Source organism: Pantherophis guttatus, chromosome 4 (assembly GCF_059756535.1).
Source record: "Pantherophis guttatus breed Tessera chromosome 4, ASM5975653v1, whole genome shotgun sequence".
Classification (NCBI taxonomy): domain Eukaryota; kingdom Metazoa; phylum Chordata; class Lepidosauria; order Squamata; family Colubridae; genus Pantherophis; species Pantherophis guttatus.
The window spans coordinates 66,818,009-67,106,366 of record NC_142066.1 but is presented as its reverse complement, the minus strand read 5'-3'; the positions used below and the strand labels follow the sequence as shown (position 1 = coordinate 67,106,366).

The window sequence follows — 288,358 nt, the reverse complement described above, 5'->3', positions numbered from 1 at the left end:
TGTTTGTTCATGGCCAGTGGTTGGTTTCTATTGGTTCAGCCCAGTTTGGGCAAGCTGGTAGCGATGATGGTGAGCTGAGAGTGAACTGGTTCTCTCTGATGGTTATGTTGGCCTTCCCGTCTACCCCTGTGTTATACATACCTTATATTTGATTGTTTTTAGCCCAGCTGAAAGGCGCAGCAGAGTGGTTTGCCGGGTCTCAGCTGTTCCATAATACACTGCGCTTGCATGGACCGCAAGCGAAGTATGTGCATGATGCGAACCGGTGGTAACACTGGTTGAAACCCACCATTGTTCATGGCCAATGGCCAAGTGTCAGACTTCCAGAAATTCTGTAGCATTTTTGGACTTCGCTTGATATAGGATCTCACAATTTCACTATTGAAACTATGCTTTAGTCTGTCCATGTGTAAATTAAGGCGTTATTATCATGTGTTTTGAGTGCTACTTGCTTTTTTATGGATGCACTCTACTTGTCTTCTGCCTTTTCCTACATAGCAATAGCAATAGCAATGAGACTTATTTACTGCTTCATAGTGCTATTACTGTACATCCCTCTCTAAGCTGTTTACAGAGTCAGCATATTGCCCCCAACAATCTGGGTACTCATTTTACCGATGTCAGAAGGATGGCAGGCTGAGTCAACCTTGAGACGGTAAGATCTGAACTGCCGAACTGCAGCTAGCAGTCAGCTGAAGTAGCCTCAGTGCTGCACTCTAACCACTGCACTACCTCTGTTCAAGAATATTCTTGCATTTTGCAGCTTTCCTTGTATAATTAGGGTTAGGTTCTTAAGCTTTATTTTGCCCTGGGACTTATTTAATCTATAAATCTCTCCAAAGAGAAATAAAACGTACTGGTTGAAAAGGTTTCCCTTCTGCAACTTCTTCTTCCCTGATAAACAAAGTAGTATATATTCCGCACCTTTTTAAAATAAAGGCATTTAGGATAGCTGCAGAGGTGGTATTCGACTGGTTCAGACTGGTTCGGGTGAACGGTAGGGGCGATTTGAATTGGTTTGTCAAACCGATAAAAACCACCCCTGGTTGGCCCCACCCACCCCTGCCCACTCACCCCTTCTGGCCACCCACTCGCCTCTTCTGGCCACTCAACCCACCTGCCCACCTCCATCCTATATATGTTGCCTTTGCCATGCGGCCCAGCTAATGGCCTCACCAGTCGTCTCGCTTGCTCAGCTCACCAAAGGTAACAATACATGCCGCCCACTCACCCTTCGCCTTAGGTTGGGGGCAGGGGTTCCAGAGCTGATGCCACCTCAACTGGGTCGGGGAATGCGCCATTCCCTGGCTCCAGCCTTCCCCCGGAGCCTCTGTCCACTCGCCGCCTGCTGCCCGCTCTCCCTTCACCATACGACATGGCTGGTTGTCAGAGAAGGCAAGCCAGGGCTGAATCATCACCACAGGACTCTCCACCAGCCCGCATCTCGCCTCCCCCTTGTCACAAGATGCCTGCAGCCGCCATCTCTTTTTTTCGTGCGACTGGGTGCTTCTTGCACCGAAAAAGAGATGGCGGCTGCAGGCTTCTTGCAGCGAAAAAAAATTACCAATCTCCGTCTGCCCTGCTTCTTGAATGGGCTGGTGCTGGTACCCTGTTGGACTGAGGTTTCTGAATTGTATCTGAGACAATATCAGAATAAGTGATCTTTAAGAAGATAATAGATATTGGGCAAGTTCCTGCAAATGTTGGGAGTCCTCCCAAACAAGATTTTGAACCAGACTCTGGGACAGAGCTATGCTTTTCTGATTTGGAGACTGGCAATTCCTAACTAGAAAAGTAAAGACATTTCAATAGATTCTAGCTTGAAAGAATTAGCAATAAAGCAGATAAACCATATTTGAGGGAGAAACAGATTATTTCATTTATATGTTATTCCCGAGAGCTGGGAAAGATATGATCAAAAGAAAAATCAACAGGAAATGTGCTGAGGCAGTGATAGAGGAATGAGCACAGGAAGCTGAATACTTATATCAGAAATTCCAGATTCCTTAGAATAATAGATTCCTTATAAAACAAAGAAAGAGCTTTCATATATTCATATATTTATATGAAATATATGAAAAGTCTTATAAAAGCTTAGTAAGGCCACACCTAGAATACTACATCCAATTTTGGTCACCACATTACAAAAAAGATGTTGAGACTTTGGATAAAGTGCAAACAAAAGCAACTAAGATAATTAAAGGCCTGGAGACTAAAACATGTGAAGAATAATTGCAGGATTTGGGTTTGGCTAGTCTAGAGAAAAGAAGAATTAGACGGGAAATGATAGCAGTATTCCAATATCTGAGAGGCTGCCATAAATAAGAGGGAATCAACTTATTTTCCAAAGCACCAGAAGGCAAGACAAGAAACAATGGATTGAAACTAATCAAGGAGCGAATCAACCTGGAATTAAAGAGAAACTTCCTAAAATGAGGACAATTAACCAGTGGAACAGTTTGCTTCACTAGTTGTAGGGGCTTCTTCACTGGTGGTTTTTAAGAAAAGACTGGACAGCCACCTATCTGAATAGGGTCTCCTGCTTGAGCAGGGAGTTGGACTAGAAGACCTCCAAGGTCCCTTCCAGCTCTATTGTGATTGAATTGGGTATGTCTACTTTTATGAAAAGAAGGACTAGGCATAACATTATAGCAATGTTCCAATATCTAATGGTCTGCCACAAAGAAGAGTGAGTCAACCTATTCTCCAAAGCACCTGAAGGCAAGACAAGAAGCAATGTATGGAAAATAATTAAGGAGAGAACCAACCTAAATTAAGGAGACTTCCTGACAGTGAGAACAATTAATCAGTGGAACAGCTTGCTTCCAGAAGTTTTGGCAGATCCATCACTGAAGGTTTTTAAGATGAGATTGGACAACTAATTGATTGAATAGACTCAAGCAGGATTTCCTGCTTGATTGGGGGTTGGACTAGAAGACCTCCAAGGTCTTCCAATTCTGTTATTCTGTTATATTTGCAAAGACAAATGAGGAGCTGTTGGGAAAGGCAGTAAATGAGATACAAGAGAAAAGCAATTGTAGAAAATTAGTTGTGGAACTGAGTGAAATACCAGCTTCAAAAGTTTTTGTCCAAGAATACAATTACTGAATCAGCCAAAAAAGTCTCTCTCTCTCTCTATGTTATTTAAAGACAAACAATTGTAATTTCTGTAATTTCAATCCACACTGTAGTTTCTTAGGAAAAATGGTTAGTGCTACTATTCAGAATTACAACAATATGCCTCACGTTTAGACACACCAGATGGGCAAGCTTGGCAGCATATCACAACTATTATACTGCTGTAAGAGTGCAGGAGATGGATGAATAGATAGAGTTATAAAATTATTTCCTAGAATGGGTTGGGAAGATGTCCAAAACCACGCAAATGAATTACATCCCACCCCCAACATGAAGAACATGATATTTTAAATAAAGCAGTCCCACATAGTGTAGCTGCCAATATTTCAGGGAAGGATACACTATGGAACTCTTTAGAACAAGAGCCATAGGCCACAAACATTACCCAAGGTATTGTTAAGAATTGGGGAGATGAACTGATTAGAAAACTGTGAAAATATGCATATCGCAGTCAATATTTGATCAACCATAATTGCATCTATATTTAGTTAGTTATATTACCACTAACTGTACAAAGTTAACAAAAGCCATCAGTTTCTAGAGCATGGGTGTTAAAATCGCCGTTTCATGTTGCTGTCACGTGACATTTCGTGACATTTTTTCCATTTGTGGAGCTGGGGTGGCCGTGGCTTGCATGTGATGTACCCAGTCCACAGGCTGCCAGTTTGACACCTCTGTTCCAGAGTATCCCACTAGAACTTGGAGTTATGATCTATAAGGGTTCCATTATAGATGCTTTGAGATGCTTTGATATTTCTGCTGAGGCCTTCAATGCCACTGATATTGAAAATCTTCATAATAAAAGTTAAGAAACCTAAATACAGGGACACCCAAGCTTTTGGCTCAGTGGGAAAACTTTGTGGCTTACTTAACAGTTAAATCAGCGAAATCACAAAATCAAACAAACATTATTTTCCATTCATAAAGGAGTTGTTTTTATTGTTTAGGGTTTGACATATCTTAGTTCTATTGTTTTGAACAAAACTGATTTATTCTGGGTTAATTAGCACTCACTTTGGACAAAAAGCAGCATGATAGTAATTCATAGCAATGCCATTTACAAGCATTGCAGCTTGAATGCCCCAATACTGGTATATGAAAATCAATGCAAAACACCAGAGTTCAAGATGAAGATTATCAACTGGCTTGAAGGTGTGATAGGGCCTTGGTGAGAGATTATAATGGGAGGAAGTTGTTTATGGAATCTCATGCTTTGGAAGATGACAAACAACATATGGGTATGGTAGTAATGGGCTTTAAAGATATTGTATAATTCTTTAGTTGCCAATGCCTGTATCAAATGTTTGTTCGTCAGTTTGTTTCATATATCACAGAGTGATATGATACACTCATAATCAATGTGAACTACTTGGTTGTTTCTTTGCTTGTTTGCTATTACATTACAATTACTTCTTAATTAGTGGATAGAGTTAGAGTTACAGTATAGTTTATTGAATAGCCCGAAGGCCTTTTCAAACAAAACAGAAAAGAAAAAGGGAAAAAGATAAAACAGTTACAAAAATAGCAATCTAAAAATATATGATAGATGACATTAAAATTTTACAATATCAAATTTCAATAGCTAAGTTGCCAAGACTAGATAACCCAAATAGGATAGCTCCTCTCTAACTGAGCTCATCTTCCTTACAATCGATAAAATGTTTTTTGATATAACTGGCTCGTATTGCCGTCATTCTTTTAAGGTATCGAGTGATCGCTCTTACCAGGGGAGGAGAGTCAGCCCTCAACAGAAATGCTAATTTTTGGCTTATATTCCAGTGGGGAAATTTATTTATAATTGGGGACAGATATTGTTTTCTTACTTCTTGATAGAGACTACATTCGAATATTATATGCGCCGTGTCCTCCACGACGTTTACCCCACACATGCATATTCTTTTGTCATACGGGATTTTCCGATAGCGGCCGAATCTAACGTTGGTATCTAGAAGTTCGAATCTAAAGTTAACAAATAACTGTCTCTCCACTGATGGCATTTCTAAATGTAAATACTTTTCCAGAGTGAAAGTTGTTTTAACTGCTGTCAGCAGTTTAAGGGAATGATTAGTTGAAAGGGTTGCCATGTCCATTTGCCCATGTATATCTTTAATCCGTTGTTTAACTTGGTTCAGTGTGTCACACAACGGGAACCCTACGCCATATCGGTTCAATATTTCTGACAGCCAGGTTAGCCAGGAATACCTTTGAGGATTTGAAATCTGTTGTTCCTCTAGACATATTTTAGGGAGTCTGCTGGCATCCATCTGGGTCATTTTTAGCCAGTAGGCTACCGCCCTAGTGATTGTATAGGTGTACAGTGAGAAATGTCCCAATTCAGCTCTGATGGCTGCAGCTGAAGTGGAATTGTTTACCCCAAGCATCCTCCTTAACAAATTATTTTGAGTTCTCTCTATGGGGGCCTCTGTAAGACCCCAAATTTCAGCACCATAGAGCATGATCGGAACAAGTTTAGCCTGAAAGACTTTACGAAGAGGTAAAATGGAGGTTGGTTGGATTCGTTTACTTAATTTGGATACAAGGCTTGCTCCTGCTCTGACCTTTTGAGAAAGGTATTGATGGTGCGGAGTCCAATCTCCTGCACTGGAAAAAACAATTCCAAGATAAGTGTATTGGGTAACTTGCTCAATTTTTGTGTCATTAATCTGCCAATTGTGCTTTTTATTCTTATAAAGACTAAAACTTTTGATTTAGCTACATTTATAGTCAAGTGGTTTGCAGTACAGTAACGTGTGAGCTTGTCAAGAAGTCTCCTCATTCCTATTTGGGTTCTAGAAAACAACACTAAGTCATCGGCATACATTAATACGTTAATAAATCTAGAGCCTATTTGGGGACTGTGTGTCAGAAGATCATCCAGCTGCGCTGGGATATCATTTATATAAAGGTTAAAAACAGTAGGGCCCAGCAGGCAGCCCTGCCTCACTCCTCTAGTTGTCGGTATGCTGTTTGTTGAGGCCCCATTTGCTGCATATCTGACTCTAATTGCCGTATTAGTATAGAGAATCCTGATCAACAAAGTAAGTCTGGGGTCCATCCCCATAACTTGTAGTTTCCTCCACAAGTGGTTCCTATCTATAGAATCAAAAGCAGCAGTAAGGTCAATAAAGGCAGTATACAGCTTTTTCCCCTGGGTCTTGTATTTATTAATTAAGTGGGAAAGGACAAAACAATTGTCTATGGTAGACCTACCTGATCTAAAACCTGCCTGCTCATTTGCCAGAATTTCCTTATCCAAGCATCAGTCCTCTATTTTATTTAGGAGATGTTTCGTATATATTTTTGAAATTATATTAAGAAGACTGATGGGTCGGTAGTTGGATGGGGCAGCTCTATCACCTTTCTTAAAAATTGGAAAAACTATAGCTAACCTCCACCCTTCAGGGATTATCCCTACTTTATCGATATAAGTAAACAGTGCTACCAGCACCGGTACCCAAAAGTCAATGTTGGACCTAAAGAGTTCAGGAGACAACAAGTCCTCTCCAGGGGCCTTCCCGGCCTTTAAGGATTGAATTATATGCTTAACTTCGGTAGGGGTAACTGGTGTCCATTCCGGACATTTCCTTAATTCTTGCTGGAGGATATCCAATTGCAAGACATTTGTTGTATTGTTACCATCAAATAAAGCAAGATAGTGCTTCTCCCATTTTACTGCTGATATATCAGTGTCCATAAATGGGGAACGTTGTTTTAATATACCGGCTATCTTATGCCAAAAGATCATAGGGAATTGGGATTTTGCTGCCATTTCTACCTCTTTCCACATCCTGGTGTTATAGCTACTTTTCTTGTTTTTCAGTAGGGATTTGTATGCTCTCCTGAGTTGAACCATATTTGAATAATCACCATCCTGTCTGGATCGGTTAACTTTCTTAACTGCGACTCTTAGATTTGACCTCAAGTTATGGCAATCATCATCAAACCACTTTCTAGAGATCCCATCTACTTTTCTATCGTTATGGATCATTAAGTTCTTAAGAGTAGAAGTTAGCTCTGTATAAGCTGGCATTGGGGTGTTGTCTCTGGGCTTAGATTGGGAGATTTCCCTTGCTAGGTGTCTGGCTTCGTCTGAGCCCAAATAAGTGGTGACAGATTTGAAATCAAGTCTGTGCCAATATAACCTTTTATAGTTATTAACCCGGGCATTTGCTAAGGTGTCAATTTCCTCTCTTGAATGAGGCCTAACTTCTGAAGAGAGTGAAACCAGAGCCGTGATGGGAAAGTGGTCACTTTCCTCTCTAAATATAGCTCTTACTTCTGAAAAATGGTGTACTAAACTAGAGGAAGTGCAGATATAATCGATAGAGGTTGAGGTTTTGTTGGACGAGAAAGTATAGGGATATATATATACCCATCACTCGAGCCACTAAGTACTTGCATATCATTCATAAACAGCAGGGAAATTAACCTCTGGGCATATTTATTGGTCCTCTTGTCCATTGAGGACCAAGTGAACTCATTATAAAAGTAACCAGTTGGTACCAGGCCTCGGTTAGCATAGCTCTTCATTGAGGGACCTAGTCTTGCATTAGTATCTCCAGCTAATATAATTTTTGCTTGGGGAAAGCGTCCCTTTAAGGTAGCTAATACTGAATCTAATTCATCCCACAAATCCCTTCCTAGAAGGTGGAATGAAAATGGAGCAATATATACATTAATTAAGTCCATCCCCCTGAACGTACATCTAATAGGCAGAATATATTGGAATTGAGGATCTAAAGAAATTTCTTCACCCTTCCATCCCTTATCCCTTTTGACCAACGTGGTTAAGCCCCCAATTACCCTCTCTCTTAAATTGACTTTGCCTGCTGGTTTATGCCATGAGGCAAAACCCGGTAAGCTGATCTGTGGATCATTAGTAGTCAGCCAGGTTTCTTGAAGGAGGATGAGATGATGTGTTGAAATCAATTTTATAAAATCCATCCGGTTTGCAATGCCTTTCCAGCCCGCTATATTCCAGGACAGGAGGGAAAGGCTAGGGATATAAGATATCTTAGTTGTTGGCCATTTGTTGTCTAGTCAGTCACCCCGAGGCACTACTCCTTGTGTCTTTCCTCCACCCTTCTGGTGGAGGGGTCCGGAATTACTACCACCACCTTCTCTGGAGTGCCAAAGGAGTCAAAAGTGGCCTCTGTTTGTTGCTGAAGTGCCTCCTCTGTTCTTAAGGAAGATGAGACAGGTGAGGGCAGTTGCACTGTTGGGGGAGGGTGAACTTCTGCCACTACGTTCATGGTCTTTGTTTCTTTGAAAAGACTTTTGCCTTCCCTTCTATCCCGCTGGATGGACTTAACAACTTTAGGCCTTGTCTGCACATGCTTTCCCCGTTCTTCCGACTTGGATAGCCTTCTCGTTGAACTACAGGCTTCTGCTAGCGAAGATCTTAATAAATCAAATTCAATTATCATCGACCTTTGCTCCTTTGGAGACAAGGAGACAAATTCGCTGATTATAACATCCTCTGGTTTGTCAGTGCTTGCCTTCATATGTGGGACCTCCCTGATCTGGCCTGCCTCTATAGTTTCTCTGGATTCTGGACGAAAGACCCTGGAGGTAGCAGAGTGGTTCCTAGGTACCATTTTTGATGTTTGATTAAGTCCTTGTAAAAGCGGTTTAATAGGCCCACTCGAGAAGACTCTTGTAGGAATGACTTCAAATCTGAGCAGGGATCCTTTTCTTTTCATTACAGCATTCGGTATAGTATTGCTGTCAAAATGCAGTATTAGTCGAACACAATTGCTATGCTGGGGAAGTTTTTCATATCTGAGTAGATCTATTAATAAACGATCAGATTTCAATAGCTGTGCAAGTGAGAGGGTTATCCTTTCCTTTGAAGTCCATCGTCCTCTATTGCATGGGATTTTCCTTATCCTTAAAGTGATTTGTTTCTTTAACAACCTTCTTCCTTGATGAGGGTTAGCATCAGTACTTGCAATGCTTTGTTGTTTGGGTTGAGGTCTTACACCCTCCCACTCTCTCCGCGCGTCAGGACGGTGTGCAATCTCACCCTCCTTAGCTGCGGAGTGAGGGCCATTTAAGAATTGGAAGATCCTCTCGATGTCTCTTTTGATCGATGTCAGTAAGTCATATATTGAATCTACTGTGTGCGCAGTTAACATACTCTGAGTACAGACCATCTCTCTGAGGTCTGAATATGTCGGAACTTCTTTTAAGCAGCTAGAAGTAGGAGAGGGGATAGAGCTTGAAAAATCACCCATTCTAGCAGGCGAGTTTGAATCTGAAATCCGGGAAGAAAACTCCCCTTCTGTATCTCCCTCTCCCAATGATACAGTCGACAGAGACAAAGTTCGAAGTTCAGATTGGGGTTCTGGATTACACCTCTCCATAAAGTCATCCAATTTAAGATGTTTAAGAGGCTTGGAGTAATTAAGTTCTGTCATAGATTTTGGGGAGAGGGAGCAAGCTCTCTGCCTCTTACTTTTCTTTCCCATTCTGGTAGATAGTTGATCCAGTATCTCCCAGCGAAATTAAATATTGCAATAATTTATCCTCCCTCGGCAGTCGTAGTTAAGGTAGGCCTTAATGATGGTCTCAGCCGAAGCACCACAGAGGTAAAAACCAATCTCCTTTCCAAACAACGGCTTGTCTTTTACTCCTACTTCTTTGCTATATCTATTTTCAGAAATGTTTAAATTGTTTAAATTATTTCACAGGGAAATATGTGGGGGAAGGAGACTAAAAAGCTGATAAGGTTTCATTAAAGGCAGGCCTACCGGGAGTGTCTGCAGCCAGTTCCTTACTGTACTCGTTCCAAAAACAAACAGCTCAAAATCCCCTCCGAAGTTAGGGGCCTCCAGTGAGGTTTGTCAACAAGTCCGGTAATCTGAATTTCAGGCCTAGCAAGGAGGAGTCACAGGAGTAGCCTAGGCCAGGAATGCAGATTGTAGTGTTGTTAAAATATGTCTAAAACAAACAGTAGCCATACTATATGTGCTTTGTAAGAGTCCGGTATAGATTAAAAATAGATTAAAAGTGAGTTAAAAATATAAAAATACTTTAAAACATTAAAAAGAAAACCTAATTTGCTTTTGGGAGAGCTCCTTACAGCCGTTCTCCCGGTTGTAGTGTCTTAGCCACCCAGAGTTACCAGTGGATAGGAAAACACTATGTTGTTAGTGGACAAATTGTTGCTCCTGAAAAGGATATCCAGCGACCTCATTAACAATACTGTATTTACCTGATAGGAAGATATGGCTTTTCTCCCAGATAATTACTAGAGAATTGGATTGGAATTAATACCACATTCGCTGAAAATAAAAAATGCATTGAAAACAAATATCTGGGCAGGTGATAGAAGTGGCTAGAGACATGTTCTATGAAAATCTGGATGCCTTTGAAAATTAACCTTCTACCCATTCAACCTGGAAAGATGGAACTCATACCTATTGTTTGCCTACTGAATTTTAAACTTTTTTCAATGACCTGCTCACTAATGTCTCAGGGTCTCTCGCTGTGTCTCTTGCCTTGCCCTGGCCATCATCCTATTCTGGACATTCCCCTAGGCACCTCACTCAGATCAGTTCATCTACACCGTCCTCTGGTGGATCAGCTCATCTCCACTTTCTTCTTGTGGATATGATGCTCCCTCTGGTTGCTGCTCATTCACTTGCCTGGATCAGCTTTCCTCTGCAGCCTCCTGGTGTGCCTGGCATCCCTCAGGTCATTGGCTCACTTACTCACATGGATCAACTTCACTTCCCTTTTACCTTGGATGACCTCTGCTCTCTCTTTTTCTGGATCAGCTCCGCTCCCTCTGAATCAACTTCATTCTCTCTCCCTCTGGCCCCTATCACATCCTGTGCAGCCTCACCAAGCAAGAACCATATGATGGGGTAATGGCAAGGCAGGCTCAGAACCCTTCCTCCCCTCTCCTCCCTTATTTCTGCTTGCTTTGGCTCCTTTGCTCTCTGCTGTCTCCCTTTCTCTCCCGCTGCTTCTCTGCTTGCTTTAGTCTCTGTTTCCCTTTCTTTTTGCCCTTGTTTTTCCTCCTTTGCATCATGTGCCTCCCCTCTTTATACCCCCTTTCCCTAATTTTCCCCTAATTTCTGGCAGGTCTCCTATCCAGTGGATGAGCACCCCCTCTTGCATAGCCAAGCCTCCAGAGTGTGCACAGATGGATCAGGGCCACCCAAGACACCCTGCAGCAATAGGAGCTGCCTGAATGTTGTGCAGTCACCCTGTGCCAACTCAGAACCCCCCCTCCCCGGAGTCATCCTGCAGCACGCAGGGCTATCTGACACTGCACAGCCGCCATGTACTAGTTTGGGGCCAGCTGCAGTGCAGCATGCTGGATTGGGGCCTCCTGCAGCACTGCGTGCCAGATCAGGCCATTCCAAGCTACCCCGTGGTGCCTAGGGCCATCTGAGCAGCGCTGTGTACTGGATTGGAGCCATGCAAGTTGCTCTGCAGCGCTGTGCGCCAGATCTAAGTACCCACAACGCAGCAAGGAAGATCGGGGGCTCTGCCATGTTTCAGATCAGGGCATTGCCCCACTACATTTGCAACATAGTGAACGTCTCTCAAAGGGAGTGTTTGGTTAACACTCTGCTTCTTTCTCACTGGAGAAAGAGAGAGGAGAGACATGTTTTATTTTCTACTTTACTAATGACATAAAATGTCACATTATCACATTAAATGTTGGGTCAGGAATTCATAATATGGAGCAGCTAGTCATCAAGCAAAACAAGTTTCCAAAATTACAGAATCACACTTTTGAAACTACCATATCCTACAGGATCAGGTTCTTGGAAATGAAGAAAGAACATGAAAGAGAATGGCAGGAACAAGGGGAAAAAATTCACATGCAGAATTATTTATGTCTAAGCAGTACAATCAACATGCTATCAGATGCAGGAGGCTGCTGAGTTCTAATCAGATTTTTGCTGTAAACTGTGTAGGTTCTATTTTAAACTTGTCAAAATAATACTTTCATCAGTTCTGATTGTAAGGATTTTGCCTTCTTGCTTGCTTGCAGGGCTTTTTCTTCACTCAGCATGCCATTCCCAACTCTGTGCTTTTCTCATTAGCTGAAATATTTTTTTAAAAATCAGAGACAAGAAGGAATAAATAAGAATAAAACAAGAAGAATGAGACAAGAATAAACAAACAAACAAACAAATAAATAAATATGTAAGAATGAAAAACATGTTTAATCTAGCCATACCCCAAACTGAGTTTCTTCTTAAAAGCCTGCTTACAGTGTAATTCAATATACAGGATGCTTTTTTAGTTCTCAGTTGACCATTGCCCATACATCTTTAGCTATACCACTTCCTTCTTCCCTGTCCCCAGCCTAAAATAACACAATTCACTGCATATTTTACATGATGAGGTTGAGTAGATAAGTATAAACTCAGTTCATTCTGCTGTCCTGTTTAGAAAGACAATATTTCATTGGGATTTCTAAAACAAATTTTGGATGAAATTGTAAACATTGATTTTGAAAAATATAAATTCATTTTCACTTGCACCTATTTCTAGCATACTGGGCTTTTAAATGCAACTCATTGTGTATATGTAATTGTTGATGTCAGTTCCTAGAAACTCTTTTTATAACTTAAGTTATTCTATCATTCTTTGTTATGTAGGATTATCTAATACCAGTTTTTTTTTAAAAATGTAAATACTTTTTTATTCTTTCCAAACCAATGGAATACAGATAGTCCTCGACTTAACAACCATTTGTTTTAATACCATTTGAAGTTACAATGGCCCTGAAAAAAGCGATCTAAGACCATTTTTCACACTTGACTGCTGCAGCATCCTCAAATAATCAAAATTTGGCACTTGGCAACTAGCACATACTTATGACAATTGCATTCTCCCAGGATCATATGATCACTGTTTATAACCTTCCCATCCATCTTCCAAAAAGTAGTAAATGTAGAAAGCCAGATTTGCTTAGCAACCACATAATTCACTTAACAACTTCAGTGATTTGCTTACCAACTGTTGCTAAAAAGGTCATAAAATGGGGCAAAACTCATTTAACAACTGGCTTGCTTAGCCGTAGAAATTTGGGACTCAATTGTGGCAATAAGTCAAGGACTACCTATACTGAAAAAATATGTATAGGGATTGGGCCTCCATCTATACATATACAGTATCTGTCATCAGAGCAATAATTATTTGATAATTGTATAGAAAAGACCCGATTTACTGTAATAAGAGAAGTAGACAAAAAAAGAAGATTGAATTGGAATGTGAGTTGGCAGAAAAACATCCTTAATATTTTTTTCAATGCATCTTTATATTGAGCAGTCTCCAAATTTTACTAATGCCTCCACTCTAAATACCCTTCCTCATAGTTAAGTGACCTTGAGAATATCTATTATTTTTAAATTTATTTTAATTTTAGATAGATAATTTAGATAATTCTGTGCTACCTCAACTACTGATTCTAAATAGGTTACATTCTAAAAAATTTAATATGAATTACTGAACTTGCATACTGCTAAGCTTCAGATTTATTTCTTATTCTTTTTCATCTTCAAAGAAAGAAGTGAAATTGCTTTTGACCAACTGAGTCCCAAGAATACAATTAAAATACACAGTGAATAATTAGCTCAGGATAAGCAGAACAGTGAAAATCGAATGTGTGTGCTATGTTAATGCTGTATTTTCTTACAGATTTTCATTTAATCTTATTTCTCAATGATTCATTTGAAGATAAATACCTCAAAAAAAATGTATAGATTTTTTGGAAGATTTTAGTTAATGCAAATTACATAACTGCCCCAAAATATATACCAATATCTCCAATATTTTTAGAAGGTGATACAGTTTTCTTTAAATTCCCTTTATCTAACTAGAACACCCCTGTTTCTTTAAATTCATAAATGCATACATTTTAGACATTTATATTCATAATTCCATGGAGTTTTATTTTATTTTTTTAATTTGGGAAATAAGGAATAGCGTTCATTACTTATATAATTATTATCAGTATAGCTCTTTATTTGTATCCTGACATTGCTTAGAAGAGGATAAACCCTGTTGCATTTTTAAAACCTTTCAATTACTGATCACATGATTGAAGCATTCTTGTGCTGCTTATTTTATCTCAAGTAAACTGAAATTCTGTAAAAGAAGCACACACACACACAAACACACACACACACATATATATGCATGCAGTGGTGGGATTCAGGCTATTTAACAACCGGTTCTCTGCCCTAATGATTTCTTCCAACAACCAGTGTGCCAAACTGTTCAGAAAGTTAACAACTGGTTCTCCCGAAGTGGTGCGAAATGGCTGAATCCCACCATTGTATGTATGTGTGTGTGTGTGTGTGTGTGTGTGTGTGTGTGTGTGTGTGTGTATGTGTGTGTGTGTGTTGTTCTTTTTTTCGTAGGTCTATATGTGCATTACTGTTCTAGCCAGGGTTTTTCCTACGTAAATCAAGATGTTTATATAGCCATAGTTATATATGAAAAAAGAACAAAATAAATATTTGACCATTACAGGGAGGAGTCATAAAATGAGGGTGTGGCTAACTGATGAAGGCAAATAAGCCAGAAATAGATCTATTTTAGTCTCCCTTAAGTCTTACAACAGACAACATAATGCTGCTTAAATGTCTGATAAAGCCTAGAAAATAGTGATTTGGGATGTCACTTAACTATGGCTATATAAACATCTTGATTTATGTAGAAAAAACCCTGGCTAGAACAGTAATGCACATATAGACTACAAAAAAAGAACAAAATAAATATTTGATGGTTACAGGGAGGAGTCATAAAATGAGGGTGTGGCTAACTAATGAAGGCAAATAAGCCAAATATATACATGTATATATGTATGTATGTTTTCTGAGATTTTCGCGGGTGTTTGTATGTTTGTATGTTTTTGGTTATTCAGGTTTTTGGTTATTTGGGTAAAAATTGGAAGTGTCTTGGCGACGTTTTGACGATATATACACACACACACACACACACACATATTCATATGTATGTATGTATGTGTGTGTGTGTGTATATATATATATATATATATATATATATATATATATATATATATATATATATATATATATATATTCTTACTTCTTCGTAGGGTTTATGTGTGTTTTTCCTCTAGCCAGGTTTCTCCTATGTAACCTAGGTTTTTCTGCAGCCCTAGCTCAGTAGAATCACATCCACTCGATTCTGGGCTTTTTTCTTTTCTGGCAGCCAGCAAGTTTTTCCAGACTTATAGATCTATTTCCAGCTCATTTGCTTTCATCAGTAAGCCACACCCACATCTTATGTATCCTCCCTGTAAAGGTATAGTATCTATTTTCTTACTTCTTCGTAGGGTTTATGTGTGTTTTTCCTCGAGCTAGGGCTGCAGAAAAACCTAGGTTACGTAGGAGAAACCTGGCTAGAGGAAAAACACACATAAACCCTACGAAGAAGTAAGAAAATAGATACTATACCTTTACAGGGAGGATACATAAGATGTGGGTGTGGCTTACTGATGAAAGCAAACAAACTGGAAATAGATCTATATAAGTCTGCCACCTGGCAGGAAAAACTTGCTGACTGGCAGAAAAGAAAAAAGCTCAGAATCGAATGGATGTGATTCTACTGAGCTAGGGCTGCAGAAAAACCTAGGTTACATAGGAGAAACCTGGCTAGAGGAAACACACACACACACGCACACACACACGCACACACACACACACACACACACTTTTAGCTAGGTTTTTCCTACAGTAAAATCAGTAGCTTCATTGTAGCTTTATTGTAGAAAACTTTAAAAGGCTTTTATAATTTTTTTTTCATTTTTAAGAAGTTTTTTATTAATAATGCAAAATTTAAAAAACATTGGAGATAGATATGACATCACTGGTTCCAAACATCTTCCGTCACTTTACAATAATACTAGTACTCATATAAACATATATTTCTTAAACATACGTTTATCAAAATAACATCTATATTTTTGTTCTAACACTATACATTTGTCTTGGCTACCCTCTTGTTATCTATCCAATCATAAAATCATAAAACTTAAAAAGCCTTTATGACAGAATTCTAGTATGCAAGACCTATTTAAGCTTCATCTCAATGTGACTCTTTCTCCAACTTGTGATATAACACGGTAAAAGCCAATTTCCTCAGAGAGAGATGGTTTCCATTTGTTTCCTCTTTTGGTAACAAACTGATTTAGTATCAATCAAACTTCTGACATTGGTTATCACATATTTCCTTTTCCTAAAGTTAGTTGTTTTCCTCAGATATCTTTTCCTCAGATATTTTTTTTAAAACATTGTGTTGCAGCAATTTCTTCATATTTCAAATATTACTTCTTACAATGAGCATTTTTAACAACAAAAGGCTCATGTAGATTTGATAACTCCAGAACTCTAATTAAATAACATTCTGTAGACCAGATATTATTTTGCCAACTGAACTATCAGCTTCAAAATGCTGTTAACTTACATGGGAAATCAGGAAATGTTCACTCTTCATTCACTCTTAAGAGAAGCTTTTTCATTTCCCTTTTAAGATTCAGTGCTCATTATTATTCTGTAGCTATCAAGCTTTCAGTAATACTAGATCATGCTATTCATAACAGGGGAGATACTTATGATGCTTCATAGTCAGACTATTTAGGAACAGAAATTGATCTGCATATAGAGAGATTGTATATAGAGATTTCATATTTCAGCCCTCATTTGTCATCCTTTCCTAGCCTATTCCATGTCCAGTTTTATTTATTCTCATTGTTAGTGCACCAAATCTCATCTCTCCTGATCCCTTCAAACCAATCAACAAATAAATTTCATTGGGTCTGTAATCCATCAGCTAAAATGATTGATAAAATGGAATCTTAACATTGAGGGAAGATTGGAAAAGCTGTCTTTCAGAACTTGTACTGTATTGTAATAATACAATACAAGTTCTACCTATCTAAATATTCCTTTTCCCAAACTGCAGGCTGTCATCTATTTATAGAAAACAAGCAGGGGCAGTCAAGTCCAGCTAATGCATCTGTTTAAAGCAACTGACCTTTAAAAATCTTCAATAAATTTCTGGAAGGATAAATAAATTGTTGTAGTGCAACTAAAACATATAAATATTTAAAAATAAGCCAAGACAAAATAATTCTAGCATTCAATTGTTAAGTACACTTCAAGCTGTATGGCTCATCCAATGTAGCACTATGAAAGTGATAAATAGCAAAACTGATAGTTGTTGTCAACTAGCATAATGACATAGCAACATTTGTTGTTGAAAAATGCAAGCCATGGAAAATATATTGAACATACCTGACTATTAAGAGGGTGGGGGTATTTTATGTATAACATTAACAAAACATTTTGTAAACTGAAAAAGCTGTACTGTCAGTTTACAGGCATGCAATACATATATACATCAGTAGTGGAATTCAAATTTTTTTACTACCGGTTCTGTGGACGCGGCTTGGTGGGCATGGTGTGGCTTGGTTGGTGTGGCTTGGTGGGCATGGCAGGGGAAAATCTCCATTCCCACCCCACTCCAGGGAAAGGTTACTGCAAAATTCCCATTTCCTCCCAATCAGCTGGGACTCGGGAGGCAGAGAATAGATGGGGGCAGGGCCAGTCAGAGGTGGTATTTACCGGTTCTCCGAACTACTCAAAATTTCTACTACTGGTTCTCCAGAACTGGTCAGAACCTGCTGAATACCACCTCTGATATACATATATCAAAATTAAAACAATGTTGAATAGGAGAACATTTTGTCGTATTTAACAAATACACTGTGTGCACAATTATTAGGCAAGTTGTATTTCTGAGGATTAATTTCATTATTGAACAACTACAGTGTTCTCGGTCAATCCAAAATGTTAATAAACCTCAAACATGAATATTTATGAAAGTAAAAGTGAGGTTTTGGCTTTCTTAGGAGAATATCTATGTGTGCAAATTACTGGGCAACTATTAGTGTGCAGAATTCTTATGCAAGTATAAGGTGTTGCAGTTCTTGAATATGACAGCACTGGAGGATAATGGATTCCTGGTAGCTTCACATTTGATTCTTCTCAAATCTTTGGCAGTTAATGTGTGTTTTTTCTCAACACATTTCTTGCGACCCTGTTGACTATTGCAACAAAACATTTGCTGTGTCACGAGTGTTTCCAGGATTGCTGTGGCTATCTGCCTACTCACAAACAGTATGGTTTTAATCAAGCCATCTGCTGTTGCCAATTACCTGCAAGCCTTCCCCGCCCTAGTTAATTGCAGGTTAACTCCCTATATAAGCAAGGACCTTTTGCTTGCTACTCGGGCCTAGTCTAATCTAGGCCTAAATGCACAGCTCCTGCAGGAAGCTTGTTGCAACGCCGCAGATGGGAGAAGAATGCAGATAAGGACTCCAGACGCCGCTACAGAGAGACTCCCACGGATGCTTGCCTTTTGCTGTTTTGTAGCACGCAAGCTATCATCGGGACTGCTGTTGCTGGACTTTCTTCCTCCCACAAGCTTCAAGCAATGTTTGCTGTTTGAACTGTTTTTACTTCAGGTGACTTTCAGCTGTGAAGCTCGTGCTGCTCCCACCATGATGGCCTTGATGATGTATCGACGCCGAAGCTGCTTACCTTCATGCTAGCTTTATTCTTTTGTGAACTGTTTCGGTATTGTGGAGAGGGATCTAGGGAGATAGCCTTGTTTCACATACCCAGATAAGACTTTGTTTTTAATGTGTTTTCTTAAAGACATAGTGCTTTTTAAATGTTTTAAAGTAAATTATATTTTTACACAAGACGCCTCTGTCAGAATCATTTCAGTCTCAGTGTGTTTACTCATGAGCTGGTTCACGGTCCGGGGTACCCCTCAACCCCATTTCGTCACATGCTGGCTCTGTGATCACACCCTAATATTTTAGCAATTTCAAAAGTGCTACATCCCTCTGAAAGACTTTTTACAATTTTTGACTTTTCAGAGTCAATTAAATCTCTTTTTGGCTCATTTTGCCTGAGGAAAAGATGCTGCCTAATAATTATGCACACCTTGATACAGGGTGTTGATCTCCTTAGGTCACACCCTCCCTCGTTACACAAATACGCTTTACCTGATATGGTTATATCCAATAAGCATGCAAGTTTATACAGCTTGGAATGGAAGAGATCGAAAATATGCATAAAAATGATATAATCAAAATACTCACTTGCCTAATAATTGTGCACATAGTGTATTTATAGCTGTCCATCTCACAAACAAGTAACCCTGGGCAGTGGCATATAGTATGACAATGTAGCAACAATGGTGCATTGGAAGAACTGTAAGAAATTACTATTTATCTGCAAGCAAGAACTGCTGGAACCATAAAATAGAAAATGTGATATAAAATGAACAAGTTAAAGTGGTCTGGGAATTTAGAATTCAAACAGACAAGCATCTGCCATATAACATTCCACACTTAACAATTTTTGATAAGAAAAACAAAAAAAGACTGGATAGTGGATGTGGCAGTACCAGGAGACAGCTGAACAGAAGAGAAAGAACTGCAGGAAATAATAAAATATAAAGACCTGTAAATAGAAATAGAATGCTTGTAGCAAAAGTAAAACCAATAGTACTAGAAGATTTGTGTGCAATCCCAAAACAACTGGAACACCACCGGCATTGACAAAAATCACAATGGCACTTTGTCTTTTGGTAATGGCAAAAGGCAAGTCTATATGGAACAGTTTACATCTTGCGACAATATCTTTAACACTATCAGCCTATTCCAGGTCTTAGAAAGGAACTAACAGGTAGACAAAAATGCCAACTCTAGTCAAAACATCTGGCTGATTATGTGATGAACGATAATAACAACAATAAATGTGACTCCACCATAATATAAATCAGAAAAATTCAAAATTGTGAAATTTCATTCAATAAATTAATTTGAAATTTAACAAGCCAATAAACAAATGTTAAGACAATAAACACATAACTAAGCATAATTTACCAGAATAACAATAACAGAGTTGGAAGGCCCCTTGGGGGTCTTCTAGTCCAACCCCCTGCTCAAGCAGGAAATATCAGTCATGCCCTGAGCTACACATATTCTCCTACTATTAACAACAAAACTCCAAAAGTACTCTGTGTACTTTAAAAGGGACCTTGAAAATTCAAATATTGGACAATGCTATTATCTTTTTTGGCACCTAGAAATTCAGGATCTGTCCTTTATTATCTCAAAATATACAGAATACAGAATAACAAAGTTGGAAGGGACCTTGGAGGTCTTCTTGTCCAACCTCCAGCCTAAGCACGAGAGCCTATACCAGGGTGTTAAACTTGTGGCGTCATTTGCTATCATGTTCACGTTTTTCTCTTTTGTGGAGCTGGGGTGGGCATGCTCTCTGTGTGACGCATCTGGCCTGTGGGCTGCCAGTTTGACACCCCTAGCCTATACCATTCTGGACTAATGGTCTCTTCTCAAAAACCTAAAGTGATGGAGCACACACAATTTCTGAAGACAAATCATTCTACTGATTAATTATTCTCACTGCCATGAAATTTCTCCTTAATTCTTCCATCTCTTATTTCTTATCTTGCCCTTGGATGCTGTGGAGAATAGATTGACCCCCTCTTTTTTTATGGCAGTCTATCAAATATTGGAACATTGCTATCATGTCACCATTAGTCCTTCTTTTCAATAGATTAGCCCATACCCAATTCTTGCAAATGTTCTTCATACGTTTTAGCCTCCATTCCCCTAATCATCCTTGATGCTCTTTTCTGCACTTTGAAGTGTCTCAACATCTTTTTTTAATATTGTGATGACCAAAATTGGATGCTTCATATGAACTTGAGTCTATCCCTCTATAAATGTAGCCTAGGATTGCATTGGCTTTTTTTGGCTAATGCTGCATACTTTTGGCTTAACCGATTGTCCACTACAACTCCAAGATCCCTCCATAGTTACTGGTATTCAGCCAAGTTTCACCTAGCCTGTACCTGTACAAATGGTTTTTCTTACCTAAAATCTTACTTTTAACCACATTGAATTTCAATTTGTTAAATAGGGCCTAGTGCTCAAGTTTGTCAAGATCCTTCTGGATTTTCTGGAGTGTTGGCTATTCCTGCTAGCTTGGTGTCATCTGCAAATTTCATGAATTCCCCTTCTTTTTTTTTTATTGAAATTTATTATAATACAATACAATCAGTCAGACAGTGTTATTTTTCTACACAGGTTAGATTGAGTCTTCTTATACATTTCATCATAATATAATTTACATATGCGTCTTAATATTTATATTAATTTATTATCTATTCGTTATTCGATTGTCAATCCACCTGTACCAATCATCCCACAGTATATAATATTCTGAGTCTTCTTTCTCATTTAGTTCTAATGTTAATTTGTTCATTTCGGCACATTCTAGAACCTTCTGAATAATATGTTCCTCAGGTGGTGTGTCCTTTCCTTTCCAATATTGGGCGTAGGCTATTCTTGCTGCAGTGAGAATATGTATAATTAAATATCTTTTCTCCCTCCCCCCATCCCCGTATTTTGTCTTTAGGAGAAATGTTTCAGGTATCAATTCAATTTTTTCATTAATTGATTCTCGTAGCCAATTTTGAATTTTTCTCCACGAGATTAGCAAAAATTTATCCAAATGTAAGTCCCAAATGCTGGAAGTGTGGATGTCACCAAGGTACTGTCTTCCATATGTGGTAGTCCTGTCCCGAAGCAATGAGGTATTGGAGAAAAATTCATGAGTTCCCCTTCTATCTCCTCATCTAAATCATCAATGAAGATATTGAATAGTACCGGATCTAAGACACAGCCTTGGGTAATCCACTACATATTTGCTTTTATGAAGATGTAGTTCTATTAAGGACCACATGCTGAGTGTGGTTGGTCAGCCAGTTATGAATGCATCTGGTGGTGATGCTACCTAACCCATGCTTTTAATCTTATCAAGTTGGAATGTGACAATTGAATGTGGCTGCCTGACCATGCACCCTGGGGACCCCACTGCAGCCAACCCACTGCGGGCATGCCGGCATTTTTTCCCTGCCACTGGTCGCACATCATTTGTTTCTTCCCTGGGCTATTCGCAGAGGGACCTTTGTGTCCAGCCAATTGTCTGCACAGGACAAGTAGCTGGGCATCCCAGCAGCCAATCTGCACACTGAGGGGTGAGCCTCTGCCTTCCCATTGGATGTGGTGGTGCCAGGTAGGCCTCAGGCACTGGGGAGGCAGGGGAGGCAGTGGTTTCTGTGCATGGCAACTAGGCCACTCCTCTCCACCAGGGAAGAAATGAATATAGTCTCCTACATGAACAGGGAGTAGGACTAAAAGACCTCCAACTTTGTTATTCTGTTCCTATTGATATGGCACACACTTTAAAATAGTAGTGTAAGGTAGAAGACATATGTGTAATTAAAATAAAACAAGTATTAATCTACAACATTTCAAGATCAAATAATGTATTAATTACTCTATCTGTGCCAATAACCCATAATTTAAATGGGGACAAACATGTTACTGGCTGCAGATAAAAGAGCCTGTAAAGCTGCTTTTAGATACTCCTATATAAATGCAATGCTATGTATAACATAAATTCAATTTCTTATGTAGAAAAAAAATCTAGCTCTGCATTTGAGGAAAACATTGCAATTGGGGAAAAAACTTGCTGATTCATCAGGATGTCAAATCTCCATTAAGATGTAGTTTCTAAAGAAAAATGTGCCCCTGGGTATACAATTACAGCTGTTCTCCTGTTAGAGAAAAAGTTCAGTTAGTAGCAAATTAGGACAATTCTAGACAGATTTTTAAAGGTACCGTATTTTCTGGCATATAAGACGACTGGGCGTATAATACGACCCCTGACTTTTCCTGTTAAAATATAGGGTTTGGGCTATACTCACCGTATAAGACTACCCCTCTTCCAACGCACACCAAATAAAAATTAAAAAACATCAACTGGCTCACCCACAATGTAAAAGCAGCTGTGCTAGACCCAAAATGGCCCTTGCAACAAGCAGGAACCTCACACAGCCACAAAAAGCCCCCCAAAAAACTTTCACACTTTACACACACACAACACAACACAACTGGTTCACCCACAATGTAAAAGCAGCTGTGCTAGACCCAAAATGGCCCCTGCAAAAAGCAGGAACCTCACACAGCCACAAAAAGTCCAAAAATCCAACTTTCACACTTTACACACACAAAATTCCACATACAGCTTTGTGAGATTTTGTGTGTTTGTGTAGTTAGAGTGAAACACTACAGAAACACACTAAATCTCAGAAAGCTGCACAAATATTATTTTATTTTATTTTATTTTTATATGAAAGCTAAATTTAAAACTTCCTAAACTTTAAATGGCTAGGTCTAAAAAAGAACAACTAAAAAAAACCCCAATTAACTATTTTTTTTAAAGCTCCCAAAGAGGAAAAAAACTTACGCAATAGAACAGGGGTCTCCAACCTTGGCAACTTTAAGACTTGTAGACTTCAACTCCCAGAATTCCTCAGCCAGCTTTGCTTTGCTGGCTGAGGAATTCTGGGAGTTGAAGTCCACAACTCCCTGCCTGCTTGATTGCAGGCAGGGAGTTGCTTGCTGATGGAATGGATTTAGGCAAGCGAAGCAAGGCAAGCATTGCGACTAGCAGCTAAGGTAAGCAAACTGGAGGGGGAAAACTTTTTTTTCTTTTACATGGCTCTGGCGATCCAAGCTGAGTTGCCTGATTAGCAGGCAACTCAGCTGGGATCGTCAGAGCTTGGATCGCCAGAGCCATTTAAGGCTCATCAGAGCCTTTCGGGCTGGTCTGCCTGGTTACAGGAGAACGACACCCGGTCTATAAGACGACCCCCAACTTTTGAGAAGATTTTCATGTATTAAAAAGTCGTCTTATACGCCGGAAAATACGGTTCCTTTGTGTATATCTCACTGCAGTTGTTATATAAAAATACAAACCACTGGGGTTTTTTTTTTCAGCTGTTTATTCATCGATTCTAAAAGAAAAGACTCTGGCATCAACCATATATTATTCTTTAAAGTGTATGTAATTGAGTCCAAATTTCTAGTTGTTTACATGTCCAACAAGCATAATGAAATGTTTCTTATTTACATTTTGAACATAAATTTGAAGTACCTTTATATACTCTAATTTTTCCAGTGACAAGTACCAACAGTACATCATTTAATAAGAATTGATTTTAAGATTATAATATATGTCAGTCCTTTCAACCAATATTCTTCCATTATTCTATTTCTATATTATAATAAAAAATTTCAACCTATTTGAGCATATATTCTTTCACGTATTCTTCTGCTTCAAATTTCAATAAAGGTTTACATCTTTTAGCAATAAAATATTCTTATTTCTAGACAATTCTATTTCAATGTCAAGTCTTACAATGTTGAAAACTAGTCATTTTATCTATCATATTGTAATTTAAATTTTATATAAGAAAACCATTGACATGTCTTTCCTGTTGCAATATTTTCAGGATCAGACTCAATAAGATTAGCAAGAGTTAAAGATTTAACTATATATTCTTTTATTTACAATAGGCATTCTATATTCACTGAATATTCATAGATAGAAGCAAGGGAAAGGGTGTAGGTAGCTCCTTATATATACAATGGGTGGAGCTATATGTGGGAGTGGTGAATTATGAATACATTAAGAAGTGAAGAATAAGTTAACCCCTGATACCCTGTTTGTACACTATTTACACATTAGAGAATAAGGCATTTACATCTGACAAATCCCCCTCTAAATGCCGATTCGTTATACAACACCAGTTACACTCAGATTCAGGACAATACAAAACATACAACTTAGAGGTTAAATATTTGTGCTGCTTAGAAGGTAAAGGCTTTGTCAATATATCAGCTAATTGTTCTGAAGTGTCGCAATGCACTGCTTTAATAAATCCATCCTGAGATAATTGTCTCACATGCTTAAATTTTATATCTATATGTCTGGACCTTTGTCCAATGGCATCAGATCTAGATATTTCAATGGCTGCTTTATTGTCTTCATGCATAACAAAAGGCAAAGCAGGTTTTTTCCAAACATCTGAAATTAAATCATTAAACCATACAAGGTTATTTGCGGCTTTGGATAAACAAACATATTCCGCTTCTGTCGTTGAAGTGGCCACTAGTTCTTGTTTACCAGTGTACCAGTAAACTGGACAATCATTTAAGAGAAATACATAACCAGATGTACTTTTTCTGCATGAGATGTCTCCAGCCCAATCTGCATCTGCATAACACGTAAGCTTTGGTTCTTTATTATCATTAGGTTCTAACATTAAACAAAAGTCTAGTGTACTTTTTAGATATCTTAAAATTCTTTTAACAGCTTCCCAGTGATACATTGTTGGTTTGCTGACATGCCTGGATAATAAATTGAGTGGTAAAGCGATATCTGGTCTAGTCCAATTAGATATATAAAGGAGTGAACCTATGATTGATCTATAAAATGTGTTGTCCTTGAATTCGGGAGAAGATTCATCAGTATTTCTTAGAAAGTCAGTTTGCATAGGAGTATCACAAGGTTTGGCATTGTTTAAGTTGCATTTATTTAAAAGTTCTATGATCTTATCTCTCTGGGTAAGTTTGAATCCCTTTTTTGTCTTATTAATTTGGACACCAAGGTATTTGTTTACCTTGCCTAAAGATTTCAACGAGAAATGCTCATTTAATTTAGTTACAAAAGTTTCTCTTCTCTCTTTATGTTTTCCTATGTATAAAATGTCATCCACATAAATCAATACAAATTCAATGTAATCATCACCCCTCTTGACAAAGAAACAATTATCAGCAGTGGTAGCGTTGAAGTCCATGGTCTTAAGTACTTTTACTAAACAATCATACCACCGTTTACCAGATTGTTTTAGCCCGTATAAACTCTTGTTTAACAACCAAGTCTCATTTCTGTTTGTGTATTGACTGTGAGGTGCTCTTACGTATATTTCCTTATCTAGTTTTGCGTGTAGGTACGCAGTCTGTATGTCATATTGGAATACATCAAGATTGAGTGCTGATGCTACCACTAGAGCTGTTTTGACACTCTCTGTTCTTACAGTGGGGGAATACGTGTCAGTATAGTCCTCCGGATATTTCTGTGCATAACCCTGTGCAACTAATCTAGCTTTGTATAGAGTATTTCCTCCCTCTAAATTCTTAATTTTATATATCCACCTGGTACCAATAATTGTTTTATCTTTAGGTGCAATTGCAGGTGTAAATACATTTAATCCTTGTAAACTTTCCATCTCTTTCTTCATTGCTAATTCCCATTTTTCTTTTTCTTCGCGAGGAAGTTTTAGCACTTCCTCATATGTATTAGGTGTTGTTGGTTCACCATCCATATGCATTACATAATCCTTGTATTTATTTGGCATTTGATTTCTGGTGTTTCTAATGATTTTTTCGGGTTTACTATCGTTATCATGCAAATATCTTGCTTCCTTTTTTGTTAGTGTGTCTGTCTTTATTTTGTGTTGGCTATTTGTCCAAGTCTTGGTTTTGTTTTTATATTTGTTGATATTTTGCTTTTCTATAGTCCCTTTCTCATGAGGTTTTGTATCTTCATATTTATTTGGGAATATTTCATTAAGATGTAATTTAGACCAGTTGGCTTGTTCATGGAACACAGCTGTTCTGGAGACTATAAATTTGTTGTTACTATCAATGAATCTGTACCCTTTAGTGCCAGTCTCATATCCCATAAATCTGAGTCTTCTGGACACATTTTCTCCCTTTCTTCTTAATTGTTTAGGTATGTGTACGTCTGCTGTGACTCCAAATATATGCATGTGTGCTAATTTTGGTTTTCTATTATACATCACTTCATATGGTGTCTTATTTACAATGCTGGACCATGTTCTATTTTGTGTGTAATTTGAATAATGTAAGGCTTCTGACCAGAATTGTTTGCTTAAGCCAGCATCTTCCAATGTGCATCTAATCATGGTTTGTAATGTGGAATTTTTTCTCTCTGCAATCCCGTTTTGGAACGCAGAAAATGGACTAGATGTGTAATGTAACATTCCTTTGTCTTTTAACCATTGGGAGAATTCTTTAGACATGAATTCGCATCCTCTGTCTGTCATAATTTGTTTTATTTTGATGTTGTGTTGTGTTTCTATGCGTTTGTAAAATTCTTTAAATTTTTGAAATGTTTCATCTTTGTGTTTTAATGTATAAACAAATCCATAGCGGCTATAATCGTCCACTATTGTCAGGAAGTAACGTTTTCTATAAGTGATTGATGGAGTTAATGGACCAACTAAGTCCATGTGTACTAAATCAAAAATTTTGTTAGTTGATCTAGTAGATTTTCTTGGCCTGGGACTAGTTTTTAGTTTTGTAGATTTACATACTGAGCATTCCAGATAATTTTCACAATTTTTTATTTTAACACCTTCTGCGTGTTCAGTCATTTTTTGTACTACAGGAAAACTGGCATGTCCTAACTTCCTATGTAAGATGTGAGCACACTCATCATGAATTGGTTTACCTATTTTTGGCTTCTTATTGTTGTGTGCATCTGTGTGATTATGAGATATTTTACATTCATCATTGTCACTGTTGCTAACATTCTCATCATCTATTTCAATACAATCTTCCATATTTGAACCAATGTTATGTAACCATTTTTCTTTTGTTATCAGATAAGGTAGGCCTCCTTTAATCACCACAGTGCCTATATTTATTTTATTCTTTTCCAAAGTTGCCTTTCCTTTTGAAAAGACAATGTTAATGTCAGAATCTCTGCTTAGTTTTATGGCACTTAATATGTTATGAGGTATTTCAGGTATTAGTAATACCCCCTCTATTTTTCCTAGACCAGGCAAGGTTACATTTCCTCTACCTAATACTTGAACCTTTTCTTGGTTAGCTACCTTAATTACAAATTTATCTTCTGCAAATGAAGACAATATACTTTTGTTATTAGTGGTGTGATTAGTTGCTCCAGAATCAATAAGCCAATTATTGTTCTCACTTTGCTGTGTGTTAGTGTTGTCTTGTTTATTTAATCCATTCAGTGAACCAGATTTTCTATCCTTTGAATTGTCTCTGCCCCCTCTATTCTCTCTGTGATTTGGTGGGCTCCTATATCTATGCCTTTCTATGGAAGGCTGTCTATAATCGTATTTGTTTCTGTATTCTGATCTATATCTTTCTTTTAAAAATTTTGGGCAATCTCTTCTATTGTGTTCCCTGGATCCACAATTATGACATTTAAATGTTCCACTATATTTTTCTTGGAAAGCTACTTTCCTATATGGTTTGTGTTCTGTGTGATTGTTAGAACGATTCCTTCTTGAATTATCTTCTGTTATCAATTTGTTGGATAGACTTTCTATGGATAAATATCCTAGATTGATTGTGTCTAAATGTGACATAAAATTGTCCCATAATGGATCAAGTGAGTTGATAATAACACTTTTCATTGTTTGGTCTGAAATCACCTCCCCCCTCAAATGCAGTTCAGCTCTTATTTTGTTCAAAGATATTAAATGTTCACTTATGGAAACCCCTGGTTTTACCCTAGACGAAAAGAAATCTTTAGATATCCTTGTGGTGGTAGCTACACTGTCACTGTGAAACAAATTAAACATGCATTGAATAATTTCTGAAACAGTCAAATTTGGCTTAATGCTGTGATACATTGCAGGAGACACACTAGATATTATTAAGAAAAAAGCTCTATGGTGTAAACAATCTATTTTTAGAGTCCAAGGTCTTTTTGGGGGACTAGTGATAAAAAACAGTAAGTTTTCCTTCATAAAGACAACCTGGAGCTGTTGATACCATTCTTGTAAATTAATGCCATCAACCCTTAGTTTTGGGAAGTCACTGGGTAAATTTCCGACATTATTGGGTCCATTACTTACAACCTGAGGTAGTCCGTGGTCTCGTAAATGCAGAAAATTGCAAAACGGCGTGGGGATGCTCGCTACGAGTCTGCATGGTCTTCTCTCCAGTTCATGTCTTCCCGGACCGTCTGCGTAGTTTCGCGCATGCGCGTTGTTCATTTCTTCTTCGGCGTCGTCGTGGAAGGTTCTCCCCATTGCGGCTTGTTCGCTCTGCTCCTCTTCAGACGAGTCGGTCTCTGGTTCGACTTTGGGAGTCCTGACGACGGTGGCTGCTCTTCCTCTTCTATTGAGGGCGTTGGTGCTTGCTTCGGTCTGCGGCGTAGGGCGGTATCGGCAGGGCTCTCTGGGTTCGGGCGTCAGCGCTCTTGTAGTCGGGATGGGAGCGGGCAGGTCTTGAGGCATTGGCTTGCTCGCTCGTTTCTTCGGCATCTTTTTAGTAATTTTCAGTTTTGGTCCAAATGCAGCAAAGAGCGTTTTCATTGCTGATTTTATTTGGTGTTTTGTTGGATCGTCCTCACTTTCTGGTTCTGATTCTTCTGAGGTGTTTGAATCTTCTTTTTCGTTTTCGTTGTCTGATAACATTTTTCGCGCCAGAAATTTTGAATTGAGCTTGCTGATTGGCTCTGCTTCGCTCATCTTGGAGGCCTGTTGAAACCAAGATGGCTGCCATTCAAATTTTCGCGCGGGATCACCGTTTTTCTTCTTTGTAATGATTTTCTCCGCAATCATATCACTCACTACTTTTGGGTCTTTAGGCTTTTCATTAGTGATGTTTTTCTCTCTCGCTGCTCCGCTGTTCTTCAGCATATCTTGGAGGTTCGCGATGAGGCTTTCATCATCCTTCTGGCTTTTTAATAGTTTTAATATCTCTGACCTGAGTTCGTTATTCTCTATTTCGGTTTCCTCCTGGTCATCAATTATTTCTTCGTCTTCAGTGGTGTATTCTTCGGACTCTCTCGAAATTGCGTTTGTGGATTCGTTGATTATTTCTTGTTCCGTTTCCATTTCTTTGCTGTAGGCCCTGGTGTTGGGCCTATCTTTCTTAGACATTTTAAAGTTTTTTATTGAGTCAATTAACCATCCTCTGCTACCAGTTTGTTGCAATATTTTCAGGATCAGACTCAATAAGATTAGCAAGAGTTAAAGATTTAACTATATATTCTTTTATTTACAATAGGCATTCTATATTCACTGAATATTCACAGATAGAAGCAAGGGAAAGGGTGTAGGTAGCTCCTTATATATACAATGGGTGGAGCTATATGTGGGAGTGGTGAATTATGAATACATTAAGAAGTGAAGAATAAGTTAACCCCTGATACCCTGTTTGTACACTATTTACACATTAGAGAATAAGGCATTTACATCTGACATTTCCTTTGTCTTCAGTACTTTTCAAGATTTTATTTTACATTTTTCGTGACAAAAATATAGTATATCAGATATATTTATGTTAGTTGACTTTTCTCTTCTATAAAATGCTTCTTAAAATGAAAGCCACAAAGGTATTTTGGTTATATTCTAGGTTTATATTTGTTCTATATAGTCTCAATACAGCATGTCTAACAAAATTATTTTTAAAATCTACATTAACTTTAGCTTTGTCATTCCATATATATCTATGCCATCCAAAGCTCAAGTCATGTTAACTTTCTTTTCATAAAGTACACTAATCTCCCAAGGGGCTCTTTCTATAATGCAGGCCAGATGTACCAACAATGGAGAACTGACCACATCTATGCCAATCTTACAAGGCCTTTACAAAATTGATCTTTATCCTCCATCTCTGGCTCTTAATTTAATCTCTATAGTATTATGAGCTGAAAATGTTGCTATTCTTTTTTCCTCATCCTACATGGGGCTGTGACAAAGCCTTTGTGTGCTACGCTGTTTGTCAGACTAAAATGTTGGAAATCAAGTCCACAAAAACTAAGGTAGTGATATTTCCTAAGCAGCATACAAATCACTCTTGGAAAGTTAATAACAACCAAATCAAGCAGGCAAAGGCTTTCAGGTATTTATTTTCAGGCCTCTGCCTCCTGGAAACTCCGTTTTTCAAACTTCATGCTACAGGCACTAAAAGCTTCCAGTGCAGTAACCTGATGTGCAAGCTGTAAAGAAAATAACTATGTGCCTACAGCAATTAAACTATTCAAGGCTAAAATGCTAAATATTTTGCTCTCTAGCTCAGTGTTCTCTGTATAAGGATAGCCCTGCACTAAAAGCAGTCTAGTCTAAATTCCTGAATTCCTTACAAATGCATATAAATTGCATGTTTTTCTGTTGAAATTAAATAAAGCCTGAAGTGATGTTAAGTAACAGATTTTAGATCTTCATGTGCAAACTAATAGAGCTAACAAGCCACAATTCTGTTTTAATTCTGTTTTATAGTTTTTATCATTCTCCAAATATTTTAATGTCTTTCTACTTTCACATAAAATGACACTGTTGTACCCAGATACCATGCCTTCAGTGAAATCAAAAGGGAGATTGAAAAATATTCCCTATCAAAAGTATTTATACATTTGTTCATATCTCCAAGATTGAGACAAATCATACATGTACTCTTGTGTTGTCCTATCTATAACTCTTGGAGGATGGAGTTAATCTCTCTTTTAATTGCAGATTATTTGGATGATTTAAACAGGCAACGCTGCTTCACATTAAATTATTACACCAGTATTGTGAAGACTCTAGTAAAGTGGCCAGATTTTGAGTTGTAGCAGAACTGTAGTTGTTAGAATCTACTGGATGTGAATGAATGTAATGTTCTGTATGTTTGCTTTTTTCTGCAATGTATGGGACATTTACAATGGATGTTTTATATTTTAATTCTACATTTTGGTCAATAACTATATAAATAATAAAACACTTAGCTAGGATACCTGTCACATCCAGTTATGGTGCTGAGAGTACTTAAAGGTCTTTCCTATAACACCCAAATAATACATCATGTTAGATCTGGTTTTGTCTCAAGGCAGTGATACTGAGAACTACTGTGGGAAAATGTTAGCACTAATCTGTTGCCAGCTTTCTTTGGTTTCCCTCTGGTTTGCTGGACCATCTGTCATACCTGGCCCAGCTTGGTTCTTTAGGAAAGAAAAACTCTCAACTCTATTTGTAGCAAAAAAAAATACTTTTATTAAAGCCAAGGGTTTACAGGAGGCAGGAACTAAGAGTTTGTGCATGAAGATTCTGTAATTAACTCCTGTTATGCAGATTGACAGGTGTGGCTGAGTAAAATAAAAGACAGAATCCAGATGTATGTGATGATAAGCCAATGTGTTGATTCAGCTAAACAAAGATGGGTCCCTCAAAAGGAAGGAGCATAGTGCAAGGCAGTTATTTTTATACATTTCTTTCCTTTTATTTCATTACCTAGTATGCATCTGGCATCCTATAGATAAGATATGGAAAATATAGAAAGCATCAAAATAGTCAAGCACCCCTTGATCTCTCCTAACCTGGAGGCAGTTCCTGGAAGGCAGTAAAATTCCATTTGAAGTGTGACAGATCACAAAAACCTAGAAGCGTTGAAGATTCCACAGAAGCTGTCTCTTAAACAAGTACATGGGCTCAATATTTCAACCGCTTCAACTTCACCCTCCACTACATATTAGGGAGGGGGGAGAACTTCTTGGTGGATGCTCTCTCCAGTATACCACAGTACAACAGAACCCCAGAGGAAGTCATCAACTCCATCATCCCATCCCATAAAACAGAGATGTTCAAACATGGCAGCTTTAACACTGGCTGGAGAATTCTGGGAGTTGAAGTCCACAAGTCTTAAAGTTGCCAGGTTTGGGGACCCCTGCCATAAAGTAATCATAAAATTGTCCTTTTAAATGAAAAATCAAGAGATTATTTTATAATGGAACATTCCCAACATCAAGACTGCAATTTTTAAAAATATTTCGCTGATAAATATTTGTGTTGTATTTATATAGCACTTCAATCTGTAGGTTTTTTTTTTAAAGGAAAAACATGGGCTCTTCAGGTCCCATTACATTTTATTTAGCATCTTATCCCAAACCATTCATCAAATTTAGAGTCTGCGGCATTAAGTCACATTATGTTGGGAACAGTGGCAGGTCTCTACATAGCTGAGTATTCTATTCTTCCCTGACTCTCAGCTTTGTTTATTGCAGAGCAGCTGGTAATAAATCTTCAGACTTGACAAAGGTTCTACTACAGAGGTCTTCAAACATGGCAGGTTGACTGGCTGGAGAATTCTGGAAGTTGAAGTCCACAAGTCTTAAAGCTGCCAAGTTTGAAGACCCCTGTTCTACCACATAATTCCTGTTGCTGTATGTAGCTGATGTACATTCCTGTTTAGAAGGAAAAGTTTTGTTCTTATCAAAATTACAATTTTCTAAATCAGGATGCTTCCTGCTCAAGTCCAAATAGGAAATAAGGATTGGACTCATCATCTTAATTCAAGCACTCTGCCAATAAGCAGAGTTTTGGAGGTTTCCAAAACATCATCATTCGAGAAGAACATTTGTTGTGTAACAAATAAAAGACTAAAGTTAATGGATTTATTTCATTGCTATTATGTAAATTAATGCTAATATTGCATATCAGTTCTGAATGCCACTTATCCACTCATCATTTATTTCTAGAATTAACTCAAACAATATAGGTTTTGGGGACAGTTAAAAGGACAATAGAGGTTCTGGCAATTTATACTAACAGTTTTGTCGCTAATAACAGGTTGCAAACTCTGTCATTCATAGTCCAAGCTCAGGCATAGAATACACATTTCCTTGCCTCAAACAGAGAATCACATCTTCCTGAGGGAGGTATGCCTTTTTTATCAAAAGACACATACAGACAACTCAAACTCTTCCCTCTCTCCTAGAGAATCCTTTTAGAATGAGGCACAAATTCTTGGACCAAGGCTGGAAAGTAAGTGCTATATACCATTTTCCCAGATTCTGATAAACAGGTGAGGAACAATCTGCAGCTTTCCAGCTTTGTAAACTGGCAGGAGAAGGGGACGGGGGATGGTTCTGTGTGAGTCGCGAGAAAGCACATATGCATGCAGCTCCATTTGCACAAGCGGTGGGCACGTGTGCCCACTGCTTGCCCAAATGGAGTGTGTATGCTCATCCCCTGCTTGCACAAGTGGGGATATGTGCCAGGGGTGGGTTCTACTTACCTTTACTACCGGTTCGCATCGGGAGCATGCACAGATCACTCTGATGACATCCGGGTTGGTGGGTGGAGCCTCCTGCCGGTTTTACTACCGGTTCTTGTAAACCGGTCCGAACCGGGGGCAACCCACCACTGATATGCGCACACATGCATGGTCCCCCACTTCTGCAGCCCGGGTTCCGAACAGCTTGTAAAAATAATTTGGAATCTCTGCTGAAATTCTGGTTGGAAACAAACCATTATTAGCAGGTGGCACAATTCTGCTTTTATTGGGTTTTTTTAAAAAAAATATTTCTATTTGGAAATCACGCTCATTTTACCTCCACTGATTATTACATTTTTAGTATTTAAGTACTAACATAATAACTTACTTAAATTGTGAATCTTAAGCAAAAAGCTGGGCAAGGATATGAAGAGCCAGAGAGTTTCTGACAGAAGAAATTAAAAAAAAAACTTCTAGGGAATTAGCTGTGTCCATTATAAGCTTTAAACTGAAACTCACTCTAGCAAAGTAACCAGTTTTTTAAAGTCTTTTTTTCACAAGCAAAATGTTTGTCAAAATGTTATTTTGTTGATCTTTATTCGATACCAATGATTTATAGATTCTTCTATGTGTTCACCTTATTTGTCTTTATATAAACAGTTCCCAAGTACGCTTTTAAGTATTTCAATTTATTCCTTATTGCTTCTGACATTTCATACTGCCACTCTACTTAATTATTCATACTTTCCCATTTTGATAAATATATTTATTATAATTTGTATTCTTTGGCATAATTTATTCATTAATCCTTATGAAAAGTCAGGATTAATTGGTCTATGCTTTTGAAATATATATAAAATCAGATTCCTTTTTTATATCTGAAATTTGACCAAATTAATTCTTTGGGATAAGGAGAATGGATTAAGACAATTTTGTCATACAAAAGGTAGGGAAGACAACTAGAGAGCAGAAAGGGACAATTCTGGGTCTCCACTGCTGAGTCACCACCATGTCTCCACTCCACCACTGGATTGGGTTGGCCATGTCAACCTGACTGGCTTATCATTGCTGGATCTCTACCGCCAGTCTCCTGCCATCGAGTCAACTCAGCTAGGATAGCCCATCTGGGTTGGCCTGGCTGGGTCCCCCTGAGCAATTCATTGTTGGATAACTCAACCTGGGAGACTTGCCCTGAGGGACAACTCACCACAAGTGAGACAACTTTATTAGGGTGCTAATTTTCATAGCGGACCTAGCATCTCCCTTTGCTGCCTTTTCCTCCTCCTCGTCTTCCCACCACTGCTTCTTCATTTGGGTCAATAGCAGGTTGGTAATGCAAAATAATGGTGGGCCAAACTCTGTTCTTGGGGGCTAAGGTGGAAAGAGCAGGATAAGTGGCTGAGAGGCACGGATATGTAAAAGCCTAGCTGGGCTTTGCTGCCTCAATCTTTTCCAGACCTGGCACTACCCAGGGAGGGGAAGCTCCTGAAGTGAAAACCTGGCATCTGATCAGAACAGAGTGCAATGTGAGACCAGTGGAAACCTTGCTTTGCTGGTGGTTTAGTTCGTAATCCCTCTTCCATCAGGCTCACCAGGAGATGGAGATAGTGTTGAAACAGACCACACCAGCAGATTTCCCTAGGGAGGGGAGCTCCTGGAGTAAGAGCCCAATACCTGGCCACTTTCTCTCTGAAGCCCAAGACTTTACAGTGTCAAACTGGACATGAGAGAAGTGGAACTGACAAAGACATCAATCAAGATGCAGCGGAGAAATTCTCCTTCGGCTCAAGGGCTGAACATGGAGGTATGCTGTGTTGAGCCCAAAGCTGAGTGATGACACTGGCCTTGATAGGGCATTTCCTATCATGGGCAAGGCAGGGAGGGGAAGGGGCAGTCAGCAAACCAACTTGAAATTAAAGCTTCTGGAATTTTTCTTCTGGATGGAATTTCTCTCCATTCAGCAAAAGCAAGCCTTTGTTTTTCTGCATGGACATGGCTTTCTCCTGCACATAAGAAATATCTTAATTTATGTGCAATATTTATGCTTCTTGGGCTACGGAGTCACTGCTCTTCCTCCCTACTTTAAACCTGATGTATCAGGGTCACTGCATCTCTTTCTCAGGTCAGCCTACTCCATGAGTTGTTTAGGAAAACCAGGAGGATCCCAGAAGCGTCATGGCGAGACTGGTTGGGAAAACACCCGGCTCTAACGAGCCTGGCAAAAACTCAGCCAGATGAACCGCTGTTGGGGGTCTTTGGACTGGAATTGTCCTGTATGGACAGTGAAGAAGGAGAGGCATCTCGGTTGTCTAAAAAGGAACAGGCAAGTTTCTTGAAAAGCCAGAGAAAACTCTTCGATGGGGTGGCGGACATTGCGAACTGCCATGAAACTGGGGCATCCGGAATAAGAATTGTGTGGGAGCGAAGATTTGAGTGGAGTTTTGGTACCAGATGAGTGACTGGCCAACTCACAGGTAATAAAGGAAAAAAATTGGAAATTTTTAAAGTTACCCTGGTGTGGAGATAGCAGCCAAATAGCATTGGGGGCGGGGGGAGATATTTGATAGAGAAGAGAGAAAGCGGAAGCGAAAGCACTAAAGCCCAAAATGGAATTGGATACTTAAATTTTAAATGTGGGTATAGCATTTGGAGAGACTAAATTGACTACAAGAAAAGAAACCCAAAAGAAAATACCTTTGGAACAGGTTAGGATATAAACTATTTAGAAAATTTTGAATTTTAAAAGAAGATTAAAGAATGAAGAAAAGCCTGTAATAGAAGAGCCCGGCTAAAGATTTTAAATTGAACTTGAACTGGAATGTAAAGTTGGAATTTGGACTTTGTAAATTCGGATTGGACTATAACTGATTTGGTGCATATAAAGGTAAAAAAGAAGAACGAGAAAACTTTAAACTAGTAAAGATTGTTTAAAGTGGATTACAAACAAAATGGATACTTTCTAAGATATGGATTGGAATTGTGGATTGTAGAGAGACATCTTCAGGAGAAACAAGATTACTACAACACTAAATTTTTGCTCTGGAAAAAACTCTGAACTTTGAAAGGAATAACAACAGTGAGGGAACCTTGAACTTTGAAAGCGATAACAGCTGGACTAAGGAGGGTTTGTTTGTCTGCAAGCGGCTTGACTTTGATGATTAAAAAGGGAGGATTACAATGCAACTTTAAATTGGAATAATATTAATTCAGAAAGAACAAAATGGTGCAGGAATTTAAGGAAATGATGAAAACAATGTACTTATCACTGAAAATGGAAATAAGGGAAATAACTATGATGTTGCATGGAAAATAGAAATCTGATAATTCAAAAACTGAGTCAGAGAGTTGTTTAGGAAAACCAGGAGGAATCTGGATCATCTAGATTCTGTATATGGGATAAGCCATGTTATTACTATGCTTGACCTTACAGGCAGCAGATAGTTTTCTTTATTAGCAAAATAATTCAAGTACAAGGAGAAAATTATGGAGAAAAAAATTATCAGACAGGATGTGATAAGAAACAAGCTACTGAAGAGATGATAGAAAAGATTTAAATAACATGTGATTATTTGATCAAAAGGTCCTAGGAAATAGGAGTTAGCATATATAATGTACTAACTTTTGATTGGTTACTTTTGGTTACTCTACTCTTTTGCTTTAGAAATAAATCTTGCTATAACCACTTTGGTTTAATTCTTAACTCTCCAGGCTAAATAGACTCAATCGACAAATTCAGGCTATATGCAAGATGTTTGGAAAAGTATTCAATCTGAATTTTTCCTTATCAGTAAGAAAAGAAGAAGAAAGAAAGTTCTAAGCCAGCTGGTGGCATGCAAAGACAGCAGCTCCAGGACAAGCTTCTCAAAACCTTTCCTTTGCTTAATTTCTCCCTGCTCCAGAAGCTCTTCCTAAAAGTCCCCCAAAAAGTTCAGCTCAAGAGAAAAAGCAGCTACAACACAAATATGCACCAAACAGCCACAGCAGAAGGTAAATCCAAGGGAGACAGACAAGCAGATTTTTCTTCAGCTCCTCAAGGCAAGCAAACTGCAGAAAGATTTCCTTTGTAATTTACAGATAAATTACAAAATAAGATTAATATCTTATTTTATCTTGTAACTTAGATAAGTAGCTTACAGATTTTGTCATCCTATTACCAAGCAGGCAGTATATTTAACTAATTAAGTGGTTAATAGGGACTGAGATTGGAAGGCAGAGGTGGGGAGGCCTCTCTGGCCCTGGGATACAGTGCTAGATTACAGTGCCGTAATCTAACTGGGCTCTTCCCTGCTGCTGGGCTGCTTTTGATTTTGCAAAGCTTTTTTCTGTGTTCTTTATGCACCAGCTGAAAGGTGGGCTTCTCCTACCCATGAGGTACCCCGTGTTCACTTAATGATCTATGATCCATTAAATGGTAGCAACAGGGAGAGCAGGGTTATAGGTCATTAAGCAAGATTGCCTCACTTAATGGTTGCCCCAAATGCTACCATAATGGCCAGGTTCACTATGTCCCCATAATGGGCAAAACAGAGATTGAGGACTACCTGTTTAACTTATAGACTCTGGTCCTGATTTCTGTATCTGGCTCAGTGGCTGAGACTGAGCTTGTTGATCAGAAAGGTTGGCAGTTAGGCAGTTTGAATCCCTAGTACAGGTCTCCTACATGAGCAGGGGGTTGGACAAGATGACCTCCAAGGTCCCTTCCAACTCTGTTACTCTTACCGTATCTCTCTTCAGTCTTCTCCTCAGCAGGCTAAACATAACCAGGTCCTTTAATCATTACTCATAGGACTTCCAATAATATAGTTAAGCCCTATATTCTTATTTGCCCCAATTGTATAACTATTAGAATAGACAGGACCAATTGACATGATCTTGTTCACCTTCTATGTATTCTCTCTATACAATGAAGATATGGTTGTATGGTTTTTCTGTAAAACATGGCATAAACCTCAAGCAAAAATTATTAAGACCTGAGAATTAGACGCAAGAACACTTCTATTGTTTTCGGGCACAGGGTGACTAAAATGGCTTTAATCCCAAATTTAGACTTGAGATAAGGTGTGACACAGCAACAAAATTATCAATTTCTCACAAAAGTCTTTTATGTTACCTAGCCTTTTCATACTCTTTAATATCTTGCTCAAAAATGAAGAAGAAAAATAAAAAATAAAGTGAAACAAAGAAACTGGCCTATTATTGCCAGATTAACATGATTTAAAAAGGATTTCTTGAAGAGAGAACTGATTATTGTTTCCTTCAAGGCATATAGAAAATCCCTTGAATAGATGTATGCATCTAAGTTTGGTAGTATTCACTGGTCAGTAAGTTACCAAGGAATCATCCAGTTGAAAAGGTTCTTCCTTTAAACTGAGTCAAATACATGATCAGGACAGAAAACTACAGTGAAGCATATCTGAGAGAAAGATGTCCAACTGTTATATGAGAAAATACAATAATGAAACGTCCACTGTATTTCTTGGTGATTTTCTTACATTCAGGGAATGTTTCCTAATACTCAACTAGAATCTGACTTTCTATAAATTAAGTGGATTATTCTATTAACTATATTGGATGGTTGAAAATCTTGAAAAAGGGAACAACAAGAAGCTTAGGAAACCCTGAAAAAAGAGATTATAATATCCAGCACAATACACTGAAAAACAAAAATAAGAGATCCAAGAAGAAACCAGCATGATTGCATAAAAAGCTCTCTGATAAACTGAAAGATTAAAAAGGACAAGTATTAAAAAATGGAAAGCGGGATAATAACTAAAGCAGAATGCCAGCATATAGCCCCGAATCTGCAAAGATGAGATCAGGAAAGTTAAAGCTTAGAATGAATTAAGACTTGAAACAAATGTCAAAAATAATTTTAAAAACGTATAAAAAACAGGAAAAAAGTCAAAGTAATGATCAGTCACTAATGGGAGCAAGCAAAGCTGTAAGTAGAAGCCATCTACTTAAAAGACAAATACAAATGCAAAATAGATTGATGTTCAATGAGGTTTGTCCAGGTATTGTTTGTGGAACTTTGAAAAGTAATTTAGAAGCGCTAATGTGTTGCAAATCCATCCATTCTGCTTCAGACAGTGGAAAGTCTTTCCATGCCTAAGTATTGGGTTTCCCCCCCACCCAGTATGTTCATGAATCCAAAATGTCTTTGACTTCAAAATGTTGCTCCCCTTCAACATAATGGGATTGGGAGGTGGTTTAATTGCCAGATATAGCAATTAATGTTGGTTTTAGTAGACCACAATGGAATACCAGGTGAACATATCTGAGGGTTTTGGCAATTCAAGTTCAATAATCACCAGGTTAATAAATCTTTTTTATGGAGAAATGGCCAACATTGGACCCAGTTTCTTTGAGGGTTGTCTAGATTGTAAATATTTGGTAGATAGACTTCATCCCCAATTTTAAAATCTTTTGGTTTGAAGCATTTATCAGCCTGCTTTTTATACAATTCCCTTGCTTCCTCTAAAGACTTTCTAACCATTGGCCAGGAGATTTGTAATTGTGTAATTCATTCCTTTAAAGACACAGTTTGCAGGGTAGCTTGGGAATAGATACAAAGTCCTGCCCAATGGCTATCTTGAAAGGGGTGAATCCAGTGCTACTATGTACTGAGTTATTATAAGCTACCTAAGCGAAGGGGAGGCAGTCCATACACATGTCCTGCTAATAGTTGATATAGCTCCTGAATTATTGTTCTAAGACCCCATTTGTATATTCACAGGGCCCGTTTATTTCTGAATGATGGGAGGAGCTAAGCCCAGCATAGTCCCCAAAATTTTTAGGAATTCTTGCCGGAACCACAAAACTCTGTGAATTGAACTCCGTGATCCAATATAATTCTCTCTGAGTCCAATGGAGTCTGTATACATGCCGCATGAACAGTTTAGTTAAAGTCTGAGCAGAAAGGATCTTTTGGCATGGTGCAAAGTGCACCTATTTAGAAAATAAAGTCACTTATCACCCAAATTACGGTCTTCCCTGAACTTTCTGGTAGTTCTACTATAAAGTCCATTGAAATCTCTTTTCATGGCGCTTTGGGTTCTGCCACTGGCTGGAGGAGTTCTGGGGTCTTCCCCTGGTGACTTTTTACAAAGGCACAGGTGGGGCTACAGCTAGCAAAAGTCTAAAGCATGCATTAGTATGGCATATACTAGTATGGCACTTAGATGGAGTTCCCAATAGAGTGCAGACCACTCCCGGTCTGTGCACCAGGGTCTGGGGACGCCTGTTGTCCAGCACAAATAGAAGCCAGGGGGGAAAAACAACAGAATTATTATTCTGTTGTTGGAGGTCTTTTAGTCCAGCCCCCTGCACAAGCAGGAAATCCTATACCATTCCAGGCAAGTGTCTCTCCAGTCTCTTCTTAAAAAGCCTCCAGTGATGGAGTATCCATAACTTCTGAAGGCAAGACATTCCATTGGTTAGGAAATTTTTCCTTAGATTTAGGTTGCTTCTCTCCTTGATTAGTTTTCATTCATTGTTTTTTGTTTTGCCTTCTGGTGCTTTGGAAAAAAGGTGGACTGCCTCTTCTTTGTGTTTGCAAGTTTGCAATTGTAACACAGAGAATTTATATACTGACTAACTGAAATTGTTTTCTTGCTGCCACATGATGGCTATCTGGATTTTTGCAGCTCAAACCCGGTAGCATTGAGCAATTTAACAAACCTACCAGATTTGTATAGATAAATTCCATTGTATCTGGGACAAAAAAAGTAAGTTTGGACTGCACAAAATTTTATTTCCTAACTTAGATAATCAATCCACATATTTATTTTTTATGTCTTTGGTGTTTATAATATAAGAAGAGAACGAGGAAGGGCAGATCCTTTTCATTCAGATTTCAAAGTACATACTGGCCTCTATTGGTCAGTCCTATCAGCTAAAATGTTTCCAGATACCAGTTTTTCCTGAATGTTAGTCTTCTTAAACTTACATATCTAACATTTTCATTTAATATAGGAAGAAGCAACTCCAAATGATTATTATTTAATCAATCTTAGTTTTTTCACTAGAATGCCTAAAATTAATTTCAGTCATATAATGTGTGTTCATCCAAGGGGATAAAACTGTTTGCATAATTAAAGATCTCTTCATATTTGTATATTATTTACTGAAAAATAATTTTACTGCTCAAAGCAGCAAACAAAATATAGGGTAGCTAATACCTTTTTAGTGTCAGCAGAAAATTTATTTACCAAAAAAATACATTTTTTAACCAAAAATACATTGGCTCACAGAAATGTATATGTGAACACAGAAGTAGAAGGACAAAAAGGAAAATTTGTGAAGTAATTAAGAAAGATTCAGTCAAGGTTTAAAACAACCTGCTATAATGGTTGCTTAAAAATTGGTACAAACACATCTTTCCTCCAGTGGTGAAATCCAAAATTTTTTATTACCAGTTCTGTGGGCATGGCTTGGTGGGAATGGCAAAATCTCCATTCCCACACCACTCTGGGACCAGCCAGAGGTGGTATTTGCCAGTTCTATGAACTACTCAAAATTTCTGCTACTGGTTCTCCAGAACCTGCTGGATTTCACCTGTGCTTTCCTCCCATTATGATTAGCTCTGTCATATTCTGGCTGCAATAGATGACACAAAGAAATAGAGCCAAGCAGTTTTGCTGTCCATATATGGTGGCTCTATTTACTTGGAAAGGGATTACAAATTGTAGATTGGTATTTTCAGAGAAGACTTGAACCCTACTATCCTTTCTTCAGAAAAATAAGTATTCAAGATTTTGATGATGATCATACTTCAATCCCATTTTTACCTATTCAGCTATATTTGATCAGTTCAAGATGGTATAGATAAGGAAAATGAAAAAAAAAAACCTCCATGTTTTCCTCATCAAAACTTCTCATATGTTAGAATATTCTTGTTTGAATAAAAGTGATACTAGGATGGATTAGTTATAATATATACTAAAAAAAAATGAATGGCCAAATTGGATGAGAAATTATTATTTTTCCAAGCATCATCATCTTCTTTAGTCTCTAGATTCTGCATCAGATATCCCAATACTGAAGCCATAGTGTCATTATAGTGTTTCAAGTCAGTTTCTAATTTTACTTGAATGATTGAATGATTTGAACTTCATGCTGTTCCAAGGTTCCACTCTCAACAATTTTCTCCAGCACTGCAGTTCAAAGACATCAATCTTTTTTCATTTAGCATTTATAATGATCAACTTTTGGAGATATACTTTAAAATTTAGAGTATGACCTTGATAGTATACCTTTGTGAACAATGTCATGACTCTAAACTTTAATGTTTTGTTTAGAATGTTAATAGTCTTTCTTCCAAGAAGCAGGTATCTCTTTTTTCATGATTGTTATGCAAGTTATTTAGGTTGCAAATCTGATGGATTTGTCTTATATGAAATTCCCTAAGTGGCAAGTATTGCTACACTAATAGATATGATCTTATGTTAAAACATTTATATACTGTACAACTGAAATTTAGCCCTAAACAATGTTAAAGTTAATAAACCTACACAGAGTGACTTGAGGCAGAATCCCCATTTAAGAATTTTTCCACTGCTGAATGCTTCCATCCTAGAGCTGGAAGGAACCCATCAGATGACACCTGATATCCCTATTGTTCATTCTACCCTGTTTTCTTTGCCTGTTATTGGAGTCACTTATTTCAAGGTAGCAGGCATTAAACTCTAACATATTTTTACATTTTAAAGCTGTTTTTACATTTGGGATACTTTCATACCAGTGATGAAAATATGAAGGCAACATCATAGTATTTCCAAAAAGTGTTTGTGCTGTAGGTATAAACCGGGTAAAATCACTTAAGCAAAATCTGGTAACATTTTAACTATTTTGGTTCAACATTAACATTTACTGAAAAGTATACTGTATCTTAGAATTGGGTTGGGAAAAGAAAGGATAGGTCATGGGTGTCAAACTCTATCGTGTCACGTGATGTATCATGACATTTTTTGCCTTTGTGGAGTTGGGGTGGGTGTGGCCTGCACGTGATGCATCCGGCCCGTGGGCCACCAGTTTGACACTCCTGGGATAGGTAGTCCTTGACTTACAACAGTTCATTTAGTGACCATTCAAAGTTACAACTTCACTGAAGAATAACTTATGACCATTTTTCAGTTACTTTGCAGCATCCCCATGATCATGTGATCAAAATTCATATGCTTGGCGACTGATTCATATTATGACGCTGTGTCCCAAGGTCATGTGATCCCCTTTTGCAACCTTCTGACAAGCAAAGTCAATGGGGAAGCCAAATTCATTTAACAACCAAGTTACTAATTTATCAGCTGCAGGGATTAAAAACTGAAGCAAGAAAGGTTGTAAAATGGGGCCAAACTCACATAACAAATGTCTCACTAAACAACATAAATTTTGGGTTGTTTTGGTCGTAAGTCGAGGACTACCTGTACTTGTATATTCTTTCCATAGAGCATAGGAAGGGGTTAAAGCAGGGAAATTACATTACATACATACCTAGATAACATGGTTACTTTTTATTAAGGGCAAAACATGGAGATCAGCACAGTTTTGTCCTGGAGAGAGAGAGAAGAATTTAAAGAAATGAATGAATTGGGAGCAGCATTTACCTACAATACCATCTGAACTGTTACAGTATATACAGGTTAGGTGGCACGCGTGTTTCTCATACTGAGGTCTCTTGTTTCCAACACAATGTTCCTTCTTGAAAAAGCAATAGAAACGCCATTGTCCGCGCTGCCGCCTTTCTCACATTTCCTTCGGGTGGTCTTGTTTAATGTGCAAAGCGCTGTATAAATTAGACAACGATTTCATCATCAACATCAGTCCCCAGCCAGAAATAAGCCTCTTCCCGCCGCTTCATGAAAGCGGGAACCAGAGCAGGCGATAAGGAAGCAACCCCATAGCTACTGCAACTCGAAGCCTGCTTGCGGGCATCATTTTTGCAAGCGCTCTCTCACCCCTGGCAATTCTTCCATGGGGCAACAAATGACGTTTCGGCAGCAGGCAGCAATTCCGGACGTCGGGCAAGTGGCCGAGAGGGGGACGGAGCCACTCAAAGCGGTGGGAAGCGCGCTTCAGGCTACCCTTTTTATGCGGATCGAGGAAGGAGGCGGCAAGCGTGCCTGCGAGGAAATCGCAATGTGAAAACGTCAGGGAGGAGTCAGTCTTTGCGTTCGGGTGACTGAGGTTGAGGCTTCGCTTCTTAAACGAAGAGAAGTGGGCAGCGGAGCGGGAGTGGCGGCCCAAGTCGCCGGTCGGGTCTTCTCTCTTCCGGACGGAGGATGGGAGACAAAAGACGAGTTGCTTGCTTTACCGAGCCGAGGAGCAACCGGCTGACTTGTCTGGAACGAGGGGAAGGAAAGGATCTGCCTAGTAAAGGCTATGCAGTGGAAGGTAAAGAGAGGAAGAGCTCTTCCGGTCCTTTGGGGCGCCAGTAGTAGCGGGAACTTTTGCACTGGGGACGGGGAAAGGGACGGGAAAGTTGCACTGTATGTGTACTGTATGTGTGCAGCGATGGAGGCAAAGCACTAAGCTTAACCAAGAAGGAGCTTATTGTTGTAAGGCTATCATAGACGGCTATTTCCTTTAATTGTTTTACGTTAAGCTACAATCCGTGTAACTGCACTGATATATATTGTTTTCCATCCTATCCTTGGCTGTGTCTGTTTGCTCACCCTCAAGCTTCCTTGAAATGAGTATTTGGTGGTATTTTTTTTTTTAAAAAAATTTAAAATGCCATGTCGATTGTGCTTTATAATGAAGATGAATACAAAATGGAGGGGGGAATCTTCACAAGAGAGTAATACATATGAGCATTTGATTTATATTATTTGCTAGATTTTCTGTCCTGTTTCTATCATAATGAAATTCAGCATACAGTACCTAGTTCTCAGATAAAAATCAGGAGGAGTCTGGTAGAGCCTTTCCAGAATAAAGCATTTTACTACAAGCTTTTCAGAAACACATCTCATTTCCTCAGGCACTTGCAAATTCCAGATTTAACTTCAGCAAAAGGCCTAGACATTGGCATTTGAACATAGGTCTTTTTAACATATATATTTTTTTGTGTTTTACTGATCTAAGTGAAATATTAATATATCTTGCTAGGCCATGTATGATATTCCATACGTTAAATAATTTCAGCAAAGTGGTTCCCTTATATGATCTTGTGTGCTCTTGTGTATATTTGCCTGTGTGTGTATGTATGCATGCAATATTTTATGATCCTAACAAATCTGATAGATTATCCCAGTGTTTAGGTGTAAAATTTAGGATGAATAACATATTCTGGGAAGTATTTTACAGTCAAATCCATGAGTGTTCCTCTAATTTCTCTAAGATAACTCTCTTCAACCCCCTCTTACTTTTGAAAAATTGAGTACCTCAGTTTGAAAGACTTGTTGAGAAGATAGACTCTTTGGAACTTCCTTCATCAGGATAGGGAACTGTTTTCACACTGCAGTAAACATTCTTGTCTTTTAAGGTTTTGTTTCTGCATGCAGTTGCTTGGGTATAAACTTATGGAACAACAGAATTAATTTCTAAGTACATGATACTACATAATGCTGAAATCTAGAAATTGAACATAAGATTCTTAAATGTAGTACTATTTACTATGATCATTTAAAATGATTCCTTGTCTTTTGTCAGCATCTGTTTATATGTAATAAGGTTTGCTTCCTTTTTTTGAACGTTAGACAATAGGATTTTTCTGTACTAAAAGAAGTTTTATGGATTAAAAAAAACCTTTATTAATTTAGATGGCCACTGAGAATCTATATAGCATATTCAGCAATATAGTGTAGAAAATATTGATTCAAATGATTATTTTTGAGTATATATTTTTTAAAAACATCCGTTGAGATAATTGGTTATTACAAGAAAAAGACTTCATGTTTTATGAACTAAGGAATAGTGGGGTGAAATACATATAAAATCAAATATTTATTTTGCTCATTGACTTGCATAACAAGAGAGAGAGGAGGGGGAGGGAGAGGGAGAGAGAGAAGGAGAAGGAGAGAGAGATATGACATTTCATATCTATGTTTTGGAGTTTACAAAAATCAATGCGCAAGCAGAAATGCAAAATATTAATGAATTTATAGTGCATGTTCTAAATTCTTCTATGTTCTGGATAATCTTGTTAATTTTTGTTTATATATAATTTGCAGAAAAGCAAATGATTACTTCTCTCTCTCTTTCTGTCTCTCCAAACACACACACACAAAAAACCCTAATATTTTAAAGGTAAATTCATTATCTTACTTAAAATTTACTACTATTATGAAGCAATTGTATCCCTTCCTCTTCTTTACTTCTTCCCTCAGTTAATGTACTTTTTAATTTTTTTGTATTGACATCTAAGCATTACATTGATTTTCTTCCCCATCAATATATAATTACTAAGAGAGCAAATTTCTCACCCTGCTTCTTTTTTAAAAAGTTATTTAGCTATTTAAATGATATAGATCCTTATTCTCCTCTCCTATGTGGGAAACAAGTTGAAATGCATTAGTCTATTCAGGTATGGCCAACATGTCCACAGTTAGGCTACAATTTGAAACCAAATCTTTAAGACCCAGTGCTTTTCTTGGCCTGCTTTTCATTTTACACATACTGGATAAAGACTATATATACTGCTTTCTATGTAAAAATGCAGAATTATTTGAAGTATCCTAACTCATCTTTTCCCAGGGACTGTGTATTGACTGGCCGACATCCTTTGCTTTGAATGAAATATGTTTTGTCCGTCTGAGATGCCTTAGATGATGCCCAGTAATACTGCAATGGCAATTGGGGCTCTTTCTAGTTCCCTTCTTGTGACATGCTGCCTGATGGTTGCTCTGTGTAATTCTACTACACCATTGCAAAAACTATCCAAGGCTCAAGACAAGCAGGAGATAAAAACAAGTGAGGAAAAAATATATCAATCATCAGTCCAAGAAAGACAGAATCATGGACCAGGAAAAATGAATGAAATGACTATGAATGGAAGAGAAGAAGGCACGAGGGACTGGAAAAACAAAGGCAACAGAAATTACTCTAATAAAGAATCTTGGACAAAGCAAAAACAGGTTTTGAGTATTCAGGCAACAAGTAATAATAAGTTTGGGAACCTTGAAGCTCATAACCAGATCAAAGATATTGAAGAGGAACTTCCTGTTGCTGAAGATTTCTCAGTCTTAGATATTATTGCTGGTACCACATCTGAACCCCCAGAGGAATATGTTTATCCAGACTACCGTGGAAAAGGCTGTGTGGATGAGAGTGGCTTTGTTTATGCAATTGGGGAGAAGTTTACTCCAGGACCCTCTGCATGCCCTTGTCTTTGTACTGAAGAAGGCCCACTGTGCATTCAGCCAGAATGTCCTAGACTCCATCCTCGCTGTATTCATGTTGACACTACTCAATGCTGTCCACAGTGCAAAGAACGTAAAAATTATTGTGATTTCCGTGGGAAAATCTACCAGACACTAGAAGAATTTATGGTAAGGCAACACTGATTGTGATGAATTAGAGACTGTTCATTCATTATTGATCAATTCTTCCTGTTGACTTGTGTATTCTCAGTTATGAGATTATTATTACATCCTTCTCTTTTTGCATTTTAAGTACTACAAAAACAACCTACAATGTTAATTGAAATAATATATTTAACAAGGAAAGCTGTGATCAGTTTCAATTACTTGATTTTATACACTACTGACTACCAAAGTCGCATAATTCTAGATATGTCATTCATAGTAGTATCAGTGCCTTATGTTACCAGAATATGGATAACATATTCTCCTCCTCTGGAGGAGAATTTTTTATTTATAAAATTTTTACAAGTATTCCACAACTATTTTCCACAAATAGAATTGTGGAAAAAATGTATTTAGGTAACACATTACATTGATTTATTTTATCATTTTCCTCATAAATGGGTGGCAGACTTTTATAATCTGTATCTTACTTATTATGGGGTTTGTAGTAAAATACTAACATTAAACTGAAAGAATATGGGAAATATAATCAAACTCAGCATTTGTAGCTGATGAAACTTTCTAGAGAGACAGGATTTTAATTATCCTGAAAAAAATGTAATTTATACTTGAAGGCATACTGACTGATTTCAATTTGGAGATCAATCAGAAACATATTTTAGGTCAAACTGTGTTCTTTTTTTTTTTTTTAATTTTTTTTAATTTTTTTTTTTTTTAATCTTAGGTAATTACACTATTTAGTACTGGAAAAGTATAATTTTTTGTACAGAATTGCATTGTATATAGGTTGCTTAAAGGGCATGCATCTAAGATTAAAATTATATTATGCAGTAACCCTATTTTTAAATCAAGAACAGTAATGGAATGATCAGTCTTAGGTAGATTGCAGCAAGGGGGGGAAACTGCTGAGCAAAGGAGCAATTATGGAAGCACGAAATTTAGAAATGGAACCAAGGAATGGAAGACATGTAAAAGATGGATTGCATAAAACACTATAGGGAATGCAGGAGAGAGATTCTGGAATAGTCTAGAGCTGTGAGTGCCCAAACTGCGCACATGCATGCCCAAACAGAAAGGTGCGCATGTGCGGACATGTGCAAATATGAACCTGCATGGATGTGTGTGACATGCGCATGCATGAACATGCGCGCATGTGAAACAGAGACCCGAAGAGCAGCTGGCTGGTAGGAGGTGGGGCATCCCAACACCGGCAGCGCAGCAAGAGGTAAGATCTTTTTCTTTCGTGAGCTTCTGTTTCATCATTTGCAGGGAAACAGAAGCTCACGAAAGAAACGCCATGGAGATCTGACCTGGGGCGACGGTGCGTGTGCCAGCAGAAAGGGCTCTGTGTGCCATCTCTGGCACACGTGCCACAGGTTCGCTGTCATGGGTCTAGAGGGAAGAGGAATGGGGAAAATTATATGTTTGCATGATAGGGAAATAGAATGCAAGCTGATGTCTATGTAGAGGGATGGTGTCAATCGTTTTATTATGTGAGAAAAGCTATAGTCTTTTGGGAGGAAGTAGCAATTCTGAGAAATCCTGAGAAAAAAAGACAAGAAAAACTTGAAAGATGATCTCCAAAAAGTAGTATTTATATTGGACAATTCTTGGAAATAGTAATGACTGAGAAAAAGGAATTTATCATAATTTGTATACAAATTCTTAATGGAAGATTTAAAAAATTCTAGTTGGGTGATCTTGAGCTAATCTTGAGTAGAATGGTTGTCAAAGTATATTGGTTTTATTGAGTCTATTTTCTGTGAAATGTGTAATTAGCTTGGCAATTGATACTTAGATTGAACCACCACCTTAAACCTGTTTTCCTCAGCAATGTATTTCACCTTAAAAGAGACCAGAATTACTTATTGCTAAAGAACCAGCTGATTCACACCTTTATTGTGAAGATTAGATTCATCCAATATAACTAAACAGTAAGCCGCCCTGAGTCTCCGGAGAAGGGCGGCATATAAATCAAATTAAAAAAAAAATGTCAAAGGTGCAAACAAGAAATGTGTGAGTTTTTTGACATGGGCAGTATTAAGGAAGTAATACTTCCTTATATCCATTTTCCATTTTTGTGAATTATAGCCTGCATTATCTAATTTAGAAATTACAGGCATAATATAAATTACCCTCCATGGGAAGTGAGAAGAATGTGTTCAGTAGGAGCATGGCAAACTTGATTAGAAAGTTTTAAAACTGAATGCTGTCGGGAGTTTAAAAAAAATAAAGCAAAACCTTGCGATATTGCAGAAGGAAAAAAGAGTTATGCTACTAGAATCCGTTACTGTTCTTCTTAGTTTTTCAGTGAATAATTTAACTCAAAATTCATAGTCTTTTATTGTGGCTTCAATATATGGAATATAAGCAAGTATCTATTAACAAAATAATAAAGCCAGTTTAGTATAGTCGCTAAGTTGTTATCCACCTTTGAAACCAGTTGGATGACTGTGGGCCCGTCACTCTCTGAGTACAAGTCACTTCACAGGGTTATTGTTCTGAGGAAAATAGGAGGAGGAATGAGTAGTGGTGTGTTTTGTGCCTTGAGTTAAGTAGGATAAAAATATTAAAAAATGTTGATGTTCATTCTGAGGACTAAGCTAGATTCTAGAAAGACAGATGGATGAAACTGACTGTTTTTTTAAATTTTTAAAATAAATTTTTATTTGAGTATAAATATTAAAAAAAACATAACATAACATATACCAGGGTGGATTTGATTTAAATCGAGTTGATTTAAATCACAATTTAAATCATGATTTAAATCACTAGTAAAAAAGCTTGGTTTAAATCAACTCGATTTAAATCATAATTTTTAAAGAGCAACTGTCATCTCTGCTACTCCTTTGACCCACTGTTGACTCACTGATAGTCCCAGTGTTGCAGAATATACAGCCTCATGCTACATAACTAAGCTCCATTTCATGCTGAATAAACTAAATTATTTATATATCTTAAATAGAAAACTATCTTACGATAGATTTTTAGCCCAAAAGTTTTTTATTAAAATAAATTTGATAAAAATAAAAAAAATCCAATTTAAATCAAAAAAATCCGATTTAAATAAAAAAAATCTGATTTTTTTTGATTTTTTAAAAAGTCATTAATTTTTATCCACCATGACATATAGACAACAAACATTTATACAACATATAAACAAAAAGATTATATTTCCTTCTTAAGCATTTTTCCAAAGCGACATTCTACTTATAATATATTTCTTCACCTCTCCTTAATCTAATAACATTTTTTTTCTTTTTTTAAAATTGGTAATATTTCCCCCTATATTTTTTGTTTATTTCTCATTATTTCTCATTTTTAACTTGAGAAAAGATGACAAAGTTAGTGGGTATGAAAGCATTCAAAGAAGTTGGAGAGTACAAAAAATGGCCATAACCTGTTCTCTGTTTTCTCAAAGTACAGGACAGAGAACAGTGGTCAAGTTACAGGAAGGCAGATTCCAGTTGAGATCAATTTGACAATGGAACTGCTGGGGGATATGGTGAGCTCCATTTCACTGGATATGTTCAAGTGGAGGTTGGAAAGCCATTTACTCAGGATTTTCTAAATTGGATTCGTACACCAAGAAGGAGGTAATACATATTATAATTTGTCAGTTTAGTCCAGATTTTCATTAAAATGTAAACAGAAATAAACTCAAATTAACAAAAAGAAGTAGTTCAGTAATTATCTAGAAAGCTCATAATTTGTGTAACTGAAACACTTTACCATGTTAACTTTGAGTATTTTGAGATTTTCGAGTTGTAGGAGAACTCAAACTGCCTAATAGATGTGACAATTGTTTCATACATCTAATCAGTAGATGAACCTTAGCACATGGGGCATTTATTTTTTTAAAAAATGATATTGCATGCCATCTGTCATTTCTGTTCAGATGTAGATAACTTTCTGGAATACTAATTATTTGGTATTGGTAAGAATTTAAAAGTGCAGCAGCAGCAGATTTTTAATTTAAAATTACCATCTTGAATAAGGAAATATATATATATATATATATATATATATATATATATATATATATATATATATATATATGCATATTCTTTCTAGCCAGGTTTTACCTACGTAAACTAAGTTTTTCTGCAGCTCTGGTTGTGTGAAATCTCATTCACAAGCTTCAGGGCTTTTTTTTTTCTGTTGACAAACTGCAACTCTGTGTTGCTCTCCCAGAGGAAAAAAAAAAACACAGAAAAAAAAAAAAAGCCCTGAAGCTTGTGAATAAATATATATATATATATATATATATATATATATATATATATATATATATATATATATATATATATATATATATATATATATAAGAAAACCATTCTAGTATCCAATATATCATTATTTTCAATTACTCTTCATAGTTTCTTTTCCACTACTAATAAAATCACTGAGGCAGAAGTTGAGGATAATATCTCATTGTCTTTGAGTTTGAGAGAGAGAGAGAGAGAGTAATTCGTGTGTGAGAGAAATACTGTACGTAGAATACATGAGAAAATAAAGGGAATTTGAGAGAATAAATGGGGATTCTTGGATTGTTCATTTGGGATGATGGTTATAACTAATAAAGAGCCAAAGTATTTCTTTACTGTTAGTTTTTAATTTTATTTTAATTGCATATGCTCAGATTCTTTAGATTACTTTATATTATTTCTTTCTTGGTAAGCTAGAAAATTGAAGGATAAACAGCATCACCAGTGGTGGGATTCAAATAATTTAGCAACCGATTCTCTGCCGTAATGATAGCTGCATGGGCATGGTGGATGGGTGTGGCCAAGGGGCGTGACAGCACTCAGCCTCCTACAGCACTCTGCCAGTCAAAATGGGGAATGGGGGTTAATTAGAAAATATGTGCTTTGCTTTGTGACATCCAGCTTCAGCAAGCAAGGAGTGTGAACTGAACAGAAAATAAACTTTTCTTTGGTTACGAAGAAATTTCTCCAAAGTCAGATGTACACTAAATGTAGACTGACTTTTAGCTACACATCTTTCCAGCAAACAGCAAATTTTGAAGCTCCAGGTAAAGAGGATTCATTTTAGAATGAGTAACCCACAGTTTGCATGTTGGAGATTCCTAAAGGAATGCTGGGAAACTGTATTTTAAAGAACATTTGAGGGAGTTGTGCAGAATAGCCTTTCTCTGCCTGAGGCTGCAGAGACCTGGCATCAAACAAAACACTGTTCATGAAGCAACTGACCAACACTGACAGGGTAAACCACTAGTATATGAAAATAAGAGCAAACTCCATGTGCCATCACCCCAGCTCAGTCAGCTGGTCATTAGGTTTCTGATGCGCACCAGCCAGCTAGTAGTTGGGTTTCCGAGGCACGCATGCGTGCTGGCCAGCTAATCCTCGGGTTACCAGCACTCTGGTGCGTGCATGTGCACACACATGCACACACCTTCTTGTTTGGGCACTCTGTGCCTAAAAGGTTCGCCATTACTGCTTCATACTATATAGTATAAAGTGGACCCTCTGTTAAACTGGCTCCATCATCTCTAGCTGTGCTTACCAGGAACGGAGTTTCTTAGGATATGTAAGAAAGTAAAGAAAGAACTTGGGTTGATACGTAATTAGATGTGAAGTATCTGTCTTATTTGTACAATAAAACAACATAAATAGATATGTGACTCTGGCTATTCTAACATTAGCAGTAAGATCCCAAAAATTTAAGAAATGGCCAAACTGTTCCCTAGAATTATGAGTATATATAAAGAAATGACTTAAATAAATTTAATCCTATAAAACATTTAAAAAAAAACTTTCCAAGCATTACTTACTTTCTGCAAGTAACGCTTGGAATGTGATCAGGAAGTACTACTATAGTTAGTCAGCATTGAGGAGGGACAATGCAATATATTTTGCTTCAATGAGCGCCAGTTTGTCCTAGTGGTTAAAGCACCAGGCTAGAAATCAGGAGACAGTTCTAGTTCCACCTCAGATATGAAAAGCCAATTAGGTGACTTTGGGCCTGTCATTTTTCTCAGCTGAACTCACCTATATAGGGTTGTTGTTGTGGGGAGGAGGAAGATGTATTAGGCATGTTCATCATTTTGAGTTATCTATAAAAATAATAAGAGGGGGATTTAAAAAATGTAATTAAATAAAACTTCAAATATGATGGAGCTATAGAAAGAATGATTTTTTAAAATTATTCTTAGTTCTGAAAAATTTTGCAAGCTGAGAAACAATCAATATCCCTAGGCATAAAAGTGTACTTAGGTGATGTGATATGTATTATATCATTCCTTCAAAATCCATACTTTATTTCATTTGAAAGAGCTTGATTATTTAAATTTTAATGAAAAATAGGGACAAGCACTGACAAAAGGATTTAGATTGAGGCTTATATTTCTCGGGGGTGGGGGAGAGGGAAAACAAAACTTTAACTTAGGTGTAAGAAGAGGCTGCTTGCTTTGATTTATGATGGCAAAATTCCCATTGACTAGCACAGAAAACACAGATAACTTTCTTTTTGTGGGGGAGGGTCTTTTTAAAATGAAAAGAACTGAAGTAAAATACAAATTGTTTCCTGGGCCCCTTCTGTGAGAGTGATTTCAATCAAAATTTCCAGTAGATACTGTGTATTTGAAGGAATTTTTTTCCCCAAGAAAATCTTTACAGATTGGAAGATTTTTAAAAATCTTTTGGATCCAATATTGATGAATCAGTGGTTACAAGTGGCCTGCTGCCTTCTGTTAATAACCTTACCAAATATTGCTACAATTTTGCTGTGCGAATCAAGAAATCTATAAGCATCTTTTGGGTTATGAAGAAAAAGAAAGCCTTGCCACTAGAATCCTACAACATTCATAGAATCAAATCATTGTGAGGGAGCTGGGTAAGGAGGAGATGAGCAGAAAAAAGTGTAGCTTTTTTTAATGCTATATTCAGAAAAATTACTACAAAATTGTGCAGGTTTTGGAGAGAATGAAGTGTTGCTAGGACAATCACTATTTAAACAAGAGTTTTAATTCTTAAAAACATAAATTGTGTTCATTTTGAGAAACATTTGTGTTTAGAAATTACTTTAAAAATCAATACATGCTAACATATGGGTATTTGAAATTAAACAATGCATTGCAAAAGACATTAAATGGTTTTTTAAGTCCTTTTAAGTATTCAAAGTTAGATATGTTCGCTGTCTTGAGTTATTTCTAAAAATGATAAGGCAGGATACAAATATGTAAAATAAAATTTCCTAAAAGATCCCATGGCTACAGCTTTGCACATATATTTATTTCAATTGGGAGGGGTTTTTTTTTCTTTTATGGCTGCATGTTTTTACCTCTGCTGAAAGCTGTGAAAGTTGTGATTAAGAACCTGCCAAGTTAAAATCAGATTTTTTTGTAGAAAATCTTAATTTATTAAAAAAAAAGTTAAAATACAAAACACCAAAATATTTTAACTAAAAACAACAATAGAGAAAATACAAAAAAAAGACATTAACAAAAAAAGGTGTCTTAAAGAAACTAAAATATACACCTAACTTTCTCCCTAGTTGAATGCTGATTAGTATAATACAGCAATATTGGCTTCCCACCCTTGCGTAACAGGCCAAAAGAATTTCAAACTGTTAAACTATTAAATCTACTTACAAATTGTTAGGCTGTCATTTAGAAATTATATTAATAACAAAATAGTTAACAGCAAAAACAGTAATAATACATATATTATGTAAAAGTATAATAGAAATTGTAAGTAGTAATAAGAAAAAAAACAAAGTTGAAATTCCAAAACTGTTATTGTAATCAACTCGTAAAAAATTTACCATGGCTTCAGTCCTCAATCATCCCAAATATTAACCCTAATAAAGCCTGACACCCTAACATGTTTGTTTCTTTATAACATCTCTTATCAGTTGTTGATTGATTTAATACCCTAAGTCAAGTTTCCAAAGCCAATCTATCTTTCCCCCCAAAACAGATAAAATTGTTCCTCAATTAAATGTATGAAGTCCATTTCTCACTGTCCATCAAACCCCTAAAAAACCCAAAACATTTGCTGCTCATCCACCCAGAAAATTCTCTGCCATTATATAAAAGCACAATGTTAAGCTTCCGGAAGGTGTATGTAGTCGGCCCTATGATTTCTGAGTCTATATTTCTTCTTGGCCAAATTACACTTAGAAAAACACATTGCTTCTCTATGTTCTCAATCATCTGTATTATTTCTGTGTCTATATTTCTTCTTGACAAATCTGCTGCTTTGAAAACAAATTCTTCTTATAGATTTGAAATGTTTAATATTTGTTTTTTAAAAAGTCTTGCACAGATTTTCTAAGTTGATCAAGCTTTTTGAAAAAAAAATCAGCTGAAGATTGCATCTTGCTAGCCAAACTGTTTCCCCCCTTGGGTGTCAGCCTCCTCCTCACTGTAAACCATCTATTGTTGCTCAAAGCAGGGAGAGAGCAGGGAGGCAGTGAAGAAGACAGAAACTATATTTTCTGAGTATTTTGATCCAAAAAGTTTTTGCAAGTTAATAAATTACAAATTGAAAGTCACATGCCATGTTTTCATACGGAGAGGAAAAATTGGTAAGGGCAGTCAAATAAATCAAAGAAAAAAAGCAAAACAGAAAAGAATCCAGCAGGGGTTGAAATAAATTCGCATGCAGCCAGCCAGTTAATCTTTGAAGATATATATTAAAAAAACAAAAATTCAAAAAGGGAGCTTAAAAATCCCAGCCATACTTATGATAAAGTGCTGCTGGTCAGAGGATGGCCGTGTCTATTGACTTTTCAGCTACTTCCACAGGGAGCTGCAATCTTCAAATTCTCCATTGAGGTATAGCATCAAAATTACGAGCAATGTTAGTAACACTGTATATTGCACTAGTGAGGCCACACTTGGAATACTGCATCCAGTTCTGATCACCATGATACAAAGATGTTCAGTCCCTAGAAAGAGTGCAGAGAAGAACAAGATGATAAGGAATCTGAACGCTAGACTATATGATGAATAGTTAAGGGAACTGTGTATGTCTAACTTATCAAAGAGAAGTAGTAGTGGGTACCATGATAGCTGTTTTACAGTATTTGAAAGATTGTTACAGAGAAGAGGAGGTTGATATTGCAAAACGTCTGAGGGCAGGACCAAAATTAACAGATAGAAGATGATTAAAGAGCAAGTCTATCTAGAACACAGGTGTCAAACTCGCAGCATCATGTTGCCATCACAATATTGCAGTGTTTTTTCCCTTTGTGGGTGTGGCTGTGGCCTGAACGTGAAGCATTCGGCCTGTGGGCCGCCAGTTTGACACCCCTGATGTAGAACTGCATAAATTTCCTGACATTGAGAACAATTAGCGAAATGGCTTGCCTTCAGAAGTTGTGGATCCTCTGTCGTAGGTTTTCAAGAGGAGATTGGACAACCATTTGTCCCAAATGGTATAGGGTCCCCTCTTAAATTAGTGGGTAGGAGTAAAATACCTCCAGGTTCCCTTCTAACACTATTGTTCTATGCACTGTGCTCTATTTGCATTTCCTTTCTTTCTAAAATGTAGCCCAAAGCACAACCAGATCAAGAATTTGGAAGGTAAACAGGTAGAAAACGAAATAATGACTTAAATATGTGACTGGTACAGAAGATATATGCTAATCAAATCAAATCAAATTAAATCAAATTAATGAGGAAACTAATGATGGTGACTCTGATTTTTCTGTATCTGCAAAATCTCTATATTGTTTATTCAATTTTGTCTCTTCTCATTAAGCATTATCAATATTTCAACATATCAACTATATATACAAAAATCCAAAATTTAAAAATGGCAAATAGTATTACGAAATCCTACATAAAATCTTGGGGTATCTTGCTCTCACTAACATACATTGGAATGTATGGCATCTCCACCCCGGATCACCCCAACGATGCCCTTGAAGTGATGTCCCGGTGCCTGGAGGCCGTACGGATCTGGATGGGGAGGAACAGGCTCAGGCTCAACCCATCCAAGACCGAGTGGCTGTGGTTTCCGACGTCCCGATATAGTCAGTTGACGCCATCACTGACTATTGGGGGCGAATCATTGGCCCCCATGGAGAGGGCTCGCAACTTGGGCGTCCTCCTGGATTCACGGCTGTCTTTAGAAGAGCACTTGACAGCCGTGACCGGGAGGATTTTTCATCAGGTTCGCCTGATTCGCCAGTTGCGTCCCTTTCTGGATCGGGACTCGTTACGCACGGTCACTCATGCCCTTGTCATCTCCCGCCTGGACTATTGCAACGCTCTCTACATGGGGCTCCCCTTGAGGAGCACCCGGAGGCTCCAACTGGCGCAGAGTGCGGCCGCGCGAGTGGTAATGGGAGCAACATGGCGTTCCCATGTAACACCCCTCCTGCGCGAGCTGCACTGGCTCCCGGTGGTCTTCCAGGTGCGCTTCAAGGTTTTGGTTACCACCTTTAAAGCGCTCCATGGCTTAGGACCTGGGTACTTGCGGGACCGCCTACTACCACCAATAGCCTCCCACCGGCCGGTACGCTCCCATAGAGAGGGGCTCCTCCGGGTGCCGTCAGCCAAACAATGCCGACTGGCGCCCCCCAGGAGGAGAGCCTTCTCTGTGGGGGCACCTACTATCTGGAACGAGCTCCTCCCAGAGATACGGAGGATCCCGGATCTGCGCACCTTCCGCCGCGCTTTAAAGACCTTACTATTTCACCAGGCGGGCCTGGCCTAATTTTCTCCCTCTTTTATAAAAGATTTTTAATTTTTAAATATCTTTTAGTATTTTATACATTCAATTTTAAATTGGTTTTGAAAGTTTGGGGTTTTAAATTTGTCGGGGCCAAAATTATTTAATTTGATTTTATTCTACTTTTAAATTTTGTATGTATGTGTTTTATTGTTTGGCTGTGCACCGCCCTGAGTCCTTCGGGAGTAGGGCGGTATAGAAATCAAATAAAATAAATAAATAAAATAAATAAAGGCAAAACAGGTGAAATCTTATTGAATATGCATACTCTCTTACAAAATCATTGGTTTCAAAGCAAAAAGTGTAAATAATCAAACAATTAATACTTCCAGAGGAATGTTGGCATTGAGGAAAGAAGAACAGAGAATTATTTTGTAATCATGGATAAGTCATATGCTTTTTGAGTGTCTGTTTGATATTAAGCTTTGAAATCTGCTTAAGTATAAATAAAACAGTTCAGACGTAATGCTGATATTTGCATGGAATGAAAATATGAGTATTCTGAATGTTGCTATCCTTCAGAGAACTAGTTCATAATGCAGAATTGTTTTAAAATATTAATTGCCTTATTCCTTACCTTTTACCAAGTAAAAAATGGAATAAAATGGTAGCACCAGAAACAGAATTCTTGATGAAATAGTAAATGCTATAGACATTGGGGATAAAGAATTAATGAATAAGAGGTTCTGGTTAGGAATTCTCACATGTACTCCTATATTTATATTAATGTGTAAACATTAAACATTTTAATTTAAACATTTAAAAACAAATGCTCTCTGCATCCAATGAATATGTCCATTAATATTAGAATAACAAAGTTCTAAAATTAAAAGACACATTTATATTAATTGTACAGAAAAAAATGCATGAAATGTGGTACATGTTTACATATAAATAGAAAAACATTGTTTAGAAAATGTAAAATTATAAGATAATGTCTCTGAAAAATGATTTTATATATGTCTTACTAATATCATTGAAGACCCTCAAATAAACTTGTAACAAATAAATTATATATTGATATGATACAAAATAGAACATACATTATTGGAGTTAAATATTTTCATAGTCAATTGTATATATTGTGTGCATAAAATCCAGCTGGTAGTTTATGAATGATATTTTATTTCTGTGACATCGTCACTGTTGTTCAAGTCAAATTTTACTTAAAAATAGCTTTATTAATACTATTTGTATTTGCCATAACCAGTTAACAAGCTCATAATAAAATAGCAACACAAATATAAACTCACCGCACAGGGCTGTTGTGAGGAAAATAGGAGGAGGAAGGAATATATTTGCTGCCTTGAGTTATTTGTAAAAATAATAATGGTGGGATACAACAAATAATTAATTTGTCTTTAGTAAGAAATAAAAAACTGAGAACTTTGCTATTCAAAATAGCATTGACTTATGTCACCTCATTCTTCATCAACTCTACAAAGTTTTAATAATTTTCAGAAGGCCAACCAAGTGGGAATTATGCTGTTCTCCATAGGAAGGCCGTTCTGTAGTATCACAATGCCTAAAAACTTAAGTTCCTTTGCTCTTCAAAATTGGAGATCCAACAGCAGTTATATCCAGGATAAAGTAGACTTTAACTGAAAAATATAATTTTGAAGGCATCTGGCAGTCAAGCCATATAGGGTTTTATAGGTCAGTGACGTTAATAGGGAGACAGTTCAGAATCCAAAGTACTGTTGTAATAAGCTCATAGGGACAAATGCAAGACAGTGATTGAACCACTATATTCTGAATACCTCAAGTTTCAAAGCAGACTCAGAGACCTCTGTACAGAGTAGATTGCAGCACTACAAACTCATGAGGGCTAGTTAACAAGTTAATATTACAAAGTCAACTTCAGATAGGACTTGGAACTAGTGTTTCAAATAGAGGTGAACAAGGCCTTTTCTGCCTTGTTCTCTCCATCGCCTCCCCACTGGCCATGGCCTCCATTTACCCAACAAACTCAAGAAAAACCCCTTGTCACTGATCTATCAGAGAGCTATTAACTTTGCTAGTGTACAGGCCAACCTGAATCTCAGCATAGCAGTAGGCTGCTCCTGTCACCATTTTGAATCAAGAGATTGGCAAATGTGAGCAGTTTTATCAATGATGTGCTGTATAAACTAACATAGTGGCTATCTAGTAGATATCTGCAAGCTGCTCTCTCCCAAGCAGGAAATTGGTAATCTTGATAGAGCTGTCAGCCTATAGTTTGCTAGTGCAATACCTCTCTTACTGCTATCGTAAAGGTTGTATCTTCAGTTTCCATCAATGCTCACTGAAGTTCAACGTAGTGTTTTTGCTTGGGTGCTGCAGGCATTGCTTCATTTCCAGAGTTTTTTTATAAACCAAAAAAACCATTCAGTAGCAGCCATTTGGAAATAATTACATCAAGCACTCACATCATTTCCAGGTGCATGGAACTGCCTGGAATCTCTAGAAAATTCTCCAAGTTCTCCATTGTGTCGGGGAAGATCATCCAGGAATAGGAATGGGTAATACTCTGCTTCTGTATTTGGAGACTGAGTTGATTTTTCTTGGCCATGCCTTCCTTGCCTGGGTCCTCCCCAGTTCAACTCGGTCTTCCACAAGTAGAGACTGAGAAAATGAGGCTCACCCATTCCTCAGGACAAATTCGACGGAAACAACTTTAATTTCTACTGACCAAGGCTCGGTGATTGCAGGAGAGTGAACCGGGAGGTTACTGGTCCACTGGTAATCCTTGCTACTGGCTTGGAAATTGGCCGAGGTCCCTGCTAGTCCCGCTTTTCCACGGAGGGGACCTTGCCTTCCTCGGGCAGCCCTGGCAATTTCAGCAACTGCAGAAAGGGACTCAGTTCCTGTCTGGTTCGTCCAGGTACACTGACCGCGGCAAGCGTGTCTGGCACCTCAAGAGCCGTGACAGGAGCACTCCTGATGAGACAGGCTGCCTGATTTATGTGTGGAAAATGGCTGCCGTGTTCGGCATCACTATAGCTGTGGCAGGAGCGCTCTTTGCAAACCAGGCTGCCTGAATCCACTTGAAGCGGTGACAGGGCTTGGCTCCAGGACAGCCATGAAAGGCCTCCCCTTCATCTCGTTGAGCATGGGAGCACCTAGCGCAGTTACAGCCGCTAGGTTCAGGTACAGGAGCATTTGGTTCGAGCCAGTCTGCCTCATCTGCGGTAGACAAACTATGATGCTACTCAGCAGGCCGTGGCAGGAGAGCTCTGACAAGTCAGGCTGCCCATCTGTCAAGGTAACAAGGGCCATGTGAAGTGGCATCGCAGCAGTGGCAGGAGAGTTCTTTCTAGCCAGGCTGTCTCCTGTCACACAGCAATGGGTAGAGCTATTACAGATGGCTCCTTTGAGTCAGTCTGCCTTGCATTGTGAGGCGATCGGCTTCAACGCCAGGCGCCTAGGACAGCCGCAGCAGGAGAGTCCCTCTCGGGCCAGTCTGCCTTGTATTGACAGAGAAATCAGTAGACAAAGCACCAAGCGCCATGCCAGCCGCAGCAGGAGTGCTCCCTTCGAGCTGGTCTGCCTTGCATCAGAGTAACAGTGGAATTGGCGGCACGGCCATGCAAGAGAGGGTGCCAAACATCATGGCAGCAGCGACATGGGAGCTTCCTTTGTGACTGTCTGCCTTATATCGAGGGGGAAAGGGAGAGAAATTAGCATAGGCACCAAACATCAAGCGCCAGGGCAGCCCCAATAGGACAGCTCTTTCGAACTACTCTGCCTTCCCTAAGCAGCGATAGCCCCCCGAGACTAGTAGCCGCGGCAGGGGTGTCCTTTCAGACAGGTTACAGGAGGCAAATTGGCAGCAGCGACCAGCACCATAGCTATCGCGAAGGAGGAACTTCCCTTGGTCCAGTCGGCCTGGCTGTATACAGGTTACGTGGTGGTTGCGCGTGGGTGCTAGTACTGCCTCAGAGAAAGAGTTTAAATGGTGGGAAGGTTGGCACCTTTATCGCTATGCCATTGCGGTGCCTAGCCCTTAAACCTGCCCAGTGATAAGATGGGGGGCGGTCTTATGTCATTGAGCACAGGTGGCAGTTCCTCTGGCAAGCCGGTCTATCTGGCAATGACTAGAGAAGAGTAGTAACTGCCCTTACAGCATTTGACAGGCTGAATAGTGGAGCCAGTTGCCCATAGGAATGGTTTATGCCTAGGCTTTGCCAGGCTGCATCATGGCATAGAGACCTGCCGGTGGAACAATCTGCCAACTATTAGTACCCCACCATCATTGATGAAAGGGTTGGAAGGGCGGCGACGGTGATAGAACACTGAGATGGGTCTCCATTCCTTGGAGAGCAGCCATCCCTTCTGGACTTAAAATCTTATTAGGTTATGGTTTCTAACCTGTGGCCGCCTGTCTGACATCGTGCCTGATCACTAGGTGGAGCCCGACAGCAAGCCTCTCACAGACAACTGGTTTAGTGATGGCTCTGGTTTCTTTAACCTGCACAATGCAGTTTGTCCGAGTTGGAAGTCGGGCAGGTTCCCTCCCAGGGGACCTAGACCATCAGCCTCACCGTCCACCTCCCACAGTGGGAGGCCCGCTCCAGAAGAGAAGCAGCGCCAGGTTGAGATTGGCCGACTAAATTTGTAGTTTAAATTTACTGTAAATTTACTGGTTGCTGCCTATAAGGCACTTAGCTGACTACAACAAGTCAGCTCTCTGGATATAGCTTTAATGGTGGTGACCTTAATCTCAGCCCTTGGATACTAGGGGCACCCTTACTTCAGGGGGTAGGAAGGCAGTTGTGCCTTCTCCAGGGCATACCACAAAGGCCTAATTGGCATAGCGGTGAGAACAACGCAAGGTAAGAGGCGTAGGCCCACTGCCAGAAGTTTCGTTCCGAGGCGGCTCCAGATGAACCCAGCCTACCATTTTCCAGGTGAAGCAGTGACTTATACGTGTCTCAGGGTCTTGGCTGAGACCACTCTCTGCATCACGCCTAGTGGCCATGTCAAACACTTCCTGGGTGACGACCATCTTCTGACCCGGCTTCGACAGCGGCTGCGGTCATTTTAGGGTAAGTAGAAGTTGACAGTGAACCTTAAGGGCTCTCACCTCCTCTGAGAAGAGCTTGCTCTGGCCCGATGAGCTGCCAGAGTGGGGTCCATGCTGACCTGGTACAGGCGTTCTTGTCCTCAACCGCCTCCTTCACCTCGAAGGGCCTCTTCGGGCCGGAAGGGCCACTGGCTGTCAGCCTCTCTCACTACGACCGGGGAGGGCTGTCAATTGGCTGGGTGTACTGGAATTCTCCACCTACCACAGGGTAGAAATTCATTCGGGTCTAGGGTCTGGATCCTTCGTCAAGCATGATTTTTCATTGTCTGCCGGCTCCAGTAGCTCAGACCTCGGTCTCCTTGTCCAATGGAGGGACACTGCCAAAGGATCCTAAATGCCTACGGGGCGGTTATTTATATCCCGACTATTCCAGGTCCCCAAGGTCTCGATAGGCTCTGGAGCAAGCCTCGACTTCTAGGGCCCAATTACCGTCTATATTGCCTTCCTATGGTTCGTCCACACAGGAACTCTGGTTACATTGCAGACTTCCTTCAACAGGTATGTAGGTCGCACTTACTACGATGACAGGACCTTTGGCCTTTCATCAATGACCCAGCCACCCAGGGGGCGGTCATAACCGTCCCCCTCTTTCCTGAGGGCTGCCACTACCATGTCTATATTACCCGGAGTTCAGGTTTCTTTCCAGTTACATGCACAGACCTTATTGCTTCACATGGATTGTAGTCGATAATCCACACATGTTTACTTACCTGGAGATATTGAGTTCCCTTAGCGGGTGTGGTATGTCTGCCAGGAGTCTGACACACCAGGCTTCTAGCTCGCGGCTGTCCTGGGGCATGTTTCAGGTTAGCATGCTACAAGGTACCTCCTGACTTGTCTTGGCCGGGTAAGGAGAGCCTGCCGTTCCACAGTTGGGATCCCTCTTCAGGCGGAGAAATGGCCCAGCTGGAACATGTACTTTTTGTTTCTAGGGGAGGTGGTTTCACAACCATTCCAGTGGGCCCAACATTCCTTGATGGAATAGCCGTTGACTGAGGTGGCGACCATCTTCCGTGCTCCAGACTATGGGCCTGGGGGCTTTCTGTTTGGGCCACTTCTCTATGGACAGTAACATGTGGTACACCTGCCACTACGTGGTTCTGGGGCTGTTAGTTGGATATCCACATTTTACCGGTCCCAGGGCATTTATCCGCACATCCCTTACCATCTCTTAGCGGTTTCCTTCCCAGGTCCCTGGCGCAGATTCCCAGGGCCTCTGGGTGGGGAGCCCGCTCCGATTCTCCGGACCAGATTACTCTCCATCTGGTTCATTGCACAGACGGACAGGCTCTACCAGACACGGGGTATCTGCTGAGATGGCTCTCTCTTCCGTCCTTCCTACAGCACTAGGATACAACAGGAGGGCTCCTGCTGAGCCAGTCTGCCAATTAACCAAGGAGAATGCGGCGAAAGAGCATGGGGTCTGGCTTCCTCCCAGTACCTGAAGAGGTTTTGTCCATTAGTGGATGACACCTGAGGTTAGGGAAATGGAACCCTCTGTTCAGGGCCCTTACCATTCTCCATGATCCCAGTCCATTCAACACCAGGGGATTTGGGCAGTTCATCTGCCATTGAAAGGAATCCCAGCGGGAATAAGATGCCCACATGGAGATTACGGTCATCATGCCTTCTTATAGGCCAGTACACTGGCAGGTTATGATGACCTATCCAGACACCTTCGACTAGACATCTGGCGGGGCCAGTGGCCTGCCCAGTGGTTCTCCTTTGGCATGTTTGGGATTTCTCTGCTAGTCACTTGACCCCAGCCTCTGTACTGCCAGAAGGATTTGGTCTTCCCTTCCTGCAACTTATCATCCCGGGTACCTTAGGGTTTGGTCCTTCCTTCTAGCAGCCAATCGTTCCGGGTACCTAGAGATGCAAAGGCTGATGTTTTTCAGCTCGATCGCCTCACCCTTGATGGGTCACGGTTTCGCCTAGTGGCCTGGCAGGGCGAAGGTTTCTTTCTTGATTCCAGATGTCCTCTGGAGACATCAGGGTCATTCCTTTGACTTTGGGAGATGAGAGTCGGCGGACATGACCTTCCATGCAGAATTTGGGTGCTTCCGCTACCTTGGGCACCACGATGATTCCGACAGTCATGCAGCTGTGCAGAGGCCATGGGACACACGGTCTTCTCTCTGGCTTGGGCTTTCGATCCATTTGGTCTCCTCCTTCAGGCGGAGCCAGCCTCTGGAGGACTCGCATTGAGCGGGGGATTTGGGACCAGACTACTCCCCTCCCCCGTATGACTGACTGGCTTTGGTAAGTCCCATTCCTGGATGATGTTCCCCAACACAATGGAGAAGGGGCATTGGTCCTATTTGATACTTTTCTTCTCAGGGTGCGGGGAAGATCATCCAGTCCCACCCTGGTGACAGTCTGGTCCATAGTCCGGGAGGGGGTCCTGTTTTTGCAGGTGGTGATCCTCATCATTGCTACGCCCTCATCGAACTGGGGAGGACCCAGGCAAGGAAGGTGTGGTCAAGAAAAATTAACTTGGTCTCCAAGTAGAGAAGCAGAGTATTACCCATTGCTATTCCTGGATGATCTTCCCCGCACTCTGAGAAGGAGTATCAGAAAGTGGATGCAGTAAATTCAGGCAGAATCTGAAGGTCTGGTGCAAAGCACAAAACAATTCTGTTTCCCCAAGCCCAACCCCCCCCAACCAGTCCACCGGCAGCCAATGTGATGCTGCAAGGTTGTTTTGAGAACCCTGAGGTGCTAGGCAGATAACAATTCACTCTCGGTATGACAGCCTTGGAACCAGGTTGGAACCGGCTGGGAGGGAGTCTGCTCCATCTACGAAGACAATCCCCTTCCCTTATTTTCAAGCAGTTACAGCAAAAGGATGTGAAAAATGCCTTCAAGCCGTACTCTCCCCTTTCCAACAGAATGGCAGGATACGAAAGGGGACCTGACAGCACAGGTGGCTGTTAATCTCTTCTGGACCAGAAAATAGTCTCACCAAATACCTAAGAGAAATGTCCTTCAGTTTATTAGAAAACAAAAGAACAGAACAACAGAGTAGAATAGAATAACAGAGTTGGAAGGGACCTTGGAGTTCTTCTAGTCCAACCCTATACCATTTCAGAAAAATGGTTCTCAATCTCTTCTTAAAAACTTGCAGTGTTGGAGCATTCACAACTTCTGGAGGCAAGTTGTTCACTGATTAATTGTTTTAACTGTCAGGAAATTACTCCTTAGTTCTACGTTGCTTCTCTCCTTGATTAGTTTCCATCCATTGCTTCTTCAGGTGCTTTGGAGAATAGCTTGATTCCCTCTTCTTTGTGGCAATCCCTGAGATATTGGAACACTGCTATCATGTCACCCCTAGTCCTTACTTTTTTCACTATTGAATTTCATTTTGTTAGATAGCGCCCAATGTTCGAGTTTGTCAAGCTCCTCCTGTATCTTAAGCCTATTTTCTGAGTGTTGGCTATTCTTGCTACCTTGGTGTCATCTGCAAATTTGATGAGTTCCCTACCTATCTCCTCATCCAAATCATTGATGAAGATATTGAAGAGTACTGGTCCTAAAACAGAGCCTTGGTGTAACCCACTGCATACTTCCCTCCATGTAGATACAGTACCATTGAGGACTACACATGGAGTGCAGTTGGTCAGCCAGTTAAGAATCTATCTGGTGGTGATGCTGTTTAACCCACATTTTTCTATCTTATCAAGTTGTAGGTTGTGGTCTACTTTATCAAATGTCTTACTGAAATCCAAGTAAATTATATCCACAGCACTCCTCTGGTCCACTTATTTTGTCGAAGAATGCAGTAAGATTTGTCTGGCATGAACTGTTTTTGACAAATCCATGTTGGCTTTTGGTTATGACTTTGTTTGCCTCTAGGTGTTTGCTGATTCATTGCTTATCTTTTCCAGAATCTTCCCAGGTATTGAGATCAGGCTGATATATCTGTAATTTCCTGAATCTATTTATTTCTCCTTTTTTGAAGATGGGAACCACATCAGCTTTTTTCCAGCCCTCTGGTAGTTCCCCGGTGCTCCAGAATCTTTGAAAGATATAGTTCAGTGGTTCTAAGATCACATCTGTCATTTCCTTCAAACCTTGAAGGAATCCATCTTGGTTCTGGTGATTTGAATTTGTCTTGAGTGGATAGGTGCTTACTTACCATTTTCTTGCCTATTTTAATTTGTATTCCTAATCTGTTTTTTACAGTACTGTTTTTGATAGGTTGGAATGTTTTTCCTTTTGTGTAAAGACTGATGCAAAAAACAAGTTAAGCTTGTTCTGCTTTCTCCCTGTTGCTTGTCACCTTCTTGCCATTTTGTCCCATTAATGGACCAATCGTTTCCTTGACTTGTTTCTTGTTTTCTTGTTTCTTTCATGTTGAAAGAACCTTTTTTTGTTACTTTTGACTTTTGTCGCAAACCTTAGCTTTTGAGCCTTAGCTTTCTTCACCATGTTTGCAGGCTCAATTTATTTGCTGATATTGTGCTTTGGTTATGTACTCCTCTTTCTACTTTTTATACTTGTCATTTTGTCTTTCAATTTATCAGAGAGTTCTTTCTGCAGCATGCTGGGGTTTTTTGAGACCTGTTATTTTTCTTTCTCATTGGTATTACGCTAGCCTAGGCTTTTATAATCTCATTTTTTGAAGTTTCCCAAGCTTTTTGGGTTGTTTTCCCCTTGAGGATTCTCATCCATGGAATCCTTCCCAAGCTCTAAGTTTATTGAAATTAGCTCTTTTAATGTCCAATACACCAGTTTGAGTTTGTTCTATTGCTTGTGCTTGCATAATGTTGAATTACATAACTTCTCTCAGATAAACATGGTCATTTATGTGGCTGCTTATATATTTGGGCCAAGATTATTTGGGACAGACCCATAGTCATAACACCAAACAGAAAATATTTCAAAAGTTTCGTTTACTGAAAAACTATTCATGATTATGATAGACTTTTCAAAGTGACAAATATAATTTCAGAATAACTATTATGTAGGAATCTTGAGAAATACAAAATTAGGTTTTAATAACTATAATGTTTTTAGTTACATAATGTTGCTGACCTGCTGCATGCATTTAAGATGGCCAAGTGTTTTGCTGCTGATTTTCATTTGCACTCAGTGTCTGATACATCTCACTGCAGTCTTCAACAATAGTCGGTTAGCCTTGATAGATTCTAGTAGCCTCAACAATGTTTTTCCATTGGGACAATGTCCTGGTGAAACCTTTCACCATGTTTGTCACTGACTGAAACTAAATTTTCAGGAACAAAGTCCAAATGAATGGAGAAAATCAATCTTCAGCGACATGTTGCATTTCATGGTCTTGTATACTTAAGAGGTTTGTACAACCATTTTGTGCTCTGAAGTTGCTCAGAAAATTTTTGGCAACATCCTTGAATGCTTTCCAGACAATTTTTTCTGGCCCCAGTAACAGATCTTCAAACCATTTGTCATAGATGACATATCCGATTTGTGGACCAACAAAATACCTTCCTTAATCCTGGCATCTTAGAAACCTGGGTTCAAATAATGAAAACCTTCACTGTCCTTGTACACAAAACTTTTCATCAGTGTGAGTTTCATGTAAAGAGGAAGAAAAAATATTTTTGTCAGGTCAACAAATGGTTCATGTACTACATTTTTCTGTCCTGGAACCAAATTCCTTCCGAGTGGTCGTTTCTTTTTAATGCAATGTGACTGTCTAGTATGGCTGTCCTTTCATATAAGTAGCAACAGTACATGGTATATCTGAGTGGCATTCCAAGCAGTAGAGCCACTACCTTTAGATCTCTACAGATATTCCAGTTGTACTTGGTGTATTGAATATACTTCAACAACAGTTCCACGTTTTTGTATGTTTCTTTCATGAATTCAATATCGCTAACAGGTAGTGAAGGGTGTATATTGCCATTATATAAAAACAGAAGACTTTTATACATGATATGATCATGTTAAATTACAGGTTATGTTTGTGATTAGCAGCCAAAAATCTATACACCCAAAAATGTTCAGGAAGCAAAATCTTTGTTGTGTAATATAATTAACATCACGAAACCCTGCACTCTTCTCTTCCTGCAGGGCATGGATGTTGAAGTGATTCAACATCAAAAGTGGTGCTTTGACATTAGCTAAGAGATAATGTTGAGCAGGTATATAGGCAAGAATTCCACTGAGCAGCAGCAAATTTTCCAACTTGTCTTTGCTGCTTAATTTAACTTATTTGTATTTAACATTCAGGTATATGTATTCTCTCACTACAACCTCAGAAGCAGAGATCCTGGTTATAAGGAAGTTTTTTCTCAAGGTCACTGCCGCACATCCCTAGTCTTAATATTTAAATTGCTGAAGGACCTGAATACCTAAAGAGCAACTCCAAGAGAGCAGTATTACCCTCATCCACAAAATTACCCTCATCCACCAGGTCTGCATATTCACACATTATCAGGCTGTGAATTAACAGGTTCATATTTTAACAGATGTCGTGTTTATCAACACAGCTTGAAGCTGGGATCACCAGTGATCCAATCATGGTGACCCAGGTAAGAAACAGCTGAAGATAGAATGAAGATTAGTGCTAGATTGTTACTCCCTCATGGCAAATCTAATCCTTCCCATGTCTTCTTCACCTTGGGATAAGCGGGATTCATGTGGCAAATACTCCACTCACATATTTCAATATTCAACATATCCATATAGTATCAACCTTGTAACTCTCAAGACTTTTTTCCTCTATGTATTCAAAATGGACTGTGATCAGTGTGTGTGTGTGTGTGTGTGTGTGTGTGTGTGTGTGTAGTGTATATTATGTATGTCTCTGCAAGTATATGTATAGCTATAGAGATATATTTTTCTTTCAGGCAAGGCATCAGAATTTCATTTTTTAATGTGTGTTCATAGAATAAAGTGACAATAAAGGTTATCTTATCCATGGAAGCTACCTTCTTCCACATCAGAACAGCCAAACTAGTGCCAACAATGTGATAAACCATTCATGATTGCACTTTCTGAATCCCAATGCTATAATAACCTCCTTCTTCCACTTCCATAACCGTAACACAATAGGTTTAGGGTAGGAATGCTCTCATACTTACACTAAAGCTACGGGCTGTTCTGCTCCCTCCCCCCTCCCCCCCCTTTTTTACTGATGATGATACCAATCTCTGATCATCTTGTCTCATACTTAACATAGCAGCTGACTCCACTAACTCACCTGTTTCTTGAAAGCAACCATATAGATCAGACCTACATAACTCATAAGGGGGAAGGGCCAGAATGATACCTTAAAAATACAGATAGTCCCCGACTTACAACCACAACTGAAGCTGGAAATCCTGTCCTAAATTGAGACACCCATGTGCAGTGGTGGGCTCCAAATTTTTAAACAACTGGTTCTCTGCCCTAATGACTGGCTGGGCGAGCGTGGCTGAGGAGGGGTGTCATGTGACTGAGTGGGCGTGGCTAACTCTACGTCACTTGTGTAGGTGGTACCAGTATGGGACATGCAGGGTTGGAGAAGGAATCTAGGGGTCTCCTAGGGGACGGAAGGAAAGAAAGATCCAACCTGTTTGTGTGTGTTTGTGTGTGTGTGTGTGTGTGTGTGAGAGAGAGAGACAGACAGACAGACAGACAGACAGACACTGCGTCAAGCTAGACTGGGAAAGCTGACTGCGAGAGGAAGAGAAGCTGGGTAAGTTGGACCCAGATGCTTCCCGGGTCCCCTCATCCCAGAAGCAGCAAGTTCACACTCTCTCCTCTCTGCTAGCCCCCTTCTTTGCACAGGATCTCCCAGCAGCAGAGATGGACAGGGAGAAGGGGGGCAGCAGCAGCAACTAGCATTGAGGGGAGAGTGCCACACAGAAACGGGAGCACACAGAAACGCCACCCCCTTCTCCCTCTCTGTATCTGTTGCTGGGCGAAGAAGGGGGCTAGCAGAAAGGAGAAGAGTGTGAACTTGCTGCTTCTGGGATGAGGGGACCCAGGACAAGTCTGGAGCTGGCTCACCCGGCTTCCTCTCGCAGCCAGCTTTTTTGAGCCGTTTTCGGCCATTTTGGGGGCGTTTTTAGGGCTGATTTTGGCCTGAAAACAACATGCTTTTTGGGTGGCTTTTTGGACAATTTTGGGTCAATTTCAGGCCTTTTTCAGGCCGTTTTCCAGGCGAAAAACAGCCCAAGAAACAGCCTGTTTTGGGGGCATTTTTCAGGCTGAATTTGTCCTGAAAAACGGGCGGGGTGGGGCCAGTTGGTGGTCCGATTTGCTGGTTCTCTGAACCGTGCAGAATCGGAAGAACTGGTTCAGGCGAACCGGTCCAAACCGGTAGCAGCCCACCTCTGACCACGTGACTAGGCTATAAAATGTTGCAAATCATGATCATGTGACTAGGATGCTGTAATTAGTCAGAAAAGTATGTAAAAGGGAAATCATTAGCTTTGTGATTCTATCTCTAGAAGTGTAGGATATTTTAGTAAATGGGGAGCATGTAACCAATATTAATTTGGAGAAACAAATTCATGGCTGAGATGAAATGAGGAACAAGACTTCTTCAGCTGATCTTTTGACACAGTTGTTATTTTTTTAAAATTTGTGAATTCTAATTTATATAAGATTTGAAGATAAAAGGCACTGTCTTGAACTGGACAATTATTTGTTTGAAATGGTATAGGTTTTTCTATTTGAGTAGGTTGGACTAGAAGACCTTCAAGGTTCCTTCTAACTCTGTTATTCTGTATTAGGCTTGATAGTTATGCTTTAAATTTCAGTTATGTAGTCCCTTTAAATAATTAGGCATTTAACTAATTAGGTATCTGCATCCAGCAGCAGATCTCAGAGCATCTTTAAATGAAGTTCCAAATAGAGTGCATATCAATATTTCAATTATGTTATTAACTGAATGGATGAGTGCTGATTGGATATCACCAGGGATAATTGCCTAGGCTATTTTATGTTGGACATAGGGCCTTTTTGTCACTGATGCCATTTATGAGCATAGAGAATTCCTGGATTACAGAACAGCTCAAATATCAGATATCTCTTCTTTCAGAAAGGTTCAATCAGAATAGAGCTGGAAGGGACTTTGGAGGTCTTCTAGTCCAACCCCCTGCTCAAGCAGGAGATCCTATACCATTTCAAACAAGAGATTATCCAGTCTCTTCTTTAAAACCTCCAGTGATGAAGCACCCACAACTTCTGATGGCAAGCTGTTTCACTGGTTAATTGTCCTCACTGTTAGGGAGTTTCTCCTTAATTCCAGATTGCTTCTCTCCTTGATTAGTTTCCATCATTGTTTCTTGTCCTCTTGGCTGAGAAGCAAAATGTCTTCAATGAAAAAACAAGAAAGACCACTTGGCTCCTGAAAAAGCACTTTTGGGACAACTATGACCTGGGTGACTGAGAATCTCCATAGACTTTTAGCTATGCATTTTGGGATGAACATCCTTCAAATGGTGTGGGCGTATGAACAGATTTCCAGAAAAATTTCAGACTACAGGAACCATTTGCAGTTCAGTTTGAGATGCAGACAACACAGATTCATGCCCAATAGCCTGCTCCTGTCTTTAACAGTGAAGGGATATAGAGCAGAAAACTGCAACCAAGAAGGCTCCACACCCATTTGTGGGTCATCAGGGTACTCAGGTGACTCTGAGGACACTGATAAACCTCCAAGTGGCCTTAATGACTCTCTAAAAGAATGCAAATGACCAGCTGTCTGCAAGGAATATAAATCTTTCCATTACCCACCACCAAATCAGAGCTGAAGAAGCTTCTTGGATGAGAAGCTTTGAAGACAGGTTGAAAGAAAAAACAAAAAAGTCCAGTTGCCTCCTGAAAAAGCACCTTTGGGACAACCATGACCTGGATAACTTTGCTTGTTGGAAGCTGGCAAAGAAGTTTGTAAATGGTGATCATGTTACTGTGGGATACTGCAACATTAGAAGTTTATGATATGACTAAAGATTTTAAATTTATATTATCAGGAATCTGCTTCAGAACCATGTTTTTTTGTGGTGTTCCAGAGAAGGCGAAGTACATGGAGGAACCAAAGGAATGGATTACATAGGATAGTGTATTGGCTTCAACTTTTTTTAAATATTTACACCAATTATCAGCCACTTCCTAAAGGTAGCAACAACTATATGTATGTTGATGATCAAGCAATGGTAGTACAGACAAAATCATTTGAAAAGGTTGAACAACCCAGATTGACTGACCCAGATTAAATCCTGCAATATTACCCTGAGACGCATATATTTACCTCATTCATGAGGTTGAACAATGTTTAACTGAAGCCCTGGTAGAGCTGGATCGATACTATTACAATAATCAGTTAAGACCAAATGCAGCAAAAATTCAGGTACGCACCTTCCATTTTTCACTAAACAGGCTGCTAGGAAGCTGCATATTATATGGAAAGGGATGTTATTGGAACATTGCCACAAACCTAATGTTTAGGGGTCACTCTATATAACATATAAGCAGCACTATATCAACACTAAACTGAAGGTCAGTGGATGAAATAACATGCTCAGGAAATTAATGAGCTCTACCTGGGGTGCCAAACCAAGGGTCCTTAAGACAACAGCTCTAGCTCTTTGCTACATAGCAGGTGAATATGCCTGACTAGTCTAGTATAAATCAACACATGCTGAGGAAGTAGATATTGTTATGAATGAAGCTAGCAGAATTATTACCAGATGCTTTAAACCTACCCCTCTAGATAAGATGTATCACCTAGCTGGCATTGCCCTACCTGCTGTTTGCAGAGAAGCAGCAGCATATAGAAAGGCGCTCAAATCATCAATATCTAAACAACATTCTTTCCACGGCCACAACCAGCTCACCAGAGTCTAAAATCAGGAAAAGCTTCCTTAGGTCAACAGAAGACTTTGAAAGCAGAATGGATCTATGGAAAGCTTCAAAGAACCAACACTAGATGGAACCAACGGAAGAGCTAGCACTTGGGGCTCATTAAAGCTGGGAAGTATAGAAATCATTAATAGACTGCCTATGGGTACAAGATCCAGAGATACTCTGAACAAATGGGGCTATCCAGTTGCTTCTGCTCTTTGACGTGGCAGACAAAAACACATATGTATACCTGTTCTTTGTGCTCCGATCAGTGTAAACCTGAGGCCCTTATGGCAGCACGACAGAATGCAATTAATGTTGCTAGTTTCTAGGCAAGATCTGTTTAATTTGTTCATATTTTAATATTGTTTTTATATTTTAAATTTTATGCAAGTTAGTATGCCTTATTTTAATTGAAATATTTCTGACAAATACTGCAAATCATTATTGTGAGCCGGGTGCTAGGCACCTGAATTACAATCACATGATTGCTGTGTTGCTGCAACCATTGTAAAGTATGAGAACCAGTCATAAGTACCATACATTCAGCTCTGTCGTAAGTTCAAATGATCCCTGAATGAGTGATTATTAAATAAGAATTACATGTAATTACACAGAAGGTGTTCTCCTTTTCCTTTTATCTTTTTTAATTTGCATGTTTATGATTCTTTCCAGAATATAAATCCAAATATACATACATAGCACAAATGTAGTACAGGTAGTCCTCAACTTACAACAGTTTACTTAGTGATTGTTCAGTTACAATGGCTACAATGAAAAAAACTGACTTAGACCATTTTTCACACTTATTTTATTTATTTATTTATTTGTTTCCATTTCTATACCGCCCTTCTCCAAACAGGACTCAGGGCGGTGAACAGTCAAAGTAAAAAACAGAACATACAAAATTTAAAAACAGTTTAAAATAATTAAATATTTTGGCCGTAAATTAAAACAACCCAATTTAAAATCAATTTAAAATTTAACTCAAGCCAGCCCAGCTAGTTGAAATAAATAGGTTTTCAGGGCCCAACGAAAAATCCGGAGGTCTGTTATTGTACGTATCTCTGGGGGGAGGTTGTTCCAGAGGGTGGGCGCCGCCACAGAGAAGGCTCTCCCCCTGGGGGTCGCCAGCCGACATTGTCTGGCGGACGGCACCCTGAGGAGGCCCACTCTGTGCGAGCGTACTGGCCGGTGGGAGGCTATTGGTGGCAGAAGGCGGTCTCGTAAGTACCCCGGCCCTAAGCCATGGAGCGCTTTAAAGGTGGTCACCAACACCTTGAAGCGCACCCGGAAGACCACCAGGAGCCAGTGCAGCTCGCGCAGGAGAGGTGTCACATGGGAGCGCCTCGTCGCCCCCATAATCCCCTGCGCGGCCGCGTTCTGGACCAGCTGGAGCCTCCGGGTGCACCCCAGGGGGAGCCCCATGTAGAGAGCGTTGCAGTAGTCCAGGCGGGAAGTGACGAGTGCCTGAGTGACTGTGTGTAGGGAGTCCCGATCTAGAAAGGGGCGCAACTGGCGTATCAGGCGAACCTGATAAAAAGCCCCCTTGGCCACGGCCGTCAAATGATCTTCTAAAGACAGCCGTGCATCCAGGAGGATGCCCAAGTTACGAGCCCTCTCCGTGGGGGCGAGTGATTCGCCCCCAATAGCCAGCGATGGCGTCAGCTGGCTATATCGGGACGCTGGAAGCCACAGCCACTCGGTCTTGGAGGGGTTGAGTCGGAGCCTGTTTCTCCCCATCCAGGCCCGCACGGCCTCCAGGCACTGGGACATCACTTCAAGGGCATTGTTGGGGTGGCTTGGGGTGGAGATATACAGCTGGGTGTCATCAGCGTACTGATGCAACTCCACTCCGAAGCCACTTATGACCATTGCAGCATCCCCATGGTCATGTGATTTACATTTGGATGCTTGACAACTGACTCATGACGGTTGCAGTGTCTTGGGGTCATGTGATCATCTTTCTGCACCCTTCTGACAAGCAAAGTCAATGGGGAAGCTAGATTCACTTTACAACCATGATACTAATTTAACAGCTGCAGTGATTCACTTAACCAATGTGGTGAGAAGTCATAAAACTCATTTAAAAAATTTCTCACTTAGCAACATAAATTTTGGGCTCAATCGTGGTCATAAGTTGAGGACTATCTGTATATAATTTTGCTGTAACCCTTGAGTCACCATTCTGCAACTATATTCTCTATCTCTCTCAGTTTGGTGGACCTCAAAGATCCAGCAGGAAAAAAAAAGGTTGAAAATTAAATCAAGAATTTTGAGCACCTTAACCTTAATACACTTTGATTTATTTTTAGGTTTCATCTTGTGAGAAATGCCGATGTGAGGCCAATGGTGAAGTAGTGTGCACTGTGTCTGCTTGTCCTCAGACTGATTGTGTGGACCCTGTATACGAACCAGATCAGTGTTGCCCCATCTGCAAAAATGGTAGGTAACAGATGAAATTTTTTGGGCTTAAGGATTTCAACCCTCCCCCAACTGAACCCCAACCCCATTGTTACATGTAGTCATTAGCTGAATAATTACATTCCAAAAACATTTTTGTGTGTACATGATCCAGAAGTATAAAGCTGAGCAAAAGTAGCATAATTTTACCTAACTCTTTTCAATTGTTTTAATTTTTAAACTGTTTAATTATGGGTTTTAATACAGGGGTGCTTTTAAATTGTGGGCCAAATTAATTTAATCGGATTTTAATACTGTTTTTAAAATTTTGTATTTCTTGTGTTTTATCTGTTGGCTGTTCACCGCCCCGAGTCCTTTGGGAGAAGGGCAGTATATAAATATAAACAATAAATACATACATACATACATACATACATACATACATACATACATACATACATAAAATAATTGAAATATGCCATATTCTTAGTGTATGTCTAATGTCTAAAGAAAGAATTGCTTCAGAATGACCTAGGGAAACTAAGGATATAAATTTTGTGGCATATCTGATTTGGTTTTTAATTCATGTGTTATGTTTGAAGTATCTAATAATAGATTATTGATTTAATAGATTGTTTTAAGTATATATTGCATATTTTTCTGGTTTTGAGTATAAAACCTGGATATGCTATCTGTGCTAATTTATACAATTCATTTAAGTTTCCCTGTCATATTAATATTATCTTCCAATATTTTCAATCTTATTTTATCTATTTTATTTTTGCTACAGTTAATCTGTATTTCATAATAACTACGCTTTTTTTATTACAGGTACCCCTCAATTTACAATAATAACTGAGCCCAAAATTTCCATTGCTAAGCAAGACAGTTGTTAAGTGAATTTCACCTTATTTTACAATATTTTTTTTGGCACAGTTAAGTGAATCATCGCAGTTAGTAAGTTAGCAACACAGCTGTTAAGTGAATCAGGCTTCCCCCACTGACCTTGCTTGTCAGAAGATCAGAAAAGATGATGAGAAGACCCTGGGCACTGCAACCATCATAAATACATGCCAGTTGCCAAGAATCCAAATTTGATCAGATTTTCTTTTCCTGTTCCCAAGGCTTTTTCGAGGCTTTAACAAATCTTTTTCGTAAGTCCAGTAAGGAGTCATTGTCCAGGTCACTCTTTTGGCTTATCATTGTATTTCTATTTTAACTGTCATCTCTGTCTTATAATCTATTTTTGTTTAATTTTCCAATATTTCATCTTTATGTTCTACTTTTTCAGAATCATATAAGGCTTGTTTCAATGTAATGGTATGTGGGTATGACCTTGGCATACAAGGGATACTGCCCAAGGAATGATTAGATAAGAGAGGGCATAACCCACAGCTGCACAACGGGCAAAAAAACTCCTTAACTATTCAGGTTGTAGAAAAAACAGCAGAAGATTTATATTATCAGACTTGCAAGATTCTATTAGCATATCTAGAATTAGCTCATCTGGTCATGTTTGCTTACCTGGGAAATGTTCAGTTATTTATCCTGTAGATCCTCTAAGATATTCTTTTTGCACATCACTCATTTTTAAAAATATCTTTTGGGCATAATCTATCCGTAGAAGCAGAGAACATTGCTGACATTGCAGCTGCTATTTCCTGTCCCCATTCTTCATTTATCTCCTGGAGCATTTCAGCTGTCGTATCGTTTCTGTCAATTTGTCACAATGCTGACCAAAGGCAAAGGCAAGCCTGTCTCTTTTTTCCTTTTCTTTTATGCCTAGAATCTTTAGTCCCCTCTGGTATCCAATTTCTGGAATCATAAAATCTTGATTTTCTCTTACAACTTATCTAGGGTAGACAAGCAATTTAGTTCCCACGGAGGAGCTATTTATTATTTCTAAAGTCTTATGGCAAAATTCTTAATATTCCAAATTTGTACAGTCCCTTAATTTGTTAATAATTTTCTTGAATTAAAAATTTAGATTTTGTCATTTATTTTAGTCTTTCCATTCTTAAACTTATCATTAAATTTTTCTTTGTTCTAGAATGAAGTTAAAGTCACTAGATGCACTTTGATTTGTAAACTTGTATTTTTGAGCATGTCTATTAGCTTTGAGATAGTTAGATAATTTCTGAAAGTTATTAGAAAGTGAAGTTTGCAAAACCAATATCCTTGAATAGACCGTGCCACAGATAAGTATATGGATGGTTTCACTTGTCTCTCAGAACCAGAGGAAATCATTATCCTGCAGTTTCTTTGGAAGGAGCAATCAGCAACAAGTAGACAATCATCCATTTTCTTCTTATCAGGAGATACTCCATGGGAATGATCTCCTTGCTGGCCCTTTAATGATACCCACATCATCATCTCCACTTATTCAGAGATGTGCTAGCTTGTCATTCTCATTAAAGAGTAAATATATAACTTAATCTTCTTTCACATGATATCCTTTCAAATTTTTGAGAAGTACTAAAATATCCACCCTATCTTCTTTTCTCAAGACCAAAAAATCTATATTTATAGGTCTATTTATTTAATGGATACATAATTAACAAAACAACCTTTAAATTTTTTAAAAATTAAAAATGTAAACTAAGAAAGAAAAATTTATATTATATTTTATACATCCAAGTCACACATTTAGTAATGAATACATTATAATTATATGAATAGTATAATATATTATTATAAAATTACAAAATCTGTCATTCTAACATATATTACTGCTTCCTTTAGAAAATACTGCCCTTTCCAAAATATTGTCACACATGTCTAATAACTACATCTAGAATAATACCAATTTCCAATTCTTCTAACCATTCCCTGCCATCAGGGCCGGATTTAGATGAAAAGAGGCCCTAGGCTATTCCACTTATGAGGCCCTTTCACCTATAGTGAAAGTGTAATTTTAATTTTGCTAACAATTTGAATGTAGGGAATGTAGGCCCCTCTTGATCTTGAGGCCCTAGGCTGAAGCCTAGTTAGCCTATAGGAAAATCCGGCCCTGCCTGCCATGCTTGACATAACTATAATTCTTGATTAATTTCAAAGTTTTAGTATGTAATGTTAAGATCTTTAACATTTAAAGATTTTCCCATAAATCTGCTTTATTCATTAATATATTGGTGGCACAGTGGTTAGAATGCAGTATTGCAGGCTAATTCTGCTGAATGCCAGGAGTTTGATTTTGACAAGCTCAAGGCTGACTCAGCCTTCCATCCTTTAAAGTCGGTAAAATGAGGACACAGATTGTTGGAGACAATATCATGACTCTAAACTGCTTAGAAAAGGCTATAAACCAAACGGTATATAGTATAAGTCTAAGTGCTATTGCTGTTGTTATTATCCTCAAAAGAAATCAAATAATAACATGACCATATCATAAGAATCAATGAATTCTCAACAGTTTACACCTCAGGAAGTAAAATCTGATGTCTATCCCTTCACGTACATATCTGGGGAGTCCAGTACACCCTAAATATATTTTATTTATCAGCTTAAATGCAGATTTGCTGATATCATTTTAACATTTTAAAGTTTTTTTAAGGTCTTTATTGGAGATTCCAGTAAATGTTTAAGATATTCCACGAATATCCACTTTAAAAACATTCTTGAGCTTTGAAAGAGATGTTACATATTTTAATTCTGTCAAGGATTGCTTCATTTAATTCTGTCAGAAATAATGAATTGGGTAGTTGTTTAAAATGGATTTGTAAAACAGCAACTGCTTTTTGGGGGAAGTGGACAGTGCACATATGAAGCTTTTTATCCATATATTAAGGTGATCAATAATTTCCTCTGATATTTTAGTGGAGTATTGTTTTTTGAGTTAGTGATATGGAGAATAGTTCTAAATAAAGTCATAATATTTGACATTGACAATCTATGCAATATGAAGAGTCTGTTCAAAAGGACAGATGAATTTAGAATTCTAGAAAATAATAATGAATATAAAATGTTTCTTATGTAATATTACTATTGTACCACAACAGCATGAAAAGAAATTAGTATAAACTGTTAACATATTTTCCAGTATTCGTAAACTGAATAAAAGATATAAATGTCGTTTTGAAAAATTATTCATGTATAAGTGTGCATGTGTGTGAATATATATACACACACATACCTACACACAAAGAGATTCATTTATTAACATTTATTATAAAACTCAATCATGTAGCTAGCCATTGACCAAATAAATAAAATAAAAAGAAATTCAGCAGTTTTCTGAATCATGGCTTCCTAAAACTAGCAATTTCTCTAGAATCAACAAGATGTTTAAACAATTGTACTTACTATTACTTCTTTCGTTATTTCAGGATTTTAAAGCATTACAGGCTATATGGAATAAAAAAATTGTTCACAACAAGAGAATCGCTCTTGATTGTCATTCATATTAGGAATCTATTAAAGCTAATCTTTAGCAAGATTAAGATTTGGAGAATATTTCTTAAAATAAATTAAAACCTCACAAAGAAACAGCCCTAGTCACTGTGTAACTGACTTTTAGTAATGAAGAAATTATTCAATATATGTACATTGAGCCAAGGTGACTGGGGAAACAAGATTAAAAAGCTACATATTGTTCTTCACATTCTCTTCTTCTCTTTGATATTTTATGATTTCTTGATTTCTTGCATTTCTTCTTAAGTATAATTGTGCTTAAAGTTATTGTTGTTTGTTCTTTGTCATGGGCATCTAGTGTACCAGGAATAATCATTACTGGGCTTTTATCAGCTGAGAGTTAGAAAGATAGCAATCCATTTTCTGAAAACTATATTAGTGGTGAATATGGTGGAAAAAATGGGAGAGAATTTTTTTTTACAGACAAAGTAAAATTATACATAGTTTCACGTAGACCTTCTGAAAATATCCTCTTTTCTGTGGTTATTTTCACTATGACAAAAATGACTTTGAAGCCATTTTTTGAGGTTAAATTTTTAAGTTTGCTTGTGATTTAGTTATTTAGAAAGGAATGGATATAGGCAGCACATATGTGGCACCAAGGAATACCTAAACTATAACACTAAATCATGGTTTATTTGTTGTTTCAATGCATAATACATAGGACGCCTTATTTTTCCATTTTTCTTACAAATCAATAATATACTCTTCAAAATGTAAAAAAAAAGTTCTTGCAGTAAATTAAATAGATTTTGACTGTTCCATTAAGTTCTACCCAAATTATGATACTTCTGACTTATATTTGATAAAAATGGTAATTTTCTATTAAAAAGAGTGAAGCATAATAGAGATTGCTTGTCTTTAGTCACAAATTCGTAGTGGATTTTTTAAAAAAGTTATTCTGGATTCCCATGAGAATTCCTCATTTTAAAGACTAATTTAAGTTTGTATCAAAACTACCAAATAGATGTTACATACATTTATTAGTATGATTTATTTTTCAAATATAGTTACATGCAAGGAAATAATACTTTACATAGCATCCAGTTTGCATTTTTTATTCTGTAAATATAAAAAATTAAACAGAAACAGTTCACTTATTCTGCACATGTGGAAATCGCATTGCCTCAGCAAATTGCAAAGAATGATAGTTTTCTCTGAGACTTTGAGAGCACACCAATTTTTTTAAAAAACCATGTTTAAAATCTAATCAGTTTCCTAATTACCTTTATTTTAATAATGCAGAGGTTTTTAGAGCTGTCTTATGTATGGGGAAACATGGTGTACATTTGTTAGTATTGGCATACAATTCTAAGATTAGAGACAGAGTGAGGACTACAAAGATTGGAGGATGAACCTTTTCACTGTTTGAACTCTTGTTTCACCCACTAAAGGAATTTTCAGACTCTCAAATTCCCAGATTGATTTTTGCCTGCCAAAATACTACTGGTTTGGACATCTGTACCCTATTAAAAGGTAAAAATCTCACATTTCTGCTCAAAATTTCCAAATGTGAGATATTTTTGTTAGCAGGAATGCTTAAAGTTGCTTCAAGTTTATTACCAGTGTGATGGATACACAACAGTTTTCATTTATTTTGCTGGAGAGAAAAGGATCCAGTGAAAGGTTTCTCCTTTCTTTTCCATCAAGAAACTGAAAATTGGAAGATGGATGGATGTGGAGGTCAGCTGGGTAAGTGCTTCCAAAGGGCTGATTAGGGCCTGATACAATTCCCTGGAAGTTGCACATTTTTAGAAGGGCTTTTGCATCGTAAATATTACTGCTGTCTAGAAAATATAGAATTCTGTTGTATTCCACCAGACCAACATTTCATTCTATTTTAAGGGTTTGCTTCTTTCTTGACAGTTGGTATATATGTCCAATCACAACATGTCAATGAAACTTTATTTACTGTGAATAAATAGGGCATAATTAGTTTTTTTTAAGTATTACAGAATTATAGGTGTATCATAAAGTTGTTTTATTTTATAACGTCATTTCTCAGGAAAAATGTCAGACTTCCAAAAATGTGTAAAATTTAAATTCTACATTTATTAAGATGTTTATATAGATATGATTAGTAGTTTTTAATGTAACCTAGTTTCTATAGCTGTGATGGCGAACCTATGGCACGCGTGGCACAGGTGGCACGCGGAGCCATATTGCCTGGCACACACAGTGGTGCCCGGTCCTCTTCTGGATTTCTGGTGCACGCATGCGCACCGGCCAGCTAGTCTTCTGGTTACTGGTGCGCATGCGCATGCGATGATCAGCAGGACTTCACATAGGCGGCTGTGCCAGAAACCAGAAGATCAGCTGCCCAGCTGATCGTCCCACACGCATAGTCGCCAGTAACCAGAAGACTAGGTGGCTGATGTGCATGCGTGAACCTGAAACCAGAAGTTTATTTCCCGGCACACGCATGCCCACTGGGCAGCTTCTCTTAGCACACATGCGCACCGGCCATGCGATTGGCAGCCACTTCTTGGGATCCACATTGGAGGCCATTTGTGCTGGCAAACCAGCGCTGGGGGGGGGAGAAAGAGGGGAATGCTCTTTGCAGAGGCGGAGGCTCCTCCTCTTGCCAGTTTTGCTGTTGATTTCGGGGTTTGCCTGGGGGGGGGAGAGAAAGTCCTGGTTGGGGGCAAATCCTCTTTGCAGATGCAGCAGCAGCTCCTCCTCCTCCTCCCCCTGCCAGCCTCGCTGTAAATCTCAGGGTTTGCCTTACTGGGGGGGAAGAAGGGAGGGGCGGAAGAAAGGTGCTGGTGGGAGAGATATCTGTGGTGCCAGTGACTGCAGCCACACTCCAGAAAAACCCCATTGGAGCCCCAATCAGCCGTGTGCAAGGTGGTGGCCAGAGCAAGAGAAGCAGGATGCCAGACGCTCAGCTCTGCAGACACACAGAGCTGGGGGCATGGGGCTTCCCTACATAAGTTTGCCAGCGCCACTGCCTCTTTGCTGGCAAAGTTATGTAGGCAAGCCCTGCGCCCCGCCAGCACAGAAATTGCCTGACCGGCTCCAATGGGGCTTCTCCAGAGTGTGGTTAGAGTCACTAACACCACAGACATTTCCCCCCCCTCGGACTTTTCTCCTCCCCCCCCGTAAGGCAAACCCCAAGTTTTATGGTGAGGCTGGCAGGGGGAGGGGGAGGAGCCGCCGTTGCCTCTGCAAAGAGGATTCTACCCCCAACCAGGACTTTCTCTCCCCCCTCCAAAGCAAACTCAAAGTTTTACGGTGAGGCTGGCAGAGGGAGGAGGAGGAGCCGCCGTTGCCCTTCTTCTCTGGCTTCTCCGCATCCCAAGGAGACACACACACACCCTGCACTCAGCAGCCACTTCAACCGGCTTCGCTTTCTTGCATCCCACCCGAGCCATCTGTTTCAAGTCGAGGAGGATGCAGGGAGATGGTCGTGTCCCTGTCTCAAAGTCCCCTCTTGACTCCAGATGGGTTTCCCAGTTGTGTCCCTGAGTCAACCCCGGGGAAGGAGCAAAAGTGTGTGTGTGTTTCCTTGGGTCGCGGAGAAGCCAGGTAGGTTTGGATCACGGAATGCTGAAAAGTTAACCCTCGACTCTGCAGATCCCCCCATAGCCATCCACCAGCGCCTGGATAGGGTTGCTGAAAGTAGAGGCTCCTGTAAATTAACGTGTGTTCATGTCTGAAGGCTACTCCGGAGAGATCAGGATCGGGGTGCTTATTTGCCAAATCAATTTTTTGGAAGGAAAAGAGAGAGGTGGCTGGAGGGGAATGAGGGGGGGGGAGAGAGAGAGTTAACTTTTCAGCACCTCTCCCATCCCGCGATCCAAACCCAACTGGCTTCTCTGCGTCCCAAGGACACACACACACACCCTGCACTCAGCAGCCACTTCTACCGGCTTCGCCTTCTTGCCCCCATCCGAGCCATCTGTTGCAAGCTGAGGAGGACATGGGGTGATGATCGCGTCCCTGTCTCAAAATCCCCTCGACTCTGGATGGGTTTCGCAGTTGTGTTTGTCAATGCCGGGGAAGGAGCAGAAGGGCAGCCAGAGTTTCTCCTTTTCCATGCCCTGAAATCTTTTGAGACTAATGAAATTCACTGCAAAACAGATTGAAAAAGAATAGACCTCAGCTGTACTTATGCTGCCTTGGAATCTAAGTGGGTTAGGAATGCTAAGAAGATGTCTTAGATGTCTTGTGTTGAGCTGTCTGAAAACAGCTGTGAACAAAAAGGCAGTCAGTGCATTAAGGACAATTGAGAAAACCAGGGCTGTGGAGTCGGGAGATAAATGTTCCGACTCCGACTCCAACTCCTCAGTTTTTTGTACTTCCAACTCCGACTCCAGGTACCCAAAATTTACTCCGACTCCTCGACTCCGACTCCACAGCACTGCCAGGGCTGTGGAGTCGGGAGATAAATGTTCCGACTCCGACTCCAACTCCTCAGTTTTTTGTACTTCCAACTCCGACTCCGACTCCAGGTACCCAAAATTTACTCCGACTCCGACTCCTCGACTCCGACTCCGGCTCCACAGCACTGGAGAAAACAGTTGAAAATAGCAGACAATAGGATCAAGCTTCTTTATAAACTTTATATTTAATTCTCATTTTTTGTATTATTTTGGTCAGACATCTCCAAAATAATGTAATAACAACATAATATAATTTATTTTAGAAATAGATGATAGAGCATCTTCCACATACAAAGAATTTTTAAAAAAATCAAAATGCTTCCATTCAGAAGAGGTAGAGACAAGATGCTTTGGGTTTGGATGTTTTTTCATATATTTCAATAGCTGCATCAAGGAAAGCAACTTTGGCTATACATTTTATTCAATCCTACAAAGAAACTAAAATGTTAGCATTGGTTCCCTTAAATAATACTTCAAAATTTCACTTCAAGTTTAATGGAACAACCCTCCTAAACTTATTCATTTTATATTTAATCTTGCAAATTTCATTTCAATAATTGTTTATTAATTTTCAACTACATTAAATGGAAAATTCAAATTTCCTTCTTGAAATTTGGATTAGATCCAAATTTTATTAAAGAGGCCTCAACATCTATCTAAAGAGAATTAGGCTGTTTTTTTATATCAGTATTTTGAATTATTTTTTGTGATCAATGCATCCTCTTACTTTCCAGGTAATTATATAAAATAAAATCATCTTTATGTCATTAAAAATCATTTTTTTTTAATGGAGGAAAATCATTTTTTTAATGGGAAGGTGTTACAAATATATAATACAAGGCAATGTTTCTTAAACTTGGGTATATGGATTTCAACTCTCAGAATTCCCCAGCCAGCTTTCTTTGCGAGGGAATTCTGGGAGTTTAAGTCCACATATTTTCAAGGTTGAGAAATACTAATATAAGGCATTTACTAAACTCTAGAGTACAGACTCTTTTTTGCCTTTTCAAGTCTCTTCATAGATTACTGAAAAGAAACATCTATGTACTTATTTCCTTTCTCTACCTAATCGTTATCTTTAACAATCTTTCCAGTTTAATTCTTAGGTGTCAGCCAAATATTTAACATCTGTATTTTTGTTATAACATGTTAACTAGTTTGTTAGTCTTAGACCAGTACAAGAAATGTGTCTGAGTGATTTGTGAGCTCTTCTAAATTTATCCTAAGAAATCAGTAAATCAAATTAAAATCTATATATATAATAATCTGAATAAAGTCCAAAAGATGTGATCTGTCTAGGTTATAAGTGATGTAGTATCTAAGATTACTTAAAATAATAATAACATCTAAAATTATAAAAAATACATTATCTAAAATTTATGTAAAGTGATATCTAAAATTACATAAAAATTGATAATATCTCAAAATACATAAAATACATCTATATAGCAAGAGCTTAGCTTTTTAAGAGCAATTGGATCTTATATGCTGCTGCACAAAATCTAGCCATGTGTGCTGTAATAAATGGTACTTCATCTGTAATTAGCATCTGAACAAACAGGATATCTGCTGATCGAAGGAAGGGTGAATCTGGTTCAAATGTCTTTATAAAAGAAGAGTAAGTTTTATGATTTTTCATGTCTCCAGAATCAAAAGGATAGTGTTTCATCCAATGCTTCTTTTCTCTATTTCCCATTTAGAGGAGAGAACATAGCACTGGATGAGAGACAAAGCTTTCCGATGACTAGGTGTTTCTAGCTTTGTGAGATACCCAACTAGAATGAATACAGGTAGTTCTGGTTAAGCAACTGCAATTAACTCAGGCAAAACAAGCAACATGGTCATTAAGCAAACCATGTGAATAAGACTGTGAAGACACTAGATTAAATTCTATCGTGCAGTAATGCCAACAATACTTTCACTCTCATGGCATGTGTTGTCAGGTGCAGAAAATTTTATGTAGTTGAAAAAAATTTTTTTTTACTATTGTTTATTATTGTCTTATTTGCGAACTGCTTAATGAGACAGTTGCTAAATGAGGATTATCTATTGTTTGCTGATGATAGGAAGGTTGAGGCATTCCCTATATCTTCCTGATGCCAATATCTTTAATACTCTCCTTCAAGATTTGTTTCACCTGATCATTCCATTCTTAAGAACTAAAGATATTGAGAAACCCAGATTTAGGAGTTTAAATAGTCTCAATCCAGATAGCTTGAAAGTTGTCCTGGAGAATCAATGGTGCTTGAAGGTAAAAGTTATGCTTTGCCAAAAGTTTATGGAAGCATGACACACTCCTGCATCAACTTTTATCAAGCCTGTTTTCGGTCACAAATAAGCATTTGCGACACAGCAGGATATCCACTCCTAGGCAGTAAAAGAAGCTGGAGGACCAAAAGAAGAGCCTGAAAGTCTTAGCCTGAAAGTCTTACACATGGCTGGGATGCCACATCCTCTCTTGAAGTGAAAAATGTAATAGCATTGGGAGATTTAGTCCAGTGACAATGGCATATCTGTAGTGAGCTTTCCTTGAACCAGTGGCATGCATTACTATTTCGAAATACTTGAAGTCTGCCTTGTGACCATTAACACTCTATGAACAGAACATCATCCTCTGGCAAATTTCATGGTTTTTAAAAATAGTTTATTGGCAAACTATAGGCTTGTCTAAAAAGCTGGACTGAAAAAGGAATTGGATATTACATCTACCCATTGTTTAGCTGCCTCTACGGAAAGAAAGAGGTTGTTTGGCAAAGGAAGAAACGCTTACGTGTGACTGTGCAGATTGTAGATCGCCATATTGAATCACTCTAAGCTGGAAAAGAAATTAGAAAAAGAAGAAAAGGCTATAGTGAAGAGACCCTGGAGACTTTGCTTAAAAAATGAACAGTAACAGTAATGTGGACAAAAAGAACTTGTGATAATACAGTATTACCCCTTCTTTCCCTCTTTCTTTGGATATAATCACACAATTATAATAATCTGTTTGTCTTTCCTTATTTATTTTTATTGACTCTGTAGTAAATTAATTGAAACGTAATAGAAATATAAACAGTACACATTTTATATTGAATTTATAAATAATCTATAAATAATTTTTTAAGAATATTTATAAGAATTAATTATAACTGTAAAATCTCATATATATAATAATTTATAGCAATTGTTATCAACTGTTTTATATTTAAATACAGATTATTAATTATTAACTATTGAAGTAATATATCCTATTTAAGTGTTAATAATGTCATTTTAAACAAAGTATTTTTATAGTATTAATTAAGGATCCATAGTTGCAGTAATTTAGACAGCAGTAATTAAGTATTTACTAATTAATAGTTTGATTGAATAGATAGAGTGACTGATAAATTGATTGATTAAATAGGTAGGAGTGCTGATTTTGGAGAAACTGTATAATAACTAAGGAATTGAATAAATGAAAACAATTTAGGAGGGGGGAAAAAAGTAAAGAAAAGTAAAGAAAGAAAGAAGCAATATAGAATTTGGATGGTGATTTGGGAGAAAGTAGACAAAATATTGGAGGAACAATACAGAATATTTAAGGAGATGACCAGCACTACTACAACAACACTGAAAGCAGGGAAGAAAACTGCATCAATATTAACCGGACCAACGGCCCCTCTAGTGACACAGAAGACCCTAGAGGGGATGTTTGTATTGAGTATGCCAACAATGCAGGCCACACTCATAACTATATAAGAGACTATGGTTAAGATGCAGGAGTACATGACAAGACAAGAAATCATGAAGAAACAAGGAAGGACATGGATGAGGTAAAGAGAGAAGTAAAGAGTGATATCCAGAAGATAGATGAAAAAATGGATTCGATACAGGAACTTATAACAAAAATGACCAAAGGATAATAGCCATAGAAAAGAAAACAGAATTGACTGAAGAAAAACTGGAATCGTTAGATATGAAAATGATGGGGCTAAATAAAGAACTAGAAAACACTGTGGCGCAATTAGAAATGGAAAGAGCTGAATTCTACCTACGCTTCCAAAATGTGGTTGAGGACAGAGAGGAGGACTTGACGTCAGAAATGGCGGAGATGATAGCAGACGCCCTCCAAAGAGAGAAGGATGAAATAATAAATGAATTGGACGAAGTATACCGAGTCCATACGAATTATGCGCGACAAAACAAATTACCCCGAGAAGTACATGTACGATTTGTGAGAAAAAAAGTTAGAGACATTGTATATAAAATAACAAAGGACGAACCCATGTTTTACAGGAATAAAGAACTAATTACCCTGAAACAAATACCTAAAAGAATAAGAGAGATGCGGACAGACTATTGGTTTCTAGCCACGTTGCTAAACAAGAGATACATACCCTTTAGATGGATTGTACCAGAAGGGATGTTGGTAACCTGGCAGGGAAAGAAAATAAGGGTGGATACACACAGTAAAGCAAGAGAACTACATGATCAAGTGACGGGTAATGAAATAACAAGTAAAGAGAAATTGGGACGGAACGCCAGAGGAAAACAAAGACAAGAGTGTGAAAGAGTGTTAAAGGAAGGAGAAAAGGAGGAGGAAGGAGAGATTCAAGAGGAAGAAGGAGTACAAACAAGGGGGGGGAAAGGAACAGGAAGAAACAAAAAACAAACAACAGGAAAACCATTAAGAAATGGAACAAGACTTAAAAATTCTATCTCTGAATGTAAATGGTCTCAACTCACCATCCAAGAGACACCAAATTTTTTAAAAAATTGTGAAACAAAAAACAGATATTGTGTGCCTCCAGAAGGTACATATAAGAAAACAAGATGTAAAGTATGTACAATATAAGAAATTAGGCAAAGCATAGGTAGCATTGGCGGAGGAGAAAAAAAGAGGGGTCGTAGTATATGTGAAAGAAGGAATAGATAGCAATTTAAAATATGTGGATACAATAGGGAGAACAGTGATGATAGAGGTGAAGATTAATAGTAAAAACATTTTATTGGTGGTTATTTATGCTCCAGACAGCTGACAATTAGAATTTTATAAAAATGTACATGAGAAAATAATTGAACAACAAATAGAAAATGTGTGCTTGATTGGTGATTTTAATGCGATTATGGATGTAAGAAAAGATTATAAAAGCGGTCAGAGAAATAAAAATAAGAATAATGTATTGCCTAGAACATTCAAAGACTTAGTAGAAGAGTTAAATATGGTAGACAGCTGGAGATTTCATAACCCTGAAGTTAAAAACTTTACATATTATTCAAACCCACATAGGTCCTGGTCCAGGTTAGACATGGCATGGGTTACTAAAACATTGATCTCAGAGATCGAATCCGTAGAAATATTGTCTAATAAATGGGCAGATCACAACCCGATAATGTTAACATGGAAGGGGCGGTGGAGGAAAAAAAATAGATGGACAATGAATACATGGATCTTGAAAGAAAAGGAATACAAGGAGTATATGGAGAAGGAATTGGAATTGTTTTATAAGGAGAATACAAAACAACACACCTCCCTACAAAATTTATGGGACACAACTAAGTAAGAGGCCTGACGATAGCCTACAATGTAAAACGGAAAAAAGAGAGGGAAAAAGATTATAATAAGGCATTAGAAGAAATTCAAAAATGGGAAGAAAAATTACAAGAGAACCCGGGAGATGAACAAATTAGGGTTAATTGGATGGCAGCAAAACATAATTTGAATATACTAGAACAGGGGAAATATGCAATGACATTGAAATACATGAGACAAAATTATTTTGAGCAAGCAAATAAGCCAGGGAGGTGGTTAGCATTTAGGTTGAGGAAAGAGAGGGAAAAAAGAATAATTCAGAAATTACAGGACAAAAAGGGTATAATTCAACAGAGTATAGAGAAGAAAAAGGAGATAATAATTCAATACTATCAAGAGCTTTATGAGAAAGATGAGGTAACAACAGAGGAAATAGAAAAATACCTAAGTGGAGATGGGATGCCAATACTAACAGAGGAAGAAAAAGAATTACTAGATAAGGAAATTACTATGGGGGAGTTAAAAGAAGCATTGAAGAGACAAAAAAATAACAAAACACCAGGGACCGATAGTTTACCAGCGGAGTTTTACAAAAGTCTAGGGATTCATTAAATGAGACATTATTAGAATTATACAACGAGGCACTGACAGAGGCAAAGTTACCAAATACATGGAGGGAAGCATATATCTCCCTGATACCAAAAGAGGGAGCAGATACCACTTTAATAAAAAATTACGGACCGATCTCCCTATTAAATACCGACTATAAAGTCTTTATGGGCATAATTGCAAACAGGATGAAAAAAATACTAAACAATAGAATTCATCAGGATCAAAATGGTTTCTTGCCCACGAGGCAAATAAAAAACAATATAAGAATGGTAATAAATGCTTTAGAATATTATGAGATGCATCCAGAAAGACAGGTAGCACTGATATTTCTGGATGCACAAAAGGCATTCGACCAAGTTAATTGGCAGTTTATGACATACCAAATTAAAAATATGAAATTCGGAGAGAAATTTACAAAAATGATATCATCAATATATAAGAACCAAAAGGCTAGTGTATTAGTAAATGGGGACCCAACAAAATTTTTTGAAATAGGTAAAGGAGTAAGGCAGGGCTGCCCATTGTCGCCCTTACTTTTTATTATGACTCTGGAAAATTTGCTAATTAGAATTAGGTCAAATAAAGAAATAAAAGGATTAAAAATAAAAAAAAGAAGAATACAAGGTCCAGTTTAAAAATTAATAAGGAGAAGACCAAAATGATAACAAAAAATATAACAGCAAAACATGTAGAGAAATTAACAAAAGATTCGGGACTGCAGGTAGTTAAAAAAGTGAAATACTTAGGGATAAACATGACAGCTAGAAGTATAACAATAAAAGAGAATAACTATGAACCTTTGGTCCAAAAAATAAAAGAAGATTTGGAAAAATGGGCAAAATTAAAATTGTCATTGTTGGGGAGAATTGCAGCAATAAAATCAAATATACTGCCAAGGCTCCTTTACCTATTCCAAACAATCCCAATAAAATTAGACACGTTTTTTAGCAATTTGGACAAATTAACTACAAAATTTGTGTGGGAAGGGAAAAAACCAAGAATTAAATTAAGTATATTACAAGATGAAAAAGTTAGAGATGGATTTGGACTCCCGCCATGGGGAAAGTATTATAAAGCCTCAGGTTTAACATGGATTAAAGAATGGGTAACCCTGGAAAATCAAAGATTACTAAATTTAGAGGGCCACGATTTAATGAAAGGATGGCATGCCTTTTTATGGAGTCCTAGAAATAAAATATTTAAACATTTTAATAATCATATTATTAGTAAATCACTAATTGACATATGGCAAGAGATAAAATGCAAACATTATATGAAAATTCCCGGTTGGTTATCAATGATAGAAGCAATAACCCATCCCAATTTATTAGTAAAACAAAAATTGTTAAGATACAGAGAAATATTAGATCCACAAGGAGTTTTGAAAACAAGAGAAGAACTTAATGAACAAGGAATATTAATAGACTGGTGGCCCTATTCACAAATAAATATAAGATATAGAAAAGATCAGGAAGAGGGAGGAATAGATCCAAAACCAAATAGATTAGATAAATTATTAGAATCTAAGGAAGGTAAACTAATTTCAAAAACTTACAAATACTTATTAGAATTTGATCTAGCAGAAGAACTGGTAAAAAGACAGATGATAGCTTGGGCACAGAACATCGGGCACAATGTACAGTTAGAAGATTGGGAGAGGGTATGGGAAAATAATTATAGTTTGACAAAATCGGCAGCATACAAGGAGAATCATTATAAGATGTGGTATAGGTGGTATCTGGCTCCCTCAAGACTAGCCAAAATGTACCCGGATGTAAATCCTGTTTGCTGGAAATGCAAAAAAGCGCAGGGTACTTTTTTCCATGCTTTGGTGGCTTTGCCCAGAAATAAAGAAATATTGGAAAAAAATAAAAACATGGATAGCAGAAATAACAGATCAAGAAATTGAATTAGAACCAGAAGTTTTCTTACTAGGCATGATAAAAAGGAATATTAGAAAAGACATAAAATACTTGACACTACACATAATTACGGTGGCCAGATTGGCTATAGCACAATTGTGGAAAAGAGATCGGATAAGATCGGATAAATGGATAAGTTAACTCTAGAATTAAAAGATAAGGAAGACTCAAAGTATTTTATAGTATGGAATAGATGGTATAAGTGGATAAACCAAAGGAAAAAAGGGTAAAGATAAGAATTAGAGAAAATGCAAAAAAAAAAAAAATGCACCGTCAGATAGATAGAAAAGATAAATAAGTCACTGTTTGTAGATTTGTATATATGTGTTTATATAATTATATGTACTTAGTTCGTTAGTGTAATTATGGATTGAAAATGTAAATTTTAAGAGAGAAAATTTGTATATTCTCTCTTCGTTTTGTTTGTTAATATTTTTAAATTCAATAAAGTTTGTTTTTAAACTTAAAAAAATAAAAATAAAATAGAAATAGTTTATTGGCAGATTATCATTGCTGCAGCGTCGGAGTTTCTTTTAAGGCTTATTGATGTTCTGGGAAGAACCACAGAATCACAGGACTGGAAGGGACTTTGGAAGTCTTCTAGCCCAATACCCTGCCTATGGCACTGCAGCATCAACTCCATAAAGCAGCAGAGATAAACATTTGAATTGTTTATATATTTCATCATGCCACTGATATAAAACTTAAAAGATAGAGTGGCCAGAATGCATCGTTTTCATCATTTTGCATCTGTCACTGGCTTTGTAAGAAACCCTTGTGTGTTGCATCTGACCTTAAAGAGTTATATTGGGACTTCTGGGTGGGGAAAATTGTGAGCTAACAGGTCTTCAAAGAATGGAGAAAAATCTGAAGTGAAGACTGATGAATGTGCGACTCCAAAGGGAGAAGCCAAAATATTGTGTGTGTGCTGCTTCTCACAAGGAAACCAGCAGATTCTAGAAAATCTATGGGCAAACCTCAAGTATAGTACTAGAAGCCAAAAAGAAACTTCGAGCCCCCAGCCTCAGGCAGAGCCTGTCTCCCCCCCCCTTTTATTGAAATTTATTATAATATTCAAATAGAAACAAAGATAAAAAAGGAAGGTGGAGTGAGAGAGTGAGGGTATAAAAAAAAAAATCAGTGACGTGGCCTTTTTTAGTGCAGGACAGTACAAAATAAAGTTACAGCCTCAACTTTTTGCTTTACAATTCTTCTAGATACAAGTCATTTCTGTAACAACAAAGTTATTCTAATTGTCAAAGGCTAAAATCAAAGTTTCATTTTTTTTCTGTTTCGAGCATAAAGTCCCAGAAGTGGTTTTCAAGTACAAACAAAACTGAGTAAGTTCTTTAATTAAAACAGTCAATTTTGCCATCTTTGCCACCTACATCACATTTTCCATCCATTCTTCCATTGTGGGAATTGATGTGTCCTTCCATTTTTGTGCATACTGGATAATCAACACCGTCAACATAAATAATATGTTCCAAATTTTCTTTCTTTATCTTAACAGCTCTAAGAAAACTTATGGTTTCAATATTGTATTTATTTTAAAAACCTTGTGAAGATAAAGAGCTAGTCTTAATATTTCCTTGCTTTATTATAAGCTCAACAGCAATAACTGTGACAGAGATTTGGGAATTCCAGTGGACAGCAAACTTAAGTATGAGCCAACAGTGAACCGCAGCTGCCAAAAAAGTCATGCAGACTTAGGCTACATCAGCAGGGATAGTATCAAGATCAGGTGAAGTGTTACTACTGCTTTATACTGTTTTGGTCAAACCACATTTGGAATACTGTATCCAGTGATACACACACAAAAAATGTTGAGACTCTAGAAAATGTGCAGCAACAATGATGCGTAGGGGACCGGAGATTGAAATATTTGACAGTTACAAGAACTTGGTACTTCTAGTTTAACAAAGAGGATTAAGGGTGACATCATAGCAGTCCTCCAATATCTGAATGGCTGTCACAGAGAAGAGGATATTAACCTATTTTCCAAAGCACCTGAGGGCAAGACACGAAGTAACAGATGGAAATTTAACAGGGAGAGAACCAACATAAATGTAAAGAGAAATTTCCTGACAGTGAAAAAATTAACCAGTGGAATGGCTTGTCTCTAGAAGTGGACGTTTTTAAGAAGACATGGGACAGTTATTTGTCTGGAATAATATAGCATCTCTTCCTTGAGAAGGGAATCAGAGTAGAAGAACTGCAATATCTCTTCTTATTCTATTATTCTGTATTCTGAAAATCCAACAGAGACAGCACTTAGCATTAGCACTTGGACTTATATACCGCTTCACAGTGCTTTACAGCTCTCTGTAAACAGTGGTTTACAAATGTCAGTGTATTTCCCCCAACAATCTGGGTCCTCATTTTATCCACCTCAGAAGGATGGAAAGCTGAGTCAAACTTGAGCCTGTGAGACTCAAACTGCTGGACTACTGGCGAAATTAAAAAAAAAAACTTGTTAAAAGTTTGAATTATAAAATTTAAAATGGGTTAAGGAATATTTGGAATATTAGTTATTTCAAAGTACCTGATTTTAATTAAGCAAGTATCTTCCTGGAAAAGTAGACTGTTCAACTTTCTTAAGAGGGCTAATTGGTGGATTTTCTTAAAAAGATGAGTGAAATGTGACAATAGAATGATGGAGAGCTGGATGGATATAAAGAGTTAAGAAAAGAAGTGACATTTTTGTTGCTTTAACTTTTTGAATTACAAGTTTAAGGATTGAAATGGTTAATATTGGGAAAGTAATAAAAGAAGGAAGGAAAGGACTGTCAACTGAGCAAATATGAATTTTCCCAGAGACTGTACGAAGGATGATGCACAAATCTGAAAATAATATTTATTTACCAATAAAATTTATATTATTGCCCATTTTACCAACAACGTTATTGTGGCAGCTGTAATTGACTGAATCTATTCAGAGAGATTTGATTTTATTTGAAGGGAAAAGGGAAAAAGATTTACAAATACAGAATAAAAGAAAAGATCAATATAAATTTGAAGTATCTGCAATGTAAATGAGTGAGACAGAAACAATGATTCAAGAAATGAAAAAAGATTTAGACAATGTGACATTACTGGATTTAAAACAATAAGGATTTTACCTGACACTGAATAGTTATAGAACAATCTAGGGAAGATAGAAAGGGTAGTGTTGAAGCTCTAAATGTTTTTTCAGAATGAGAAATATGGATGTAGAAGTTACACAGAATTAACACAAAATAATGAAAAGTTAAGACCTGTACTAAGAAATACACTGTGGACTTTATCAGGAAGAAGATAAGAAACCAGTTTCTAAGGAAACATCTTAACATTAAGCTAAGGATATCAGAATAAGAAAAAAGAATTTTGATCAGAAATAATATTGTATGCTCTTTATAAAACATCAGAAATCTTTTGTGGACTTTTTTGCTGAAAGTGAACAGAAATGATTTTATGATTTTTGGATTTGCCGATTGAAAAGGATTAACTATGGGAAGAAGCAATAATGTAATGTAATCTTGAGGATGAAATGATAGTAAATTCATTTGTAACTATGCTAAAAATCCAAAGTCATTTTTAAAATAGCTTTCCTTTTCTTTTTTAAAAATTTTCTGCAGTTTCTTTCTCTCTTTTCTTTCTTTCTTAATCTCATTTTCTGTACTTTTTCATATTTTTCTTGGGTAAAAATGTCTACATAAATTTGCCCAATTTTCCCCAAAACTTATTTTTAGTTTTTCATTTATCACCATTTCCTGGAAAGCATTAATTCATAAGACATAACCTACCTTCAGATTTATGATAGCATTTTTCTTTTGCTTAATTTCAAAAATATCTTTCTGTTTATTAATTCATGTTTACTTCATTCCATTTACTTCTCTTACACAATCATAGTATTTCATATGCTCTGATTATCAAGAAGCAAGGGCATGGATAATTGTCACTGATGCTGCTGTGGTTAATTAAGCTTTCATATGATACTTTTAATTAGATAAAGAATAGACTAGGTTATCAATTGAGTCAGTATTTAGACCAGTATGTCAATTGAGTGACTATTTAGATCAGTATGTCAATGAAAGCCTACTTTTCACACTATTGTACTCAAGTTAGGATTTCTAAACTAGAGATGATCTTGCAAGCTAGTATATTGTTGCTTGCATCTTTTCAACAAGGAAATATATGGAAAACTAATATACATTTGGAGCCACCTCATCCTGAATCATATGTAGAAATAATTTCATTAGTATTTTAGTGTATAGCGTATCCATCCTTATAACCTTCTGACATAGGTCATGCAGAAAAACTGATCTACTTAAGGGCACACAGTGAGGTTTTGGACATGGAAGGGATTTCAATTCACCTATCTATATATGCCAGCCAATCTCATGGAATCAGGGTCATATGAAACACTTCTTTTTCTTTTGTTTTAGGGCCCAATTGCTTTGCTGAGACCATGGTTATTCCAGCAGGTCGAGAAGTGAAGACAGATGAATGTACTATATGCCACTGTACTTACGAAGAAATTACTTGGAGAATTGAACGACAAGCTATGTGTACCAGACATGAATGCAAGCAAATTTAGATCTACTAATCTAGGGAATCAGGATATTTTTATAAAATATTTAAATCCACCAGATGATTTGGTGAAAAACAAGAGTCAACTACAAAGGATAATTTTGTTGAAGTTTAAGTAGGCATCAAATATTTTGTTTTTGACAGGGAGAAATATATATGTCAACATTTGCACTTAAAATATTTATGTCATTGTAAGTGTTATATTTCCAAGTGAGTACTTTACAATAGACTCACAGATTATATTATTTCTACAGTGCCATTAGTTTAAATTTAATGTTTTATATAGATGATACTAATTAAAGTAACATAAATGGTTGACTGTCTTCTTGCATATCTGACCATGCATAAAATAAATAATGTTTGTTATATTATATAGACTATTTTTATGAAGAAACAACAATAGGCATAGAAAAGGTAAAAAATAGATATTATTATAACCACTTAAATCTGCAAGGAGTGAGGTGCTTACCTATTTAATGCAACAGGACATTTGTTATTGACTTTAGTCATTTTTATCTGAACAGAAATATGCACACAATATGTGCAAATATTTCTTTACTATTGACATATACTGGCATGAATATACAGTAATCTGAGAGCAACTGGACTACTTCATAATCTGCTGGATAATTTTTATATTCTGTTACAAGAAATTTAGTTTCCCATCAGTAGTCTGGAATATAAATCATGTATTTTCTGTGGTTAAGCATTTAATGCATATGAATAAATCCATAATTTATGTTTTTTTCTATTTTAACTTAGTTGAAATTACTTTTCCTGATAGGCAAACAATATCTGACAAAACATACCTTGTTTCAACTGTAAAGTACATAACATGACATGTGGCATTCCCACTGACATATATGAATTATTTGTGAAAAGGCAGATTGTCAGTCATTTTCAAGCCAAGTGCTCCCATAACATCATTTTCAAGAATTCAAGACACAGAATGAAAAATATTACAGTTCTTATGTTAGAAAATTACTACATTCTGTGAAATCCTGCCACTTCTTGCTCTATAAAAATGGCATTTTTAAATGAAACCCAATTAAGAAGCATTCTTAAGCATTTTATTAATTTAGGCATCTTTCCAAAATATGTCAAAATAATTTACTGTTATTAAAACAGTTAAACCTGTAGAACTAATATTTCTTTTCAATTTCAAGGCTAAAGAATTGATATAATTCCAGTGAGAAATAGCATTTTTCAAATATACCTCAGCTCTTGACAAAGAAGTGGAAAATATTTGTTTTTGAATTTACTTATTAATTAGCTTACTCATGACTATTTCTTTCATAAATAAATTTACATTCAGCATTTTGAATATTTTTGAAAATTCTAAGGTGTTTCTTATTTATTGTATTTTTATGATAAAACAATGATCCAAATTTTACAAACAATTTACCTTACAAATTCAAAGATTATGTTAAAAGAATGCAATAATAGCAACAGGTAATTTTTGTATTATCTTCCTGAGGGGGAGAATCATCTTAAATTCAAGATTTTCTTCCTCTTAAGTAAATATATGATTATTAGCATGTTCAAAACAGGATTTGGTCATTTTCCACTAGAAAACACAGGTCACTAGAAGACACAGCTAATACAATATTGATTCAATGTGTCAACTCCCTAATATAATAATAACAGAATAACAGAGTTGGAAGGGACTTTGGAAGCCTTCTGGTCCAACCTCCTGCTCAAGCAGAGACCCTATACCATTCCAGACACATGGCTGTCCAGTCTCTTCATAAAAGTCTCCAGTTAAGGAGCACCACAAATTCTGAAGCCAATCCATTTCGTTGGTTAATTGTTCTCTGTTAGGAAATTTCACCTTAATTCTAGGTTGCTTCTCTTCTTAATTAGTTTCCATCCATCGTTTATTGTCTTTCCTTCTGGTGCTTTAGAAAATAGGTTGACCCTCTCTTCTTTGTGGCAGCCTCTCAAATATTTAGAACTTTCATGTTATCCCTAGCCCTTCTTTTCACTAAACTAGATGTACCCAATTCTTGTAACTGTTGTTTCTATGTTTTAGCCTCCAGCCCCAAATCATCTTTGTTGCTCTTCCCTGCACTCTTTCCAGTCTCAACATCTTTTTTATAATATGGTGACCAACATTGAATGCAGTATTCTAAGTGTGAATACTAAGGCTTTATAAAGTGGCACTAATACTTCATGTGATCTTGATTATATCGCTCTATTAATGCAACCTAGGACTGCATTGGCTTTTTTGACTGCTGCTACACACTGCTGGCCCATTAGCACTCCCAAGATCCCTCTCACAGTTACTGCTATTGAGCTACATTTCACCTAATCTGTACCTATACATTTGGTTTTTCTTGCTTAAATGTTAAAGCCTTACATTTCTCCACATTGAATCTTATTTTGTTAGATATGGCCCGACGTTCAAGTCTGCTGAGATCCAGATGGATCATGAGACTATATTCTGGGGTGTTAGCTATTCCTGCCAGTTTAATATCATCTGCAAATTTGATGAGTTCCAATAATAGGTAGGTAGGTAGGTAGGTAGGTAGGTAGGTAGGTAGGTAGGTAGGTAGGTAGATAGATAGATAGATAGATAGATAGATAGATAGATAGATAGATAGATAGATAGATAAATTCTGTTTATCTTTTAAATAAACTTCTTAGATGACAACTTGCAAAACAGAAGAAAATGAGGCAGTGCTTCACCCTTCTGTTCTGATGTTTCACTCCCCTGATAAAGAAAAGTTATTAGTAAGAATCTTTAATAGACTAAGCATTGCCCAGTCAACTACTACTGCAGGTATGGACAAAAGCCATTTTAATATTCATTCATTTTAAAAAAGCCCCATTTTAAAATCTAGCAAAATTGACATCTTGACCTAGAACTTCTATTTTTAGAGGAACTTTCTCAGCTCACTTCTGCTAGTATATCCTGAGTAATCTCAAATTCTTATGGATTTCAGTCTGTTTGGCACCTTCTTTAATCAGAAGCCCTTAGTTGAGCTCTTTTCACACATTATCTACAATTGTTCTTACCCAAGCAGACATTTGCTCTGCTCTCTGCATGTTTTCTTGACTTCACCTCTGGTTCCAGAGAAGTCCAATTTTGCTTCTACCATAGTTCTCCTGCACAAGCTTTCTGCTTCTGAAAACTAGTTTACCAAAACCATTTGGTTGGTTCCAGTTTCTATCTTGCTTTCACCTTTCAACAGTATATATTTCTTTCTCTTTCGGGTATCTTCTTTTTTGTCCTCCTCTAGATTAATTATTTAGGTGATGCTTCCTTTCATTTATCACCTTCCTTTTCTCTCTTTTTGTCTCCAGACAAATGAGTTCCACTCCGCCCCACCCCATGAGGACCGTGGGGCTGAAAAGAATCTGCTGGGTATGCCCAAGCAAGTTTCTTTTTCCCATTCCCTCAACTCAAGGGTTGTGTTTTGTAGTTAATATTACTTTCCTGCCCATTGCTCAGATCTGGAATAAGTATAGGCTCTCTGGTTCAATGTTGGAGAAGAAAGAACTTCTGTGTCTTGTCTATATGAGTGAATGAGAGGCTCATTCTTTAGAGACCTTATAAAATGAATGTTCTCTAAGATAATTACATTGCAATCTGTCTGACAGTAATCCTTTAGTGCCCAGGATACAGATTTCAGGAAAGTATACTGTACTGAATGTTGATGGAGGCTTTCACAGTCATGAGCTTCCAGGCTAAGAGCCATAGTCTAAGCTTATTGATATCCTAAAGTTTCACTAGCAACTATGATTGGCATCTTCAAAGGTGATAGTAGTTGGCTTTATAGAGCACTTCTTGGTATAGAGCCTTTTAGTCCAGAAGCTCATCACCATTAATAGTCAAGGAAAGTTGGAGCTGTTCCTGCCACAGACTGACCTCAATATTAAGCATACATTTGTTTTTTCCTGCTTTTAGATGGAATGACATCATAATGCAGATACTAAATGCAGTTTCATTATTAATATCTTCATATAAATCTACAGTGTCAAGAAAAATATCAGGAATTGCTTTGATCCCTAACCTCATTAATAAAGAATCAGAGGAATAAACTTAAAGAAATAATTAAGAAAGAATGTGAAGAAGAGACTGCGAAAAATGGGGGTGAGCAGGGAACCAAAGGAAAGCAAACTAGATGTCACAACAAACTGTTGCCAAGAAGAGAAGAGAAGCCAAAGGCAAGAAAGAAAAAAATATCAGAAAGGAACTAGAGTTCCTTAAGACTTTCAGAGCTGTTAGAAGTGACAGAAAGTAATATTAGGCAAATCTTTGCAAATACCCTGAAAAAAGATACGAAAACACAAAGAAAATCTTTCAAAAGATTCCTGAAGTCAAAAGGAAGATCTAACCATGGACTACCATGCTAAAGGACACTAGTGGACAGATTCCTAGAGGTAACCATAACAATCTGGCATTGCTGGAAAATGCACTTAAAATAAAGAATTATCTGATAAGAATATGATATTGGGATTACAGGGTTAGACAGTACAATAGCAGATGAATGCAAAATGAGTAAATAATGTGGCCAGGTGCCTGTGGAAGACAAATAGAATTCTGGGATGAATCACTAGAGAAAAAGGAGATCCTGCTATATAGGGCTTTAGTCAGACTCCATTTGGAATACTGTGTCCAGTTCTGGAGACCTCACTCAAAAAAAGATATAAGATTGAGTGAGTCTAGAGGTGGGCAACAAAAATGGTGGCAAGTCTGAGGGTCAAAACATATCAGGAGAGAGGAACTGAAAATGTACAAGATGGAAGGGAAAGAGTGACATGATTGAAAACTTTAAATATATTAAGGGTGTGAATAAGGTTTTAGAAGGCAGTATTTCAATATTAAGCAAAAATCAAAAACACGGGCATAACCTCAACCTGACAGGAGGGAAGTTCAAAAGTAATGTTAGAAAGTATTAAATCAAGAAAGAATAGTGGAAATTTGGAACCGACTTCCAACAGAAGTAATGGGTTAATCATCAGTAACTTGAGTTTAAACATGCTTGGGATAAACAGATGTTCATCATCCGACAAAAATTTTTAAAAATAAAAATAATAATTAAAACATAATAAATTTGTAAAAAGGACATTGGAAGAATATGTGAAAGACAGTGAAGAAAATGCACTGATGCTAGTATACGAGGAAGGTTTACTGAATACTGGAGAGGCATACAAGAAGGACCAAATTAAGAGCAGAAAAGAGGCATGGTAAGGTAAAATAACACATGGCTACAACAGGTGGTCCTTGACTTACGACCACAATTGAACACAAAATTTATGTTGCTAAGTGATAAATTTGTTAAGTGAATTTTGCTCCATTTTACGACTTTTCTTGCCGCATTTATTAACTGAATCACCACAGTTGTTAAATTAGTAACATGGTTTTTAAGTGAATCTGGTTTCCCCATTGACTTTGCTTGTCAGAATGTTGCAAAAGATGATCATATGACCCTGGGACACTGCAACCGTCATAAGTGTGAGTCAGTTGTCAAGCATCCAAATATACATTACATGACCATGGGGATGCTGCAATGGTTGCAACTGTGAAAATGGTTATAAGTCACTTTTTCCAGTGTCATAACTTGGAATGGTCACTAAATGAACTGTTGTAAGTGGAGGACTACCTGTACATTAAAAAAAAAAAATAACAGTAATGCAGATACTAAGAAGACCTGGCAATGTCTAATAGCAAGAAAGTTGAAGATAGAGACAGAGGGGTTAATTCTGACTGCACAAGATCAAGCTTTAAGAATAAACTCATACAAAGCCAGAATTCAGAAAACAGCAACAGATAGTAAGTGCCACCTCTGCAAAGAGCTGAAAAAACAGTAAATTGTCTGGTTAGTTGCTACAAGAAGCTCGCACAGACTGACTACGAACAACAGAATGACAAAGTAGCAACAATACTGCATTGGACAATTTGCAAGAAATGCATTTGTTTACAAGCAACAACTGGTAGGACTATAAAATAGAGAAAATAATAGAAAATGAAGAAGCTAAAATGCTCTGAGACATTAAAATTCTAACAGACAGGCACCTCCCACATACCATGCCCCACTTAACAACCATTGATAAGAAAGACAAAATAGTCTGGATAATAGACATGGAGACATGGAGCAAAGTAGAAGAGAAGGAACTAGAGAAGATAACAAAATACAAAGACCTGCAAATAGAAATAGAACCACTATGGCAAAAGAAGACAAGGGTAGTATCAATAGTAATAAACACCTTGGGTACAATCCCCAAAAAACTGAAGCAGCATTTGAATACCATTGGCACTGACAAATTCATCATCAGTCAACTGTAAAAGGCAGCTTCAATTGGAACAGCTTACATCCTGCGATGATACCTTTAATACCACAAAGCATCAACAGCTGTCTATACCAAGTCCTTGGAAAGGACTCAATAGGTGGATAAAAATGCCAAATCCAGTCTGAACATCTAGCTAATGTAGGTAAGACCAATATTTTGCAAACTTTTATGATAGAATTGTTGAAAGCTTAAGAATCAAAATGAATGACTTAAATATTATACAATCTTAAAAGTCCCATATGCCCATAAATCCCTCCAAATAAGAAAATATATCTAATATTTAAATGGTTATGGCCTCTTAAGTGAGGGAATAGATTTAAGGTATTACAAAATTTAATAGCAATAGCACTTAGACCAGTGGTGAAATGTAAAATTTGTTACTACCGGTTCTGTGGGTGTGGCTTGGGGGGGGATTAATATGACTGAGTGGGCGTGGCCTTTTTTTTTTCTTTTAAAAACATTTTTTCTATAACCTCTTCGGCCGAAGAGGTTGTAGAAAAAATGCTTTTAAAAGCCTCTGATGATCCCAGCTGAGCTGCGTGATCATCAGAGGCTTCTTAAAAAACTTTTAAAAGCATTTTTTTGGCCAAAGAGGTTGTAGAAAAAATACTTTTAAAAATAAAAAAAAAGCCTCTTATGATTGCGCGGCTCAGCTGGGCAATGGGGGGGCAGGGATTTTTGCTACCAGTTCTCTGAACCACCCGCCTCCATTGCTACTGGATCGGGCGATCCGGTCTGAACCGGGAGCATTTCACCTCTGATTTAGACTTAATAAACCATGTCATTAGTGCTTTACAACCCTAAGTGGTTTACAGAATCAGCATACTGCCCCATACAATCTGGGTCCTCATTTTACTGACTTTGGAAGGATGGAAGGATGAGTTAATCTTTAGCCTGTGAGAATTGAACTGCCAAATTGCAGGCAGCTGGCAGTCTGCAGAAGTAGTCTGCAAATACTGCATTCTAACCACTGTGCCACCACGGCTCTTATGTGCCTTTTTATTCATTAAATCTTTTCAAAACTCAAAATGGAATTAAAAAAAAGCCAAACATATTTATCTTGCTCACCCCGGAATACTTGGAGGCTTCAGAAGATTGCAAAAACAGTGTAATGATCTGTCATGGGCCATAAATTACCTACCTCCTTTTCCATTTATTAAGGTTTTATTTTATTACATAAAATACAAAGAAGAAGAAAAAATAGGAAATTAAGGGAAGGAAGTGGAGTGTGGAAAAGGGGGTGTGAGATTAAAAAAGGGAAAGAAAAAAAGAAAGAAAGGGGGCATTGACTTCTTACTCTTCTTAGCACAGTACAAGATAAACACATTCCAGATTCAACTTTTTTCTTTTACACATTAATATATAACTAGTCTGTCTACCTGTCTTTCTGTCTGTCTGTCTGTCTGTCTGTCTGTCTGTCTGTCTGTCTGTCTGTCTATCTATCTATCTATCTATCTATCTATCTATCTATCTATCTATCTATCTAATATATAAAATAATACATAACTATAAATATATAACTATAACAGCAAATCTTTGGTCAATAAGACCAAAGTCAAAGTTTCATTTTTTTTTCTTCACAAGCAAAAAATCCAGAAATGATATCCAAATAAAAACATATTTTCCTCTTTGAATAAAATAATCGATTTAATAATTTCTGCTTTATCTTCTTGCTATGAAAATAATGTGTATTTCTATTTCCACCTAATAATCTTTGTGAACTGTCACCATTTTTATTTACAAAATTCATTGTATTCTTTCAAATTCTTTGACCTTACTGGAAAAAAAAGGGTGGGGGGAACCACCTCTTTTTTTCACCCTTTTTTTCCCCATCAAAGTACTAAACTTTTTTTTAAAAAATTAAATCAAAACTTTCTAATACATATTTTTCTTTGATTTCTTATTAACATACAAGCTTTAAACTTCAGTATTATGTTTAGATCCCTCCCTCCAAACTACCTTTATAGAATAATATTTTTTTCTTTTATAAACATCTTTTTTAACACAGAGTTTTTCTTTAAACTGGTACATAATTTTCTTTAACTTTCTCTTAATACTGGTACTCTCAAATACATTTTCAATATCTTTTGCTTACTTTAAGAATTACTTAAGCATTATATATATGTGTGTGTGTAAAAAAATACATTTTCAAATTTTGGCTTAAACCTTTCAGTTGCCCATATGAAGCACAGAAAAATCCATCCTAATTCCAGTTAACTCATTAAGTTTAAATCACTCCTTCCATCTTATCTTCATGGATTAAAATCTTTTTCTTCTCTGGAAGGTGGAGATCTGGGGTTTTTCCCCACTTTTTCTCTGAATATTGGTAAGGATTTATAAGGATTAGTCTTTATTAATTAAATAATCATGAATTAATTGAATATGAACTTTGTATATATTGAATGTTCCTGAAAAAATTGATCATTTTAAAAAGTTTTAAAAGTTGTTATAACTATCACTGGAAAATTTTAAACCTTTACTGTCTAGATCATAAACTTTATTGCCCTGATAGTAAAATTTATTGCTCTGGGCTGCAATTATGATTCTACCCTCTTTTTGGATTAAAAATGATCAGAGACTACAATATTTTTAAATATTTTTGTGGGCTATCTTTATATAAGTATAAGTATAATTTTATTTCTATGCTGCCCTTCTCCCGAAGGACTGAGGGTGGTGTACAGCCTATTTAAAAACACAAGACAAACATCAATTAAAAATTTAAAATTATTAAATAAATTCGGCTCAATTTAAAACCCCAGAAATTTAAAATACCCCAATTTAAAATTATTATGTTGATAGCCCGGCCTGGCGGAAGAACAGGGTCTTCAGTGCACAGCGAAATACCGGGAGGTCGGAGATCTTACGTATTTCCGGGGGCAGTTCATTCCACACGGCTGGGGCTCCCACAGAGAAGGCCCTCCCCCTGGGTGTCGCCAGCCAACATAACTTGGCCGATGGCACCCTGAGGAGACTCTCTCTGTGGGAGCGAACTGGCCGGTGGGAGGCTATTGGTGGCAGAAGTCAGTCTCAAAGGTACCCGGGTCCTATGCCATGGAGCGCTTTAAAGGTAGTGACCAACACCTTGAATCGCACCCGGAAGACCACTGGGAGCCAGTGCAGCTCGCGCAGGAGGGATGTCACATGGGCATAACGAGTTGCGCCCATAACCACCCGCGCGGCCGCATACTGGACCAGTTGGAGCCTCCGAGTGCTCTTCAAGGGGAGCCCCATGTAGAGAGCATTACAATAGTCCAACCGGGAGATGACAAGGGCGTGAGTGACTGTGCGCAAGGCATCCCGGTCCAGAAAGGGCTGCAACTGGCGAATCAGGCGAACCTGATAAAAGGCCCCCCTGGTCACGGCCGTCATATGCTCTTCTAAAGACAGACGTGCATCCAGAAGGACACCCAGATTGCGAGCCCTCTCTGTGGGGGGCAAAGATTCACCCCCAATAGTCAGCAATGGCACCTGCTGACTGTAGCAGGACACCGGAAGCCACAGCCACTCGGTCTTGGAAGGGTTGAGTCTGAGCCTGTTCCTCCCCATCCAGACCCGCACGGCCTTCAGGCAGCGAGACATCACATCAAGGGCATCGTTGGGGTGGTCTGGGGTGGAGATGTACAGCTGAGTATCATCAGTGTACAGATGACACTTCACCCCCAAACCACGGATGATCTCACCCAGCGGCTTCACATAAATGTTGAACAGAAGGGGCGAGAGGACCGACCCATGCGGCACTCCCCATGCGAGGTGCCTCGAGGTCAACCTCTGCCCCCCTGCCAATACAAACTGTGAATGGTCGGAGAGGAAGGAGGAGAACCACCGCAAAACGGTGCCCCCTATTCCTATCCCCCTCAACCGCTGCAGCATGATACCATGGTCGATGGTATCAAAAGCCGCTGAGAGATCTAATAGGACTAGGACAGAGGAGCAACCCCTGTCCCGAGCCCTCCAGAGATCATCCACCAATGCGACCAATGCCGTTTCTGTGCTGTACCCCTGCCTGAAGCCCGACTGGCATGGGTCCAGATAGATAGCTTCATCCGGGTGTCGGGGAAGCTGTCGTGCCACCACGCTCTCAACACCCTTCACCAGAAAACGAAGGTTGGAGACCGGACGGTAGTTGGCTAATTCAGCCGGGTCCAGAGAAGGCTTCTTGAGGAGGGGCCTCAGTACCGCCTCTTTCAAGGCAGGAAAGGCACCTTGAAAGAGGCGGTAGTGAGGCCCCTCCTCAAGAAGCCTTCCCTGTGTGTATAATCCTTAATACACACAGACACACACACACACACACACACACACACACATTATATACACACACACATACATATCTATATATTTTACACTAACAAGCTGACATTTCAATTTTTTACTCTCACCTAAAATACAACCGGTATTTTTTTCCTTTTCAAATTTTATTCATCTGTCATTTTTAATACATCTGTGGATTACAAACTATCAAAAGGGCAACATCATTAGCCACAGAAGGGACCAAAAGGAGAACTCAGAACTTCCAGAACTCCTGACAATGTAAACAGTTAACAAATGGAACAGCTTGATTTCAGAGGTGTGGATGCCCTAACACTGGAAGTTTTTCACAGGAGATTGGACAGCCATTTGTCCAAAACAGTATGGGTCCCTTCAACTAGAAACACACCCAAGACCCATAAAGGACTCAAATGCCTATACATGAACACTCAAAGTTTAGGAAACAAACAGGGTGAACTTGAAGTACTAATACATGAAGTATATGATATAGCTGCCATTACTGAAACTTGATGGGATGAAACTCATAACTGGAATGTACTGATGGAAGGATACAAACTATGCATACAAAACAGACCTAACAAAAGAAGAGGTGAAGTTGCATTATATATACAAGATCACTACATCTCTACAGAAATACACCTCCTAGAATCCATATGGATCAATATAAAAGAAAAAAGCGTGACATTGCTATAGGCATATGCTACAGGCCACCCATCAAGCAGAAGAAATAGATGAACTTTTTGCTAAACAATTAACAAATGTATGTAGGAAATATATCACAATAGTAATGGGAGACTTTTAACTACCTTGATAGCAACTGGGAGATAAACTGCAGTAAGTGTGAGATCAATTAGATTCCTAACCAACCTAACTGTCAACTTTGTCATCCAAAAGGTAGAGGAAGGAAATAGAGGAAACGTTATACTGAACCTATTTCTTACTAAGAGAGAAGTGACAGAGGAGGTTAAAGTTGCTGGAACTTTGAGCGAGAGTGTCCACATCATATTGGAATTCAATATAATGGAAACACAAGTAATAGAACATAATCTAGCCAGTGTCTTAAATTTCAAAAGAGCTGATTTTAGCAGAGTCTAAGAAAAACTTAGATGAAAAACATGGATGAAAATCCTAAAAAGGAAAACAATTCAAGAAGTATGGAATCATATGAAAAATATGATTCAAGAAGTATGGAATCATATGAAAAATATGATCATAAAAGCCCATCTGAATACCACTGAAAAAGAAAAATAAGAAATCCAAGAAGAAACCAGCATGGCTGTACAAAGATCTCTCTGATAAACTGAAAGACAAAAAGGCAAGTACAAAAACCAGAAACAGGGACACAGAACTAAGGCTGAGTATCAGCAGATAGCAAAGAGGAAGTCAGAAAAGCAAAAACACAGAATGAACAAAAACTTGCAACAAAAGTCAAAGATAATAAAGAAATTTTTTTCAACACATAAATAATGAGAAAAAAATAAAGGAAACAATCAGCCCACTAAAGAGAAGATTGCAAGGAAGTAATAGGCAGCAGAAGGAAAGCAGAACTGCTTAACTCCTTTGCATCAGTCTTCATGCAAAAAGAAACTATAGCCAACCTACCAAAAACATAACTGTAAAAACAGACTAGAAATAAAAATAAAAATAAGCAAGAAAATGATCTTGAATAATATAAATCACCTGATGGATTACATCCCGGAGTTCTGAAGGAGCTGGCAGATGTTATCTCAGACCATTGTACCATATCTTTCAAAAATCCTGGCACACCAGTGAATTACCTGAAGACTAGAAAAGAGCTGATGTAGTTCCCATCTTCAAAAAAGGAATAAAAACAGACCAGAAAACTACAGACCAATCAGGCTAACATCAATATCTGGGAAGATAGTGGAAAAGATAATAAAAAAACAGATCTACGAATATCTAGAAACAAAGTTATAATTAAATGCCAGCATGGGTTTGTTAAAATAGATCATGCCAAATCAAACAGCAGGGGAGAAAGTGGCGGGGGGGGGGGGGGCTCCCTTGTGTTCTTTCAGCTTTGGGACGACCTTGGCTGCCTCCTTTCACCCAACCTGTGGCAGGACCAGATTCAAATTCCTCACTTCTTGACCATAAGACAAAAATATTCACTCTTCCTCCCCAATTGCTGCAGTTTTTGGAGTGTGAAGGCCTTAAGAGTCTTCACGTGTGCTTCTGTTTGTGTATGTGTAAATCATTTCAAGGGCTGTTGAGAGAGCCGGTTTGGAGGGAGATTAGGTTAGGGTCTAACTTCTTCACTCAAACTTAGTCAGTCTTTTTCCTCCCCTCTCGTCTCCCTGTGATTACAAGATTCGCCCTTTAAAGGTCTCCTGTTTGAAGGAACTGGGAATCAACAATTGTTTCAGCATTGCTGTTTCTCATTCATATTTGAAAGTAAATATTGACCTTGCAGTATTTTGCAGCCATGCCGCAAAGGCAGATCAGCTTATTATTAACCTTGTCATTATGCCTTCCCCTGACCACTGTCCCCCCACCAGATGCATTTTTGTCTCCTTTCCTTGTGTGCACATCAAAGCAATGTCCCTGCCTCCCTGTGCTCAAGGCTGCCGACCCCTTGGCATGTGGATTGGTTACCCAGATGTGTGTTTAAATGGCCTAAATGAAGGGTTGGGGAAAGAGCATTGGTGGACCAATAATAGGGGAGGAGCGCTGGGAGAGAGTCGGGAGAGTAAGAATGCCCGTTATGGGCCAGTCATGGTAGAGTGCCTGAGAAGTGGGTGTGTTAAGGCAGCCATATTCAATTGTCCCATTCCGTTCATCCATTCTTTTCCCATGAAATAACTTTGCTGAAAGATACAGACAACTGTTATTAATCAAAATTCCAGATTTTATGCAGCACAAGACAAATAGAATGAAAAAGTTTTTGTTGGATTCTAAAATGAGTTCCTTCATTATTGTTTATAGTGCCTTTCCTATCTTATTTTGAAGTCATATTCATAGCTTTTATATAATCTGTACAATATTAATTATATTGATTATATTCTTTCAGCAATTAAAATGTTCTATTAAACTATATTACATTCCTTTTATTTATTTTTTCATTAGCCTCAGAATTCCTTCTTGCATATGCTTTTTAAAAACTGTGACAAATGTTTCCAGACACATACCTATCTTGCTAATTGATATATTATTTCTTAATTCTGAGAAATTAACCCAGCCACTTATAATTATTCTCTCCAAGAGAAAATTAATATTGAAAGTTCACAATAGTACTTAGCCTCATATTTGTTAGTATTTAGAAAGCACACTATTAACACCCAATTTATAACTCTTCTATAATGTTTTATGCAGCATAATAGAAGTGTTATAAACTGGGACCTCCCACAGCACCACTTTGGTTGAAGTCAAACATTAATTAAAAACTATAATGTGTGTTCAAGAAAATCAGAAAGTAACTGTAATTATAATCAACAGATACAATTGTGTAGAAAATATTTGAGGCAAATAGCAAATTACAGTCCCTAAATATTTGATCACTATTTAGCAGTCTATCTGGTAGTACATGGATTTTATCAAGTTAACAATGTTAAGTCTGTCAGGTTGAGGAGTGAAAATCCATAAGGTGTATACTTTAGTTTGGGGGAAGGTGCCTGGAGAAATATTGATTGATATTATAAGTTAGGAATATGAATTCACTACCTGACTTCTTTGAGCAACCAGAACTGGACCCAAGCAAAGCTGATAAAAAATATAGAGCTTTTCCTTAGGAAGCACAAGAGTAGGCAACTACCAAGAACTTGTTTTCAAATGGTTCTAGGAAACCCCTTGCTAACAATTTATTTCAACTGAAAGCATAAGATGTATGGAGTCAAGCATCATTTGTAGCAGAAACTGGATGCCTTTGTCTTACCAAAAGGATGTTGGCAGTTCTGAACTTTGGAGCCATAAACAACATGCAATGCTCTCGATATGTCTGCATGAGTGGCGATTAAAACCAGAAAAGAAAGATTGTCTCTTCAGGCTGATGAAGAATTGAAGTTCTAAGATCATTGGATATATTGAGGAAAGTGCCTAATAAGCAGTCTCTCCCATTAATTCAGCCATATATTGTTAAGTAGCCTGTTTAATTTCAATCCTTTTTTAAAAGGGGGGAGTTGCATCGGTCATTTCCCAATCGAATGCTGATTTTTAAAAAGTTGCTTATTTTTTAGTTCCACAATTTCAGCCTTAAGATTTCTGAGATGAATACCATCTGGAATCAGGAATGAGTTTACTCTTAATTAGATTTACAAACTAAGTTATTAATTTTATTATAAATGAACTTGACTTTCATTTATCAGTTAAGCTTATAAAACACCTTTGGGACAACTCAAACTACTGGTTTTAAGTTTTCAAACCAGGTTTCTTTTCTGTCTAATCTACTCAGACCCAATATTAAAATATGTACACTTTCTCTAGATCCCTTCACCAAATGCCACAAGAAAGAAAACTTTAATAATGAGAACCCAACACAAATGATGGCTTCCTCACTAGCACTTTTTTCAGGAATTCAAAACAATGAATAAAGCACTGGATTCCCTTTTCATGAAATTTTTAGGAGAGCTTGGCAGTACAGCTAGAGAAATCCAACGTGTATGTAAAAATCACTGCATTTGGATTTCCATCTGGGTATTCTGTAGCGGGAGCAAGAAAGATGAAAGCTGTATAACAATGCAAGCCCTGCCCCTTTTATAGCTGCACTATACCCATAATACACATCACATGGATCAAAGAAGCCTCCACAGTCACTCACTGTTTTACATAACCAAGATATAGTTTAAAATTTAAAGGTAAAGATTATGGACTACTTCGTTTCTTTTGCTGGTTCAATATGATGTAGCTACACTGTTCTTTTCTTTACAACTGTATTTCGTTCATTTATATCCCATAGAAACCTAGCTACTATTACTCTTAACGTGCATATATGAATACGCAGAAACTACTGATAGGTAGATAGGTATTTCTATATGTGGTTAATTCATATTTTGAGGATGAACGTCAGCATCTATGTTTATACATTATATATTGTAGTCAGAGAAGTCCTTTATTCTGTAATTTTCTTGATGTTCAGTCCAAAGGCGGTCCAATCTCTTCTTAAAAGCCTCCAGTGATGAATACTCCTCTTTTGTGCATTCTTTAAAAAAATCTCCATATCATTTTTATAATGTGGTGACCAAAACTGGGTGCAGTATTCCAGATGTGGTCTTACTAAGATTTTATAAGTATTAGTATTTGTACTATTTATACTAATACTTGACATGATCTTTACTCTATCCCACTGTTTATGCAACCAAGGATTGTATTACCTTTTTGACTGCAACGGCACACTGTTGGCTCAGATCTAAATGATAATCCACTAGGACTCCAAGGTGCCTCTAACAGTTACTATTTTTGAGTCAGATTTAAAGTAATCTGCACTTATACATCTGATTTTTCCTGCCTAAGTATAAAACCTTATTTTTCTCTACATTAAATTTCATTTTGTTGAAGTGTTCAAATCTGTCAAGATCCATTTGGATCCTGAGCTTGTCACGTGGGATATTGGCTATTCCTGCCATCTTAATGTTGTCTGCAAATCTGTTGAGTTCCCCTTCTATTCCCTTATCTAAGTCATTTATGAAGTTATTGAAGAGGACTGGGCCTAAGATGGAAATCTGTGGTACCCCGCTGTTTCCCTCCATGTTGATGTAGTATCATTAAGGAATACTTGTTAAGTGCAATTTGTCAGCCAGTTACAAATCCACCTATTGATGATGCTGTCAAACTCACATTTTTACCAAGAAGTCTGTTGTGGGCTACTTTGTCGAATGCCTTACTAAAATCCATATGTACTATGTCCACAGCATTTCATTGGTGCACTAATTTAGTGACTTTGTAAAAGAATGAAATAAGAATTGTTTGACCTGATCTGTTTTGGACAAACCTATGTTGGTTTATGGTTATAATTTTACTTGCTTCTGGGTATTCGCAAATCTGTTGCTTAATTAGTTTTTCCAGTATCTTTTTCAGGTATTGATGTCAGGCTGATTGACCTGTGGTTTCCTGGATCTTTTTTTTTTTTTTTTTCCTTTTTGAAGACAGAAACCATATCAGCTCTTTCCAGTCCTCAGGTAGTTCTCTTTCTTCCAGGATTTTGGAAAGATATGGTTCAATGTTTCTGAGATAACATTTGCAAGCTCCTTCAGAACTCTGGGATGTAATCTGTCAAGTCCTGGTGATTTGAACTCAATCTAGATCAGATAGGTGTTCTCTTACCATTTTATGGTTGTTTTTGGTAGATTGGGCTATAGTTTCTTTTTGTATGAAGACAGATGCAAAGAGTGAGTTAAACAGCTCTTTCTCTCCACTGCCAATTATTTCCTTACCATCATTTCCCACTAGTGGACAGATTGTTTCCTTAACTTTTTTCTTGCTTTTTATATCTTGAAAGGAACTTTTAAAAAATTATTTTTGACATTGTTACAAGTTTTATTTCATTCTGGCTCCCGGTGGTCTTCCGAGTGCGCTTCAAGGTCTTGGTTATCACCTTCAAAGCGCTCCATGGCTTAGGACCTGGCTATTTACGGGACCGCCTGCTGCCACCAATAGCCTCCCACCGACCAGTACGCTCCCATAGAGAGGGGCTCCTCCGGGTGCCGTCGGCCAAACAATGTCGACTGGCGGCCCCCAGGGGGAGAGCCTTCTCTGTGGGGGCACCTACGATCTGGAACGAGCTCCCCCCGGAGATACGGAGGATTCCGGATCTGCGTACCTTCCGTTGCGCGCTTAAGACGTTTTTATTCCATCAAGCTGGCCTGACCTAAACTTTTCCTCTTTTAAATGGAATTTTAAATTTGGTTTTAATTTATTGGGGTTTTAAAATGTTTCAGCCAAATTTATTTAATTAGTTTTATCTCTATTTTAAATTTTGTATTTACATGTTTTATTTTATGGCTGTTCACCGCCCTGAGTCCTTTGGGAGTAGGGCGGTATACAAATTTAATAAATATAATATAAATATAATATTCTGAGTTTTTGCTTTTCTGATTTCATATTTGCATGTTAGGGCTATTTGTTGATATACTGCCTTAGTTATGTGACCTCTTTCCATTTTTTATACTTATCCTTTTTGTCTTTGTTTGTAAGTGAGTTCTTTGTGTAACTATGCTGATTTCTTCTTGGATTTTTTTTCCAGTGGTGTTGAGCTGGACTGGGCTTTTATAATATTTTTCAGTTTCCCAAGCTTCTTGGGCTGTTTTTCCATTTAAAATTTTCATCCATTGAATCTTTCCTAAGCTTTCTTAGTGTTTGTTAAAATCAGCTCTTTTAAAATTTAAGATACTGGTTTGATTATTTTCCATTGCTTGTGTTCGCATTATATATAATTTCAATATGAAACGGTCACTCTTACCCAAAGTTCCAGCAACTTCAGCCCCCTCTATCACTTCTCTGTTAGTAAGAATTAGGTTCAGTATAGCTTTTCCTCTAGTTCAGTGGTTCTCAACCTTCCTAATGCTGCGACCCTTTAATACAGTTCCTCATGTTGTGGTGACCCCCAACCATAAAATTATTCTTAAGACCATTGAAAATATGTGTTTTCCAATGGTCTTAGGCGACCTCTGTGAAAGGGTCGTTTGACCCCCAAAGGGGTCACGACCCACAGGTTGAGAACCCCTGCTCTAGTTCCTTCCTCTACTTTTTCAGGTGACAAAATTGTCAGCTAGGTTAGTTAGGAACCTATTCAATCTCCACTTGATGCAGAGTTTGTCTCCTAGTTAATACCAGGATAGTTAAAGTCCCCCATTATTACTGTAGTGTGTTTTCTACTTACATTTGGTTAGCAAAAAATTCATCTATTCTTCTACTCAGTTGGGTGGCATATAATATATGTCTATTGCAATGTCACTTTTTTTTTCTTTTATATTTACCCATATGCATTCTAGGTGGTTTTCATCCTTGGTTTTGTAGATTTTGGTTGACATGTAATGATCTCTTAAATATAATGCAACTCCACCTCCTTTTTTGTTAGGTCTGTTTCTTTTGAATAGTTTGTATCTTTCCATCAGTACATTCCAGGCATGAGTTTCATCCCATCAAATTTCCATAATGGAAAATTATATCATATCTGCCTTTGTGTATTAGTTCTTCAAGTTCATTCTGTTTGTATCCTAAACTTTGAGTGTTTGGTTATAGGCATTTGAATCCTTTATTGCTGAACCTGGGTATGCTTTCTATATCTAGGGGTGGGTTGCTGGGGTTTCACAGTTGTTCGGGAGAACCTCTAGCTAAGATTCTGTGCAGTTTGGAGAACCCCAAATCCTACTCCTGGCTGGCCCCTCCCACCCAAGGCATCCCCATGCAGCCTGTTTTAGATGCAGGTAAGTACAGGGCATGCGCAGAGGCTCGGAGAGGGCAAAAAACGGCCTTACCGGAAGTTCAGGAAGGCCGGAAACAGGACTGTTTCTGGCCTCCAGAGCTGGGGAGGCAGTTTTTGCCCTCCCAGAGACTCGAGAAAAACCTCTGGTGCCCAGGGAGGGCAAAACCACACACACCGCCGTGGTGCAGGAGGCCGACTAGGCCATGCCCACCATGCCATGCCCACTCAGCACCCGGGCAGAGAACCCCTTGCAAAAAATTTTGAAGCCTATCCCTGCCTATATCTCCTATTTTATATCTCAGTTGTTCTTCTTCCCATCACTTTCTACCTCATTGTTTGATTGATTGTCTCCGGGCTTGTGCTTGGAATTAAGCCCCAAAGATCCTAAAGACTGTCCTAAAGATCTTTAAGATTGGTCACCCTTCTCCCTCATTTTTCATTTAACTATAGAAGGCAAGCCATTCCACTAATTAATTAATCTCACTGTCAGGGAATTTCTCCTTATTCTTTTCTGCCACATAGTTTTCCTCATATAAATGTAATAATGTAATATAAATAAATAAACTATTTTTTTAAAAAAAAATCCTTTTATTTGGGTTGTAAAGATGTAAAGTACAGGAAAGTTACTAAACATAGTGAAAGGATTATGTTAACAGTCTAGTAACAATGTTTGGCTGCATATGCCAGACTTCTGTTGCATTGAAGACAATGAGTTCCTTCATGAGGGTTGAATGTTCCTGGACTGCAAACCACTATAACAAAAGAAAACAAACAAAACAAACAAAAATAATAATGTCATCAAATGTATTACAATTTTCTGCAATCAAATGAAGATTCCAAATTCAAAGCCAGTTAATTGCTTCAAGAAGTCTTGTCTACATGGGGTTTTATTTCCTAAATTCAGGATTCAGATTCACAAAATGTTTAAGAAAAAATAAAATAAGGAAATGGGAGGCAGAAGTAAATGTAAAAAGTATAAGATAGCCATCATAGGTGAACAAAACTTTGAGAAGACTCCATCAGTTATCTGCAACACACTGTATATAGCTAACATCTCTGCCCCATCCCATCATATTCTAAGATTTATCTTCCACTATAGGAGTCAATGTGAATAATTACAGGTACAGAACATCTGGTATTGGATTTCCTCAGGTATTGTATTGTATTGTATGAAAACTCAGATGTTTCACAACTAGTACCAAAATAAAATAAAAATCTTGTAATGTTATGGATCTACTATTGATTATTATGGTTGGTTTGGTTTGTTATGCAGATATGCTTCCAACAATTCTTATGAACAAAACTATTGAAATTTGGTCCTTCAGTTATAGTGATCTCTTCAGCAATTTAATGAACTTTAAAGAACTTTAGCAAATATAGTAAGACAGGGTCAAGGTCTGGACTGTTCATTTGCTTCTTGAGTCCAAATAGTCCTCAATTTACAACATTCATTTAGCGAGTCTTCAAAGTTACAACAGCATTGGAAAAAGTGACTTACAACTTGTCCTCACATTTATGACCATCATAGCACACCTAGAGCCACTTGATCAAAATTCAGGTACTTGGCAACCAAAATGTATGATTGTGCCATCCCGGGTCATATGATCGCCATTTGCAACCTTCCCAGATCAAAGTGGGACAATAGCCACATTGCCGCAGCCACTTCACTGCAACACCCCCCAACTGCCCCCAACGCACTACCACTGCCACCAAGCTCTCGGCACACTACAACAGGCGTCCCTCCACCATTGGCCCTCCCACACCCGTCATCCCCTACTCCTCGTCCCCCACTGCTTCACACTGGGTGATTTGCTGCAGAACAAATCTCCCTGGCTGCTATTCAATGTGGGATACTTAGTCATGTGGGATAACTCACTAAACACTGATGAAAAGAGAGCAGGACACTGATTTACCCTGTGACAGGACAGTGGGCTGCTCCCCTCCCCCATGTGCCATAGATCGCTGATGGAAGGGGGCACCAGCTGGCCCTCTTGGCCAGGTTTGACCCCGCATTCCATTTGTAGATTTCTTTAGTCATATCCTCAAAGAGTAAGAACAACAAAAATAAGAGAATGGAAGTAAAATGTCTATCTCCTAGCAATTTAATTCAGAATTTGCTTACTTCTGACCCAGGATAGCATCTTGCTCAAGTCCAAAGCTTTTATCTACCTTTGGGCAAGAATGTTGTTCATCATCATCATCCCTTCTTTCAAAGTTTTCATAGATTCTAAAATACTCAGCTTTGACTCAACCTCACAATCAATGCTCACGGCCCAGGTTCGATTCTGGTCAATGTATCTTTTGTGACTCCAGGGGTCCATTTTGCTAAAAAAATATATTTAGCTAGAGATTACATAGCTGAATTTTTTCGATAAAATTATATATTTATCCAGAAAAGGAGATTTTATTTTCCTAGCTGCCTTTTCTCCCTACAACTAGACCCACAGAGACCTTTTAATTAAAAATTATATGTGTTTTGTACAAGTGAATTAATTAAAGTAAACCAGTATTCCAAACTAATTCCAAACTAAAGTATGGATTGTATGAAGAGAATGGAGGCAAAATCTATGAGGAAAATAGCAAAAGCAGCAGCAGCAGCAAAGCCTTATTGTGTTTTTTATTTTTTTATTTTATTTTACCAAAGATTTATATGCCGCCCTTCTCCCTAAGGACTCAGGGCGGTGAACACAAGTTAAAAACATATAATAATAAAAGATCAAAAAGATTAAAACCCAGTTAAAACAACGACAATCAAAATAAGAAAAACCCAAGGATCAAGGTCAACCCATTTGTTGAAACAGCCAAGTCTTTAAGTCCTGATGAAAGGACCGGAAATCAGGTGCCATCTGAAGCTCGGTGGGTAACTCGTTCCAGAGGACAGGAGCGCCCACGGAGAACACTCTACCCCTGGACATCGCCAGTCGGCATTGTCTGGCCGACAGTACCCTGAGGAGGGCAGCCCTGTGAGATCGAACAGGACGGTGGGAGGCGGGTAGGAGATGGTCCTGCAAATACCCCGGACCTAGCCATGTAGGGCTTTAAAGGTGAGTACCAGCACCTTGAAGCAGATCCAGAGGACCACTGGTAGCCAGTGCATCTCGCGTAGAAGAGGGGTTACATGGGAGTAACGGGGAGCTCCCGTAACCACCCGCGCGGCCGCATTCTGAACCAGTTGGAGCCTCCAGGTGCACCTCAAGGGCAGCCCCATGCAGAGGGAGTTGCAGTAATCCAAACGAGAAGTAACCAGGGCATGAGTGACTGTACGGAGGGCATCTCTGTCTAGAAAAGGGCGCAACTGGTGCACCTGGGTGAAGGCCCCCCTGGTCACGGCCATAAGATGGTCTTCCAAAGACAGCCGGAAATCCAGGAGGACACCCAAGTTGCAGGCCCTCTCGACGGAAGGAAGCACTTCCCTCCCTATCGAAAGTGATGGAACTTCTAGAACATGAGACGCCGGCATCCATAGCCACTCAGTCTTGGAAGGATTGAGTCTAAGCCTGTTCCTACCCATCCAGGCCCGTACCACCTCCAGGCAATGGGACATCACGGAAAGGGCATCCCCGGGGTGGAGATATATAACTGTGTATCATCAGCATATTGATGATACCTCACCCCAAAGCCACGAATGATCTCACCCAGCAGCTTCATATAGATGTTAAAGACTAGGTGGGAAATAACTGACCCCTGAGGTACACCACAAGTTAGGGGCCTCGGGGTGGACCTCTGCCCCCCCCGCCCATACAAACGGGACCGCCTACTACCACCAATAGCCTCCCACCGGCCAGTACGCTCTCATAGAGAGGTACTCCTCCGGGTGCTGTCAGCCAAACAGTGTCGACTGGCGGCCCCTAGGGGGAGAGCCTTCTCTGTGGGGGCACCTACCATCTGGAATGAGCTCCCCCCGGAGATACGGAGGATCCCGGATCTGCGCTCCTTCCGCCGTGCTGTGAAGACCTTTTTATTCCATCAAGCGGGCTTGGCCTGATCTCTTCCCTTTTTAAATATGTAAATTTTAATCTGTTTTTAAATTATTGGGGTATTTTAATTTGTCTGGGCCAAAAAGTTTAATTTGATTTTATCGGGTTTTTAAATTTTGTGTATTTATGTATTTTATTGTTGGCTGTTCACCGCCCTGAGTTCTTCGGGAGTAGGGCGGTATACAAATCAAATAAACTAAACTAAATTAAACTAAACTAAACTAAACTAAACTGCGAACGACCTGAGAGGTAGGAGGAGAACCACTGTAAGACAGTGCCTCCTACCCCAACCCCCCAAGTCGCTGCAGTAAGATACCATGGTCGATGGTATCGAAAGCCGCTGAGAGGTCAAGTAGGACCAGGATGGAGGAACAACCTCCATCCCAGGCCCACCAGAGATCATTCACCAGAGTGACCAATGCTGTTTCCGTGCTGTGCCCACACCGGAACCCCGATTGGTACAGGTCTAGGAAATCCATTTCCTCCAGGAACTGTGGGAGCTGTTGCGCCACCACGGACTCAACAACCTTCGCAATAAAGTGAAGGTTGGAGACCGGCCGATAGTTATTAAGTGAGTCTGGATCCAAGGCCGGCTTCCTGAGGAGGGGTCGAACCAGCGCCTCCTTAAGGGAGGGGGGATGACCCCCTCCCTCAGAGAAGTGTTGACAATAGCCTGGATCCAGTCTCCAGTCACTTCCTGGGCAGCTGAAACAAGCCAGGAGGGACACGGATCCAGCAAACATGTGGAGGCACCCAATCTACCCACAATCCTGTCCACTTCATCCACGGAAACAGAGTCAAACTCAACCCAGATACTACTCCCAAGACTTGCCCCAGTCTCCTGGATGGACACTGCCCAGTCAGAGTCCAGACCGATCCAGATCTGAGCGATTTTATCTTGCAGAAACTGAACAAAATCCTCAGCTCTGCCCTGTAAAGGGTCTTCCCTCTCTCCTTGATTGAGGAGAGAGTGGGTCACACTAAACAGGGCTGCTGGGCAATTTTCTGCAGATGCAATGAGAGCGGCGAAATGATCCCGCTTCACCGCTTCCATCGCCACAAGATAAGACCTAATATAGGTTCTTAACTGTGTTCGATCAGATTCGGATTGGGAGGACCTCCAACACTCCTCTAAGTGTCTTTTCTGATGCTTCATTTCCCGGAGCTCCATGGAGAACCAAGGAGCCACCCAGGATCTGCATCGGATCAGAGGCCGCAAAGGTGCGATTCGGTCCAAGGCCCCAGCAGACGTCCGTTCCCAGGATACTACCAGTGCCTCAGTCGAATCGCGGGATTGGGAAGCAGGGAATGTACCAAGCTCCGTCAGGAATCTCTCAGGATCCATCAGGCACCTGGGGTGGAACCATTTTACTGGTTCCACCTCCCAGCAGTGGGGGTTGGTGGATTGAAAGTCCAGTCTAAGGAGGGAATGGTCGGTCCATGACAGGGGGAGCAATAGACAGATCCCCCCTACCCCGGCCATTTATCCACTGCCCAGAGAGAAAAACCAGGTCAAGTGTGTGTCCACCCCTATGAGTTGGGCCCTGAACAACCTGAGTCAGATCCATGGCCGCCATGGAGACCATGAACTCCCGCACTGTCTCAGATGTCTCGCCGATTGATAGCAGATTGAAGTCTCCCACAACCAAAAGGCTGGGGAGTTCCACTGCCACTTTGGCCAAGACATCGAGCAGTGCGGGCAGGGCAGTGGCCACACAGCTGGGAGATAGGTATGTGACCAACAAACCCGACTGAACTCCAGGGTCCCACTTCAATAGGAGAGATTCACACCCGCCTCTCTGAGGGACAGTGACCTCCCTAGGACTGAGACTTCCTCTAATAACCACCGCCACCCCCCCACCACCCCAGTGTTGCCTGGGAATTGAACCCAGGCCTCAAAAATTCTACCACTGGACCACCAATCCACTGTTGGGAAGAGCTGGATGACTGCTTTAATGGAATAAAAAAGGCATGGTTGGCCAAGCTAGAAAACTGAAGTGCAATAATGATATAAAACATTCTCTTCATGCATTTGCTCTGTAAGTGTCTCTACCTGCTCTCTGCATGTACTTTAAATGTTTTCAGCTCTGAAGCAAGGGTGAAATGCTCCCGGTTCGGACTGGATCACCTGATCCAGTAGTGATGGCGGTAGGTGGTTCAGAGAACTGGTAGCTAAAATCTCTGCCCTCCCCCCCATGCCCAGCTGAGCCACACGATCATCAGAGTCTTTTTTTTTCACTTTTAAAAGCATTTTTTCTACAACCTCTTAGGAAAAAATGCTTTTAAAAGTTTTTTTAAAAAAGCCTCTGATGATCATGTGGCTCAGCTGGGATCGTCAGAGCCTTTTAAAAGCATTTTTTTACAACCTCTTCGGCTGAAGAGGTTGTAGAAAAAATACTTTTAAAGGTTAAAAAAAAAAAGTTGGCCATGCCCACCCAGTCATATTACCCTGCACCAAGCCACGCTCACAAAACCGGTAATAACAAATTTTACATTTCACCACTGCTCTGAAGGATAGCTTTATTTTCCGTTCATAAATATTTATTTCTTTATTAAATTTGTAGCTCACCCATCTGCATCTGGGGGTCTTACAGATTATGAAAAGACAAATAGAAAAATAATTAAAATATTAAAAGTATGCAAATTAAAAATTTAAAACTGCACACACAAAAAAACAAAACTAAGGCATGATTCAAGAACCCCATGCCTCTGAGCAAGTGCAAAGATTCCTTGCCCACCTGCTTGGCACATTTAGGGTCCCTTACTTGAGGGGCTGAATGGTCTTGCATCACTGCCATTGGGATTCAAAGTTGCTTCACCGGGCACTCATGTATCTCTCTCTCACACACACATACATGTAATCTCCCCCCCAGCCCAGCTGTTGTCTACCAAACTGCGAAGCGGAGCGAGTGGGGGGAGCATGGGGAAGGTGAAGGCTCGTGTGAGCTTCCAGTGAGGTGCGAACCAGTCCAATGGGAGACCATCAAAAGACAGGCGACTTTTGACATTGGGCTACGTGACTTTCCAAGGCTCTCCCAGGGGATGGAGAGGACAGATCCCAGCACATTTGCTGGAGGGGAGGGCGGGAGAGAATCAGGTGGCACATGAAGGAGCACACAGTCCTGGTCCTCCTCCCCCGCTCTCCCCATGGCAGCCTCTGAGGCGTTACACACATGGGGAAGTAGCTGGTGCAAACTCTGCCAGGGAGGATTAATTCCTTCCTCCTTCCCTCCCTCCCTCCACAAAGCAAAGCACCTCCTGCCTGCTGGGGGGGGGAGAGTGGCCCAATACCCAGTCAAAGGCACTCTCCCTGCACTGATGTGTGATGAGTTATCTTGCACAGCTAATTGTCCTGTGCAGGATAGTGACCAAGAAAATTTGCAGACGTAGCCTGCAGTACTGCATTCTAACCACTGCACCACTGTGGCTCTTATTGTGCACATTCCCATGGTCCACAGTTATTTACCAGTGGACTTCTAGTACTTTTCTATGAACGCACACAGAGGAATTGTTTCCAGTTCAGATTTGAAATGTTACAGATCTTGAGAGTTTTTTGTAGAAGCCCTGTCCACGCCACAACATGTCATATAAAAAGGAATGCCTCCTCTCAATACTCAATCCAATAACCATCACAGTGGAAAGAATCCATGATTCTAACTTTCAATCCAAATCAGAAAAGAGACTTCTTTTCAGAATTCAGATGAAGAATTACAGTTGAAAACCCAGCTCTTTCTCATTTTAATCTCTCAGATTCACGTCACAGATGAATCCACAATCTTACCATGGAGTAGGTAGTCTAGGAGAGCATTGAAGACAATATTGCACAAAGACTATATCCTGCTGACATTACAATCTGAAGAAACAATGTCTTATTAAATTTGAAGTTTGCAGTCCAGCAAGTCTACAAAACCACACTAGTCAAAAATAAGGCTGACGAAGGCACTATTTGAATATCTCACAAGGACAGGGCAAGAATATTTCACCAGCTCATAGCACTAATGAATAATAACTGTCATCCATTTCTAAAATTCTTTCATAAGACAGGAAATTGGCATTTAATTCTGCCATAAAGCAACATCTTCAGATTGAAGACCAAACAGAAAGCACTCAGAAAGTATTAAAGGTTCAGATGAGACAAACAGAATTAAAAACATATACTTATATATTGATCTTGAAAGTTCAATGCAAGTTGGAGGCCATTGTTCTTGGCATGGTAAAAACCCAAAAGAAAACTTCAACCATACTTGACAGAAGACTTTTATCTCACACATAAGAGAATGAAAAGAGATGGAGTCAACTCTCATAGGAGGGAGAAAATATAGGAGGATTAGCAGAACCTGGGGGCAGAGTTAAAAAAGGGATGAATCCAGAATCCCTACATAGCCACAAGTGAACTAAATCCAATCCTCCTAACTAAAGAGAACTAAATCCTCCCTTGAATTCCAATGACCCTTACCTAACCCCAACTAGATTCTAACCATTAGATAAGGATCAATTCAAGAGAGGTAGAACTTAGTTCTCTTGTGGCTAAGGAGGGAATCTAGGCTGATCCTTATTTTAACTCCACCCCAGGTTGTGCTACTCCTTCTACAGAAAATGAATTCTAAATAATAGCCAGAGGTTATTATCAATAGGACTCAACTTTCTATTGTGATATATATCACATGAAAGAAACTCTGCCCAATTCCACAAAAATAAAACAGAGACTTCTATCTAAATAATTGGAATGGATTATTAATTAACAAAAAAAGCAATGGGATTAACTGGATTGGTAGTTCATCTTCAAGAGTACAGGAAATTGTTCTTGCTCCAGAACAAAATATTTCCTCATTATCTATTGAATATTTCCCTGAAAGAGCATGTTTTCAGTTCTAGACTAAGAGTATATTGTAAAATCTATGGCACCCTTTCAACTAGCAATTGTTTAATCTAATGCGACACAAATTTATGGAATTGATCGACACTAAGATGACAGTAGAAGTATAAAGGCTTTGGGGAAGAAAAATGGTTTAAAATTCTCAAATGAAAGATTTCTGCTAAAGCAAAAGAACCCATTTTTCATCTTAAGTGCATTTGAATTATGCTGAATTATCAGCCACTAAATCTTACGCATTCTGTATGTTGACTCCAAGTTAACATTTTGTCCTTTTTCACAATTTAAGTTTAGTTTGGTCCATAGCCAAACTTAAGTTTTATTTTTTGCCAAAGTTACACTTTTTTCTTCTGTATATGTTGCACTGAAGGTTACTATTTAATATTTTAAGTTATTGTGTGGATAAATTAATTTGATTCATGTAAGATGTTTATGTGATTTGTTATTTCTTCCTTAATACACTGAGTTAATAGACATTTAAATATGAAATACACTTTTCATAATACTTTGTTGTATTTATTTTTTAAAAAGGCTATAAATTAAGTAAGGAACTCTTTTTTAAAAAAAGCATAGTTTTTTTAAAACTATGCTTTTAAAAGCATAGTTCAAAGACTGTGTTGTAAAATCTGTGGATCGGAGTCAAGTGTCTAATCTCAAAGCACTGGAAATTGCCATGGATTAGGAGCATAATATGCAGAGTAGCAAGCAATATTAATCCACCACTTTGCAATATTGTGATTTGGGCATGAAAAGCTTCAATATTCTATTGCTTGTATTGATGAAGAAGAAAAAAAGTAAGATTTTCATCACAAGAAGGATTCAACTCATAACTAAGCTGACTTTATTTTTTCTGATTCAGAGATAAAACATTAGGAACATAGAGTTTTCATCCAATAGTATCAAGCCTTCTCCCTTTTAATTCAGTAGCGTTTAAAGTTTGGTACAAGGGAGATATCCCCAAATATAGTGATTGCAGATTGTCTGCTTATTGAAACCAGAACTCCATTACAGACTCAAGAAAGCACAAGTAGTCTTTTAAACTTTGCTTTCACAAAAGGGAGCCCCTAAGAAGTCTTTAACTCCAATTCTTTAGAGTAATTATCATCTATTCTAGAAAAGATAAGTACAGTCCAAATCATAATGGCAATCACAATATTTTGATTTAAATTTGATTTTATACTAGGACTGAATCAATTTCTATGCATCACAATGAACAAATGCCAACAAGTTAGTCTATCTTAGTAACCAACTCATTTGCAGCTATATTCCATTTTCAAGATATTCACCATGAATTATACAATCAAACCATAAGAAATAATAACCAAATTTATCAGAAGCAATAAATATAGTAACTCTGTTGTAATAAAAAATTAATCAGATAATTCCTCTAAAAATATTTTTGTAGTCTGTGTTTATAATGGAAATTGTTATCCTCCCAACCTACCACAACAATTAGGGCAATCCGAATGTAGTAGAGAATTGATTCCATAACCTGGAGAACAGCGATTAATCCACACCATTTGCAGAGTGCCTTCAATGTAGTATATTTCAGGTAGTGGTGCTGTTCTTTTACCAAGAACTTCAACTTGTTGGCTAAAGAATTTCTCTATGAGGTCTTTTGCCTAAAGTAAAAAGAAATTACTTTCTTGATAAAGATAAAAATCAGCATTTTTCTTATTTACTTCTTTTCTTACTGGTACTTACATAAAAAATACAAATTGTATCAATAATATTAACTGTTTAACCTTGGTTAATGTATTTATTGCAATATACAATGAATAAATATTCTTATACATGACTAGAGAATGACTTGTGACATGCTGGTTCAGAGCAGCATATAGTTTAAAAACTATATTTTAAGAAAAACAGTTGAAGGAGTTATGTTTGTTCACGTTTGAGTAAAAATGTGTGTGTTTGGAGGGGAGAAATATAAAAGCACTCTTTAAACACTTGAAAGGATATCAAAGAAATTTGTCATTTCACATTCCAGAATGCAGGATGTATAATACTGAATATACAGTAAGTTGCAGGGTATTAGAAATACAGATTAGAAAAACTTCCTACCTAAAGCATTTTTACAAAACAAATGCCCGAAGATGTGGTAGACACATTGGTTGTGTTAAAGAAAAAACTAAACAGCCATGTTTTCTGATGTTTTAATTTAGGTTCTATAATGAGTAGCAGTTTGGACTGAATGGCCTAAGTGGCCCATTCAAACTTCTTGATTCTGTTACAGGATCTGTGTGTCAAGATAGTAAATGTTTATGATGGTTCAGAGAGATATCTTAACCTTAGTTCCAATTATCAAAACCTGATGGACCAAATTTCTTAGTTTGGCCTACTATTCAAATAACTACAGACAAGCAAAGGTGAGGATAATTAAATACACCTCTCCAATCATTTGATGCCATCAAATTTCTCCCAATTTCTCTTTCAATTTCTTTTCTTTCAGAGGTGGATACATGTTTTATAAGAACTAAATGGAAAAAAATATACTCAAATCATTGTTCTTGCCTTAGTATTTTTTCTCTCTCCTGGTTTCCATAAAAGACAATCTCCTAAAATGATTAGAGCAGTGGTCCCCAACCTTTTGCACACCAAGGACTGGTTCCGTGGCGAGGTTTTACCGCGGACCACAGGGGCATGCTGCCTGCACACTGCCTGCCTGCAACCCGCTTATGCAGTTTCACTTGGTTGTGCAGCCCGGTTTCTAGCATGCCATGGCCCGGTGCCGGTCCACGTACTGGGGATTGGAGACTCCTGGTCTAGAGGGAGTCATGGAAGATTATTTATCTATATAGAATCCTATGACTGGAGATCTTCTAGTCCAACACTAGGCTGAGAAATTCTTATCTGTTAGCAGAATTCTTTATACCATCTTCAATGAATGGATGTCCAATTTTTCTTGAAAGTGTCTCTTTAAGGAGCTTCCACCTATTGTTCTTTGTCCTGCCCTCAGATACTCTGAAGAATAAATTGATCAACTTTTTTTATGAAGTCCCTCAAATACTGGAAGATACCTATGTCACCCCAATTGTCTGGTCTGCCAGCTTCAGCACTTCTGACTGTGCTTCTGCCAGCATCCTGACATCAAAGGACAAGAGGGAGGGGGACTATGGAATGTGGGTTAGAGCCAGAGTGAGAATAGAAGAAAGGAGGCAGGAGGAAATTGACAGGGATGAGAATAATCAGGTGCTTATATCAGTTTGCTCCAGACTTCAAGGACAACTTGAGAATGAATGGATAGACTGCCCACCATAAAATGGTTCCCAAAACATCCATAAGCCTTGCTATTGGGCACTGATGACTGGCTCAAAGGAGGTGGACCAGGAGGGAAGGAAAAATCTCATGCTTTGCATTGGAATTTTTCAGATTCCACCTTACTTGCTTTGCAATCAAGTACTGTAGTAAATGACTTCAATCAAATTGAGTCTTCGGTCATTCTTTCCTAGCATTAGATTTGGGGCAGGTCTGACGTTAGGTGAATCTACAAAATTGGTCAACCCAGAGACACCCTCTACCATGGAGACCATGCACACAATGTTAACTCACAACAGCTAACAGGAGGAGGGAAAAACCTCGGCCAAAGCAGCAGCCAGACCCAAAGCAGAAGAAATCATTCTGAGTAGCTTGTGGAACTGAAAGCCTGTGACAAGCAGCCAAAGCCCAGGTTGTCCCTAGGTGTCAGGAAGAAAGAAGACTGGGAGGAGAAGCCTTCTGGGGTCAACTTCCAAATGGGCAGTCATGGTGATGTTGGAAGATTAGGATTGTGTATACTTATTTGTACTATTATTGTTAACATTGTTTAAAAAGGACATTGACCCAGTCAATACACTGTCCACAAAATGTGTATGGTGTGAAAGGAAAACTGTGAATAAAACATGAATTAAAAAAACAAAACAAAGGACCATGATGCTAAAAGTGGAAGTCATTTTGGGTTTGTAAAAATTTTACACCTGGTAAAGCATCAATTCTGATGACCATCTTTGAAAAAAGGACAAAGCCAGCTGCCCCATGTGTACCTCAGCAAAATGGTGCCAGGGGAAAAACAAGGACTCCTCCTCCTCTAACCCTAACCCTGATCCTGATCCTGATCCTAACCCTAATCCAACTATTTGGCGTAGTTAAACCCCAAGTCTCATGGAAAGAAATATCCATGGACTTTACAGTTGAACTCCCTGAAAGCGTTGGCAATATCATTTGGGTCATAACCAACCTTTTCTCTAAACAAATACACTTTGTGCCCCATCACAAAATCCCTTCAGCATGCTTGATAAACTGTTTATTCAGCACATCTGTTGCTTACATGGTGTTCCTAATACATTATCTCAGATTGGGGAGTTTATTTTACCCCTCGGTTCTGGCAAGAGTCCTTTAAACTCCTGGGAACCTCCCAGGGCCTTAGCTCCTCTCATCATCCAGAAACTAATGGATCCTGTGAATGTACAAATTCTGTATTACAAATACCTCAGGTGCTATATCAATTAGCAATAAGACAACTGAGTTGATCTGCTTGCCTTTGCAGAAGTAGCCTGCAACAATTCCTTCGACAGCAGCACCGGGTTTGAGCCATTCAAAGTGGCTTCAGGCCAAGACTTTGTAACCATGCCCAAATTACCTAAACCTAAACCTAATGTAACCTCTCTGGCAGAATGGGTGGCCCAACTTCAAAACTCCTGGTCTGTTGTTCATAAACATTAGCTGATGCGCAGTAGGCACACACAAAAAGCCAAGTGGACAAAAATGCTCTCCACCGAAAGAATTTATAATAGGAAATCTAATCTACCTATCCACTAAGTATCTTCAATCAAGCCACCCTTCCAAAAAAACTGGATCCCAAATACATCATAAACTTATTTACTGTCCAACTAGAATTCGCAAAATCGCTAAGATGCATTCACTTGGCATTTCATTGCAACCTGCTTAAGCCTGCAAACACCTCTCCATTGTGTCCTACTGAACCATCACCTCCATCTCCTATCTTCATTGACGGTGCACAATATTTTTGAGGTTAAGAACATTCTGGACTCTTGCACACATAAGAGGGAAAATCTAATATCTTGTTGCCTGGAAGCATTTTCTCCTATCAGAAACTGAATGTGTTGATGCCTATCATGTCAATGCTGAAAAAATTCCACTCCAAATACCTGGACAAACCAGGCTGATGCCTATATTCCCCCCTCCCCACTTTGTCTCTTTTTCTTTTCCAGGACTAACATTCCTGTTCAGGGGGGAAGAATGTCAGGTCTGCCATCTTCAGCACCTCGGACCATGCTTCTGCCTGCATTCTGATATCAAAGGACAGGAGGGAGAGGAGCTATGGAATGTGGGTTAGAGCCAGGGTGAAAACCAGAAGGAGGAGAGAGGGGGAAATTGACAGGGTTCAGTATAACGAGGTGCTTGTGCCAGTTTGCTCCAGACTTCAAGAACAACTGGCCTGAAAATGAGCAGATTGACTGTCCACTATCAAACAGTTCCCAAAACATCCAAACAACTTGCTATTGGACACTGGTGACTGACTCAAGGGAGGTAGATTAGGAGGGAAGGAAAGATCTGGTTCTTTGTGCAAAATTCTTCAGATCCCACCTTACTTGCCTTGCAACCATTCTACCCTAGTAAAAGTACCTATTATTTCAACCAAATGGAGTCTAGGATCTGGGGCAGAGTTAGATTTGGGGCAGGTCTGACACCAATCCTCCTCTTCATTAGACTAGACATACTTATTTCCCTTAATCATTTATCATACAGTTAAGAGGTACCTCCAGATCTCTTGTCAACTTTGATGCTCTTCTCTGTACTCTTTTTGGGGGCCTCATCATCTTTTTTATCACGACAACTAGAACTGGACATAGTATACCCAAGTGTGGCCTCATTAGTGCAATATAGAGCAGTATTATCACTTTTTGTGATCTTGATGTATGTATTCCTCTATTGATGTAGCCTAAGACTGCATTGCCTTTTTTGGCAGCTATAGCAATCTGTTAGCTCATGCTCAAGTGGTAGTCCTCTAGGACATATAAATCTCTCTCACAAGTATTATAGTACTGCCTATTCTATATCTGAATATTTGTTTTTTTTCAGGACCCTACTCTTCTCAAACCTGAATTGCATCTTAGGGCCTATTGCTCAAATCTGTCAAGGTCCTTCTAAGTCTTCAGTCTATCATCTAAAGTATTAACAATTTCACTCAGGTTAGTGTCATCTGCAAATTTAATGAGTCCTCCTTCTACCGCCTCATCTACATCATTTATGAAGATATTAAAGAACACTGGGCCCAAGACAGAACCTTGAGGAACCTTACTGCATGCTTCCCTCCACATAGATGTAATTCCATTGAAGACCAGATGTGGAGTTGTGGTTGGTCAGCCAATTGTGAAACCATCTGGTGATGATACTATCTATCTCACATTGTTGTATCTTACCAAGAAATAAGTTGTGGTGTACTTTGTCAAATGCATTACACTTATAGTATACTTAGACCCCGCAATTCTAAGTATACCATATGTACAGCATTTAGTATACTATATCCACAACATTTCACTGATCCACTTCTTTAGTTCTTTATTAAAGAAGGCAAACAATATATTCTGGACAGCATAGATTAAAAAAGCAGTTGAATGAACATACATTTTTAAGCCCGAAATGAAGAAATATCTTCCTTTTTCCCTTTTCACTTCTTACAAGGATAAGTATTCTATGTTAGCAATGGAAAGATGTTAATATACTAAAGCAGAATTTAATATTCTTTTATTAATGGATGCCCACAATTTTCACAGAATAAACCAACAAAATGTATGCATAACCATCACCAAGTTGGAACAAAGTTTAATAATTTTGTATACTGATCACTATTTTTGAAATGAGGCTAATTTTTTTAGTATTGTTGTTAATTGGTTTGACAAAACTTAAGGAACTGAACTTGCTGCATGAACCTCTATTTCATTCCATATTCTTTGATAATAAATACATTCTCATTCTTTTTAACCCAACCTTTATTTTACAACTTACACAAAAAGAATATTAAAGCTGTTCATTTACTTTTTGAAAGATAAACAAGAAACAAGTGCATTATGAATTTCATTTCTTTTCTGAAAGATTTATATTACCTTTCGTAATCTTCTCGATACATCACATACACTGCTCTGACACACACTTTTGCCTTTTGATGTTTCTAGAGAAGAAACTGTAAAAATGTTCAGCTATAGGAGGGAAACTATACAATATAAATAGTCTTGTTTTCTAAAGGAAATTAACTATGAATTTAAAGGATAAAAGATTCCTTTGAGTCAACTTTAACTCTTGCTGACTAGATATCCATATTGTTTTCTTGGCAACATTTTAGTAGTTATGTCAATGCAATTTTCCAAGATATTTTTCAACATTTCACATTACTCTGCAATACTAGATTTTCTGTAAGTCCCCCATCTAAGTACTAATTTGATCCATGCAACTTAAAATTTTAGAGATCTGTCAAGATCACTAAGATGTTCTCAAGCCACTATGGCATCTATTTAACAGTGAATTTTTAAATAATTGATTAAGGAATTTAATCCTCTTACACATATAATGGAAAAGTACGCTGCATCACCAAATTTTATTTTTATATTCAGTGTATATGTAAACGATGCAATGAATAATCTGTTTTAGAATATGTGATTAATTAGACCTCTGACATAAAATACATAAATTAAGTCAGTTTTTAAATTGAATATCAAGACCTCTTTTTAAAGAAGAGAGTCTTGTTGTCTAGAATGTTTTGCAGCACACAGTATTGGTCTAAACAGACCTATGATGTGACTTGATATGGTACAAAGGAGGAAGTTTTAGACTGAAAGAATAAGAGAATGTGTAGTTATATAAAGACCACAAAATATATTTACTGCTTATATGAATACTCATATTTGTCATCATTGCCACACTTTTATTACCCCACAAAATAGGATTTCCTGGATGGGTCAAGTGTATTTTTTAAAGGTCTTATCTGCTGTTATTAGACTTAAATGGAACATCTGCCAATAATTAGAATCACTTGTATTTCAATTCCAGGCTGTCAAAGCCTATACTTTTTAAAATGTGTATTTACCAACTTATTTCCTTGCAACCTTCAAATTTCACAGATTTGACGATGGACTGTAATCTACAGAAGTTTATGCCACAATAAATTTGAATTAATGGCTTACAATATGGTCAATAATAAATCTGTGCATATAACTGTTCATTGCGTTCTAAATACATCAACATTTTAGAGAACTACTGTTCCATTATTAAGTAATACCGAATTATGTTTTATTACTGAAAATATCTACAAAGGGAAAAAAAACTGAATAATAGGGATCTACTAAAATCATTATTTCATTCATAATATACTTTCTTAAAATATAATTAAAATGACCTGGTCATTTACTAAATCAGCAAACTGTCAAAATTATTTCATTATATATGATTAATTAATATCTCAATTACTTTTCATGTAACTTCTGTCAGACCTTTAATACAAAAATAGTTTTCAACATATCATGAAAAACATGCCTCCATGAACAACTTTTCAAACTAGTCTTACCTTTAAAAGTGAAGAATAGCTCATTTTGCATTCCGGCTCTCTGCATTTTTACATGATGGCATTCAGACTTTTGCAATGAAATCTCACAGCCTAGCTCCACAACAAGCTTGACCAATATCTGAAGCAGCTTCTTTTCAAAAGAACTATTATAGATACTATTGCAGGGAGCTGAGTGATACCGTGCTGTAAACTCATAGTAAAAGTCAGGATCAGAATAAGCTGCAGGAAAAAAAAGTTTAGATTCAAACAAAAGCTAGATACCAAAATTAAGACTAAAACTACTGAATTTTTTAAAAAAAACAAGAATTCATTGCACCAAAGGAGAAAAAATACAATCTTCTAGAATATTACATTCAGGAACTAAACTGCTACTTTAGGTATCCTCAAGTAGTTGGAATTCTCCTGTGGGATCTTTTTCTTTTGAACAGCAGATAAACTTTTATCCAACTTCTGTCAAAAACTACACAGCCTAAAACCATCTCTATCTATTGCCCTGATGGATTATGTGTCTACTTCTTAAAAAAGCTTTCCATTGCCATATCAGAACCTCTAAGCATAATCTATGAAATATCTTTCAGAACCAGCTTCTTGCCCAACCTCTGGTCACTAGCCACAGTCATCCCTATCTTCAAAAAGGGTGAGCCCAGCCTAGTTGAAAATTACAGACCAATCTCACTGTGTTGCGTCAACTGCAAAGTCATGGAATCAATCATAAACCAATCCATTACCCTCCAGTTAGAGACAAACAACTTACTAACAAGCAGTTTGGTTTCAGGAAATTTTTTTCCTATAATCTGCAATTCCTACACTGCAAAAACATGCGGACTACCCAACTTGACCAGGGTAAAGCAACAGACGTAATTTACATAGACTTCTGAAAAGCCTTTGATTCAGTGGTACATGACAAACTACTGTTAAAACTAAAATCTTATGGCATTTCCGGATCCCTATATAAGTGGATAACTGTATTCGTGTCAAATAGACAACAAGTAGTCAAAATACTTGTTTGATAGGTGTGCCCTATCAAACTCTGCATCTGTTAACAGCGGTGTCCCCCAATGCAGCGTTTTAGGACCCACACTCTTTATACTTCACATAAATGACCTTTGCGATCATATTATAAGCAACTGCATTCTCTTCGCTGATAACATAAAACTATTCAACACCTCCAACAATGCTGCTGCCCTATAAAGAGACCTTGACTATGTTTCAGAATGGTCAAACAATTGGCAATTCCAAATCTCAACCAAGAAATGCTCTGTTTTACACATTGGCAAAAAAAATCAGTACATAAAATACAAGCTAGGCAGATTTGACCTCGTAGACGGCCCTCACTCTGTTAAGGACCTTGGAGTACTCATTTCAAATGATCTAAGCGCCAGAGCCCTCTGTAACAGCATTGCCAAAAAGGCATTAAGAGTAGTTAACCTAATCTTGCGAAACTGCTTCTTGGGTAATATTGTACTGCAAACTAAGTCATACAAAAACCTTTGCTAGACCAATTCTCAAATATAGCTCATCTGCCTGGAATCCGCACTGTATATATGACATTAATACAATTGAGCGAGTCCAGAGGTATTTCACAAGAGTCCTCCACTCCTCTGCTCCTTATGCCACCAGGCTTGAAATTTTGGTCTTAGACAACTTAGAACTAAACCACCTTTGGTCTGACCCAAGCGTAGTACACAAAATTATCTGCTACAATGTCCTACCTGTCAATGACTACTTCAGCTTCAAATGCAATAATACACAAGCACACAATAGATACAAACTCAAGGTAAACCGTTCCAAACTCAACTGCAGAAAATACAACTTCAGCAACAGAATGGTAAATGCCTGGAATGCACTACCTGACTCTGTGGTTACATCCCCAAACCATTGTTCAAGAATCACAAGAGTAAAGAATTTTTGATTACAAATAACTCATGCATTTTTGAAGTTGAAATCTAGACATTTAATTTTCTTAATTTACTTCTTATTATCATGGATTGTATATTAGTGAAATTACTTGGCTTAAGAGTAGGCAGATCAAGACTGAAAAATAATTTAGACATAGAAATATGAAGATGATTAGACATTAAAACTCACTGTCTTCCTCAAAGATATGCTGTAACGATAAAAAGGGAGGATTTCTGGCTAAAAACAGATCTTTAAGTTGGCTGATTAAAAATAAAACTACTTTTCAACTACTTTTGTCAGTGAGTGTAACAATTTTTTTTGAGAATGGCCTATGTTGCTGAACTTTATGGCCAAAAAATAGATGTTTCCACCACTTCCCATATTATGAGAGAATCTGAATATGCAGTACCCAAACCATTGAAAATATTTATAATATTTTATTCAACTAATAAATTATATTCACCCAGTAGGTTTGATATTGGAAAGAATAGCCATTGGGACCTCAACCATAGACTGTCATGTTTCCTCGTGGGCTCAAATGTACATATTGTATACAAAACTGCTAAATTTATAATTAAGGAACTTCCCAAGAACCTGGTACATTAAACAAATTGACATGCCATTTAAGGGAGATTAATTTAATTACTGACTCCTTGCATAACAACATACGTATTTTATCATTGTATTTTCTCCTATCTACTTTATTCTGGAATTAGATTTTGTATTTTATTTTATTGATAAGGTCGCAAGGTTAATCAGTCAATAAGCTACTACTACTGTTTTCATAGGAAAAGATTCATATAATTCAAAAAGGGCTTAGGGGAAATAGGGTTGCCACATTCGTATTCATTAATAGTAGCATACCCCATTAAAACAAGGCAAGAATATTTTCAAATTAGAGAAAAGAACCAAATATAGATAAATAACTACAAAGAGTACATTCACACAATTCATATATTATATATATAAAATTTTATTAGGGTATAATTTCAACAGCAAAAACCACTACATGCTGAAAAAATAGAATAAAAAAGTAGAAGATATAGAAAACAAAGAAAAATAGATAAATAGAAAAGAAAAAAATAAACTATACTATACTATAAAAAGAGAAATATATATAGAAATGACTTTCCATCTTCCTAACAAGTATAGGCAATTTTAGTAATCTAACACTTTCTCTTAACATGCAACAAATAATCTCTTCTTCCCGTATCTGATTTTTTATCTATAAACAAATCCATAAAGCATTTCAGTCCTGATCTCAGTAGGAATCCATTTAGGATTAGTCTAGATAACAATATATTTATTTTAAATTTGATCAAATAAATCAACTATATATTACTTCTTTTTCTTCTAACAATTATAAAAATAATCTTCTGGATCCATTGTTCAAAAAAAACCTCTATCAATATGTCACATGTTACAGTATTTTTCTTCAATCTGTAATTGTTAGTTCTTTCTTTTCTTTCAACTGTAATTGTTAATTCCCTCTTAGTAGCCAATTTTACAGCAGCAAATTCAAGTATTTTCATAAATACTGGAGAATAAAATAAATAATAAATAATGCCTGATTTAGCTTATCCGTGTATTTCTTCTAAGCAATGTTTTACCAGAACCAAAGAAATTAAAAATTGCCCCCCCTTTCAAAAATTGCTTAAAAAATGGCTCAATGAGCATAGATGCTCTAATTTCCCCAAATGATACTCTAATTTCCCAAAAAGAAAGATCTACTTAATTATTCTGCTGCAGAGGAGCTTAATTTCACTGTAATCCCTAATAATAGATAATATTTCTTAGGTTATCAATTGGCCAAAAATAAAGTAAACCTAAAGAAATTATTTTACTCCACTAGTCATTACCAACTATAGAGTGCTCATCTCAGTTTCAAGACCATTGAGCCAGTGCTATTAGAAGACATTTCTGCAGTCATGTGACCAGCATTATATCATGGAGCACTGTTTCCTTCCCACCAAAGTGGTACCTATTTATCTACTCGCATTTGCATGCTTTCAAACAGCTAGGTTGGCAAGGAGGGGACTCATCCTGTTGCATGGCACTCTGGTCTCAAATCTGGGCTGCTAGCTTTTCCAGCTAACAAGGCCAGCATCTTAATCCCTCTGCAACGGCATTGCCCCAATTTGCCCAAAGCAAGACCTAAATTCAAGAAATAACTTTACATAACAAATAGTCTCTACAGCAGAGTTCCTCAACCTTTCCAGCTTTGCAGAGGAGCTGGGGGAGAAAGGGGATGGTTCCACATGAGAGGTGGGCAAGTGCTCATGCACAATTCCATTTGTATAAGTGGCAAGCAGGTGCACCTGCCACTTGTGCAAATGGAGTACTCTTGTGCTTGCCTGCCATTCACACAAGAGAAGATGCATCCACTTGCACATGCTCACCTGCCACTTCCGTAGCCCAGTTCTGAAGGGCTCAAGGCCCATTGTGGGCTGTGGGTTGGGGATGCCTATTCTACAGCATATGTAAAAAAAAGAAAGTGCTATCTCAGCAAATAATCCTAATCCTAATGTATAAATAATTAAGTGTTTCTGAGAAATTAAGATACTTTTTGCACTATTAATTAACAATCATTGATATATTATTTTAAAATAATTAGGGCTCAATAACATTTAACTTAAAACAAAGGAAGTATCAGTTGGATCAATTCAACCCATGCATACATACAAAAATATTAATAAAAAAAATCAGATTATATCATGATCAAAATACAATATTTTAAGGCTTAGGCCTCGTTTAAATCTATTTTGTTACCTTTCAATACACCGTTTGATTCATAGTTTATTTAAACTACAATTTCCATTTTTATCCCAATCCAGAATCTGTAGAAAGTATTATAGGGGACCTTGACAGAGATATGTATTCTCTGCTGTCAAGGCAACAAGTAATAAATCCACTATGTCCAGATAATGTTTAGAAGTGGGTCAGAGATACCTCCTTAATTCACTACAGTATAAGAAAGGGGAGAAAGCACTATATACTCAAACTTGCAGAACATTGTTTTTACAATATAACCAATCTCAATAAAACTAGTTTTAGATGTTCTGTGGACTTGATTTCATTAACCAAGTTGGGCTGACATAAACTATAATTTAATTCATCTTTACTAACTAAAATCTGAAAGTCTGAGGAGAGGAATTAAACTAATTTAGTTGTTCAGATATAATAAGAAAATATTTGAAATATACCTCAACACCAATAAGCTACAAGCTTTTGGAAAAGGGGCAGCTTAAAGAAGAAACTGCAAACAAATAACATATTCATATTATGGTTTATTGCCTAAGGTCATTCTATATGAATCCAACCACAAAACAAAGTTTAGCTGTGATTTCTTAATTTTTTAGTATAGAATAAAAATATTTTCTAAGTAATACTCCAAAGGGAAAATATTTTAAAGAAAGGTAGTTTGATTTTAGAATGCATTATGTTTATAATACCATGCAATCCTAAATAGAATGCCCAAATTTTATTTCAAAGTTGACAACTTCATACTAGACTTTCCTTTATTTTTCATTCTACAACCATAGAAATGAGAATGGCAACTGTGAGTGCCAGTTGGCCAGTCTACCCTTCCTCACAAAAGGAGGAACAGCACAACACACATTAAACAAAATGCATGAACTCAAACTACTTAGGAAATGTTTTATCAGGGAGGCAGCATTATTTTTTTCTCCAAAATATTTCTCAATATCTAAAATGTACTTAACTATCAATGGCAGTGAAGCCAGTGTCAGCAAAGACTGAAATCATGCATGTTTTAAGGCCATGGCTTCAAGGAATGGATACTGAAACATTTGCAAAAGCAAAGAAATTACCATACTTTGATCCAAAGTTGGGAGAAAACTCTGGATCACAGGATACCTGATTTAGATTTAGATTTTATTTGATTTATATATCGCCCTACTCCCGAAGGACTCAGGGCGGTGAACAGCCACAGATAAAACACATAAATACAAAATTTAAAAACAAAGTAAAACCGAATTAAACAATTTTGGCCCAAGACAGATTTAAAACACCCCAATAATTTAAAACAGATTAAAATTTACATTTTAAAAAGGGAAAAGATTAGGCCAGGCCAGACTGATGGAATAAAAAGGTCTTAAGAGCGTGGCGGAAGATGCACAGATCCGGGATCCTCCGTATCTCTGGGGGGAGCTCATTCCAGATAGTAGGTGCCCCCTCAGAGAAGGCTCTCCCCCTTGTCAAATGGGGGCCGCCATTCGACATTGTTTGGCTGACGGCACCCGGAGGAGCCCCTCTCTATGAGTGTACCGGCTGGTGGGAGGCTATTGGTGGCAGCAGGCGGTCCCATAGGTAACCAGGTCCTAAGCCATGGAGCGCTCTAAAAGTGGTAAACAAAACCTTGAAGCGCACCCGGAAGACCACCGGGAGCCAGTGCAGCTCGCGCAGGAGAGGTGTTAAATGGGAACGCCATGTTGCTCCCATAACCACCCGCGCGGCCACACTGTGCGCCAGTTGGAGCCTCCGGGTGCTCCTCAAGGGGAGCCCCATGTAGAGAGTGTTGCAATAGTCCAGGCAGGAAGTGACGAGGGCATGAGTGACCGTGAGTAAAGAGTCCTGATCCAGAAAGGGGTGCAACTGGCGAATCAAGTGAACCTGATGAAAAATCCTCCCGGTCATGGCCGTCAAATGCTCTTCTAAAGACAGCCGTGAATCCAGGAGGACGCCCAAGTTGCGAGCCCTATCCGTGGGGGTGGGGGCCAGCGATTCGCCCCCAATAGTCACTGATGGCGCCAACTGACTATATCGGGACGTCGGAAACCATAGCCACTCGATCTTGGATGGGTTGAGCCTGGGCCTGTTTCTCCCCATCCAGATCCGTACGGCCTCCAGGCACTAGGACATCACTTCAAGGGCATTGTTGGGGTGGTCCGGGGTGGAGATGTACAGCTGAGTGTCGTCAGCGTACTGGTGGTATTTCACCCTGAAACCACGGATGATCTCACCCAGCGGCTTTACATAAATGTTGAACAAAAGGAGCGAGAGGACCGATCCTTGTGGAACCCCACATATGAGGGGCCTCAGGGTCGACCTCTGCCCCCCTGCCAACACAGACTGCAACCGGCTGGAGAGAAAGGAGGAGAACCACCGCAACACAGTGCCCCCCACCCCTAACTCTTCCAACCGGTGCAGCATGATACCATGGTCGATGGTATCAAAAGCCACTGAGAGATCTAATAGGACCAGGACAGAGGAGCAACCCCTGTCCCGAGCCCTCCAGAGATCATCAACCAAAGCGACCAATGCCGTTTCCGTGCTGTACCCAGGCCTGAAGCCCGACTGGTATGGATCCTGATACGTCGTTTCATCCAGGTGCTGGGGGAGCTGTCGCGCAACCACTCTCTCAACAACCTTCGCCACAAAGCGAAGGTTGGAGACTGGACAATAACTTGCCAACACTGCCGGGTCCAGGGAAGGCTTCTTGAGGAGAGGCCTCACCACCGCCACTTTCAAGGTGGCGGGGAAGTCACGCTCACCCAACAAAGCATTTATAATCCCCTGGAGCCAGCCTCGCGTCACCTCCTGGGAAGCCAGCACTAACCAGGAGGGACATGGGTCCAACAAAAATGTGGTCACGTTCAGTCTGCCCAGAATCCTGTCCACGTCCTCAGGAGTCACAGGATCAAACTCATCCCAGATAATATTCTCAAGACCTGCCTCAGTCACCCCTCCTGAAAATACCCAGTTGGAGTCCAGGTCTTCCTGAATCTAAGTGATTTTGTCATACAGATACTGTACAAAGTCCTCAGCTTTACCCTCCAAGGGGTCCTCCCGCGCTCCCTGGTGGAGCAGGGAGCGGGTCACACTAAACAGGGCTGCTGGGCGATTATCTGATGACGCAATAAGAGCAGCAATATAATTACATTTTGCTGCTTTTATCGCCACTAGGTAATTCTTAATATGAGATCTTACCAGTGTCCAGTTGGATTCAGAAAGGCTGGCCCTCCAACTGCTCTCTAGGCATCTTTTCCGGCGCTTCATCTCTCTTAGCTCCTCAGTAAACCAAGGAGCCAGATGAGATAGGCGCCGGGTCAGAGTCCGCAAAGGCATGACCCGATCCAGAGCTCCAGCGCCCTATCCCAGACGACCACTAGGTCTCCAGTCGAGGCGTGTGAGTTAAAATTCTGGAATTCAGTTTTACTCCAAGAAGTTAAACAGGGCCTTAAGCTGAACATTCCACTTATCCTCAATAGTTGAGCTATTATTTAGATGTTATTTTTCTATTTTCTCAGAGTTTACTACTTAATTAGAGTTCTTGCTACCTTTTTAAAGAAGAAAAGGAGGAAAAAAACTACAGGAAAATCTATATGCATATATTCTGCATATTAATATAATATTAATATTAATGCATATTACCAAGAGTAAATACCTTCTAAATTCTGATTTAGCTGGTTACAGATTAATTACAGCAACATATTTAAACATGTAGTAAATTTCATTATATAATTTTGGCAAAAAAACCTAAATATTGAAAAACAAAAAAAGAGTTATTCGTCTTACCGTAAATAACGTATTTAATTAAATAGCTTTTTTCTTCTTGTTCAGTAGTAGGCTTAAACACTAGAGAACATGTGTAAATTCCACTCATGTAAGATTTAAAATTTTGGAATAAAAGAGTTCCTGTTGGGGATATTGTCACAGATTCATTTCCTGTATTGAAAAGATAAAATAAATTTTGTTGTTTAAGGAGTTTCAAGCCATAGTAACTACATATTTTAATTATTTAGTCTTGATTCTAAAGCATATCACAATTACTTTATCCTTGTGTGCGTGTGTGTGTGTGTGTGTGTATGTGTGTGTGTGTGTGTCTTTTTCAAATTATAATACTCCCCAAAAATGTTTTTAAAAAGATCAACAGAACTAGCCTGTACTAATTAGTTCAATATAACCAGACTGGTATGAAAGACAGAATTAAAAAGGGATCTTCATAAGTTGCAGAAGTGCATAGAAATAAAATTACTTTTATTTTTTGCGTTTGTGCTCACTTATTGCCTCCATTATCGCTATATACAGGAAAGTAAAAATTTCTTCAGCGGTATATTAACATTCTCAAACACAACTCTGTCAGGTGGGAGATATTTGAACACTGAATTCTTAATATCATCCCTCACAAACATCTAAGAGAAAAGTGTCCTAAGGTAAAACTATGTTAGTTCTATAAAGCCAGCCCAAACTATTACAGGTAATCCTTAAATTATAATTACTCATTCAGAGTTCATTCAAAAGTATGACAGAACTGAAAAAGGTTTACAAATTGCAGATGCTGCAGCATCACCATGGCATGTCCCAGGTACCCATTTTGCAATTACAATGCAGCAAACTGCAGTCACATGATAACCATTTACAAACTTCCTACAAGCTTCCCAGAAGAGAAGTCAATCAAGTAGTCAGTAGGGAACAATTCGCTCTCATAAATCATTCCCAGTTTTTCTCCCAGGGCCCCCTTATAAATTCCTATACTATACTCTATAGTACCCTTTTCACAGAGCCCACCCGCTGCCATTGCTCCCCAGCACCTGCTCAGAGCGTTCTCCCATTTCCCATGTTCTTTACCTCCCACTTCTTCTCACTTAATGATCCATGCAGGCAGCGACAGGGAATGCCAGGATTTCAGTTATTAAATGTTGGCATTGTGCTTTTTGGCAGCACTAAACCTGACATGCTGTCACTAAACATGATATTGTGCTTTATGACCACACTGTTTAGTAACAACAATCCAGGTTCCAATTGCCATTGAAAACAGCATCAATTTACTTCATGATCTAAGGACCATATTGCTTTCTGAATCTCAGAAAAACAATTACAGAATCAATTACAAAAATAATGTGACACTGATCCCTGGTATCTCTCTTGGTATAACTGTTTATCAATCTAAATTAATAAAACGGCTTTCTTCCACAGATATTACTTGGTTGTCCAGCATTAATGCTAAATCCAGGAATATCTATTCTCAGATTGATGCAAGCCTATTCAGAAGTCCAGCAAATCCATAACAAACAATAATTCATTTTCTCCACAGTTTATTCTACTAGATCCAATCCTTTACAATTTGAACACCCATCCCTGAATTTGCAGGAAACAGAAATACTGCTAATGTCATTCATGTACTGGTGCTAGTGGGCTCCAAACCCCATGAACTCTCACAAAAGCCTCAAGTATATATTAAATAAGAGAAATAATATGATTTTTTTCAGAATGATGCAGAAAATTTGCTAATATTCAAGCAGTATTTACCAACACTATCTTTTGACTGTTTCACAGTCAGCACAGGCCTATAATCTACAGAATAGAACTCCAGATCCCAGGTCTACTCCTAAATCTCATTGGAACTTCCAGAAAACAGATTGGAATACTTATGCCAAGCGAACTGATGCTAATATTGGATGGATCAAGCAGTCTCTAAGAACTGGGACAGGTTTGTTGGCTTAATTAAATCTGTGGTTAAAAGGAACATTCCTAGAGGCCACCATAAAGATTACATTCCTGGATGGAGTGAGGAGATAAATCAATTGTGCAGCGAGTTTGAACAGGACAGTAATCCAGAGAAAGCAATCAAATTGCCAAAATATCTGGACAGAGCCAGAAAAGAGAAATGATCGAAGATTGTAGAAAATCTGAACTTTACCCACTCTAGTAGGAAAGCCTGGTTCCTCATCCGAAAATTGGATTCATCATCTATACCATTGAGAAAACTTTCTATCATCAGTGTGGAATCCATAGTTAACCAATTCATCTTTAGTTCAAGAACACAAGACATAAAAAATTCACTAGACGAATTAGATCTGAATTTAGATTACTGAAGCATGATCTTCCACCATGCTTTATACTCAACACGCATTTACACCAGAAGTGCAGAGGGCTGGATTCTTTACAAAAAAGTAAAGCTATAGGATTTGATGGCATGTACCAAGAATTACTGTGGACCAGCAATTAAATGCTGGCTTGCCTCCTTTTTTAATTCCATGCTATACTCAGGATGGCTATCTCCTATCTTCAAGAAGATTAAAATTATTGCAATTTTGAAATCACAGAAGGACCCAAAAGTTCCCCAAAGTTACAGGCCAATTGCTCTTCTCTTCTCTACAAACATTTAGAAAGACTTGTGTTAAACAGAACAACCTTGTAATCCAAGTTGAACAAGCTGGATTTTGTCCCAAACAAGACTGTAGCGATCAAGTCTTTGCATTAACTTTCTATCTGGAGAATGGATTCCAAAGGAAAATGAAAAATTTCTCTATTTTTCTTGACCTCTTGGCAACCTATGATGATGATGATAAGACTTCTCTTCAAATTAATAAAGGTTGTACCTTGTTGTAAACACCATTGCCTGGACTGACAGCATGTTGAGTAACAGTTTATTTCAAGTTTTCACAGAATTCAATAGAAGCAGATTTCATAAACTGGATTTCCAGAAGGATCAGTGCTATCCTCTGTTCTTTTTACATTCATAATCTGCCTGAAACTATTTCACGGAAATATCAACCTCACAGTTCAACGAACCAACTTCAGTGATGCAGAAGACATTCTTTCTCAACATCTCCAAAACCTGGATGACTACTTTAAAAAATGGTGCCTCCAACCAAGCCTAACAAAAACAAAAGGAACATTGGAACTTACCTGAATGTTTGTTCTCTGTGCGCTGCAGGAGAGTCCAAGCTCTGGGATTTCCTCAGGCTGGTTGGCCAGTGACTGGGTTGAATTTGCATAGCCACGCCTCTTCCTCCCATGATCCTTCAGTGTTTTGACGAAGAGGTCTGGAGATGACGTAGCCCCAATGATGGATAAGGACCCCAAGGTTGGGGGAGACTAAAGGAGACTACTAGGGAGGGGTTGGACTCTCCTGCAGTGCACAGAGAACGAACATTCAGATAAGTTCCAATGTTCCTTCTCCTGTGCGCTGCTTGGAGAGTCCAAGCTCTGGGATATACCCAAGCTAAATATCCCTAGGGTGGGAGTCCAAGCAGTCCAGGGACCTTTCATCGGGTAGAACCTGCTGAAGGACTCTTCTCCCGAAGGAAGCTTCGGCGGAGGCAAACGTGTCCAGTTTGTAGTTCCAGATGAAAGTGGTAGGGGAGACCCAAGTGGCCGACCTGCAAATTTCTAGAATGGAAGCCCGTGTGGCCCAAGCTGCCATGGTAGCAGCGCTGCGGGTGGAATGTGCTGTAATGTGCCTTGGAAGTGGTCTATCTTGGTGCTCGTAGGCCATTGCGATGCAAGCCTTGAGCCACCTTGCAATTGTGGATGGAGTTACTTTCTTTCCCAAGGAACTGGGCTGAAATGATACAAAAAGAGATTCAGTTTTTCTGAAAGATGCGGTTCTGTCAATGTACTTGCGAAGTGCCCGACAGACATCTAGAGTGTGCCAACGTCATTCCCTGGAATGTGTAGGATTGGGGCAAAAGTTCGGTAGAACGACCTCCTGTGCCCTGTGAAACCATGAATTGATTTTGGGCACGAAGGTTGGATTCAGTCGGAGAATTACTCTGTCGGGGTAGAAAATACATAAGTCCTTGCGCACCGATAGAGCAGCCATCTCGGAGATCCTTCTCGCTGATGTAATTGCTATTAGAAATGAGACTTTGAAGGTAAGAATCTTGAGACTGGCGGACCCCAAAGGCTCGAATGGAGGGGATGTGAGCGCTTGTAGAACAAGATGCAGCTCCCAGGAGGGATATCTATGTATGGTAGGAGGTCGTAAATTGGAGGCGCCTTTCAGGAAACTCCTCACCTTTGGATGTTGAGAGAGGGTGGTGGAGCCCTCAGAATGCACTATGGTTGCCAAAGCAGCCACCTGCCTGCGGAGTGTGTTGGTAGAAAGCCCCTGCTTAAAGCCTGAATGGAGGAAGCTCAGAATATCTGGAATAGAAGCTAGGGTAGGCATTATGTGCGAACTGCAGCACCAACGAGAAAATGCTGACCACGTGGCTTCGTATACCCTGGTAGTAGATGGGCGGCGAGAAGCCTGGATGATGGAAATGACTTCACTTGAGAATCTGGAACCTTTCAGGATTTCCCTCTCAAATGCCAGACGGCTAGTTGAAGCCATTGTGGCTCGGGATGAAGGATGGCCCCCTGGCTGAGGGAAATCCTGTCTGGCAGAATCCGCCAAGGGCGTGATACCGACAGTGCCACTAGGTCTGCAAACCACGGCCTCCTGAGCCAGTGTGGTGCCACCAGGAGAATCTCCGCCTCCTCGTCCAGAAGTTTCTGGATGACCCTCGGAAGGAGTGGGATTGGAGGAAAAGCATAGAGGAGCCCTTGAGGCCAGGGCGCTCTGAGGGCATCAGTTGCTTCGGCTCCTGGTGTCAGAAAACGGGAAAAGAATCGTGGTAATTGATTGTTCCTGGGAGTGGCGAACAGGTCCACGCATGGTGGGCCGAATCTGGTTGTCAGTTGGTGGAAAAGGTCTGGGTGGAGACGCCATTCTGATTGGTCAATGGTTGATCTGTTCAGCCAGTCTGCTTGTTCGTTGTTCGCTCCTGAGATATGCTCCGCCTGAAGGGAAAGGAGATGAGATTCCGCCCAGGGGCCCAGACTCGCCGCTTCGGACATCAGAACCTTGGATCGGGAGCCCCCTTGTCTGTTCACGTGTGCCTTGGCGGTGATGTTGTCGGTCAACAGCAACACATGATGGTTCCTTAGCGATTGGTGTAAGTGGCGCAGAGCTAGATGGGCAGCTCTCAACTCCAGCCAGTTGATGTCGTGTAACAGATCTTGTGGAGACCATCTGCCCTAGTCCATCTGGGAGTCCAAGTGAGCTCCCCAACCGAATAGGCTGGCATCTGAGGTCAGCATTAATCGAGGAGGATCCTTGAAGATACAGCCTTTCTCTAGGGAAGGCGACATCCACCAGTCCAATGATCGTAGGACGTTGCATGGCACTCGTACCCTGGTCGTGGAATGGCTGTTGTCTGCTCGTTGGCTCGGTAATAGAAACCATTGCAAGGGTCCGAGAATGTAGCCTTGCCCAAGGGACTATGGCAAGACAGGAAATCATCTTTCCTAACAGCTGGGACAATACTGCTAGAGACACTGATCGGGATAACCTGACCTGCTGTATCCTGGCTCGTAAGCTGGCGTGACGTTCTGATGATAGGAATACCTGACAGCTGAATGAATCTATGTGTGCCCCTAAGTGTAGAATACTGTGAGAGGGAGTCAACTGGCTCTTTTCCAGATTTACTGAAAACCCATGGATCTGAAGTGTGTGTATCGTCTCTGAGAGATCGTGCCTTGCCTGTCTGAGGGATGACGATCGGATCAAAATATCGTCTAGGTAACATTGGAGCCTGATGGGGCGGATTCGAAGATGGGCCGCCACAACATCCAGGAGCTTGGTAAAGGTTCTGGGAGCAGAGGAGAGACCGAAGGAGAGGGATCTGTATTGAAAGTGTTGTCCTGCGTAGCAGAATCTGAGATATTTCCTGTGTGAGATCCAAATTGGTATATGCAAGTAGGCTTCTTTGAGATCTATGGATGTGAGCAGATCCCCTTGTCTGATGCAATTTAGTATGGTGGTTAGGGATTGCATCTTGAAGCACTTGTATTTTATGTGCATATTGAGTCTTTTGAGATCTAAGATTCCCCTGTTGCCCCAGGATTTTTTCTGGACCAGAAAGAGAATTGAAGCCGAGACCCCGCTGTTGTACAGGTACCGGTTCTATGGCCTGTATGGAGAGCAGGTGGTGGATCTCAGCCTCCATCAGAGACCTCTTGGTGGTGTCTCTGGGTAGAGTGCAGGAGATGAATCTCCTTGGTGGGATGGAAGAGAATTCTAGGGTGAGACCGAGCCTGACTGTTTGCAGAGCCCAGGCATCGGTTGTGGTTAGTTCCCATTGGGCAGCGAACAACAAGAGACGGCTGAGAACCCCCGACTGAGAGTCACTTGAATCTGCGGTAGGGTCTACCGCTATCTCCTCGAAAGGGTCTCTGTGACTGAGACTGTCGGGGCCTGACCCTGAACAAGGCTCTATCCTGGGAACGATTGGTGGGGGAAAGGTAGGTCCTCTGGGAGGAGGAGGAGGAGGAGGGGGCGGAGTAACCGCCCTCAGGCCCACGAAAGGACTGCCTGTGATAAAAGGGGGAGTATCTCCTGTCAGCCCTTCTATGTGAAAGCGGAAGCACCTTCCGTTTGTCCTTGGTCTCCACTAAAATGGGGTCTAGCACCTGGCCGAAAAGGTTGCCGTCTTGGAAGGTAGCTGACCCCAGCTTCCATTTGGATTTCATATCGGCTTGCCAATGGCGAAGCCATAGCACACATTTGGATGTAACATTAGATGCCAACGCCCTGGAAGCAAATTTGGCAGCGTTAAGGGTAGCATCTGCAGAATATTCTGCAGCCGCTACCAATTTGTTGATGTCCTGATGTAATCTGACATCCCCTGGTGGTGCACGTGCTTGCATCTGGTGTAGCCACAGAAGAGATGTTCTATTAAAAAAGGATGCTGCTGTGGCTGATCTAATTGCCCAGGCAGCTGCTTGATGTGTTTTACAAAGTGACATCTCTGCTTTCCTATCCTCGGTTTTTAACCCCTCAGCTGAGTCTGATGGAAGAATATTTGAAGAGGCCAGATTGGCAAAGGGAGCATCTATAGCCGGTACTTTAAGCATATCCTCCACTTCTTGCTCTACGGTATATATCTTCTTGTCCAATCCATTGGGATTGGACAAGGACCCAGGTTGGTTCCATTGCTTTCGAATAATATCTAGAAACAATTTTGGGGAAGGAACAACCTCTTGAGTAGTTACTGGTTCAGTGAAAAGACGGGTGCTGGGGTCCTGCTCAATAAAGCGCCCCGATGCCCCAGATGCCACCCCTAAGTTTGCAGTAAGTTTTGGCCTTGTATAGTAAGGTTTTAAACATGCTGGGATTAAAAAGACCAGTGAATGCCGGTTTGTCAGGTGATCTACCTTCATCTTCAGATAGCTCAAACTCTGCAAGGTCTTCCTCCTCGCCAGTGTAGGAAACCTCACTGCCCTGATACTCATGTGGTGAATGAAGAGCATGAGAATAAGATCTGTCAGGCTGACCATGAGGCATATTGGGTGTAGTCCCGCTGGAAGTGGGAGCAGGTATGCCCCTCCTTAGAAGGGCTGAATCAATGCCCTGTGCAATGGTCTGGCCAGGATGTGGCAAAGTTCCTGAGAAAGGACAGGGTTCTGGCTCTCCTCAGGGCGGAGCCCTGCCACTGTAGGAGTGAATGTGGTGAGGGAGCTGCCTTTCTGAGGGCTGAAATGGCCACCTGGTCTGATGTGTCTTGACTAGATAAGGGAATGGCATTCTCAGCACAATCAATAATTTCTTCTGGGGAATCCTGAATTGGGTCTGGAGACCAGTTTAATTTATCCTCAGGTTGTGCAGAAGAAGAGCTGCCCTGATCCAGAGAAATATTGGCCTCAGGCTGGCTTGGGAGGGGCCTTGAGCTTGTAGAGGTTTCTGCCTGCTTTTTGGCTTTAGCAAATTGCCTTTCTAGGGCTTTTTGCCTAAATTCTGCATCTTTATCAGCAGCTATGGAAGTGGAAGCCTTGGATCTAGTGGAATGCCCAACAAGTGCATTGATTGCCTTACTTTGATCAGAAGACATCATTTTCCTGGAAGATGAGGCTGCAGTATCTTTAATGTGAGCTGAACTGCGATCCACTATCTTGAATGAATAAGCAGATTTTAATTACAAGGGCACTTGAATAGCAACTGATTCAATATTACTTCTCTGTCTCCAATTTTAGTAATAAAAGTGCCAAACCGACACTACAGTTTGCAAGCGCAATTACAACTGCTGTAATTTTAGGCTTGAGGCAGCTCCAATAGCCCCCTGCGCAATTACAATGAGTCAGCAGCAAACAAAATGGCGCAGAACAGACACAACAGTCCCCAAGCCCAACCACCAATTACAAGCGCCAAACCAGCAATGTGGTTTATGAGCGCTGGAGCCGCTCGCCCAACTCACGCTTTTCCTTTAAGAGCCAAAAAGATCCTCCGGTGCTGCTTTCTGCTGATTCCTGTTGCTAACTCCTCAAAGGGCTGATTTAGTTAAAGCAGAGCTGCTGCACTTGCAATTGCAGCAATTAAGAGCTCCGGAGCTATCCTGCTCCACGGAGTAGCCTCTGGCTGTCGCGCGGTGTTTGGAATAGTTTTTTGATTAAGTTCAAGTCAATTAGAGAGGAAGAGGGTAATAACTGTAGCTATTAGAATAATTTTTGTAAAATTTAAGTCACTGGCCAACCAGCCTGAGGAAATCCCAGAGCTTGGACTCTCCAAGCAGCGCACAGGAGAAGTAGCCATACTCCACCTTAGCAATAGCTATACAAATTACAGTATTTTATAATATAACAATTCCCTGAAATACCCTGAAGTACGGGGGTAACACTGGAGAGATCACTAACCTTCCAGCAACACCTGGAAAAAACAGTTGCAAAACTGAAAAGTCACAATTATTTACTGAACAGACTGGCAGGAACATCTGATGCTAACCTTCTAAGCTCCTTGGCTTTGATTTATTACATAGTTGAATTGTGTCAGCATGTACAGTAATAGCACCCACACCGAAATGTTTGATGTCCAACTCTGCTAGACAATGCGTATCCTCTCTGGTATATTGCATCCCATTCCTATGTACTAGTTACTTGTACTTAGCAATATCATATCACTCAACATTAGACATCAACAAGCTCTCATTTGGCTATGGTCAAGGATGCTGAACAAGGTCCTCCCTATTCTCTAGGACAATGCACAGCCCATCACAACATTGAAACCCAAGAGGCAAGCTTGGAAACAGCTATTGACTTAATATCTATCCAGTTTAACCCAGAGAATGCCTGGATATGGAATTGTCCAAGATACTTTCTTGTGGCCCGATCATTAATGATCTCTCTACTAAACCACCTGGTTTTGACCGGTCTTTGTCTGGTCAAATTTGAACAAAATTAGATGTGATACTGGAAGAAGTGCCTTAGCCTTGTAGCAGCGGAGATGAAAAGATTTCCCTTGTTCCAATTATGGTGCTGATATGTTAAACCAGGGTGGATAAAAATTGATTTTTTTAAAAAAAACTTTTTAAAAAAGATCAGATTTTTAAATTTTAAATTGGATTTTTTTTATTTTTATCAAATTTATTTTAATAAAATGCCTTTGGAGTAAAAATTTCTATTTAAGATACATTAATAATTTAGTTTATTCAGCATGAAATGGAGCTTAGTTATGTAGCATGAAGCTATATATTCTGCAATATTGGGACTGTCAGTGAGTCAACAGCAGGTCAGAGGAGGAGCCGCTGCAGGACAGAGATGACAGTTGCTCTTTAAAAATTATGATTTAAATAGAATTGATTTAAATAAAGCCTTTTGACTAGTGATTTAAACTGTGATTTAAATCATGATTTAAATCAAATCCATCCTATTAAACATATTGCTCACAATGTGAATTCTCTGGTTTTCTGTGTGAAGCAACACCAGAGGCAATTGCCTAGATAGCTGAACTGGACATCCAGTTATGAGGCAACTGTCACACCCTCAAAGAAGTTTTACTTATAATTACATGGACCATGTATATATGTTTACTTCTCTTCTGTCATGTTCTCATCATATGCTAAATAACAATAATTGTTTCATTGTAGTAAGAGCAAAGTAGCACTTCCAATTTTCAGCACGAAGTCTCCAAAAGGTTATTGCTCTTAGCAATAATTATTGAGAAATCTAGAATATCAGCAAGTTGTATTCTCCATTTCTCTCCCACTACATTCTTCTTTAGGGAACCAAAGTACTTCTATACCAATCTATATATGAATTGAATCTAGACTGGAAAAAATCCAACTAAATTGTTTCTCCTAGGAGTTTCAGGATCAGCAATATTATTGCTTGCTCCACTGATACGATTAAATATGGAATATTGGTTTTAATATCCCATGGGTCAGAAGACTGAAGATAAGCAGTGAAATGTTTCAAACCAAAAAAGAAGTCCAGTTGCCATGATTCAATTTTCAGGATCCTATTCAATGTTAAAATTAAATAACAAGATATTTCAGTAACATCAGATTTCTATAAATGAAGTACAAGTTTTATTTACTCAAAATTCTCAACAATATTTTTATGAGGATAGTGTGGTCAGGGTTTTAGAATCGTAGGTGATTATATATCTGACAGCAGATATTATAACATCCTAACTCCAATTCTATAAGCAACTCAAATTTTGAACAAAGCATATTTATCTTTAAAGACTAGATTTTTACACCGAAGACCTAATTTTATTTTAAACTAGTTAAAGAATACTGATGAAGAAAAAAGATTAGTTAAAATATTATACAATGATTATTCTTCAATCCAGTAAAATACATTTACTTAAATGAAAAAGTCTAGGAAAATAAAGCATTCTAAAATATTTCTCTCTCTCTAAATAACACTGCAGTACTTGCCTGACTGACATCCAAAAACCAAATTTGCCAATAACAATGCTACAATTCATTCTGGGACAATAAAATCAAGCTGTTTGCCTTGTCTTGCTACACTAAAAAATTCAATTAAACAGTATGGTACTATTCATTCACCTCAGCAACACATTTATATTAACTTATTTTCACATAAGCTACCTTTACGGTGAGAAACATATCCAATAAATATTGCCCAGTTTCCTCTTTTACGGCCATTTGTTCTTTGCTCTGAATAATCACAACCAAGAGATATAATTAAAAACAAGTCCTATTTCAGCTGAACATTTCAATGTGTGTAAATGTGTAAGCAAAAGAAGAAATGGAGGAATGAAAAGGGTTTATTTTATTTTAAATATTTAAATGCATGTTTATAATGAAATTATATTTAAAGTTATTTCCAACATCAACAAAATAATAAATAAACTACAGGAAAGTCAATTGAAGTTATAAAACTAGTGGAAGCAGCAATAAAACAGTAGCCATCACTGATTACTTTAAAGGTGGTACAATCTAAAATGTCAGCTAAATTATAAAATTAGTGTTGACAGCCAAACTTCCCATGTCACTCACTACCTACCAGTAATTTTTTAATGCAAGGGCACACAGAAATAAAGCTTTACATAGAGAAAAATATTTAATTCTAGGTTACTTCATTAAAAAGAAACTAGCATAAAAGAACAGCCATTTTTTTATATATATACTTGAAAGTGAGCTCTTTGGACAGTACCAGAACAATGGAAATTTTTTAAAAATGCTTTCAATTAACTGTTTGCTTCTACTTCATAAAATTCTTTTCACTTCACAGACTAGTGATGCTTGGACATTTTGAATAATGAATTCAATAAATTAGAACCTCAATAGGGTACTTCCTCTGATACTTTTTAACCTATTTATACTAGTTCATCCAATATTACAATAATTATCCATTGCCATGTATTTAGAGAGCCAGGAGTTCTGCAGAGAGCCAGAAGCTTACATCAACCCAATGTCTGATTTTTTCTTTTTTAAAAAATAATCTTTATTTACATTTCATTTAAAAAGAAAGAACAAACAACATAAAATGACAAACATGACAATACAACAATATACGTACTTCCATATCGTACCATAGTACATAAATATTCAGTACTATGAAATTATATTCATATAACTAAATTATATTCCAGAGAAGGCAGAACATCTTATATCTCTTAATGCATCACTTAGGTCTATCCGACCACACTTATCTTATATAGTATAAATATCTCTTCAAATACCAATCCTCAACTAAAGTGTGTTATAGATTCCTCTTTTCTAACCATTTATAAAATTTGTCCCAAGCTAAACCTACTTGTGTTTGCTCTCTATCCTGTAATTTTTTAGTTAGCGTATCTGCTTCCGCACATTCCAATTTTTTTTTTTATAATAGCCTCCTCTGTTGGGATATCTTGGTTCTTCCAAAATTGTGCGTATGTCAGTCTCGCCGCTGTAATGATATGTAATGCCAAATACCATAAATCTTTTTTTATATTTTCCGGTTTGGGGCCGAGCAGGCATGTCTCTGGTCGCCAGTCAATTTTTAACACTAATATCTCATTGAGCCATTTTTTAATTTTCCCCCAAAATATCACTGCCTTCGGGCATGACCACCATTGGTGATAGTAAGTGCCACATTCCCCTCCACATTTCCAGCAATCCGCCGACTGCCCTGGGAACATTTTAGCTAGTCTATTGGGAGGCAAGTGCCACCTATATATCATTTTATAGATATTTTCTTTATAGGCCGTGGATACTACTAGTCTCATATTATCCCACCAGATCTCTTGCCATTTATCTAGGTGTATTGGGTACCCAAAATTCTTCCCCCAAGTGATCATAGAGTCTTTGACTATTTCCTCTCCTATCTCTAATTTCATAAGCAATTTATAAGATTTTGAAATCATACCCTTTTCTTGACCCATCAAAATTTTATCTAATTCTTGTAATTCTCCATCAATCCCTTTTCCATCCCTATCTTTTTGATATTTAGACTGGATCTGCAGATAACTCCACCAATCCATTTGCACTCCTTGGGCGATTAATTCCTGTTTAGATTTTAATCTTCCTTGTACGTTCAGTAAGTCTTTATATGTTAATTTTTTAGCCACATTATATAAATTAGGATATGTCACTGCTTCTAGAGGTGCTAGCCAGCAGGGCGTTTTGATATAATACTTTTTACTGACTTTTTCCCAATTTTGGATTAAGATCTTTCTTAGTGTCGGGTAAACCATTTACTCTGTGGGATATTCTCACGCCAAAGTGCTTTATGCCAACCCTGTTGTATATCAAACCCGTCTATCTTAAGGAGCCGATTGTTAGATAAGGTGATTCATTCTTTTACCCAAGTTAATAAAGCAGCTGAATAATAGTTCTCCCAACATGGTAGTCCTAAACCTCCTTTTTCTCTTACTTCTTGCATCATCTTTCTTTTAATCCATGGTTTCTTCCCCTGCCAAACAAATTTTGATATTATTTGATTCAACTCTATAAAAAATTTCTTAGATAGGCTCACTGGTGCAGTCTGAAATAGAAAATTGAACTTTGGTAAAACATAAGATTTCACTGTTGTAACTCGCCCTAGTAATGAGAGTTGTATTTTACCCTATCTATCCAGGTCTTTTTTAATTTGAATTAATAATTTATTGTAGTTGTCCTCCTGTCTGATTTTTTCAACACAGTTCACCCACCCTGTCTTGAATGGCTGGGTGGACTGGACATTAACATTTGAACTATTGTAAGTCCATGTATTTGCCATACACTAAATAAAATAAATAAATACAATAATTAATTGCAATTTGAGATGCTAGAACAGCACAATATTAAGATGTTTTCCATGCTAGACCTATCTTAAAAGTGGTTGTGTATTTAGAATAACAGAGTTGGATGGGACCTTGGAGGTTTTCTAGTCCAACCCACTGCTTAGGCAGGAAACTCTACACCACTTCAGACAAATGGTTATCCAACATCTTCTTAAAAATTTCCAGTGTTGGAGCATTCACAACTTCTGGAGGCAAGTTGTTCCACTGATTAATTGTTTTAACTGTCGGGAAATTTCTCCTTAGTTCTAAGTTGCTTCTCTCCTTGATTAGTTTCCACCCATTGCTTCTTGTCCTACCCTCAGGTACTTTGGAGAATAGCTTGACTCCTTCTTCTTTGAGGCAGCGAGAGATTGGAACACTGCTATCATTTCTCCCCAGTCCTTCTTTTCATTAAACTAGACATATCCAGTTCCTGCAACCATTCTTCATATATTTTAGCCTCCTGTCCCCTAATCATCTGTTGCTCTTCTCTGCACTCTTTCTAGGGTCTATTTCATCAGGATTCATGCCTAGATGATAGTTTTGAAGATGACATCATTTTTCTATTCCTCCCTCCAATTTTTTTATTTGCTGATTGCTGATTTGCTGATTAAATCCATTGTCAATCCATGAAACTCATATGTTGTTATAAGTGGCAGGCAAGCAGCATTGGTGACAAGGGATGGTCCTGGATTTCTTTGCTTCTCATTTACTTAATATGAAATACTATTGTTCTTTCTCTGCTTTGCTCATCAAGATCAACTATAGTGTTGTACTCCAATTGTAATCCTTCTACAAAAAGTAGACTAAAGCATTCTTGCCTACTTCCTGTATTAAAGTGTGCAGGTCCTATTCAGTTCTCATCCAGAGTAAATAACACAGAGCTGCAATCTTTTTCTCCTTCCAAACATAACATTTATCATATACCTATGCCCAAGGATTTCAGATATGGGGCGGGGGGGAGGGAGGGGCTGTAAAGAACATGGCCTAGTGGGCACTGGTGCATGTATATATTGCAAATTCAGCATAGCCAATTCTGGCTTTTAGCTCAAAAATATTTTGTTGATCTCACCAAAGTTTACTCTGATAGTGCTATGATTAAAGGCCGTAAGATAAAATGTAGAGGTAGTTTTGAGAAACAACAGGCCACTTAATGACTATTCAAAGTTACAACAGACACTTCAAAAATTGCAGACAACTCTGTTTCAAAGTTATGACAGCTGCAGAGCTCCTACAGTTGTTAGCCCTTACAAGAGGAATGTTGAACCACCCTCTGCACTACCCCACTCTAACAGGACCCCACAGCGCTTGGGCCTACTCCACATGCCTCCTGGATGCAGCTGCCATTTTTACCACCCCAACAATTTTTTGCGGAAATGGCAACTGCTTTCCAAGCTTTCTGCTCCAATCAGATGGCTGTCAAAAGGCTGCAAAGCTCTCCTGGCTCTTTCTAGGCTTTAGGAAGCTATCCTCTGCATGAATGCAAAGGCAGCAACTATAGAACAAGCTTCCCAAAATCTTTCCTTGCTTTAATCTCCTTCTGCCCCCAGAACGCCATGGTTCTTCAATAAAGAAAATAACTGGGATGGACAGATTTGATGATCAGTCCCCTCCTCAATTAGGTACAAAAATTAAACTACCCATTTCTGCTCTCCAATCTCTATCCCTTATCTTGACTTCAGATTGAATAGTACAGGAGCAGAAGGAAGCAAAGAAAATCCTTCTGCAGCTTTCTGCCTTGAGGAGCTGCAGAAAAAAAATTCAGCCCCGAAAGTTTAAGCTAGAGTTCAACAAAACTGAAACAGGAGGAGAAGCCAGCTCCTTAAAAACTTTATTTCGCTGTTTGTGCAGCAAAAAGGGAGAGAAACTGGATCCTTGGGAAACTTTTTGCTGTTCGTCTGACTGCCTTTAGGACCCAGCTAGAACTCACCTTTAAGTCCTATTTGGGTTCTTCAGATAGTCACATAAACAGCAAAACAGCTGTTTCAAAGACCCAACATCTCCCTTTTTGTTGCAGATATACTATAGCCAGCTAACTGAATTTCTTCTGCAGCTCCTCAAGGCAAAAGACTGCAGAAAAAAAATTCTCTACTTCCTTGCTTGTTCCTCTACCCTTCAGCCTTAACTCAAGCATTTTAAAAGGGGTAGAGATTGGACAACAGGCAGGAATTTAGTTTTTACACCTAATTGGGGGGAGGGAGAGATTAACAAATCCATCCCTCTCAAGATTTTTTTGTTTTCTTTATTGAAGAACTGTGACTTTCTGGGGCAGGGAGGAGATTAAAGCAAGGAAAAGGTTTGTGGAAGCTTTCTGGGGGAGGAAAGAGGTTAAAGCAGTGGTTCCCAATGTGGGGCCCACCCCCACAGAGGAGCAATTTGATTTTTAATGGGGGCAATTGGAACATTGTTTAAACCAAGTTAAGGGCCTTTTAGGCTTCCTCCGCCTGAGTAGAAGTCACTTTTTGAATAGTAAGAATTATGTCACGAGGAGAGGGGCATCAGGATTTTAGAGCGCTTAGGTGGGGCATGGCCAAAAAAGGGTTGGGAACCAGTGGGTTAAATAAAGCAAGAGAAAGCTCATCCTGAAGCTGCTGCTTCGCACACACAGATTGGCTTCCTAAAACCTTGCAAGAACCAGGAGAGGCTTGCAGCCACCCACTGGCCAGCAGATCAGGGACCAGCTGATGGAACTGGAATATTGGAATTGGAATATTCTTTATTAGCCAAGTATGATTGGAAACACAAGGAATTTGTCTCCGGTACATAACCTCTCAGTGTACATACAAACAACGAAGTGATAAGTTATAGACCAAAAACCATCAGACACCATCATAATTTATAAGATACAAACAACACATGATAAATTATAAGGTACCGATGTGAGAGGGTAGTAGGAAAGATGAGAAGAACATGAAAAAGATGAAAAGAATAATAGCAATACAGTCCTACTATACGGATAAATATCTTTAGGCACAAGAAGTGCTGTGGGAATTAGGTGTTGATCAGAGTGATGGCATGGGGGGGACGGCTATCTTTTATGTCTAGTTGTTTTGGCATGCAATGCCCTGTAGAGGCATCCTGAGGGGAGAAGTTGGAACTGTGGGAAGCACCTCACCCAAACAAAGGGAGAATGGTAGGATTAGAAGCAGCCCCTCACCCAAAATCCAACACAGGACGAAAGTCATTAGGCACAATAGCAATTGCCCAACATCCTTTCAGAACACAAGCTCCTTCATTACACCATCCCAGAGCAGTCCAAACTTCACCTGCAAGCTCAGATAAACAATAAGCCAGAGGCTGACCAGATTAGCTTAGACAAATACCTAGAATTTGCATTTTCCCTTTTGCCTATAGAGCCAACTATGATCCCTACATTTATTTATTTATTTATTTATTTATTTATTTATTTATTGGTTTGATTTATATGCCGCCTTTCTCCGGAGACTCAGGGCGGCTTACAATGCTTTAAGCAATAGCCTTCATGCTTTTGTATATACCTGCTTAGTAGGGCTTCGCCCCCCCCCCAAGCGGTGTTCTTTTTTTATACAGTCAGCTTATTGGCCCCACAATCCGGGTCCTCATTTTACCTACCTCGAAAGGATGTAAGTCTGAGTCAACCTTGAGCCTGGTGAGATTTGAACTTGCAGTAATTGCAGGCAGCTGGTGCTACTTAACAGCACTTTAGTCTGCTGTGCCACCAAGGCTCTTTTAACCCCTGTATGACCCCATAGGAATCTGACAACAGCCAATAGAATATTAAAGGACATATTCTTGCACAGGAACAGAAAGCTCAAATACAAATCTCAAAGAAGGTATAACCCCCCCCCACACACACACACACTCAACTCCATTTTGTCAGCTGTCCCAAAAACATATGTGGTTGGTGGTTTTGCTTCATCAATAAATGGAACCATTTTTTTCCAATCAGCCTCCATGTTTCTAGTTTATTTCTCCCAGCTTGGAACTGAACCAGATGAATAATTCTTCCAACAAAACAGTTTCTGTCCAGGATGTGATAGGGCACAAAGCTCTGAAAGGCTAGGGAGCCTTTTTTTTGGGGGGGGGGGGTCCCCCCTTTTTTTTTTGTCCCAGAAAGGCAGGGCAACTTGGAAGGAGGAAGGGCAGGGGCAAAATTAGGAAAGCAGGTCTAACCAGCATTTTCCTTCCCCATTTTTTTCTCTCTGGCAAAATAGCTGAGCAGCAAGCCAGAGGGTCAGAAGTGGAGCATGGGTATCTCAAAGTGGTAGAGGCCTTGGAAGGCCTGAAGCAGGTAGGCTTGTGCCTAAACTAGGTCTCCAGGATCTACCCCACCCCCTAGCTCCATTTAATAACCTATGCCTTTGTTTAATGAATGTGCTGGGGAGAGCAGGGAGAGCTAGACATTACTTGAGGCAATTTATTTAATATTATCCTTACTTTCAACCTAAATGTACAAGGTCTATTACAGTTGTTAATTTAAGGACTACCTGTAATAACATCTCCATACATAATGCTCCCTCCTATTTTGCCCCACACACAATAATGCTCTGGGGTAGCTGGCTGAGAATGACTGGCCTAGTTACCCAGTGAGCTTCTGTGGGTGAGAGTAGAATACAACCAGGGATTCTAGTCTAAAACTTGACAATGACACCATACCGAATCTCACTATCTATAATTTATAAATATACTTACATCTTATATTTCTGCTTCATGATAATCATATGCAAGTGAGCATTTTACTCATTTAGTTTTTTTAGTGCTATGAATGAGCTAAAATTCTAACCTAGTGAGCAGACAAAACAGTCATCTACAGTTGATACTTAGTCTAATTAGAGCACAAAAGAAAAGATTGCATGCATAAAAATTTTATACTTTCATTAAGATGAGATATAATTCTTCAATTAGAAGCACAAGTGTAAAGGAGCAAGACAATATAGCCAAAGTTAAATCCTATCTATATGAATAAAAACTTTCTCTTGTATATAAATTGAAGAACATAACTTTTTTGGTCTAAGGAATGTCTCTATTTTTTTGAGTAAATTTGGGAGTTTGAACTTCAAAATCTGTATCTATAATGGCAACTGGGGATTGAAATTTCTATTGCTAAATGATTTGGTCATAAAGTTGCATCCACATAATTTAGCGATGGCAATGTCTGCAGTCCTGGTTGCCATTATTAACCAAAAACTATAGTAGTTTGGTGAGGCTATTTCCTACCGGCTTCCCACAACCAAGGCAGTGGAGAAGCCAGCTTAAATTTCAAATCCCAAGCAGCAAGCAAGTTAGCAAGCTGGTAAATTACAAGCAGTAGGTAGGGAAGGGTAAAGGGGCTGCACGAGGGTGATATGAAGACAAGAACTGGGGTGCATAAGGGTGCATGTAGGTACTCAAGAGTATAAGGGAGATGCAGAGCAAGGATCTTGTTGGATGTGGATGCAAGGATGCACAATAATCAGTGCAGCAGAAATGCAGAGACTGGGGAAGGGTATACAGGTGGGGGAGACTTCTTCACTAACTTTCTGGGGAAGCTGATAAGGAAGGTTGCAAATGATGATCACATGATTGAGGGGAGCTACAACTAAGATTGTTAAGAGTCAATTGCCAAGCACCCAGATCATGATCCCAAGACCATGAGGGTGCCCAGATTGCCAGAATTCAAGAATTGGTTGTAACCATCATTCATTCAGCATTGTCATTACTTTGAATGGTCACTAAATGAATGCTTGTAAATCAAGAACTACCCATAATTGTTAAAAACAATTAGTTTGGTTTATCTGTGTTTAATTATAAGTAAAATTAAATTAAACCCCTTATATTTAGTTTAATACAAGAGAGTACATATAAATTGACATTCTGTTCTTGTTTTAGATAAAAAACAGGAAAATATTATTAAGTAATACTGGAGGAAAATACCTGTAACCAAATCACCACTTGGTCCATGCCATTCAAATATTGGGTCGATCAATTCTGAATTTCTCAGATGATTTGTTAAACACAGAATATGTGGACTGTTATGATGCTGCCTGACATAAACTTTGACTGAAAATATAATTTAATTAATATTTGTTAAAAGAAAGTACATAAAAAATAAAATGCATTTAAAATAATAATTATCCAAGTAAAGCAATGTTATCTTCAAGATTTATGCATTTACTCAGAAGTAAATCTAATTAATTTCAAGATTTGCTTGTAAATAGTTTAGGATGACATGAAATAGATTTAATTGGCATACATGACAGAATACATGTGTTCAGACTTTCAGACATAGGATGTCTTTGTTACAGTATAACTAGCAAAGTTATATCTTTACTTATGGCATCTCAATAATTAAATGCTACATTAAAAAATAAAGACTATGTCCTTTGCTCACATTCCATTCTCTGTAAGATTAATAGACAAACCAGGATTCACATTTTTAGCGATAGATTACTTAGAAACATAGACTCATGGGGTGTAAGGGACCTTAGGGGTCTTTTAGTCGAACTCCCTGCCCAGAGCAGGGCTCCTTATATCATCCCAAACAAATGGTTGTCCAATCCTTTCTTAAAAACCTCCAGCAATGAAGCACCCACAACTCTGGGAGGCAAGCTGTTCCATTAATTTTTCTGACAAGAAATTTCTTAGTTCCAGATTGGATCTCTCTTTAATTAGCTTCCGTCCATTATTTCTTGTCCTGCCCTCAGGTGTTTTGGAGAGTAAGCCAACTCTCTCTTTTCTATGACTGTCCCTCAAATATTGGAAGACAGCTATCATGTCACCCCTAATCTTCCTCTTCATTAGACCAGACATATCTAATACTGTTAACTGTTTATTGTATGGTTTAACTCCTATCATTTTGTTACTCCTCTCTACACTTTTTCTAGAGTCTCAGCAGTTTCTTTGTGTCATGGAGACCAGAAGTGAATGCAATATTCCAAATATGGTTTCACTACTACAATACAGAGCAGCATTATCATTTTAATTGCTGCCCTTCTGTTGATGCAGCCTAAGATTGCTTTAGCTTTTTTGGCAGCTGCAGCATATTGCTGGCTCATACTTAACTAGTTGTTCATGAGGACATCTAGAGCCTTCTCACAGTTATTGTTGTAGAGCCAAGTATTGTCTATTCTGCACCTGTGAATTTGATTTTTCCTGCTTAAGTGCGGAACCTTACTTTTCCCATCACTGAACTGCATCCTATTGGATAGGATCCAATGCTCAAGTGGGTCAAGATTCTTCTAAATTGCGAGTCTCTCTTCCATGGTGGTAGCAATTCCCCTACTTTGGTGTCATCTGCAAATTTAATAAGCTCCCCTTCTATCCCCACTTTTAAATCATTTAAGATGTTGAAGAGCACTGGCTCTAAAATAGAATCTGATATTTTCCCCCTTCACGTTTTCCGCCATGTACAGTAAACATAACTCCACTGAAGACTACATGCTGAAAGCAGTTGGTCAACCACTAATCCATCTGGTGATGGTACTGCCTACCCCACATTGTTCTATCTTACTGAGAGGTAGGCTGTGATCTATCCCACATTGTTTTTATCATACCAAGAAGTAAGCTGTGCTCTTCTTTATCAAATGCCTTATTGAAGTCTAAGTAGAGTATATCCGCACCATTTCCTTGATCTATTAATTTAGTCACTTTATCAAAGAAGACAATAAAGCACAATCTGTTTTTAACAAGTCCAGACTGTTTCTAGTAATCACCTTTTTCATTTGTAGGTACTCACAAATCCGTCACTACTAGGTATTTGCAGATCCATTGCTTATCTTTTCCAGAATTTCCCCAGGTATTAATGTCAAGCTGATTTGTCTGTAGTTTCCTGGTTTCATTTTTTTCTCTTTTGAAAATTGTACATCAGCTCCTTTCCAGTCTCTGGCAGTTCCCCTATGCTCCAGGACCTCTAGAAGATTTTGTTCAGTAGTTTGGAGATCACATCATTTGGCTTTTTCAGAATCCTTGTATGTAAACCATCTAGTCCTAGCAATTTAAACTCATCTAAAGTGGATAAGTAAGATATTCTATTAATAACTTTTCCCTATTTGATTGGCATTCCTTTTTCCCATTAATGGGTTGATCATTTCCTTGACTACTTCTTATTCCTTACATATTAAAAGAAGCTCTTGTTATTTTTGGCATTTGTTGCAAGTCTTACTTCTTTCTGAGTCTTAGCTTTCTTGACTCCACCCTTACAGATTCAGGGTATTTATTGGTATTCTTTTCTTAGTATGAGCTTCTCTTTCCATTTTTATACTTTTTTTTGTACTTCAATTTGTCAGAGAGCTCCTTGTTGAATCACGCTGGTTTCATCTGGTCTCTTCTTGTTGTTTTCTCTCTGTGGTGCTTCATTTGATTTGGCTTTTTTAATCTTATTTTTCAGTGTTTTCCAATGTTGAATTGCTTTTCCCTTTAGAATTTCCATCAATGGAATCCTTCCTAATCTCTTAGTTTGTTGAAATCAAGAAACACTCTCTTGAAATCTAAAACACTCCTTTGACATTTCATCCCTATTAGTAAGGATTAAGTTCAGTGTAACTGACCCTCCAGTTTCTTCCTTTGCCATTTGGATGATGAAATTGTCAACTCGGCTCATCAGGAGCCTGTTTGATCTCCCACTTGCTGCAGAATTTGTCTCCCTATTAATGTCCCTCACTATTATAATTGTGTATTTCCTACACACCAGCTAACTGATTAACCAAAAATTCATCTATTTCCTCTATTTGGTTGGGTGGCCTGTTTAGTATACACCAATAGCAATATTTTTCTTGTAATAGTCACCAGAAGAATTGAAGAAGTCTTTCATCCTTGGTATTGTGTATATCTGTAGAGATCTGGAGATTTCTTTTCTTTCTTTTTTTTTTTTGTAAATATTTTTTTTTTCAAACTTAAACATAAAATATAACTTTCAAGAGCAGTCTCGATCTGATCCATAGATGGTTACCACGCTTACATTTCTTTAACAAGCTCCATTCACAATTTCCCATTACATCTTTTACAAATAAAAATTCAAAACATAAAAGAAAAAGTTTTAACATAAATTCTAACATCTTCATCTAAACAAATCCATTATATCAATACAATTTTAATTTCAAATTAACTTTCACTCATTTTTATATCTATAAATCAATCTTAATTATATCTTGTTCTTCACCTTTTATCTTTCATCAGCATCAAAAAAATTTTTAGCAATATTCTAACCTCTTATTCTAATTATTTACCCTACAATTATATCAGCACAAATCTTAATTTCAAATTCCATACCACTCCATTTTATTATACTTTATAAGACAAAGTTCTATCTAATTCTTAATCTCTTGACCCTTTCCTCGATTCTTAATATCTTAAATTTTATCAATTTATCTTTGATTTTATCCCACTTATCATCTATTACACTTTTCACGTTACACAGATTTATCACAAAAACATGTTTTATTTAGTCTAATTTCTAGCATATTTTCTTCCATACCTCCCTCTATTATTTGGCTACTATCCAACGTATTCTGTTTGGCTGATTCCCAGCATATTCTTCTCCAGAACATCAACTATTTTTGGCTAATTTCAATATAGTCTCCTCCAAGCCTACCACCATTATTGGCTGATTTCCAGCATATTTTGTTTGGCTGATTTCCAGCATAGTCTCCTCCTATACTCCCTCCACTGTTTGGCTGATTTCCAGCATATTCTCCTCCAACTCTCCTCCTGTTTGGCTGATTTCCAGCATTTTATTGGCTGATTTCCAGCATATTATGTTTGGCTGATTTACAGCATAGTCTCCTCCAGGACTCCCACTCTTGTTTGGCTGATTTCCAGCATCCAACTCTCCTATAATTGTTTGTCTGATTTCCAGCATTTTAACTAGTTTCCAACATATTTCCTCCGAGTCTCAAACTCTTATCTAGTTGGTATCCATCCCTATTATTTTAACTTCCCCTTAACATATAATTATCTATTTTATGTCAGTTTCCAGCGTAGTCTTTCAAATTAAGTCTTTCATAATAATCATCATTTCCAGCATATATTAATTAAATCACAATTTGTCACTAATATCTATGTATCTGATAGTTTGCTCAATAAAACCTTAATCCAGCATAATCATCAATCTAACATTTGTTTGCAAATTAAAATTAAAACATATTACATCAAGCAGTACAGTTTTCTTAAAGTTGTCTCACAGTAATATATACTCTTCTTTATTGTTTTAACCACCTGTATATCATCCTCTATTTTAATTGCCATCTCTTATTTTCTATTTTTATTACTCCAGAAGCCTTTCTGTTTTTATCCAAAAATCATGTATACCTTTAGGCTTTTAATCTTTACATTTCAGTTTAGTTACATTTAAAATTTATTACTTTATTTCCTCCTTTTCTTCCTTTTTCTATCTGTCCATAAATGTTCCATTTCAAAGTTCATCTATTCAAATAAAAAAATTCTGTATGTTCCTTTAATGCTTTTATAATGTCTGTTCCATGTGTGATGCATCAACCTGTCCTGTCTTTTTTTTCCTGCGCCACACCTAATTTTTTTTGCTAAACTTGTTAATTTCCACTGTCAAATGTCCAAAATATTCCTTCTTTCTTCTTAAAATCATCTGGGACAGAATAGAAATCTCCAAAGTCCATAGATCTAATGTTAATTTCAAAGTAATCCAAAGTAAAAAGCCATTTAAAATGTTTCTTTTTCAAACGGAAAGAAAAATATCTTCAATCCACTTTCCTGCTTAATCACCGCAGACTCCATGGCAATTTTGTTGCCATCCGTCTGTTTGTCTTCATTAGCTTCGTTAACTTTCAAAGGTGTAAACTCCCAAAGAGACATTTCTCCAATCCGTTCCAAATAAAAGCAAAGTCAATTTACTGAGTTGTTAAAAGCCAATTCTTCCAAGCCAAATTTAATAAAGCAAAGTCTATTTCGGGTCTTCATTTCCATTTTTTTTTTCCTTTTCAATCTTCAAGCCCCACAGCTCTGTAGCCGCTATTTGAAGTTTGGGGTCTTTTTTAAAAAATCCAAATATATGTGTTGTTTTGCCTGGGTTGGTGTCACTCACCCGGCTTCAAGATACTCGCTCTCTATTCTTCTCCGTTTCTCCTCCTCTCCTCCAGCATGATCTTTGTTCCCGGTTGCCGCAGTTTCGGGACAGCCACCATGGCTGTCGTTCCACTGCCACCAGCGTGAAGGGAAAGCCTCCGGCCCTGAGGAACCTGCCTGTTCCTCTCGGCCGCCCAAGGGGTCCCTTCTTGTCCCCCTGTCCCTGCAAGACAGGGGAGGTCCGCAGACCTGTCAGCAGCAGCTTAGCAGACGGGGTTTTGGCGAAGCTCTGCGGAGCTCGCCATTTCCCCGTCTGTGTCCCTGCGGCGCCAACTATTTCTTCTACTTGGTTGGGTGGCCTGTTTAGTATATACCAATACAATGTTTTTCTTGTAATAGTCACCAGAAGAATTGAAGAAGTCTTTCATCCTTGGTATTGTGTATATCTGTAGAGATCTGTAGATTTCTTACATATAGTGCATCTGCTCTTCTTCTTTTTTGGAATCTGTTTCTTATTACAGGTAATCCTCAACCTACAACCACTCATTTAGTGACCGTTCAAAGTTACGGCACTGGAAAAAATGACTTATGATCGTTTTTCACACTTACAATCATTGAAGCATCCCTATGGTCACATGATCAAAATGCAGATGCTTGGCAACTGGTTCATATTTATGACAGTCGCAGTGTCCTGGGGTCATGTGATTACCTTTTGCAACCTTATGATAAGTAAAGTCAATGGGGAAGCCAGAGTCACTTAATAACCGTGTTACTAATTTAATAACAAAAGTGATTCACTTAACAACTGTGATAAGAAAGGTCATAAAATGGGGCAAAATTCACTTAACAACTGTCTTGCTTAGCAATAGAAATTTGGGCTCAGTTGTAGTTGTAAGTCGAGGACTACCTGTACATTTAAATGGCAATCAATGAACTATTAACTACATTAATTATGGTAAATAGGTTTCAAAAAACCAGGAAAAGAAACCAACTATATAAATCAGGATTTTATATGTTGACATCTTCAGTTTAACCATTAACCAGTCAGTTGATGTTAGTTTAATACAACCTGTGTTTTCTTGATTTGTTTCACTTCTCATAGAAAGTAATGAAAGAGAGTAAAGGAATAGCATTAACATTCCTGAGGCATGAACTGTTTAAGGGCAAAATATGAACATGTGAATAGAGCCAATGCTGAAAACCTCTCCAAAATTTCAAATTTGTTTGAAAGAATGTACAGCATTTACTATATACCTGGTAAATTTGTTGATCCTACAACTTTCGGTGGTTTGTGATTTATTCTGGTAGAAGAATGAACTGTCAAAAGAGAGGAAAAAAGTAGTATAAATTCAAATCTTAGAAAAATAACTAGGACACAAATGACTGTTGATTAATCAGAAAAAAATAACAAATCAAAGCAATCATAACTACTTTATACACAATTTCAATAATACAGAATGAAGTGGCCATATTCAAACAATAATCCAAAACCTTTAAAAATATATGAAGTAACTGGCAGACGTGATCTCAGAACCACTGAACTATATCTTTCGAAGATCCTGGAGCACCAGGGAACTGCAAGAGGATTAGAAAAGAGCTGATATAGTTGCCATCTTCAAAAAAGGAAAAAAAAATATCTATATGATATGTATATAAGAACAAAGTAGCAAATAGTAATTATATTTGTTGTTATGGAAAGAATATGTATGGATATATCAAGACCAGGATAGTCACACCGTGTTCAATGTTTTTAATGTTTATTAAATAAAAACCTTTTTTTAAAAAAAAGAAAAAAAATAGATTCAGAAAACTACAGACCTATCAGCCTGACCTCAATACCTGGGAAGATTCTGGAAAATATAAGCAATGCATCAGCAAACACCTAGAGGCAAACAGTCATAACCAAAACCCAAAATGAGTTTATCAAAAACAGATCATGCCAGACAAATCTTATTGCAATCTTCGACAAAATGACAAAATTAGTGAACCAGAGGAATTCTGTGGATATAATTTACTTGGACTTCAGTAAGACATTTGATAGATCACAACCTACTACTTGATAAGATAGAAAAATGTTAGACAGCATCATCACCAGATGGATTCGTAACTGGCTAACCAACTGCACTAAATGTGTAGTCCTCAATGGAACTGCATCTACATGGAGGGAAGTATGCAGTGAGGTACACCAAGACGCTGTTTTAGGCCCGGTACTCTTCATTATCTTCATCAATGATTTGGATGAGGAGATAGATAGGGAACTCATCAAATTTGCAGATGACATCAAGCTGGCAGGAATAGCCAACACTCCAGAAGATAGGCTTAAGATACAGAAGGATCTTGACAAACTCGAATATTGGGTGCTATCTAACAAAACAAAATTCAATAGTGAAAAAAGGACTACGTGTGACAAGATAACAGTGTTCCAATATCTCAGGGGTTGCCACAAAGAGGGAATAAATATATTCTCTGAAGCACCTGAAGAAGCAATGGATGGAAATTAAACAAGGAAAGAAGCAACCAGAACGAAGGAGAAATTTCCTGACAGATTAGAACAATTAATCAGTGAACAACTTGTCTTCAGAAATTGTGAATGTTCCAACACTGGAAGTTTTTAAAAAGAGATAGGAAAACCATTTGTCTGAGATGGTATGGGATTGGACTAGAAGACCTACAAGGTCCCTTCCATTTGATAAAGTAGCCATAACCTACTACTTGATAAGATAGAAAAATGTGGGTTAGACAGCATCATCACCAGATAGATTCGTAACTGGCTGACCAACCATACTCAACATGTAGTCCTCAATGGAACTGCATCTACATGGAGGGAAGTATACAGTGAGGTACACCAAGGCTCTGTTTTAGGCCCAGTACTCTTCAATAAATGCATCAATGATTTGAATGAGGAGATAGATAGGGAACTTATCAAATTTGCAGATGATACAAAGCTGGCAAGAATAGCCAACACTCCAGAAGATAGGCTTAAGATACAGAAAGATCTTGACTAACTCGGACATTGGGTGCTATCTAACAAAATGAAATTCAATGATGAAAAAAGTTAAGGTTCTACATTTAGGCAAGAAAAACAAAATGCACAGGTACAGAATATGCGGTACCTCACTCAATAGTAGTAACTGTGACAGGGATCTTGGAGTCTTAGTGTGCAATCATTTCAATATGAGCCAGCAGTGTGCTGCAGCTGCCAAAAGATCCAACACAGTTCTAGGCTGCGTAAATAGAGGGATAGAATCAACATCACGTGAAGTGTTAATACCAATTTATAGTGCTTTGGTAAGGCCACACTTGGAATACTGCATCCAGTTTTGGTCGCCACAATGTAAAAAAGAAATTGAGACTCTAGAAAGCATGCAGAGAAGAGCAAGAAAGATGATTAGGAAGCTAAAACATATAAAGAATGGTTGCTGAAATTGGGTATGACTAGTGTGATGAAAAGAAGGACTACGTTCCAATATCCAATATCAGTTCCAATATCTCAGGGGCTGCCACAAAGAAGAGGGAGTCAAGCTATTCTCCAAAGCACCTGAGGGCAGGACAAGAAGCAATGGGTGGAAACTAATCAAGGAGAAAAGCAACCTAGAACTAAGGAGAAATTAGGATGATTTACAGCAAGCTAGCGGCAAAAGGAGTCATAGTTTGCAAAACTGATTTGCTCAAAATAGCCAAATTTGTTGATTTGGCCAAGCCAAAAAATCCCTTTATGACAGAGTGCTACATGGATGAGGCTTGTAGTTGTACGTATTTACAAATTAAATCAGTAGCCAAATTAAGACAGTTAATTCAGGACCTGGCCAAGTGAGGGCTGTCTATGGCACTGTCTGACGGGCCCGTGACCTTGGCCTGTCCACCACAGAGAAAGGCTCCACTTCTTTCTAACTGAATGCTTGACGTTAGTCTTTCCTTGCTTCTTTTCCTCCAGGGATGGAGGGCTCGAGAAGGGGATTGGAGCAACCCCAGTGGGATCAGGCATCTCAGGAGGCAGCCTAGAGGTGGGGTCCTCGCCCTGGCAGAGAGTGAGGAGGGAGAGAGAAGAGCCTGACGGAGCTGGAGCTGCAGGAGAGATCAATGTTTACAGAGGGCAGGTCCTTTGCAACTTTACAAGTTACTTCGGCCCGCTGTAAACATCTGTGGGCACACGCACCATCACCATTGCTCTTTTGGTTTCTGGCACACATGTGCACCGGCCACCTGGTCTTCATGTTTCCAGTGCTCTGGCATGTGTGAAGACCAGTTGGCCAGCGTGCATGCGGGTGCCAAAAACCCAAAGACCAAGGGGCCAGCGCACGCATGCTTGGCATTACAGTATGTCCTAAAGATTGGTCTTCATCCCATTCTACATTTAGTTTAAAGTCCTTTAGATAAGCTGTGCCAGTTAGAAGTTTGAAAGTTTGATAACCAAACTATTCTGGAGCCAAACATTCTGGAAACTGAAAGTAAGTGGATCCTAGAAAACACTGCTAACAATAAAATCGGAAGACTTAGAAAAATAGGGGCAGACTATTTATAATCTTATAAAATAATGCAATTAAAGCCAGATAAAGTTATATATAATTTGCAAGCCAAGTATGGATAACATGACAATGCTCAATAGACTGAAAAGAAAGTAATCTTCTCAATCCCATGTGTTTTATTTCTACGTTTTAAACTACGGTACACTTTTCTGAATAGAAAATAACTACAATGCATAGCCACAAGGTGGAGTCATACAACCATAAATATTTAAATAAGTAAAAATATAATAAATTACAGTAATTCTAAACATTTACAGTTTTCCTAGAACTGTTTTCAATTATAAAATCTGAAAAATATATACATTCTAATACAATATTCTTTCTCAGATAAAAATGAAATCCATTTATTTTCTTCTCTCAATTAGTTCATTTGCTGAAATGCATTTTAGGATCCTTTGTTTGAAAGGTCTTGAATCTTAAATGTTACTTTTGTCTAACACAAAATAATAATTATTCCAAATAACTTTATTCTTTAGTTTAGTTTTACCATCATATCCTTTTAGAAAATTACAAAAGAAAACTATCAGAAAATAGTTTGCAAGTTCATTATGGTAGCAGATAGAAATTTACATAAAGATCTAATAGATCTGAGTAATTTATGACTGAACTAAGCCATTTTAGTAACTGCAACAACTGACACACATTCCCAAAATTGTTTGTTGAAACGAAGAAAGCCTGAGCAGAAAACTAGGAAGTGATGAAAAGTCTATATGCTTACATCTAGTACCCAAATAAATTCTGGGACTGAAATTTATTTAATGAAATAAATAATATAATGATAATTTGGCAAAAACTGGTTTATTCATACGGAGACCATACGCTACTAGCCCAGGAAGCATAGATTGGAAGTCAGGATGCTAACTGACCAGCTACAAACGCTGTCTTTCCTATGCGAATCATTACTATGGATTTGCTTGCTAGTTATACTCCTCCGTCTAAAGATGATCAAACCTATCAAACATGCAGTATTTTACGGGACTTTCCTCAAGAATTACGCTACCAATATGCCAAGAGGAGGGCAGGAAGCGCATTATGGTCTTAAGGGAGCCGGACTGGGAAGCTGTCCTCTTCCCTTCTTCCTCCTAATTATTGAAGTACGCGCTCTTTTACCTATGGAAAGTCCCTGCAATAGGGACAATGCCAGAGCAACCCAGGAAACACAGAAACTCCAGTATGCAGAGGAGAAGTCACGTCTTCTCCGCAATCCTCGGCGCCGCATCCCCGCATGCCAACAAATGCTGCGGGACTGGGTGACTTCCCGCTCTCCCCTCCACTTTTTCGCACGCGGGCGCCAACAAATTCGTTAGCGCTGGCGTCGAATGCCTCTCGTCACAATGGAAAAGGGGAGGGGCGGAGGAAGTGCAATGAAGCACGGCGCAGAACTGTTCCGATGAATTGGCGGGCGGCTTCGCGTAATATGGAGCGTTCGCCTGTGACTCTTACGCAACTGCAAACCATTCCTTATATCCTCGTGTCGGCGACCTAAAAAGGCTACTTGGCATATTGGCCATAACCTCTCCGTGTGTTTGAACTACCGCTACTTTGAGCATACATTATTTAATAGTTTTTTGCTTTTTGCTGCACACTTAGAACGTTCTGTATGTCTTACTCCATTCATTTGTGTAGATTAATAAATTCTGTCTCTGCTAATCGTGATTTAGCTACGAATCAGTGTCACTTTTAGCAAGAAAGGCCACAAAAGCGCAGATCTTCGGGAGCGAGGAAGATGTACTGTTTCTTTAAATGAATTGAAGCTGTCTGGGATGGATAGATGAACTTTTTGCTAGTAGTTAAATGTTTGTAAGAAACATCACAGTTGTAATGAGGGACTTTGAGATCAACTGGAAGACAAACCCTCCATTAAGTGAGGGACGGAACAGGTTCCTTACTGACAAAATTGCTGACAACTTTGTAATCCAAAAGGTAGAGGGGGGAACTAGAAGGACAGCTAATTAGAAGGACCTAATTATTGCTAACAGAGAAGAAATGATAGAGGGGGTTGAGGTTGCAGGACCATTGGGGAAGACTGACCATGTCATGTTGGAATTCAATATAATGCAGACACAAGAACTGGAACGTAATCAAACTTAGACATTAAAATAACTGATTTCAACAAACTTAGAGTGAGTTTGTGAAGGAGTCTGTGGGTGGTAATATTAAAGGAGAAAACAGCCTACTCTAAAAATGATTAAAAGCGCATTGCAGCATATACCGCTGAAAAAGAAAAATAAGAACTCTAAGAAGAAATCAGCATGATAGCATAGAAAACTCTGTGAAAGTCAAAAAGGATAAGTATAAAAAAATGGAAAGAGGGACACATAAATGAGGCAGAATCCAAGCATATAGCCCAAATCTGCAGATGAAGTGTGGAAGTATGGAAACTTAAATCTCGCAAAAATGTCCTAAATAATTTTTAAAAGTTTCTTTCACCATATAAAAAACAAGAAAAAAGTCAAGGAAACAATCAGTCCACTAATGGGAGACAATGGTTAGGAAGTGACAGGCAGCAGAGAGAAAACAGCTGCTTAATTCTTTCTTTGCATCTGTCTTCACACAAAAAGAAAAAATAGTCCAACCAACCAGAAACAGAACTGTAAAAGACAGACTAGGAATACTAATTAAATTAGGCAATAAAATACTAAGAGAACACCTGTCCATCCTAAACAAATTCAAATCAGGTTGTGATTGATTACATTCAGTGGTGGGTTGTCCCCGTTCGCACCAGTTCTATAGAACCAATAGTAAAACCGGCGGGAGGCTCCGTCCACCAACCCTGACGTCATCAGAACACTTCTGTGCATGCACAGAAGAGCGTACTTGCTTCGCTCGTGCACAGCCCTGTTGCAAACCGGTAGTAAAGGTAAGTAGGGGGCAGGGATTTTTGCTACCGGTTCTCCGAACCAGCCGCCGCCATTGCTACCGGATCAGGCGATCCAGTCCGAACTGGGAGCATTTCACCTAAAGATAATTTTCCTGACAGTGACAACAATCAATCAGTGGAACAACTTGCCTTTAGAAGTTGTGGGTGCTCCATCACTGGAGGATTTTAAGAAGAGCCTGGATAGCCACTTGTTTAAAATGGTATGCAGTTTCCTGCTTGAGCAGGAGTTAGATTACAAAACCTTAAGCTCCCTTCTAACTCTGAACTCTGGCAAGCTTTTTCTGCACAATCCCACAGAAATAAATTATATTTAGTTCAGTGGAGTTTATTCCTAGCAAAATGAATATAATTGTTTTTTTTTAATTCATGGGTGTCTAACTCATGGCGTCACATTGTCCGGGTTAGTGGGTGGACCCTCCTGCCGGTTTCACTACCGGTTCTTGCGAACCGGTCCGAACCAGGGGCAACCCATCACTGGGTCTAGGCCCCTATAAATACGTACTGAATTGCCTCCATTTCCTTTTCTAGACCCTCCTATTATTGAGTATTCTCTGATGTCTAAGCATCATTAGTATTTTAAAAGTTGCTACTAAAGCTTGGAACTAATTGGGACAATGTAAGCCTTTAATGTAGTATAGCGCAGAATAGTCTATGCAGACATTCCATAGTGCAATTTAATGGCTACCTTTTATACCAACTATAGCTTCCAAATCATCTTCAAAAGTAGTTTTATATAAAGCACAGTATCATAATATATGTGGTGGAATATAATTCCAGCACCGGTTTGCCAAAAATATGAGCACACACACACAACTTCTGCGCATGCATGCGCGCACGGCTTCCACCTCGTGGTGAGGCTTGACCAAGCAGCCTTTCAGGGTCTGCTCCCCTCCATCTTTGCTCTCCGGGGCAGCAGCTGCTTCTTTCCACGCTGCTGGGAGAGCGTCTTGTGCAATTTAGCTACTGTGAGCTGCCTCTTTCCTCTAAGTCTCATCCGAAAAGCGCTGCAGCTGAGAGAAACAGCATTCAACATGGCTGCTGCTTCTCTGTGCCACAGCACTTTCTGGATAGGACTTAGAGGAAAGCGGCGGTTCACAGCTGCTAAATTTCACACAATGCTTTCTCAGCAAGAGCAGCAGCAGAGAGAAGCAGTGGCCGACCCGGAGAGCACATGGAGGATCTCCGCAAGTGACCAAGGCTTGGCAAGGGACAGAAGAAGCAGCTACAAGATCTCCGCTGCAGTGCTTTCCCAATGGGATTTCTTACAGGTAAGAAGAACCATCCGGTCCATTCCCAAACTGCTTCGGTCCTCCTGTGCTCATGCCGCTGCCCCCCACAGCCCTTCGGCATAGCACAGCAGGCTGCAGGCCAAATAAATTGCTCTGGCCAGGGGGGCCATAGTTGGAGGCCAGAGGGGAGGGCAGAATGAGGGTGGAGGCTTTGGGGCAAGGCTGGAGCATGGGAATGGTGCATTCCCTGACCTGGTTGAGGCTAACAGTGAGCAGATGGAGGCTCCGAGGCAAGGCCAGAGCAGGGGAATGGCACGTCCCCTGACCCGAGGTGAACGGAGAGCGGGCAGCATGTAGGAAGAGGCCCTGGGAAGGCCAGAGCTTGGGACTGGCATGTCCCCAGACCTGAGGCAAAGGGAGAGCAGGTGGCATGCAGGCAGAAGGATGGAGATTGGCGAGAGCCAGGTCCAAAGGCGGCCCTTCAGCCTAGTGCCTTACCTTCACAGGCAGCCAAGGTGAGCAGAACAGGTGCGGATATCAGCTGGGCCACGTTGCCAGCGTGGTAGGCCACGACGAAGGCAGGCAAGTTGGTGGCGCCACGTGGAATGTTGGGAGGCAGCTAGCTAGGCTGCAGTGCTGCGTGGGATGGAGCCACCACGGCAAAGCAAGCCAGGCAAGCTGGAGGCTGGGGCTGGGGACGGGGGGGAGTGGGGGTGGCAGCAAACTAGGCCACAACTCGCAGGCTTATGTACCCAGGCAGGCAGATCAGGGCTGTTCAGTTGGGCTGCAGGCACCACGTGGGAAGGCAGGCAAACCGCAGAGACTGTGTGGTCAACGCAAGTGAGGATCCACACAGTGTGCTATGCCAGGGAGGCAGGATGAGGAGTGACTGAGTGGGGCGGGGCGAGCGGGGGGGCAGGGCGTGGTGAGAGGGTGGGTGGGTGGGGGTGGGGCCAACCAGAGGTGGTATTTTCCAGTTCTCCGAACTTCTCAAAATTTCTGCTATCAGTTTGTCTGAACTGGTCCAAACTGGCTGAATACCACCTCTACTTAAGCATTATACCAAACTGGTTATCCAAATGATGTGCAAATTATAGAAATAAATGTCAAGGAACCAATTACATTTGCAAGTCATGACAGTCATTAAATTAGGTAATTAGATGATCAACTCAATTAATGACCCCCATCCCTACTTTCCTCAATGATGTTAAATGGAATAGAGCATAAAGCGGAGCATAGAGTGCTTCAAGGTGTCTCTCAGGGCTTTTCATTCCATGCTCAGCTTCCTGCCCCTCAGAGTACAAACAGGCCCTGGCCTACTTTCCCCCCACACATCAGGTCTTACTTAATAGGCATTAGGTCTGCTATTCACCTGACTAGTCCCCACAGCATCCTACCCCCATCACTAGTCACACACTTATCTTTGGAAAAGCTCCAGGACTCACATTGGGGAAGGAGGGCAAACCGCTTCACCCTTCGACATCCTTGTACTATATGACATTGTTCTGGAAGTAGGACCATTTTGGAGCAGCTACAATTTATTGGGGCCCACTGGGGTGGAATGAGGAAAAATAAATGGAGGGACCATTGCAGTGTCTCTGCATTCAGTTATAAAAGCAAAGACCACAGAGGTACTGCAGCAGGTGTAACTTCAAAACTGGGTCATAAGTAGCTTTGGAGGGGGATCTGTTTTAACTTGGAATGGTCACTATGCAGCCAGTTTCAAGTTGAAGATATATGTATTACATAGTCTAGCACTCGATTGAAGGCCTTGGAAATCAATCAGATTTTGGGGTGTATCTCTACCAACAAAGATCAGAAGTATGCAGGAAATGATTTTTTTCTTTGTGAACCAGAAAGAGGGCTGAGAAAATATCTACAGACCCTTCACATCCTGGACCTAATCTATTTCAACTTCTCCCCTTAGAATGCCACTATAGGGCATTACATGCCAAAACAACCAAACATAAAGATAGTTTTTCCCCCATGCCATCACACTGCTGAACACTTAATTCACAGTACTGTCTCATTTCTCATATTTTCTCATCTTCACATCTTTCCTAATATCGCCTCCTATTGGTCTCTTATGATTATCAATTGTTGTTTGTAACTTATAATTAATGATTGTAACTATGATTATGACCTATCACTTGCTTTATTTGTACACTATGAGGTTATGCACTGGAAACAGAAAGTGAAAAGTTTCTTCACTTACAGAGCAAAAGAGCACTGCATATACTTTCATTATGTGTTCATGTTCCACTGTCACTAAGCAACTGAGAATCTTTGTATATATAAAGTTTCATTCCCTTGGTGGGTTGCCATTTCTTTTTTATTTATTTATTTCAACTTCAGAAAGAAGCACCACAGCACTACTTTTTTTTTAAAGCAATAGCTTCACAGTTGAGTCTATGGCTTCTGATTTTAATGAAAGTTATTAAATCAAGTTAAAAATTAACCATGGCTTCTCAAGTCACTGCAAGACATTTTCATCCTTATTCATACTTAAATCCAGCTGATTCACTTCACAAGATGCATCTAAACCAACACAAAGATCTGTTGAAGAGAATGTATATGCCTTTTGTACGGGGACCTGAAGACAGGCATTTTTTTGCCAGTTTCCAAGACAAGGATAGTAATGCTTTTCTAAAATCCAATCCTTTCCTTCCTCCTGAAGATAAAGGCTACCTTTTAGCACCGCATCGGGATGATGTGCCAATAATCAACACTAGTTCAGGATTTTTGAGCCCAGGTGGTAAAGTTGACCGACAAATCTTAGACAACAAAGCCTATGAACCCCTGCAAGATGGCAAAGATACACATTCTTCACAGCAGGCATCTGTATTTTGCAGAAAAAGCCAAGTTGGTGATAGAAAAGCTTTACTGTTGAAAGAAATAAATCAGAACCAACAGTGGAATTCCAGAGCAATACCTGACATTTCTGTGAGATCAAGACTTGGAGGTAAATATTATTGCACTACAACTGTCATTATCTCTGTGTGTGTGTGTGCGTGCATGCATAATTTTTTCTGTTCAGTTATGTCAATTCTCAGAATTGTTTGGACAAGTACCAGCAGTTTTCTTGACACAGTACTTCAAAAGTGAGTTTGTCTTTGCCTCTTTCCTAGGGCTGAGAGAAAGTAACCAGGCCAAGGTCACCAGCTGCCTTTGTGCCCAGACAGGACAACAACTCACAGTCTCCCAGTTTCTAGCCAATTCTCCCACAAAATTGTTTGGTTTGATGAAAACCAACAAGCTGAGATTGCAATCAAGAACTGAAAGAACATGTAGAGAGTTCAATCAATTGTTCTATATGGGAATCCAAATTAAAGTATGCATTTCAAAATGTCTGATCAGACTTTGCTTGAATTGATCTAGCAAAGGGAATCCACAACCTATCTTGTAAGAAATGTTCATAAACTTTCATTTACGAAATCTTAAGATTTCGGGGGGGGGTTGCTTCAAGTTTTTTCGATATTGTAGAGTTTCATCGTATCTATTTATATATTACTAAAATTCTTGTCATGATAATGAACTGGGCAAAATACATAATTGTGCAACAGTTTTTAAACCAGACTATTTTTGAACCAAGGCACCTCAAATGGTCTAACTTAGAGAATGCATCCAAAATCTAAGACCTATGATTCCTAAGGGAATGAAATTTGGGGAAGTTGTGGCTATTTCAGTGCTACTGGCTGCTGCTGCACGGCTAGGCTCCTGCTGCAGTCTCATGATCTTTATTTTCAACATTCTGTGACAGTTTTTCAGCCAGTCTTGCAATCCATCACTTTTCCCCCAGCCAGCAGCAATGACATATCTATATGCCTGATGGGATGGGGTGGGGTGGGAAGGGAAGGGAAACACCCTTCCTAACTTATGCCAGCCTCCAACCCCCATGTGCCATTCCTGAATGGCTTGGTAATTTACCTCCTGTGCATTCTTCCTGACATGTGTCACTCCCTGCATGCCCTACCCTATCTGCACAGCATCTCTTGCATACCCCCAGGCACCCTTCCCAACCTATGCTGCCCTTCCCCACACTACCCCTCATTGACCTGCTTAGCATTTCTGGCACACACCCATGCACCCTTCTAACTCATGTAGCACCTCTCACAGAGTGTCATGTACTGTTCCTTATCTGTACCCCTGTGTACCGCCTTGATTCCTTCTTCACAACAGCCACTTACCTTTTTACTGGCCTTCAACTTGCAAATTCCTGCTGACTTTGCCATTGACTTTCTTCCTGTAAGCTTCCTGCAAGGTAAATGGGGGAGCTAGCAGAAATTCTAGGGAGGGAAGGAAAGAATCAATGACAGAATGATAAGGGAGGAAGGAAAGTTTCTGATACTCCCTGCCAGCTTCCCACAAGCAAACTTAATGAGGAAACCAGCAAGAAGTCAGAAGTCATTTCCACTGCTTTTTTGCCACTCATGGTTAATGACTCCATGAATAATAAATCCTTCTTGACAGAATTGCATTATATCCACATTTATCTAACTTACTGATTATACTCATGTATTTAAGGATGCATGTGCATTTCATTTCATAAAGGTCTTTGTATTTATTGCTGCCAAACTTTATTCAGATAATTTATCTAATCTATAAAAAGCAATCTTATATTTGATTTCTGCCTCCTGGTGCAGGGGTTAGCAAACTATATAGCCCATAGGCTAATTCTTTGCTGCCATCTGTTTTTATATGCCCCTTGAGCTAAGACTGGATGGCCCCACATCAGATCACCAGGCCCAAGCCTCTGCAACTCTCCCAAAGTCAGGGCTGAGTTGAGAAATGGATCCAAAGCAACTTGGCTGTTTTGGACTTTACATGACCTCCTTGCTAGCAGGCTGGCTCTGTCCAATGTCTGTCACACTTGACTTGCACACCTGCTAGCCATGCCCATGAAGGCAAAGCAGGGTCAGAATCTGGCCCTTTACAGAGAAAAATTCCCAACCCCTGTGCTAGGTATTTGTTATTCATATCTTCACATTTGTATCATCTGCAGATTTGATAAGCATTCCTTCATTTTCTAGCTATGCCACTAGTAAAAATATAAAGAGTACAGACCCGGATTTTAAACTTTTGGCACACTATTCAATATCTCCCTCCAGTTTGGTGAGGAGAAATTAATAAATTGATGATTTTTGAGCCAGCTGTCTATCTGCTTATCTGTTGTGCCATCCAGCCCATACTTAATTGTCTTACTAATAAATATAAAGTATAGAGGATACTATACACTCTATACTCTTGTTAAATGGTTTCCTAAAATAAAAGTTGTATGTATTTTCACAAAGTGTCCAAGAAATTACTCAATGAAAAAACAAAACAAAATTATTTTGGTAAAACCTTTTTTTACAAGCTTGTGTTTGTGTTTGACTGATAATCATTTTTTCAGGTACATAAGGATTTATTGCATTATGATCTGCCTCTGGATTTTACCAGTTATTGATGCCAGATTAGCTAGTTAACAGTTTCAGGAATGTCTTTGCTGTGCTTTTTGAAAATAAGGAGAATATTTGTTCTCCTGTAATAATTTGCCATGAGATCTGATTCTTATACTAAGCCAAGTAGCTATTATCAAAATAGTTATCTGATACACCATGCCCCACTTTCAATTATCCATCTCCACTAAAAGAAAGCAGAAAAATGAAAGAGGGTGTTTCCATCATAATCATCTGTTTATTGATGCCTCATTACTCATTGGAATACTTATAGTTTTATCTTAACTTTCCTTCTAATAAGTATTACTCATTAGAGTTCAAAAAGACTTGGTTTTTCAATTAAGTATTCTGTGTAGATTGGTAGAAATGTCTGACATGTACCATCCAAGATTTTTCAAATGTAATATGTATCAGCAAGTTCCTTCAGAAGCCTATGATGCAATTCATTTATCCTGTGTATATAAACTAATTCGAAGAATTGTATATACATATTCCTCATTTATGTTTCTGTCAGTTTCAGACTTCAGTCCTGCCCTTTCATCTCTGCTAATATTGTACCAATACTCTCTTGCTCATAAAGTCTGTACAGTTCTAAGCTCTTTTGTTGTACCCTTCCTTGGTGATGTGCCCTTTTTCACTTTCATTTTCTTATATATATTCTTTTGGGGGTTGAATGATATGTTGTTATTTCACTAAATTGTTTTCTCTGTTGTGTTCTATTTGTTCTTCGTGGAATTGTTTGCAATTGTAATTTTATTCTTTCTGTTTCCAAGAACTTTCATTCATCATAGCCTCATTCTGCTGTATATATTATCCTATCATTGTGTTATTAAGTTTCTTTAATCTTTAGGTAATCATTCAGTTATAGCCAGCTTTGGTTTCTTCAGTATCATTACACAAGCTAACAAGTCTAGTTAGCATATGTTTGTTTAGTTTCCATGGGAGTGAAACAGCAAATATCTTGATTTTTGTTGTTGGTGATGTTGTCTTTTTACAGTCAAAACATTATTCTCTCTGCTTTTCAAATAACCATACTCATATTCAAGAGTGTTTCTTCCTCCTCCTTTTTCTCTCTCCCTCTCCTCTCAAATATTTAGAGTCTGTTTTTTCTATGACTGCCTAAAGATCTTTTCAAATTGTATCAGTGGAGGATATATTCAGTATGTCTTATTTCAGGTTTTCATTCTTGTTCACCAAGATTAGTTTCAGTTTCAGGGATTTTATCCTTTATAAAAAGTTACTTCTTCTATCAACTTCTATTTATTTGATCATAGCAAAAACATGGCTATTCATTGCTTCAATTCTTTGATTTTTTTTTTCTTTCAGGTATCACTATAAGCATCCATTTTCTGCAAATGAATACCTTGTTTCTTTCAAGTATGAATCAAACATGCCACAAGACTTTAGGTTGCATGATTGCAAATCACATCCATTCAGCCTCACTTCTTCCTTAATGCAAAGGTCAGGAACCTACAACCTATAGACTAGATGTGGCTCTCCATCCTAAAACACCTGGCCTATAGTCCCAAAAAGAAATGCCCTATTTTTCTCTACCTTTCCTACAGTGATCCCAAGGAAGAATTTAAATTTGTAATTCTATCTCAGCCCAGTGTAGGATTACCCTATTATAATAAATTGTAACAATTTCAGTGATGCTATGAGCCAATATATAAATGTGTTTATAATATAACTTCACATACTGAGGTTTTTTTCTCTTCCTTATATAAATCATTTCTTTCTTCAATCACAAGAAGCTCCCCAAGAGTCTGCAGAGCCAATTTTACTCTTTGCTGTATTCTGATTGATTGATTGATTGATTGATTGATTGATTGACAGAGAGGGAGAGAATGACCCCCATCCACTCATGGACATGGCTACTGGCATCTCTGCAGAAGATGGCTGCTGACTGTTGTGTTCATGTAACATCAACAGAAAGCTTACATTTATTCACATTCTTTCTTAATTTAGCCATGTGTTCTTAGGATTTGTTAGAGATGTCTCTTAACTTCCTTCTCAAAACTCCTGATTTTTCTATCTATTGCTCTGAGTTTTCTTACATTTTTCATAGTCTTATTCAGTAAAAAGCTGTCAATCTGTCTCCCACAGTTCTCAAACTATATCCCTTGCATTCAGCAGCTCTTTTTACTCTGTATAACTGAGCAATAGTTTTTCAGAATAAGCAACTCTCCAGCTATTCCCTTTTCTTTCTCTTCTTTAAATCTGTTGTCAGTAACTTGGTACAATATATGAGTCCCCTACTGAAACAGCCAACTGAAATTACTTACCTTCTGACTTTTCTGTCATTAAAAAAATAATTCATAAATGTTATACATGGCATATTGTGATTGTCACTAATATAAAGTTCATTTTTGTATTCAGCTGTAATCTCAGTGCAATGAACATTATTTAGTGAAAAATGTTCAACTTTTTTTTCCAGGATGGACAAGTCCAGTAAAAGTCATACCAAATCCACCTAAAGCCAAAGAAAATTTTATACCTCATACATTTGTATTTCACGTGGACACAGATGTTCAGGTAAATTTCTTTACTACTGCTGCTTCAAATCAATAACATATCTTCTAATCAGAAGAAGAAGAATCAAGTGATATCACTAAAAATTATTCAGTCACTAGTTCCATCCCATCTTCAGACAGAATGGCCCTATATATCATTCTTGTTAAAATATCACTCATCCCGTGCTTGAATTTCATATGCTTAATCTGATGACCACATTGTACATCTCCTTCTAGAAAGAGCACACTTTGTGGCTGCCCATCATAGGACACCATTTTTCATATAGATGATCCCGAGGATGATGTGGCCTTCTACATATTAATTACGCTAATCAAAACGGGTCTCTATCCAAGATAAAGAGTTCTGAGAAGGGATGTGGTCTCAGAATAGATACATTCTAGTTTATTTATATCTATGCCTATTTTTATAGCCAAATTCTCATCATAGGAGTATATGAAGTTCTTTTCTGCATATGGTAAAAACTTAGCCTTAGGCCATGTAATGCTGTGGAGACACAGTCCTCTCTTATACTGTACAATATAAGGTATGCATAGAACATAGAATAACAATGTTGGAAGGGACTTTGGAGGTCTTTTAGTCCAGTCTCCTGCTTGACCAGGAGTGTCTATACTATTTTGGACAAATGGATGCCCAATCTCTTCTTGAAAACCTCCAGTGCTGGAGCACCCACAACTTCTGGAGGCAAGCCTTTCTACTGATTAATTGTTCTCACTGTCAGGAAATTTCTCCTTAATTCTCAGTTGATGTGAAACTGAAAGAAATGTATGTTAGACAAACATTTCTTCTTCCACAAGATATTCAGGTATAACTTGGAATGTCGTTCCCTTTAACATAAGGACTTGTAGGTTTTGAATACTTGAGGAAGTTGAACTATATAAGATGGACATTGAGAAAAAAGACAGACTTATCTGTACACATTTTAAAAATGAATATGTAGTACATATAATCAGTGGTGGGATTCAAATAATTTAACAACCGGTTCTCTGCCCTAATGATTACTTCCAACAACCAGTTCACCAAACTGCTCAGAAAGTTAACAACCGGTTCTCCCGAAGTGGTGTGCACTGGCTGAATCCCACCACTGCAAATAATAGATATCTGGGGAGGAAAGGCTCATGACGTCTTCCCATTTACATTCCAAAAAAATAAATGAGGGCAATGACAAAGCTTTGTGAGACATAATGTGAGAGAAATCTGACAAATGAACAGGCGTGTCAAGATTCATTTTAATAGGAACAATTGTTTTTTATATATACGTATAAAATACGACTTTTACTGAAATGTGATTATGCTATAAATACACTTTAGCAATATTAGATATTCAAACTATATATTCTTGGCCTGTAGTTTGAATATATAAGATTCAAATACTGATTGTTTCCTGGTTCCTGCAAATCAATGGTTTGTTTGTCAGAAATGTTTATATAGGACAGGAAGGAATTGGATATATTTTATGTCACAATCATTTCATTGCAAACGCAAAGAGCTAAGAAGGTTGCAGTAACCATCAGAAAGCGAAAGACGGCTCTTATCTGATGTTTCTTAAAATTTGGGGAAGTTTGTGAAACAATATAATAATGTGTGCCTCCTGTCTGTAAAGGTACTAGCAATACTTTTATATCCTGAAATGGCTGTGTGATGAGCCTGCTTCTTGCTGACTCTTTATGCATCCATACAGACCCCACTTCTGAATGTCCACAATGTGAATCCAAAACGTCAACAGTTGACTTTCGTGTTATTTATTGAGATGGTTGATGAACTCTGACATTGTTTTTAATTTGCACCTCTTCTGCTGAGCGTAAGGAAGCACTTGCCCGATCTCGAAAGCATTCTAATAAAATAACTTTAGACTTGAAAGATTCAAATAGAGCTTCCTAGGAAGAGTTCCTTTCAAATTGTAGGCAACAAGCACAAACATTTAGGTATGAAAATAAGGCAGTTTTTTTAAAAATGTAGAATTTATCACATTGTTACCTATAATGAAATCCTGACACCCTAGCAATTGAGAACTTTAACATTATAGTTTTGACTCTCATTATATCTCACTTAATTGCCATGGATTCTGGGACGGCTGAATGCAACCACATGTTTATTGGACCCGTGTCCCTCCTGGTTGGTGCTGGCCTCCCAGGAGGTTACACGAGGCTGGCTCCAGAGGATTATTAACGCTTCCTTGAGCGAGGGTGTCCTACCGGCCGCCTTGAAAGAAGCGGTGGTGAGGCCCCTCCTCAAGAAGCCCTCTCTGGATCCGGTTGTTTCGGCTAACTATCGTCCAGTCTCCAACCTTCCTTTTATTGTGAAGGTTGTTGAGAGTGTGGTGGCACGGCAGCTTCCACAGTACCTGGATGAAGCTGTCTATCTAGATCCACTCCAGTCCGGCTTCAGGCCTGGGTACAGCACGGAAACGGCATTGGTCGCGTTGGTGGATGATCTCTGGAGGGCTCGGGATAGGGGATGCTCCTCTATCCTGGTCCTGTTAGATCTCTCAGCGGCTTTTGATACCATCGATCATGGTATCATGTTGCACCGGTTGGAGGGATTGGGGGTGGGGAGCACTGTTTTGCAGTGGTTCTCCTCCTACCTCTCTGACTGGTCACAATCTGTGTTGGCAGGGGGGCAGCGGTCGACCCCGAGGTGCTTTGTTTATGGGGTGCCGCAAGGGTCGGTCCTCTTGCCCCTTCTGTTCAATATTTATGTAAAGCCACTGGGTGAGATCATCCATGGCTTTGGGGGTGGAGTTCCATCAGTACGCTGATGACACTCAGCTGTACATCTCTACCCCAGGCCACTCCAACGATGCCCTTGAAGTGATGTCCTGGTGCCTGGAGGCCGTGCGGGCCTGGATGGGGAGAAACAGGCTCCGACTCAACTCTTCCAAGACCGAGTGGCTGTGGCTTCCAGCGTCCTGATATAGCCAGCTGGTGCCATCGCTGGTTATTGGGGGCAAATCATTGGCCCCCACGGAAAGGGCTCGCAACTTGGGTGTCCTCCTGGATACACAGCTGTCTTTAGAAGAGCATATGATGGCTGTGGCCAGGGGAGCTTTTTATCAGGTCCGCCTGATACGCCAGTTGCGTCCCTTTCTAGATCGGGACTCCCTACACACGGTCACTCAGGCACTCGTCATGTCCCGCCTGGACTACTGCAATGCTCTCTACATGGGGCTCCCCTTGGGGTGCACCCGGAGGCTCCAGTTGGTCCAGAATGCGGCCGCGCAGGGGATTATGGGAGCGACGGGGCACTCCCATGTGACACCTCTCCTGCGCGAGCTGCACTGGCTTCCTGTGGTCTTCCGTGTGTGCTTCAAGGTGTTGGTGACCACCTTTAAAGCACTCCATGGCTTAAGGCCGGGGTATTTACGAGATTGCCTTCTGCCGCCAATAGCCTCCCACCGGCCAGTTCGCTCACACAGAGAGGGCCTTCTCAGGATGCCATTGGCCAGACAATATCGGCTGGCGACCCCCAGGGGGAGAGCCTTCTCTGTGGCGGCACCTGCCCTCTGGAACAACCTACCCCCAGAGATACACACGATACCAGACCTCCGGACTTTTCGTCGGGCCCTGAAAACACATCTATTTCATCTTAGCCAGGCTGGCTTGACCCCATCCTTGCGATTTTAAATTTATAATTGGTTTTATTTTAAATTGGGTTATTTTAAATTGATGGCCAAAATTATTTAATGTTTTTTAATTGTTTTTAAATTTTATATGTTGTGTTTTTATCGTGGCTGTTCACCGCCCTGAGTCCTGTTGGAGAAGGGCGGTATACAAATTAAATAAATAAATAAAATGAAGTCTTTCTTGTGCTATCCATTGAGGCACACAAAATCAGTTCTCCCCACTTGCTCTGGAACATTAATAAACAGGCATCCTGAGCTTGCTGGAAATGCAGCCTTGTTTAGTGATTGGGATTTTATGAAGAGAATACATTCAGAAATATCTGCTTCTCTGAGATCTTAGACAGGCAAGTGATTTACATTAAATGGTACACAGCATATATTCTGTGTTAACCTCCTAGCTTTATTGATTTCAATACATCAAGGCTTTGTTAAGGGACACAAGCAAATGCTGTACATACAGCGCATTCAGAAAGTATTTAGACCCCCTTCACTTTTGTCAATTTTGTTATGCTGCAGCCTGATTCTACAGTTGTTGAAATTCATTTTTTTCTCTACATAATGACAAAGTGAAAGCAGAATTTTAGAAATGTCTGTAAATATATTAAAAAGAAAAAAACAGAAATATCACATTGGCCTTTATATGACCTTTGCAGCTCTAGAAAGGAAAGGAAAGCATAAAATTTTGATTCACTTAGCAATTGCTTTGCTTAATCACCACATTGCTGGTCCCAATTGTGATTACTAAATGAGGACTATCTATATTAATATGATCCCCATACAAATCTCTAAACTATTCTTTCTACTATTCCTTCATTTCAGTTTCATCCCAAATAATTTCTTTGTGTGTGTTTTTCAATCTATTCATGCTACTGGATCTCCTTATATGGCACTTGTTATTGACGTCAAAATATGTTTTCCCCAATAAGCAGATCTTCATTTTTTCCCAAAGATCCACTTGATATCACCAAAAATAATCTGTGCAGAACTGCTCATTATTCTTTTAGTCTTAAAGCAATTTTCTCATTCTTTCATTAAAAACAAATCAATCATTTACACTTTTAGATTTATATTAATTGCTATGGTATCAATGCATGCAAATTGATTTAAATTTTCAGCACATAAAGTTGAAACAAACACCTTTTTCTGAACAGAAATTCAGCAGTTATTATTTTGATTAATTCTTAGAACTCCAAGTAGTCCATTCACTTTTTTTTGTACTTTCTCATCTTATTCACACCTACAAAACTATCTCCATATTGCATTCATTTAAAATGTTGCACATCATCACCATTTACTGAAGTATAACGTGCACTTGTCACCATCTTATGGATTCCCATTTTCATTTAAAGTGGTTAAACTATAAACAACAGTTTACATGAATTAATTCTTTCTGTCAAGCATTTTGGGCTTTTCATTAATAATTAAGACTACCCATCACTTTGCCTGCATGATTTAATCAGCTCCACAACTTTGACAAGATCAAGACACTCTCATTCATTCATTGCATTCATTCTCTTAAGTTTCACAAATACACAGTAAATTGAACTTCTTTTATTTTCATCCATTCATTAATTCATGTTCTTTGCCTTTTATTCTTTTGATATGCACTCAGGATTCTAACAAATGATCTTTACTTGAGTATAAGCAATTACAAGCTCATGCCATTCCCCCCACACATACATACATAGCTAATATTGAATTTATAGCCCAGAATTTTAAAAAAGATAGCCACAAGAATCTGGCCCCTTACTCTACTGGAGCAACTTTCAGATCTGTAAAGTAGTGTTTTAATAGAGCTATTGCTTGAATTACAACACTTGTTATTCCTAAACTGGAAATCATTGCACACAAGTTTTCAATACTTTTTTAGGCCAGTGTTTTTTTAGAATTATTAATGTTGAAAATTCATTATGGAATGTATTTATTTATCTATTTATTTATGTAAATTTATATGCTGCCCATCTCACTATCAAGTGGCACTGGGAGGCTTACAAGACAAGTGGCATGGAGCAATCCCATTGGAGATAGTTGCCATAAATTGGCAACTAATGCAGTTTGTGCAACAGTGCCATCCTAGAGGCCCCTAAAAATGCCCACGCTGCTGTATTCCAAAATTGGCATCTCCATCTTTTCATTCTCCCAGAACTCCTTGGAACTTCTTGGAGAACCAAGTTGCATCCCAGGATGCATTAGAAAAGAGGCTGCAAAGGAATAATCTGGTCTAGTGCCTCTGTCATTTGTCAATTCCAGGCAGCAACTAAGGCCTCAACTAAATCACTCCACAGACTTTGTGGAAAACTTCAAGTTCCTTCTGGAATCCAGCCATATCTATCATTGATCAGGCAAGGTACCAGTCTGATCACCTGGTAATTGATGATCTCACTGTGAGGTAGTGTCAGGTGGGGTAACACCAGTGAACTAAAAAGTGGTCAGAAAATAATCTGACTATAGCAACAATCTAATAGCAATGTCCTCCAAAATCAGATTACATCTAAACTGCCCTGAAACAAAAACAATTCTAGTCTCCAATCTCCAATACTAGCTGAGTCCTAAAGTCAGTTTGACAAAAAGCAAAAAGTTTTCCAAGGATCCAGCTTTTGTCCTGGTCATTTGCTGCACATGTTGTGCTCTAGCTGCCTGAATTTTTTGAGCTGAACATTTTCCTCAGTTCCTTAATGCAAACAAGGAGAAATTATTTTTCCTTGCTTGCTTCCTTTCCTCTACTCTTCAGCCTGGCAGTCACTTATCAAGGTAAGTAAGTTACAGATTTTGTCATTCTTTTTTCATGCATGCAGTAAAGTTAGTAAATTAGGTCTTTAAAAGGGATCAAGATTGAAGAGCAGAGGAAGAGAATTTAGTTTCAGCATCTAATGACAGGAAAGATCAACAAGTTTGTCTTCTTCTCAGTTTTCCCTCCTGTTTTCTTTATTGAAGAAATTGGGGTTTCTGGGGGAGGGAGGGGGTATGAAGCAAGGGAAAGGTTTTGAGAAACTCCACCTGAAGTTGCTGCAGTTGGCTTAACCTAGCAAGAGCCAAGAATAGTTTGCAGCTCTTGAAAGCCAGCTGATCAGGGCAGAAAGCTCTGAAGCAACTGCCATTTTTGCAAGGAATTATCAAAATGCATAAATGATGGCTGCTTTCAGGAGTAATGGTGAGCAGGGCCATGTGCTATGGACTCCCACAAGGACAGGATGTGGGGAGAAATGTGCTGCAGCATCGCTATGATTGGTCATAAGGATAAATGACTGCAGAGGTGCTGCAACCACTTTGGAACAGGATCATATATAGGGTGTTTTTTTGGGGGGGGTTGCAGTCAGTTGTGATTTCAAATAGCTGTTAAGTAACCTGTCATTCAGGCCTTGAAAGGTAGTTCAAGGACTACCTTTTTATTTAGAAGATGAATGAATACGTTGACTTGGCTAATGAAGAGGTAATTAAAATACCATGACAAGTTGAACACTGCAGATTAACTCTCTTACTTTTCTCTATCCTTTTTAAAAGCACAAAAGCAGGATTGGAAATAATCATATGCATACATGCTTGAAAAATAGTCTGGAAATATTCAACTGAGTTCTGATCATTTCATTATTTTCTATATGTTTTATTTTGTATTTTCTTATTAAGTCAAGTGATACTTCTTCTGAACCCTGCAGAGATAAGAGAGCTTTGAAGTATATGTATACATCCGCAATCCAGAGGTGAGTTTCTGTTTCTCTTAAGAAGAATGAGATGATACTGAGTTTCTGTATTCCTCCTGTTACTGGCAAAATGCTATGTATCATATTTCCTGATGAGGCTAATAATACAATTACATTTCCTTTAAGTACTGTGTTTATTAGTTATAACAATACAGATACTGGTTAAGTGATAAAACAAAGGTCATGGGATAGGAATTGATCTTAGAGTAATTATTACGGGTTATTGCACAGTCAGCTCAATATTCAGACTGGATTTTGCTTTTTTTATCCATCTATAGAGCCCTTCCCAAGGACCTGGGATAGGCAGAGATGAATGTTTCATGATATTAAAAGTATTGTTACAGAATGTAAGCTATTCTGAGTATAAAGCTGCCTTTTGCAATTAACTGATGGTGATATTGTCAATGCCAATAGTGTTCAAATGGTGCTCTGTTGTTTTTGGATTACACCCAAGGTGCCTATTAGAACATAGAATAACAGAGTTGGAAGGGACCTTGGAGGTCATCTAGTCCAGTTCCTGGCACAAGCAGGAGAATCTATACCATTTCAGACAATGGTTTTCAAGTTCTTGAAAACCTCCAGTGATGGAGCACCCACAACTTCTGAAGGCAAGGCATTCCACTGGTTGGTTGTTCTCACTGTTAGGATTTTTTTCTGTAGTTCTAGGTTGCTTATCTCCTTGATTAGTTTCCATCCATTGGTTTTTTTCTTGCTTTATGGTGCTTCAGTAAATAGTTTGCCTCCTCCATCTTTGTGACAGCCCCTCAAAATACTGGAACCACTGCTATCATTTCATCCCTAGTCTTTCTTTTCACTAGATCAGACATACTCAATTCCTGAAACCGTTCTTCATATGCCTTAGTCTCTAACCCCCTAACCATCTTTGTTGGGGATTACTATTGGTACTACCCTTGTGTTCTTTTTCCACAGTCATTCTATTTCTATTTGCAGGTCTTTGTAATTTGGTATCCTCTCCATATCTTTCTCTTCTTTTTTCTGCTGTCTTCAAGCACTGCCACATCCACTATCCAGACTTTTTTGTAATAAAGTTTAGAGTGTTATGTGGCAGGTACACATTGGTTTGGATTTCAAGTCCCAAGAGTATTTTAGCTTCTTCATTTTCAATTACTTTCTCTATTTTATGATTTCACCAGTTGTTGTTGTTGTTGTTGTTTAGAATTTAGCCCTCCTTTAAAAGGAACTCAAGATAGCAAACATAGATAATACTCCTTCTTTGGTTTTCCCAGTGAACCCTGTGAAGAGAGTGACTGGCCCAAAATCAGTTTTCTTACTCCAACTCACTCTTGGTTTTCTATCATTTTTAAATATCAGCTTTATATCTCTCTCTCCAGCCAGTCATACTCCCTACCCCTAAATCAACCTATTTTATCTGGACAAAATTCTCTTTCTGGTTATTTATTTGAATGACTTTGTTTGCTTTATAATTTAGCTATAATAAAAAAAAAAATTTCATTTATTTTAATGAGCATTCTAGAGGATATGAAGAAGTTCCCTGGGATAATATGTTATCTCCCAAAGTCGGGCCTGAACATTCAAGATTACAACCCATGGGGAATATTTCTTCAAGCAAGCGATATGAACCAGCAGAAGAAATAAGCCAAGTCTGTGAAGTCTATTTCATTATGATTATGTGGGATAAGCAAACACAGGATAAAGTGCAGTGGTAGATCACATCCTTTACTAACCAAAATACCTTCAGATTGAGCTCCTTGTATCTATAGCTACGATGAGAAACAATGTCTAACTTGGCCCAGCCCTGACCCTTTTAGATTCCTGGAGTATGATGACAAGGCTAGAAAAGGAGGTCACTTCCTTAAACTGAAGTCCTCAATCAAAATAGATAAGTTAGGTTTTTCTTTAGCCTATGAATATCCAAAATTTTGGCTTCTCTGAACTTCATTGAATGAAGTGAAATTGTTTTATGCTGCATATAAAGTATGTAATATAGATAATATATATAAATTAATTATTAATAATGTTAAAATTGTACAATATTGTGGGGTTACATTACTAGATGTCCAGGATGTCATGTAGCCCACAGGTCATGGGTTGAACACACCGGCTTCCGTTCCTATCAGGGTCATCTCCTACATCCCCTCAGCTACTCTGCAAGAAAGAAACCAAGGCAGACATAATGTTAATATAAAAATACTGTCTTGCTAGCTTAATTCCAAAATCTACATCGTACTCCATGCAAACAATAGTCATTTTCTTTTTATTTATGAGAGGGAAGCAGAGGGATTTCACTTACCTTTGCTACCCATTCGGAATTGGAAGCACGCACAAGGGGTTTCTGCTTATGCGCAGAACCTTCTGCATATGCGCAGAGCATCCATGATGACATCCGGGCAGGTGGCCAAGCCTCCCGCCACTGCCACTACCGGTTCGCCCGAACTAGGGCTAACTGGTAGAAACCCACCACTGGAGGGAAGGGATTTTCTTCAGAATGAAACTGAGTGGAGGTGATATTGCTTACTAGCTGTTAAAGGAGAACCACCAGCTATTGATTAGCTGTAGTTCTCTGTCCTCAACTAATAGCCTGAAGTGCAGATGCTAATTAATAGGAAATTTATAGTGAATTCTAAACACTCCCAAGCATAAGCAGTAGACTCTCAAGTAGAGATTGTTCAACTTGGAGAAAAAGATTTCTCCTTCTGTGCCTTTGGTTCCAAGATTACTCTATGAAAGAGAATTTATATTAGAATTAAGAGCTTTGGTGACACAGTGGTTAAATGCGGTATTGCAAGCAAACTCCGCTTGCAATACCGCATTCAGACCGCATTCAGTCTGAAATTCAGTCCTGATAATGCTTGAGGTTGACTCAGCCTTCCATCCTTCCAAGATCGGTAAAATGAGGAGCCAGATTCTTAGGGGCAATATGCTAACATTGTAAAATGTTGAAGCACAATAGGGTGGTATATACGTCTAAGTGCTGTTGCTAAGTTACATGCAGGCTCCTCAGTGACTCATCAGGATCATAGGGCTAACATTCTCATTCTGCTTTTCTGCTTTATTGATTTTACCTATTATGATGTTTTGATTCTTTCTGTTTGGAAAAGTGTGTACAAATTGTGTGCAATATATGCAATTGATTTTTTTACAGATGGCCTGGTAACTTGAGGCTCTAGGAAATGAACTACTGTTTATAAAGTATTTTGCTGTGATTAAAAAATACGATGATGCAGTATAAATAGTAATGATAATTGTAATATACCAAATCATGTTCAACCCCCCACTACCCACACATTTTAATTATCATGCTAGGTTGTTGGAGGTCTCTGGGACAGATTTCAAAAGAGAATGTTTACAGTACCATACAGGCCAATACATTTGTGAGTTCCATTTTTTTATATAATTTGAAATTATTTAGAAATATTGTATGTGTTTGCTTTATGTAATGAAATGCTTTGTATAATGAGATAGTTAAAGTTTTAACAGTCAGGTGTATCTTTTAACTTTAGAGAGTTGACATTCTTTTTTAAAAAAATTCCCTAATATATTAAGGACTTTAGGAAGTCAGTAATTAAGTCATCTCAGCTCATTAAAAAAAAAAAATTATATGTATATGAAATCTTATTCTGTTCACCGCCCTGAGTCCTTCGGGAGAAGGGCGGTATAGAAATTCAATAAATAATAATAATAATTAGTCTTTTATTTATTTTAATGGCTTCAGTGCCTGTTCTGTTGGCATGTATAGTTGGCTAACTTGGCATATAATGTAATGTAACGTAGTGCCCTGCCAATGATTATCTTGATTTCTACAGATTATTAGTTACTGGAATGGTTGATGCTTAATGAAGAAAGTGTAAAATGCTAGATGACATCACAATTGTAGTCTTTCATCTCCAGATTTGCCAACCAGCTACTCCCTTGCAGCATTTTTTTTCCCTTTCCGAAAAGGGAATTAGTTGTTGCTCCCAGTTCTGATTTGATGCCAAAAAAAAAAAAAAATCAAATTTGTCTTGTAAATTAGTCTGGACTAAGTGTGGGAAGATTATATATCAACAGACCAATGAGAATAAAGGAAAACAACTATTTTACTGTTCTTCCTACTACAGAGTTAGTTAGGGAAACTAGGAGAGGATTTCTATTTCAGCTGGTTAAGAAAAAATGAGAAAAGTCAATATTTTTATACCATGTAGTCCTCAACTTACAACAGTTCATTTAATGATCATTCGAAGTTACAACAAAACTGGAAAAAGTGAGTTATGACCATTTTTCACACTTAACGACTGTTGCAGCATCCTCATGGTCACATGATTAAAATTCAGACACTTGGCAACTGACTCATATTTATGATGGCTGCAAGGTCATGTGATCATCTTTTGTGACCTTCTGACAAGCAAAGTAAATGGGGGAGCCAGATTCACTTAACAACCATGTCACTTAATAACTGTGGCAAGAAACATAAAATGGGTCAAAATTCACTTAACAAATGTTAAGCAACAGAAATTTTGGGCTCAATTGTGATCATAAATCGATGATTACCTGTATTTTGCTGATGAACTTGTAAGAAAGAAAACCTACCAGTGAACCAATTAAACAAAAGTTCCAATGTTCCTCTACTCCACTAGGGAAACAGACAACTTGATAACCAAGGATAAAATGAATGTAAAGAGCAGCAACTTGTGTCTGGAGGGAAGGGCGGATACCTCCTCTTCCTTATAGTGCATGACAGCCAATAAATACAGTGCAGCAATCAGAATGTAGAATGCTGGTTTTGCCAGCAGAAATTGGAAAGCAATAGATAGAACCATAAAATCATAGAAGGGACCTTAGAAGTCTTCGAGTCCAATCACCTGCTCAGAACCTTATACCAGCCTGGACAAATGATTGACAAAAATTGGTGGGCACCAGGATAAGCTAGATACATGGATGCAACAGAGTTGCAGCAGGTATAAGGGGATGGCTTCTAATATCTTATTTCTAATAATAATGACTAACACAGCATTGTGCCATCAAAATGCCCTTTTGTATACTGTATGCATTGCGGAATTGCATCAACTTATTGCTAGTGTCTGCTATCTTCATGCCTTGCTCTCCAAGAATATTTGTTTGGGCATTGCTGGAAGTGTCTGATTGAAGGCAATTACTCGTTGCTTAATCAGTGTAATATATTTGGGCCTTAATAGTTATATTTCATAATTCACAATTTTATATAATAGTAAATTAGTAAATTTAAATAATTTAAACTATGTTTAATCTTTGACAGTGTTAGCCCAAGTTCTCGAACTCAGCATCCCCCTTCATACACGTAAGTTATAGTTTGTTTCAATATGTAATTTTGAGCTTCAGTAGAAAATTAGGCATATATATATATCTTCTTAAGTTTTCGCGGATGTGTATATATATATATTGTTTGAGGTTGTGGATAGGTGTCTTTTATACTGATAACAAGTTCAAACAGGTGCCATTAATACAGGTAATGAGTGGAGGACAGAGGAGCCTCTTAAAGAAGAAGTTACAAGTCTGTGAGAGTCAGAAATCTTGCTTGTTTGTAGGTGACCAAATACTTATTTTCCACCATAATTTGCAAATAAATTCTTTCCAAATCAGACAATATGATTGTCTGGATTTGTTTTCTCATTTTGTCTCTCATAGTTGAGGTCTACCTATGATGTCAATTACAGGCCTCTCTCATCTTTTTAAGTGGGAGAACTTGTACAATTGGTGGCTGACTAAATACTTTTTTGCCCCACTGTATTTTCATCTCAGCAAGCTATAATGATACATATATTTGCTTAATATGTCAAATAAATAAAAAAATTAAAACACTTTCATAAAAAATAAATAGCTATTTGATAAACTCAAATTAAGAGGTACCATGCTGCAAGGTATAAAATATAAATTGTGTATTTTTGATAAGGAATATAACAATACAATAAATACAATACAATAATCAGCTGTTAAGGTGTAAACTACAAAAGAGCATAAACTGCTGAAAGTACCGTGTTTCCCTGAAAATAAGACCCTGTCTTATATTTTTTTGAACCCTGAAATAAGCTCTTGGCCTTATTTTTCGGGAAGTCTTCTTATTTTGGGGCGCATGGAGCAAGATGGGGCTCCTCTTGCCATCGTAGCTGATTTCCAGCTTTGCGTTTAAATATTTTCGGGGAGGGCTTATTATCAGGGGATGTCTTATTTTCAGGGAAACAGGGTATTAAATAACTATTGTAAATAATAGGAAGTTGGACTTCTAGGACTTGGTTTCTTATATTCTTTTTATTGATGTTGGAAATTCTTATTTATTGTAAATATTCTCATGACATGACCACCCACAGAGGAGCTATGGAATAAGAAAGGAAGGTGGTTGGTAAAGAATGGCTCAGTAAAGTGTCTGCTGCTAATGGTATTCCTCTCATCAGTTTGTCTAAAAGTCAGTTTACGAGCAAAGACTATGAAGTTGCCACAAAGACTATGACATTTGAGGAATTTAATGAGCTCCACATAGGACCATGCCCTTTTTCTGAATTCTTTATTAGTGATAAAATCCAGAAGAAAATCATGGTCAGCCAAAATGTCTATATTCATGTGACCAAGAATAGCTTAATGCCTGTATGGCATGATAGGTCACCAGTTATGTTGGTTTGATTTGATCTGTCAATTTCTCAAGCCTGAATATAAAGGCTTTGGGGGGAATTAATTCACCCATTTCCTATTCTTTTTAGCTTCCCTAAAATCTGTTCCAAAAATATTTTGTGAGGGTTTGCTAAAAGCACTGCTGAGTTTTCTGTTCATCCTGAAAACAATTGCTTTTGGACAATTTAGTTATGTTAAATATGCTTTATTTTTGCATGTTCTCGTTCAAACAGAGGCTGTATTGGTTCAGAGAATTCTGAGGATCTAGACAACCCTTTTGTTGACTTAATTACCTACAACCGAGTTCATACTACAATACCACATTATGTGAAATCTTCACAGTATGTATATATGTATATTGTCCTTTATGTATCAATTAATGAATGAATTTTAATTGAATATCATGGAGGGTTCTTCATGTTATATTATCAAGTAGGATTTGAGTTATTTGGAAGTACAGGATTATTCTTCAGTGGCTTGGGCTGTGATTCATATACAGAAAAACTATTATGGTTATATTTATTTCTTACACGATAGCAAATTCTAATCTAGTATGTTGATATTTTGTCTAAGTATCAATCTGTTTGTGACATTTACAGTAAAACAGCCTATAATAAAAATATAAAATATGCAAGTTATATACTATATATAAATGCATATGTATGTGCACATATGATCTTATATAAATCATGGTTACATAATTGGAAGGTAACATAATGGTAACATAGTGGCAACATGGGATTTTAATGCTAAATTCTTTATATAATCTTAATCTCTCAAATAAAATAAATCCATTGTAGTAGTAATAGAAAATAGAAGTAGTAGAAAGTAATAGAAGAGTCATGATGAACATTGGTTAGAATGAAATATTGCAGGCTAATTCTGTCGAATGCCAGCAGAACTATGAAATGACATATAAGTGGCATATAAATCTAAGTACTATTGCTATTGCTATTCATATCTTTACATGATTCATGTATTTGGGATATTGAAAGAAATACTGGTGAACTGGAGATTTTGTTTGGTCAGATGTAAAGTTCTCTTCATATTAGTTTCTGAAAATATACTGAGAACTATGGAACTCTGAAAAATGTTCATCACCTGTTCAACAAATTTTTCACACCAAATCAAATATATTTTAATGAAAACCCAACAAATTCTTTTCTAATTTAGCTATATCAGTGATTATTTCACCAATCAAGCAATCCCACTGCCCCCAGTTAATTTTAATTAATAATTTCCATGTGAGATATGGCTGTAGAAAGTTGTCATTTTCCTCACAAATTTGACAACTTAAGAAGCAATTTCTGAAACTAATATGACAAATTTGGGACAGTCAAAACTCTAGGCTTCCCCTGAAGTCAGTTGGAAAGCTGAGAACTTACACCAAATCAGCATGCTAAGAAATTTATTATAAGATGTTCAATGAACTTGTCACAGTGGGGTGTTAAATGCTCAGATTTTCAAGGCTTAGTGACAAATAATGGCAACTCCAAATCATGAGAAATAGCACTGTTTCAATAGGTTCGTTTAAAGGTTCCTACATATGCTTGCTTTCTTTTTCTTTCCTTTGCTTCCAACATCATAGTTATAGCTATATGCTGTACAGTTTGTTTGAATACTACTGTGATTTTAAAAAGCTTCAATACTTTTAGCTTTGGTTATCAGCATATCTCTGGTCCCAATTCAAAGTGCTGATATGAACAGAACAACTTAAATAGTTTGGGAAAAGGCTACCCAAAGCAATGTTTTTTCATTTGTTACCTATATTTATCATAATTTGTGCATCTTAGGTATTCACCATGTACTCTCTCCCAATAATACAAAAAAGATAACCATGTTCTTTTCCCAAGGATATTAGCAGCTATTTTAATGATTTCAAAAATATTTTTATGACTAGCATTATTAATGTGATTTTTATGCTGTATTTAGCGTGATCATTACGTCTGGTAATATTTTTGTAAGTTCTGTGTATTTTTATTTATGGTTCCTATGTTATATTTAATCTTTACTAAAACATGTTTTAATAAATGTATCCCATTTGTTATATCTCAATAGCATACAACTACAATAAACATAAACAGTACTATAAACTGTAAAGAACAGTGTTATATATTTAGTATCAGACAACCCACGGGTTATCGTTTCAGAGGTATTTTCTTACCTAAACAGAGAAACAGAATGAACATGGGTGGCCTTCCTTCATCCCTCCCTCCCTCCTTCTCTTCCTTTATGTCTACTGACAGGTAGGAAAAGGAATGGTGTGGTGTGGTATGGGATGGGATGTTGTAAATGACCACACACAGAGAGGTTGAGAATATATGTGGTATTTATTGCTATACAGAGAGACATTATATAGTTTGTTACTACAAATTACAGCGTATTTGGCAGCATATCATTGGCTCACAGAATCTTCCAGGTAACTAAAATCTTTGGTTAACCATTACTGTTTGCTTAAGCTCTTATAATGTTTAGCTATAGTTAAAGTATAACATCCCATTTCCTCCTCTCTTGCTCCTCTTATTTACAGAGTTAGGGTCTTATTTTCTAATGCCATTTCCTGGCTCCTACGTGCATGTAACCTTCCTTATCTGAGGTTTGCCTTCCAAAATAGGAAAATTCCTGCACGTATGCAAACTCCTATAATGGGAAGTTGGGAAAGATGCACAAGTATGTGCAAAAGATGTTTCAGGGGTAAAGGAAGGCAAAGGGAAAAGTGGTGTGGGCCAGACTGGCATTCTTCCTTCCTCCCTATTCCTCTCCTTTCTCCCTCCCTCCCCCACCTCTTCCCTTCCCTTCCTTTCCCTTCCCTTCCCAGCAGGTAGGTAAGTAGCTGCTGCTGGGTTGGGGAGGGAAATATGAGATTGGCTAAGAAACTATCACAGAAAGTTGAAAATAAAGATCATGTGACTGCTGCAGCAACTCAGGAGCGCAGCAGCAGCCAGAAGCACTGAAGCATATATACATATACATAGTTTATAACAATTTTTAAAAATTTGTCCCTGGTTTTGATTGAAGTATAGTGAGGGCATTTTTTTTGTTTAAGCATCTCTATTTTAAGATTGATTTTGAAATTGGAATATTGTCCTTTTGACACTAGTAATAAATAGGCTAGATTTCTACAAATCTTTATCTTGTTTCCATGATACCTGCATAGAAAAGAAGTCATCTGTTTTATGTTTTTGGCTCTATTCTATAGTCCATGTTCAAATACAATCTCTTCAGGGTTAGAATCTCTCTACAAGTATAGATCCAATTTCAGAGCAAAGTGTCACCTTTAATATCATATTTTGCAGAATGCTTAAGACTGCATTAAGACCTAAGACCACTTATTATAATGCATAAGCCAATGATGGCAAGCTTATGATATTTGTCAAAGGTGATATATCAAAAATGTTTTGGGTGACATTCCAGCATTCACCAACATCTGGCAACAACTAATCTTGAAAGCTCGCCACATTCTCACATGATTTTTCAAGGCTGCTGAGGCCATGGGAGAATGGCCTCTCATGCAACCTCCAGAAGTCATGTGAGAAGTAGAACTCCAAAAATCATGCAAGAATGCAGTGTACTTTTATGCAGTTTTTTTCAAGTTAACATTTTTATTGAGTTATAAAGTAATATAAAATACAAAATACAAAGTAAATAGGAAAACAGTGGGGGAGGGAAAGGGGAAGGAGAAGGGAAGAAAGAAAAGAAAGAAAAGAAAAAGAAGCGTTGACTTCTGACTCTCTTTTACAGTAAAATAAGGCATTAACATCAAATCACAACTTTTTGCTTTTTCCTAATAGTGTGAACAAGCTATTTCTATATAGATCTATCAGTCTAATCGGTAAATCCTAAAGTCAAAGTTTCATTCTTCTCTACATCAAGCGCGGTCTCCATGTGGAAACAAAAGTACTTACTGTTCTTTTCTTTAATCAAAGTGGTCAATTTTGCCATTTTGGCCAACTCCATCAATTTCTGCTAGCATTCTTCCATGGTAGGAATCAAAGTGTCCTTCCATTTTTGTGCATACAATAGTCTTGCTGCTGTCAACATATATAGTAACAAAGTTCCACATTTTTTCTCTAGTTCTTTTTCCATTAGACCCAAAAGGAAAAGTTCTGGTTTCATTTTTATCTCTGTTTTCCCAAAAAAATTGTTTTAAAATATGACTCATACTCCTTTTTTTTTTTTTTTTTTTTGCTTTATCACATGTCCATCATAGATGGACTTTTATACTTCCAGCATTCATTTGACATACCTTTATACAACTTAGATAACTTATCTGGTGTTAAATACCAATGGTACATCATCTTATAAAAATGTTCTTTTAGATTGTAATTTAATGTGAATTTGAAATCCTTCGTCCACATATTTTCCCATTGTTCAAACATCACTTTGTATCCAAAGTTCCTTGCCCACTGAATCATACAATGTTTTACATGTTCATTTTCCAAATTTAGTTTCAATAACTTTTTGAGCACCTGCAGAATGAAAACATTTCTTCAGGGCTTAAATATCAAGAATACTTTTATGCAGTTTTTAAGGCTGCAAAAGAGCATTTTTCAAAGCCGCTTCAAGGAAAAAAGGTTTCATGTGACTCGGGGCAGCCTTAGGTAGACTACAGGTGCCTATCCACAGAAGTAGACACTGCTTGAAGAGACACAACACATGACAGATTCTGGGGAACAATGGGCTGTGGGGGTAATCACACCAATTCCCCAAGGGGGTGGGCAATCATTGGAGCTGTGAACTCTGGGGAAGTCCATTTAACTTCAAACTGTCCATAAGCAACTGTTGGTCATAAGTCAAAGACTCCTGTAGCCTGTGTTCAGCTGTATAGCACGTTCAAAAAATGAGTTGATCGCAGAAAATAATTTATTACATTTTGTATTATGTCATAAAATGTTTATGATTTTATGTCATAGAATGTTTTATAAAATTTGCAGATATCAGAAATGTAGGATAAAATGACAGTTACATCAAGTTCTTGTTTTTATTTTTATTTTAAATGTATTGGGTACATTTTTTCTGAACTGAAAATTGTTATTCAAGTTAAATATTCTTTGCCTTCTGCTGGAAGTTTTATAATTTATCAATCCAGTCTATTGTACCAAGACAAGATCGCTTGCAAGGGAGAATTAAAAAAAAATGAAAACAAGATGGTAGCCATGATTGTGCAGACAAAACCACTGTCCCTTTTTATGCTCCTGATATCAACTGTTATCAGCCCAGTTTTGCTTCCTGCTGCTTTATAAGATGGAAAGGTAAATAAGTACCTATTTTCCTTATATTGAAATTAGCTGTTGAACATTTTAAAAGTAAGGTTTCTAAAGCTTTAGAAATAAAAATCATTGAGCAATAAATCTAAGAGAAAAGATTTGTGATTAATCTGTGTACAGGTAATCCTCAACTTTTGATCACAATTGAGCCTAAAATTTCTGTTGCTGAGATATTTGTTAAGTGACAATTGCCCCATTGTACATTTTTTCTTGCCAGTTATTAAATAAATAACTACAGTTGTTAAGTTAGTAACATGGTTGTGAAATGAACCTGGCTTCCTCATTGTCTTCGCTTGTCAGAAGGTTGCAAAAGGCGATCACATGATTGCGGGATACTGCAACTGTCATAAATATAAGCCATTTGCCAATCTTCCAAATTTTGATCATGTGACTATGAGAATGTTGCAATGGCCGTAAATGTAAAAAAACAGTCATAAGTCACTCTTTTCAGTGCTGTGTAACTTTGAATGGTCACTAAATGAATGGTTGTAAATATTTTTCCTAAACAAAGCATCTTTATGTTAACATGCCTATATATTAGTTACCACTAGATGTCCTCTGAACATAAATATTTAGTGCTCTGCAAAAATAATGAATCCTTAACTGAGCACTTACTAATGATATTGTAATGCTTTCCTCTGAATGGCATTTGAAAATGTTCATTTTTTGTGAATGAGTGCTGTCAGAGAAATTTAACAATAGGCTCACTATAACGAGCAATATAAATACAAAATACAAAAACAAGGGGTCCTTGGTGTTCACTGAGCTTGCTTGTTTTCTTGCAGATGTTTCATTGCCATCAGAAGACATGATGAAAACTCTTTAATTTCACAACATATAGACAGACTTAACCATAGTTTCAATTGGGAAAATGTGACCATGCTAGACCAAACCAAATCCAAAAATGGCAGGGAATTTCTAGAATCCTAGTAGTCTGACAAATTATTTATCAATAGACACATAGACATTAACAACATCTATGCAAAAGAAACAATCAATGAGCCCAGAAGGGGAAGAAAAAGACTCAAACACCTCTCCACTAGCAATCAGCACCCAGATCAGCATAGATTAACTCCAGGATAAATATTAGACCAACAATCAAGTAAACAATACCCCAATCAAGAAACTGCCAACAGTAAACAGCCCAACCAAAGAATATCTAAGACCACACCAGCAACATTGGTAGGGAAAGTCACTAGAATATAAATAGATAGCAAATCACATTCCTTACTAACACTGATGATGTTACCTAGTGCACCACAGATCGCTCATTTTAACCCTGAGCTACAAATATTTGCATTAAAAATACAAAAACAAATACTTTGCTCTTCTATAATTTTTTTCAACTTTAGATCAAAGACATCTTTTCTTGGTGTAAACCAGAAGTCTCAAACTCAAATGAAAAGAGAGCTATATTACATAAAATATGCTAATTGTGAGCTGCTTTCATATACATACAAAAATTGAATTGAATTAAAAATAAATTGTAACCAAAATATTTATTGGAACATAAAGTATAATCAAGCAATCAATCAACTAACCAACCAACAAATAAATAAATAAATATTATTATATATATATTCAACATCTTGTTCTTGTTGTGACAGATGGCTCTGTTTCTCTTTGTCTGATGACCATACAATTTATCTTCCACCCGAGAACACTTTTGAACAATAGAAGTGATGAAATAATTAAAAAATGATATAACTTTAAAAAACAATTGTCTATTTTTCTGTTTCCCACTGACTTTGCTGTCTATCCCAGCAGCAGACCAGCTTTCATTTTTCATGTCATCAACAGGTAGATAAATTAATTGGATCAGGGAAAACAAGAGGTGCACAAGTTGGCACCCTGAGGAAAAAGCAAACGAGGTACCAGGCATCTTTTCCTTACTATTACCTGATCTTGGGTAGTTCCACCTTTCTCCCCATCAATGCACACTTGCAAGGCACAAGTTTTCCTTTTCTTCTGCAGCTTCTATGCAAGCAGCACTACACCTTCTTCTGTGGCATTGAAATGGGCACAATGGGGAAACACAGAGAAACTGGATTCATTGGTCTCTGTCTTTGAGACCTCTGATTAAGTTATGATAGTAATGACTGTTGCTCATATTATCAAACTTTGATACATTTTAGGACAGAGGTCCCTAACCCCCAGTTCAGAGACCAGCATAGCTCCACAGTATGCCAGAAACCGAGCCACATAAGCAAACCCTCCAGTCCATGGAAAAACCTCTCTCCATGGAACCAGTCCCTGTTGCCCAAAAGGTTGTGGGCAGCTGTTTTAGGGCATGCTTTTATTAACGACTACTAAGAAGTCAAGTTGATGTGTCATGGATTGTGTATTTTAAAATGTATCTCAGAGTCTGTGGGTTCTGTTATCAGACTTCATATTTATTATTATATTATTATTAAGTCCTGAATTCCACCAACTAGATGGAGGTAACAAACTGTAGCTGGGGTAATAAAATTATACTAAATTGGCTTGGTTTACATATATACTTATAATTTATCCTGAATTACTATAGATTATATACTTTTTTTTTCAAAAATCCAATTTGTTTTTCTGCTGTTAATATATGGAAGTATAAATGTTTGCTGATTAATTAATTACTTATTATTAATACTACGAACTACTACTATATCTCATTTTACCTTTTACCAACTGCCCTATGACAATTTAGGAACACCAACAGATATTTTAGTTTTTCTAAACAAATGTTCTAAAAAGCTTGAAAAATAATACAGCAGTGGTCACCAACTAGTAGTCCGCAGACCACTGGTGGTCCGCGAGAAAATTTTGGTGGTCCACGGCATACCCAGGTGGAGGAGCTGCTCCGGGATGAGCAATGACCAGTCCTGAGACTAGAGCTCTGGAATATGGGACTGGCCAGCAGCTCATGGTGGGGCTGTAAATCTCTGCTGTAGAGGGAGATTCGTGCAACTTGCAACTTTGCAGCACAGCCCTCACTGGCCAGAATGAGGTAATGGTGCAAAGGGGGGTGGCAGTGCAGGCGGGCCGAAGCAACAGGTGGCAGGAACCCTGGGCTGTTTCTTCCCTCTGCTGTAGCTTCCTGTCAGCTGAACCCACTAGTGGCTGTCCCTGCCCCTCACTCTCCCTTCCCAGTCACTCCTCGCCTGGCAAGGGAAGGGTGGGGGATGGAGATTCACTCCATATTCCAGAGCCAGAGTGAAGCTTCGTCTCTTGCTGGATCTCGCAGCCTTTTCTTCCGGCCCTTGTTGGTGCTCCATGCACCTCAGTCTCTGGGGGAGATGCTTGACTTCCTCTCAGCCCCAAGATACTGGCTGGTCCATGAGATGAGAGAGAGCAAGAGAATGAGAGACAGAATGAAAGAGAGAGAGAGAATAAGAAAGTGAGAGAGAGAAAGAGGGGGAAGAGAGATGAAACTATGAAAGGGGAAGAAAGAAAGAGAGAGAGAAAGAGAGAGTAGGGAGTGCCTGAAGGACCCCATCCCGCCACTGGAAGTCCAGCCGCTTCAGCAAGCGGCGCACTGGATTCGTATTAGTGGTCCACGGGATTTAAAATTATGAATTTGGTGGTCCCTGAGATCCAAAAGATTGGGGACCCCTGCTATACAGAATACATATTTTTAGGAATAATTTAAAATAAAATAATGTAGTTGCACCTGAATACTTACATTTTAGGTGCTTCATTATATAACAAAATATAACTATTCCTCTTTGTTTAGTGTATTTCATGTACACTAGGTTTGGAAGACCACTTGGTATCATACATCAAACCTAATACTTCCAGGCAGAAGATGGTATCAGCTGAAATACCAACCTAGAAATGAGATGAAGAAACATTTTGTTTTGTTTTGCTTTGTTTCATTTCTGTTTTCAAACCAAAAATTTATCTCATCTTTTTTCTAAGTATTTTCTAAGTATTTAAATTCCTAAGCCTAATAGTGCACATTTTTTGCACGGTTTAATTTTATTCCTGTGCTCACTTTTTGCAAGTAAAGTTATACTACTTTCGTTGAAATTAGCCAGTTTTGTGCATACTTATTTCTAATGCACCCTATTTTTAGATGCATATTTTGCTTTATTACTTTAAAACATTGATCTTTGTACGTATGTATGTTAGATTGAGGAGATAAAAATTGGTAATCTCATGTAAAAATGAGATGGAACTAATTTGTCTTGTACTCTTATCAAAAGCTCACAATTTGTATATGCCTCATTTTGACCAGTGCCTGGTTCTTTACTGACTTCTGTTAATGAGAAAAAGAAGATGTAGGATTTTTCTACTCCTAGTCTGAATGGACAGTCTTGGGTCCAAGAAAAATAAGGCCATGTGTATCTGTGAACTCACCACAGCTAATAGTAGTAGTAGGAAATTTTCTTACTGCATGAAGTCCTGTGAAAAAGTTACTGGTGTGCTGTTCATTAGCAGTTTGGCAGTTTTGGAGCAAAAGAGGATAAATAGGCAAGTGAGGTAATAGCTCCTAACATATATTGTACAGAATTATTTGTGGAAGACAAAGTGTTGAGGTCCAAAATGAGAAAAACTAAGCAATTAAAAGTACAAGAGTGCTGTTTTTTTATCCATTATTCTTGAATATTTTGAACCTGATAATTGTATGTTTGTTAATTTCCATATGTGTTTCGTATATTTTAAATAAATGGAAAGTGACCACTCTACAGGGCAACTACTATAATAACAAAAATGGCATATAAATGAAACAAGTTATAGGGATTTAACAAAATAAGGTTGGTTTCTTGTTCTTCGTTTGAGGATCTCTTTCTCTTTCATTATCATTTACTGTTTTTCTTGTTAAGACTTAAGACCTTCTTCTTTGCTATCATGGACTATCCCTTCCCCCAACAATACTTTGCTACACTGATGTTTAAGCCCTTAAGAAACGTTTTCATTCTGCAGGTGCTCAAAAAGTCAGGGGGAAAAAAATTGGCAACTGAAGGTGGGGATTTCCTGTGAAACATTCACAGAGAGGAAGAGAGAGAATACTCAGTGAGATGGCACTTCAGACTCTTTTAATTCACTGTATTTCTCTAATTCTAATTAAGGAAATACTGGAAATTAACAAGGCTCAAAATACTTGCTATGTAGTCTCTTAGGCCTAGTTCTGCCATGCCTGCACACTGATGTGCCTCATATTTTAAAAAGTAAACATTACGATGGATGAAAAAAATACCACACAAGTAAAATTTGGTCTTGATCTAATTCCCTCCTCCAGGTTGATTATTGTTCTTTCTTTACAAAGGTTAATGCTGTTGTGTTTCATATCAGTATATTCTCTGTAGCCTGTTTCTTTCAGAAGTATAATTTCTTCAAATTATATATCAACCAAAAGTCAATCTTAAATATCTTAAAGGATTGTGCAAAGTAAATCAGTAGCTTCGGATATCTACCATAAAAACATATGAAAAATATTTTAATGAAATGCAAGTATATTTCAGGGCTAATATATTATCCCTGGTTTCAAGGTGGAAGTCAATTATATCTAATCACTCAGAATAGAGCTGGAAGGTTCCTTGGAGGTCTTCTAGTCCAGCGGTCACCAACTGGTGGTCCGTGGATCACTGGTGGTCCGTGAGAAAATGTTGGTGGTCCGCAGAAAAATTATTTGCATTTTTTATATTGCACTAAATCAGGGGTCCTCAAACTGCGGCCCCTGGGCCAGATATGTGCAATGAACATTTGTGTTGCTGCAGAGAGTCTCCCCCTTCGGGGTCTTTTTGTGTGGGTCGGAGGGGGGCAGAAATTCCGACTTGGGGTCTGTTTCAGTCTCCTGGTGCGGGGCTTTGGGCGAAGGCTGGAGGGAAGTGCTGCTGGTGGGGAAGAGCTGGAGGGCCTTGTTCCAGTGGGATTGCCTCATGGCCTGGAACTGGCTGACTATCTCAGCCCGCTGAGCCTCCAGGCACTGGTACCTGGCCTTGCACTCCTGCAGTCTTTCCTCTGCTTGGAAAGTCTATGCTCATAGTCCTCAGTGAGGTACTTCTGCTGAGCCTCCTTCTTGGTCAGATCCAATTTGAACTGAGCCAACTGTTTTGCCAACTCTTTCTCATGGTGGCTGCCTACTCCAACAACTGCTTCTTGTTGGGGCCCTAAGGCGCCTGGGTGGGGAGGCGAGGAGTGGCTGGAGGGGAGGGGTGAGTAGAAGTCAGTGAGGTGCCCCTCAACGTGAGTGACATCAAGTTGGCCACACCCACCCAGTCACATGACCACCTATCCACGCCCACCCAACCAGTCATTAGGCAGATCATATTAGTGGTCCGTGGGATTTAAAATTATGAATTTAGTGGTCCCTGAGTCCGAAAGGTTGGTGACCCCATTCTAGTCCAACCCTCTGCTCAAGCAGGAGATCCTGGTATAATGATGTATGAAGAAGAATTGGTTAGACATATAAAAGAGAAAGGTCCAATGCATATTAAAAGGATTTATAATGTTTTGTTAGAAAGGGATTCAGAAACTGAACTGGTTAAAGATTGTATGATAAAGTGGGCACAAAGTTTTGCAGAACCAGTGATGTTGGAAACATGGGAAAAAATATGGGTTCAGAATGTTAAATTTACACAGTCGCAGAATTTGAGGGAAAACTTTTATAAAATGTTTTATAGGTGGCATTTAGATCCTAAGAAATTGTCATGCATGTATCCTAATGTTCAACCGAAATGTTGGAGATGTGATTGCTTAGATGCTACATATTATCATATGTGGTGGACATGCAAGAAAGCAAAGGCTTTTTGGATAAAAATTTGGTGGGTTATGCAAAATGTTTTAAAGAAAAAAATTCAATTTTCTCCTCAATTGTTTTTACTGGGTATAGTTAAGGGTTTTTCAGTGGGTGAAACAAAATTGATATTGTATATGGTAACAGCAGCGAGATTGTTGATAGGTCAATATTGGAAAAATGAAGCTATGCCCACTATTGAAGAATGGACTTTGAAGATGGCTAATTTTGCAGAGATGGCGAAGATTTCAGCATATCTAAAAGATCGGACACAAGAGACTTATGTATGGGAGTGGAAAAAGTGGATAGATTATGTAAAGAATAAATATCAAACTAGGAAATATCAGAAAGCTTTTAACTGAATGTATTATACAGGGATAGAATAACTGAGTCTTGTGAAGATTTGAATAATATACAGGGGGTGGAGGGGTTCAAGTTTTATAAAATGTGGCCTTGATTTGGATTATATTTTGTGGAAGTCCTGGGGGGAGGGGAGGGTTAGGGGGGGAAATTGGGGTGAAAATGTATTTGTAAAACTTTTTCAATAAAATAAAAAAAAAAAAGCAGGAGATCCTACACCCATGATGGCGAACCTATGGCACGCGTGCCACAGGTGGCACGTGGAACCATATCTATGGGCACACGAGCATTGCTCTAGCTCAGCTCCAGCGTGCATGGGCATGCCAGCCAGCTGATTTTCAGGCCTCCTGGGCCCACTGGAAGTTAGGAAACAAGCCATTTCTGGCCTCCGGGGGTGGTGGGGGAGGCTGTTTTCACCCTCCCTAGGCTCCAAGAAAGTCTCTGGAGCCTGGGGAGGGTGAAAAATGGAATTTCCGGGCCCACCAGTAACCTTTTTGGTGTCGCGTGCCAAAAGTGGGGGCAGCGGGGGGAGTGTGCGCATGTGCGCAGAAGGGTGGGGCACATTGAATTATGGGTATGGGCACGCGTGCGCTCGACCCCCCCCCACACTCCCTCCGCTTTTGGCACGCGATGGCAAATAGGTTAGCCATCACTGCCCTATACCATTTCAAACGTGGCTGTCTAGTCTTTTATTAAAAACCTCTAGTGATAAAGCACCTACAACTTCTGAAGGCAAGCTGTTCTATTAATTAATTATTCTCACTGTTAGGAAGTTTCTCCTTAATTCTAAGTTCTCTGTGATTAGTTTCCATCCATTGTCTTCTAGTGCTTTGGAAAATAAATTGACCCCCTCTTCTTTGGGGTAGCACCTCAAATACTGAAATACTGCTATCAATTTACACCTAGTTCTCCTTTTCTCTAGACTAGCCATACCCAATTCCTGCACCCGTTTTTCATATGTTGTTGTTTCCAGGCGTTTAATCATCTTAGCTGCTCTTCTTTGTGCTTTGTCCAAAGTCTCAAGATCTTTCTTGTAATGTTGTGGCCAAAACTGAATGCATTATTCCAGGTGTGGCCTTTCTAAGGCTTCATAAAGCGATACTAATACTTCATGTGAATTTGATTCTATGCCTCTGTTTATACAACCAAGGATTGTATTAGTTTTTTGGCTGCTGCTGCTTGCTCAGTTTAAGTGATCATCCACAAGGACTCCAAGGTCCCGTCACAGTTACTGTTTTTGAGCCAGGTTTCACCTAATCTGTACCTGTACCTTTGGTTTTTCCTGTCTAGGTGTAAAACCTTGCTTTTCTCCACATTAAAGTTAATGTTGTTAGATACAGCCCATTGTCTTTCAACATCTTGTCTTCTGGGGTGTTGGCTATTCCTGCCAGTTTAGTGTCATCTGCAAATTTGATGAGCTCCCCTTCTATTCCCTCATCTAAACCATTTATGAAAATACTGAAGAGTACTGTTCCTAGGGTGGAACCTTGTGGTACCCCACTGCTTACTTCCCTCCATGTAAATATAGTGCCAGTAAGGACTACTCCTTCAATACAGTTTGTCAGCCAGTTACAAATCCACCTAGTGGTGATGCTGGCTATCCCACATTTTTCTAGTTTACCAAGAAGTAGGTTATAGTTTATTTTGTCGAATGCCTTGCTGAAGTCTAAGTATACTATGTCCACAGTTTTTTGCTGGTCTACTAATTTAGAGACTTTGCAAAGAATGAAATAAGACTGGTTTGGCATGATCTGTTTTTAACAAACCCATGCTAGCTTCTAGTTATAACTTCAGTTGTTTCTAGATGTTTGTAGATCTGTTTTTTTGATTATTATTTTTCCAGTATCTTCCCAGGTATTGATGTTAGGCTGATTGGTCTTTAGTTTCCAGGGTCTATTCCCCTGCCCCCTTTTTTTTTTTGAAGATTGGAATCACATTAGCTCTGATACTGTAGTTCCCTGGTGCTCAGGGATTTTTGAAAGATATGGTACAATGATTCTTAGTTGACATCTGCCAACTCCTTCAAAACTCTGGGATGTAATCCATCAGGTCCCAGTGATTTATATTCATCAATATAAGACAGCTGTTCTCTTACCATTTTCTTGCTAATTTTAATTTTTATTTCTAGTCTGTCTTTTACAGTTAGGTTTTGGTAGGTTGGGCTAGTCTCTTTTTACATGAAGACCAATACAAAGAATGAATTAATAGCTCTGCTTTCTCCCTACCACTTATTACTTCCTTGCCATCTTTTCTTTTTAGTGGACCAACTATTTCCTTGACTTTTTTCTTGTTATTTATATTTTTAAAGAATTTTTTTTTATTATCTTTGACTTTTGTTGTAAGTCTTTGTTCATTCTGAGCCTTTGCTTTCCTGGCTTTCTCTTTACAGATTTGGACTATGCTGATATTCTGCCTAGTTATGTGTCCCTCTTTCCATTTTTTTGTACTCATCCTTTTTGTCTTTCAGTTTATCAGAGACATCTTTATACAACCATGCTGGTTTCTGCTTGGATTTCTTGTTTTTCTTTTTCAGTGGTATTGTATTGGACTGGGTTTTTATTATCATATTTTTCAGAGTTTCCTATGCTTCTTGAGTTATTTTCTCCTTTAGGATTTTCATCCATGGAATTTTTCGTAGACTCTCTCTGAGTTTCTTAAAATCAGTTTAAAGTTTAAGACATACTTGGATTATATTCAATTGCTTGTGTTTATTATCTTGACAACAATCTAAAACAAATAACATTGAAGTTTATTTATTAATTTACTATCACATGGTTCTGATATTCCTCACCCAGGATACATTTGCTATAAAAGATTAAATTCCTGTATATATTCCAGGGGGGGGGGGGACTCCCAAAATAAATTATTTCTAGACTTTTGGGATCATTCCCAATTGTAATAGCTGACAAAAACAGTAAGTGTTTGAATAAATTCTGTAAAATGATGCTTTCCAATTGCTTATTGTTCTTCCTATGTTTGGACTAGAATTGATCATTTCTATTTCTTGTTGGAAAATAAAATATTAATAAATAATATTTCATAAAACTATCTTTTTATAAGAAACATTTTACTCAATTTTTGAATATCACTGTTAAAAACTTTAATAGTCATAATCCTTGTTTTCCAGATTTCTTTACCATGGAGCTTTGCAGACCATGCTAAAAGCAAGTGGTATCAATTTACACTCTCTTCTTATCAGATATGCACAGAAAAACTCTTTTATCAGTGCAGCAGTCTCAAAAAACAATGCCAAGCCTGAAATCTTTTATTATGCAATAAAACACAGAGAGCCTGAACATGTGCTTTAAAATTAATATTAAAAATGGTCATGTGCTTATAGTGGTTGGTAGTTAGTTAACAAATTACACTAAACCTGTGTTGACCAAATGCTATATGCTATAGCTAACTTAGCTAAGTTAGATGTCAAGAAAGATAAGCTTTCAGTGAGTAAAACTAGCACTGTTGACTTCCTGAAGAAGTGCAGGTGTCATATCTGTGACCAAAAACACATGGCATAATCATGGAAATACAAACTGCTGAAACCATACTGTTCATGACACCTGCTCATTGTAGACAGACTGCATATACAGTATGTTGCTTTGGTTGGATATGCTATAATCATTTTTATTAGAAATTATTCTTTATTGCATTGATATTGCAATATATGTTGCAATATAATGTATGTTTTGATGCACAATATATTTTACAGTATAAAAACTGGATGCTCCATAAGTTCCCAAATGGTATTCTTGTTGGTCTTTAAACTTTATATTGTAGGATATTAGTGAATTACTTCTTTACAACTGAGCTAATGGCTGAAAAAGGACAGTTTTTGATAAATGGAGAAAATATACAATTTCCCAAACTTTGAAGTACTATGATCTTTCTTCTGAGGGTTAATAATGTTTTGAAGAATGAAGTTAAGATGATTGCTGGGGTTTAGGGATAATGTGGTTTCATTTGGGTCGTTCCTACATAATAATTTCTCCAAAAATAGAAAAATTGTGCATATGGTTCTAGGTATATCATGAAGTACATGTAACTTCCTTATTTATCTTAAACATTTTACAGCACAAGTAGGTGCTAAATATAAGGTTTATTGTGGAGTAATTGTAAATATGACAAGTTGCTGAATAATCTCTGGTTGTTGTTGGGTTTTTTTTTTTTAACAAATGAACCAAATATAATATAATTATTTAAATTGCACTATTTATTTGTACCTATCTAATTTTAAACTGGATACTAAAAGACTCCTGTAGCTTTATATATTTAGGTGTAAATATCATAATATATTGCAAATTACACCCATTGGAAATCGAGAAGAAAAGCTCAGCTATTCACTTTTGAATAGGCTCTGAATCATGGGGTATTGCTTTCAGATTATGAACTCATTACAAACATAAAAAGATGTTACAGGTATATAATTTCTAACTTTGCAGTTTGCAAATAGTGGGAGAATTACAAGTAGAAAAGTTAATAAATAAATTACGTGAAGTGCAATCACAAAATTATCTTTCCCATCAACAATTTATATGTAGATTGACCTGTGAACTCTTTCTGGAGGAACAGATAAATCATAAGGGTTCAAGGGACTTGGAGATCTTCTAGTCCAATCCTCTTCCCAAGGCAGGAATCTTTATACCATCCTGGAAAATTGGGGATCTGATTTTTTTTAAATAAATAAAAAAAAAAAACCCTCCAGCAATGACCATCCACAACTCTGGGAGGCAAACCGTTTGATTGGTTAATTGCTGTCACTATCAGGAAATTTCTCCTTAGTTCTAGGATTTAATAAAAAGAGATCTCTTTTTGCTTCTTATTCTGCTTTCAGCTGCTTTGGGGAATGTCACCCCTGCTTCTCTGTGATAGCCCCTCAAGTACTGGAAAACTGCTATCATGTCTCCTGTAATCCTTCTCTTCATTAGGCTAGACATAACTAATTCCCTTAACTGTTCATCATACAGTTGAGTTCCAAACCACTTATCATCTTGTTGCTCTTCTTTGCATTTTCTAGGGTCTGGGGAAAAAAATTATGTCACAGTGACCAAAATTGGATACAGTATTCCAAGTGTGGCCTCATTAGTGCAGTATAGAGCAGGACTATCACTTCACATGATATTGATGTGATCCTTCTGTTCATGCAATCTAGGACTGCACTGGCTTTTTTGGTAGTTGCAGCACTAGTTTGAATGCAGTAGCTGATAGAAAGGTGTATAAAAATGTACAAAAGGAAGCCAAGTTATTAGTGCTGCTAAAATTTACAAAAAGGAGGAACTTGTTAAATCTATTAAAAGGGGGGATAAAATCTTTTTTTAGGTACACTAGCAACAAAAGGGGAAAATCACCCAAAATGTGCACTCACCAAAATAAAAAAATGCAAGCAAATCTTAAATTAAGGAGGCCTGGCTATAGCAAACAATCTAAACAAATACTTCTTAGAAATAGATCCGGTTACAGTTTGGGAGAATCATACCAATCCTAGATGTGCATGTTCTTTTCCAGGGTTTTTAAAGATAGAATAACAAAACCTATCAAGAGAGGATGGAGGAACTGAATATTACAGAACAGCAATACTATTTAGGTTTATTTAATTTAATTTAATTTAATTTCGAATTTATATACCGCCCTTCTCCCTGAGGACTCAGGGCGGTGTACAGCCAAGATAAAAAACATAGAATACAAATATTAAAACATTTAAAAATATATATAAAATTTGGCCCAAAAAATTAAAAATCACAGACTAATTAAAAGGATTTAAAAATTTTAAAATTTCTTCTTAAGCCAACCCGGCTTGCTGAAAAAGATAGGTTTTCAGGGAACGACGGAAGGCATTGAGGTCCTGGATTCTTCTTATCTCCGGGGGCAACTGATTCCAGAGGGTGGGAGCCCCCACAGAGAAAGCCCTCCCCCTGGGGGCCACCAGCCTACATTGTTAAACATGAAATACTGGAGTAGAATAAACAAGAATAAATTTAGATACCATAAAATGCACAAGATCATATAATGTATTCATAGCTGCTGAGATAATACATAGCCTAATAATCGAAATAATGTCTAGTCTAACAAAGAGAAAGACTAGGAGTGAAATGATAGCAGTCTTCCAACATTTGAGAGGCTGTCACAAAGAAGAAAAGGGGGACAATCTATTATCTAAAGCCTGAGGCAAGACAAGTAATAGAGGAAACTTATCAAAGAGAGATCCATCCTAGAATTAAGGAGAAATTTCTTGATAGTGAGACCAATTAATCAATAGAACAGCTTGCTTCCAGAAATTGTAGATGGTCCAATACTGGAGGTTTTTAAGAACAGTTTGGACAACTGTTTATCCAGAATGGTATATAGGGTTTAGACTCAAAGACCTTCGAGGTCTCTTCCAGTTATTCTGTATTCTATAAATAATGTTTTTTCCCTCTCTCAGGGAAACAGATATCAATTATACGGTATCAGTGTGTTGACAGAATGGGATAGTAATAGGAAGTCAAACAGAATGTCATTTATAATAATTTGTTGGTTAAATGATTAAAAGGAAGAAGAAGAAAGTATGGATCTTAAATCAGATGGAAATGGGGAAATGTGAATTGTGCATAAGTAATTTTAAGCAGGAACAAATGATCAGTCTGAAATTCTTTATTTTGAAAATATCCAGGTATTCTTAACCTATCCTGAGCTTCAGAGATTTGGGGATTGCATTGAATATAGATATAAGTGTAGTCTTTTAAGAAGCTAAGGACTACGTCTTTCCAAGTGCTACAGTGCTGGGACATATGTATTTGTGCAATTATATAAATAATACCTACCTTTTAAATCATTTCAAAAGATCTGGCATTTGCTGCTGTTACAGTAGTAGCCAAAATTGTGGAAACATTTTGGGAAAGGTGTATTTTTGAGGTTTGATGGCTAATAACACCACTTTTTTTTTTTGATATATGAATTATATATCAATGGAAAGATAATTTAATCAAGAATGTAATGCAACAAAGTTTGTTCAAATATATGTAGTCTATGAAAGGTTATATCCAAATAACCAGAAAAAAGAAGCACAACTTGCTTAGGTTGATATCAGGTAGCTTTCCTTCATCTAATTGCAGCCAATGCGCATGAGCCAATCAGATCATAGTGGGATTCAGTTATTGATGTCATGTATTGAAGCTGAGAGGAGGACATTTGTTAGTGTGTTATGAGATCACTATCAAGTTGGTTGGGGGTTTTTTGTGTTCTTTCATTTACTGAGCTTGTAAAACATAATAAAATTAAAGTAATGGTGCAAAGAGTTGACTGGTCACCCGGAAAGTGATGTAAAATAGTATTATTAAGAGAACAAAGCTACAGTTATTAAGAAATTAGAAGAAAATTTGGTGGAAACTTAACCAAAGGTGGCATTTCTAAGTTTTTGAAGAGGTATAAGGAGTCTCAGTCACTACAAAACCACACTGGTAAAAGCAGGAAAAGGTGCACAATAGCAAGTGATGGTAGAAGAAGATGTAGAGACTGTGCCTACATGACAGAAGAAAATCATCTGGGTGTATACAAGATGAAATGGTGCAATGCAATGTGAAGTTGAGTGTTTGGCGCAGACTGCAGGAATTTGGCCTAAAATCTACAATTCCACAAAAAAAGCCACTTTTATCTCAAACAAAGGTTGAAAAGCATTACATTCTTAAATTAAATTACCTTTCCATTGATATATACCATATTTTCTGGCGTATAAGACGACTTTTTAACACAAGAAAATCTTCTCAAAAGTCGGGGGTCGTCTTATATGCCGGGTGTCGTTCTCCTGTAACCAGGCAGACCAGCCTGAAAGGCTCTGACGAGCCAAGCTCTGACCATCCCAGCTGAGTTGCCTGCTAATCAGGCAACTCAGCTGGGATCGCCAGAGCCATTTAAAAGAAAAAAAACTTTTTTTCTTTTACATGGCTCTGGCGATCCAAGCTCTGACGATCCCAGTTGAGTTGCCTGCTAATCAGGCAACTCAGCTGGGATTGCCAGAGCCATGTAAAAGGAAAAAAGTTTTTTCCTTTTAAATGGCTCTGGCGATCCAAGCTCTGACGATCCCAGCTGAGTTGCCTGCTAATCAGGCAATTCAGTTTGGATCGCCAGAGCCAAGTAAAAGGAAAAAAGTTTTCCCCCTCCAGCTTGCTTACCTTAGCTGCTAGTCGCAAGGTTTGCCTTGCTTCGCTTGCCTGCAATCCATTCCATCAGCAAGCAACTCCCTGCCTGCAATCAAGCAGGCAGGGAGTTGTGGACTTCAACTCCCAGAATTCCTCAGCCAGCAAAGCAAAGCTAGCTGAGGAATTCTGGGAGTTGAAGTCTACAAGTCTTCAAGTTGCCAAGGTTGGAGACCCCTGTTCTATTGGGTAAGTTTTTTTCCCTTTTGGGAGCTTTAAAAAAAATAGTTAATTGGTTTTTTTTTTTAGTTGTTCTTTTTTAGACCTAGCCATTTAAAGTTTAGGAAGTTTTAAATTTAGCTTTCATATAAAAATAAAAATAAAATAAAATAAAATAATATTTGTGCAGCTTTTTGAGATTTAGTGTGTTTCTGTAGTGTTTTACTCTAACTACACAAACACACAAAATCTCACAAAGCTGTATGTGGAATTTTGTGTGTGTAAAGTGTGAAAGTTGGGTTTTTGGGCTTTTTGTGGCTGTGTGAGGTTCCTGCTTGTTGCAGGGGCCATTTTGGGTCTAGCATAGCTGCTTTTACATTGTGGGTGAGCCAGTTGATATTTTTTAATTTTTATTTGGTGTGCGTTGGAAGAGGGGTAGTCTTATACGGCGAATATAGCCCAAACCCTATATTTTAACAGGAAAAGTCGGGGGTCATCTTATATGCCCAGTCGTCTTATACACTGGAAAATACGCTAATTTTATGGTACTACTCCAAAAAAAAGTGGTGTTATTAGCCATCAAACCTCAAAAATACAATTTTCCCAAAAGGTTTCCACAATTTTGGCCTCTACTGTATATCAAATACAGGTAGGAATATATTAATTTTTTTCTCACACTTTATTTTGGTAATTTTTCAGATGACAAATAGCCATTAACAACGAAATAGCTTTAATTGTAACAAAAAGTTCCATGTTAACTCTGCCTTTGTATGCTATAAAGATCAGACCAGTTTACAAATATAATTCTTTGCAATATGTAATGAGATTCATATGTTCTCAATCTTAAACATTTATTAAGGGTAAGCTAATTTTTCCAATATTACTGGATATATTGCAACGTATAATGGAATTTCACGTTTCATGGGTCTTCTTCTCTTCTCTGAGCTACAGTGCTCTATCCACAAGACTTGATGGAATTGCATTATCTATTAGAACGATTATATTTGAATAGCCATATATATACTAGTCAGTATAATTTGAAAATATGGAAATAGAATGCATTTCCTATTTTTTAGAAATCCCCTCCCAAATTAAGACTCTTTCAGCTACATAAAAGAATAGCTTATTTCCTGCAATATATTCATATTGAGAGCATATGATTAGGTTTGTTCAGTGTGGGTATATTGGCCTCTTTAGCTTATAGATGATATTCTGTGGTTTGCCTGATCTATAAAGAGACTAATTTTTTAATGAATCTGGAATTAACTTTCTATCATTTGCTTTGAGAGAGAGGTGATGTAGAAATGTCCTCTTTTCAGATTTTTTTCACTAGCTAGGAATGTGGATAGGACTCCCCACAAACAATATATTTGATAGTGCCATTTTATTTATTCCAATTTTTGTTCTGTATTAAGTCAATATAATTTTCATACTATAATGTGTTACTTTCTTCTACATCCCTTTCTCACAAGTACAAACATAAGCCAGCACTTTTGGCTTAATTAGAGCTATCAGGAAATAATTATTCCAAGCTTGTGCCCATTTAATCAATTCCCTTTAACTTTTCCCTTTAGATCTCCAAACACCTTTGGATACACCGGCAAGGTTCATTGGTCAGCCACCCAACCAGTAAATTCTAATCTTCCACCAGCATTGCCATCAATAATTTCACGAATGTATGGGTAAGTGTAAGGCACATTACTTAATTTGCTCATATGAATTATAAAGAAAATCCTAATTACGGTTATTTCATTAAGGAACAATTAAATATTAAGATGGTATTTCTGTGGTTTAGTAAAAAAAAAAAAAGGGGGGGAGAGCCAAATCTCGTAACAGTTGGAAATGACTATTCAAAAGCAGTTTGCTCCAGAATTCCTGCATTCCATTTAAAATTTAGAGTGGAATACTGATCGCTAAAGAGCATGTGGCATGCTACAATGTTGTATATACAATATCTTTATCTCTCTTCTAAACAACTTCTGGGGTTAGAGAAAATTGCATCAGTTATTTTTTCCTTAGCTTTTTTTATCTAATAACATCCATGTTATTTTTAGCCTTCACTAAGAAAGTGTAAAACTTTGTTTTTTCCTTGAGAAAGACATTTTGCTTTTTATCCAAGAAGTTTCTTCCGTTCTGACTGAACTTTAGAACTGAACAAGCTTCTTCGATGAGAAGAAAAACGTCTTCCTCAAGGAAAAAACAAAGTCTATTTGCCTTTTGACAAAGCACCTGTGAAAAAATCATGACCTGGATGACTGAGAATCTCTATAGACATACAAAATAAAGGCTCAAAGTAAAACTCCAGCTGCCTTTTGAAAAAGCACTTTTGAGATCTTTATTTTGTACTTCAGCTCCAATAACATTTTCAGTTACCCGTTTACCCAAAGATTGCATTCGCATTTTTTTCAGTTAGCTTATTTTTCTTAAGTCTATTAACCTAGATTTTCTAGTTCCCACAGAAATCATACGCAAATTTTAAATGAAACTACATTCTATCTTATAATGTTTTTATTCACCATGGTAAACATGTCTTACAAATTGAAGATTTCCCAGGAAACACTACATTTTTTGTAATAGATTTATTGAATTGTTTAAAAGAAAAAAAGAGAACAATTACATTTGGAGATAACATTGGTTTTAACAATGGTATTACTGGACTTAATCAGTCTCAAATTAGACATAAACTCCCTTTGTCAAAGAGCAATATTCTTTGTATGAGCACCCTTTTCTCGTAACAGTACTATGGTATAGAAACTATAGGATTGTTGGAAAGATATGTTTTTAGATCAAGCAAATGAATATTAGTATATAATATCCCACATTTGTGTATATATATTTTAACTATGAGGACAGTGTATGTTATATACTATATATCTCTTTCTTATCTCTCCCAACTGACTATATACTCTAAATATAATTAGTATATTGTATTATCATTTATATACATACGATAGTAGTGAGATACTAGTGCACTTATGTCCTGTAGACTGTGCATAATGCTTTTAAACAATAATAATTTTAAATCCAAAACAGAATTCTAAAATCATACTAGTTTTGATGTGCATGCTATTATGATAAATAAATTCTAAATTCTATCTGCTTTCTCCTGACATGAATGGGGATGATTGAGCTTGAAATTCACATTCAAATGAAAAATATTTTTTTGTTATTGCAGATACTTAACTGAACATGGACAGGCAAAAGAATTCCCCCATTGGGGACCCATGTCACAGGTCGTTACAACCACTGATCCACAGAATGCTTTCAATAAGAAGGAAAAAGAACGACTTAAAATGCGAAAAAACATTTGTCCCAGTGGGAAATAAAAATTGTAACATGGATTTGTTTTTAAAAATCAACACTTTTTCAGTGTTTGCCTTTATGAGATAGAAAAGTAATGTTCCATATAATAATACACTCAAGTACATAGCATATTTTAATAAAATACACATTTTTCCATATAGTTTTATGAAAATCCCATAACTCATTAAAATATATTGATTTCTCAATTTTATTAATTATTTCTTTAATCCTAGTCAAAGAAATGTGCCTTGTAAAATAGTGTTCATTTATTACCTCTGGGACTTTTTTTTAGCCTATGACATGTATAACCAAGAAAGTCTACATTGCTTTTTACCACAGAGTCCCATGTTTCCCCGAAAATAAAACCTTGTCTTGTTTTCTTTTGGGTTTAAAAATAAACTCTTGGGCTTATTTTTGGGGAGGTCTCATTTTTTAAAGTGCAGGCAGCAATGAGCTGGGACACTTCTTGGCTGTGGCGAGCACCATGCTGGCCGCCAAGCGGCTGCCCATGTTGCTGCTGATCTTGGCTCTTCATTCTCCTGGCAGGGTGGGTGGAGGCCAGCACATGCTGAGAACTTGGCCTTCTCAGAGGGTGGAACCTGTGGTAGCTACCCAAACACTTTTTGCCCAGAAAAGTTTTTCACTTTTCTCTATAGTTCTAGGTTGGTTCCCTCCTTTATTAGTTTTCATCCATTGCTTCTTGTCTTGCTTTCAGTGCTTTGGAAAATGGGTTGATTCCTTATTCTTTGTGGCAATACCTCAAATATTGAAACATTGCTATCATGTTGCTCCTAGTCTTTCTTTTCACTAGACTTAGACATACTCAATTCTTGCAACCATTATATATTTTATCCTCAGACCCCTTAATCATCTTTGTTACTTTTCTCTGTACTCTTTCTAGAATCTCAACCAGTGGTGGGATTCTGCCAGTTCTAGGGGGTTCGGCCGAACCCTTTGTTAAATTGCTGGCTCGCCCCGCCCCTTGCCCCGCCCCTCCGCACTACTATTTATTCCAATAAATGGGGCGAGCAAGCCAGAAATTTAACAAATGGTTCAGTGTTTTTTTGTAATTTATTGGCCCCGCAGCACACTGAACCATTTGTTAAATTGCTGGCTCGCCCGCCCCGTCTCCCACCAGCGCGGCGCCAGCCTACCCTAGCCAGGGGTAGGCAATTGTGGCTCTTTTACAACCTGTGGACTTCAACTTCCAGAATTCCTGAGACAGCTTGGCTGTCTCAGGAATTCTGGGAGTTGAAGGCCACAGGTTGTAAAAGAGCCACAATTGCCCACCCCTTCCCTAGCCTGAGTTCCGCTGCCTGGAATCCACGTGGGCTGCCACGTGGTTCCCCACAGGCTCCGGACGCAAGAGAGCAGGATGGAGAAAGCAGCTTCCACGCCTTCGCTCACCCTCACTCTCTGCTTTGTTGGATCGCCGGCCGTTCGCTTACCCCGCCCACTCCCAATCTATTGCTGCCTCCGGAGTCCCAGCTGATGGCTAGAGGAAAAAAAACTTCAAATTCTTGCCACGGGGCTTCAAAGGGCCGCTCTATAGCCAGTGGTGCAGCCGAACCGTTTGTTAAATTGCTGGCTTGCCCTGCCCTTCCGCACCACTATTTATTGCCAATAAATAGTGGTGGGCGAGGGGTGCGGGAGCCAGCAATTTAACAAATGGTTCGGTGTTTTTTTGTAATTTTATTGGCCCACGGAGCTTCAGCATAGGCTAATTAGCCATTGATTAGATCGGCTCCCGACCCCCAGCTGACTTGCTCTCAGCTGTTTTGCCCAGGGCTCTGCTGCTTCCTTGCAAAGAGTCCTGGAGCAGATTTTTTTTCCCTTAGCTCTGCTGAAACACGAAACTGAAACTGCTTTGCTGTTGCTGCAACGTTGGAAAATTAGGCAGGCAGAATTCTTTTCTTTTTCCTCACCAAAAAAGGTAGGTGCAAACAATGGGAAATTTAGGGAAAAAGAGGAGAGTTCAAGATTTTAAAACACAAAAGAAAAAAAGCTCTATTTAACTAGGGAATTGTAATAATTGAGATACTATTAATTGTATATTTCTGAAAGCAGAAATGGTTAAGTTGTGGTTTGGAGGAATATATGGGGGAAATTATTTGGTTTATTATTATTGGTAAATATAATTAATTGATTTGTAAGAAATTGGATTGCATGGAAATAATTGGAATATTCATGTTCATATTAATATACAAAAAAGGAAGTTATATAATTGATTTATATTAAAATGTTGAATTTATATTAAACAACTGTAATATTACATAATTAACCAATGTGAGGATGGATATAAAAATAGATGACAATGGGAAGGGGTATAATATAGAATAGAAGGGAAAAATTGAATTTGATTAAGATTAGAGATGATGATGAAGGGTAATATTGGTTTTTTCACAAAAACAGATGAGGAATAAATATGGCAAAAAGGAAATATAGAAATTGTAAATTTAATTGAAATGACTAAACACTGTTTAAATTTGTGAACTGGCCAAATACTCTGTTCAAAGAAAATACATTGTATGTTTGTATGTGTGTTTCTAATTATTGTTATTTATTCATATTTGTTCTCTTTTATTCTTTAAAGTTTAACAATTCATTCTTTATCTTAATATCTTTATATTTGTTTGGGGTTGGCTTTCTTCCCTTTCATCTTTTTTATTGTACAGCAATCTTTCTCCTCAAACCTACCACCTCTCTCTTTTCTTTCCTTCTTACTTTCTCTTCCTCCCTACTTCCTCTTCCTTTCTCCTTCTCCTCCTCTCTTCCTCCCTCTCTTACCCTCACTCCTACTCTAATTTCCCTTCCCTTCCTTCATCCCTCTCTATTGCTGTATCCTTTTATGCATATGGACTACTCAGAGGGCTGAAAAAGTTATTTCTGACTGGTCCTCGCACTTTTGACCAGTCCTCGAACTTACGACTGTCCTCATATTTTACGTTTTTGCCCTATCTTGTCACCATGGTGAAGAGAAGCAGTTGTGAAATGAGTGACATGGTTGTTAAGAATGCTACAATGGGCATAAATGATGACCAGTCATAAGTGCGAATACCGGTCAAAAGTGCGAGGACCTGTCAGAAATCACTTTTTTCAGCCCTCTGGGTAGTCCTTTTGTGCATATGGACTACTCAGAGGGCTGAAAAAGTTATTTTTGACTGGTCCTCGCACTTTTGACCAGTCCTCGAACTTACGACTGTCTTCACATTTCACGTTTTTGCCCTATCTTGTCACCATGGTGAAGAGAAGCAGCTGTGAAATGAGTGACATGGTTGTTAAGAAAACTGCACGGGCATAAATGTGAGGATGGTCATAAGTGTGAGGACCGGTCAAAAGTGCGAGGCCCAGTCAGAAATGACTTTTTTCAGCCCTCTGAGTAGTCCCTATGCACATAGCCACGCCCACCCGGTCACATGACGAGCTAGCCACGCCTACACAGTCACGTGACCAGCTAGCCACGCCCACCCAGTCACATGGTTGCCAAGCCACACCCCCAACTAAGCCACGCCCACAGAACCTGTTGTTAAAAAAATTGAATCCCACCACTGATCTCAACCACTTTTTTTTATATTGTGGTGACAAAAATTGGGTGCAATATTTCAAATATGGTCTTACCAAGACATTATAAAGCAGTACCAACACTTCACATAATCTTAATTCTATCTGTTAAGCCAGCAATGCTTTTTTGGCACTGCTGGCTCATATTTAAATGATTGTCCATTAGGACTCCAAGATTCCTCTTGCAAGTTACTACTATTGAGCCAGTTTCCACCTATTCCATACCTGTATATTGCCTAAGTGTAAAACCTTATTTTTCTCACTATTGAATTTCATTTTATTAGATAGCACCCATTATTTAACTCTGTCAAGGTCCTTCTGGATCTTGGGCCTATCTTCTAGGGCGTTAGCTATTTCTCCCAGTTCAGTGTCATTTGTAAATTTGATGAGTTTCCCTTCTATTCCCTCATCTAAATTGTTTCTAAATCTGTTCCCTCATCTTTTATGAACAGAATCTTGGGGTACCCTACTGCTTCCTTCCTTCCATGTAGATGTAGTTCCTTTAAGGACTACACGTTGGTTTGTCAACCAATGCCTATTCCACATTTTTCTAATTTACCAAGAAGTAGGCTGTGGTCTACTTTGTCAAATACTTTTCTGAAATCCAAGTATACTATATAACTTGGCAGGTTAGATCTAGCCATTATGGTGACAGTTGTAAAATTTTTGGTGTAAAAAAATTCACTTGATCTGGGACATCTCTACAATTATTTTGCATTGCTGAGAAAAGCAATTGAGAAAGGGTGGTAGCCCATGTCATCAGACATATTTGAATGATACTGATTTTTTACAATCTATTTCAGTTGGTCTTTCAGGATACGTTGCTCAAATTTCTTTTTTATCAACTTGTTGCATGACATGTGATAGAAATTAGAAAAGTAAAGTGCAGCTTTCACCTAGTTTCCTCAGAACTGCCTGGTAGCATTAGGCCTTAGGGGTCTTGTTTCACAATAATTATGGTGCTTTCTGTTGGGTATGTCCAGAAGATGGTGCTATGAGATTAATGTTTAACATATTGGCATCGCTGACCTATAGTTCGTGTTGTCCCCCATGCTGTTTAACACCTATATGAAATTACTGAGCAAGTCATTCAAATAATATCCCATTTTGGAGTGGGATATTATCAATTTGCTACTAAAACCTGGCTGCCAAAAATCCCAATAAAATCAAGATCACAAGAAGTGGTAGTACTACTTTATATGGCTTTAATGAGGTCACACTTGTAATATTGTGTCTGGTTCTGGTTACTATGATACCAAAAAAAAAAAAAAAGATGTTCACACCCTAGAAGGAGTGCAGTGCATAAAACAGCAACTAAGGTGATAAAGAGGTCTGGAGGCTAAACCATATATGTATATGTCTAGCTTATCAAACAGTAAAACAGTGACCTGATAGGTGTCTTTTAACATTTGAGGGGCTTTCATAAAGAAGAGGGGTAAACTTCTTCTCCAAAGTCCTTGAGGGCAGGACAAAACTTGATAAGTGGAAACTAAAGAGATCCAACCTAGAACCAAGGAGAAATTTCCTGACAATGAGCACAATTAATCAAGAGAAGAGCTTGCCTCCCAAAGTTGTGGCTGCTCCAATGCTGGAAGTTTTCAAGAGCAGACAGGACAACCATTTTACTGTGGTGCTATTCAGTCTCCTGGTACTGAGCAGGGGTTTGAACTAGAAGATCTCCAAGGTCCCTTCCAGTCCTATGATTCGATTGTATGATTTACTGCTCCTAACTATCCAATTCCAAGGAAGCAATCAGTACTTTTGAATGTTTCCTAAATTCAGTAATGAAAGAAGAAAGAAAGAAACATAGTATAAACTGTCAATGGAAATGTTTTACCATTGCCTTTTTCCTAGGGCTGAGAGGGAGGGAGTAACACATCAGGTGGCCTTGTACCTAAAATGGGACTAGAACTCACAATATCCCAGTTATAGTAGAATTACAGACAATCCTCAATTTATAACAGTTCATTTAGTGACTGTTAGAAATTACAACGTACTTTGAGCACTGAAAAGAGTGATTTATGACCATTTTTCACACTTATGACCATTGCAACATCTCCATGATCACATGATCAAATTCAAAGACTTGGCAACTGACTCATATTTATGATGGTAGAAGTGTCCAAGGGTCATGCAACCTCCTGACAAGCAAAGTTAATGGGGAAGCCAGATTCACTTAACAACTGTGTTACTAACTTAACAAATGCAGTGATTCACTTAACAACTGTAGTAAGAAATGTCATAAAATGGAGCAAAATTCACTTAACTGTCTCACTTAGCAACATAAATTTTGAGCGCAGTTGTCATAAGTTGAGGACTACCTGTATTTTATGCTTTTTTTTACAACTTAGTGATAAATAGATTATGCCTTTTTTCTGTTCCTGTTGGCTCAAGATGGCCAATAAAATCCACCATTTTCAAGCATACTATCTCTGTGGATTTATCATTTTATTCCTAATGCTTCTCATCTGCTACCCAGTAAAGGTCACACAAATATTAATGCAATTCTGAAGCAAGAGGACCAAAAAGCTTAGCTTTCAACATAACTAGTGCTCATGAAAATTGCAAAAAACCAGTGGCCTGTATCTTTTCAGAGAATGATTTCATAATGAATATACCAAGTGAAAGAAAAATGTCTCATGGATAAACAACACACAGAAAACCAATGGATGAGTAAAATGAGATAGTGTAAAGAGGAGCTGGTATTCCTCGTTCTTGTGTTATAAAATGAATTGGAAGTAAATAATGTTTAAAAGGGGTAGAAACACATGAATGTAAGTTTAAATCTATTTCTTTTGAATCTGGATAGTTCTTTTTCCAAAACAGAACTAAATAGTTCTTTTTTCCAGAAAAGAAATTATCAGAAGCAGAAGCAGTTCTAAAGAGGTAAGAAGATGGAGTATCCATCTTACAGTAAGTTCAGAATAAGCGAAGTACCAACTGCTAGAAGAAATGGATTCAGTTTGGTGAGCAGGGATGGAGAAGATTCCTGTGGCTTACAGCTTATAGCCACAGGTGCAAAGAGTGGCTTCTCTAACAAGGGACATTACTCTATTGGAACAGACTCAGTTTAGAGGAGGAAGAGGGGCTCAGCTAGCACCATTAGTACCAGCAATGTCAGAGGAAGAGGAAAAAATCTCCACATTTGAAACCTAATTTAGCCTTTATCCTGACGGAGAGAAAGTCCAACCTTCTTGTCATTACAGGCTCTCTAAGGTTGGCCTTGTTCAAGCACTCTGGTCAGCAATGTATTTGATGTCACAAAGCAAAGACTCTGACACCACTAGCATTGTCTCCCTCTATCTGTCTGTCTTATAACTCCAGTGGTTTCTCCAGTACTACTTATGAGCCAGAGTGGCACAGTGGCTAGACTGCAGTATTGCAGGATATTTCTGCTGATTGTCAACTGCCTGCAATTTGGCAGTTCAAATCTCATCAAGTTTAAGGTTGACTCAGCCTTCCATCCTTCCAAGGTGGGTAAAATGAGGACCCAAATTGTTGGGGGCAATATGCTGACTCTTTAAACTGCTTAGAGAGGACTGTAAAGCAGTATATAAGTCTAAGTGCTAGTGCTAGTGCTACTCGTCTTTCTGGAATCCCACCTTCACCATGTAGTCTCCCAATTTGATATTGGTTTTCTGCATTCTGGACAATGGTATCGGTACTCAGATATGACTTGCGGAAAGTTATACTGTAGATAATACAAACATAAAGAAGTTGGTGAAAATCTTGGTGCCTTTCTTCCCCCTGCTATCACTATTTGAGTGAAAAGAATTACTTCTCCATTAACTAGAATTCTGTTCAGATGAATACACTCTTTTGTAGTTACAGAACAAAAGGCATTATGTTTCTCTTCTTTCTTGGAAGCAATATACTACCTATATAATTTATTCCTATAATACTAAATATTGAATTCTCCTAGTCAAATCAACCCAAGACCAATCAAAGTAGATTTTACTTTGGAGTTTATTTTTAAAGGGAATTATATGTTTGTAACATACTTTTTAAAAGTTATGTCAATTTAATTTGTTATTTGACTAATCTTATAACCAGCTTATCATGTTATGTAAGGTAGCCATCTATCTCCATCTTTCCTTTCCTGAACATTTTCATCCAGCTACATTTTCTTATTCACAATAGTTCCCCTTTCTGATAATTTTTGTGATAGTGAAATTGTTTTAACTGATGAACAGTAGATTGAAATATTGTATTTCAACTATTTGTGCTGAATTGTTATTTAAGTTCAATAACTTGCTTTAGATTTTGCTAAGAATTAAAGATCTAAGACTACCAAGAAAGTATTTGAAATAAGCCTGTGCCACTTCTGACAAAATTCTTTTGGCATTTTGAAACTACTTTTCATCTCCTTCACACTTCTTCTAGGAACTTTAGAGGATATTTCTATTGTGTTTTCCCAAAAATAAGACCCTGTCTTATATTTTTTTGAACCCTGAAATAAACGCTTGGCCTTATTGCCATGTGCTCAAAAGCCCGATTGGGCTTATTATCAGGGGATGTCTTATTTTGGGGAAAACAGGGGTATCATAGACTGGTGCAGGCAACTGAGCTCTCAAGGATCTTGGATTATATTTCATCTGGACATTCTTTCACATAGCGATCTTTTACAGTATTTACAATATTTACAGTACAGTATTTACAGATTACAGTATTTATTCTTCTGTAATTTTTTACAATGGGTTTTATGTTCACATAGCTTCTTTTGATTCTCACATTGTTCTTGATAATGTGTATTGAGTTTTATCAACATTATTTTTATTTTGTATTGATTCTTATATGTCATTCTAGATACAATAGATACTTTTGGGCATATCCACACTTACATTTAAGCAGTTTCTGCCCTGTGCTCATGCTGGTTTGCCAGGGTTTCTTAATCTCAGCAACTTTAAGATGTTTGAATTTTAACTTCCACAATTCTCCAGTCAGCATACTAGTTGAAGAATTCTGGGAGCTGTAGTCCACAACTTTGAAATTTCTGAGATTGAGAAACACTGCTGTAAAACAGTTTAAGAAATCTTCTCCACAGTGACACACTTCAGGAAGAAATGTGTTCATTTCAAACAGGCTACCAAGACCTCCTATTGGACAATTCTTCTGCTCTGCTCTCTCACCTTTCTATTCTAGGAAAGCAATTATTACTACCTACCCTTCCTGTGGATGGTCCTCCAGAACATATAGGCATATACATAAAGCATCAAAATATGATATACAGATGTGCATGAACACCAAGCAAATCTTTAAAAAAAAAAACACATTTCTTAATGCTCTGTTCCCCGTTTAATCCCTCTGGGAGTTTGCAATATTGAAGAGCAGCAAATTATTTTTTCCCTCATTGTCAACTAGCTGTCCTCAGAGATGCCCCCTCATATGGAAATCAGATTTCCAGATAATATTTATTCACATAAGTGAAGGTTGTTTCCAAACCTTGGTGGATTGGGAGAAAAGAGAAGTTTTGGAAGAATTTTGCAAACACACGGGAAACTCCAGTGAGCTATGCTTGCCTCTAGAAAAGTGTTTCCTAACCTCAGCAATTTCAAGAGGTGCGGGCTTTAATTTCCAGAATTGAATTCCCCTGGGGAATTCTGATTGTTGAAGCCTACACATCATTAAGTTGTTGAGGTTGGGAAACATTATCTAGAGACTCTTGTTTGCCATGCCTAGTTTATCACTGTGAAAATAAAAAATAACAGAACAAAATAACAGAATAACAGAGATGGAAGGGACCTTGGAGGTCTTCTAGTCCAAACCTCCCTGCTCAAGCAGCAAACCCTATGACATTTCGGATAAATTCAGACATAGATTATCTAATCTCTTCTTACAAACATCCAGTGATGGAGCACTCACAGCTTCTGGAGACAAGCCTTTCCGCTAATTGTTTTCACTGTCAGGAAATTTCTCCTTAGTTCTAGGTTGGATCTCTCCTTGATAAATTTCTTTATACTGCGTTTTTCTTTTTACCCAACCCTGTCAGGGGATACCTCAAAATAACAAAGTGATTGAAATCATGCTGAATTTTTACCATCTCCCACATTTTAAAAGCACATTGTTCTTGTGTCTAAACAAGTGGTCATTCATCAAATGGAGTTGTTCCTTTCTATCACATGTTAAAAGGGTGAATAAAATGACTTAGAGATACACAACTCTCAGTTCATGTCCATCTGTGACAAGTGATAGCTTTCTAGGGATGTTTACTGATTCTGACAAAGCAATGCCAGGGAAGATAGAACATTTCTTTTTTCATTATGACATTATGATATCTACTAAATTTAAAACAAATTTACTTTTTCCTGAATTAAGTTCATTATACTATTTGTTGTTTATTTCTTTATTTATCACAGATAATTTTATCACCGATAATTTGTGGGATTTTAAAGCACACATACAACCATGAAATCTTTTCACTCTCATTTCCATTATTTTATTTTATTTTCAGTGGCTGGCTTGCAAAAGGATTAAATAATTTGACTAAACAGACCCCAATCAAAGTGTTTTTCCAGTCAACTAGCAAATCAAATATTGGCAAGGTGTCATATAATTATATTAACTATAAACACTTTGATTCCGTAAATAAGCTCATATTTATATAATAGGTAGGTCCTTAAAGGAACTTCAGAATAGAGTTGGAAATGGGAGGTGAAGATGACTGCATAGCACACATGTTCTAACTAAGAGGTTATCCTTGCCTTCCATCCAGTCTCTCTTGTGTAGTTTTTATTGTTCTCCAGACCAGAAGCTACTTCATCCATTTAAAACATCTTGAAAAATCAAATCAGATTTGGGCCAACTTTCTCTTTTTAAACAAGACATTATTTTATGAGATTACTGCATGGAATCTCTGCTGTACCAACCTTAGAAGAATTCATTTTGTATACAGACGTGTGTATGCATATATGCTTGTTCTGGAGCTGATTTCAATGTGTCATTAATTATATTCAACAATGTAATTGTTAAGTCACAGAACATATATTATTCCTTGAAAATTCTCAAAAGGAATAAGATCTGAGTAGAAACTATGTAAATATGGGCAAGTGTTTATTTTAAAATATTGATGACATGGAAAAACACATACAATGACAATAAAGTTATTTATTTATTTTATTATAAAATGTGGCCATACGTTTCAGATAATTTCAAATGATTGACACTCATCCACTCCTTCATACTCCTGCACACAAAATAATTATTTGCAATGTTAAGGCTGGGAATCAGAACATCTGGAACAAAACAAGTCATTTCTATGCATATACAGAAGTGGTATATTGATTTGATGTGCAATTTAGGTCTTTTTGCAAACATCATGTTCTTAGGTTTACTATAATTAGTTTTAAAAGCCTCTTCAGATCAGTAACTAACCAGAACATTTAAGAGTCGCCTAAGTCTAATTTGCAGTTGTGATAAAAGTACTATATCATCTGCATATAACAAAAATGCAATATGTCTATTAGCTAATTTTGGAGGATAGTGCTCTAATTTAGTTTAATTGGGCCATAAAATTGATTCATATACAGATTAAACAGCAGAGGAGCTAGAATGCATTGGATTTTGATTCTGGAGTTCTTATCAAGATTGTGCATAAGCAATAGTAGAAATCTGTCAATGGTTGTATGCAGAAGCTTAGAACAGAGCCTTTCTCTGGGAACGAAATCAAATGCAGACCTGAAATCTATAAATGCAGAAAATAAGGATGAATCTGGTTTGGACATGTATTTTTTGGCCAGGTGTTGAGGAATAAGTGCATAAATAGAGCTGAAGATTGCTTGTTCATCTCCCAGAATATGCTCTACGCTTTCCAATTGACTAATTTGTTGTATAAACATTTAACCTAGAGCTTACTAATTATCCTTAAGAAGTTGATAAGCCAATAGTTAGCGGGCAGGTTTTGGGTGCCCTTTTTGTAAATAGACACAATAATAGTTATACCTTTCCACGTCTCTAGAATTTGTGCAGTATGATCAATATAAGTAAACAGAGAGGCAAGGAATGGGGGGGGGTGTTCTATCATTCCAGATTATTTCATAGTATTTCAGGCATGATAAAATTATTGCATGCAGCTTTACCAGGTTTTAGCTGATTAATGAGTATTTATTTCAACACTTATAACTGGGACCCCATTTGGGTGCAGGTTGGTGTTGAGAGCTAAATTGAAGTCAGGAAACCCTTCTTTTGACTATAATGCTCTAAAAGGGTCCTTCCATAGAAAGGCAGGTGTAAGATAAAAAAGTGAAAAGGATTTATCAAATGGATGGAAGCTAACAGGTGCCAAAATAAAGTAGAACTCTTGGCTTGGGAAGCTGTTACCAATCACTGCCAGGAAATTTTAGTAAGTTTTCTCTTTTTGTTTTGTAGAAGATGTTTGTATTTCTTCAGGAGCATAAGATCCTGGATGGGTTCTCTCTGTATAACTTAAATTCCCAAATCAATTTACTTTTAGACTCAAAACGTTTTGTATCAAATCAGGGTTGATAGGTGATAGGCCCTAACTAATATGCCATAGTAGTAGATTGTATTTCCTTGGACAACAATATATATTGATATTTGTTTTAAAAGTACCACTTGTTTTGAAGTTAATTTGATTTTCATAGAACCGTGATTGGCAAGAAATGCCTGTCTTGCATTCATGCCTGCTTTTGATTTATTTTTGAACTGATATAATGAAGCTGAGTACCATAATTCCATGTAGGGTGGAAAAATTCCAAAAAGGAAGAGGAAGGAGATTAAAATGAGACAAAAATGAAATCCTGTCATATTTGTAAAAACTTTCTCAGGATGAAAACCTGCCAACTTGCAAAAACTTCCTCATCCATCCAGGCATTTCATTTAGAGGTCAGTTTTTTGTGTATAATAAATTGCTTCTAGTTGGCTGAAAAATCATTGTTGAGCCCTTATCTCTCTGATCAGTTACCTTTGCAGCATTTTAATGGACTTCCCATCATTATATGGCTAGTCATTAAAAGCTGATGCCTCCAGTACAATGGTACCTTGGGTAAAGTGATCCATGAGAGCTTTATATTGGCTTACCAGTCCCAACCTTAATTTTACTCATTCGTCTTAATTTTTTGTAATCATTTTTGTAAAGAGGGTATAATGTCAGGCATGCTTCCCTGCTACTGACAGATCCAATCTAGCAGATAATTACCATAAGGAAATTGATGCTTTAGAGTGCAGGGGAGAATTTAATTTACTCTAACATCTTGCAATACAATACATTCCAAGAGATATGAGGATTCAAGTTTTTTTTTAAAAAAAAATAATTTTAGTATTTAACATGATTACTTGTGTTGAACACTATTAACTCACTTTTTCTTAACTGTTTGATATCATTACTGCTCAGTAATTGTAAGTAAACTTTATTTTAGCCTAAAATCTCAAAGCTTTCATTAAGAAAGAGTTAAAGATGCATAAAATCAAAAACGGAGATGCTCTATTTTCTCTTCTGTCTTTCCATTATGAACTTTATACAGTGATGCATTCTTTCTTTGCATTGATGTTTCAATAGATCACTCTGTTCCAAAGTCAACTGCGCTGGAGGGCAGGGGAAACCTACAAATGCAGACTTTCTCAAAAAAAGAAAACCACTCTGAACTCAAGAGGGAAAAACTCTAGGCATAATAGTAATATTGCAAAAATATAAAAGTGTTCCAGAGACTAGAAATAAATTTCCAGTTTGTCCAGCTTTCTATGTATTTTCTGAATGGCAGAAGGGGGAAGAGATGCATGTTATTATGTCAATATTTGTATTTAGAATTTGATATAGATTTCTATCATTCAGTTAAGCACAGGTGAGTTGGCTGAAGAGCTTAGGAGGATCTTCAGCTAACACAATATATATGCACACTTTAAACCCAAGAATCAGGGGTGAAATCCAGCAGGTTCTGACAGGTTCTGGACAACCAGGAGAGGAAATTTTGAGCCATTCGGAGAATTCTTCAATTTCACCTCCTTGTAGTATGTTCTTAAACTACTTAGTAACGAATGGGTATAGACCAATTAGATGTTTCAACCAAAAATCATGCAGTTCATCTTCGTCTGGTGCTAATCAATTCTTGATTTTCCTGCTTTTTTCTCTACCATTTCTGCTGTTATTACTAGTTCTTCCATTGCAACTTCTTTTTTTATTCTTATCTACCTCTTTTAATCAAGCTGAGTCCTTGTTGTATTTCTTTGGGTTATTCCATATCTGCACCCAAAACTGCAGTTTCTTCCTTGTCAAGTACTAACTGATTCACTGCAGTTTATCCATTGATGGATTGATAGAAATGTTCCTGATTGGATTGAAATTGGAGGTTCTGCCCATAATTTGCAATTCAAGCTTCATATCTGTTGATCTTCTTGGCTATAGCTGTTATTTGCTGATTTATTATTTCCAGTCCTTCCTTGATCTTCCTTGTTTCTAAGTGGTATTTCTCGATTAGGTATTCTGTGGTCTTCTTGTTCTTCAGCTTTTCTTTCATCTAGCTTGCTTGTGTCTGATCTTAACTTAATTTTAATCTTAACTTAATTTTAACTTAATTTTAATAATTTTTAAATTTAATTCGGATTTGTATTGTGTTTTTTACTTGGCTGTGCACCGCCCCGAGTCCTTCGGGAGAGGGACAGTATAGAAATAAAATTATCTATCTGTCTGTCTGTCTATCTATCTATCTATCTATCTATCTATCTATCTATCTATCTATCTATCTATCTTGCTGAACTTATTTTCCAGTCTTATCTTCCATTTTTATGATGCACTGTTCAGTTTTTTTCTTCTTTGTTGATTTTGCATCCCTACCTGGGGATGCAAGTTATGCTATACATTAATTGTTTACGTCTTGCAGTAAGTTGGTGCTTATAATTGACATTGCAGTATTTGCATCTTTTAATGCTTGTGCTAGATGTTTCTTTGGAACAAGCTTCAATGCATGCAGCCTTATTCTGATGTTTTTGTGCTGTTCTAGATGCTTAGTTATTCTTTGTTTCAATTCTTTTACTTATTTAGTTAGAGGGCTTTGCTCTTCCTGAGGCAAAGGAGAGAGTGCCTGATTTCTAAATGAATACTGTTGTATATCTTTGTTGGATTCCTCTACTGCCAAGTCCCCCTGGTTTGCCTCTACATTTTGAGTTACTTCTGGCAAGCTTTGATTTCTTTGACCTGGATAACCTTTGCAGTTCTTCCAATTCTGCTTCTGTGAGTACTTTATTTCATATTATAAATTTACATTGCTCTGCTAGCCTCTGTTCTGTTATTTCTGATTCTGGATGTTGTTCTTTCCAGAACTGGTGCACTCATTTCAAATATCCTCTTTTTGTTGGACTTGATCTATAATGCCAGATCATTATTTCTTTGTTTTCAATCACTGTATATTTGCAACAAGTAAACACCTTTTCTTCCAATAGATCTGCAGCTGCTGGCTCTGGTTGCTTAGCCAACACTCCTGAGTCCTGCAGTCCATTTTTTACCATATATCCAGGAACTCCAACATCTAATATGGACCTTGTTAACCCAGGTGACATCTGAACTGGTATAGCTTTCTGAAATTTATGTCTCCATATTTTTTTATGGGAGAGGCACTCTTTGTCTGACTCCTCTGATGAGACCTGTCCACTATGGTTGAATTGCTCACATAGCTGCTCTCATCTGCCTCACACAGAAGCCCCACAACCACATCAAGGTAGTGCCTCATTTGGGGCTATTATTATTATTATTATTATTATTATTATTATTATTATTATTTAATCTTTAGTGAGATTCACAGCCTTTGAGGCTGGTTAATAGCTCAGCAGCTCGAGTCCTAACCAAGGACCTAGGAACTGTTAAGTTATCGTCAGAGGATGTAAGCTGTTCCGAGTAAGGTGGTTTTTTGTAAAGTCAAAATGTTCAAGTCCGGCAAATTTAGAATTTCTAAATAGCGGGGTAACCCTTTGGGTATTGCTCCAAGGGCTCCAATTACAATCGGGACAGCACACAATTTTTTTTTCCACAGTCGCTCAACTTCAATTTGCAAGTCCCGGTACTTTGTGATTTTTTCTTGCTGCTTATCTTCAATCCGTGCATCATCAGATATCGCAATGTCAATGAACCATACTTTTTTCTTTTCAACTATTGTTATGTCAGGTGTGTTGTGGACCAAGTGCCTGTCAGTCTGAATCGTAAAGTCCCACAAGATCTTGAGTTTCTCATTCTCTAAAACTTTCTCAACCTGATGTTCGCAATGGTTTTTGCTGTATTCAAATCCAAACTTCTGGCACAATTTCCAGTGAATGATCTTAGCAACACGGTCATGGCGTTGTAGGTAGTCAGATTGTGAAATTTTGCTGCATCCACTGATCAGGTGGTCGACTGTCTCATCTTTCTCATTGCAGAGGCGGCATTTGCTGTTGGTGGTAACATGTTGAATTTTTGCCTTCATGCAGTTTGTGGCTAGGGCTTGTTCTTGAGCTGCCAAAATAAAGCTTTCTGTTTCTTTTTTCAGTACTCCTGATCTTAACCAGTTCCAAGTTAGTTTCTGGTCAGCTTTGCTTTCAATACTTTTCAAGTATTGGCCATGCAGAGCTTTGTGTTTCCAATTTTCAGCTCGCTGCTCCATTACTTTTTTCTTATATTCTGCTTTTGTATTAGTTGTCTTTAAAAGGCCTCCTTTATTTACTTCCTTAATCATTGGTTCTTCACTTTTCTGGATGTAATCATTCAAGCTGCGTTTTTCTTCTCCCACAGTCTGCTTTACTTGTAGGAGTCCTCGACCACCCTCTGCTCTTGGTAAATATAATCGGTCAACATCACTTTTAGGGTGCAAGGCATGATTCATTGTCATAAGCTTCCTTGTTTTTCTGTCCAAATTGTCTAACTCCATCTGGGTCCAGTCAATTATTCCTGCAGAGTATCTAATTACAGGTATAACCCAGGTATTTATGGCTTTTATGATGTTTCCTCCACTCAATTTGGACATTAATATCTTACGAATGTACTTGGCTGAAGTTAATTCCTTGACTTTTTTATGCATTAAGTCAGAGGCTTCTAAAATCTCCAAGTACTTGTAGCCTTCTTCTGATTTTACTGCCTTTATCATTTCTTCATTCTCTAGTTCTATTCCATCCTCTTTTATGATCTTGCCTGCTTTGGTTGCTATTGTTGCACATTTGTCAATTCCAAACTGCATACTGATGTCTTGGCTGAATTCTTTTGTGTTTTCAATTAATAAATTCAGTTCAGCTTTTGTTTTACCAAACAGCTTCAAATCATCCATGTACATCAAGTACGAGATTTTCAGTCCTTTCTTTGCAAGTTCGTATCCACAGTAGTAGTAGTAGTAGTAGTAGTAGTAATAATAATAATAATAATAATAATAATAATAATACTATTACTATCATCATCATCATCGTTATCATCATCATCATCTAGTATGCAATTATTATCTAATAGTCAGTTAGACTGGCATAGCTTATCCCAATCATTTATTTTCTTATTTCAACTCTATTTTCAGGTGCATCATAACTAATACTGCTCATCAAAGTATAAAGCTGCCAAATGAAGTACTACAAATCTCCACTTTATTGCAGCTGATATAATAATACATATACACAAAGCAGGAATTGTTATACCTTGCTATCCAAATAAGAGCCCTTAATGTATATCAAGAAGCTACAAGAATACCGTGTTTCCCGAAAATAAGAGCCTGTCTTATATTTTTTTGAACCCTGAAATAAGCGCCTGGCCTTATTGCCATGTACTCAAAAGCCCAATTGGGCTTATTATCAGGGGATGTCTTATTTTGGGGGAAACAGGGTATAATTTGCTAAGGAGATAGATATGATAAAAACAATTGTCTCTCAAAGAGGTAGACCACAACATAGTTCTTCTTTTGCCTCTTGCATTAGGACAAGAGGAAGTGAATTCTATTTGCAGAGATTCAAGAGAAAGATTAGGAAAAATTTCCTACTTGTAAGAGAAGTTGAGCAATATAGCAAATTGCCTAAGGAAATTGCAGAATCTCCTTCTTTGGAGGTTTCATGAAAGTACAGGATAAACATCCGTTAGGGATGGCTTCAAGTGCCCAGCAACATCATTAGTTCATTTCCAGTGAATCTTACTTAAAGCAATGTTTCTGAAATATTCGACGTCCAGGGAACACTTTCTACATCAATCTTTCTGCTGAGAAACCTCTGAGAATCCATCATTAATGGCTTACCTCAATGGATTACATCAATCTTTTGCAAAGCGTGCAGAGGAACATTTTAAAACATATATTACATTCATGTGGCCTTGTTCTCCAACATTCTACAGATGAAAATAAGATGTGATTTATTCTTATCCAAAAGATCATTAGATAAACTATCTCCTATGTCATAAGAAATTGCTAAAGGTGCTCCCGCATCATATATAGTTAGACTCTAATTTAAATTTTAAGTTTTTTTCTAAATCTAGAACATTGCAAGGAACTGCAATGTGTGAAATTGTCAGCTTTGAGTCATGTTTTAAGGCTTGTGTGCATGGATTTACATGTAAATTTACGGGAAAAAATTGTCTTCTACTAATCAGTGATATTTACTCCCACACAAAATTATATCTCTTCCACTAGAGAGGATAAAGTTGATTTTTGAAGAATTGTAGTTTAGCAAATATATATGAAACTTCAGAAGCACAGTAACAATCAATTATAGGAGGAAGATCAAAAATGCTTCCAATTCCTAAAGCTACCAATCATTACTTCTCAGAGAATAAACAACAATAGCAGTTGGGGAAATATGAATCATCTAGTTTTAATTATGGGATTGGTTCAACCTTTGTTGCTGTAACAAATGTAACAACTGTAACAAATGGCTTTTCCAGGGAGAAAAATGGGTATAACCTTGTTGATTCTCTTGAATCTCTCAGTAGCATTTCATCACAGTATCCTTCTCTATTATCTCTGTGGTTTGCAGTTAGGGGTATTGTGCAGTGGTTCTGTTCTTGTAGGGCGAGATTCAGAGAATAATGTAAGGTAAATCTCTTCACCCCAGATCTGCCTATTTGTGGTGGGGTCATGGGGAAGATGAACAAACAATGCCAGGAAAGAATGTCAAGACATATTCTTTCAGGAGCATTATCCAAGGCATAAATTTGGATAAAGATTCCAACTGTCTGGATAAACAAGTATTACAAGTATTTGCTGTAGAATTAGGAATCTTTTTATTTACTGTAGTACTAGAGCAGGGGTCAGCAACCTGTGGCACTGGAGCTGCATGTGGCTCTTTCACCCCTGCTGTGGCTCCCTGTCACTCAAAATATGCACCACAACCATCAATGTGCGACACCCACCGGCACACGATTTATTGAGCTTTTCAATCCCCGGTAGGCCAACCATGGATAAATCCAAGAAAAGAAAAGTTTCAGAAGAAAACAGAACATTTAATTCAACTACATATGCTAGTTTTGTGGCCGCTCAAGAAATAGTGAGGCACGGGAAGGGTTTTGTGGCTCCCGGTGTTTTCTTTTCTGTGGGAAATGGGTCCAAATGGCTCTTTGAGTGTTTAAGCTTGCAGACCCCCGTACAAGAGCAAAGTGAACACTGCCCCTAAATACTAGAAACTCTCTTCCTTCCATCTTTTTTAATAAGTGACCATAGATTATCTCCACATTGTAGATCAAAATCACCTGACTTCTATCTTCTATCCGAAATTGGTAGCAACCCAGAGGGCAGTTAAATGCAGTTTTCCATTTATCCTCCTCTTTAATCCTCATTTAGTAATAGGCTTTCCTCAAGTCCAGTTTAATAAAAATCTTCCCTTTGGATAGGTAACCCAGCATGCCCCTTGTGAGGGGGAGGGGATATATATTCTCTAAGAAGGTACAATTCAGTCCATGGTAATCCATGGTAGTCTAAGATGCCATCTTTCTTCTCTTTGAAAAGCACAGAGGCAACCATCTTGACTTTGCTGGCTGGATAAATCTCCTAGCTAAGTTCTTGTCTATAAAACCCCAAAGTTCTCCCATCTCCCTCGGCATCATGGAACATATCTTCGGCTTGGATAATTTGGCCCCTGGCAAAATCTTAATAGCATGTGTGGGGTGATGGACCAAGAGCATGTCTAATTCCCTTTCTCTTAATACTTTTGCTAGGCTGCGGTATTCATTTGAAATGAGCAGCTCTAAATCCTTGCTTCCCTTTAGTGTATTCACTTCCCCACATGCTTTGCTTACCAGCCCTTGGGGCCTGAATAGGGTCCTTCCATTGCTCTCTCTCCCTTGAGTGAAGGCTTCTCAGCCCTCTGTTTGGGGCATGTGTGTTGTATATTGAATAGGAGGATGCATAGGCTTCACTCAGGTCTGCCAAACTGGTGGGAAAATACCCAAACCTCATTGGCTAACCTGTCTGACAGCTCCCTATAAAAGGGCAAGCTCTCAGATGAGCCAGTTGCTGGGTTGCACCAATCTACTAATAAAGAGCTGTTGTTATTGTTGGAACTGTGTCCTGTCTCTTCCATTGCCTGATATAACACTGGCGACGAAGGTGGGATTGGAAGAGCAGTAATCAAAAAGAGCTGAATTAGATTGCAGTCCCAATGGAGGAAGTGACCACTGGAGGCATCGACAGGCTAAAACCGCAATGACTAAACTGCATCAGCCATCACAATGACTGCTCACGCCCCGCCAACTCCATTTAACCCAGCCATGGACAATTGGGACTCATATATGATTAGATTCAAGTGCTTTATGGAGGCCAATGATCTCCTAGAACTTTCGGACAATAGAAAAAGAGTACTGTTTTTCAGCTATTGTGGAACTGAGGTTTTTGACACAGCTAAGGCACTCATTGCACCAGCAGCTGTGCAAACGATGCCCTGGGCAAATCTCCAGAACGCATTGCAAACAAACTACACTCCAGTACAATCCAAATTCCACACCAGAGTTCAGGAGGAAGGCGAATCCATCAACCATTACATGGCAGCACTGAGAAAGGCCTCGGCCTATTGCGAGTTTAGAGAATTAGAGGACTTATTGCTGGAGCAATTCATCAGTGGAGTGCTGGATATTAGCTTGCAAAGGCGGCTGTTAGCAATGCCTAACCTCACTCTACAGATAGTTTTTGATGAGGCCAGAGCAACAGAGTCCTCACACAAATCTGTGGCAGTTCTACAAAAGGCAGGAAATGCGACGGATCAATTCTCCGTAATCCACTAAGAGAGCGCCAAGCTAATCGAGTCATCGGAAGAAAAAAATGACATCTGCTGCTTACAATCAGAGAGGGAGAGAAAGAAAGTATTCCCAAATGCAGAGGGAAGACAGCCACTGTGTGCAGGATGTGGGGCAAACATCACAGGGCAGCGTGCAGATATAAAGAGACAGTATGCCAGAGATGTGACTGAAAGGGGCATGTCACAAGAGTCTGACACGCTAGCCAGCCTGCCATATTCCACACATGACAGGAACCCAATACTGCTGCACCGGTTGACAGAAGGAAGCCGGCACTCTGGAAGTCCAGGAGCAGAGAAGATCCACTAGCTGAGGAAAAGGACACATATCTAACCAACATCAGGCAGACAAGCTCCTCAAAAGCAAAGAAAATACACACCGCCATTCAGATAGAGAACTCGCAATGCGAGTGGAAATTGACATGGGGTCATCATTGACGATCATGTCCTGGGGACAATCAGGAAGGCTGTGCCCAACCTCAAAAAGAGAGACCTAAGTCCCGAGAGAATACAACTGAAAGACTACCAGGGGAACTGCATCCCTGTCATGGGGAGAGGAACCTTCCGGGTCAGATTTAGAGAGTTCTCTGGACCCCTGAAACTAACGGACATCGTCGGTGCATTGCCAAGCCTGCTCAGGTTGGATTGGTTCAAGGCCCTGGGATTGGGGGTGACTGGAATCAACGCCATCCACCACAATGATGCAGACAACCTCATCCAAGAGTTTGAGGACGTATTCAGCAACAGCCTGGGTAAGTGTAAAGGAACGCCTATTTCATTCAGCCTGGACCCAAAAATTGCCCCAATAGGCTCAAATCGAACCCAAAATCAATAAAGAATTGGATAAACTAATTGGCTAGGGAATCTTTGAACCCCTCAGTCATGCCCGGTGGGAAACCCTTATCGTCACACATATTAAGGCTGATGGATCAGTCCGCGTCTGCACAGACTATAAATGTACCCTCAATAAGGCCCTACAACAGAGCGCCTATCCCGTACCCATCGTTCAGCACCTGCTTCATTCATTAGGAAAAGGGAACACATTTGCTAAGCTTGACCTGGCACAGGTTTACCAGCAGTTGCCAGTCGATGACAGCACAGATGAAGCACAGACGATTGTCATGCACAGAGGTGTGTTCAAGTGTCGCCGGCTACAATTTGGTGTGAGCATGGCACCAGGACTGTTCCAAAGTATAATGGAACAGCTATTTCAGGGTATTCCTGGGGTAGTACCCTATTTGATGATGTCCTGATGTCCGCTGCTAACAAAGCAACAATATTTGACCATTTGAGAGTGGTACTCACTAAATTTAGATAAGCCAGATTTAAAGTCAAATGCGAGAAATATCAAACAGCAGTACCTAGGGTGGAATTCCTGAGCCACCTGATCAATGGGTCCGGGATACATTCCACTAAAAGCAAACTCGCAGCAATTAAGGATGCACCCACTCCCCAAAATAAAAAAGAATTGCAAGCATTCCTGGGATTGCTTAATTTTTATAGATGTTCCTGGCACAGAAGGCAATTGTGGCGGAATCTTTGCACTGGCTGCTAGGAAAAAAGGTTTCCTGAATCTGGGGTCACGCTGAATCCACTGTATTTGAAGTGGTAAAAAGACTTTTGTCATCTGACAGTGTGCTAGTCCACTACAGCGAGACACTACCATTGGTGCTAATGTATGGTGTCTCCCCATTTGGGGTTGGGGCTGTTCTTACCCAGCGTCTGCCTAATGGCATCGAGGCGCCCATTGCCTATTACTCTAGGACCCTGTCCTCCACTGAGCGAAACTATAGCCAGCTGGACAGGGAAGCACTGGCTGCAATTGCTGGGGTCTGGAGGTTCCACAACTAGCTGTATGGGAGAGACTTTGTGCTTGTCACCGATCATAAACCCCTTCTGGGTTTATTGGCTGGATACCACCCCACACCAACAATCTTTTCCCCCAGAATGTCCAGGTGGACTATTTTTCTGGCGGCTTACAGCTACTGACTGATTCACCACCCCGGAAAGACCCTGGGTCGCACAGACACTCTCAGCTGCTGCCCGCTGCCTACCCTGGTTGAACACCCTATCCCCATTTGTCCAGTTCTCCTTATCGAGGTGGAATTACTGCAGCCAAAATTGCAAGGTATTCGGCTATAAATAAAGACTGAATGCAAATAATGAACTATGTATGGTGAGGGTGGCCAGGTAGCTCTCTTCAGGGTACCGTGCAACCATATTATGTACACTGAAATGAATTATCTGTGTTGAAGGGTTGTCTGTTTTGGGGGGAGAGGGTTGTCATACCCCCAGATTAAGATGTGCTGTGCTGGAAGTCTTACATGTGGGACATCCTGGAATAGTCAGGATGAAAGCTCTGGCTTGGAGCTATGTCTGGTGGCCAAATATGGACCAGAAAATAGTGGAATGGGTTGCCACCTGCTCACCTGTCAGGAATCCAGACCGGCACCCCCCTCTACCCTGGCAAGGGTATGGGAAGCCCTTAATGCACCATGGTCCCAGGTGCATATTGACTTTGCAGGACCAGTAAAGAACCAAACCTTTCTAATTGTGGTTGATGCATTTTCTAAGTGGCTGGAAATATTTCTGATGTCTACAACCACAGCTGAAGCAGTCATCAGGGTGCTCTGGAAATTATTCACCATGCATTCCCAAGGTTTTCATATCAGACAATGGGCCCCAATTTACGGCCAACCAATTTGAACTCTTCCTGGCTGAGCACGGTATCAGACATGCCCTCATTGCCCTCTTTCATCTGGCCAGTAATGGGCAGGCTGAACAGATGGTAAGATCTGCAAAAGAGGCACTGTCCAGAATGCCTCTGGGGCCAGGGGATTGGCAAGCACAAATCAATAAATTTCTTAGTGCAACATATTACCCCAAGCACAACAACTAACAGGAGCCCTTTGGAACTCCTCATGGGAAGGAGAATCCATTCACAATTAGACTGATTGCACCCAAATTATGTATCTGAAACACCTCCTGATTCAATGGGGAAAATCCTGTCATTTAACATTGGGGCCTGAGCATACGCCCGAAACTATTCCAGAGGTGCTCTCTGGATTCCAGCCACTGTAGTAGAAATATCTGGTCCTTGCTTGTACACGGTCGAGCTGGAGGATGGTAGATTTCGGCAACAGCACTTGGACCAACTCCGAGGCTACCTTAAAAGTTCACTGCTGTGACCACCAGAAATAGTTAAATCCGACAAGAGGCTGAGCCCTACAGATTCTAGCCAACAAAATAAACAAATGTCTAACAATTACTCAAACCCAATTGTACTCAGGAACATCCACCTGAGGAACCGAGACTCCAGCACAGACTTCCGGAGGGGTTGGGCCTAGAGACTCCAACCACACCTCATGACAAAATCCCGAAGATTCCATCGGCAAGTACTGCACCACCAACAAATCCAACCACTCAGGCAAACACCCAGGAACCAACTGAGCTGTGCAGGTCATCTAGGGCTCAACAAAGCCCCCACTACCTACATGACTATGTTTGTAAATGTATTTTTTGATTGGACTATGTTTTGTCCAGGAGGGGAGGGGTGTTGCATATTGAATAGGAGGAAGCATAGGCTGCACTCAGGTCTGCCAAACCAGCAGAAAAATACTCAAACCTCATTGACTAACCTGTCTGACAGCTCCCTATAAAAGGGCAAGCTGTCAGGCAAGCCGATTGTTGGGTTGCACCGATCTACTAAGAAAGAGCTGTTGTTACTGTTGGAACCATGTCCTGTCTCTTCCATCACCCAATCTAACAATGTGCCAGTTGCTTGCATCCCAGCTTCGGCTTGGCTGCCACCAGGGTTTCTCAAGAGGAGGCTTCCCCTTGCTTCACCCTTACATCGTTTTCTGTGTTGGCTGCCAACATCTTGAAGCTGCTAACCTCCTGGTGGGGTCCATATAGGCTGCTACATAGAGAGCTGATTTAATGTTAACTGTCTAGTTGGAGAATTCAGAAAAAGAAACTTCTGGGACATTATTTTATCAAGAGTATAAAACTTTACTGACCAAGCCACATTGGCACAGAGGAACCAACTTTGTGTTTCCCATGCAAAGTAAGCATAGTTAATTCCTTCTTTTCCCTAACACCATCCACAGTCCAATACATCCATCAATGACTTCGGTTCATTTTGTTATGGGAAACTGCCAGTCACGCAGGGAAATCTCTCAGGTGTCCTTGAGATGCCAGCAATGTCTCATGGAAGCCAACGGATGCTTGGATACCATTCTCCCATCCCTGCATTCCACACACCATCCCATTGTTATTGTCAAGCTGCAAGTGAAGCAAAAATGTGCGAGCCGGTCTTGACACAAGGTCCCTTTCAACTCTATTCTGATTAATAGCTTCTGATTGATTTCTACCTAGTCTCCAATCTTTGTTAAATGGTGGTTTGATTATAGTTATGCAGGGCTTGGAAGAAATTGGTTATCTAGAGCCTTTTCAGTTGAGTTTCAGACAGGGAATAGAGACAGCATCGATAACCCTTATGTCAGACTTGGTATCCTTTTTTATCCTTAGATTTTTTTATAATTTCCCAGTAGCTTTCCTTTCATAAATTGTGGTATGCTTCTGGATAGAATATGGAGAGTGAGAAGCATGATATTATAGTGATTCTCTTTCTTTCTCCATTATCAGGTTGTCCCAAAACATTAGTTTCAGCCAAAGCCTTCAAGACTGCAAAATCTCAGGCAACTCCCTATAGAAATGCAACCAAGTTCTTGCTGATCAAGATCATTTTGAAGTTGAATGAGGGAAACAAAATTATGTCTTTCAGAAACTTAGTATGAACAGCTTCTAAAGCAGTTGGTTGTATTGTGGTGCATTGATAATTTTGTCCAGCACAAAGTTGCATGGACATACATTGTATTGGATGATGCAATACAAATGGCCTGATTCTTTTATTTGGCATTCTAGGTTACTGCAACATGTTTATGCTCATCTGAATAATATTTTAATACAATTTTCCTTGTGTGGGATTAGGTTGTTGCTTTGGTAGTAAAGCAGTTAGTATGAACTGTCATTTTATCAGCAATTAGACACACAGATTTATCAAAACAACCCACACCCATTCTGGCCAAGTGCTTCACTATCAAAGCAAGATGTGCTTACTGAAATTGACACTTCCATGAGGAAATGCTGTAGATGTATATTCATTCCATTTCTTACAGACCCATAGCTGAATGAGAGATTATGGAGGCACAAAGGCATGGAATCAATTTTAGATTGGTATAATCCTTGTAGGCAGTGGGCTCCACAGACTGTCAACAGGCTGATAGATAATTGAAGTGGGAACTAACCTAAAACAAATACAGCCTTTTCAACTGTAATAGCAATGGCAAGGATTTGTAATAAGAATGGTGTATCTCTAAGGGACTACTGCTTGCTTCTTTTGACAACTGGGGGTGGAAGATAGATTGCTAGATGATTGTGAAATGATATTCCCTAATAAGAGTGGAGGGCTTTATTAGTCTTATAATTGCTTGTTCAATAGCCATTTTCTATTTTTTTAAAAAAAATAATAATCTATAATAAAATGAATTTGTTTATTTTAAAAATCCTTAATTAGAGCTCATTTTTTAAACACGCCATGTTCCTAACATTTTCTTCCCTTGCAATTACTTAGATAGATGCATTCATCTGTTATAACTTCATTGACATTAGTAGCCAAAGCAGCTGTGCCAGTGTTGCTGAACATGTTGCTGTTTTGAAGCAACCTTTGCCCTTCCTATGAGAAAAAAATAATAATTTATTCCTGTAAAATGTCATGTCCCAATACCCAGCTCTTGCTATACGAGTAGACTCAATTGACAGATTTTGAAGTATATAAAAATAAGATAAATCCACAAAACTGAAACAAGTGTATAATTTGCCATGGCATTTAATTTAGGTTTTAGATTTTCTAACCCTTTCATGCATCACTGCCTTGTCGTGGCGGAGGGGCTTGCGTAGCGCAATGAAGCTATGAGCTATGCTGTGCAGGGCCACCCAAGACGGGCAGGTCATAGCAGAGAGCTCTGACAAAATGTGATCCTCTGGAGAAGGAAATGGCAACCCACTCCAGTATCTTTGCCATGAAAACCCCATGGACAGTACCAAAAGAAAAAAAGATATGATGCTGGAAGATGAGCCCCTCAGGTCAGAAGGTGTCCAATATGCTACTGGGAAGAGCAGAGGGCCAGTACTAGTAGCACCAGAAAGAGTAAAGTGACTGGGCCAAAGCCAAAGCTCAGCTGTGGATGTATCTGGTGGTGAAAGGAAAGTCCGATGCTGTAAAGATCTATTCTCCATAGGAACCTGGAATGTAAGATCTATGAATCAATCTATGAATCAAGGCAAGCTGGACGTGGTCAAACAAGGATGACAAGACTGAACATTGACATCTTAGGAATCAGCAAACTAAAATGGACAGGAAGGGTGAATTTAATTCAGATGAACATCAGGTATACTACTGCAGGCAGGAATCTCGGAAGAAATGGAGTAGCTGTCATAGTCAATAAAAGAATAAGAAACGCAGTACTGGGATACAATTCCCGAAATGACAGAATGATCTCAGTTCGAATCCAAGGCAAACCATTCAACATCACAGTAGTCCAAGTCTATGCCCCAACCACTGGTACTGAACAGGCTGAAGCTGACCAGTTCTATGAAGACCTACACCACCTTCTAGAATTAACACCAAAAAATAATGTCCTTATCATCATGGGGGATTGGAATGCTAAAGTAGGAAGCCAAAAGATAACTGGAATAACAGGCAAGTTTGGCCTTGGAGTACAAAATGAGGCAGGACAAAGGCTGGTAGAATTTTGTCAAGATAATACGATGGTCATAGCAAACACACTTTTCCAACAACCCAAGAGATGGCTCTACACATGGACATCACCAGACAGTCAACACAGAAATCAGATTGATTATGTGCTCTGCAGCCAAAGATGGAGAAGCTCTCTATACAGTCAGTAAAAACAAGACCAGGAGTTGACTGTGGCTCAGATCATGAGCTTCTTGGGGCAAAATTTAAATTGAAGAAAGTAGGGGAAAGCACTACGCTATTCAGGTATGAACTAAATCATATCCCTGATGAATATACAGTAGAGGTGACAAATAGATTTAAGGAATTAGATCTGATAGACAGAGTGCCTGAAGAACTATGGACGGAGGTTTGCAACATTGTACAAGAGGTAGCAACTAATAATGGCTGTCTGAGGGAGCCTTAGAAATAGCTGAAGAAAGAAGGGAAGCAAAAGGCAAGGGAGAAAGAGTAAGATACACCAAATTAAATGCAGACTTTCAGAAAATAGCTAGAAGAGATAAAAATGCCTTCTTAAATGAACAGTGCAAAGAAATAAAAGAAAACAATAGAATAGGGAGGACCAGAAATTGGAGATATGAAGGGAATGTTTCATGCAAAGATGGGCATGATAAAGGATCAAAATGTCAGTGACCTAACAGAGGCAGAAGAGATTAAGACGAGATGGCACAGAAGAATTATACAAGAAGGAGCTTAACGTCCCTGATAACCACGATGGAGTGGCCACTGATCTTGAGCCAGACATCCTGGAATGCGAAGTCAAATGGGCCTTAGGAAGTCTGAGGAACAACAAAGCTAGTGGAGGTGGCAGTATTCCAGCTGAGCTATTCAAAATAAAAGTGCTACACTCAATAGTCTCAAATTTGAAAAACTCAACAGTGGCCACAGGACTGGAAATGTTCAGTTTACATTCCAATTCCAAAGAAGGGCAATGCCAAACTAGCGCACCATTGCATTCATTTCACCTGCTAGCAAAGCTATGCTCAAAATCCTACAAGCTAGGCTGCAGCAGTATGTGGACCGAGAACTACCAGAAGTGCAGGCAGGATTTCGAAGAGGCAGAGGAACTAGAGATCAAATTGCTAATATACACTGGATCATGGAAAATGCTAGGGAGTTCCAGAAAAACATCTACTTCTGCTTCAAAGACTTTGATTGTGTGAATCACAACAAATTGTGGCAAGTTCTCAAAGAGATGGGAGTACCAGACTATCTTATTTGTCTCTTGAGAAACCAATATGTGGGTCAAGAAGCAACAGTAAGAACTGGACAAGGAACCACTGATTGGTTCAAAATTGAGAAAGGAGTCCGGCAAGCCTGTATACTCTCGTCCTATTTAATTTATATGTAGATTACATCATGTAAAAGGCAGAGCTAGATGAATCACAAGTTGGAATTAAGATTGCTGCGAAAAATATCAACAACCTCAGATATAAAGATGATACCACACTAATGGCAGAAAGCGAAGAGGAACTAAAGAGCCTTCTGATGCGGGTGAAGGTGAAGAGTGCAAAAGTTGGATTGAAACTCAACATTAAGAAAACAAAGATCCCAGCCCTCTGAATTCCTGGCAAATAGATGGGGAAGAAATGGAGGTAGTGACAGATTTTATTTTCCTGGACTCCAAGATCACCGCAGATGGGGACTACAGCCAATAAATTAAAAGACGCTTATTCCTGGGGAGGAAAGCTATGGCAAAGTTAGACAGCATACTAAAAAGCAGGGACATCACCCTGCCAACAAAAGTGTGTATAGTCAAGGCTATAGTTTTCCCAGTTGCAATGTATGGCTGTGAAAGTTGGACCATAAGAAAGATTGAGCACCAAAGAATTGAGGCCTTTGAACTATAGTGCTGGAGAAGACTCCTGCGAGTCCCTTGGACTGCAAGACAATCAAACCAGTCAGTCCTAGAGGAGATCAACTCTGACTGCTCTTTAGAAGGCCAGATCCTGAAGATAAAACTCAAATACTTTGGCCACTTAATGAGAAGGAAGGACACACTGGAGAAGAGCCTGATGCTGGGAAAGATTGAGGGCAAAAGAAGAAAGGGACGACAGAGAATGAGGTGGCTGGATGGAGTCACTGAAGCAGTTGGCATGAGCTTAAATGGTCTCTGGGGGATGGTAGAGGACAGGAAGGCCTGGAGGAAAGTTATCCATGGGGTCACAATGGGTCAAACACAACTTTGCAACTAACAACAACAACAACAAGTGCAGTATAAAGTGGTACTATCATTTCTCATGGTCTTGATGCTAATCTTCTCTTGGTGCAATCCAGGATTGCATTGGCTTTTTTGCCAGCTGCAGCACACTGCTGGGTCATACTTCAGTAGTGGTAGTCCTTTTCACAGACACTACTGTTCAGCCACATACCACCTATTCTATACCTGTGCATTTGTTTTTCCTGTCTAAGTGCAGGACCTTACTTTTCTCACCACTGAACTGCATCTTCTTGGACAGGGCCCAATGATCAAGTCTGTCAAGATCCTTTTATATCTTCAGTCTATCCTCCAAATCTTTAGCATTTCCCCACAGCTTGGTATCATCTGCAAATGTGATGAGTTCTATCACTTCATCTAGATCATTTATGAAGATGTTGAAAAGTACTGGGCCCATGGGGTACCCTACTATATGCTTCCCTCTATGTAGATATACTTCCGTTGAGGACTAAACACTGAGTCTGGTTGGTTAGCCAATTGTGAATCAGTCTGGTGATAGTACTCTCTATCCCACATTTTTCTATCTTATTAAGAAGAAAGCTGTGATCTACTTTGTCATATGCCTAACTGAACTCCAAATAAACAGCATTTCCCTGATCCACTAGTTTAGTCACTTTTTCAAAAAAAAAAAAAGGCAATAAGGTGTGTCTGGCATGATTTGTTTTTAACAAACCCATGCTTTCTTCTAGTAATTTGCCTTACTTGTTTCTAGGTGCTCAAAATCTGCTGCTTGGTTATCTTTTTGAGGATTTTCCCAGACATTGATGTTAGCTATAGTTTCCTGGGTCCATTTTTCCCCCTTTTTGTAGATTGGTACCATATAAGTTCTTTTCCAGTCTTCTGGTAATTCTCTTGTGCTAGAGGAGCTTTGAAGGATTACATTCAGTGATTCCAAGTTCACTGAAGTCCAGCTCCTTCAGAGTCCTTAAGGTAATCCATCTGGTCTAGGTGATTTGTACTCATCCAGAGTGACTAGGTTTTCTCCTACTACTTCCTTGTTTATTTTTATTTGATTTGACTTACCTGTTCTATTTCTCTTGGTTCTGCTTTCAATAGATTGGGCCATTTCTTCCTTTTGTGTAAAGACAGATACCAATAAGGATTTAAGCAGTTTTGCCTTCTCCCTGCTGCTGTCACTTTCTTACCATCTGCTTTCATGAGTGGATTTATCACTTTCTTCTTATTCCTAACATAATACTGTAAGAAAGGGTGTTTTATTGTTGTTGTTATTGTTATTGTTGTTATTATTATTTTTGACATTATTAGCTCATTCTGAACCTTAGTTTTCTTGACTCCTCTTTGGCTATTTGCTGGTATTCTGTTTTAGTTATGTGACCTGCTTTCTATTTTTTAATGCTTGTCTTTTTTGTCTATCAGAGAGCTCTTTCAGCAACCATGCTGGTTTCATCTGGAGTCTCTTGTTTTTCTTGTGGTATTGTTTTTACTTGGGCCTTTATTATTTCATTTTTCAGAGCTTCCCAAGCATCTTGAATTGCTTTTCCTTTTAGGATTTCCAATTTCCTAATCTCTATCTTTGTTTGTTGAAATCAGCTCTCTTAAAGGCTAAAATACTAGTCTGACTTTGTTCATTTACCTGAGGTTGCATTATGTTAAATTCTAGTATGACATGGTCACTCTTCCCCAAAGAAAGTTCCTATAACCTTTACTCCATTTACCATTTCATCCTTATTAGTAAGGATTAATCTAATACAACTGTGCCTATAATTCTCTCCTCTACTTCTTGTATGACAAAGTTGCTGCATAATTTGTTTCCCAGTTGTTGTCAAGTAGTTAAAGTTCCCCATTACTACAGTGGTGTGTTTCTTGCACATCTCAGCTAACTGATTAGAAGAGAGTCCATCTGTTTTCAGCTCTTAGTTGAGTGGACTGTAGTACACACCTACAACAAAATTATTTATTTTTTCTATGATATTTATCCAGATACTTTCAAGAGAGTTTCATTCTTACTAGTGTGCGTTTCTGTAGAAGTGTAGTAATTCCTTACATACAATGCAACCTCCTCCTCTATTGTTGAGTCTGATTCTTTTGAACAGTTTATATCCTTCTAGTTATGTCTTCCAATTGTGGGTTCCATCCCACCATGTTTCAATAATGGCAACAATATCTTATCTACCCTCTTGGACTAGGATTTCAAACTCTCATTGTTTGTTCCCCATACTATGAGCATTAGTTATATAGACATCTGAGCCTTTTATAGTTAACCCTGAGTTTGCTTTCTGCTTCACCTGATTAATACTTGTGTGTCTCTTTCTTACCCCCTTCTCATTATTTGCTTTGTTTTCTTGGGCTTTATGATTTGGGGTTAGTCCTGTAAATTGGTCTCCTTCACCCTCCAGGTATAATTTGGGTAAGCTGAGCCAGTTATTTCCCAAACACAATCTTGCCAGTCTTTGTGAAGTGCAATCTATCTCTTGCTGGACATTTTTCATGTAGATAATGTAAACCATGATCTAGAAATGAAAGTTCTCATGATGGCACATTGTTTGATTTAGCAATTTACTTGTAACGTATTCTGTCCTATACGTAGTGAAAATCATGATCTAGAAATCAATGTTCTCATGACAGCCTGATCCCTTGTTCCAGCAGTTTAGTTCTGTTTAGTTGAAGAACATTTATCCTGGTATATTTTTCCTCATACTGTAATTGCATTTTTACAATAATTTTTATTTGTTGATCAGTTTTTTTTTTATTTATTAAGGTGGAATAGAAGAAAATACCTTGATGAAGCCAAAAATGGTTAAGTTTGGAAAAAGCAAGACTTTCTTTACAAGCTGGACTGTTATGTGCTCAAGGATTAGTCACTATCCTCTAATATTTCACAGAAGCAATTGTGAAAGTTTAGCTCACAACCCAAGGTTCTTGGGAACTGTAGTATCTATCGCAATGTAATTTGCTCTCTGGCCCACAGGTTTAACTTTGACTGCTTTGTAAAGACTTTCCATATAAAACAACAGTTCCTGAATTATCCTAGTTCATTCCTCAAGACTGAGGAAGACAGAAAAAGGTGCAGTGATTTTTTTGTAACTTTGAAAAGTAATAGAGCATTTCTTATTTACTTGAAATATTTTTCATTCTAAAAAAGGGATAATTCCTTGAAACATGATAGTTCCTTGAAACAAGTGTACCATAGCTGTCACAAACTTGTCATTCATCAAACCTCAAAGTTAGTTTGAAAAATATATATGAATGTCTTCATTTCTGTTGACTACAAAACATTGAGAATGAGGAACAAATAATATTATTTAAGTAGTGCATTTCATCAGGCTGCAATAGATCCTGGAATAACAAAAATCTCAGTCATTTCTACCCACCTCACCAAATCCAATAGGATGGGCCTGCTCCATCTTCTCTTACTAAAATCTATCCATTGCCATTTTGTAGATATAAAATCGTGTCATTATGTAATAGAGAAGGAAGTACCTTCTCTATTGCAGTGCCTGCCTATGGAACAGCTTCCCCATTGAGAGCTAGGTGGGCCTAACCCTTCTGGACTAACCCCATAAGAATCTGATTATTTCTCTCAAGCGTTAAGTGGCGTTTGATGTATCTGTGTTAGCAATGCAACTTTTGTATTTATTATGCTTGCTTTTAATTGTATTTTTCATTGTTTTTCTTTAAATTTATTTTACACGCTTGGTAGCCAATTAAATGTTCTAAATGAATAAGTAATACAGTGATTAGAAATTATTTTATAGGCCATTTAATGAGAAATGCTGGTAGAAAATTTTTATTGTTTCAGGACATGTAGTAAATTATGGTGTAACTGAATGAAGATTTTTGTGGTCAGCTGGAGGAAGAGAACTGATTTATTCATGATGTTCCTTGTGATATACTCATTCTAAGGTATGCAAAGCTGAAGATGATTGTTTAAATGATTGTACAATCAGAGATTTAGGTATGGAAATGGTGCTGTATAGAAATGTCTTGAATTGGCTACATTGAAACTTAGCTCATGGTGATTCAGGACTTGGTCTGAGTAAGATTCATATTTGGCTTCCATATCCATTTGACCAGTGGTAGGATTCAAATTTTTTAACAACCGGTTCTCTGGAGATGGCTTAGTGGTCATTTGACTGGGTGGGCGTGGCTGGGTGTCATGTGACTGAGTGGACGTGGCCAACTTTACGACACTCATGTGGGTGGTGCCTGTATGGGCCAGGCGGTGTTGGGGAGGGAATCTAGGGGTCTCTGGTGGGTGGGGTGGGAAGGAAGAAAGAAAGATCCAACATACGTGTGTGTGTGTGTGTGTGTGTGTGTGTGTGTGTGTGTGTGAGAGAGAGAGAGAGAGAGAGAACACTGCCGCCAGCCCTGATATAACTCTCAAAGATTGGATCGGATCTCTCTCTCTCTCCCCCTACCTTAGAAAGTCTGCCAGACTGAGGGAACGTGCATGCGCTACAGCATGCTGTGGATGCCCCTCAGTCACCCTTTTGCCTGGCTTCCCTCCTCCCACTGCTTGCACCCTCCCTCCACAATACCTCCCCTTCCCAGTAGGCGGAAGCTCACAATTGCTCTTTCCAAGCCAAGGAAAACAGCTTCCTCCCCAGGCCCTGTTTGTCCCCCCACCCCCGACAGCCGGATAAACCTAGGCAAAAAGCCAGCCCTCACTGGCGCCCAGCTTTACTGACAGGGGGCTTGGAAAGGGCAATTGTGAGCTTCCTCCTGCATCAAGCTAGACCGGGAAGGGAGAGTGCAAGTAGCAGGAGGAGGGAAGCCAGGCAAAAGGGCAAGCAAAAGGCGTCTGTAGCACTCCATCCCACTGTCTCTCAGTTTACCTGTGGCCCCACCGAACACCAGCACAGGGCATTGGGATTGCCTGCCTCTCCCATGCTTCTGCTTCCACCTGCTGCCAGTGCCAACAAGCAGAAGCCCTGCGCCCAGAAAAAGATGAGCGAAAGTCATGCTGCCAGCTGCATTCAGTTTGCTTTGGCTGAAGTGGTGCGAACCAGTTGAGTCTCACACTGCATTTAACCTAAAATGTAGTTCCGTCCAATCCAATCCATATTTATTTTTTTGTTCGTTAGTCTTCCTTTCCTTCCTTCTTTCCTTCCTTCCTTCCTTTTTCTCTTTCTCTTTTCATTCCCTTTCCTTCCTTCCTTCCTTCCTTCCTTTTTCTCTTTCTCTTTTCATTCCCTTCCTTCCTTCCTTCCTTCCTTCCTTCCTTCCTTCCTTCCTTCCTTCCTTTCCTTTTTGTCCCAAAATTGTTTAGCCTTATATCAATGTGGTTATAACCACAAGAGTCCCAACTTTAAATATCTCATGATAAAAGATTTCAGGGCTGGAAAAGACCTTAGCCTTAGATTATGCATTCTACCTTTAATTCCCAAATAAGCTGTCCTAAGCCTGAACAAAAGATGACTTCATATACTCATGCTTTTAGTTCTTAATATGTTTACTTAAAAAATAATGTTAAGTGTAATTTTGTGACAACCCAGTGATATCATGGCTTCCCTCTGGGAAATATTGCCAAATATACTAGAGCTCTCTAGGTTCATATCTTTATCCCTGGTCCTTCAAATTAAATGCCAGGCAACATGTCCTCCTTCAAAATTAATCCTTGTTCTCAGGGCATGTACATCCTTCTTCCATCTGCCAAAAATTCTGCCAGGAGCTGGCAAACACGATCTCAAAACCATTGAAGCATATCTTTCAAAGATCCTGGAGCACAGGAGAACTACCATAGGGCTGGAAAAGAGTTGATCTTAGGCCAGTACTTTTCAATATCTTCATAAACGATTTAAATGAGGGAACAGAAAGGGAACTCATTAAATTTGCAGACAACACTAAGCTGGCAGGAATAGCCAGCACTCCAGAATATAGGCTCAAGATCCAGAAGGGGCTTGACATACTTGAACACTGAGCCCTATCTAACAAAATGAAATTTAATGGAGAGAAAAGTAAAGTTTTATACTTAGGCAAGAAAAACCAAATGTACAGGTACAGTTTAGATGAAACTTGGCTCAATAGTAGTAACTGAAAGGTCTTGAGGTCCTAGTTGACTGTCAGGATTGCCATCCTGCTATGCTATGCATTGCCTGCTGTCTCACTTAACGGGGTGGGAGAACTGCAGGGTGATATAAGGGAGGATTAGAAGAATCAAAACTAAGCATCAGACTGTCCCACCACTAGCTGTTCCAAGGTCACACTATGGAATGCAGAACCATCCAGCCCACAAAGACTGGGACCATTACCCAAACAATTTGTTAGTACCTAAGTAAACAAGCTAAACTAGCTTGTTGATAATCAGGGTGAAAGGTGGGAACAGGAGAAAGTTATCCATATGCTTTTGGCGCAAAAACATCAGATCCAGCTTTGCTTCTTCTGTAACCTCTTGGCTTTAGTAAAGTGTACTTTTGGCTTAATCATGGGCTCAAAAATCTTTCTTTTCTAACTGACCAAGTTGGGTCAGTTGACATTAAGATGGATGTGAAACAGCAATCTACCCAGAGAGCTCACCTATCATGGAGATTTTGTGAACATGTTCTTCTCTTGAAAGGAGCCAGAGAGAAAGAGCAAGGGTGAAATGCTACCGGTTTGGGCCAGTTCGCCCGAACTGGTAGTAAAAAATGCTACTAGTTCACCAAACCGGTAGTAAAAAAAAAAAATGTAAAAAAAAAAGTTCTGATGATCAGTTGAGCAATACACGATCATTGGAATTTTTTTTTAAAAAAAATTTAAGCATTTTTTTATTACCGGTTTGGGCGAATAGGTAGTAAAAGAATGCTTTTAAAAAGAGAGAAAAGGCTTGGAGGATCATGTGGCATAATTGTGATCATCCGAGCCTTTTTTTTTACTTTTTTAAAGCATCTTTTTACTACCTATTCACCCGAACCTGTAGTAAAAAAATGCTTTAAAAGGTAAAAAAAAGGTTCCCAAGATCACAGCTGTGCCATGCGATCATCGGAACCTCTTTTTTTTTTTACTTTTTTAAAGCATTTTTTTACTACCTATTCACCCGAACTGGTAGTAAAAAATGCTTTTAAAAAGTTTTTAAAAGGTTCCCAAGATCACGCACCACAGCTGATTCCCCCCCAGCTCTTCTACTTACTTTCCCAAGCCACCTTTTGATGCATAATGTGCATGCATGCACAGCGCGTGTTTGGTGCAAACTCCACATGCGTGCACACAGTGCACACTTTGCGTGTAGCATGCAAGGCCAGCGAATTGGTAGCAAACCGGTTCAGATTTCACCACTGAGAAAGAGGGACATTAGGCCAAAAGGAGAGCCCAAGGCCTCAGGGATCCAGTAGGGAACCCAGACTGGCCAAATAGAGTTTGAGTGGGAGGAAGACCAGTGGCCCCAGAGGATCGGAAAGAAGGGTATGAGCCCAGTGGTCAGAGGGTTGGATGAGCCAAAAGAGCCCATACCCCCAGAGTGAATGTTGTCTAAGGGGGTCATATCCCAACCTGACAAGTCTCAGAGTGGGATGATCCAAACATCCAAGAGCTCCTAGTCTCAGTACCTGACCTAGCACTTGACCATCCAAGAGGGAGGCTCCAGGAGCTTAAGGTATGAGATGGTCCTCAAGGAGAAGCTGGCCCCAATGTCAGTAACACCTGCAGTAGCAGCAGTGGCACCCATCACAGCTGCATTGGTTCCAGCGACTCCACCAGCACATGCAGCAGTCCAGGCACCGATGGCCCCACCAGCACTAGGAGCTCCCCAAATTCAGGGAGATCACCAACCTCCTCCCCTTGTGTTGAAGTGCAATCGGAGCTTGAAGCGATTGGGGTATTTCCTGGCCCACATCTGGCACTACATGGGGTGGTGTAGAGCATTTTACCCAGATGATGTGGCCAGAGTGGACTGCATGGCCCTGGCATTGGACAGGAATGTGATGAATTGGCTAGTGGCCCTATAGAATGATGACACCAATGAATTACATTGATTTGACCTCTTCATGCAAACCCTATGAAGACAGTTTAAGGACCAATTGGCAGACAGCTGAGTGGCAAGCCACATCCAAGCTATCAAACAGGGGAAGTGGCCAGTGGTGGAGTATATCCAAAAGTTCCTGGAGGCTGGCTAGCCAGCTGGGAGACTGGCCCTGATGGCTTTTAATGGACCACTTCCAAGAGGAGCTAAGCTGAGAGCTGTAGTATACCTGCCTGCCTGTCCCAGGGGGCTCCTAGAGACCTTCAGGGTTGGTATGACCTGGCCAGTGAAGTTGAGATTGATCTGACCACATTCTATGAGTGCACTGGTCACAAGATGCAGAGCCTTCACCCCCCAGGAAAAAGAGAATTGTGGGTGCTCCTTCCCTGTAGGCTTTTAAGAAGAGATTGGACAACCACTTATTTGGAATTCTATAGGGTCTTCTTGCTTGAGCAGGGGATTGGCTTAGAAGACCTCCAAGATCCTGTCCAACTCTATTATTCTGTTATTTAGGGAATGAGACAAGGGACATCTCCAGCTTCTATTTATCCTAAATAAAATTCTTTGGTGAACTTCCTACCACTTTTTGGCTAGTTCCTACTATCAAAAGACTATGCTAATGATTGGATAGACATTTGATGAGTTCAGTCACACGAGATTAGACAGATTGCCTTTGTTTTGTTCAGCATGATTGCCAATAAGAATTACTTACTCATCACTATTTCCTTAAGAATTACCCATGCAAAAACTAAGCCAATGCATCTGGAAATATCCTTTGGGCTTCCATTTAAAAAGACAAGTTTAACAGCAATGTATAATTTAACAGAGTAGCAGAGTTGGAAAGGACCTTAGAGGTGTCCTACAGGAGACCTATATCATTCCAGACTAGTGGCTATCCAGTCTCTTCTTAAAAATCTCCAGCGATGGAGTACCCACAATTTCTGAAGACAAGCTGTTCCACTGGTTAATTGTTCTCACTATCAGGAAATTTCTTCTTCTTCTATGCACTAGACTAGACAAATCCAATTCATATGTTTTAGCCTCCAGACTTCTAATCATCTTTGTTGCTCTTCTCTGCATTCTTTCCAAAATCTCAACATCTTTTTTATAAAATGGTGACAACAACTGGATGTAGCATTCTAAGTGTAGTCTTACTAAGGCTTTATAAAGTGATAGTAAGGCTTTATAAAGCATTACTAATACTTCAAGAATCAAGAATCATTCTTGATTCTTCCTTCTGTTAGTGTAGCCTAGGGTTGCATTGGCTTTTTTGGTTGCTGCGGCATAGTGTTGGCTCATATTTAAGTGATGGTCCACTAGGACTTCAAGACCCTCTCACAGTTACTGCTGTTGAGCCAGGTTTCACCTTATCTGTACCTGTACAACTAGTTTTTCTTGCCTTTTCTCAGCATTGACTTTTATTTTATTAGATATGGCCCAGTACTGAAAAAAACCTGTCGAGATCTATAAGGATTTTGAGCCTATCTTCTTGGGTGTTGGCTATTCCTGCCAGTTTTAAATGTATTAATTTGGACAATTAATAGAGGCTTTCCCCATGCAATAGAATGCTGGTATATCTTGATGGACTTAGGGAAGGAAGGAAAACAATTCCTGTCAAACTTTTTTTTTTAACAATACTTGATTTTCTGATGCTATTACCCCCACCCCCTCATTTCTATTGCACTGTCTTGTCTTAGTTTAAATTTGTAACGAAGTTGGAAAAAACTGAATTTCTAAAGCTGGTAATCATGCTCTTCCTTGTATAAAACAAATCTTGTTTTTATCATTGGTAACCTGTACTACAGAAGAGCTTTGACACTTGCATTTCAATAAAGATTAGAAATTGCCAGATGTATTTACATAACATTAAAATCACTGTCTAGAAGATACACAAAATAAAATGAATATCATCCTAAAACTCCAGTACTAGCTTGTATGCAGCCATTTTACTTTTTTTTTTTTTTAATGCTACAGTCTTTATTTTTGTACTAGATTTTAGAAGAAAGATTTGATGGATGGGAAGGGAGACAACAATACAATCTTGCAGCTTTTGGTATATTTGTAACTCACAGCCTAAAATTGTTGTAGGAAGTTGTTTGCCTACCCTAGATGCATTTTCATTTATTCAGGCTTATGTCATTCAACAAAAAATGGAGATCCTATAAGTATCTTCAAAATGAATTAACTACTTAAAAGAAATGTTGCTCAACTGAAAAAAAAAAAGGAATGTTGAGAATCAACATGCAGAAATGATGAATAATAGTGCTTAATAAAAACTAATTTTAAAGTGGCTAAGTGGGGACTGCAAAAATCATGATGATCATTAGATGGCAGCAAAGAGAATATGCACTGCCTCTATTTGTTATTCAGATATATACATAGTGAAAAGTACCCACAGTATTTGTGAGATTTATAGCCTTTATTTTCTATAGTACTTAAAGATAGTTTAAATGGAGGCTTTTCCTTTATTATATTCCCACACTCACAATTCTGTGATTGGGGGTATCAACCAGGCTAAGTATAAGGAAGATGGCCTTCAAAGAAATGTGCAAGAGCCATTATATGCAGCTTTACTTTGAACAGCTTAAATCCTGCAATGGTACCTTTAATACCATCAAACAACAACATCTGCCAGGTCCTTGGAAAGGACTCATTAGTGGATAAAATGTCAAATCCAGTGTAAACATCTGGTTGACTATGCAACCAACTATACTAATAATCTGTTATAGCCCTATTCCAGCAGACTCTGGGTAGTTTACAAAACCTTAAAACAGTAAAAACAGTTAAAAACAAAACAAAACAGACAGCCTGGACTGAAACAATCATAACAATAGTAGGAATGCATATCAGGGGTCCCTTCAACACATGGAACCAGGCCTGGGGTCAAAGCCAGGTCTTAAGGGCTTTCCAGAACCTCCGGAGATTGTAGACATTGCAATTAGCCCCTGACTCTTTCTTCAATTTTCCTGCTCTTAGTTGTCACCACGTCTTGGTGTTATCTGCTTTGCCCGCTATTTTTTTTTTTTTAAATGTAAATGTACTGGCCACATACTGGCCTTGCCATGTCTCTTTTCTGTTCTTCATTTGGCTGGTCACTTTGGTCTCTCTGGAACTCAACAAACTTTTATAGTGTACTAGCTTCAGTGCATGTTCTTCATTGTCCTTCAGACATGCTTCCAACACCCTTTTTTTCTTTTACAACTGTCTGGTTTATTTGCAACATCCCATGCTCATCTATTTTCTTTGGTATGTTCTTTGGTATTTACCAGTATCACTGTGTGGATGAAGGGAATGATTCATTTTCATTATTTTTCTTGTCTTCTTATCCAGGGCTTTTAGTTTTGCTTGAGTCCAGTCCACTGCTTCAGCTGTATATATAACAACTGAATTGCCCAGGTGTTAATTGCTTTGAGGATATTTCTTCAGAGTTTGGACTTCAGAGAGAAAATATATTCAATATATTGTTTTATTGTCATATTATTTTTTCCATTCGACAACAACAAATTTGTTGTGTTAAACTATTTCTCTTTTATTGGACACTTTATTGGCTGGTCAAAGACTGTAATAAAGATATTTGATTTAATCTTCTTCATTCTTATAAAATATTCACTTCTAATCTTCTATTTGACTTCAGTGTGCTTGATGTGGTTGGTTTGAAGGATGCCCAGATATTTGCAGTGATCATCTTCATCCAGACTCTTGATGTTACAGGTAATCTTTGAGTTATGACAGTTCACTTAGTGACCATTCAAAGTTATGGGATAACCCACCCCAAGTATTTACAACACAGTCCCGAAATTACGAATGTTGCAGCACCATGGCAGTCATTCACCTTATGAATGACCGCAGAGGTATTGCAACATTCACCCTGCCTATTCCCCCCTGCTCCCTACAATTGCTTCCCCACCTCACCCTGCAATGGACTCACTTACCTTGTGAAGATCTGTCTCCTCTGTGCTGCAGTTTCTTTGAGAGTGGGATGATTTCACTTCCAGGATTCAAACACCTTGCAAATGGTTTGTGCTGAGAGAAATGTTCTGGGTTCCGTGATCTCATGAGAATTCAGGCCATGAGAACTTTGCACCCAGAAGCTTCCAGTCTCCATGCAAAACATTTGTAAACAGATGGGATGCTTTGAGGCAGCACAATTTCATGATCTTGCATGGCAGAGAGGCTGGAGAGGAGATAGCTCACTAGATCTTCACAAGGTCAGTGACCCAGTGTGGCAGGATGTGGGGGGAGGAAGAAGCAATATGAGATATCTCAGTGAATCAGGGGAGGCCTTGGGTGGTCTTAAGCAGGTGATCTGTTCTATGACCAGGTCTTCTCATGGCCTTCCCCACTCTGAGATATCTCATGTGCGCTCAACAATTTGCACATTCAATTAGCGAATGTGTGGGTGAAAGCAGGCAGTTTTCACGTTCATTTTCCGTGACTTACTCCAACAAATCCTCAGGTTATGAATGTAATTGGCAGGTTCCATTACATTTGTAACTCGAGGACTACCTATATTTCCACAGTACATCTTGATTCCTTCCATTTTTTTTCCCTGTTGATGGTAAGGATGGTACATTTGCAATATATTGCAAAATCAATGGCAATATATGGCTGTATAGGTGGAGAGTGTTGAACGGTGATTCTATTTCACAAGTTATTTTTCCATACAGCTTCAAATCATCCACGTAAAAAATGTGGGATATCAATGGGATAGCTTAGCAGATGTCTTTGAAGTTTGATAACTCTGGCCTAACTTGTTCAGTGTAGTTGATAGAGGAATCAGTGCAATGTCAAATAGTAATAGTGATAGCGGCTTTCCCTGGAAGATTAATCTCTTGATATTAATTTCTCAATCTATCAACAATGAACTGTATCTTCATTGTGCCATTCATCTTTGCATGAAGCCTTTGATATTTCTATTGATTTCTGTTATTTCTAGGCATATGATTAGGCTAGGCAAACCAATAAATTTTGCTTTGCCCTTAAAATAAAACAACCATGTGGCTTGGAAAACCATTGGATACAATAGAAATGGGAGATAAATAAAATCTGATGCAAACATAGTTTGCTAGTCAAATAAGAAAGTTTAATTTGATGTGTAGTGCCATTTCTGGAAGAATTCAAAAATAGAGAAAGTAGGAATCTTGGAAATGGAAGAGGTGAAGAGAAGATATAGGAAGTTGCTGGTCCAAGAATCTGGAGTCAGTACAGAAAGGAAATGAAGGGTGTCTGTCCCAAGGAGTAACAAGGCAAGATAGAGTTTAGGAAAGAATAAAAAATCTGAAACTGTGGATGCACGTTTAGGCAGACCCAAAGTGGCATGGGGGAGGAAAGAGGAGAAGAAACTTAACCAGGAGGGATGACTAGAAAGGAGAAAAATTATCTTAGTAGGAGACAGCTGAGAAGATCAATTCAAAATGCTTTTAAATTACAGGAAAGGAAAAAACTTTTCCTAAGAGATAAAAGAAGACACTCACTACAACAGTTCACTCTACTGGAGGTCCACTCCCTAAAGAAAAAGATGGTAAGAAAGCTTGAGGTGTGCCAGAGTTTCAGAAGATTCCTTAATAGATTGGCCAATATGAAGCCAATGATGCCAACAGAAGTTGGCAGCACCAGCTAGGAAATCACCTTTAATCAAATGTTTGTATTTTTCTTACTGGATTCCAGTAGGGGAAAAAGATAGCATCTCAGAGACTTTTTTCTTCCCTTTCTCCCAACCTGACTAACCATATGGAATAAGCTTCAAGATCAACCACTGAACTACAGCAACTTTGAGGCAGGATTTTGCTCTTTCAGCAACCACATTTTCCAAAATTTGCATAGATATTTGCATTATTAGGTTTCAAAATAAATAAAATGAAATTACATGAATACCTCAAGTAATATGTTTTACTTCTTCAAGAGAAATTCCTGAGGTTGGCAATGGTCTAAAATCAGGGACGGCTGGACTGGGAAAGAAGGCAATGTTAGCCTAAATAGTTCTATTACTTTTTTCAATTGTTTCTGTGTCAGCCAAAACAGTTAATACAGCTTGGCCATGGTGGGAGCGATGGCTGGATGGGCTACTGCCAGTGCCACCACTGCTACTGCTGGGGGGGGAGGGCATGCCAGGTGCACGTTTCCTTCCCCAGTGGCCTGGCTCGGGCAGAAATGGGCAGGCCCTTCTCTCCCTGTTCTGCAAAGGAAAAAGACTGGGAAGGAGAGAACCATCCTGTTTCCTGCCCCTTTTTTCCCCCTTTGCTGCTTCAAAAGGCCCTTGGGTAGAGGTGCTACATGACTAGTTGTCCTGTAAAGCAACTGCCATGTCTCCCACCTCCCGGCCCAGTGCCCAAAGCCACTCCACCACTGGAAGGCATGTTTAATTGTCCCACACAGCAAATCATCCAGGGACAAGCATCCCTTGGTGAATTAACTGGGACAAGGGAACGGGGCAGAAGTGCCAGAAGACCATTCCTGGCAGAAGAGCACTGGTGGAGGTCTCATTGAGCATAAATGCTGGTGGTGGGTTGGCTGTGGTGAGTGTCCCATGGAGAAGTGGGCATGGAAATGTGACTGGCACCAATTGTCCTAGACCCTACAGGCATGTAGCAGGCAATCCAAAGCTGAGGAAACTTCACAGGTTCCCTTCCCTAGAGCTCTGCAGGGGAAGCTTCAAACAATTGGGCACTGACAGCAGACAAGCAATGCATATTGCTTCTGTTACCTTCTCTTTAGATCTCATGCTGGAATGAATATACAACTCTTTGCCCTCAGGGTTGTGGGGAACAGGGACTCAGTTAATTTAATAGATGAGCTCACAGTGCAAAAGTTTAATTTATCTATTCAGACACTAGAACAGTGGTTCTCAACCTTCCTAATGCCGCGACCCTTTAATACAGTTCCTCATGTTGTGGTGACCCCCAACCAGGGGTGGGTTCTAAATTTTTTTACTACCAGTTCTGTGGGCGTGGCTTATTTTGTGGGCGTGGCTTGGAGGTCATGTGACTGGGTGGGCATGGCTAGCTGGTCATGTGACCAGGTAGCCATGGCTATGTGTATAGGGACTACTCAGAGGGCTGAAAAAAGTCATTTCTGACAGGTCCTCGCACTTTTGACTGATCCTCACACTTATGACCATCCTCACATTTATGCCAGTGCAGCATTCTTAACAACCATGTCACTCATTTCACAACTGCTTCTTTTCACCATGGTGATAAGATAGGGCAAAAAACGTAAAATGTGAGGATAGTCGTAAATTCTAGATCTGGTCAAAAGTGCGAGGACCAGTCAAAAATAACTTTTTCAGCCCTCTGAGCAGTCCATGTGCACAAAAGGACTACCCAGAGGGCTGAAAAAAGTGATTTCTGATAGGTCCTCGCACTTTTGACCGGTCTTCACACTTATGACTGGTCATCATTTATGCCCATTGTAGCAATCTTAACAACCATGTCACTCATTTCACAACTGCTTCTCTTCACCATGGTGACAAGATAGGGCAAAAACATAAAATGTGAGGACAGTCGTAAGTTTGAGGACTGGTCAAAAGTGCGAGGATCAATCAAAAATAACTTTTTCAGCCCTCTGAGTAGTCCATATGCACAAAAGGACTACCCAGAGAGCTGAAAAAAAGTGATTTCTGACAGGTCCTCGTACTTTTGACCGGTCTTTGCACTTATGACTGGTCATCATTTATGCCCATTGTAGCATTCTTAACAACCATGTCACTCATTTCACAACTGCTTCTCTTCACCATGGTGACAAGATAGGGCAAAAATGTAAAATGTGAGGACAGTCGTAAGTTCGAGGACTAGTCAAAAGTGCGAGGACCAGTCAAAAATAACTTTTTCAGCCCTCTGAGTAGTCCATATGCATAAAAGGATACAGCAATAGAGAGGGATGAAGGAAGGGAAGTAGGAGTGAGGATAAGAGAGGGAGGAAGAGAGGAGGAGAAGGAGAAAGGAAGAGGAAGTAGGAAGGAGAAGAAGAGGGGGAGGAAGAGAAAGTAAGAAGGAAAGAAAAGAGAGAGGTGGTAGGTTTGAGGATAAAGATTGCTGTACAATAAAAAAGATGAAAGGGAAGAAAGCCATCCCCAAACAAATATAAAGATATTAAGATAAAGAATGAATTGTTAAACTTTAAAGAATAAAAGAGAACAAATATGAATAAATAACAATAATTAGAAACACACATACAAACATACAATGTATTTTCTTTGAACAGAATATTTGGCCGGTTCACAAATTTAAACAGTGTTTAGTCATTTCAATTAAATTTACAATTTCTATATTTCTTTTTTTCCATATTTATTCCTCATCTATTTTTGTAAAAAACCAATATTACCCTTCATCCTCATCTCTAATCTTAATCAAATTCAATTTTTCCCTTCTATTCTATATTATACCCCTTCCCATTGTCATCTATTTTTATATCCATCCTCACATTGGTTAATTATGTAATATTACAGTTGTTTAATATAAATTCAACATTTTAATATAAATCAATTAGTTATATAACTATCTTTTTTGTATATTAATCAATATGAACATGAATATTCCAATTATTTCCATGCAATCCAATTTCTTACAAATCAATTAATTATATTTATCAATAATAATAAACCAAATAATTTCCCCCCATATATTGCTCCAAACCACAACTTAACCATTTCTGCTTTCAACACAATATACAATTAATAGTATCTCAATTATTACAATTCCCTAGTTAAATAGAGCTTTTTTTCTTTTGTGTTTTAAAATCTTGAACTCTCCTCTTTTTCCCTAAATTTCTCATTGTTTGCACCTACCTTTTTTGGTGAGGAAAAAGAAAAGAAATCTGCCTGCCTAATTTTCCAACCTTGCAGCAACAGCAAAGCCAACAGCCTGCTTTACTTTCAGTTTCATTTTTCAGCATAGCTAGGGGAAAAAAAATCTGCTCCAGCAAGCAGCAGAGCCCTGAGCAAAACAGCTGAGAGCAAATCAGCTGAGAGTCGGGAGCCAATCTAATCAAGGGCTAATTAGCCTATGCTGAAGCTCCGCGGGCCAATAAAATTACAAAAAAACACCGAACCATTTGTTAAATTGCTGGCTCACCCGCCCCTCGCCCACCACTATTTATTGGCAATAAATAGTGGTGCGGAGGGGCGGGGCAAGGGGCGGGGCGGAACCGGCAGAATCCCACCAGTGGCTATAGGGTGACCCTTTGAAGCCCCATGGCAAGATTTTAAACAGTTTTTTTCCCTCTAGCCATCAGCTGGGACTCAGGAGGTAGTAATAGATTGGGAGTGGGCGGGGTAAGCGAACGGCCAGCGATCCAACAGAGTAGAGAGTGAGGGTGAGTGAAGGCTTGGGGGGGTGAGAGAGGGCTTTGGCGACCCCTGTGAAATGGCCGTTTGACCCCCAAAGGGGTCGCGACCCCCAGGTTGAGAACCGCTGTTCTAAACTGATTCAACTGATTGCTTGACTTCTCCCCCTGGTTCTGTCAGTCTCCCTCCAATATTATTTTACCTATTTACTAGTGGTTCTGGCTGATTTGCCTGACACTTTAGTGACCACAAGGAGCTACTGATTTAAAGGATTAAATCAGCAGTAGGCTCCCATTTTTTAGCTTTCTTTACACAAATGAGGGAAGATTAAGTCTAGCATGGGCAGAAGACATGAGAAGAAACAATGGATGGAAATTAATCAAGGAGAGAAGCAACCTGGAATTAAGCAGAAACTTCCTAACAGTGAGGACAATTTACTAGTGGAACAGCTTGTCTTCAGAAGTTGTATGTGCTTCATCACTGAAGGTTTTTTTAAAAAGTCTGGACAGCTACCTATCTGAAATGATATAAGGTCTCCTGTTTGAGCAAGGACTTGCGCTTGCTTGCTTGCTTCTTGATTAATTGGTTGATTTATCATAGAGAGCACTTGCAGGGTTGCAATGAAAACTTTGGAAAGGATATTCAAATACAGTGGTATGTCTACACTAACCAAAAATTGCTCAGACTTTTTTTTTCCTGTGACACGCTGTAACTTGGAAGAAGCCCGATAGAAAGAGTATATTCACATTTGAACTTTGAGGATGAATAACATTTTTAAGGATACCATGGCGAGCCAGGAAAACAGATAAATGAATCAAAGTACAAATCAAGCCAAAATTCTCATTTGAAGCACTAGTAACCAAAATTCTCATTTGAAGCACTGAATATCAAGATTTGGACACATAATGTAGAAATCTAATTCCATCAAGAAATCTGTAATACTGTGTCTTTAGAAATCTGGAGTAGATTTGCTTTCTGCAGTTATTGTTTAACACTTTCCTCCTCAATATTCTCTTGCTCATACAGTTTTCTATAATAATCTTGTATAATTTTTTTCTTCTCTTTATTCCCATATCTAATTTGCCCTTGATCATCAGGTAGATGGACTTAATTACAATATCAATGAATGCACCATTGAGAGACTTAAAAGTCAGATTGAAGACATCTATCCATATGATCACTAAGACTTGACAGCAACATGATGGCACTTAATCAGTATCCATCCATCCATCCATATATATAAGATTCATTATACCACTACCCTCTTCCAAAAACATAGAGCTGAATTTATGTTTGAGTAATGGATAAATACAAAGAGACTTTTATTTGTATACTTCTGTAGATATGATAATTCAGAGTGATATTCCATGTATCTAACAAAGTTGCCTCTGGTTCACAAATGTTTATGTCATAATAAACACATCTTTCAGGTCACCAAGCAACAGCAATATTTTAATATGCCTGTAGATATTGCATATCAGAAGCTAAGTTATCTTAGTAGCTCAAAATTCTCTTCCTTCTTGAATAGTCTACAGGCATGATGGCAAACCTATAGCACATATGCCACAGGTGGCACATGGAGCCATATCTGTGGGCACATGAGCGTTGCCCTAGCTCAGCTCCAGCACACATGCATGGGCCGGCCAGCTGATTTTCGGGCCTTCCGGGCCCAGCGGAAGTCGGGAAACAGGCTGTTTCCAGCCTCCGGAGTGCCCCGGAGGGATGGGGAAGGCCATTTTCACCCTCCCCAGGCTCCTAGAAAGCCCCTGGAGCCTGGGGAGGGTGAAAAATGGGTCTACCAGGCCCACTGTGCCTTCACATGCTGAAAGCGGGTGGAGTGTGGGGGGTCGCATGCAAATTCGTGTGGGGGTGGGGCAGGATGCATTGAATTATGGGTGTGGGCACATGCATGCACGACCCCCCCCATGTTTCCCCCGCTTTTGACATGCGATGGCAAAAAGGTTAGCCATCACTGGTTTACAGTTTAACAGTTTATCGGTTTCAACAGGAAGCAATACTGGAGTTTGCTTCACATATGTACATGAATTTAAAATTGATGGAATTTAAACCCATGAATATCCAATTTACAATCTTCTTCCCTAAGACTCTCTTTAGGCCCTAAGGAGAAAAAAAAAGTTCAGGTCTATGATTGAGAAAAAAGCTTTTTCCATATTGAAATATTTGAATAGCTTTACAGGTTTAGTTTTAAGCAGCACCATAGTATATGTATAGGGGAAGGTGTTGCTATTAGTGAGAAAGGAGCTAAGACCAATAACTCTCTTCCTGTTTTAGAATGCAATTGCCTTGAGTTGAGAGAGGTTTTTTTTCCCAAGAATGTAAGAGTGTCACTTTAAGGAACCACATCCTGGACTACAAGCTTGCCATAGAATTACCCAATCAACTTTGCCTTGCACATTTCTGACATGCAACCCCTGATATATTTCTTGAATGTTTATAATACATACTAACGGTACAGTTTAAATATTTCAGCCTAAGTAGAAGTGGTAGCAGTAGTGATAAGGACAGAGGTTTAAGTACACCAGAGTTTATCTTCCTTACAAGAACAAAAACCTATGTTAGTGTGGTGTATTTCCAATTAAGATAGGAATTTGGAGCATAAATTTTGGAAATTTATACTGGACTCCTTCTAATGGAGTGATAATCTTACTCACACAACAATGTGTGTCATACTACAAAAGACTTAGCAAATTAAGTTCAAATAATTGGAAAGCTGCAGGCACATAATCATGAATCTCACAGTTTATATGTCAGTTTATCATATTAGTACGCTAGCTTTTTCTGCTGCAACATGAGGTTCAGAGTTTCCAGTTTGAACTTTGATGTGACTGTATTGAGGGCAAGCAAAACTGTTGGTTCAAACAAAAATAGGGGCATGAGTCTCCAGTCCATTTGTATTGATAGACAGATATAATTCCCCATGGAAAAATCAAATTACATCTGTCTGTTTATCCCCCTCTCTTTATCTAAGATAGACCTGAATAAAGGTTAAAGTGAGATCAAGCAGGAAATTCTAGATTTTGATGTGATGTGATGTGTGAAGGGATAAAATTAACACCTCACATTTCTGCTACAATAAACTCATATATCAATCTTTTACCACCCCAAAATATTTTTATCATATCCTTGTGCCTTCCATAGAAAGCACTGTTGGCACACTTAGATACTATGCCCTTCACAGTGACACCAAAATTATACTCTTGTGCGTAACATGTATTTTTCATTCCTGGAACATAAAATTAATTCTTCATCTGACCTGACTAGTCCAACAGAAAATTTGAGTGTATCCTAAATGACCATGTCATCAGAAAAGTCATCAGAAAATTGGCCAAATTCAATACTGGATCTAAATATGACCTCAGTATCCTTGATTCTTCTGCCAAAAAGACATTTATGATGGAATATTTCTATTTTATCTCTGTACTTTGATCTATGATTTTACATAAACCAATAAATATAAATATAAGATTAACATAGTAAATGAACACAGGGTAAAAAAAGAAAGCAGAGAAAGAGAGGTATTATAACCCAGAATTGCTAATTTTCAAGGCTGCAATGTTTGATGGACTTTCTTTTGGTGTTGTTTATTTCACTCTAGCCTTCACACAGGAAGATGAAGTCAGAGAAACAGGGAAAATAATTACTATTCATGACTTTTCAGATGAATAATATTTTTCACCAAATTCAGCTGTGAGCTGTCAAGATCCATTTGTCAGCACAATACTGTGTGAGTAGGTAACCTCAAGATTATTTGCTTGTTTGAAGGTAAATCCAGCAACTCAATAGCTGTGTTCTCATGTGATTCATCCACTCAGGTTTTCCTCTCATACAAATTACATAGAAGTAAGTTTGAATTATATAAACTAATTATAGTGTAATGGGGCAGTTGTAGTAAATATTTCTTTTTCTGACATTTACTCTCTACCTTCTAATAGTCCCAATATTATATTAATCATCCTTTGCTGATTTTCTTTCTGCAACTAATTTCCTCTTCATAAAACTCTCCCTCATCATGCTAGCCGAGGAGCACAAACCAAAATGATTGGTACTGGTATTATATCAGAAACTGTACCATTCTGCAGTAATTTTTATTGCTTCTGGGATCCATACAAGCATGTTCTATAAAAATAAACAGCAACGTTCTGTAAACATTGTTTAAAAATCTCTACTTAGTAGAGAAAGTCATTGTTTTCTGCAAAGCTAGGTTTCCAGGAAGTGATACAAGAAGCTTGATAATATGCCTGTAAGAGGCTGTAAATAGACCTGCATGAGGAATAAAGGAAAGTCAAAGTCTTTGATGTTTATATATGTCTTGGAGTAGGACAGTTTTGAACAAATGGACTGAAGAGATGGAGCTATCCAGATGTAGCAAGAGAACATTTCTATTGCATCTTGCAATCAATATCCATTCATCCTCCAAAAAAGAAACTACCTCATAAAACTTTGCCATTTTTATTTTGTATTATTTATATTTAACAAGTTTGAACATTCATGTCCAAGATAATAATTCTAGTACCAAAATAATCAGAAATTTGCTATATTACCTAAATTATATAATGAATTTAAAATGGCTCCTGGGGGGAAATCTTCAGAAGTTCAAATTTGAACTAAAGGAGATAGGGGAAAAAAGAAAAGGGAAAAATAATTTTACAATCTATTGTCCACTGACCAGAACACTGCCTTACAGCTTTCCCCCCAGGGATTGTTCTCTAGAAAAGCTCAAGTTTACTTTCTTGTTAATCTTTTTCAGTAAATGCTGAATGACAAATACATAAACTTTTTTTCTAGAGTTCCATATCAGTGAGAATTTGATCTGGTTTTAGGACTAATACCACAGTGGTCACCTTTGGGGTTGCATTTGCTGAAACAGAGAGAAAGAGAGCAATCCTGTTGTTGCTTCTGGACTTCTTGTCATTTTGGGGATCATCAGACATGGCATTCTCCATTTAGATTGTGATTGGATAGAACAAATGTATGGTGGTTCTGCTGAGATTTGATTAGTATTTCAAGATTCTGGAAATATCTATTCAGCCCCTGATATATTCCTGTATGGTGTTTAACAGATACTTCAAACCACTGGTTGAGATAATCTGGACATTTAGTGCTTAATATATGATTACAGTAATGGACAAGAAAAAAGCTAATGAACATAATCTACATCAGACTAAACAACTGATGGATGTTTTGTCTCTTCTGGAGGAGGATGTTTGGTCTATTCTAGAAGAGGTCGGTCTCCTAATCAAGCATTAAGTGTAATCTCTTGTGAGTGCTTCTAGATCCATATTTAAATTGAAAGGCAAATGAGAAAATAACATGACATGAAAGTGAAAGGGCATGGAATGAAATATAAAATGATGTGCCAGCTATATCTTTAGATAGAAAAATTGTAATTTAATTACAATAGTTTATAATATTTATAATTATTGTAAGATTATTTCAATGTTATATTTTGGATTGCTTTTGAAGATAATTCATAAACTCCAGGTAGTACCACATTAATGTGCAACAAGTATTCAAAATTTTATTTACAGTTAAAGACCAAACACAAGAAAAAGACCAACAGTATAATAGCTATAAAAATATTTTAAAATTTGTGAGAAAATCCTAAAACAATTAACAACTAACAATTAATAACATGAAGGAGGGATCTGATTGCTTCTAACAGTTGTGGCTATGCTAAGAATTTCTTAGAGGTTTCTGAAGATGTTACCCAGAAGGAGAGTAATAGCTTCCTGGTACTGTTAGCACATAAAACTATTAAATTTGATCACTTCTGGGGTATACTGTGAACATTTTAATAGTACACATGAGGCAGTTTCCACCTCTAAGTCTTAAGAAAAACAAATTCATATGGGAGAATTATACATCTACCAGTTGGTGCCCATATAAATAGTACCCCAATTCAGGTAAATAGTCTCCCATGAGAATAAATATGATTTAAAGAAATATCTAGGGAGAAAGAATAATCGTGTTATAAAAGAAATAGGAAACATTGAGTGTTATGATTATATTGCTGCTGCATTGCTTTTGAATTATGTAAATAATATACAGTAAATTGTTCTTTTTTAATTTAAATGTTTTGGATATAGATTTTATTATGTTTTCAGCCAATGTATTGTGTTTCATGTTTAAACAAATAAACAACAGGAAAATGTGGCAGATTAGAACTGTTTTGTAATGGAAGTTTAACTTTATTAAAGAGTTTAGGACCAGTTTTCTAAGTTGCTGAAACACAGCTACAATTTTGTTCATCAGCTTTTTGGGAGAGGGAGCTAGAGGAAAGGCCATGGTCCTAATCCTCCCTCTTCCCCCTTTTAAATTGTATTTAAGCTGTTTTAATATTGAAATATCCTGTTAGATGCTAAATAAATATTAATTTATGATCTGCATTGTTTGTATATAAAAATTTGAGCATGATGTTCTATTTCGCAAAGTAGAAAAAAGTTATCTTCTGAAATTAGCATTAATCATGTAGAAATACCATATACTTGGTATTTCCTTGGTATTTCACTCTATGGAAGTGAAACATTGGACTTTGAAACATAGGTTGTGTACTTGAGGCCTTTGAATGTTGCTTTTGGAGAATACTCCTGAGAATATTGTGGGCAGCCAAGAACACAAAGAAATGGATCTTGAAAAATCAAAATCAACTCAGAGTTCTCCCTCCAGGCACAAATTAGTTGGCTCAAATTATCCTATTTTGGACTCATCAAGCTCTCTGGAAAAGACTCTAATATTTGGAAAGGTGGAAGGGCAGGAAAGAAGAGAATGACAAGCAGCAAGGTGGATTAACTGAGTTACTGTAGGAGTGGGTGCCAATAGAAGACCTGAATGACCAAGATAGAGACAGTTTTTCATGGAGAAAATCCATCTATGGGTCAATAAGAGTCAATAATTATTTGATGACGTCTACTTGTTTATTTTATATCTTTGTTCTATACCTCTCAGAATAATTTCTTGTGAGATGGGTGGCCATATAAATTTGATATATAAATCAATCAGAAATGACAATGGACAAAAATGAGAAGGTGGCTATATGGAATTAAAAACGTATCAGGCCTCTAACAAGCACACCATCCAGAAGACTGGATTCTCAGAATATATATAAAATGGTTAGTATTAAGAACCTTGCAAACTGGCTATGTGGAGTTTGGCATTGTATTTATCAATAAGTTTGCTAGGACATAGCTTCTTTGATCCTCTTGCTGATTACCTCTTGAAGCATTGAGGAGGTTGCAACTTGATTCCCTGAAAAATATGCAAATGTTCCAGACTTATAATACCTTGTAAATTACTGACTTCTTTTCTAGGCTTTGAAAACCTTCCCCCACATACCTTCCTTGCTGTCATTCAAAAAGTCACTCCCATTCTGGAAAGATAGACCAGACTATTGTCAATAGCTACTGGAAAAAATATAGTTATTATTCCCTTCTCTACACTCTCTGATCTCAAATCACTTGAGTTTGCTCAAAATTTCACCTACTATTTTCAGCAAACTAGGCGTGTGCAGGCACACACCATGCTTTCTTCCCAGCAAATTCTACATGTAAACTTGCATTCCTGTGACTTTGCCTGGAATTTCAGCTCTCCCTGCCTCCTCACATTCATTGGCTTAATACATTTGCCTTTTATATAGCTTATGCATTGATCAATTCACAATGGTGTAATTTTAATCGTTTGGTTTACAAAAATCTCTAATTCATGAACAACATCTGCATTTCTGCATCTTATTCTTCATTACCATGGATTTTTGCAATTTTTAGAACTGGAATTATTTGCTGCCCTTGTTTTATGTTCTGGCAGATTAATTCAAGAAGTCCATTTTTCTGGAGGTGTCTTTTATATGCAATTCTCTATCCTCAGTCACATAATAATGATTACATTTAAATCTTACATAATATCTTTCTATAAGACATAATTACTGTACACATAATTACACATTTGCTGGTCAGTGACCATAAAAAAGATTATATAATTACAAAGAGCAAACTAGCTCCCAATGAGATAAATATAAGGCATCTTTAATTGTAAAATTGAGCACCTCTTCTTTGACTAACAAACTCATTCTGTTAATGAACCACAGAAACTTACAACCCTCCCCAGACTGAGGTACTATTTTGTTCATTTGCTGAGTTCTGTAAACCTTTCTTTATCATTAATAAAATTAGAAATTGCTGCAAAATTGGCATTTGTTGATCCATTTATTCTGGCATTTGTTCTTCCTGACTCTTTCTTTCATGAATTGTGGTGAATTATCATCAGTGGAATACAGTCTGAAATACTGATTTTTCTAAGATTGTTGGCTTGCAAATGGTCAAAGCCATTGCAAATGAAACATTTCCTTTTTTTTTCTTCTCCTGATCTTATAGAGAATTGCATTTTAATCTTTATATTTAGGCAGATTATAGGTTTATAAACTATTTAACATGAAATTAAGATCTGCTTCCTCTTTTAATTCTATTATATGTAACATAGCTTGGTATCATTTAAGTAATTAATTTCAGATGAAGACAACTAATATTTCTTTTTCTATGTGTTGTTTAGCTTCCCAAAATGATTTGCAACATTTCTATATTTGATTTATATGCAGAGTTAAATCCCATTCTAGACAATTAGCCTATTACCCAGCTAATTATCAGATGGGAAGTCCAAGAACATCTTTTTTGGTGCATGTGTGCCTGGAAAGAAAGACAGGATCAATGACCTCAAATTAGTAATCTCTTGGACTAAAAGGCAAAGTAGCAGACAAATAGGGAGCATGAAGTAAATCATTTTCTACCTTTCATGTAGTCATCAGGTCTTGAAATTCTGAAGAATTAATATCACTGGATTCACAGTTCCAATAGATGGCCCGTTCATATAACGTGAATCTTTCAGCACAGGTTTTCTTCTGTTCTGATTATATATAAATTAATTTCTTCTCTAGCCAGTTCTTTGATGGCACTAGGAGAAAAGTAAGAGAAACAAAGCTGAAGGTGTTGGAATGAGGAATTTGCATTTTGTTAAAAGTATTAAGTGCACTAATACAGGTAGTCCTAGGCTTGCAACAGTTCATTTAGTGACTGTTCAAAGTTACAACAGTCCTGAAAAATGTGACTTATCAAAATTTTTCACAATTGGGATCTTTGTAGCATCCCTGTGGTCATGTGATCAAAATTCAGATGCTTGGCAACTGATTCATATTATTTATGACCGTTGCTGTTTCCCAAGGTCATGTGATCCCCTTTTGTAACCTTCTGACAAGCAAAGTCAATGGGGAAGATAGATTCACTTAACAACAAGGTTGCTAGCTTATCAACTGCAGCGATTCACTTAATAACTGTGGCAACAAAGGTCGTAAAATAGAACAAAATTCACTTAATAAATTTCTCGCTTAACAACAGAAAAGTTGGGCTCAATTGTGGTCATACGTCAAGGACCACCTGAACTCTAGAGCACCAGGATGACAATAAACATAGATTGTTGAGGGGGGGGATCGATCTTGTATTGCAGGGGTCCCCAACTCCCAGACCACTGTCTGTTGGGAACCAGACCACACAAACAGCGGTCGAGCATGCAAAGCTTACTTTGCACATGAGCAGGATGTAGGTTGTGCATACAAAACCATTCTCCCTACTGTCACCTGCCGCCGCCACTGGTCAGTGGAGCCAGAAAGGTCGGGGACCGCTGTTGTATTGCATTTAGAAATAAGTACATACCAAATTTACAAAAAACAGAATTGGGGACAAACTAATTACATAGGATAATAGTATATGGCTAAATGTCTATGGCTATTCATCCAGGTCATATAGTCTAAAAGGTGCTTTTTATCAAAATACATCTGGATTTTCTTTATTTTTTTTTCCTTAAAAAGTTTCACTTCTCATCCAAGAAACTTCATTGGTTCTGACAGGATTGGGAGGGAGGGAATTGAAGGATCATATTTCTTTGCAGTCATTAGCACTCTTTCTGAGTACCATTGAAACATTTGGGAGTTTATCTGTGCCCTCAGGTTCTCCATAGACATTTAGCTATGCACTATTGTCCTGTGTAATTAGTTTGTCCCAATTCTGTATTTTTTTTAAAAAAACTGGTGTGTGCTTACTTCTAAATGTAATACAATAGCAGTCCCCAACCTTTCTGACTCCACAGACCAGCAGCCGCAGTGGGCTGCAGCAGGGAGGATGGTTTTGCATGCACAACCTACATCTATATGAATCAGAGTGCAAATGGATTACAGAGTGTGTAATCTTCTTGGAATTGCTTCTGTAGACAGGAGATAGATGGTGTCTTATCCCTTCCCTTCTGTTGAGAGTGGGCTGCTCAATTTTAACATAGAAAGCCTTTTTTACCCCTCTTTCAAACCAATGGTCTTCTTTATCCACATTCTACAAAGTCCGCACTCTGGACAGAGAGGGGTGAATGGAGAGATGTTCGTCATGCATTTTTCATTTTGTCATATCTTCATAGGCATAAGTCACATGGATCTCTTTGTCTAAGACCCTGATTTGTACCCAGAACACCTAGATCTACTGATGGTGGAACTGAGTAGTCGCATAATATCTGGAATGAGGACCGCAGAAGGCTAATTTAATAACACTAGCTATTGTAAAGAGATTAGTTCTATTTCTTCTTCTAGTCTAGGTGAATTGTTGCTTAAAGGGTCTCTTGGTTCTTCTATTATCAGATATTAACTCTTTGGCCTCTTTCTTGACCCTTGGCTGTACATATATTGTTCTTATGTTTGGTCCTAAATGCTACAGAAGAAACCCTTATATTCAAGAAGGCACATCAACAATTGCCCAGCATTTTCAGACATAAACAGAGGCAATTATTTCTTTTGCTCTGAGGTAAACAGAGGTCCTGAACTCTACTCTGATAGGAAGTAAAGTGACACTCCCAAATGACATGAAATATGCTTGGTCATTTGTAATAAAGCAATTTGGGATCTTCTAAGGAAAACTGCAGAGTTATGCAACAAAGTGTAGATTTAATTACCACACAAATAGGAAGTTGGAACGTGTTTAGAGGTGAGAAAACACATGTTATGAAAGTGCAACATGTGAGGGGAATCTAAAGAGTAGGTTGCATTTAACCCAAAAGAAACTAACTTAACCACTTTCAGAACATAGTATGAAGCAATTGTTCTTGCTTTGCCACTAAGGAAGTGAGGCTGACTGAAGAAAGTAAGACTCAACTTGTTTATCCAGAAAAATTTCATAATTCCAGAAATTGTGAGTTAAGCAATGAAAATAGATTGCCTATAGAGATTGAGGAATCTTCCTTGTTAAAATGTTTTGAGAATCTTGCTTGCAGTGATATCAGATCCAGAGAAACACATCCAGTAGAAAAAATGGTTTAAAAATACTTCGTCAGTCTATTGAGTTTTACTAGGATTAAAGGGAACTAAACATTTGTGCTTCATTTTTATTATTTTATATTAATGATGCTACCCCAGTTCATAAGTGTTAATTCAGAATATCAATGTATTGAGACTACAGTGATTAGATAAATCACAAATCAAGTATATTTTAAAACACTCTTTAATAAACCAACATATCAATCTCATGATTCTACAGCTAATGCTTTTCAGCTGTTTTTGTTTGTACAAGTTGCAGAGAAGGCTGGGCCTATTTCTCTGTTACATATCTGAAAATTTCTCTGCAGCCTACCTGATTAGGAAAAAGCCAATGGGAGGAGCACCTTGAGGAATTAATTGAAGTGGAGAAGTCAGGGATTTGTACATCTCTGAAGAGAGATAGCAAGATATTACACAAATTTGGCCACTTCTTAATTTAAGCAAGAAAAAAGAACCTGGTTCCTACTTATAAGAAACAAGTATTTTTTTTCCTTTACCATTTGAAAAAAAAAAGTTTGAAAATCACTTATTTTCATTGAATAGAATGAGTATGATTAAAAGCATGCAAAAGAGCACACCATTCATAAGTCTTCCCCATTTTGGAATATGAAATAAGATTCTGTAGGTGCACGTTCCATTGTAAGGCTAAATCACACATAAAGAATAACTGTATAAATACCTACTGCTAAACAGATTGTTTTAGATTATGTAGTCCGATCAAATTTAAAGCAGCCCTTTCTCAAATTAGTGTCTTCAAAAGGTTAGTATCCTAATTAACATTATCTGTTATGCCTCTCAGCCATCATGGCAATTTAAGTGGCCAAGATTATTGTAGTAACATTCAACATATCCATAGGGCATTGAGTTGGATTTTTTTTTTAAATGATGGATTATCATCCGTTTATAAAAATTTGTACCATAAAATTGAAAATTCAGTAGAAACTTCATGTGACTGTGAATTAAAGTGGAATCCATGACTATTTGAAAATGCAGTTCATAGGTCCAATATATAATCCGAATGTTTCCATCATAAAGCCTTGACATTTTAGTCATTCTCACTCCTATGGTATAAACCCCTATCATCTTGCATACCATAGTGATTGTTGATTATCATGTACATTCTTTCTGCTGCACGTTAAAATTTCCTGGATTTTTAAAATTTGTTTTCCTAATTTGCCATTTAATAAAATCAGCAAACACTTCTTTCTCAAAAAATGACACCTTTTCTTTGTTTGATTTTGATTTTAGTTCTTTGCTGATTTTCCCCATAACAGTAATTCAGTAACATAAATTGGGCTGAGAGAGAATGACTGGCTTGATGCTGAAGATGGGCCTGAACTCTGCTTGTTCCAACTGTTCTATCACTACATCATAAACATTCTTTAATGTTCTTTTAAACGTCTCCTTATCATTTAGGAATAGTTATTGTTATCATTGTTATATTACATTGTTTCTTAGAAGAAACCATGGAAATGTTTGTAGTCTTGTGTCCAGTTTGTACTCTTAATTTAAGAAATATCCCCTGATTAGGTGCTGGTCCCAACTAGAAGAGGAAAAGGCTCTAATATCCAGACCTGAGAAGTATATTATCACAATGCCTCTACCTTGCCAGGATTTAACTTTAATGACTCGTATCCAGCCATTACTGTTTCAGGATATCAAACCTTCCACTGAACAATTTATTCTGAGGCTAAAGGAATTGAGAAATAAAACTGAGTATCATCAATGTACTAATGACATCATATTCACCTTTTTAATGCTAGTCCCCATTAATATCATTCAGCTATTAAATAAACAAGGGTCACAGGATCAAAACAGCCTACAGCTCTAAATCTTTGGAGTTTATAAAAATTCCACAACTGAATTTTTCAAATCTCTCTGATTCTATACAATGGTAGACTTTTGTTTCCAGAATCTTTATATACCACCTTGATATTTTTTATAAATAATTAAAATTCCTTCCTAATTCTCCTTCCTCTTCATTTTTCCTCACAACAACAATTCTTGTGGGTTGAGCTCAGCCAGAATGAAAAGATATGTTCAATTTTTTTTTTAAAAAAAGGTAATTTCCAAAGGCTTGCTGACAAAAAGAATTTCAATGCACAAGGCTCAAAAATTGGGAGTGCACAGTGCTCTTTACCCAGTGAACTGTCAAAATTACAGCATATCTTCTTCATTGCTTATCTCTTATGAAATCAGATGGCTACTTTGGAATCCATTGTACATATATGGTAATGTGTATATTTCTTCATGTATGTACAAAAACAAAATACATTCTTGTTTTAAAGTTTAGAAGTGTAGAAGTACAGAAAATTAATATATGCATAGAAATAATTGGCATAAAAATTATGTAATTAATTGATACAGCATAGCTAGGTGTTAATACTTGGATGGGAAACATTTGGAGCTGTAAATTAAACTGGGAAATTATAGAGCTAGAGATACAGAAGGAAGTGCAGGTAGATTTGCAATGGGTCATTTGGAATTACAACAGCCCTGGAGTTACTTTCAGGCTGAAAGTTTCAGCCATTGTAAAATCTCCACCCACCCACCCCCCATAATCACAATATCATATTTCAGGTACCTGGCAACCAGTTCATCTTTATGATCAGTAGCAGCATTCTTATTTGCCTGTTTCCAGTGCCTCAACTTATGTCTTATGGTCGCAGCAATTTATGGCTGGACTTCTTTAGTCTCAATTGTGGTCATAAATCAAGGATTACCTATAATGACAAACCATTTCCAGACTATATGAGTATGTCCAGGAAATCACCAGATACTAATTTTGAGAATTTAATATATTTTTAAAAAAACATCGAAAAAACAATCTCAAACATTTAAGGATTATTACTGTAATCAGAAATAGGAGATCCACCATATGGATTAGAACAGTGATGGCTAACTTTTTTGCCATTGCATGCCAAAAGTGGGGGAACGCAGGGGGGTCGCGTGTGCGCATGCCCACACCCATAATTCAATGTGCCTCCCCCGTGCATGTGCATGCGACCCCCCGCGTGACCCACTATTGGCACGCGATGGCACGGTGGGACCGAAAGGCCCGTTTTTCACCCTCCCCAGGCTCCAGAGCCTTTGTAGGAGATTGGGGAGGGCAAAAATGGCCTTCCCCACCCCACATGGAGGCCCTCCAGAGGCCAGAAAAAGCCCGTTTCCCGACTTCCAGTGGGCCCAGAAGGCCCGAAAATCAGCTGGCCGACACACCCATGTGCGCTGGAGCTGAGCTAAGGTAACGCTGGTGTGCCCACAGATATGGCTCCGTGTGCCACCTGTAGCACACATGCCATAGGTTCGCCATCACCTGATTAGAGGATGCATGGGATACTGATCCTGGTAATTCCATTCAGGAAACAAGTTGGTAGAAGTTATGGAAACTGGATGAATTCATTTCAGCTTCAATGCAAGAACTGTAGTGGAGGATTATACTTCATCGGCACTGGATTCCTTTCAGATTGGCACATAATATTAAAAATATTCTTACAAATAGTGGATATCTTTCATTTGTCCTAGTAATATGATAAACCTATATCATTTGGCAAAAATATTTTGGAGAGATAAGTATCATCCGTAAACAAAGAGTTGAATGCTGTCCAGAGTTCAGCTAATTGCTAATTTATTTGAAGGACCAAAGCATAAACTTAAAGTAAAGAACTGGTTAGCTGTTTAATAGGCAAAATAATAATAGAGCAGAGAAGAAAATGAAATACTGACACATAGAAAATAGGTTTCTTTACTCTGTCTTCCAGTTTGCAGCAAGATGGCAGCAATTCCCATAGGACTGACCAGTCACCACAAAAGTTAGTGCCTTCAGATTATAAACCAGAATACAATCTTTACTTAATGCATTTTACAATTGCTGAAATGCAGTTAGCTATCTCAATCTAGTTCTAAGAAATTCCCTTCACAGTCAAATTTTGAAATATTCATATAATTAGCAATAAATTTCATAAGATAGACACTCTAGCACCCAGCAGTTGTGTCTTGTGGAATAGCTTCTACTTTATTTGAGTGAAGCTTAATTTCTTCAGCTGAGACAACATATGCAAAAATAGCAATTTCTTTGAGACCATATTGGAATATTGAATTATTAATCTTAATAGTTATATTAATATAATTTATAAAACATAATTTAATAAATTTTAATGGTTTAATTTTTAATAATTTAAATAAAAATAATTATTTAATTATTGATTATTGAAGTTATTGGAACACTGCTATCATGTCACCCCTAGTTCTTTTCATTAGACTAGATATATCCAATTCCTGTAACCATTCTTCATATGTGATAGCCTCCGGCCCCTTTAGTCATCTTTGTTGTTCTTTTCTGCACTTTTTCCAGAGTCTCAATATCTTTTTTTATAATATGGTGATCAAAACTGGATGCAATATTCTAAATTTAGAATACTGCATCCAGTTTTGGTCACCATATTTTTTTAAAAAATGTTGAGACCCTGGAAAGAGTGCAAACTGACTAGATAGCCTTCATTTTTGACTGGATTGTCACCTCAGCTTGACACTATGAACTGAGATAAGGTAATTGGCACAAAGTCATCCAGGAGACTTTCATGCCTAAAGGAAGGACCATTGTAGAACTGTCTTTTGCTTTCTACACTGATGCCTTAACCACTAGATCAAACTATACTATTGTATAATACTAAATCGAATGATTTCATTTTGTAATTCAGCATTTTATAGCTTCTACTATGGCATATGATAGTCATCTCAAATTCTACGCAACTCACACAACAGATTTCTTTACTCTGTAGGAATATTCAGTAATTGTCCAGCCCCCTCAGATTATTCAAATGACTTTAAGAACAAAGAAAATATTACATGTTTAAGAACATGTAATATTTTAAAGATTCTGAAGAATATGAAGGTCATATGTAATATTTTGGACAAATAGGTCTCCTTTGATAGCATATACAGTATAAAATTATTCACACATTTTTCCAAGCCAATTGCAATGGATAGTAATCCAGGCACATGAGTGGGTGTGGCTAGCTATAGGCAAAACAAAACAACTTCAATGTCTTACTTGCTTGCAAATATTGCATAATAAAGTTTGCTGCAAATAAAGTTCAGTACACTCCCAGTTTGTTACTGTTTCTAGTCACTTCCCATTTACACAAATTCTTTTTCTTCATAATTCATAAAATAAACTTTTCATTCTGCTTGTCTTAACTTATAACAGCCATTGCAATCTTGTTCTTTGCATGTAGTTGTTTTATGTTGTGGTGATGAACATTTCTATGGCTTTCTTGTAGCAAACTTAAGTTAAGCATCTACAATGTAAACATATAGTGTTATCATTCTCTAGACACAACTAGAAATTTCTTTTGACTGAATCCTGGAATACAATTTTTCTGGGCATCATTTGATAGTATTCTGATAGCCTTTTCATCAACTTTCAATTCTCATACATAGCTTGTGCAATGCACTGCACATATAGCACCTTTTAGGCGGAACAGAGGGGAACAGTGTTTGGTATGTAATGGTAATATCTAGAACAGAGATTCTAGCTAGCATAGAATAGTTGAGTATGCTTGGAATAAAGCTGGGTTCTGATTGTAGTACAGTATAGTGATAGATATATTCCAAAAGTAGTCAGTACTAGCTTTATCATTAGTAGGAAATGTTGCATATGACATGAATGCAATTAAGGCTGCTAAACTAAACTTCATTGATCTTATGAAAAACATTATGAGAAAGCCTCAATCAGAGAAAGCTATAACGGGACCATTCAGGGATTATCACTTTTTGTATGATACTGCAACTTAAAGGAGAAGTAACATTAAAGTGCATAAATTAACAAAGAAAATGAATCAAAGAAAAACCTGCAAATTTTTTGTCTATGAAATAAAAGAAAAGGGCAAGATATAGTATATTTAAATAAAGGTGGCCAGATCTGGTGGAGAGGAATTAATTAATACATGTAGGATGCAGATATCATTATGAATGAAAGGGCCAAAATCCAAGTCAGAAGGTATGATTTAGTGTCATCTGGGTTGTTGGGGGGGTGAAAGTAGGATCCATAGGTTGGTGTCAATTATGCTTCAGTGAATTATAACAATGGAAATGAATGGGGGGTGTAGACTTATTCAACATTCCAAATAAATACAGTCCAAGAGAAAAATAATTCTTGGTTTGATTGTTTATGATGAAAGATAGAGAGACTTAGTGAAGAGTACAAGGGTGGTGATAGAATATGGGATCAACCACTTTTCATTAGTGTCAAGTTCTGCTCAGAACAGCATGGAAAGAATATTTATTATTTTAAAAAAAACACTTAATAGCTGAATAGTCAATTTACTCTATGCCCTAAATAGTCAATTTACCATAAAAAAAGAATTTTGAATAAATATATATATAATAAAATTAAACAAATATGAAATTAAGAATATCATATAAACTAGGCAGCTATATGGGTTAAAATATAACACAAAAATATAATTAAGAGCCAATTAAAAACAATGGGAAAATAGAAAGGTCTTCAGCTATCATTAAAGTAATGCTAGTGAGTATATCAGTTGAATTTCTCTGGAGAGATAATGCTGTGGGATTACGGGAGGTGGGGGGCACCATAGAAAAATCTCTACCATTTGTAGCAGTCCACCTCACTTCTGGAAGAGGGTCTTATTGGAAAATCTTGAAAACTGGGTTGCAGATATAGAAGACACTTCTTCAAGTAACCTGATCCTAAGGTGTTCAAAGCCTGAAAGGTCAAAATCAGTACTTTGAATTAGGTCTAGAAACAGACAGACTGGGTAACAAAGAAATGCCATAATACAATTGCATTGATCAGCCCCGTGAGCAGCCTAGCAAAGGAAGTTTGCAGACAATTTTCAAAGGCACCCCCACATGTAACACATTGCAATAATCCTGTACTTTAGCGTAAGTGCAGATCTTTTCAGGATCAGCAAGGCACCATTCAGCTGGACAGACAAAACATTGACAAACAATATTTCTGTCTTGACTGGATCGAATCTGGGTAATCCAGGTCATTATGTTACAAAATTCTACAAGAGTTTCATT

At 38.4% G+C, this 288,358-nt stretch overlaps 4 protein-coding genes and 1 long non-coding RNA gene across 10 annotated transcripts; 3 read left to right on the top strand and 2 right to left on the bottom strand.

The window, feature by feature from the left end:
- Nucleotides 1–41,920: 41,920 nt before the first annotated feature.
- Nucleotides 41,921–100,326, top strand: VWC2 (von Willebrand factor C domain containing 2). 3 transcript variants are annotated; one of them, XM_034416423.3, is made up of 4 exons: nucleotides 41,921–45,523; nucleotides 47,825–48,618; nucleotides 77,520–77,649; nucleotides 98,858–100,326. In XM_034416423.3, exons 2-4 carry the CDS (start codon nucleotides 47,896–47,898, stop codon nucleotides 99,007–99,009), a joined length of 1,005 nt encoding a protein of 334 aa, XP_034272314.1. In that variant the 5' UTR covers nucleotides 41,921–45,523; nucleotides 47,825–47,895; the 3' UTR covers nucleotides 99,010–100,326. The 3 variants fall into 3 exon arrangements, with proteins under 3 accessions (XP_034272314.1, XP_034272312.1, XP_087748486.1); XM_034416421.3 differs by lacking the exon at nucleotides 98,858–100,326 and adding an exon at nucleotides 79,232–80,128; XM_087892360.1 differs by lacking the exons at nucleotides 77,520–77,649; nucleotides 98,858–100,326 and adding an exon at nucleotides 52,037–52,205.
- An 18,180-nt stretch (nucleotides 100,327–118,506) lies between these two features.
- On the bottom strand, nucleotides 118,507–174,377 carry ZPBP (zona pellucida binding protein). 4 transcript variants are annotated; one of them, XM_034416425.3, is made up of 8 exons: nucleotides 174,155–174,377; nucleotides 169,773–169,835; nucleotides 163,419–163,544; nucleotides 143,786–143,935; nucleotides 135,350–135,568; nucleotides 133,896–133,972; nucleotides 128,234–128,411; nucleotides 118,507–118,691 (listed from the first exon to the last, which is right to left on the bottom strand). In XM_034416425.3, the coding sequence occupies exons 1-8, from the start codon at nucleotides 174,261–174,263 to the stop codon at nucleotides 118,597–118,599; spliced, it is 1,017 nt and encodes a 338-aa protein (XP_034272316.1). In that variant the 5' UTR covers nucleotides 174,264–174,377; the 3' UTR covers nucleotides 118,507–118,596. The 4 variants fall into 4 exon arrangements, with proteins under 4 accessions (XP_034272316.1, XP_034272317.1, XP_034272318.1 ...); XM_034416426.3 differs by lacking the exon at nucleotides 169,773–169,835 and having other exon boundaries at nucleotides 174,155–174,348; XM_034416427.3 differs by lacking the exon at nucleotides 163,419–163,544 and having other exon boundaries at nucleotides 174,155–174,343.
- LOC148114141 (uncharacterized) lies at nucleotides 147,654–148,709 on the bottom strand. Its single transcript, XM_087891571.1, has 2 exons — nucleotides 148,644–148,709; nucleotides 147,654–148,502 (listed from the first exon to the last, which is right to left on the bottom strand). Exons 1-2 carry the CDS (start codon nucleotides 148,707–148,709, stop codon nucleotides 147,654–147,656), a joined length of 915 nt encoding a protein of 304 aa, XP_087747697.1.
- A 5,049-nt stretch (nucleotides 174,378–179,426) lies between the features above and the next one.
- On the top strand, nucleotides 179,427–223,072 carry SPMIP7 (sperm microtubule inner protein 7). The gene is made up of 9 exons (XM_034416420.3): nucleotides 179,427–180,116; nucleotides 185,030–185,127; nucleotides 192,371–192,444; nucleotides 193,940–194,066; nucleotides 195,730–195,797; nucleotides 197,678–197,719; nucleotides 199,278–199,385; nucleotides 221,288–221,395; nucleotides 222,889–223,072. The coding sequence occupies exons 1-9, from the start codon at nucleotides 179,615–179,617 to the stop codon at nucleotides 223,037–223,039; spliced, it is 1,278 nt and encodes a 425-aa protein (XP_034272311.1). The 5' UTR covers nucleotides 179,427–179,614; the 3' UTR covers nucleotides 223,040–223,072.
- Nucleotides 223,073–226,347: 3,275 nt separating this feature from the next.
- LOC117664946 (uncharacterized) lies at nucleotides 226,348–266,543 on the top strand. The gene is made up of 5 exons (XR_004591205.3): nucleotides 226,348–230,050; nucleotides 237,969–238,093; nucleotides 256,536–256,639; nucleotides 264,307–264,383; nucleotides 266,104–266,543. It is a non-coding gene; the product is annotated as an uncharacterized LOC117664946 (long non-coding RNA).
- The last annotated feature ends 21,815 nt before the right edge of the window (nucleotides 266,544–288,358 follow it).

Bases quoted from the DNA above. Each gene is read 5' to 3' on its own strand.
- VWC2 (XM_034416421.3), top strand. From the start codon at position 47,896: ATGATGCCCAGTAATACTGCAATGGCAATTGGGGCTCTTTCTAGTTCC. The intron at 48,619-77,519 runs GTAAGGCAACAC...ATTTATTTTTAG, and splicing joins AGACACTAGAAGAATTTATG to GTTTCATCTTGTGAGAAATG. The intron at 77,650-79,231 runs GTAGGTAACAGA...ATCTATCCGTAG, and splicing joins TTGCCCCATCTGCAAAAATG to AAGCAGAGAACATTGCTGAC.
- LOC148114141 (XM_087891571.1), bottom strand. From the start codon at position 148,709: ATGGCGTCTCCACCCAGACCTTTTCCACCAACTGACAACCAGATTCGG. The intron at 148,503-148,643 runs GTTCGCCACTCC...ACTCCTTCCGAG, and splicing joins GGCCCACCATGCGTGGACCT to GGTCATCCAGAAACTTCTGG.
- ZPBP (XM_034416425.3), bottom strand. From the start codon at position 174,263: ATGCGGCGCCGAGGATTGCGGAGAAGACGTGACTTCTCCTCTGCATAC. The intron at 163,545-169,772 runs GTATATAGTAAA...TTATATTTTCAG, and splicing joins AGGATCAACAAATTTACCAG to TCAAAGTTTATGTCAGGCAG. The intron at 135,569-143,785 runs GTAAGACGAATA...TTTTTCCTGCAG, and splicing joins AATTAAATACGTTATTTACG to CTTATTCTGATCCTGACTTT.
- SPMIP7 (XM_034416420.3), top strand. From the start codon at position 179,615: ATGGCTTCTCAAGTCACTGCAAGACATTTTCATCCTTATTCATACTTA. The intron at 180,117-185,029 runs GTAAATATTATT...TTTTTTTTCCAG, and splicing joins TGTGAGATCAAGACTTGGAG to GATGGACAAGTCCAGTAAAA. The intron at 194,067-195,729 runs GTCTGTGAAGTC...TTATCATGCTAG, and splicing joins CAGCAGAAGAAATAAGCCAA to GTTGTTGGAGGTCTCTGGGA.